This window comes from Bufo bufo, chromosome 7 (assembly GCF_905171765.1).
Source record: "Bufo bufo chromosome 7, aBufBuf1.1, whole genome shotgun sequence".
NCBI lineage: Eukaryota > Metazoa > Chordata > Amphibia > Anura > Bufonidae > Bufo > Bufo bufo.
In genome coordinates this window covers 170,289,865-170,514,005 of record NC_053395.1, presented here as the reverse complement: position 1 = coordinate 170,514,005, position 224,141 = coordinate 170,289,865, and the positions used below count along the sequence as shown (strand labels likewise).

Below are 224,141 nucleotides of genomic sequence, written 5' to 3'. Positions count from 1 at the left end.
CTACCTCAGCCATAAAGATGTTAGCGTAGGTGGGGGCCACATTGGACCCCATGGCCACACCCCGCTGCTGCTGATAGAAGGTGTCCCCGAAGAGGAAGTAACTCCTCTTCAGGACCACCTCCAAGAGGCGGAGGACAAATCGGCACACACCCGGGGAGAGCCCCATGTCGGATAGGGCCACATCGACGACATTTAACCCATATGTATGGTCAATCGAAGTGTACAAAGACACTACATCGAAACTGACCAACAAAAATTTGGCGGGCAGTTGTAAATCCTGTAATTTAGAGAGAAAATGCCCAGTATCCTTGATATAGGATGGGGCGGAGGTCGCACGGACCTGCAATAACTTGTCCAGAAAGACAGACAATGGATTGAAGACCGAGCCCCTACCAGAGACAATCGGTCGGCCCGGTGGGTCAATCAAACTCTTGTGAATCTTGGGGAGTATGTATAGCATCGGGGTGATCGGGTGGGGCACCACAAGATATTGATACAAACCATCATCTATAATGGAACTCTGTAGTGCCTCCTCCAAAATCACCCCGATGTCACGCATGATATCCCATTTGGGATCACCGTGTAGTTTCTTATAAACCTCAAGATCACTCAGTTGTCTGTCTATCTCTCCAATGTACATCGCAGTGTCCATAACGACCACCGCCCCACCCTTATCTGCAGGCTTAATGGTAATGCGGGTGTCTCGTTCCAATGACATGATAGCCTGTCGTTCAGGAATCGAGAGGTTATTCCTACCACCAATGGGACTTAAAGATTCGATCTGTTTATGCACTATGTGAATGTACGATTCAACCACGTGATAGGTATGAGGTGGTGAAAAGACACTGGGTTTCCTGAGTTGAAATTCTTTACATGTTAACAACGCTGTATTGTTATTACTAATCACAGATGTTTTATTAGCTTCAACATTTTTAGATGCAAAAAAACATTTTAGGCGTAAGTTTCTGAAGAAACGTTGTAGATCCAACTCTAGAGAAAACCAGTCTCTATCGACAGTAGGAGAGAAACTGAGTCCCCGACTCAATACCCGTATCTGTACGGGGGTGAGTGGTACTGAGGAAATATTAATGACTAATTGTGTTATCTCTGTGGATTGCGTCTGGTCGATCTCGCAGACATCGCTTGATTCTGAGGTGGCTTCCCTTTTACGTGACCGATGGTGTTTTCTACCACCCCGGCGACATCCCCGTCGCCTAGTTGACCTAAAAAAGGGGCTGACGTGGAGGGTTCATCAGTAGAATCAGAGACGGTGGAGAAACCAAAATGATTGTGGTCAAACCTCTTATTGCGCCTCCTCCTAGGCTTCCCTTGCGGCTGTTGATTGCGCCAGTTGTACACTTTTCCGGACTGGTAATCTTCCAGATCACGGTGCCATTTTTCCCTTTTAATGCGCTCAGTTTCACTTCTGTTGCGTAGGGCTTGCTGTGCTATTTTATCAGTGTGTACCGTGTATTCCTCAACACTGGTCAAAGCCTGGATTTGCGCATTCAGCTCAATAATCACACCTTTAATTTTCTCCACCTCCTTACACAGAAAGTCAATGTTGAGCAATATCAATTCAAAAGAGTACTTGTTACTCACCGCCTCGAATTTCATACAGAAATCTGTATCGTTGGGAAAGAGGTTCGGTCGTAAATGAGAGCGTAAACCTCTCGGAATCCGGCGGTTCCTATCGTATTCTCTCAGAGTGCTCAGATGTAACTCCATCGTGATCAGTCTTTTAGACTCCTGTTCACATTTGCGTTTAAGCAGATCAATGGAGGGAGTGCTTAAGAAGGAAACATCACTGGATTCAGATCCAATCAATTTCAATATTTCATCCTCTGTATACATATATGTCGTGGTGTTAGGGGTGTCCATGCTCTTACCCGAGCCTGGGAGTCCATCCATATTCACATGAAAGTGTAGACAGCAGGAATACTCCCCTGGTGCACGCTCCCCGGATCAAATTGTAGAGAAAATAGATTGTTTCAGGAGCAGCAGCACAGACGGCTTCTGAAGAGCAAAAATGGTGAATACGCAGCAGCTGGGCAGGGGAACGCAGATCCAAAGCGATCCAATGGCATGTGAAAAGAATGGAGGGCCACAGCAGCGTCTCGCCAGGAAAACTTCTTTATTCAGGAACACTCCTCACAACAAGGCATAAAAAGTAGTTTACAGCAGCAACGTTTCGGCTACGAATAGCCTTTGTCAAGCATGTTAACAAGTTAAAATCATAGCCTATAAGTAGCACATGACAGATCCACCCACATCGCTAAGCAGCCAATAAGATTCAAATTTATGTATAACACACCTGTATATGAAATCAATGGGAACCGATATGCTGAAATAGATTCGCCAGCTGTAACAAAACGTGTCCATATAGGGCCATCGCATATAAAGCTCCTCCGTCCCTCCAGCGTCCCCTGGTCGGCAGTGCGCATGTCTGCATACGTCATCACATGCGCCACCACGCGGCGGCGCACGTGTGACGTGCCCAAGTGAATCCGAATGCATAGTCAACACCGGGCAACTAACATCATCAGGCGGCGGCCGACTGACGTCACAAGGCCACTCCCACCTGGCGTTACGGATTGGAATATGCATGAGGACTCAAGTGGGGCTGTACATGGGGGGCGATCGCACCACTGCAATGCATAAGCAGCGTGCAAACAACGCTCACCAAGGATAGCAGCAATAAGGCATAAACAGCGCACTGGCATTAATACTAGCGCAAGGAAGGAACAGGGAGATATGGAAAAACCTATATATATAGGCATCGCATAGGAACAGCAGGCATAATAGAAGAGCAGAAATCACTAAGTATTGATGACAAAAAGTGTTTTCACTATGCACAGGTTCCCATTGATAAATAATATATCATATATAGGTGTGTGTAAAAAAAACACAATGATCATCATGATGCTATAAAGCGGTGTGATTAAGGCACAAAGTTAAAAGAACAAAGCAAAAAATACTTTAACAGAGGAGAAATATGAAATCAGCCATATAAAGAATATTTCTTGATTAAATCCAGATCTTAGCTGATACCAGCCACATTAAACTCTAGATTTAAACCAAATGGCTGTAGGGATTTCAGTGTGTAGATCCATTTGAGTTCCTTCTTCCTTAATATCGCATCCCTGTCACCCCCTCTCCGTAAGGGACCCACACTGTCAATAACTCTAAAGCGAAGCTGGTTAACAGAATGCCCCGCCTCCACGAAATGTTTCGCAACGGGCTTATCCATGTTCATCTTGCGTATGGTGCTCTTATGTTTGTTAATGCGTTCTCTAATCTCCATGGTGGTCTCTCCCACATAAATAAGGCTGCAGGGACACTGGATGGCATAAATCACATCCCGTGACCTGCAGGTATAGTAGCCCTTGATTTTATATTTTTTCCCACTGTAAGGGTGGGAGAAATATTCACCTTTGAGAACGTTACCACAATTACAGCAAGATAAACATGGATAAGTCCCGTTTTTGCGCGGTGCAAAAAGTTTTTGTATCTGTGACTGGCCACCTACATCGGATTTAACCAGTCTATCACGGAGACTAGGGTTCCGTCTGTATGCCATCAACGGCGGGGATTTAAACTCTTCTATATCTGGCAAACCCCGTTGGAGTATATGCCATTCCTTTCTGAGGATGTTGGCAATGTTGCCACTATCCCGGCCGTAGATGGACACAAACGGAACCCTAGTCTCAGGGTCCGCCTTTGTTGATTTCCGTAGTGCGGTGCACCTGTCAACCAGCCTCACCCTCCGTTTAGTTCGAGTAAGTAGGGGTTTCGGGTAACCTCGTTCCAAAAAACGTGTGCACATTGTGTCAATCCTGTGTGCACACGCTTCTTCGTCAGAGACAATTCTCTTCACCCTTAAGAGTTGGCTCCATGGAAGGGAGTCAAGCATTCTATGTGGAAGCCACCTCAGAATCAAGCGATGTCTGCGAGATCGACCAGACGCAATCCACAGAGATAACACAATTAGTCATTAATATTTCCTCAGTACCACTCACCCCCGTACAGATACGGGTATTGAGTCGGGGACTCAGTTTCTCTCCTACTGTCGATAGAGACTGGTTTTCTCTAGAGTTGGATCTACAACGTTTCTTCAGAAACTTACGCCTAAAATGTTTTTTTGCATCTAAAAATGTTGAAGCTAATAAAACATCTGTGATTAGTAATAACAATACAGCGTTGTTAACATGTAAAGAATTTCAACTCAGGAAACCCAGTGTCTTTTCACCACCTCATACCTATCACGTGGTTGAATCGTACATTCACATAGTGCATAAACAGATCGAATCTTTAAGTCCCATTGGTGGTAGGAATAACCTCTCGATTCCTGAACGACAGGCTATCATGTCATTGGAACGAGACACCCACATTACCATTAAGCCTGCAGATAAGGGTGGGGCGGTGGTCGTTATGGACACTGCGATGTACATTGGAGAGATAGACAGACAACTGAGTGATCTTGAGGTTTATAAGAAACTACACGGTGATCCCAAATGGGATATCATGCGTGACATCGGGGTGATTTTGGAGGAGGCACTACAGAGTTCCATTATAGATGATGGTTTGTATCAATATCTTGTGGTGCCCCACCCGATCACCCCGATGCTATACATACTCCCCAAGATTCACAAGAGTTTGATTGACCCACCGGGCCGACCGATTGTCTCTGGTAGGGGCTCGGTCTTCAATCCATTGTCTGTCTTTCTGGACAAGTTATTGCAGGTCCGTGCGACCTCCGCCCCATCCTATATCAAGGATACTGGGCATTTTCTCTCTAAATTACAGGATTTACAACTGCCCGCCCAATTTTTGTTGGTCAGTTTCGATGTAGTGTCTTTGTACACTTCGATTGACCATACATATGGGTTAAATGTCGTCGATGTGGCCCTATCCGACATGGGGCTCTCCCCGGGTGTGTGCCGATTTGTCCTCCGCCTCTTGGAGGTGGTCCTGAAGAGGAGTTACTTCCTCTTCGGGGACACCTTCTATCAGCAGCAGCGGGGTGTGGCCATGGGGTCCAATGTGGCCCCCACCTACGCTAACATCTTTATGGCTGAGGTAGAGGACAAACTCGTGTATCACTCCCCTTTCTCTGGGAGAGTCCTATGTTGGTGGCGCTACATCGACGACATCTTTATGATCTGGACAGGCACTATGAATGAACTTGATAATTTTCATCTTCATTTGAATGCGGGTGTCCCAGGTCTGCAATTCACTATAACTGTTTCTCCTAGTGAGTTGCAGTTCCTTGATGTGCGAGTCTATGTGATGGAGGGTCTTTTGGCTACGGACCTCTATCGGAAGCCTACTGACCGCAACACTTTACTTATGCATGATAGCTACCACCCACATAGAATGCTTGACTCCCTTCCATGGAGCCAACTCTTAAGGGTGAAGAGAATTGTCTCTGACGAAGAAGCGTGTGCACACAGGATTGACACAATGTGCACACGTTTTTTGGAACGAGGTTACCCGAAACCCCTACTTACTCGAACTAAACGGAGGGTGAGGCTGGTTGACAGGTGCACCGCACTACGGAAATCAACAAAGGCGGTCCCTGAGACTAGGGTTCCGTTTGTGTCCATCTACGGCCGGGATAGTGGCAACATTGCCAACATCCTCAGAAAGGAATGGCATATACTACAACGAGGTTTGCCAGATATAGAAGAGTTTAAATCCCCGCCGTTGATGGCATACAGACGGAACCCTAGTCTCCGTGATAGACTGGTTAAATCCGATGTAGGTGGCCAGTCACAGATACAAAAACTTTTTGCACCGCGCAAAAACGGGACTTATCCATGTTTATCTTGCTGTAATTGTGGTAACGTTCTCAAAGGTGAATATTTCTCCCACCCTTACAGTGGGAAAAAATATAAAATCAAGGGCTACTATACCTGCAGGTCACGGGATGTGATTTATGCCATCCAGTGTCCCTGCAGCCTTATTTATGTGGGAGAGACCACCATGGAGATTAGAGAACGCATTAACAAACATAAGAGCACCATACGCAAGATGAACATGGATAAGCCCGTTGCGAAACATTTCGTGGAGGCGGGGCATTCTGTTAACCAGCTTCGCTTTAGAGTTATTGACAGTGTGGGTCCCTTACGGAGAGGGGGTGACAGGGATGCGATATTAAGGAAGAAGGAACTCAAATGGATCTACACACTGAAATCCCTACAGCCATTTGGTTTAAATCTAGAGTTTAATGTGGCTGGTATCAGCTAAGATCTGGATTTAATCAAGAAATATTCTTTATATGGCTGATTTCATATTTCTCCTCTGTTAAAGTATTTTTTGCTTTGTTCTTTTAACTTTGTGCCTTAATCACACCGCTTTATAGCATCATGATGATCATTGTGGTTTTTTTACACACACCTATATATGATATATTATTTATCAATGGTAACCTGTGCATAGTGAAAACACTTTTTGTCATCAATACTTAGTGATTTCTGCTCTTCTATTATGCCTGCTGTTCCTATGCGATGCCTATATATATAGGTTTTTCCATATCTCCCTGTTCCTTCCTTGCGCTAGTATTAATGCCAGTGCGCTGTTTATGCCTTATTGCTGCTATCCTTGGTGAGCGTTGTTTGCACGCTGCTTATGCATTGCAGTGGTGCGATCGCCCCCCATGTACAGCCCCACTTGAGTCCTCATGCATATTCCAATCCGTAACGCCAGGTGGGAGTGGCCTTGTGACGTCAGTCGGCCGCCGCCTGATGATGTTAGTTGCCCGGTGTTGACTATGCATTCGGATTCACTTGGGCACGTCACACGTGCGCCGCCGCGTGGTGGCGCATGTGATGACGTATGCAGACATGCGCACTGCCGACCAGGGGACGCTGGAGGGACGGAGGAGCTTTATATGCGATGGCCCTATATGGACACGTTTTGTTACAGCTGGCGAATCTATTTCAGCATATCGGTTCCCATTGATTTCATATACAGGTGTGTTATACATAAATTTGAATCTTATTGGCTGCTTAGCGATGTGGGTGGATCTGTCATGTGCTACTTATAGGCTATGATTTTAACTTGTTAACATGCTTGACAAAGGCTATTCGTAGCCGAAACGTTGCTGCTGTAAACTACTTTTTATGCCTTGTTGTGAGGAGTGTTCCTGAATAAAGAAGTTTTCCTGGCGAGACGCTGCTGTGGCCCTCCATTCTTTTCACATGCCATTGGATCGCTTTGGATCTGCGATCCCCTGCCCAGCTGCTGCGTATTCACCATTTTTGCTCTTCAGAAGCCGTCTGTGCTGCTGCTCCTGAAACAATCTATTTTCTCTACTGTTATGGGGGGATCTGTGGATGACTGTTATGGGGGGGATCTGTGGATGGCACTGTTATGGAGGGTATCTGTGAATGGCACTGTTATGGAGGGGTATCTGTGGATGACACATAGCATAAGATGCTATATACGGTATGTGTCATCCACAGATCCCCCTCTATAACAGTGCCATCCACAGATCCCCCCATAACAGTGCCATCCACAGATCCCCTCCATAACAGTGCCATCCACAGATCCTCTCCATAACAGTGCCATCCACAGATCCCCTCCATAACAGTGCCATCCACAGATCCCCTCCATAACAGTGCCATCCACAGATCCCCTCCATAACAGTGCCATCCACAGATCCCCTCCATAACAGTGCCATCCACAGATCCCCTCCATAACAGTGCCATCCACAGATCCCCTCCATAAAAGTGCCATTCACAGATCCCCTCCATAACAGTGCCATTCACAGATCCCCTCCATAACAGCGCCATTCACAGACGACCCCCCATAAGTGTCATCCACAGACCCCCCCCATAAGTGTCATCCACAGACCCCCCCCATAAGTGTCATCCACAGATCCCCCCATAAGTGTCATCCACAGACCCCCCCCCCCATAAGTGTCATCCACAGACCCCCCCCCATAAGTGTCATCCACAGATCCCCCCATAAGTGTCATCCACAGATCCCCCCATAAGTGTCATCCACATTACTTATGTTTTTTTTTTAGTGTGTTTGGGAAAAATAAAGTGGGCCGGTCTGGCTGAAGTCCAGGGCCACTTTATTGTCCCAGTCCATCCCTGGTTGTAGTCCTCTCCTGTTATACCCCCTGGCTGAAATGTCCTCTGATATCCCAGAATAACGAACTAGGCATTCTGGGGGTTGTAGTCCTCTCTCTCCTCTTACACCTCTTCCTGTAATGTCCTCTGCTATCCCATAATACCAGCCTGGACGTGGTAACAGTTGTAGTTATCGTCTCTTGTACCCCCTCCCTTCCTCTCTGATATCACATAATATCTGCTTGGGTGTGCTGGGATTTGTAGTCCTCTTCTTTTATACCTCCTTCCTGTAATATCATATAGATTATGGTTTCCATTCTGTGCATTGTATTATCATCACCCACTGTCCTGGGTACGATGTCCTCCTTTTGGGGAATATGTAAGTGTTCACCCTGACTGCGGAAAGTGTTGTTACTTTCACACTTGCGTCAAAGTTTTCCGGTATTGAGTTCCATCCTAGTTTTGTCCTAATGCATTCTGAATGGAGAGAAATCCGTTCAGGATGCATCAGGATGTCTTCAGTTCAGTCCTTTTACGGTATTTGGACGGAGAAAATACCGCAGCATGCTGCATTTTTCTCTCCGGCCAAAAATCCTGAACACTTGCCGGAATGCCGGATCCGGCATTTTTGTCCATTGTAATGTATTAGTGCCTCATTGACGGATCCGGTCTTCCGATATGCGCATGAGCAGACATTTAAAAATGTAAAAAAATAAAATAAATACCGGATCCGTTTTTTCGGATGACACCGGAGAGATGGATCTGGTATTGCAATGCATTTGTGAGATGGATCCGCATCCGGATCCGTCTACAAATGGTTTCCGTTTGCATACAGATTGCTGGATCTGGCAGGCAGTTCTGGCGACGAAACTGCCTGCCAGAATCCAGCAACGCAAGTGTGAAAGTGCCCTTAAGCCTATTGGTGGAGCAGCAGTGAACAGGAACTACTACTCCACCAATCTACACAGTCGCACACACTCCAGCAATGCCAATGAGGAAGCAGGAGCACTGTGACTACTGGACCGCCCGCCAGCCCAGCTGGAGGACCACCCGCTTGTGAGCGCCACTGCCACCACCCCTGCCTCTTACCCTGGTTAGCGTAGTACTGAAGTCTGAATACTGCAGCAGCCACACCGCCCCCCTAGGGCAGAAAAAGAGACCTGAAGAGTCCCGCCCCCCCCCCGCAAGTCTGACTCAGGCCTAAAGGGGTATTCTCATGACGCCGTTTAATACTTACCTGCTCCCGGCGCGCTGTCCACTTCCTGGTATCGGCACTCGGCAGAGGGCGGGCTCCATCTTGATTGATGTCTTCGCCCGTCCGGGCCGCGAGCTGTACTGAACGCGCACGCCGAGACCGCGCATGCGCCCTGGTGACTTCTTCCTGGCAAGTATACTGTACTGGCCAGGAAGAAATCTCCATAGCGCATGCGCGGTCTCGGCGTGCGCGTTCAGTACAGCGCGCGGCCGGCCGGGAGAAGATAAGAAGTCGTCTGCGCACACGCGGCCACCGTGATTCCTGAGAAGAGAGGTTTAACAGTGATCATTAAGATGATAATACCCCTTTATGGTAAGTCTCCCTGGTAGAGGACTAATGTGCCATATGCACCACGAGATCTGCAGTGTATAATCTCATCAAACTGCAGCTATTACTACACATGAGATTATACAGATTATGTGCAGATTAAGCTGGATTCACATGACCATTTCATTTCTCGCTCGTATCATTGGGGGACACAGTCTTGACCTTCGGTATAGCTGTTGCCACTAGGAGGCGACACTAAGAAAAAAAAGTGTTAGCTTCTCTCAGCTATATCCCTCCTGCAGACACTGAGCTAATCAGTTTTAGCTTAGTGTCTGTAGGAGGCAGACCTTCCTGCTTTGCAGGTCTGATGATTTTAATTTTTCTCTTTTTCTTTCCTTTAGCTGGGCTGATGGCAGTCTCCAAGCTGCCTGTGTTCCCACCCAAGAGACTGGAGTCCAGGGGGTCCCCAAGCCCGCTGTCTCCAGAAGGCAAGGAGGACCAGAGGTTCCTAAAGCCTCTGTATCCCGCCAGCTTTCGGGTCACCAGGACCAGCCTACGTTAAATCCCCTCTTTTACCGGTGTATCTATCCTCTCCAAGGGGTAGCACACCAAAGCTGGTGACCCGGCTGGAGCCAGACGGGTGAGTATTCTCTCAGTCCCCAAAGCCCCCTTTCTGCTGTGGGGTGCCTGCGCGGATGGTGTTGGTTCTGTTACCAGTTTTTTTTGGGACTTTGTGGCTTTTGGGGTCCACACTCCCTTCCTGGCGCAATATTTTTCCTATCTCTGGTTCCTGTCTGCAGCTTCCAATTAGGTCTGCCACTTCAGTCAGCCTTCCGTGGAGTATCAGACGGCTTCTCTCCTCCTCTTCTGGAATTTTTTCTTGTGGGCCATTCTCATGCCTGACTTCCAGGTTCTCTAGCCCTGACTTGTTCGTCATGGTCCCGCTGGAGTGTTCTTCTCTTCTGGCAGTCCGGTGTGGTGTGTGGGGCCTTTGCCTTCGGGCATCCCTATTTCTTCCCCATGGGGGGCTAGTTTTGTCACATCTGCAGTTCTTTGGCCCTTGATATCCAGACGCCATTTTCAGTTCGTCTTCTTCCTCTGGATCCAGGCTACGTATTTCTCTCCTGTATCTTCCGCAATCGCTCCGTTGCTTTTGGTGACTGTCTTGTCTTTATTCTTGTCGACCTTGTGGATATTCTGTGTGCTCTCCATTTCTTCTGAAGTCTCCTAAGCCGTGACTTATATTCCCCGGGCTGTACAGCCGGAGCCTCTGCATATTCAGCCGCTCTCTGGCTGGCCTTGCAGGGAATGGGTCTTCCTGTCCCTTTTCAGGGTTCCTGGTGTGTCTTTCCCCCGCATTTCTGTGCGGGGCCTTATGACCGGCCTTGGATTCGTTCTGTTCTTCTTCCTTCTCCATGGTACTGCTCTTTAACGTCCCATGGTCTTCTGTGTCCCTCAATGATACGAGCGGAAAATATTTTTTTTCCGTTCTTCTGCCGGAAAAAAGGATGCAAAATGTGCATAACTGATGCGCAGGATACGTTACCTTATATATATTTTTTTTCTGTTCTTCTGATGGATCAGAAGAATGGAAAATGAAAGGTGATGTGAATCCAGTCTTACAAGAAATGTTTTCTATCGATATGACATATAATCATGAGCGCTGTAGCTGATTATTGTCTGGATTTAGTGCAGAATATCATGGATAGCCGCGCAATACTTGTTAAAGGAGTTCTATGATATTGTGATATTGTTGAGCCATTTTCAGGATAGGTTATCAGTATCAGATTGGCGGGAATCATGTTTCCACAGGTTTGGTGTGGCATAAAGGGATTCTCCTGAATTCTGATACTGATGGCCTATCGACAAGATAGTCTAATACCAACAGCAGGCTCCTAGGTTCGTATTAGGCCTCATGCACATGGCCATTGCTTGGCTGTTCTGTGCATTGGGGACCGCAATTTGCATGCACTATTTTTTTGCGGTGCGAACGGACCCATTCAAGTTGAAAGGGTTTGAATCCATCTGTGGAATCCGCATGGATGTTGCCCGTGCATGGATCTGCATCCGTGATGCGGGGTGCTCGCATATTACAGACCTGCTGTTTGAGGGCCATAATACGGCTGGGCAACGTCCGTGTGCATGAGCCCTTAGACTGTGGTTTAGGGCTCATGCACACGAATGTTTGCCGGCCGGGCCCGTGCTGCGGACCACAAATTGCCATATGGCCGCTATATGGGGACACAGGACCTATTCACTTGAATGAGGTCCGCGATCCACATCTGACAGTCCGCACTTCAAAAAGGTACTGCATGCACCGTAACTCCTGGATTTCGGACCCATTTAAGTTTGCGGTCATGTACATGATCGCTTACTGGGATTTCTGAAGTTTCTGGTGTGGACCCGATACGGGTGGCGGCTTCCTGATTGATAGACTATCCTCAGATTGGTGGTCTGGGGCCTGGGACCTGCGCTAATTACCTGTCCGAAGAGCCTGCAATACTCCATGAGCCCTTAGGTCTCTTCCTAGACCAGTGACATCACTGTACATCAGTCACATGGCCTAAGAGCAGCCTAGTCCCATTCAAGTGAATAGTGCTAAGCAGTAATACCAAGCACAGCCACCAACCAGTGGGTGGCACTGTCCTTGCTAAGCTGCAAGAATGCCACCGGGTTAACCCCGAGCTCCAGTAAGGGCAACGGCCTCTTCATACAGCTTCTTGGTGGGGGTTCTGGATGTCAGACTCCCACCGATCTGCCACTGATGACCTATCCTGGGGAATGGAAATGCGTATGTGGAAAGCACACAGATCTAGACTATGTGCTTTCTGAATCTGTGTGTAAGTTACGTAAAAGACAGAACATGTCCTATTCTTGACTGTAAAAGAGCAAATTAATTTCATTAATCGCCCAGCCCTACATTGAGGCCTATTCAGAAATTACTACATGGATGCCCAGCAGGAAAAAAGACAAGGACAACGATATAGAGGGGTTAAAAAGCCAATTTTATTTATAGATAATTGGGGGGATTTATTATTATTATTGAAATATTTTATAATATGTGTTAAGACTATTAGTGTGTATATGTATGTGTAAGTTATTTATCTATCTTATTAAAACCTATTTATGGGCCGTGTTGATCCAGAGGAAGGTGATAACCCCCTGTTAGGAATGGGACAATTGTCCTCCTAACAGGGGGTTATATTCCTTCCTGACTCCAAATCTTAATGAGCAGCCGACAGTTGAGAAGAAAAGCTTCCTTCCCAAAAATCTATTGGTCCTCGGCACGTGTAAATCCACCTTAAATCCCAGGATCAAAGGCTGATACTTGTATGATATGGGGATAAATATAAGAAGAATTTTATACTAATTTATAGATTTCTATACATTTTTGTGTGAAGTATATTTTTAAAAGGACGCTAAAATGGAGCAAAATAATAATGGTTTTATTAGTGCTCATAGGAAGGGGGGTGAAACCTATATGAATCAAAATAGGACTAATCCGTCTATCCTGGTTGGTCTAACCTCATGTAGATTCATTGACACTACCTAATGTATATATAGGAGGTCTATAGAAGGTATCATGAGGGGGTAGTCGGACTGAAATATCTAAAAACCGCCGCACTGACACACGGATATGATGCTCCGACCGGCAAGGTAATGCCGGTATAATGTGCTGACGGAGATGGATACTGTGTGTGTATAATCCCTGGGGAACTGGGATTCCCAAAGTTGTTCACAGGAATTGACACACACTGCAACCAATTGACTGACCAGTGACAACATGTCACTGAGCAGAGGCGGTTAGAGTGAGGAGCGGCTGTGCACTATGCCGACTCACAGACACTATCCACCAAATAGGTGAGTTAACTACATAGACCACCGCTGATGCCGGCTACCAAACCGCACGGCAGCAGCAGGTCTACACACACTGAGCTACGGCTCTACGCGTTTCTGTGCAAGTTAGTACATGCACGTCATCAGGAGCCAGGTAGCCACTACACCTAACTGCCTAACGCCGATAGCAGAGGTTTGAAATCGGCTTGCTAACAGTGTTTGTCACGCTGCACCGAATCCTGGTGTGGGAGACGGTGTACTGATAGTTGCATATAGTCTCGGCTCTGTACTGGCCGCGAGGCGGCCAGGCAGACGCCGTGATTTAAAGAGGAACACCACGCCCCCAAGAACACGCCTCCTGCCGGCAGCCAATCCGCCAGATCAAACAATCATATTGGGCTGGTCCACTGACGGCTATGGAGGAATGAGGATGCGTTCAGGGGGAGTCAGCGCAGCAGCGCTGTATCATAACAAAATAACAGGGACATATCAGCGGCTTACTATATGACAGGCAGCAATATTAAAGGAGCAAAATCGGAAGCCCTAAAGATAAGCAAGCAGTATCAAATAATGGTTAAAGTTATCGAGAATGACCGTACTGAACTGTATGGAGGATATCCATATACATATTATGATGAATAGTTAAAGTGAAGGTAATATTGCAGAAGATGACATATATTGATAAATATATGATAGATGTCCAAATGTATGTTGCAGTGAATCATCATCAACATATATCAATGGATGAACATGTCACCCTCTCACAATGACAGATCAATGCCAACATGTCTATCGACTAGATATCATCAAATAAAGGACACACATAATCAAATAAACGGAACATAGGAGATGGCATCATTTAGACCACTAGGCTTGATGGTACCCAGCCTAAAAATCCATTGTGCCTCCTTTTGTAAAAGAATGCGGTCCAAATCACCGCCTCGCGGTGATCTCTTCACGGTGTCAATGCCCTGAAATTTGACAACGGAAGCATCACCGCTATGGCATTCAACCACATGGCGGGCGATAGGTGTGTCCTGACATTTGTTGATATCAGATACATGTTCCCCTATCCGCCGTCTTAGCTCCCGTATCGTTTTGCCAACGTATTTCAGGCTACATTTACATGTCATCAAATAGACCACGCCAGTAGTTTTACAATTCACGAATGGTCTAATGAAGAATGTTCTGTCAGATGCATAACCAGAGAATGATTTGTTCTTGTTGATATAGCCACAAAACTTGCAAGAGCCACATGGAAACGTTCCCGAAACGGGATTATGTAACCAGGTATGTTGTCTAGGACTCTGGTACATACTATGAACCAAAATGTCCCGCAAATTTTGGCTGCGACGGAAGGTAATTGCTGGCTTGTCCGGGATATGATGACCAATATCAGGATCGGATCTGAGGATGTCCCAATATTCAGATAGCACGTTGCGCACTTGATCATGGGCGCTATCAAACGTGCCGATGATCCGCACACTCTCCATCCCTGATGGAATTAATTTGGGAGATAGTAGCGAATCTCTGTTGAGACTCAAAGAGTGATGGTAAGCTTCCTTGCGTAATTGGGAAGGATAACCTCGAGATAGAAATCTATCTTGAAGGTCACCAGCAGCTTTTCTGAAATCCGATAGCTGGGAACAATTCCTGCGGGCCCTTAAATATTGTCCCTTAGGAATCCCTCGTTTGAGAGCTTTTGGATGACCACTCTCCCATCTGAGTAGGCTATTTGTAGCCGTGGTTTTTCTATACATGCTGGTGACTATATCACCAGATGTATTAAGTTTAATGGTCAAATCCAAGAATGAAATCTGACTCTCATTAATTTCCGAGGTGAAAAATAAACCCAGCTCATTGTTATTCAGAGCTGCCACAAATTCATGGAACAAAGTGGAACTGGCCCCCCAGAGGATCAGCACATCATCTATGTATCTGATCCACAGGGGGACAGCTCCAACGAAATGCTCCATGTCATCAGAAAAAACCAGCTCCCTTTCCCACCAGCCCAGGAAGAGATTCGCAAAAGTAGGGGCACAGGGACTGCCCATTGCGACTCCCCTGAGCTGGTGGAAAATCTTACCATCAAACAAAAACACATTGCGCGTCAATATGAACTCAAGGAGTTTCAGAAAAGCTGCTGGTGACCTTCAAGATAGATTTCTATCTCGAGGTTATCCTTCCCAATTACTCAAGGAAGCTTACCATCACTCTTTGAGTCTCAACAGAGATTCGCTACTATCTCCCAAATTAATTCCATCAGGGATGGAGAGTGTGCGGATCATCGGCACGTTTGATAGCGCCCATGATCAAGTGCGCAACGTGCTATCTGAATATTGGGACATCCTCAGATCCGATCCTGATATTGGTCATCATATCCCGGACAAGCCAGCAATTACCTTCCGTCGCAGCCAAAATTTGCGGGACATTTTGGTTCATAGTATGTACCAGAGTCCTAGACAACATACCTGGTTACATAATCCCGTTTCGGGAACGTTTCCATGTGGCTCTTGCAAGTTTTGTGGCTATATCAACAAGAACAAATCATTCTCTGGTTATGCATCTGACAGAACATTCTTCATTAGACCATTCGTGAATTGTAAAACTACTGGCGTGGTCTATTTGATGACATGTAAATGTAGCCTGAAATACGTTGGCAAAACGATACGGGAGCTAAGACGGCGGATAGGGGAACATGTATCTGATATCAACAAATGTCAGGACACACCTATCGCCCGCCATGTGGTTGAATGCCATAGCGGTGATGCTTCCGTTGTCAAATTTCAGGGCATTGACACCGTGAAGAGATCACCGCGAGGCGGTGATTTGGACCGCATTCTTTTACAAAAGGAGGCACAATGGATTTTTAGGCTGGGTACCATCAAGCCTAGTGGTCTAAATGATGCCATCTCCTATGTTCCGTTTATTTGATTATGTGTGTCCTTTATTTGATGATATCTAGTCGATAGACATGTTGGCATTGATCTGTCATTGTGAGAGGGTGACATGTTCATCCATTGATATATGTTGATGATGATTCACTGCAACATACATTTGGACATCTATCATATATTTATCAATATATGTCATCTTCTGCAATATTACCTTCACTTTAACTATTCATCATAATATGTATATGGATATCCTCCATACAGTTCAGTACGGTCATTCTCGATAACTTTAACCATTATTTGATACTGCTTGCTTATCTTTAGGGCTTCCGATTTTGCTCCTTTAATATTGCTGCCTGTCATATAGTAAGCCGCTGATATGTCCCTGTTATTTTGTTATGATACAGCGCTGCTGCGCTGACTCCCCCTGAACGCATCCTCATTCCTCCATAGCCGTCAGTGGACCAGCCCAATATGATTGTTTGATCTGGCGGATTGGCTGCCGGCAGGAGGCGTGTTCTTGGGGGCGTGGTGTTCCTCTTTAAATCACGGCGTCTGCCTGGCCGCCTCGCGGCCAGTACAGAGCCGAGACTATATGCAACTATCAGTACACCGTCTCCCACACCAGGATTCGGTGCAGCGTGACAAACACTGTTAGCAAGCCGATTTCAAACCTCTGCTATCGGCGTTAGGCAGTTAGGTGTAGTGGCTACCTGGCTCCTGATGACGTGCATGTACTAACTTGCACAGAAACGCGTAGAGCCGTAGCTCAGTGTGTGTAGACCTGCTGCTGCCGTGCGGTTTGGTAGCCGGCATCAGCGGTGGTCTATGTAGTTAACTCACCTATTTGGTGGATAGTGTCTGTGAGTCGGCATAGTGCACAGCCGCTCCTCACTCTAACCGCCTCTGCTCAGTGACATGTTGTCACTGGTCAGTCAATTGGTTGCAGTGTGTGTCAATTCCTGTGAACAACTTTGGGAATCCCAGTTCCCCAGGGATTATACACACACAGTATCCATCTCCGTCAGCACATTATACCGGCATTACCTTGCCGGTCGGAGCATCATATCCGTGTGTCAGTGCGGCGGTTTTTAGATATTTCAGTCCGACTACCCCCTCATGATACCTTCTATAGACCTCCTATATATACATTAGGTAGTGTCAATGAATCTACATGAGGTTAGACCAACCAGGATAGACGGATTAGTCCTATTTTGATTCATATAGGTTTCACCCCCCTTCCTATGAGCACTAATAAAACCATTATTATTTTGCTCCATTTTAGCGTCCTTTTCAATATTTTTGTTTCTCATATTTTTAGGACGTGTACCTTGTACATATATTTAGCTGTATTTTGAAGTATATTTTTAAGCTAAATTATAATTTTATTTAGTGTTTTATAAATCTTTATTATAGTACTAATGTGTCAGCTAATCTATCATACTAAACCTATTTATGGCTGTGTAGATCCAGAGGAAGGCAAAAACTCCTGTGAGTAATGGGCCAATTGTCATCAACTAAGGGGAAAAATTCCTTCCCGACCCCAAATATGGCGATCAGAATAAATCCCTGGACCAAAGCCGATATCCCTGTCTCTATACCTTGTGTGGGTCCCTATACCTGTTGTGTAGTGTGCTTATACCTGTCGTGTCGCGTGCCTATACCTGTCGTGTAGTGTGCCTATACCTGTCGTGTAGTGTGCCTATACCTGTCGTGTAGTGTGCCTGTACCTGTCGTGTAGTGTGCCTATACCTACCATGTAGTGTGCCTATACCTGTCGTGTAGTGTGTCTATACCTGTCATGTAGTGTGCCTATACCTACCATGTAGTATTCTTATACCTGTCGTGTAGTGTGCCTATACCTGTCGTGTAGTGTGCCTATACCTGTCGTGTAGTGTGCCTATATCTGTCGTGTAGTGTGCCTATACAGTACAGACCAAAAGTTTGGACACACCTTCTCATTCAAAGAGTTTTCTTTATTTTCATGACTATGAAGGCATCAAAACTATGAATTAACACATGTGGAATTATATACATAACAAACAAGTGTGAAACAACTGAAAATATGTCATATTCTAGGTTCTTCAAAGTAGCCACCTTTTGCTTTGATTACTGCTTTGCACACTCTTGGCATTCTCTTGATGAGCTTCAAGAGGTAGTCCCATGAAATGGTCTTCCAACAGTCTTGAAGGAGTTCCCAGAGATGCTTAGCACTTGTTGGCCCTTTTGCCTTCACTCTGCGGTCCAGATCACCCCAAACCATCTCGATTGGGTTCAGGTCCGGTGATTGTGGAGGCCAGGTCATCTGGCGCAGCACCCCATCACTCTCCTTCATGGTCAAATAGCCCTTACTTTCAAAGTTTTCCCAATTTTCCGGCTGACTGACTGACCTCATTTCTTAAAGTATTGATGGCCACTCGTTTTTCTTTACTTAGCTGCTTTTTTCTTGCCATAATACAAATTCTAACAGTCTATTCAGTAGGACTATCATCTGTGTATCCACCTGACTTCTCCTCAACGCAACTGATGGTCCCAACCCCATTTATAAGGCAAGTGTCACGAGGGTGTCAAGAACCACGCCTGACTCCGTTATACCCGTGGTCAGGAAGTCGCAGCGGTTGGCTGTGCGCTCTATGTAAGATAGGGCTTTTTCCTTATGGTAGCTTTCTGGGTTTGCTTTGCAACCCTTTTTGGCTCACTCAGGGATCCGTAGCTCCTTCTCCTCAGCTGTTCCTTGTCCAGCACTCCCAACCTCCTTATATTCTCCTCTCACACTTCTCTGGTTGCCAGATATAGAGCTTCCTGCCTGGACTTCTATTCTGACCCTCTGGAGCTGTGTTGCTGCGTTCTCTGGTTGTTGGTCCAGAACGTTACCCCCTGGATCCCTGTTGGACCTTTGTGGTCTGCTGTGGTCGCCCACCTGGGTGTATGTGTTTGTCTGTATTGTCTGTCCTCTCCCTGGTGTTTCCCTCTTAGTGTCAGTGGTGCGGACTAGCGATCCCACCGGCCCGTTCACTATCTAGGGCTCATTTTAGGGAAAGCCAGGGTTTAGGCACGTGATCGCCGCACGGGTGAGGAACCCGTCTAGGGACGTCAGGGCAGTCAGGTGCCAGCCGCAAGGTGAGTCAGGGGTCACCACCTTTCCCTCTCCCTTGGGCAGGGCTTTCCCTTTTTCCTCCCTGTGCGTGACGCCGGTCATTACACTATATCTGGCCCTTATTTTGTGTAGGTAAAAAAATAAATCTTAGAATCCAGTATGGATCCAATTGCTGCTCTATCCAAACAATTTCATGGCCTGTCTTTGGAGGTGGCAGGATTGAAGGCGTCGGTCCTCCAGCAACAGCAGCAATTACAACTGACCGCAAGCCCAGCGGTTGCTACTGGTAACCAGGTTGTTGCGGAACCCAAGGTCCCTCTCCCTGACAGATTTTCTGGGGGAAGGGACAAGTTTTTGACATTCTGTGAGGCCTGTAAATTATATTTTAAACTGCGCCCTTACTCCTCTGGTAATGAAGAACAGCGGGTGGGGGTTGTTATTTCCCTGCTGCAGGGGGACCCGCAGTCCTGGGCGTTCTCTTTACCTACTGATTCCCAGGCTCTTCGGTCAGTGGATGAGTTTTTCGGGGCCTTGGGTCTCATATATGACGACCCTGACCGAGTCGCACTGGCTGAATCAAGATTACGGAGACTCCTACAAGGAGAGCGGCCGGTAGAGGAGTATTGCTCTGACTTCCTTAGGTGGGCTACGGATACCCAATGGAACGACCCGGCTCTCAGGAGTCAGTTCTGCTCTGGGTTATCCGAAAGGGTTAAGGATGCGCTTGCATTATATGAGACCCCCTTTTCCCTTGATGCGGTTATGTCCCTTTCTATCCGAATAGATAGACGCCTTAGGGACAGGTTGAAAAAAACGGAGCAATTGGTAACCCCTCCCAAGCAGCAGTTAGTCTGTACGGACTTAGACGAGCCTATGCAGCTAGGAGGAACTACTCGTCAGGTCCGTCCTCCTGAGGCTCGCCGTAGGCGTGGGGTTTGTTTTTTTTGTGGGGAGAGGGGTCATTTCATTAATGCCTGTCCTTCCTTCCTCAAAAACAAAAGACCGTCGGAAAACTACTAACCCCAGGCTGTGTGGAGGATGTCAGCCGGGGGTATATGTTTCCTCCATACGTACATCGCAATTTGTGTTGCCAGCGGTTATTGTTTTTGGTGTTAAGACGGAGACTATTTCTTTCTTTCTAGACAGTGGAGCAGGGGTAAATTTGATAGATGCCCATTTTGCCCGCACTATGGGTTTGTCTCTCTGTACGCTACAGAGACCTATTCCCATATTCGCTATTGATTCTGCTCCTCTGTCTCAGAGAAACCTCACCCACATTGTTCATAATTTACACCTTCGGTTAGGGGACCACCATAACGAGATGCTTTCATGTTATGTTCTGGAGGGGCTTCCCACTCCGGTAGTGCTGGGCCTTCCCTGGTTGGTAGCGCACAATCCAGTGGTGGATTGGCAGGCCAGGGAGATATCGGAGTGGAGTGAGGATTGCAGAGAAAATTGCTTAAATTGCAATTGCTTAGTCGCCTCCATAACTACCCTACCTACATTTATTTCGGATTTTGAGAACGTTTTTTCTGAAAAGGGTTGTCAGAAGTTACCACCTCACTGTCCTTATGATTGCCCGGTTAACCTTATTCCCGGCGCAAAATTACCCAAGACCAGGTTATATAATCTTTCGGGTCCAGAGAGACAAGCCATGAAAGATTATATCTCCGAGAGCTTGGCTAAGGGACACATCAGACCCTCTTCTGCACCCGTGGCTGCAGGGTTTTTCTTTGTTAAAAAGAAAGATGGGGGCCTGCGTCCTTGCCTAGATTTTCGCGAATTAAATCGGATAACCATCCGAAACCCATACCCTCTTCCTCTCATTCCTGACCTGTTTAACCAGATTGCGGGTGCTAGGTGGTTCTCCAAACTTGATCTTAGGGGGGCCTACAATCTGATTCGTATCAAGGAGGGGGATGAGTGGAAGACAGCTTTTAACACCCCTGAGGGGCATTATGAAAATCTAGTTATGCCTTTCGGTCTGACCAATGCTCCTGCCGTCTTTCAACATTTCGTTAATGACCTTTTTAGTCATCTAATCGGCAGGTTTGTGGTAATATACCTAGATGATATTTTAATTTATTCGTCTGATCTGAGAACACATGAGGTGCATGTCAGACAAGTACTGCAGGTCCTACGGACGAATAAATTATATGCTAAAATTGAAAAATGTGTCTTCGCCGTTCAGGAGATACAATTCCTAGGTTATTTTTTTATCTGCTTCAGGTTTCCGTATGGATCCTAGGAAGGTCCAGGCAATTTTAGATTGGGATCTTCCTGAGAACCTCAAAGCACTGCAACGGTTCTTGGGCTTCGCGAATTTCTATAGGAAATTCATAAAAAATTATTCAGTTATTGTAAAACCCCTTACTGACATGACTAGGAAGGGGACTGATTTTTCTAAATGGTCTGACGCCGCTAAAGTTGCTTTTTCCTCTCTAAAAGAGAGGTTTACCTCGGCACCTGTACTAGTCCAACCTGATGTCTCTCAGCCTTTTATTGTTGAAGTCGATGCGTCAGAGGTGGGAGTGGGGGCGGTGCTGTCTCAGGGTCCGTCTCCTGGCAAATGGCGTCCTTGTGCTTTCTTTTCTAAAAAACTATCTGCAGCAGAAAAGAACTACGATATTGGCAATAGGGAACTATTAGCTATTAAACTAGCGTTTGAAGAATGGCGTCACTTTTTAGAGGCGGCAGTCCACCCCGTCACTGTGATTACGGACCACAAAAATCTTCTGTACCTCGAATCAGCTAAGCGTCTCACCCCTAGACAAGCTAGGTGGTTGCTATTTTTTACCAGGTTTAACTTTGTTATTACCTATCGTCCTGGGGCAAAGAATACCAAGGCTGATGCACTATCTCGTTGTTTCCCTGGAGGGGGTAATGTGAGTGATCCGGTACCCATTCTTCAAAGAGGAGTGGTTGTTTCTGCGGTACACTCTGTTCTGGAGGGGAAGGTGTTAGAGGCCCAGGGGGACGCCCCGGTCTCTTGCCCCTCAGAGAAATTGTTTGTACCGTTCAACCTGCGTTTCGAATTACTAAAGGAACATCATAATTCGGCACTTGCTGGGCACCCGGGTAGTAAAGCAACCTTGGAGCTATTGTCTCGTCGTTTTTGGTGGCCAAGGTTGCGTCAGGATGTATTGGATTTTGTGTCTTCTTGTTCTACCTGTGCGCGCGCAAAAGTTTTGCATACACGTCCTGCAGGGTCTCTATTACCACTCGTCATTCCCAATAGACCATGGACACATCTGTCAATGGATTTTATCACTGACTTACCTTTGTCTGCGGGTAAAACAGTTATTTTGGTAGTAGTGGACAGGTTTAGCAAAATGGTACACTTCATTGCGTTACCTGCACAACCTAATGCTAAGACTCTTGCTCAGGTATTCGTCAGTGAAATCGTGAAGCTTCACGGGGTCCCTTCCGATGTTGTTTCGGATCGGGGTACCCAGTTTATTTCTAAATTTTGGAAAGCTTTTTGTTCCCGTTTGGGGGTACACTTGTCCTTTTCCTCAGCTTTCCATCCTCAGTCGAATGGACAGACTGAGCGTACCAACCAAAACCTGGAGACATATCTAAGATGTTTTGTGTCTGAAAACCAAGAGTTGTGGTCATCATATTTACCGTTAGCTGAGTTTGCCATAAATAATCGTCGTCAGGAATACACTGGCAAGTCACCATTTCTTGGTGCATATGGTTTTCATCCCCAATTCTGTACTTTCAAAGAGGGGGGGTCTTCTGGGGTTCCCGAAGAGGAACGGTTTTCGTCATCTCTTTCATCGGTATGGCAGAAGGTGCAAGCTAACTTGACAAATATGGGAGGTAAATACAAATGCATGGCTGATAAGAGACGGTCGCCAGGTCCGGACCTAGGAGTGAATGACTATGTGTGGTTGTCTACTAGGAATATTAAATTGAAGGTTCCCTCTTGGAAACTGGGTCCTAGGTTTATTGGTCCTTACAAAATTGTATCCATCATCAACCCCGTGGCTTTTCGCCTGGAGCTACCTCAGACTTTTAAAATCCATAACGTCTTTCATAAGTCGTTACTCAAAAAATATGTTCCACCTCTAGAACCGTCACCGCTGCCACCCCCTCCTGTTGTTGTGGATGGTAATCTAGAGTTTCAGATATCCAATTGTTAATTCTCGTCGGGTCCGCCGCTCTCTTCAATATCTGGTGCATTGGAGAGGTTACGGTCCCGAGGAAAGAATGTGGGTTCCTGCGTCTGAGGTAAGCGCCGACAGGCTAGTTCGGGCTTTTCATGCCTCTCACCCTGAGAGACCTGGTCCTGAGTGTCCGGAGGCCCCTCGTAGAGAGGGGGGTACTGTCACGAGGGTGTCAAGAACCACGCCTGACTCCGTTATACACGGGGTCAGGAAGTCGCAGCGGTTGGCTGCGCGCTCTATGTAAGATAGGGCTTTTTCCTTATGGTAGCTTTCTGGGTTTGCTTTGCAACCCTTTTTGGCTCACTCAGGGATCCGTAGCTCCTTCTCCTCAGCTGTTCCTTGTCCAGCACTCCCAACCTCCTTATATTCTCCTCTCACACTTCTCTGGTTGCCAGATATAGAGCTTCCTGCCTGGACTTCTATTCTGACCCTCTGGAGCTGTGTTGCTGCGTTCTCTGGTTGTTGGTCCAGAACGTTACCCTCCGGATCCCTGTTGGACCTTTGTGGTCTGCTGTGGTCGCCCACCTGGGTGTATGTGTTTGTCTGTATTGTCTGTCCTCTCCCTGGTGTTTCCCTCTTAGTGTCAGTGGTGCGGACTAGCGATCCCACCGGCCCGTTCACTATCTAGGGCTCATTTTAGGGAAAGCCAGGGTTTAGGCACGTGATCGCCGCACGGGTGAGGAACCCGTCTAGGGACATCAGGGCAGTCAGGTGCCAGCCGCAAGGTGAGTCAGGGGTCACCACCTTTCCCTCTCCCTTGGGCAGGGCTTTCCCTTTTCCCTCCCTGTGCGTGACGCCGGTCATTACAGCAAGAAATCCCACTTATTAAACCTGACAGGGCACACCTGTGAAGTGAAAACCATTTCAGGGGACTACCTCTTGAAGCTCATCAAGAGAATGCCAAGAGTGTGCAAAGCAGTAATCAAAGCAAAAGGTGGCTACTTTGAAGAACCTAGAATATGACATATTTTCAGTTGTTTCACACTTGTTTGTTATGTATATAATTCAACATGTGTTAATTCATAGTTTTGATGCCTTCAGTGTGAATCTACAATTTTCATAGTCATGAAAATAAAGAAAACTCTTTGAATGAGAAGGTGTGTCCAAACTTTTGGTCTGTACTGTACCTGTCTATACCTGTCATGTGCCTATACCTGTCGTGTAGTGTGCCTATACCTGTCGTGTAGTGTGCCTATACCTGTCGTGTCGTGTGCCTATACCTGTCGTGTCGTGTGCCTATACCTGTCGTGTCGTGTGCCTATACCTACCATGTAGTGTCAATGAGGTGTATGTGATGTGCCGTGTGAGATACTTACCCGGCCTGTGCTGAGGGGAGTTCAGGTATAATAGCCGCTCAGCAGCCCCAGGACTAAAACATGCGGCTATTGTCCCTGAACTCACCAGATGGAAATGAAGCACAGGCTGCTCCTGGGGTCATTGAGGACCTTTAGGCTGTAGTTATGTCAGATGCCAGCCTGGGATTGGAGGATGGCAGCTCAAGGGCATGGTACAGCAATAGTGATGCATGATGATGATATGGAGAGAGCTGATGTTTTTGGGCAGCCGAGATGACACAAAGCAGCAGAGACATGAGACATGGGTCAGGAGGAGGCACCTGTTCTGGGCAGTAGGCACAAGCTCATCCTGCAAGACATAAGAGGAAGACAAATATAATACATCTATCTGCTGTAGCTTCTATTACCTTAGGAGAATGGCCTTTATAATGAATAGTGTTGGTCGGGATGCTCGGGTGCTCTACAGAGCACATTAGCACAATGGAAGTCAATGGGAGAACCCGAGCATTAAACCAGGCACCCCCTGCTCTGAAGAAGGGCGGGTGTCTGGTTCACAGGAAAAGGTCAGAAATTGATGGAAACACCACTGAAATGGTTCGGGAACAGCATGGGGAGGATGTCTGGATACATCTTGGACTCCATTGCTGCTGGGAACGATGTTGTCCGAGTAGTACGCCACTTTTACAGACTGACAATAATACGCACAAAACCAAAGATAAAATCGATTTTAGAGAAAAAATTGTTAGGAAACATTCTTTCCTGTATATTTACTTGTATATAAAGTGCAAATGGTGCCAAAAATTACAAGGAAGAGGCACTCCGATACAACCTGTATATCACATAAAGGAGGCTCTCACATTTCCCGGTTACAGGGTGATCCCCAGGACTGGGCTTTTTCTTTACCTGCTGACGACAGTTGTTTAACATCAGTGGAGGTTTTTTTTCAGGCCCTGGGTACCCTGTATGATGAACCAGAAAGGACACTGGTAGCCGAGACTGCTCTAAAGGTTCTGGTTCAGGGCGATCTACCTGCGGAGGAGTATTGCACCCAATTCAGAAGGTGGTGTGTTCCCTCAGGATGGAATTAACCAGCACTTAAGAGTCAGTTCAGGTCAGGTCTGTCTGATAACTTAAAGGATCTTCTAGTGAGTTATCAGCTTCCAGAGACTCTAGAGGAGATGATGACCCTTGTAGTCCGACTTGACCGACGGGTTAGAGAGAGACGACAGGAACGACAGTTCTCTCCTCAGGTGGTGGTCCAGCCTGAGGTCTATCCCAGAAACAACGCTGAGGTCTCTTCCGAAGAACCCATGCAGGTCGGCATGACTCAAGGGAATCTGTGCCGCAGACGTGGAGTGTTTTTACTGCGGAGATCCTGACCATTGGATCAACCAGTGTCCTAAGAAGGCCCTCTCCGTTAAGTCTCCCAAGGCAACCTAAAAACCAGGTACACCCTGATATTACGAAATGTAAGCTTTTGGTACCTATAACAATATCTCTGGGGGTTAATAAATGGCCGGGTAAGGCCTTTATTGACTCTGGTTCAACGGCCAGCTTTATTGACTCTGAGTACGCCATCAGACTGGGTATTCCAATTTTTTCTCTTCCTACACCTATCCATGTCATGGCTATTGACGCTACTCCCCTGGTAGGTGGTATGGTGAGGTCATGTACCTCAGAGATTTCTTTAACCGTGGGGGTATGCCACTCTGAGAAATGTTCCCTCTTAGTCCTGGAGAACTTACCGGTCGAGGTGGTACTAGGTTTGCCTTGGCTCCGATTACACAACTCCACTATTGATTGGTCCAGGGGGGAATTGGTGAAATGGGGACCTAAGTGTGACTCGTGCTTGTCTGTGGTACAAGCTGGGGTCTCAGTAGAATCTGATATATTACCCACGATCATTAGGGAATATTCTGATGTGTTCTCATCACCTACCCCGGAGGTTTTACCACCCCATAGACCTTATGATTGCGCCATAGAGTTAGTAGAAGGTGGCAGGTTTCCTAAGGGGCGTATTTATAATCTCTCTAAGCCCGAATGCAAGGCCATGAAGGATTATATTAAGGAAAGCCTCGGTAAGGGGCACATTAGACCTTCTGTCTCTCCTATGGGAGCGGGGTTTTTCTTCGTTAAGAAGAAGGATGGTGGTCTTAGGCCTTGTATCGATTACCGGAAATTGAATAAGATCACTATCCAGAATAGATACTCTCTCCCATTGATTCCGGATTTATTTAACCAGGTTCTGGGGCAACCTGGTTTTCTAAGATTGACCTGAAAGGGGCATATAATCTAATCCGAATCAAGGAGGGAGACGAATGGAAGACGGCGTTCAATACTCCGGCAGGAGACTTTGAATATCAGGTTATGTGTAAAGGGGGAATATTAATCACCAATATTTATGCGAATATCGATAATTAATATTCATAAATGGGAGGAGCCATCTAGTGATAACTCCGCCCATTTATGCCTTTATATAATAACAATACTTTCATTATGCCTTACACTGATTGCTACACTAGCTGCATGCGCCTTACTACCTAACTATCGCCAATAATTACACGTTACACCGATACAAATATAACAGTATTTATTAACAATACACTAACAATACAGCACTAATTATACAGCACTCAACTACACTACACGTTCCCAATTCCACTCATAAACTAACTATATGTTACACACATTCAATATTAACAGCCCACCCCACCTGACTATTCACTGTCCCTACGGGGTATGACGAAGGGTTAAAAGGATTGTTTGCAGAGCAGAAGCATGCTCTACAGAGGACCAGGGTAACCACCAGGGGTCAATCAGGGTTAGGGTTAGGGGATCGTTGGTGGGATAGGGGTGGATCAGGGGTACAAACACAGGAACAGGCTGCACAGGGGACTTAAGGGTTAATGCCTGGCAGGGAAGGGGTTCCTAGGGTAACCAGGGGTGTTTAGGGTTACCAGGGGGGGTCACAATGGGGTTAATCAGGGGATCAGGGGTGTAGGGAAAGGGTTGGCAGGCAAGGGACCAGGGGTGCACCAGGGGAGAGAGCAGTAGGGGATAGTCTAGCAGGGAAGGGGTTAAGAACAGCAGCAATGCTGCTGAGGTACTTAGTCCTTCCGGGGTTCCAGCTCGTTGCCCAGGGGATGCTCGTCGTCATAGGGTTGAGGGAGGCCGCGATGTCCTGAGCGCCGATGCGCTCACCAGGTGGGGGCCCCGATACTGCCGCCTTGAGCGCCGATCGCGCTCTCCTAGATGAAGGGGGGGGGGGGGGTCCGACCAGCTGCCACGTGGGAGGCCCTGATCCCGGAGCGCAGGACGCGCTCCTCTTGCAGGTGGGGGCCCAGATGAAGACTCCAGAGTGCCGGGGCCGCCGGATATTTATCCTCCGGCGGCCCGCACTCCCGCGCCACCAGGGGGGCGCGCGCACTGCCGTCCAGGACACGTGGGCCGGCGCGGTAAGATGACGTCACCGCGCCTGCCCGCGCATCCCTGCACGCGCGCCGCAGGGCCGCATGCACTTGCTGACAGACGGGAGATCCTTTGATCTCCCGCCTGTAGCTCTCAGCATTCCGGACATCGTAATAGTAATTGCGATGCCAGAATGCGCATAATAGAGTAAGCGGAGGTATCTCCTCTCTCTCTATTATGCCTAATTATCTCCAGCAGGGCAGCAGATAATTAGAACAAAAGGATTCAAATTCTATTGAATTTGAATCCTTTTGAGTTCACCAGAATGACCGGGCCTTGTCCGGTCATCCTGGCGCCTTCACCCAGATTACATCAATGTAAATGCTTGGGGCACATCATAAGGGGGCACAAGCTCCTACATCATAAGGGGGCACAAGCTCCTACATCATAAGGGGGCACAAGCCCCTACATCATAAGGGGGCACATATTTCCCACAGGGGCCACCATGAGCCCCTGGGGATCACCAGGGACAGACGTGCGCAGATGCTGGGCACATTTGCGCACATCGTCCCATGATGCTATGGCCAATGTATGCACATATATACCATACATGCCCGCACGTGTTTGCAGGCATGCATGGATATATATGCATACGTCTCAACCGTTCCTCAACATTATGCCTTTTGGACTCAGCAATGCCCCAGCTGTGTTCCAAAACTTAATGAATGATATTCTTAGAGAGTTTTTAGGTAAATTTCTCATTGTCTATCTTGACGACATTTTGATATTTTCTCCTGATTTTAAATCTCATGTGTCTCATGTTAGACAAGTATTAGAGGTGTTGAGGGAGAATCAGTTGTCCGCTAAACAAGAGAAATGTGTCTTTGGTGTACAGGAGATACTGTTTCTAGGGCATGTCCTGACCCCTCACACCTTCAAGATGGATCCTGGTAAGGTACTAGCTATTAAAGAATGGGTAAGGCCTTCATCCTTAAAGGCCTTACAACGGTTCTTAGGTTTTGCCAATTACTACCGTAAATTTATTAAGAATTTTTCAGTAATTGCTAAACCGTTGACCGGCCTTACTAAGAAAGGGGCGGATTTGGAGAACTGGTCTACTGAGGCCATTACTTCGTTTAAAACACTAAAAAAGGCATTCAGTAGTGCTCCCATTCTGATCCAGCCAGATCAGGAGAGACCTTTTATTGTGGAGGCGGATGCGTCTGAGGACGGCGCAGGAGCAGTCCTTTCACAAGGTCCTGCTAGTCTAACTAACCTGAGACCGTGTGCATTATTTTCTTGAAAATTTTCTTCCACCGAGAGAAACTACGACATAGGGAATCGGGAGTTGCTGGCTATTAAGTGGGCATTTGAGAAGTGGAGGCATTTTCTGGAGGGAGCAAGGCATTGTGTAACTGTTGTCACTGACCATAAGAACCTTATGTTTCTCGAATCTGCTAAGAGGTTGAATCCCCGTCAGGCTAGATGGGCACTGTTTTTTACTCGTTTTGATTTCTCCATTACTTTCAGGCCTGGAAGTAAAAACGTGAAGGCTAATGCATTATCTCGGAGCTTCCATGCTTTTCAGCCTACAGAGGCACCGCCTGAATCTATCCTACCAGCAAATATCTTTGTAGCAGCCTTAACCCAAGATATCTCGGCTCTCATTAAAGGGGTTATCCGAGTTATTTTTTTGTTCTTTCTAGGTTCCCAACTGGGCAAATGTAACAGCTTTCCAATTCACTCACTTTATCTGCAGTGCCTGGTTTCTCAGATTTCACTGAGGGTCACATGACCTGTGATGTCAACTTCTCTTCCTGCTCTGATAAAGGTCGTTTACAAGCCTGTAAACGAAACGTCACTGTGCTGGCCACGCCCCCCCCCCCCCTTCACTGCCAGCTGTGTGCTCTATCCTAGGAATCGTAACCCCTTCAGCTGCACAGACTCAGGGCTGAAGTGTTTACTGTGTAGCTGCAGGCAGTGAGGAGACAAATGCTGGGCAAAGGAGCTGAAAGAGAAGTTCTGCAAAGCATTACAGGTAGGGGGAAGATCCTGTGTGTATTAGCAGTGTTATTATATAAGTGAAACTTGTAGTTCTACACTTACAAGTTGCTGTTTTCTCCCAGCACTCAGGGCAGCTCTTGTATCCACTCCCTTAGCAGTGTTATTATACAGCTGGGACTTGTAGACTACACACAAGCTGCAGAGTCTCCCAGCAGGCAAACATGTCACTCAGGGCAGCTCTTGTATTCACTCCCTTAGCAGTGCAGGGGGAGGGGCAGAGATTGTTTTTATTGCATGTAAACAAAGGGCCAGAAAAGAACCAGGGAAATGAGGAAATATATATATTTTTTTTGCATAAAACTTGCTTAGCTCAGTTATATATTAGATATTCAGTGCTATATTTTTTTTTTTCATAACTCGGATAACCCCTTTAAGGCTGAACAACATCTGGCACCGGCAACCACCCCAACAGATAAGTTGTTTGTCCCCATACAATTTCGTCTCCAGCTGTTGGGTGAGTGTCATGATTCTGCCTTTTGTGGACATCCTGGTTTTGAGGGCACAAGAGAGCTAGTTTCTAGATCTTATTGGTGGCCCACTCTATTTAGGGATGTCAAGTCCTACGTGTCAGCCTGTGAGGTTTGTGCTAGGTCTAAGACACCTAGGACTCGCCCTGCTGGTAACCTACGACCCCTACCCATAACCAGTAGACCCTGGTCCCATATCTGGATGGACTTTATTACTGACCTACCGCTGGCGGAGGGTAAGACTGTGGTTTGGGTAGTGGTCGATTAGGTTTAGCAAGATGGTTCATTTCATTCCTCTGTCTAAACTCCCGAATGCCAAGACCCTGGCGTCTATTTTTGTGAAAGAAATTGTACGGTTACATGGTATCCCGAAAATTTTTGTATCTGACGGGTGTGCAGTTTGTGTCCAAATTTTGGAGGGCTTTCTGTCAAAGATGTCAGATTTCGTTGTCTTTTTCCTCCGCCTACCACCCTGAGAGTAATTGGCAGACTGAACGCCTTAATCAGTCTGTGGAACAATTCCTGAGGTCGTATGTTGCTGATGACCAGCAATTATGGGTTAAATACCTTCCGTTGGCTGAATTTGCTTTGAATAACCGTGTTAATTTTTCTGCTGGGGTCTCCCCTTTCTTTTGTAACCATGGTTTTTCTCCCCGTTTTCATTCTGGGTCGTCCGTCTCCTCCTCTAACCCTGAAGCGGATAAACTCTCCTCCGAACTGTGAACAGTTTGGGACCGGGTTCAAACCAACCTAGAAAAGGCTCAAAGTTCTCAAAAACTCAAGGCCGATAGGAGACGTTCCAAGGGGGTGAACTTTCAGGTTGGGGATAAAGTATGTGTCATGCCCCGCTCTGACAATGTGCGGAGGTCGGCCAGGATAGCAGCACGAGTTTAGTGTTTGTTTTGGAGCCGTGCTGGATCCGCCTCTCATCAGGTGCACTGGGTGGGGTCATTAGTTTAAATAGCACACCATCCCAGTGCTCTGAGCGGATTATAGGAATCACTGTGGTCTTGGAAGCTAGGAAGGAAGGTTGTCTGTTCCAGCTCAGAAAGATAAGTGTGGTTTTAGTTTGGTTGTTTTGTGTCATCTCTCCCATCCAGGTTCTGTGCGAGCAGGCTGCTCCTATTTCCCCTCTTCACCATCTCAGGGAATTTAGGGAGTTTCAGCCCAGGCACGGGGACACATCATACCTACCACCAAGGTCTGCATGTGGGCTGAGCAGTGCAGGGAAAGAGGTCAGGTATTAGCTAGGAGGTGACCCTTCCCCTGTCTCTCGCCCAGAGCCTGGTTGGTGGTTTATTTGTGAGTCTGAGTGCACGTCCGCCGTGACATTATAATCCGCCCTACTGTGACGGCCATTACTCAGCGGTTTTTTGATGGCGTCAATTGAAGCACTGGTTGACCGCTTGCAGGGGCTATCCCTAGAGGTTGTGGAGCTACGTGGTTCGGTCACACGGTGTCAGAATGCTCTGGCAGCTGGTGCTGGTCAAATTTGTGTGGAGCCTAAAGTGGCTCTTCCTGATCGATTTTCAGGAGGTACGGATGACTTTATCCGTTTTAGAGAATCCTGCAAATTGTACTTTCGGCTGCGTCCATCGTCGTCAGGTGATGAGAGTCAAAGGATAGGTATAGTTATTTCTCTGCTTAAAGGGGACGCACAATCCTGGGCCTTTTCTCTGCCACCTGGTTCTCGGGCCCTCCGGTCGGTGGAGGAATTTTTTAAGGCTCTGGGATTAATCTAAGATTACGTAATTTGTTTCACGGGGAACATACGGCAGAGGCTTACTGTGTTGAGTTTAGGAGGTGGGCTACTGAATCAGAGTGGAATGATCCCGCGTTACGTAGTCAGTTTTGTCAGGGGTTATCTGAAAGATTGAAGGATGCCCTTGCTTTTCATGAATACCCAGACTCTTTGGAGAACGCCATGTCTTTAGCAGTACGGCTAATTAGACGTATCAGAGAGAGGTATAGGGCTCCCTCCGCGCAAGGTACCCCTTCTGTGAGTGGTTTCGTCTCTACTGCCTCCCCGGGTGATGTTACAGGTAACTCTGGGGTAGCGGAGGAACCCATGCAGTTGGTTCAGGTTTCTTGCCATTCTGATAGTAGAGACTTTATGAAAGTGCACAAACTATGTTACTATTGTGGAAAGAGGGGTCATTTTATTTTTGCTTGTCCTTATGTTAAACCACAGGTGGAAAAGAAAAAGAAAAAAGAAAAAAAACTTCCCTGACACTTGGTAGTATGAATGGTGTGGTGGAGCAGGCAGGTATGCAAGCTCCCTGCAGTTCCCGTTTTCTCCTTCCAGCTATGGTGGCGCTAGAGTCAAAAAATGTTTTTGTTGAAGTATTCCTTTTTTTCAATCAAATCGTTTTTATTATTCAAATAAAATTGGCATATTACAAGACAGTGTGTGTCTACAATTTTCAGTTATTTTCCCCCTTCCACGTCCCATATACAAAGAATTGTATAAAACATTATCACATATCCAGATACTTAGTACATCTCCCACAATTATTGTACATAATATATATACCAAGAAAAGAAAAACAGTTGCAGAATTATTTGACTGTTTAGACCCAACAATCCCCTCCCCCCCCTCCCCCAACTACCTGCCCCCCCCCAGATCAGAGCATGAATTTTCAAGACCTTATTATATTACGACATGAGTGTGAGACAACCATTCATTCCACAACTTCTCAAACTTCTGAGGACAACCTCTCCTAACAAACACTCCCCTCTCTAAAGTCAACATATCATGCACCTTTCTCACAAATTCCTCCACTGTTGGCGGACTCCCCTGGATCCACCTAAAAGCAATCAACTTCCTGGCCACATACAATAGTCTCCCAACTGCCACCTTGACAGCCTCTCCCCCACCAATCTCCTTCACATATCCCAGCACACAGATCTTTGGGTCCTTCTGCACCCTCAATTCCAGGTTACGATTAATCAAAGTCAACACCTCATCCCAAAAACTACTTAACACTGGACATGACCAAAGCATATGAAACAGATCGGCACCTTCCACCATGCATTTTGGACAATTGTCATCAGTCCTAACCCCGATTTTCCGTAAAAACACTGGAGTTTTGTAGACTCTGTGGATGATAAACAGTTGTGACAACTTGCCCTGTTCACTTACAGACACTCTCGGGACTGCCTCCAATATATCTTCCCACTGATCCTTAGGGATGTCCCCCAAATCCTTTTCCCATTTCCTCATCCTTGTAAGAGGGAATCCTATCAAAATTTTGTCTAAAAGCAGAGTATACACCTGTGATATCAGACCTCTCTTTCCTCCAGCTGGAAGAACCAGTTTATGGACCACATCCATTTTTGCTATAATGCAACCCTTCCTTGTCGTGACATCATAGGCGTGTCTCAGCTGCAAATATTGATAGAACCACACTTTAGGAATGTTGAATTCCTGCTGTAGGCCTTGAAATGATTTAAATACATTAGTCTCGATCAATTGACCTATCCTCATTACTCCATGGGATTCCCAATTTCGGACTCCTGATAGAGAAATGAATTCTGGCATCAAGTTATTGTTCCATATTGGGGAAAGCTCACCTACCCCACCAACACCCCTGATCAATTTCACCTTTGCCCACACTTTTTTCATAAGCTCTATAAGCGTTACTTTCTCTCTCCCCCCATGCATCCCTGCACCCTCCAGAATACCCATAAGGTCCCTACTACCCAACCAGTGTTGCAGTATCTTCCCCGTCACATCTGGTAGCTGAAATTCCATCCAACCCTTAAAATGTTGACACTGAGAGGCTAAGAAATAGATCCAGGCATTAGGGACAGCCAAACCACCTTCAGACTTGGGATATTGCAGCGTCTCCAGCTTAATCCTAGCTTGACCATATTTCCAGATAAGATCTCTGAATATCGAATGTATTTTCCTAAATCTCTCAACTGGGATCCATACAGGGGCATTATTCAATATGTATAGTAACTGAGGCATCATTACCATTTTTAAGAGATTCACTCTGCCAACCACCGACAAAAAGAGTCTACCCCATGTCCTTGCCTTCAGCCTAAAAGTATTTAGCAAAGGAGTTAAATTAAGTTCTTCAAAATCCAGCAGTCTAGGTGTTATATATAGCCCCAAATATTTAAACTTGCCCACCCAGGGTATCAAACTATCTGCCTGCGCACCAGAGAGTGCCTGTCCGTCTACCGGCATCAAGGCAGACTTCTGCCTATTTATCCGGAGCCCAGAGAAGCCACCAAATCTATCTATTAAAGCCATGGCTGCATCCAAAGAGCCCCCAGTGTCACCCAAAAATAACATAGTGTCATCAGCATACATTGCCACTTTATTTTGCGTCTCACCATATCTAAACCCCACAATATGAGGTGACAGGCGGATAAGGGCTGCAAGTGGTTCAATTGCTAAAGCAAACAACAAGGGTGACAATGGGCACCCCTGTCTGGTGCCTCTGGTCAAAGAAAAGCTATCTGACAGCCCCCCATTAGCTCTGATCCTTGCCTTTTGGACTTGAATACAACACCTTCACCCACTGAATAAATCGAGCACCAAAGCCCATAACTCTTAAGGTTTCCCATAGGTAGTTCCATTCAACACTGTCGAACGCCTTGGCGGCGTCTAACGCAAGTAAGGCCCTATCTCCTCCATTATCAGCTGGAATATTCAGACTAGCATATACTCTACGGATATTTATAGCAGTCGATTTCCCAGGCATAAAGCCCGTTTGATCCGGGTGCACTATAGTTAGGATTACCCTGGACAGCCTGTTCGCCAGCACCTTCGCCAGGAGCTTCACATCTGCTAATAGCGAAATTGGTCTATAGGAATCAGGAACTTTGGGATCTTTCCCAGGCTTAGGAATAACTACTATAATAGCCTCCTGCATAGAATGTGGTAGCGAACCCGTCTCCAGAGAATATTCAAGAACCTTAAGTAATTCAGGAAGAAGTACCCCCTGCAACTTTTTATACACCTCCACTGGTATGCCGTCTGCCCCCGGCGCCTTACCGTTCGCCATCCCCCCAAGAGCAACCTCTAACTCCTCCAGCGTGATCGGCTCTTCCAGTCTCTCTCTATCCTCCTCTGATAACACTGAAAGCTGAGCCTCAGCCAGAAAGCTGGACAAGGCCTCCTCCGAGCTAGACGCCTTGGAAGCATAGAGAGAGACGTAAAAACCTTTTAGAATATCTAATATCCCTTTTGTATCCTGGCTACTATTCTCATTTCCATCCATTAGTTCTTGTATACAAGAAGAACCCCTCTGCGCCTGAGAAACCACCGAGAGCAGATGCCCAACTTTCTCCCCCTCCTGAAAAGATCTTTGGCGGTAAAAACTACGTTTCCTCTCTGCAGCCTGTAGTAGGTGACACCTCAGTTGCTCCTGAGCTACCTCCAGCGCCTCACTATTAGCCATGGTGGGGATTCTACCAAACTCCCTTTCCGCCTCTGTTACCTGTACATGAGCTTTAACATCTGCCTCTCTGGATTTAGATTTATGCTTACTAATTTCTTTGATCAGTACACCTCTCAAAAACGCTTTCATGGCATCCCAGACTCCGTGTATTGAAGCCGTCCCTCCATTAAAAGAAAAGTACTCACTGACCTCCAGAGTAATCTCAGACAAATCCCCAAGTACATTCAGCCAATGCGGGTTACATTTCCACAACCTCGGTCCCTGCCTAAGCACGCCCAGACACAAATCAATCTGCACCAAGGAATGGTCAGACAACGACCGAGGGTGATAAATAACATCTCCTATCAGTGGTAGCATAACATCATTAACTAAAGCCAGATCTATGCGTGATAATGAATGATGCATAGCAGATCTACATGAAAACACCCGCTTATCCGGGTTACGCAGCCTCCAAGCATCAAGTAAACCAGTTTCCCTCATAATATTCTTTAGAGCCACACTCCCCGGTGATCCACTGGCACCTTCTACCCGACATCTATCTATGGAGTCATTCAATGTACAATTGAAGTCCCCCACCAGCAGCCACGGCAGTCCAGGGAAGTCCGCCACAAAGGTCATAATATCCCGTATAAAGGGGGAAGCAAACGGTGGAGGCACATACACTGACACCAACACCACCTGGATCCCATCAATCTTGCACACTACACACACATACCTGCCCTCAGCATCCACACATTGCTTCAGATGTTCATACCTTATACTTTTATGCACAATCACACTTACACCCCTGGAGTGAGAGGAATGGATTGCATGTACCACATGACCTACCCAATTTTTGTTCAGCCACTGCACATTATCATTGGACAAATGCGTTTCCTGTAAGCAGCAGATAGCTGGCTGAAACCGACCCAAATATTGAAATATACATTGTCGTTTTCGTGCATCAGCCATTCCCCTCACATTCCAGCTCAACACTTTAATCACCTGTGTCATGATGAAAGATTACGGCATGTTTGAATCTCACACCCCATACGAATGTCACTCTCTCATAATTCACGCCCCTCACCCATCTCTGACCCGTCCCCCTCCCCCCCATCCCTCCCCCTCCCCAGTGATCAGACTACTTTGAACAGTAACCCCAACCCTCCCACTCTGTGCGCCCGCTCAACCGCGTACAGGGAAGATAGGCCCTTCTCATGGAATAACTGGTGCAACCATTTCTCCACAAACTCTGTAGCATTGGCCCCTTCTGTTTTTTCTGGCATTCAAACAATTCGCAGATTATTTCTCCGCGATCTGTTCTCTAAATTATCCGCTTTGGCATATAAGGCAGCTATATCTTTCCCATTCATTTTAGACGCCATTTGCAGAGGTTGAATAACGTCTTCCAGTGAGGACACCCTCTTTTCCAAATCAGAAGTGCGCTCAGAAATCTTGTGCAGGTCGTGCCTGATTATGGACACATCTGATCGCAGGCTGCCAACTTGTACTGTGAGCACTTTAAGGGTACTGTTGCAGCTTGCCACAGCCACCATTATATCTTTCAATGTGGGCTCCCTTGCAGAATCAGCCCACGGGCCTACTGAAACTATTGCAGGGGCTGCAGATTTGAGTACCGGCTGACCGGCCGAAACCGGGTCGTCACCGTCCATGGATCCGTCCTCCTGATCAGAGGAGGTAGGTATATCAGTCCCTTTATCGCTAGCCGAATCGCCCACTCCACCATCCAGTCTGGCATATTTGCTGAGTTTAGCTGCCGCGCTCTGGCTCACCATCTCCTGCAGCGCCGACACCTCTCCACCTCCGGCGCCATCTTGGCCCTTCTCCAGGCGGTCTTGTTTCGCCAATTTGGACGATTTCCTCGGCATTTTCAGGCTCCCGATTTCGACACCACAGTCACCGGACACCTTCCTCTCACCAGATAAAGTATTTTCAGGCAGTTTGAGTGCGCTTCCAGTATAAATGAGCAGGATTCTAGCAGGAGCAGTGAACAGTGCGTCTTACTCCATGCACTCACAGGCCACGCCCCCCTGTTAAAGTATTCCTTGATTGTGGTGCTGGGGTAAACCTAATTGACTTTCTTTTCCTTCAAAACCTAGGACTAAGTACTTTCACTTTAGAGAACGAGATTCGTGTTTTTGCAATTGATTCTTCCCCTCTTTCTCAAAGGAGCCTTACTCACATTGTTCATGGTATTCACTTGTTTTGTTATGAAGGATTTGCCAGCTCCTATAGTTTTGGGGTTGCCATGGTTGACTAGACATAACCCAATTATAGACTGGCAAGCGAGACAAATCATTGGTTGGAGTGAGTTTTGTTCGGATAATTGTCTTGGCACATCTATCTCTGGTGTGTCCATTACGGCTTTACCTCAGTATCTCTCGGATTTTGCGGATGTCTTTTCGGAGGGTGGGGCTCAGGAATTGCCCCCTCATCGAGACTATGATTGTCCAGTTAATCTCATTCCGGGGGATAAGTTGCCAAAGTCTCGGCTTTACAACCTCTCTCAACCCGAAAGAGAGGTCATGCGAAAGTATGTCGCCGAGAGTTTGGCAAAGGGTCATATTAGACCATCTAAGTCTCCAGTGGCAGTAGGTTTGTTCTTTGTGAAGAAAAAGGATGGATCACTGAGACCGTGTTTGGATTTCCGGGAATTGAACCGTATTACAGTCCGAGATCAATATCCCCTGCCTTTGATCTCTGATCTTTTTGATCAGATTGTTGGAGCCAAGGTGTTCTCCAAGTTGGATTTGAGAGGGGCCTACAATCTGAACAGAATCAAGGAGGGGGATGAGTGGAAAACGGCCTTCAATACGCACGAGGGTCATTTTGAGAACCTGGTTATGCCTTTTGGGTTGACGAACGCGCCAGCAGTATTTCAGCGATTCGTCAATGACATTTTTCATCATTTGGTGGGGAGGTTCATAGTAGTTTACCTGGATGACATTTTAATTTATTCTCCTGATCTGAAGACCCATCAGGATCATGTGAGTCAGGTTTTGACGATCCTTCGGGAGAATAAATTATATGCCAAATTGGAGAAATGTTTGTTTGCTGTGCAAGAGCTTCCGTTCTTGGGATACCTGCTTTCTGATTCTGGTTTTCGTATGGACCCCGAAAAAGGTCCGGGCGGTTGTGGAGTGGGACCGACCAGAGAATCAGAAAGCTTTGATGCGGTTCTTGGGGTTTACGAATTATTCTAGAAATTTTTTTTGAAATTATTCTACCATAGTAAAACCTCTCACTGATATGACCAAGAGGGGGGCCGAGGTCTCTGTCTGGTCGGATGAGGCATTGCAGGCCTTTTCGGCTATTAAGGAGCGTTTTGCGTCTGCTCCTATTCTGGTGCAGCCGGATGTGTCTCAGCCATTCGTAGTGGAGGTCGATGCATCAGAGGTGGGGGTTGGAGCGGTGCTGTCACAGGGTTCATCTCCTGCCAAGTGGGTCCCGTGTGCCATTTTCTCCAAGAAGCTCTCGGTCGCCGAGAGGAATTATGATGTTGGAGATAGAGAGTTGTTGGCTATCAAGTTGGCCTTTGAGGAATGGCGTCACTGGTTGGAGGGGGCGTCTCACCCCGTCACGGTATATACAGACCATAAGAATTTGGCTTACCTGCAATCTGCCAAGCGTCTAAACCCTAGGCAGGCCAGATGGTCACTGTTTTTTACCAGGTTCAATTTTGTGGTTACCTTTCGCCCAGGGGTCAAGAACGTCAAGGCAGATGCCTTGTCTCGCAGCTTTCCTGGGGGAGGTGATTCAGAGGATCCTGCGCCGATTTTAGCGGATGGGGTGGTGGTCTCCGCTCTGTACCCTGAATTGGAGATGGAGGTGTTGGGAGCCCAGGAGGGGGCTCCTGGTTCTTGTCCCCCAGGGAGGTTGTTTGTTCCTGAGGGCCTGCGATACAAGGTGTTCAAGGAACATCACGATACTGTCCTCGCTGGACATCCTGGTGGTAAGTCCACCTGTGATCTAGTATCCCGGAGGTTCTGGTGGCCAGGGTTACGTAAGAGCATTGAGAATTACGTGACAGCTTGTGAAACCTGCGCTCGGTCAAAGGTTGCTCATAATCGACCGGCTGGTTCACTTCTTCTATTGTCTATTCCGTCTCGTCCTTGGACGCATTTGTCTATGGACTTTATTACGGATCTGCCGAGTTCCTCCGGGAGAACAGTGATTTTGGTGGTAGTTGACCGTTTCAGTAAAATGGCTCACTTTATACCACTAACTAGTCTGCCCAACGCTAAGACTCTTGCGCAGATTTTTGTGGATAATATTGTGAAATTGCATGGTATTCCTTCGGATGTGGTCTCTGATAGGGGCACGCAGTTTGTCTCCAGGTTTTGGAGGGCGTTCTGCTCTCGGCTTGGCATTCAACTTTCATTCTCTTCAGCTTTTCATCCGCAGTCAAATGGTCAGACGGAGCGTACTAATCAAAACCTGGAGACCTACTTGAGGTGTTTTTTGGCTGAGAATCAGGAGACTGGTCCTCATTCTTGTCCTTAGCAGAATTTGCATTGAATAACCGTAGGCAGGAGTCCACGGGTAAGTCGCCATTTTTTGGCGCATACGGTTTCCATCCTCAGTTTGGTACCTTTTCTGGGACTAGTTCCTCTGGGATGCCAGAGGAGGAGAGATTCTCTTCTGCCTTATCCTCCATCTGGCGGAGGATTCAAGGGAATTTGGAGAATAAACGAATGGCTGACAAGAGACGTGTGACTGGTCCGGACCTGTGTGTGGGTGATCTGGTGTGGTTGTCCACTAAGAATATCAAATTGAGAGTGCCATCTTTGAAACTGGGTCCAAGATTTATTGGTCCGTATAAAATTTCTGCGCTGATTAATCCTGTAGCGTTTCGGCTGGATCTTCCGCAGACTTGGAGGGTCCATGATGTGATCCACAGGTCTTTACTAAAAAAATAAGTGAGACCGGTGGAACCATCGCCATTGCCTCCTCCTCCTGTTCTAGTCGAGGGAAACTTGGAGTTTGAGATCTCCAGGATTCTCGACTCTAGAGTTCTTCGGGGTTCCCTTCAGTACCTGGTGCACTGAAGGGGATACGGCCCTGAGGAGAGGATGTGGGTTCCGGCGCTGGATGTCAACGCCAGCCGACTGGTGAGGGCTTTTCATAGGTCCCATCCGGATAAGGTTGGTCCGGGGTGTCCGGAGGTCACCTTTCAGATTCCACCTTTCATTTTCCAAAAGAGCAGTCAAAAATGAATGGTGGAACCAGTCAAATGTTCCAAGAGAGTGCATGAGAATGTATGAATACTTTGTAGTGACCATTGGTGAGGGTCTGTAAGCTACGATGTAGCAGGGTTAACACAAACTCTTGAAACAAAAGCCATTGAAAAGCAATTGAAGGTGTTTGCTTAACGCATTTAGTTTAGATAACACATCTCATAAACCATGTGTGTTAACTCTACTACATCTGTAGGATAAGCATCAAGATGACACGTGGATTTGTGTGTTGAAACTGTTACAAGGTTAGCAAGATAATTGTTTGTCTGATGATCTGACATGCCGTGATACAGCACTATTTGCACAGAACTGTCCTTTTGGATTCAAGGGTCAGAGTAATTTCTTTGCTATGTCACTTTTACCATCAAATACTGGGAGATTCACTTGAAAGAGGATCTGAAAATTCTCTAATCTATTTTCTTGAAGTCTTCCACAGTGCCATGCTTGTTCCAATAGACTTTTCCTTTGAGTATACCCCGAAGAAAGAAGTCTGGTGGTGTCAGATCCAGCAACCATGGTGGCCAAAAATCCTTTGAAATTACCCTGTTGCCGAAAAAGGACTTAATCTCTGCCATGTTCCTTTCCAACGTGTGACATTTTACTCCATCTTGCTGGAAGTCAACTTCAGTTATCTCACGTATGGGATCATTTACATGATATTTGCGTAGTGTCAGTTATTACGGGTGCGGCGACACCAAATATATTTTAGTTTTGCAATTTTCTCCTCCAGTTGATTCACAAACTGTTCAAAAATATTCAGGTACACAATGCACCATAAAGATGTGCTGCTCAATACTGTACACCACCACCCTGATGAGAAAGCGAAGTTTAGTTTGATGGTAACAGCCAGGTGCAGACTGGCATAGACCCCAGCGGGAAAGTTCCCAATGGCCAAACTAAGTCCCCCACATGGCCACCTGGTGGGTACATAATGCTGTGGTGTTCTAAGCGTTAATTAATGTTCGGAGCATCAGGCTTACCTTCCAACCATTCCAGGTCCAGCAGAGCAGTCCCTGATTTCAGCGGCTGTCCCACCGTCATGGTCATGGGATGGATGAGGTACATACAGATTTCAACTGTATCTGCGTCCATTGGAAATGTGTGTGTAATAGCTTGTCTTCCCTGGAACCCAAATGTAAAGGCAAGCCAGTTCATTCCCCCAAAATTGCTACTCTTAGGCCTCATGCACACGACAGTTGTTTTTCTCGGCCTCCGTTCCGTTTTTTTTTGCGGATAGGATGAGGACCCATTAATTTCAATGGGTCAGCAAAAAAATGCTGATAGTTAATCCGTTTGTGTTCCGCGTCCGTTGTCCGTGTTTCCCTTCAGCAAAAGAAATTGTGCATGTCCTACTTTTTTCACAAAAAACAACTGTCGTGTGCATGAGGCCTTACACTGCACCCAAGGGGGGACCGTGTAATACTATTACTCGATATGGGTGATGCACAATCCTTGGTTATCATCTGGTGAGATCAATAGGACATCAGACTATGTAGCTGACTAGTAATTACCGTAAACATTTTTCACACTCATCAAGATATCTACTGGTATCAATACTCAAATATTATATCTTCAGCTGCCGTGGTACTCAAATTGCGGATTTGCAAAGAATGGATACCGGCCGTGTGCTTTCTGCATTTTGCAGATCAGCACATGCCATACACAAAACGGACAAGAATAGGACATGTTCTAGTTTTTTTGTGGGGCCATGGAACAGACATACAGTTGTAGACATGCTGTCTATATCTTTTGCAGCCCCATTGAAATGAATGGGTTTGCATCCAAACCGCAAAAAATGTGTATCGCATGTGGACCAAAAATACGGTGGTGTGAATGCCCCCTCACCTGTAGGTCCAAAATTTACAAACAAAACATCAGATCTTAAAGAGGACCTTTCATCTGAATCAAGTAAGTAAACTGAATATACATACATGGAGAGCGGCGCCCAGGGATCCCCCTGCACTTACTGTTATCCCCGGGCGCCGCTCCGTTCTCCGGTTATAGGTTCCGGTAAAGTCACAGTTAGGCTCCACCCATTGGAGCCTGCCGCGGTCTCCTTCTCCTATGCTGTAGCGCTGGCCAATCGCAGCGCTCAGCTCTTAGCCATGCTATGAGCTGAGCGCTGCGATTGGCCAGCGCTACAACATAGGAGAAAGAGACGCCGGCAGGCTCCAATGGGTGGAGCCTAACTGTGACTTTACCGGAGCCTATAACCGGAGAACGGAGCGGCGCCCGGGGATAACAGTAAGTGCAGGGGGATCCCTGGGCGCCGCTCTCCATGTATGTATATTCAGTTTACTTACTTGATTCAGATGAAAGGTCCTCTTTAAACATTACAATCAACAGAACACTGTGTTGCAAAGCTAGATTTGTGTTTTTCTACGCCCCTATTTATACTTTACTAAAATGTATTAATAAAAGAAAAGCTGCTTGAGTTATTAAAGGGTTTGTCCCCCCTCTAGGGTATGCCACAAATGTCCGATAGGTGCGTCTCCCATGGGACCCCGAAGTGAATAAGCGCATGACTGAAGAGCAGCATTCTCTCCATTTACTGCAATGGGACTTCCAAGAACAGCGTGCTTCACTATTTTTGGAAGTCCCACATAAGTGAAAGGAGAGCAAACTGAGCAAGTGCGACCTTCTCATCATTCACTGCTATAGGACTGCCAAGCCAGCTCTTGACTGTTTCTGGAGCTCCCATAGCAGTGAATGGAGGGTGGCCGCGCATGTGCAGATGCTCTCCCTTCACGCCGAGGGACCCGTTCTGGAGAAATCCTAGCGATATGTCATACATGTTGAGCTAAGACAAACCCTTTAATAAGTGGACTTGTACTACATGTTTATACTCCAAACTATGGTAAAATATAGGAGATGGATCTGTATTACTTACCTTGGCACACTTCAAACCTAGCGGTTAGTGGCTTTTATTTTACATCCTTTGATATTGTATTTTCACCAGTCAAATGTTCCAAGAGAGCGCAGCATGAGAATACTATAAGCTGTAGTGACCATTGCTGAGGGTCTGTGAGCTAGGATAAGCACCAAATTGAAGATGACACGTGGATCTGTGTGTCCAAACTGTTACAAGGTTAGCAAGATAATTTTGTGTCTGATGATCTGACATGCCGTGATACAGCACTATTTGCACAGCATTGTCATTATGGAATCAAGGGTCAGAGTCATTTTTTTGCTATGTCATTATGACCATCTAAATACTGGGAGTTCACTCAAAAGAGGCCCCGAATATTCTGTAATGGATTGTATTACATGCATTGTTGGAAGTGATCTCTGTTTTCTGCCAGACACATTTTGACGCAGCGCTCCATGTTCCTGAACGTATTGGCAAGCATATCAGGGGGAATAGCAGCAATTTCATGTTTGATGTTTTCCTTGAAATCTTCCATGGTGCCTGGCTTGTTCTGATAGACTTTTCCTTTGAGCATACCCCCAAGAAAGAAGTCTGGTGGTATTAGATCCGGCAAATGTGGTGGCCAAAAATCCCTTGAAATGAACCTGTTGCCGAAAAAGGACTTATTTTCTGCCATGTTCCTGTCTGATGATCCAGCTTGTTGGAAATCACCTTCAGTTAATTCAAGTATGGGACAATTTACGTGATTTTTCCATAGTGCCAGTCGTTACGGGCCCTGCAATACCAAATATGGGGAGGAGATTTTATTTTTGCAATTTTTTCCTCCAGTTGATGCAAAAACTGTTAAAAAACCAGGAAGATGCACTGCTCAATACTGCACACCGCCAACCTGATGAGTGAAGAGGTATAGGATATTCACCCAGAAGTCACAAACAGAGGTTAAACGTTGTGATAGCTGCCCGGCGCCTACCTCATTGGTCTGACGCGGAGGCATCCCAGCTTGTTCTAAGCTCCATATACTGAGGAGCACGTTCAGACTGCTTCCTCCCAGCGAGAGTTATTGCAGTATATTAGCTGACTCTTTGAGTGAATCTCCCTGTACAGGTAATAAATGCAATTCAAAGGTTGTCAGAACAAAGCTAATTTAGAGTCATGAAACCTACTTTGTACACAGCTTTAACTTTGTAATATACTTTACCTGCGATGTTTGCATTGCAAGATCCAAAATGTGATCACATGACCCCGTTCAGCGCTGCAGATGGTGCTTCCGCTAACGTCACGACTAGTATCAACTGGCCTGGGCCAGTTCAAGTGAACGGAGCTTAGCCCCGCCCAGGCCAGTGATACAGGAGCGCCGCTGCCTTCTCAAACAGCTGATCGGCAGGGGTCCTGGGGGTCCAGAGGATAGATCATCAGTTAAAACAAACTGTAGAACCCCTTTAAGATAATTGTGCCTGAAAAACTCTAAAAGTTTATTCCCATCTAAGACATTGATAACATATTGGTAGAATGCCATTAGTGTCAGATAGGAGTGGTTCACAGACGTGGTTCCCACACCTATCTCCAGAACGGGACCCCTGAAGTGAAGGAGAGCGCATGCACAGCGTGCTCGCCATTCACTTTTATGGGAGTTCTGGAAGTAGCTGAGTGAGCTCGCTTAGTTATTTTCGGGAAGCCTCATAGAGTTGAATGGAAAGCGCACAGTGCATGCACAGCCACCTCTCCAGTCTGCGCTATAGGACTGCCAGGAAAATCATAGCCAGCGTTCAGCTATTTTCCAAACTCCCACAACAATGAATGGAGGATGGCCGCGCTTGCACAGTGCGCTCTCTATCTCTTTAGGGGGCCCATTCTAGAGATAAGATGGCTGCCAGAGGTGGGACCTGCAGCTGTCTAACATTGATAGCATATCCTAGTGATACAACATTAACGTCTCAGATGGAAGTAAACTTTTTAAGCTTTATGACAATATGAATTTAAAATGCATGCGTTTAAGAGTCCGCAAAATGGTGCAAATTTAACACAATTTATGAAAAGTGTGCATGTGCTACAATATATTTAGTCAAGTATGTTATAGGGGTGGAAACACCATACCATATGTACAACCAGGCAAAGTCCAGTGGTAGGGGCCCACTGTCGACCTGTTTGAAAAAACAGAAACAGACTGGTTGTAAAGTGAGGAGGTACGGGGTGCTCAGGACCACAGCGATGAGACATTTTAGCAGTTATTCTATGGGAAGGTGATAAATGTCTGTTGTTTGAACATCCATCTAAAGAGAGGCTTTAGTGCTGCAGTCTCATTCAGTTGGCCAATGACCGATTTGTTACAGAAGATTTCTGGGAGTAAAAAGATCCATAGAGCTCTGATTCTCCCCCCACTCACCCCCTTCCCCGCTAATCAACTATTTAAAAGAGCTGAAGCGCCGCGGTCTGGTCCCATCACATCTTGCCATGCACAGTGCCTGTTCTTGGTGCTGTAGCCCAGGTCAATTCACTTGAACAAGACCAAGCTGCACATAAGTCATGTGAGCAATGGACGTGACATCACTAGCCGTCAAACAGCGGATCGTGGAGTACAAGGAGTCGGACCCCTACCACTCAAATATTAATGACGTATCTTGAGAAGAGGTCATCAATATTTTATTCCTTTTAAGTGTACTTTGATACGTCTTATTTCCTTCTGTACACACACACGTAAAATAAGCATGACCTTTGTTAGTTTTCGACCCACAGTGCAAGTTTGCATTTTGATTTCTGTGTAGTAATAGTTTTGGCCATGCTCAAAAGAAAAAATCCTCAAGTCATGTTACTAATTAATTTGTCCTCAGCTGCCATCACTTGTATAAGGAAAAAAAATATGATAAACTGTTTTTACTTTGTTTTAGGGTCCATTCACACGTCCGTTGTTTCTTTCCTGATCTGTTCCGTTTTTTGCTGAACAGATCTGGACCAGATCTGGACCCATTCATTTTCAATGGGTCCTGAAAAAAATCAGACATTGAGCTGTCCGTTTTTTTCCAGGACCCATTGAAAATGAATGGGTCCAGATCTGTTCAGCAAAAAACGGAACAGATCAGGAAAGAAAAAACGGACGTGTGAATGGACCCTTAAGAAAAATGCATTCTAAAATAAATAAATTTACATATGACATGAATCTTAGGTTGATTTGTTGTTGTTGTTGTTGCAATTTTAATTTTTATTACAGTAATATATTTCACTGTCATTTTGACAAAAAAGTATACAAATTTTGTGGTAAATCTGATTTAGCAGTCAGAGGTAGTCAGAACTATTGAAACGACCAAGCAGGCTGTGCTGTTTTCAGAACTCCCATACAAGTGAATGGGAGTTTGCCGTTGTGCTAGTTATGTAACTCCCAGTTACGTTCACTATTGACCGTGATATCTAAGGGGTTAAATGGCCGGGATCAGAGTTAGCTTTGATCTCAGCCATTGCAGCAAGGTGTCATCTGTATGTTACAGGTGATGCCTGCTGCAGATGGCTTTGGCTTAGTTCATGAGCTGGTACCATTTTTGTGCAGTATATTTATGTCTCTGTAGACGTAATACCATCCTTCAGCACCGTAAATGTGTGGGAGGTGCGTGAAGGGGCTACGATCTTTACACATTTACCGTATATTTTATGCAGAGCTTTACACATTCATATTTTAGATGTCACTGCTTAATGTGATTCAGTTAAACCTTCAGTGTTCTACTGAACGCCAAAGATGATTGTGATGCATACAGAGGCAGGCTTCTCAGCCTGCCTCTTTAACTACCCCAGCCCCTGTCTCCTTACTGTTGCTCTAACTATCCCTGCCAATCTGACTTGCTGCCCAGTGAGCACCCTGGGTAAAGAGGGAGAGGATCAGGCTGCTGTGCTTAGCATTGATAGTAAATCTACTACTGTAAGTGGCACTAGCACTGCTTGCCTGATCCTCTCCCTATCTTCCCAGTGATGAACACACTAGGAAAAGAGGGAGATGATCAGGACTGCTATGCTTAGCGTTGATAGTAAATCTACTACTGCAAGTAGCACTAGCACTGCTTCCCTGATCCTCCCCCTATCTTTTCAGCGATGAACACACTAGGAAAAGAGGATCAGGGCTGCTATGCTTAGCGTTGATAGTAAATCTACTACTGTAAGTAGCACTAGCACTGCTTGCCTGATCCTCTCCCTATCTTCCCAGTGATGAACACACTAGGAAAAGAGGGAGATGATCAGGACTGCTATGCTTAGCGTTGATAGTAAATCTACTACTGCAAGTAGCACTAGCACTGCTTCCCTGATCCTCCCCCTATCTTTTCAGCGATGAACACACTAGGAAAAGAGGATCAGGGCTGCTATGCTTAGCGTTGATAGTAAATCTACTACTGTAAGTAGCACTAGCACTGCTTGCCTGATCCTCTCCCTATCTTCCCAGTGATGAACACACTAGGAAAAGAGGGAGAGGATCAGGACTGCTATGCTTAGCATTGATAGTAAATCTACTACTGCAAGTAGCACTAGCACTGCTTCCCTGATCCTCTCCCTATCTTCCTAGTGATGAACACACTAGGAAAAGAGGGAGAGGATCAGGACTGCTATGCTTAGCATTGATAGTAAATCTACTACTGCAAGTAGCACTAGCACTGCTTCCCTGATCCTCTCCCTATCTTCCTAGTGATGAACACACTAGGAAAAGAGGGAGAGGATCAGGACTGCTATGCTTAGCATTGATAGTAAATCTACTACTGCAAGTAGCACTAGCACTGCTTCCCTGATCCTCCCCCTGTCTTTTCAGTGTTGAACACACTAGGAAAAGAGGGAGATGATTAGGGCTGCTATGCTTAGCGTTGATAGTAAATCTACTACTGTAAGTAGCACTAGCACTGCTTCCCTGATCCTCCCCCTGTCTTTTCAGTGTGTTTAGTGCTTGGAAGATAGCATAGGGAAAAGAGTGGGGCTGCAGAGCATAGCACTGATAGTAAATATGGTGGGATAGTTCACTTAAAGTAGTATCAGTGTTAAGTACTGCAGCCCCGATCCTCTCCCTATCTTCTCAGCTCTAAAGACACTGGGAAGACAGAAAGAGAAGCAGGCCTGCCGTGCCTAGCACTAATAGTAAGTGTACTACTGTATATCCCTTCATACTTACTATTAAGCTCCAAGTGCTGCAGCCCTGATCCTCTATCTTCCCATTGTGTTCAGCGCTAGAAATATAATGCAGAGAGAGGATTGGGGTTGTAGAATTAATGACCTAGTAAACAGGTCTCGACGTTCTGCCTCGTCTGGGACTGGAGAGGAAGTCAGTGCCATTTTGGGTGCTTTTTCATGCTCCCCGTCACTTTACAGTTGCCTTTTGCCACTATGCAAGATGTAACACCAGGGCATTTGGTAGCCCAAGACATTTCCTGTGGACCTCACATGAGCATGGCTGCCCAATCAAAGAGCAGGGCAGGGCAACCAGGAAGTGTCTTGGACTACTGATACACAGTGTGCATCCGGTAGTCTGAGAAGCCATGCAGGCATCTTGGATGACAGAAGAGGAACATGGAAATAGACAGATTTGCAGGTGAAAAGATGAAAAGGAGGTCTCCATGTAAGTGTTCTCTTTGTTCCCCAGTTAATGTGAATTCTTGTTCTTGAACTGGAGGTTCACTTTAAGGTAAAAAATTATCTTTCCTATAATTGTCTTTAAAAGGTTAAATGTCTGGTTGATCAGTATATGAGGATAGTGTATTTTGGCAATTTTTCTGCTGATAGCTTTAAGCACGCCCACCAGATGACTACAAATTATCTGGGCTTATTAGACAACCAATTTCTCCTCAGAAATCTTGGACTCCTGCAGACATGAATTTGTTCACATTACCTTTTTCGACACCTCTTTTGATATTTTATGCGATCCTTAGCCAAACAGATGGGGGGAAGCTACTTGTTGCTCCTATGGATGGAAGTCACTGGCTCAGCATGCGTCCTTTAGTAAAGAAACTGACAGAAAATGGACATGATGTTGTTGTTGTGATCCCGCAAAGCAGTTTAACCATGAGTGGATCTGAAGCATTCACTGTACAGACCTACCCTGTTCCGTACACCAGCCAAGACATAACTGCAAGCTTTCAGAAGTTGTCCAGAGAGCACTTCTCCTTACCCTCACATTTCCCCTGGATTGCTATTGAAATGTTAGATAGCATGATGGTTGTATTTAATATGTTTTACAAATCATGTGAGAGCTTACTGCTCAACCAGGAGCTCATCCAAAAACTTCGGGATGAGAAGTTTGATGCTGTGCTCACAGATCCATTCTTACTATGTGGAGTAATATTAGCAGAACATCTTGACTTGCCAAATGTGAACTTCTTAAGGGGATTGCCCTGTGCATATGACTATGAAAGTTCTCAATGTGAAACCCCACTTTCATATGTACCTAGACTGTTTAGCAAGTTCTCAGACAAGATGACCTTGATTGAACGTGTGGAGAATTTGGTGATCAAGTTGCTAGAGCCATATTATTGTAGAGTTATGTATTCTCAATGGGTGAGATTGGCTACACAGCTCCTGAAAAAAGATGTCACCCCTGTACAACTTCTCAGCAGATCTTCCATTTGGCTTCTAAGATACGACTTTGTCTTTGAGTACCCAAAAACAATAATGCCGAACATGGTTTTTATTGGAGGCATCAACTGCAAACTGCCAAAGTCCTTGTCCAAAGTAAGAACCAATTTAATTGTACATTTTTATCTCAAACTGAATAGAAGTTATAGCCTAAGTATTGTATCATAGCAGTGTATAATCCTTCCTTACACAGGTAAACAATTGTATGATAGCACTTAGCATTTAGAATTTTAGCCACAATTTAACTTATGCACTTATCATTTATAGATATTCACATTCCATTTTTTCTTCTTTAACCCCTTAATGACCGCCTACTGTCTTATGACGGTGGTCGGTGCGGAACCTGGATCCGCAACGGCATCTTTTGGCATCACTGCAGTATAGGGTATTGCTGGCATCATATGTGCTACTGTGCTAAGAACAAACTGTTACCAACAGCTCTGGTTTTTAGTACAGGCTCTTCCTTCATAGCAGGGGTCAGAGGAAGCACTGATCTTGGCTTTCAACCTTTTGATTACTGCAGTGTGATCTAAGGGGACTCCCCTCTACAATTGGGTCACCAGGCTTCCCAGTGACCCAATTGGAGACTGGCAAAACCATCTGCAATGAGCACTGAAGATCTATAAAGATCTATCCATTCAGCTGCTGTGAGAGCTTTCCAGTGTTGCCCTAAGGGTCCAAGAGTTTTTTTTTATTTTTAGCTTTCGAGGCAGATCTGCCTGTAGGATTGATAGTGAGAGCCAGAAGTGCATTCTGTATAAATCCTTCCTTTATATTTCTGATTCCTTTTAAATCCACTTTTAACTTTGCAGGAAAAAAATCCTGCAGGTGGATCTGCCTCAAAGCCTTGTCCAAAAAACTCTGTGTGGCCATACTCTAAGGCCTCATGCACACGACAGTGGAAAAAAAAATGGATGAATTTGACCCACCTTCTGAGAACACCCACAGGATGGTAGGCCCCCAGCTAAAATAATGTCCCCCATACTGTAGGAATTTTTTTTGTTGCTGCCCCCAGCTTTTATAATGCCCCCATGTAGGCCCCCAGCTAAATAAATGTCCCCCACAGTGTATATAATTTTTTTAACCACCCCTAGCTTTAATAATGCCTAGGGCCCCATCTTAAAAAATGTCCCCCATAGTGTGTTTCTTTTTTTTTTTTAGGGCCCTCAGCTTTATAATGTCCCCCACGGTTTTATAATGTCCCCATAGTGTCCCGCAGCACAAAAAACAAACAAAAAACAAACCCTCACCTTTTCCACTTGCTCGCGCTGCAGCAGTCTCTTCTCTCTTCACAGAACAGGACCTGCCGAAGGTGCGCGATGACATCATCTGTGTTTGGCCTCGATCCCAGGGTGGCTTTGCTAGCTGGGAGGCTCCCTGCTCCTAGGTCTGCCTTGAGCGCCGAGCTGATCACTCGGTGCTCGACTTGTCTGTCTGTTGATCATGTGACGCTGGCCACGTCACATGACCCTCAGACCCCACTATAAATACAGGCAGCGTGCTGGCCACAGGTTGCCTGTTAATTCTAGGTTCCTGGCTATTTGTTGGACTACTGAATACTTACCTGATCCTGTTCCCTGACGATCCTTTGCCTGCTCCTCCTGTACTGCGCATCCCTCCTGGTATTGTGACCTCGGCTCCCACCTGACTACTCTTTGCGGACTCCTCTGGTACTTCTCTACTCTCCTGGTATTTGACCCCGGCTTCTCCTGACCATTCTTTGCTTAACCCTTTGTACTGCGTAGCTCTCTTGGTTCTGACCCGGTCCGTTCACTTTCCGTATTTCTTCTTGTCTGTCTTCCCTGCACATATCCTAAGTAAGGGACTGTCGTCCAGTTGTCCCCTGTTATCAGGACTCGTGAGGCAAGTAGGCAGGGCCAGGGGTGAGGGTGGAGCTCAGTGGTCACTATCCTTCCCCCTGTGTGTGTGTGGACGTGACCGTTACAATTATTTACAAGTTCAGGGAAAGATTATTAAAGGTGTAGGGAAAGGATAGGTAGGAATAATTCTACAGTATTTATGTTGAACAGGGTTCAGTAGGGGAGGTTTACACTCTGGGTAATAGGAACAATCATATTACATCTTGCTGAACTGACTGGGGACCCAAATTGCTATTATACAGCTCTGTAATTCCAGCAAACCGTTTTTGTTATTGGGGTGCAAGTGCTGTTTGATACAGCCATTAACAGGGTTTATTACAAGGAAATATTTATATGTCTTATTTGCCCATGTGCAGTGCAGTTAATTGTTCTAAATAATTTTTTGGCTTGTATTAGTGGGAAAAAGGGCTTATTACCCATTGTTTGGTGAAGTGCGAAAATTACAGCCCTTTTTGTCGTGTATTAGTGGCAAAAAAAATATATATTTGCCGTTCAGCGGTGCAGTTATATGTTCTAAAGTCGTTTTTGCCATGTATTAATGTCAAAAGTAAAATATATTTGCCATTCAGAGGTGCACTTATATGTTCTAAAGCCTTTTGTGGCATGTATTAGTGGCAAAAGTAAAATATATTTGCCATTCAGCGGTGCAGTTATATGTTCTAAAGCCCTTTTTGTCGCGTGTATTAGTGGCAAAAGTAAAATATATTTGCCATTCAGCAGTGCAGTTATATGTTCTAAAGCCCTTTTTGCTGTGTATTAGTGGCAAAAGAAAAATGTATTTCCCATTCAGCGGTGCAGTTATATGTTCTAAAGCCTTTTGTGGCGTTTATTAGTAGCAAAAGTAAAATATATATTGCCGTTCAGCGTTGCAGTTATATGTTCTAAAGCCCTTTTTGTCGCGTGTATTAGTGGCAAAAGTAAAATATTTTTGCCGTTCAGCGGGGCAGTTATATGTTCTAAAGTCTTTTGTGGCGTGTATACAGTTAGGTCCATATATATTTGGACAGAGACAACATTTTATAATTTTTGTTCTGTACATTACCACAATGGATTTTGAACAAAACAATTCAGATGCAGTTGAAGTTCAGACTTTCAGCTTTAATTTAGTGGGTTGAACAAAATGATTGCATAAAATGTGAGGAACTAAAGCATTTATTAAACGCAATCCCTTCATTTCAGGGGTTCAAAAGTAATCAGACAAATTAAATAATTGTAAATAAAATGTTAATTTCTAACACTTGGTTGAAAATCCTTTGTTGGCAATGACTGCCTGAAGTCTTTAACTCATGGACATCACCAGACGCTATGTTTCCTGATTTTTAATGCTTTGCCAGGGCTTTACTGCAGCGGTTTTCAGTTGCTGTTTGTTTGTGAGCCTTTCTGTCTGAAGTTTTGGTCTTTAACAAGTGAAATGCATGCTCTATTGGGTTCAGATCAGGTGACGGACTTGGCCATTCAAGAATATTCCACTTCTTTGCGTTAATAAACTACTGGGTTGCTTTGGCTTTATGTTTCGGGTTATTGTCCATCTGCATTATGAAACGCCGATGAAGAGGGGATTTTTGTCTCTTGGAAAATGGAGATTTATGTGTATCTCCGTTTTCCATCCCTTCTATTCTATTCCTAGCAAATTGCCTTAGTTTCCCATACAACCCGATTATCCTGTGTAAAATTACACCTCTTCCAGTCCTTCATATATCTCAGGAACAACACACAACCCTTGCAGATACTTATATATAAAAATAGTTTACTGATAACATGGAGATGACAAAGCAATAGACATTATACATAGAGATACAGATAACACAATACATAGAGGACACCACCACACACAGCCACCTCCGTTCCTGTCCACCCTGGATGCTAAGCAAATGCGGCTAATAATGTGTATGTATATACAGTATATCCAGAGTCTACCAATATACAGTCTACTGGATCTACTCTACACCTCCAGTACCTGACCATTAGTACATGTACATATAGAGACTCATGCATAAACAGCATATAATCTAACTGGTAATACAATTGCAGACTGCTAATATCTATATGTACACATATAAAGTCTACTGGGATATTATACTTATATACATACCCACATACGCACACATATAACTTAGCTTGCTCCTGCATCCATCGGTGTCCAGGAAGAGAAGCCCCCGCCTCACTCCCAACTTTCACCTATATCTTGTTATGTCCCAGCCCCCCACCATAGACTCCACCCTGTGACCACCCAAATATCTCCCCCCATCTCTTGGTCAAGAGGATGTTGTTCAACTGCCTAGGATATGCTAACAAGGGACACAATGCTACTGGCCATACTGAATGGGTGAATACCACAGGGTCCAATTATTAGGCATATTTGTGTGGTCATCAGGATGAGGTTCTGGCTGAAAGCCATATTTCCCTTAACATATCCCCCTGTTGTCGGTATACCGACACACTATGTTGGAAGCCTGGTCTGTGTGTGGAGGTGTTTACAATAAGAACAAACACAATACATTATAAGCTCATTTATGTTGCATCTTTGGCCAATCGGTTGATTCATCTTCTTGTGTATGGATGGTTCTGATGTTCATCTGGGATTTCATCTGGGATCATCTGGTGGCTTCATGATGGGTACAGATGTCTGGTCATCTTCTTAGATCAAGGGCAATCATTGTGTCTCTAGGCATTTCTCCACCTGGAATCATATTAAACAGTCTGCTCCTCAGGGGAGCGCACCTCAACAGCTGCAGTTCTGAAAATCCATCAGGAGATATCATGGCCTCCCCCTGTTGACCGTATCTGTAGATAACACTTGGCACTCTTAGTAGGTACATTACAAATTGAGGCTATATATCACAACCCAGTGGGAGCTCCCACTTGCAACGGCTGAGCCCAAGTTCCGCGTCCGACTGGACAGTCACAATTTATACAAAGCGCCTCTGCGGATCACTGTGGGGTCATCCCACTCCCTCGCAGAATCCCCAATAGGGAGAGCTATGCCCCACAACCTACTGGCTGCGCCGCGGACTTTGTGGGCTAGCACCCAAATTACACGGCATGTATCCATGGTAGTTAGTTACTACCGTTAATGGGCCCAGTCAGTTTTGGCCTGACTGAACGCCTACTTATAAGTGCCAGTGACAGACAGGGAGATAAACTGCCATTTCTCCATACTCTTTAGTGACCCAATTCAGAAGCTGACAGTACAGGGTTTACTTGAGTAAGACACACTGGAGATATGCAACGACATGCCCTTATGATGACACTCTGAGCCAAGTTAAGGGAGCAACAGACCTTGGCACGAAAAATTCGTTTTTTATTTTTTTATTTTAAGGTACCTGCCCAACATGAGAAGAGCACTCCCAGACTGAACTGTCTTATTATGCAAGAAGTTATCCTTTATGAACCAACAGTATTGCCAATTGATGCAAGCAAAAGAGCTCATCTAAGATCCATTGTCTCCTCATGGTTGAGGGACAATACCATCTGTTTGTGAGCTGTATGGCCTTAAATTCCTAACAGCTCCCCCACCAGACACCTGGGTGTAGAGATTAAAGATAAGAACTCTATCACATTTGCATTACACACTGAGGACAAACAAACAAAAGGTTCTGCAACAGTAAACCTAACCCCCCTCCCTGTGTTGGTGACCATGCACTGGGGCTGTTATAGGTTTACATTGATTTCCTGCTCTGGCCAGTATATGGGGGATCCCTGAGTTACATATTATGGCCAGATCTTTAGGAATCCCCACCACAAATCTATTATAACAGATTCCCAGAAGGGATATCTGTTGTAATGGTGTCTTTTTGCAGCCCTGTTTCATGTGTAGCCTGTTGGCTCACAAATGAAACAGGTCTCTGTCTCTGCAATTGTATGTGTGGTTGAAAGCCACCCCGCCTTACATCTCTGTGCGGACAGAGTCGTTTAATGTGTCCAGATTGCAGACAATGGAAACACTGTATATTCTCCCACTTTCTTCTTTGAAGAGCACTAGAATACACAGATATTTTGTTAGCTGCCATCCCCTTTAACTTGCAGCCATCTTGCATTTTTTTATTAAATGCTACCTTCTTCCTGATTGTTATAGATTTGTGACTCTTTAGCAAATCCTGCCTGACCTGCTCTATTACCATTGCTGCTTCAATCAGTGATGTCTCCTTAGCTGCAGTTATACGGATTGTGGTATCAAGATATGGAAACTTCTCCACAAACATACGTATCATGCCTTGTGGGGCTCCTACACCATGATCCTTTGTCACCTTCCTATGAATAGCTTCAAACCTTCCACAAAGCGACAAGGGCTCATCATGGATGGTAGGCCTGAAGTTACTTAGGACCTCTGGGCTGACGTCCGTATGCCCTGTTACCAATTTCATGAGGATAGAAAGCCTGTCTTCCTCATCATGAAATAGGCCATTCCTGGAGGCAATTTTTTCTATGACCTCATATCTTTGAAAAAGATGTGTAGGCAACCATAGCTTGAACAGTTCCATGCGATATTCTGGAGGGACAGAAAATTTCTGGCAATGTCCCTCAAAAGTATCACAGGAAGTGAAAGGATCTGCGTCTGGATCATATGTAGGAATCAGTTTACATATCTTTAGCAGAAATTGCATCCTCTCCATGTTATGGAAAGAATGCAATTCTGCCGCATTGCTGTGACACGTCTGTGAGTTGGAAGTGGTCTGTCCCATGCCACCTCCTAATCCACGAATGGTGTCACCAGCAGCGCTTTGTACAGCTATTGGAGTGGTATCAGTCTGATTGGAGGCAGCCATAGGAGCGGTCTCACTCTCATCTGTCCCCCTGTTTGCACTCAAAACACAAATTTGCTTTGAGTGCAAATCTTTGTGATGTGAGAGCTCAGTTATTGTCTTCTGCATATTACTAATTGTCTCATCTCTCTTTATTAACTCGGTCCTCAGATCAGCAATTATCACCTCTGTAGAGGCTGCTTTTTCCTTATAGCCCGTTATCTCCATATACAGCTGTATAAAAACTTTATCAACATCTGTATAGTATTTTTCTTTCTCAGCTAACTGAGACTGCAGCAGGCTGATCTGACTGACTTTTTCTTTGTGTTGTGTTTCTAGACTAGAAACCTGTTTAACCGCTTCTGCACAACAACAACAATGCAAATTTACAGGGGGCTTTGTCTCTTCAAAGGATTCCACCTTCTCCAGCTTGCTAATGGCATCATCAAATATGCACATCAGTTTAGCAAGCATGTGAAGCCGCTTGGAAGTTTGTTTGAGCACACCACGCTTAGCAATGTGCAATTTGTCATAGGAATCAGCTTGATCTACCAGAGATTCCCATAACATTTGCACAGATTCATTTGATCTAGGCAATACAGGGTTAAACGTACTGTATCTACTTAACTTTTCAAAAGTCCCATGTCCTGCTTTGTCACTCATGGTTATCCCTGCGATCTGTGTGTTACTCCTGAAAGAATCTTTTACCAACCAGCAGATTCTACTGAAGGACTGGAGAAAAAAAAAAAAAAAAAAAAAAAAAAAAAAAAAACAACAAAAACAAGTACCTCACAGGTTAAAATGGGAAACAGTCAGTAACCTAGGAACGTCACTTAAATAGGTTCTCTGTAATGAATTGAACTCACACTAGGACTCAATGAAACTGTGTTACCTGTCCGAATCTCCCAGGTATAAAAACCTAATTCACAGTATAACAGCAATTTCAACAGTATATCCTAACAGAGATCAATTAAAACATTTGGGCCTAGCTCGCCATTGAAGAGGGGATTTTTGTCTCTTGGAAAATGGAGATTTATGTGTATCTCCGTTTTCCATCCCTTCTATTCTATTCCTAGCAAATTGCCTTAGTTTCCCATACAACCCGATTATCCTGTGTAAAATTACACCTCTTCCAGTCCTTCATATATCTCAGGAACAACACACAACCCTTGCAGATACTTATATATAAAAATAGTTTACTGATAACATGGAGATGACAAAGCAATAGACATTATACATAGAGATACAGATAACACAATACATAGAGGACACCACCACACACAGCCACCTCCGTTCCTGTCCACCCTGGATGCTAAGCAAATGCGGCTAATAATGTGTATGTATATACAGTATATCCAGAGTCTACCAATATACAGTCTACTGGATCTACTCTACACCTCCAGTACCTGACCATTAGTACATGTACATATAGAGACTCATGCATAAACAGCATATAATCTAACTGGTAATACAATTGCAGACTGCTAATATCTATATGTACACATATAAAGTCTACTGGGATATTATACTTATATACATACCCACATACGCACACATATAACTTAGCTTGCTCCTGCATCCATCGGTGTCCAGGAAGAGAAGCCCCCGCCTCACTCCCAACTTTCACCTATATCTTGTTATGTCCCAGCCCCCCACCATAGACTCCACCCTGTGACCACCCAAATATCTCCCCCCATCTCTTGGTCAAGAGGATGTTGTTCAACTGCCTAGGATATGCTAACAAGGGACACAATGCTACTGGCCATACTGAATGGGTGAATACCACAGGGTCCAATTATTAGGCATATTTGTGTGGTCATCAGGATGAGGTTCTGGCTGAAAGCCATATTTCCCTTAACAGCCGACCAATCAGTTTGGCTGCATTTGGCTGGTTTTGAGCACACAGTATGTCTCTGAAAACCCCAGAATTCATCCGGCTGCTTCTTCTTTTTTTTTTTTTTTATATCTTTTTATCAAGTTTAAGAGATTCCATATAATGACAAGCAAGTTACAAATATCAGGCAATTTGAAGGTATAACATTATCCTTCTTTCATCATTGCATTACATCAGTTGAAGTATTGTAGAAGTCAAGTCAAACAGTACATTTGGAATCTCATTTTCAATTCCCCCCCCCCCACCAAAACGCTGGTATATCCCCTGATCTCCCCCCCCCCCCCAACCCATCTGATGAAGATCCGTTGTCCTTGAAATAACCCTCAAAAGCTCTATCATTACTGCCCTTCTGATCACACAAATGATTGGCCTCTATATGAGTCTGAAGGTGGCATCTGACACTTATCTGGTTACTTGCAATGGACCTAGACCTCCCCTTAATTCTTCTTTTAGATACCATGCTGTCAGTCTGAATGGGCTCATAATTTTCATGAACTCTGTGTTTGGGACATATGACAAAATATACAATTTCCATGTCTGAAATAAACGCTGTCCAAGCACCTCTTTGCAGTTTAATGCCTCCAGCCATTCCAAATAAAATAAATTACCCATTTGGGTTACCACTATTGCAATAGTGGGGACCTCGGTTGATAGCCAAAACTGGAGCAAACACCTTTTAGCAACCATAAGTAGTTTGTGACCCACCAATGGTATTTTAGAAAGATCATCTTCCTTCTCCCCTAAGATTTGAGCATCTGAATGATTCTTAGCTTCACAGTGTAGTATTGCTGCTGATGGCGAGATAACAGCACATAATTTGCTAATCTTCCCCAACATCTGGCCAATTTCTTCCCAGTACCTACCTAACTTTTAGCATTTCCACAAACCATGATATAGATTTGTCTTGGGGGTGTCGCATTTAGGGCAAGCTGTAAGTCTCCCTGGACTAGACGGGGAACTGGGGATGTCAAATCCGTATATAGCATGATGCAGAATTTTTACATGTGTTTCCCTCCATGTTTCGTTTATTATGGCCTTGCGCATTGCTTATATTCCTGACCAAATTGTTTCATAAATCTCCATCACCCCTAACTCCTTGGCCCATTTTTTGAAAATTCCCTTGGGATCCTTAGTTCTCCATCTATCCCTCAGCACATGATGTAACATCGACAGTGACCTCTTCGTTTTGACACTGATAAATGCATCAAAGTCATTGGATTTCCATTCCCTTGACAAATCCCTAGATAGAGTCCTGCAATAACTCTTAATTTGAGAGTACTGCATGAACGAGGAACGTCCTAATGCCAATTTACTCCTTAATTCCTGCAACGTTGCCCATCTCCCCTCCGACTCGTGGAACAAATCCCCTATTTTATTCAGCCCCTTAAGGGTCCATTCTTTGAAAAGTGCATTTTCACTGCCAGAACGAAATGATGGATTCCCACGTAAAGGTAAGTGTTTGGATATCTGGTATGGGAGATTAAAATGGGTTCTAAGAGCTTTCCAGGCTATCGTCGTGTCCCTTATTATAAGAGAGGATTTTATGAAACCCGGTAAATTGGGCCTTTTAGCATGTAGTAAAGCAACCAGATTCCAGGGCCGCACCAATTCCCGCTCCAAGGTCAAGTTTGAATAGTAACTCGTCTCACTCACCCAGTCTAAGATGTGTCTGCTTAAACATGTTAAGTTATAGCCTCTGATGTCAGGAAAATTCAACCCTCCTTCCTCCTTTCTTAGTTTTAGTTTATCCAGTGAGATTCTAGGTCTTTTCCCCTGCCATAGAAAGCGGATGAATCTGCTTTCCAGTAATTGGATATCTGCATGACGAACAAGAAGCAGGATAGTTTGGAGTGGATATAAAAGCTTGGACATGCTCATCATTTTAATGAGATGGCATCTACCTACCAAGTTTAGTGGTAAACCCTGCCATCTATCCAGTTCTTGCACTATCTTAGTTATAAGAGGGGGAAAATTCAAGGTATACATCGAATGCGGCTCCCTGCCAACATGAATGCCCAGATACTTAATACTACCTTGTGCCTTTGTTATATTCAAGTGCTTTGGTATCTGATATCCCCCCGCATCACTCTGGGATAAGGCCAACATCTCGCACTTGGACGCATTCAACCTATACCCCGAATAGGAGCCAAAATGGTTCAGAGCTTGGAAGATTTTATCTATGTGTTTTCTAGGATTGGCTATGAATAACATTATGTCATCCGCGAATAATGCGACCTTCAGATGCCTATTTCCAATCTTTATTCCTTCATATAAATCCGACTGACTTAAGAACCTAGCTAGTGGTTCAATGGAAAGGTTAAACAAAAGGGGTGATAATGGACACCCTTGGCGTGTCCCTTTTTGGAGATAAAAGGGCTTGGATAGGAAGCCTGGAGTGGATATCCGTGCCCTCGGTAATCTATACAGTTGCGTGAGAAAAACCCTGAACGCCCCCGAGAACCCCATCCTATCCAGTACTGCCTCCAGCCATGCCCACCTCACATTATCAAAAGCCTTTTCAGCATCTAAGGTGAGCATGGCTGGAGCTTCCCCAGGTCGCGGTTGATGGCAAACTCTATCTAGGACCATTAATACCGTACGAAGGTTTGTTACCGCTGAACAACCCTGCACAAATCCCACCTGTTCTTTACCAATGAGCGATGGCAATATGACCGCCAAACGATCCGCAATAATCTTTGATAGGATTTTGGTATCCACGTTGATTAATGAGATCGGTCTATATGACCCTGGTAATAGAAGGTCTTTACCCGGCTTGGGAAGTAACTTGATATATGAGGTATTTTCCTGATCTGGGGATGCTTTTCCCTGTAATACTTTATTATACCATTGTAGTAAGATCGGTGATACCTGACCTAGTAATGTTTTATAGTATTCCCCAGGGTACCCATCTGGGCCTGGCGCTTTAGCATTGCCTAGTTTCTTGATGACAGATTGAAGTTCCTCAAGACCTATCTCTCTATTAAGAAGTTGTAATTGTTCTGTGCTAAGACATGGTAACTTGACCTTTTCCAAGAGAGAATCCTTAAGATCAGGTTTAGTGGCATCCTGGTATAATTTCTCGTAATATTCACCTAGCATTGAATTAATCATAGAAGGGTCAGTGACCACTTGTCCCTTTTGCCCCTTAAGACCAGTTATGAATTGAGGGGCTCTCCTACCCTTAGCAAGATTAGCCATAAGACGCCCGGATTTATTCCCAAATTTGTGCAACGTCGCCGTCAGCCTAGTATTGTTTAGTATCTCCCTATTTTTTTCATTAGCTTCAAAGGCTCCCCTGGCATCTATCCACTTTTGTCTGTTGAGGGCTCTGGAGTTCCTCCTATATTCCTGGTAGGATTCTCTTACTAATAAACTTGTTTGCTCAAATTTGGCTTGAGATTGTTTCCGGAGCCTAAAAACATGGCTCATGATTTTCCCTCGTATAACTGCTTTAGAGGCGTTCCACAATAGCTCAGGCGAATCTATATGAACCTGATTGTCACCCATGTATTCCTCCCACCATGCAATCAGCTTATTAGTAAAATCTTCATTTGTTATCAGGTTTGAAGGAAATCTCCATAAGTAATCAGATCCCTTGGGGTAAGTATCCCTCACTTGTATCCAAATTGGGGAGTGATCTGATATCACCAGGTCGCCAATTGCAGCCTTTTCCACCTTTCTCGTCAGGTTAGAGCTGGTCAGTATATAGTCTATACGCGACCATGAATCTTGCGAGTGAGAATAAAAGGAATAAGATCTTTCATCAGGATGCAATTGGCGCCATGGATCAACCAATACCACCCCCTCCATCAGTCTACTCAGTGCTCTATCATGGTTGCTGATAACTGTCTTTAAAGGGACACTACGCTGCCTATCCTCTGCCTCTCTCGCCACTGCATTGAAATCCCCCCCCCACTATTTTGTTCTCGCAGGGATCAGCCAGTAATTTGGATTCTAGATCTTTAAAAAATTTCCCATTGTTTTTGTTGGGGCCATACACATTATAGATGCTATAATGCGTTCCTTGTACCTCAACCTGGATTTGGATAATACGTCCCCCTTCATCCGAGAAGGATCCTAGAACCTGACAGTTTAGATTCTTGTTAATTAGGATTAATACTCCAGCTTTTCTATCAACCGAGGCCGAGCCATATACTTTCCCAACCCACAATTTGTTTATTCTTGTAAAATCTTTTGCTGCAAGGTGCGTTTCCTGAAGTAGTACTATATCTGGGTAGGCCTTTTTCAGGTGACACAGCACCATCCATCTCTTTTGGGGTGATCTTAGGCCCTTAACGTTCCAGGAAAGGACTTTCATGTTCCTAGCCTCCTAAGTGTTATACCAGTTCAAGATCCTTATCTCCTATTTAATTCGAATATACTTCCCTGGGAAATAGGACAACAGATCTCCAGCAGATAAAATTAGAACCCCTCCCCTTTTTCAAAAGTAACTGCAGAACTATCCCCGTCAACACCAACGGTTAAACCAGCTCCTCCTCACACCATATACACTTTCTATTAATAAAACTTCCTTTTTTCTGAGCTGCCAAGGCACAACCACCCCCCACCAACTGTGTATATATCTGTTATTGTATTATAATACATCTTCTACCATGTGGCATTAGCGACCTTCACATTCACGTACAGAAATAGTAGCTTGGTTCTAATGGAAATAATTTAACATCATTACCCCACTAGCCCTTATGCCCATCCGGCTGCTTCTGTCCTGTGTCATATTATCAATAAACACTAGGGACCCAGTGCCACTAGCAGCCATGCATGCCCAAGCCATCACACTGCCTCCGCCATGTTTTACAGATGATGTGGTATGCTTTGGATCATGAGCTGTACCATGCCTTCACCATACTTTTTTCTTTCCATCATTCTGGTAGAGGTTTCATCTGTCCAAAGAATGTGCTGTTTTTTTTATATTTTTTTTTTTTTTTTAGCAAAGTCCAATCTAGCCTTCTTAGTTTCAAAAAGCATTTATTGGATTTTTGCATATTGAAAAGAAAAGCAATTACATAGGTAATTGATAAAATAAGTAACAGAAAACAAATATATCTCTTGGAGGTATACATGGTATATATCACAGTAAGCAATGTATTTTTAGATGGATGAAAAACATTCAAACATGGAGAGGAAGTGCATCAGTTTCATATATCTGTCTGGTATTATACATGATCAAAGGGAAATACTACAGTCTGGCCAAAAGTTTTGAGAATTACATAAATATTGGAAATTGGAAAAGTTGCTGCTTAAGTTTTTATAATAGCAATTTGCATATACTACAGAATATTATGAAGAGTGATCAGATGAATTGCATAGTCCTTCTTTGCCATGAAAATTAACTTAATCCCAAAAAAACCTTTCCACTGCATTTCATTGCTGTCATTAAAGGACCTGCTGAGATCATTTCAGTAATCGTCTTGTTAACTCAGGTGAGAATGTTGACGAGCACAAGGCTGGGGATCATTATGTCAGGCTGATTGGGTGATGACTTGACATGTTAAAAGGAGGGTGATGCTTAAAATAATTGTTCTTCCATTGTTAACCATGGTGACCTGCAAAGAAATGCGTGCAGCCATCATTGCGTTGCATAAAAATGGCTTCACAGGTAAGGATATTGTGGCTACTAAGATTGCACCTCAATCAACAATTTATAGGATCATCAAGAACTTCAAGGAAAGAGGTTCAGTTCTTGTTAAGAAGGCTTCAGGGCGTCCAAGAAAGTCTAGCAAGCGCCAGGATCGTCTCCTCAAGAGAATTCAGCTGCGGGATCGGAGTGCCACCAGTGCAGAGCTTGCTCAGGAATGGCAGCAGGCAGGTGTGAGCGCATCTGCACGCACAGTGAGGCGAAGACTTTTGGAAGATGGCCTGGTGTCAAGAAGGTAAGCAAAGAAGCCACTTCTCTCCAAAAAAAACATCAGGGACAGATTGATCTTCTGCAGAAAGTTTGGTGAATGGACTGCTGAGGACTGGGGCAAAGTCATATTCTCCGATGAAGCCTCTTTCCGATTGTTTGGGGCATCTTGAAAAAGGCTTGTCCGGAGAAGAAAAGGTGAGCGCTACCAGGGCCGGCCTTAGGTGTTCAGGCGCCCTGTGCGAGCTAACCTTGTGGCGCCCCCCTTCCCCCCCCAAAAAAAACAAACACTGCTTGTTGCTGGCATCATGGCATAGGCTGGCTGACTATCCAACCAAGTAGTTACCAGCCCGCACACCCCAAAGGCCGGTGTAATGTTATACTTCCCTACTTCGTGAGATTTCCCTACCCTCGTCACTTCCGGTCGCATCGGACATGACGTGAGGAGGTGTGCAGTGCCGCGCAGGCGCACAACGACAGGTTAGGGAAATTTCACAGCAGAGTGCGCATGCGCCAGGAGCCTCGCCGGCGGTTAGGGTAGGGAAAAACTATGGGCCAGTGCACAGGCGCAGTGATCGGATGGATGTTCTCAGCTGGACACCGGCCGACACTGCGCTCGCACCAGGAGCCTCACCAGCGGTTAGGGAAGGGAAAAATTACGTACGGGCCAGTGCTTTTTCCCTACCCTAACCGCTGGTGAGGCTCCCAGCGCATGCGCAGTGTTGGCCGGTGTCCAGCTGAGAACATCCATCCGATCACCGCACCTGTGCACTGGCCCATAATTTTTCCCTACCCTAACCGCCGGCGAGGCTCCTGGCGCATGCGCACTCTGCTGTGAAATTTCCCTAACCCGTCGTTGTGCGCCTGCGCGGCGCTGCAGGCTCCCGGCGCATGCGCACTCTGCTGTGAAATTTTCCTAACCCGTCGTTGTGCGCCTGCGCGGTGCTGAACACCTCCTCACGTCATGTCTGGTGTGACCGGAAGTGACGAGAGTAGGGAAATCTCACGAGGTAGGGAAGTATAACGTTACACCGGCCCTGGTGTGCCATCATTAATTTAGCCTACTTTTCCCTCCATAGGCACAACAATGTTAGCACCTGTGCCTATAACATAGTTCAGAAGGTGCTAGAAAACACAATGGGAAGATTTATCATTCCCCCTGCACCAGAATTGTGGCACTAAGAAGCCACACATTTTTGCACAAGCTTTGTTTTGCCCAAACAATTGTGACTTTTTGCTCAATCTTGCCACTTTGCTAAATTGGGCAGGGTATGGATCAGTTTTCTAGTGCATGTAAATTACTATAAGGTAACTTACCTTATAGTCCGGTTCGACAGTCTCCGGAGCAGTCCTTCAGTCTGTCTGGGCTGGGGCGGGCTGTAGTCGGCAGACCTTGACTCGGTAAGTGACACAGGAACAAGCGGGATGCGAGTGGAGCGCCTGCTGCTCCAGTCCTACACACTGGCCAATCAGCAGCAGGATCTTTGCGCTGCGAAAAGCTGATTGGTCAGTGTAAACTGTGAAATGGTGCAGACGTGCCAGACGCACAGCACGGAGGATCATCAGGTGACAGGACAGACACAGGGGAGGAGGAATCAGGTCAGACAGGGGAGGGGGAGATGGAGGGGGCGGGGGGCCCGCCCCGAGGGAGAACACAAGTGCCGCCTCATCTGCCGCATATTACATTGCGAGCATGGGTGTAGGAACCCCCAAAAATCTGGGGGGGACAGCATTTTTGCTCGCCGGGTATATTCTTATTCAGTAAACTGCGAGTTGTTTATATCGTTAAATTTTAAGTGTGTGTGTGTGAACCCCCCCCCCCCCCCCCCCCCCACACACACACACTTACAGTTCTGAAGACTCAGGGGTGCTGGCTGGCTTGGCCGGGCAGAAGGAGTGTGGGAGACTGTGAGGCCTTTTTCTCCAAGCTGCTCCGGAGGTGTAATAATCAGTTTTCATTACACCTCAGGTCAGACCACCAATCAGACCCCCAATGTTAATCAGTCCTCAGCTAACAGCCCCAATAAGATCCCCAATGTTAATAAGACCTCAGATCACACCTCAGCTCAGACCCCAATATGAATGACCCCCAATCAGACCTCAGATAAGAGCCCCAGTGCCTCTCATCAGCCCCCCCAATCAAGTTCCAGTAATAGCCCCCCCAACCAAGTGCCAGTAATAGCCCCCCAATCAAGTACCAGTAATAGCCCCCCCCCCCCAATTATGTGCCAGTAAAACAAAGTATTGTATATATTTAAAAAAAATAATTAACACTTTAGAGCGATGCGATGCAGGCCTCTTCCGGCCTGTCACTGTGTCCCGACTCCAGCGCTGTACGGCTCAGGCGGATCGCGCCGCCCTTCCGGCCTCTGATAGGCTGCCGGCCTAGTAGTGCCGGCAGCCTATCAGAGGAACAGGAAAGGGACACACCTCCCTGCCCTGCTCCTCCGCAGCCTTCTGTTTGTATCGCTGTCCTGAGGACGGCGATACAAACAGATCACTATGGAGATGAGCGCTTCGCTTCCACAATGGAAGCGCTCACAGTGCTCCAGACTAAAAAAAATACCTAGTAGCCATTGGCTCCTGAACTGAAAAATTTAGGAGCCAAATCTAATTTTTAGTCGCCAAATCGAAACCGAATCAAAATTTTGGTATCGTGACAACGCTACGCCGATCAGATCGGCGTAGGGTTGTTTTGATACCAAAATTTTGATTCGCTTTCGTCACCATAAAAAAGTATTGCGATACTCAATACCGCGCAAAAAAAAAAAAAAAAAACACCAAAAAAAGCCGCATGCATTTCACATTTTATGAAACATTCGGCCCATAATAGAACAGTCCTATCCTATTTTTTGGGGTGACAAGGTGACTAAAAAATGACGAATGCTCACCGCATAGGAGATATTTTTTAATAATTTAATAGTTTGGACAGCGCTATGTAATATGTTTATTTATTGTTTATATATAAAATTGGGAAAGGGAGGATTTAAACTTAATATTTTAGGGTACTTTCATACTAGCGTTTTTCTTTTCCGGCATTAAGTTCCGTCCTAGGGGCTCTATACCAGAAAAGAACTGATCAGGCATATCCCCATGCATTCTGAATGGAGAGCAATCCGTTCAGGATGCATCAAGATGTCTTCAGTTCAGTTATTTTGACTGATCAGGCAAAAGATAAAACCGCAGCTACGGTTTTATCTCTGGTGAAAAAAACTGAAGATTTGCCTGAATGCTGCAGCATTTTTCCCCTTAGGAATGTATTCGTGCCAGATCTGGCATTCAAAATACCGGAATGCACCCGCACTGAATCCGGGCCCATTCACTTCTATGGGGCTGTTCACATGAGCACTGATTTTCACCCATCACTTGTGCATTGCGTGAAAATCGCAGCATGCTCTATGTTGTGCGTTTTTCACGCAACGCAGGCCCCATAGAAGTTAATGGGGCTGCGTGAAAATCGCAAGCAAGTGCGGATGCGGTGTAATTTTCACGCATGGTTGCTAGGATGAAAGTCTATTCACTGTATTATTTTCCCTTATAACATGGTTATAAGGGAAAATAATAGCACTCTTTAATACAGAATGCTTAGTAGAAGGTCAATATAATAAACATTGGTGGCGCAGTGCCCCCCCCCCAATATAATAAACATTGGTGGTGCAGTGCCCCCCCCAATATAATAAACATTGGTGGCGCAGTGCCCCCCCCCCAACACCCCAGTATAATAAACATTGGTGGCGCAGTGCCCCCCCCCCAACACCCCAGTATGATAAACATTGGTGGCGCAGTGCGCCCCCCCAACACCCCTGTATAATAAACATTGGTGGCGCAGTGCGCCCCCCCCAATATAATAAATATTAGTGGCGCAGTGCCCCCCCAACACGCCAGTATGATAAACATTGGTGGCGCAGTGCGCCCCCCAACACCCTAGTATAATAAACATTGGTGGCGCAGTGCCCCCCCAATATAATAAACATTGGTGGCGCAGTGCGCCCCCCCAACACCCCAGTATGATAAACATTGGTGGCGCAGTGCGCCCCCCCAACACCCCAGTATAATAAACATTGGTGGCGCAGTGCCCCCCCCCAATATAATAAACATTGGTGGCGCAGTGCCCCCCCAACACCCCAGTATAATAAACATTGGTGGCGCAGTGCCCCCCCAACACCCCAATATAATAAACATTGGTGGCGCAGTGCGCCCCCGGAACACCCCAGTATAATAAACAGTGGTGGCGCAGTGCGCCCCCCCAATATAATAAACATTGGTGGCGCAGTGCGCCCCCCCAACACCCCAGTATGATAAACATTGGTGGCGCAGTGCGCCCCCCCAATATAATAAACATTGGCGCAGTGCACCCCCCCAATATAATAAACATTGGTGGTGCAGTGCGCCCCCCCAACACCCCAGTATAATAAACATTGGTGGTGCAGTGCGCCCCCCCAATATAATAAACATTGGTGGCGCAATATATTAAACATTGGTGGTGCAGTGCGCCCCCCTCAATATAATAAACATTGGTGGCGCAGTATGCAGTGCCAATGAGGGTTAAAAAATAAAAAAAATATTAACTCACCTCCTCCAATTGATCGTCTCCTGTTCTTTCTTCAGGACCTGTCAAAGGACCTGTGGTGACATCACTGTGCTCATCACATGATACATCACATGATCCATCACCATGGTAATGGACCATGTGATGAGCTCAGTGACGTCACCACAGGTCCTGAAGAAAGAACAGGAGACCAGCAGCTACGCGATCAACTGCAGGAGGTGAGTTAATTTTTTAAATTATTTTTTAACCCTCATTGGCACTGCATACTGCGCCACCAATGTTTATTATATTGAGGGGGGGCGCACTGCACCACCAATGTTTAATATATTGCGCCACCAATGTTTATTATATTGGGGGGGCGCACTGCACCACCAATGTTTCTTATACTGGGGTGTTGGGGGGGGCGCACTGTGCCACCAACCTTTCTTATACAAATACAGGAGGCAGGTGCCGGAATCAAATAGCCGGCACCCGACCTTTGTGACAGGGAGCTGCGATCAGCGGCAGTTAACCCCTCAGGTACCGCACCTGAAGGGTTAACTCAACTGCAGCTGATCGCAGCTCCCTGTCATAGAGGTCAGGTGCCGCTATTTGATTCCGGCACCCGCCTCCTGTATTTGTATTACAGGTCAGTTATCTTCATTGGTGGCGCAGTGGCCACAGCCCCTCCTCCTCCCGTCTCTCTTCTTATTGGCAGCGGCGGGGGCAGCATAGGGGGAGGGAGAGACTCCTCCTCCACTGCGCTGCTGAATAAGAACATCGGCGGCGGGGCAGAGAACTATCATGTCCAGCCCTGGCTCATCTCAGTGCCTGCCCCGCCGCCGCCGCACACATTGCCCCGCTGCCGCTGGGGGGGATTTGACCATACCTGTCCCCCCCCGCATTATTTCCTGGGGGGGATCCGTCCCCCCTGCTTCCTACGCCCATGATTGCGAGCTGTCGGCCGCCCGGCGCCCCTGTTGCTATGGCGCCCTGTGCGGCCGCACAGCCCGCACACCCCAAAGGCCGGCCCTGAGCGCTACCATCAGTCCTGTGTCATGCCAACAGTAAAGCATCCTGAGACCATTCATGTGTGGGGTTGCTTCTCATCCAAGGGAGTGGGCTCACTCACAATTTTGCCCAAAAACACAGCCATGAATAAAGAATGGTACCAAAACACCCTCCAACAGCAACTTCTTCCAACAATCCAACAACAGTTTGGTGAAGAACAATGCATTTTCCAGCACGATGGAGCACCGTGCCATAAGGCAAAAGTGATAACTAAGTGGCTCGGGGACCAAAACGTTGACATTTTGGGTCCATGGCCTGGAAACTCCCTAGATCTTAATCCCATTGAGAACTTGTGGTCAATCCTCAAGAGGCGGGTGGACAAACAAAAACCTACTAATTCTGACAAACTCCAAGAAGTGATTATGAAGGAATGGGTTGCTATCAGTCAGGAATTGGCCCAGAAGTTGATTGAGAGCATACCCAGTCGAATTGCAGAGGTCCTGAAAAAGAAGGGCCAACACGGCAAATACTGACTCTTTGCATAAATGTCATGTAATTGTCGATAAAAGCCTTTGAAACGTATGAAGTGCGTGTAATTATATTTCACTACATCACAGAAACAACTGAAACAAAGATCTAAAAGCAGTTTAGCAGCAAACTTTGTGAAAACTAATATTTGTGTCATTCTCAAAACTTTTGGCCACGACTGTATATCGGATATCTGGTGAATGGGGGGAAGACACTAGGGTCAATCTAGCCTTCTTATTCTTGAGGCTTATGAGTGGCTTACACCGTGCAGTGAACCCTCTGTATTTACTTTCATGCAGTCTACACTTTGCGGTAGATTTGGATATTGATACGTCTATGTCCTGGAGAGTGTTGTTCACTTGGTTGGCTGTTGTGAAGGGGTTTCTCTTCACCATGGTAATTATTCTGCGACAATCCATCACTGTTGTCTTCCGTGGGCGTCCAGGTCTTTTTGCATTGTTGAGGTCACCAGTGCTATCTTTCTCAGGATGTACCAAACTGTAGATTTTGCCACTCCTAATAGTTTAGCAATTTCTCGGATGGGTTTTTTATGTTTTCGCAGATAAAGGATGGCTTGTTTCACCTGCATGGAGAGCCCCTTTGACTGCATGTTTACTTCTCAGCGAAATCTTCAAAATGCAAGCACCACACCTCAAATAATGAATTATGCCCATGAAACAGCCTTTGAGTCCATTGTTCAATTACCTTTTAAATACAGGGTGCCACATGTAAAGAAGCTGAAACTTCTAAACCCATCATCCAATTTTAATCTGGAAACCCTCAAATAAAAGCTAAAAGTCTGGACTTTATGTCCATGCCCATTATATAACTATAACTTGAATATGTTTTAGTAATCAGGCAATAAAAACAAAGTTTGTGTCGGTGTCCAAATATATATGGACCTAACTGTAAGTGGGAAAAAGAAAATATATTTGCCGTTCAGTGGTACAGTTATATGCTCTAAAGCCTTTTGTGTTGTGTATTAGTGACAAAAGTAAAATATATTTGCCGTTCAGCGGTGCAGTTATATGTTCTAAAGCCCTTTTTTGTGTGTATTAGTGCTATTAGCCATTGTGTGGTGAAGTGAGAAAATGACAGACTTTTTTTTGGGGTATTTTTATTTAATTTTTATTTATTTATCTGATCTAACAGTATGTCAGACAGAGACGTGCCAGGCCCTGCACAGGGCAGAGGCTTAAATGTTTCTGGCACAGGTCGCAGCAGAGTAAGGGGGCGTGGCAGCAGGAGTCGCAGCGAAAGGCCTGAGCTCCCAGTGTCATCTAGCGGTTGTGTCTTGACCAGCAACCCAGCGGTTCTTGAATGGTTGACTCGTCATCTCTGTATTGGATCCACTCCTGTTTTCTTTGGCATTAGCAATACTGATGGATTACTGAGCAAATGCTGACTGAGTGAAGGCGGATGCTCAACAGACAGGAGTTATTGTTCTGATGGATCAGAGCAAGGGCAAAATTATCAGTGATGTCAACACAAACTTACCGCTGACACCCTCTCCACTCTGTGGGGGGGCTCTACTTGTATAAGCGTTTAATAGAACAGGTTCTGTAGACATCTATGTGGAATCAGCTGACAACGGTGTAAAAGGAGTGCGCTTCTTTTTGGCGCTAACATCGACCTGTAAGGTTGAGTTCATACTTGAGTTATTTGGTCAGTTTTGGCCCCGCGACTGCCCAAATAAGTGAAGTGTGCAGTGATTCTAAGAGCGACGCCTGTCATCTACATGTCATACTGACTCCCTATACGTGTTAATGCAAGGCACAGTGTTCTACACCTCTATACAGGCTCTCTGCAGCCAGGAAATAGCCATTTTTTAACGAAATTCACTGTGAATAAGTTTGGATCGTACCAAATCTTTTTTAAAAATTCGGCAATCCGGCCGAATCGAATTTTTGAAAAATTCGTTCATCTCTATATCTTAGTCTTTTATTATTATTATTATTATTATTATTATTATTATTATTATTATATACAGTACAGACCAAAAGTTTGGACACACCTTCTCATTCAAAGAGTTTTCTTTATTTTCATGACTATGAAGGCATCAAAACTATGAATTAACACATGTGGAATTATATACATAACAAACAAGTGTGAAACAACTGAAAATATGTCATATTCTAGGTTCTTCAAAGTAGCCACCTTTTGCTTTGATTACTGCTTTGCACACTCTTGGCATTCTCTTGATGAGCTTCAAGAGGTAGTCACCTGAAATGGTCTTCCAACAGTCTTGAAGGAGTTCCCAGAGATGCTCCTTCATGGTCAAATAGCCCTTACTTTCAAAGTTTTCCCAATTTTTGGCTGACTGACTGACCTTCATTTCTTAAAGTAATGATGGCCACTCGTTTTTCTTTACTTAGCTGCTTTTTTCTTGCCATAATACAAATTCTAACAGTCTATTCAGTAGGACTATCAGCTGTGTATCCACCTGACTTCTCAACGCAACTGATGGTCCCAACCCCATTTATAAGGCAAGAAATCCCACTTATTAAACCTGACAGGGCACACCTATGAAGTGAAAACCATTTCAGGGGACTACCTCTTGAAGCTCATCAAGAGAATGCCAAGAGTGTCCAAAGCAGTAATCAAAGCAAAAGGTGGCTACTTTGAAGAACCTAGAATATGACATATTTTCAGTTGTTTCACACTTGTTTGTTATGTATATAATTCCACATGTGTTAATTCATAGTTTTGATGCCTTCATAGTCATGAAAATAAAGAAAACTCTTTGAATGAGAAGGTGTGTCCAAACTTTTGGTCTGTACTGTATATATCTATATATATATATATATAAGTTTCAGTTAGTGTCAGTTTAGATTTTTGCACGAACGCAGCAGCTGCGTACGTAAATTTTGCAACTACTGAGCACCGATCAGTAGTGTCCATTATTGATCCCGTCTGCTCATTTTGCAAGGTTTTTTTTTTTGTGCAGAAGACCTTTTTTTTTCAGAAAAGACCTTTTTAAAAAAAAAAAAAAAAAAAAAATGTAATTTCAATCTTATTACAAGCCCCTTCACGTGTGAAAACACAACATACACACCCCTCACACTAAATAAAGGTTTACACATTTCACACGTCACACCCCAATAAAATAAAAATGTCCCATTCATCCCAACGAGTAAGTATTCTCAGTTGAATACGCCATGCTTGCCTCTGATACAGAGTTTGCCAGTGAGGGAGAGGAGGATGCCACTTTCCTATACTCCTCTACTCCCTCATCATCATTATCATCATCCGCTGATAAGGGACCCTCTAGAAGGCGCCCCGGGGTAGCAGTGGAGGCAGCCCCCCAGAGTGAGACCACATGGACCCCACCCCCTGGGAATTATCAGCCCCAAATTCCTGAGTTTGTGGGCAACTCAGGAATTCAGATAGACTGTGCGGGCTTCACAGAAATGGATTTTTTTTAATTCATTTTCTCTGAAGATTTTTTATACTCCCAGCAATTTTTTTCCCAGAACCCCACAACTTTATACGCTAGACCCCAAGGTTGGACCCCAGTAAATGCAGCAGAGATGATGACCTTTTTGGGGCTCTTGCTGCATATGGGCGTTATTAAAAAAAAACAAAGATTAATCAGTATTGGAGTGCGGATGTCTTGCACCACACTCCAATTTACAGTAATACCATGGCCCGTAATCGATTCCAAGCAATACTTAAGTTTTTACATTGCAACGATAATGCACAGTGCCCACCCCAGAATGACCCCACATTTGACCGTCTGTTTAAAATTAGGCCCGTCCTTGACCACTTCAATGCAGAGTTTTCAGAAGTGTACACCCCAGAACAAAATGTCTGCATAGACTAATCCCTGTTACTATTCAAAGGGAGGGTAAGATTCCGCCAGTAACTGACAGCAAGCGGGCAAGGTATGGCATAAAACTGTATAAAGTCTGTGAGAGTAGCTTTGGGTACACTCACAAGTTATGAAGGGAGGGACACCCGGATTGAACCCCCAGAATGCCCCCCGTCCTAGGAGTTAGTGGGAAGATAGTGTGGGACTTACTGCACCCACTGCTAGATAAGGGTTACCATCTATACGTGGATAATTACTACACGAGTCTACCACTGTTCCGGTCACTAAGTTCCAGAGGTACTTTGGCGTGCGGCACAGTACGCAAAAATCGGAGAGGCCTCCCTAGATCCCTGGTAGGGCAACCACTAAGAAAAGGAGACAGCCATGCTCTCCTCAATGAGAACATGTTAGTGGTTAAGTACAAGGACAAGAGGGATGTCCTTTTGCTGACCACCATTCACAGTAACACCAGCTCCCCTGCCCCTGTACGTGGTACCACTACCACTGTCCCCAAACCAGACTGCATTCTGGACTACAACAGGCATATGGGCGGGGTTGATCTTTCAATCAAGTTCCGAAGCCCTACAATGCCACATGAAAAAAAAAAGTGTAGTACAAAAAGCTGGCCGCACCTCGTACAGATGGCGCTGTACAATGCATACATACTATTTAGATCTAGAGGCCAGACAAGAACATTCCTACAATTTCAAGAGGTGGTGATAAAGGCCCTAATTCTTCCAAACCAAGCAACGGACTTCTGCAAGTAACGGTGCCCGAGTTGCACCAGGGCAACATTTCCCTGGTGAAGTCCTCCAAACAGCGAGGAAGAGAAAGACCCAAAAAAGATGCAGGGTGTGTTCCAAAAGGGGGATAAGGAAAGACACCATTTACCATTGCGAAACCTGCCCTGAAAAACCTGGCCTGTGCATCAAAGATTGTTTCATAATCTACTACTCATCCATGGAGCATTAATTTAATTTCATCCTTGATGTACCCTGTAGTTTTACCACCTTATATCTCTGATTTAGTCCGCATAGTTTACATATCCACTTTTTACCAACCACTACATATTTATTTCTGTGAAACACCTGTTAGGGCAAAAGTGCCCTTTCCACCACTTAAAATGTTTGTACAGGGGTGCTTTTTCCAAAATAGGGTCACTTCTTGGGGTTTTTAATTTTTGGGGACCTCAGGAATTTTTTAACATGCGACAAGACGCCTAAGATCCATGTTTGTTTATTCAAGCCTGCAAAAAACATATTTTGCACTTAGCCACTAGAGCCCTGCTGTGCGCCCATACAGCAGGCTACAAGCACATGTGGGGTGTTGCCATTTTCAGGGGGAAATGGGTAACAAAATGTGGGGTGCATTTTGTCCTGTTACCCCATGTGAAAAATGTGGGTGTAAATCTACTTTTTTCTGGAAAAAATTTTAGTTTTTTATTTTCATAGCCAAGTATTTCCTAAGTCTGTAAACGCCTGATGGGTCAAAGTTCTCACTACATACCTTTAACCACCTCCGGACCGCCTAACGCAGGATTGCGTTCCGGAGGTGGCAGCGCTGCGCAGAGTCACGCATATACGCGTCATCTCGCGAGACGCGAGATTTCCTGTGAACTCGCGCACACAGGCGCGCGCGTTCACAGGATCGGAAGGGAAGCGAGTGGATCTCCAGCCTGCCAGCGGCGATCGTTCGCTGGCAGGCTGTGATTTTTTTAACCCCTAACAGGTATATTAGACGCTGTTTTGATAACAGCGTCTAATATACCTGCTACCTGGTCCTCTGGTGGTCCCTTTTGTTTGGATCGACCACCAGAGGACACAGGCAGCTCAGTTATAAGTAGCACCAAGCAGCACACTACACTACACCCCCCCATCACTTATTAACCCCTTATTCACCCATGATCACCCCTGATCACCCCATATAGACTCCCTGATCACCCCCCTGTCATTGATCACCCCCCTGTCATTGATCACCCCCCTGTAAGGCTCCATTCAGACGTCCGTATGATTTTTACGGATCCACTGATACATGGATCGGATCCACAAAACACATACGGACGTCTGAATGTAGCCTTACAGGGGGGTGATCAATGACGGGGGTGATCACCCCATATAGACTCCCTGATCACCCCCCTGTCATTGATCTTTCCCCTGTCATTGATCACCCCCCTGTAAGGCTGCATTCAGATGTCCGTATGTTTTTTACGGATCCACGGATACATGGATCAGATCCGCAAAACACATACAGACGTCTGAATGGAGCCTTACAGGGGGGTGATCAATGACAGGGGGTGATCACCCCATATAGACTCCCGGATCACCCCCCTGTCATTGATCACCCCCTTGTAAGGCTCCATTCAGACGTCCGTATGATTTTTACGGATCCACTGATACATGGATCGGATCCGCAAAACACATACGGACGTCTGAATGGAGCCTTACAGGGGGGTGATCAATGACAGGGGGTGATCACCCCATATAGACTCCCTGATCACCCCCCTGCCATTGATCACCCCCCTGTAAGGCTGCATTCATATGTCCGTATGTTTTTTAAGGATCCACGGATACATGGATCGGATCCGCAAAACACATACAGACGTCTGAATGGAGCCTTACAGGGGGGTGATCACCCCATATAGACTCCCTGATCACCCCCCTGTCATTGATCACCCCCCTGTCATTGATCACCCCCCTGTAAGGCTGCATTCAGATGTCCGTATGTTTTTTTACGGTACCACGGATACATGGATCGGATCCGCAAAACACATACGGACATCTGAATGGAGCCTTATAGGGGGGTGATCAATGACAGGGGGGTGATCACCCCATATAGACTCCCTGATCACCCCCCTGTCATTGATCACCCCCTTGTAAGGCTCCATTCAGACGTCCGTATGATTTTTACGGATCCACTGATACATGGATCGGATCCGCAAAACACATACGGACGTCTGAATGGAGCCTTACAGGGGGATGATCAATGACAGGGGGGTGATCACCCCATATAGACTCCCTGATCACCCCCCTGTCATTGATCACCCCCCTGTCATTGATCACCCCCCTGTAAGGCTGCATTCAGATGTCCGTATGTTTTTTACGGATCCACGGATACATGGATCGGATCCGCAAAACACATACGGACATCTGAATGGAGCCTTATAGGGGGTGATCAATGACAGGGGGGTGATCACCCCATATAGACTCCCTGATCACCCCCCTGTCATTGATCACCCCCCTGTCATTGATCACCCCCCTGTAAGGCTCCATTCAGACATTTTTTTGGCCCAAGTTAGCGGAAATATATATATTTTTTCTTACAAAGTCTCATATTCCACTAACTTGTGTCAAAAAATAAAATCTCACATGAACTCACCATACCCCTCACGGAATCCAAATGCGTAAAAATTTTTAGACATTTATATTCCAGACTTCTTCTCACGCTTTAGGGCCCCTAGAATGCCAGGGCAGTATAAATACCCCACATGTGACCCCATTTTGGAAAGAAGACACCCCAAGGTATTCGCTGAGGGGCATATTGAGTCCATGAAAGATTGAAATTTTTGTCCCAAGTTAGCGGAAAGGGAGACTTTGTGAGAAAAAAAAATAAAAAATCAATTTCCGCTAACTTGTGCCAAAAAAAAAAAATTTCTATGAACTCGCCATGCCCCTCATTGAATACCTTGGGGTGTCTTCTTTCCAAAATGGGGTCACATGTGGGGTATTTATACTGCCCTGGCATTTTAGGGGCCCTAAAGCGTGAAAAGAAGTCTGGGATCCAAATGTCTAAAAATGCCCTCATAAAAGGAATGTGGGCCCCTTTGCGCATCTAGGCTGCAAAAAACTGTCACACATCTGGTATCGCTGTACTCAGGAGAAGTTGGGCAATGTGTTTTGGGGTGTCATTTTACATATACCCATGCTGGGTGAGATAAATATCTTGGTCAAATGCCAACTTTGTATAAAAAATTGGAAAAGTTGTCTTTTGCCGAGATATTTATCTCACCCAGCATGGGTATATGTAAAAAGACACCCCAAAACACATTGCCCAACTTCTCCTGAATACGGCGATACCACATGTGTGACACTTTTTTGCAGCCTAGGTGGGCAAAGGGGCCCACATTCCAAAGAGCACCTTTCGGATTTCACAGGTCATTTACCTACTTACCACACATTAGGGCCCCTAGAATGCCAGGGCAGTATAACTACCTCACAAGTGACCCCATTTTGGAAAGAAGACACCCCAAGGTATTCCGTGAGGGGCATGGCGAGTTCCTAGAATTTTTTATTTTTTGTCACAAGTTAGCGGAAAATTATGATTTTTTTATTTTATTTTTTTCTTACAAAGTCTCATATTCCACTAACTTGTGACAAAAAATAAAAACTTCCATGAACTCACTATGCCCATCACGAAATACCTGGGGGTGTCTTATTTCCAAAATAGGGTCACTTGTGGGGTAGTTATACTGCCCTGGCATTTTAGGGGCCGAATGTGTGAGAAGTGGTTTGAAATCAAAATCTGTAAAAAATGGCCGGTGAAATCTGAAAGGTGCTCTTTGGAATGTGGGCCCCTTTGCCCACCTAGGCTGCAAAAAAGTGTCACACATCTGGTATCCCCGTACTCAGGAGAAGTTGGGCAATGTGTTTTGGGGTGTCTTTTCACATATAACCATGCTGGGTGAGAGAAATATCTTGGCAAAAGACAACTTTTCCCATTTTTTTATACAAAGTTGGCATTTGACCGAGATATTTATCTCACCCAGCATGGGTATATGTAAAATGACACCCCAAAACACATTGCCCAACTTCTCCTGAGTACGGAGATACCACATGTGTGACACTTTTTTGCAGCCTATGTGGGCAAAGGGGCCCACATTCCAAAGAGCACCTTTTGGATTTCACAGGACATTTTTTACACATTTTGATTTCAAACTACTTACCACACATTAGGGCCCCTAGAATGCCAGGGCAGTATAACTACCCCACAAGTGACCCCATTTTAGAAAGAAGACACCCCAAGGTATTCGCTGATGGGCATAGTGAGTTCATAGAAGTTTTTATTTTTTGTCACAAGTTAGTGGAATATGAGAATTTGTAAGAAAAAAAAAAATCATCATTTTCCGCTAACTTGTGACAAAAAATAAAACGTTCTATGAACTCACTATGCCCATCAGCGAATACCTTAGGGTGTCTACTTTCCGAAATGGGGTCATTTGTGGGGTGTTTGTACTGTCTGGCCATTGTAGAACCTCAGGAAACATGACAGGTGCTCAGAAAGTCAGAGCTGCTTCAAAAAGCGGAAATTCAAATTTTTGTACCATAGTTTGTAAACGCTATAACTTTTACCCAAACCATTTTTTTTTTACATAAACATTTTTTTTTTTATCAGACATGTAGAACAATAAATTTAGAGAAAAATTTATATATGGATGTCGTTTTTTTTGCAAAATTTTACAACTGAAAGTGAAAAATGTCATTTTTTTGCAAAAAAATCGTTAAATTTCGATTAATAACAAAAAATGTAAAAATGTCAGCAGCAATGAAATACCACCAAATGAAAGCTCTATTAGTGAGAAGAAAAGGAGTTAAAATTCATTTGAGTGGTAAGTTGCATGACCGAGCAATAAACGGTGAAAGTAGGGTAGGTCAGAAGTGTAAAAAGTGGCCTGGTCATTAAGGGTGTTTAAGCTAGGGGGGCTGAAGTGGTTAAATACTCCTTGAGGGGTCTAGTTTCTGGAATGGGGTCACTTTTTGGGGTTTCCTCTGTAGGGCCACCTCAGGGTGTCTTCATATGCGACATAGCTCCCACAAGCCAATCCTGCAAAATCTGTCCTCCAAAAGCCCTATGGCCCTCCTTTTTATTTTGAACCCTGCCATACGCTCATGCATCCGTTTATGAGCACATGTGGTGTGCTGCTGTATTCAGGGGGGCATAAGTAACAAAATGTGGGAAATACTTCCCTTTTGAACCCTGCCATGCACTCATATGATTTTTAAGATTTTTTTTTTTTTTTTTTGGGGGGGGGGGGGGGTTGGGGGTTTGTAAACTGAAGAATCAGGGTAATAATGAGGTTTAATTTTCTTATAACCCTTGCTATGTTACAGCAAGAATGGGAGAAAATTGAAAATCTGAAAAAAACAATAGAAATTTTGAAATTTTACCTCAATTTCCCATTAATTCTTGTGGAACACCTCAAGGGTAAACAAAGTTTGTAACATCAGTTTTGAATAATTTGAGGGGTGTAGTTTCTAAAATCAGGTTATTTATGGGTGGTTTCCATTACATAAGTGTCACAAAAAGGGGTTAGGGAGTAGTGCACCCCTGACTCCACCCACTCCTCTGTCCCTGCCTACTTGCACTATCCATCCTAGGCAACGGAGCACAACTGGGCGGCGATCCCTAACCTGCATAAGTGCGGAGGGAAGGACAAACAGACAAATACAGGGAGGTCAAACAAGCAAGGTCAAAACCAGGATATCACAGCGGTACCAGGGAACAAGCAGAAGCAGCATCAAACAACAGACCGAAAGTCAATACCAGGAGAAGCTAAAACAGGACAAAGGGAGCAAGCGAGGGAAGTCAAGGTCAAAGTCAAGCTGAAGTCAAATGCCAGGAGATACAAAAGTACAAAAGGAGCAAGCAAATACAACAACAAGTAACTAGCCAAAGTTCAATACAAGGAGAAATGCCAATGGAGTATATACTAGGTATAGGACCTTAAAGGGAACCTGTCACCGGGATTTTGTGCATAGAGCTGAGGACATGGGTTGCTAGATGGCCACTAGCACATCCGCAATACCCAGTCCCCAAAGCTCTGTGTGCTTTTATTGTGTAAAAAAAATGATTTGATACATATACAAATTAACCTGAGATGAGTCCTTTATGTGAGATGAGTCAGGGACAGGACTCATCTCAGGTTAATTTGCATATGTATCAAATCTATTGTCGCGCGACACATGTCGTCGTGTAGCCCTAGCCGGATGTTTTTTTGCGACTGTCGTGTCGCAGTCACAGCATGTCGCATGTAGCATGTTGCTGTACGACACCATAGACCAGTGGTCCCCAACCTTTTTTGCACCAAGGACCGGTTTCATGCGAGACAATTTTCCCAGTGACCGGGTGGGGGGGGGCTTAGGGGGTGGGCGGGGCTGACTCATTCACGCGCATAACAAAACACAAGGTGCATATTAAAATATATAACACTATATAATGACTATATAAACTGACTATGGTCTCTGCTGCACTGGTCTCTGCTGCACTGTACCGTATTTTTCGCCCTATAAGATGCACCTAGTTTTAGAGGAGAACAATAAGAAAAAAAAAATTTCATTACACCTCAGGTCAGACCAGCAATCGGACCCCCAATGTTAATCAGACCTCAGATCAGACCCCCAATGGCTCAGATCAACCCCCAAACCTTTAGCCATCTATCAGCCCCCAATGTCAGCCATAACTCCCCCATGTCAGCCATAAACCCCCCCAATGTCAGCCATAAACCCCCCCATGTCAGCCATAAGCCCCTCATTAGCCCCTCATGTCAGCCATAAGCCCCCCATTAGCCCCTCATGTCAGCCATAAGCCCCCCATTAGCCCCTCATGTCAGCCATAAGCCCCCCATTAGCCCCTCATGTCAGCCATAAGCCCCCATAAGCCCCTCATGTCAGCCATAAGCCCCCATTACCCCCTCATGTCAGCCATAAGCCCCCCATTAGCCCCTCATGTTAGCCATAAGCCCCCCATTAGCCCCTCATGTCAGCCATAAGCCCCCCATTAGCCCCTCATGTCAGCCATAAGCCCCCATTACCCCCTCATGTCAGCCATAAGCCCCCCATTAGCCCCTCATGTCAGCCATAAGCCCCCCATTAGCCCCTCATGTCAGCCATAAGCCCCCCATTAGCCCCTCATGTCAGCCATAAGCCCCCATTAGCCCCTCATGTCAGCCATAAGCCCCCCATTAGCCCCTCATGTCAGCCATAAGCCCCCCATTAGCCCCTCATGTCAGCCATTAGCCCCTCATGTCAGCCATTAGCCCCTCATGTCAGCCATAAGCCCCCCATTAGCCCCTCATGTCAGCCCCATGTCCCTCATGTCAGCCCCATGTCCCCCAGGTCAGCCATCAGCCCCTAGTGCAAATAAAATAAAATAAAAAAAAACACTTACCTCTCCTGCTCCTGGTCACCATCGCGATCCTCTTCATTCTGCTGTCGGCTGGCTGTGTATAGCGGCGCACAGTGTGAGGTCACAGAGAGACCTCACGCTGTGCGCAGCCATGCACAGCCGATAGCCGAGCCGAGGACCAGGAAGCGGTGAGTACAGATCCTTCACCGCTTCCTGGTCCTTCTGTACTAATGAAGCGCTTCCATAATGGAAGCGCTTCATTAGTACAGAGTTAAAGACTGCCCTGATCGCCGCGGCCCGGCAAACAATCCTCCACGGCCCGGTCCTGGGCCGCGGCCCGGCGGGTGGGGACCGCTGCCATAGACTACCATTATAAAAATTGTTGCGCGACAAATGTTGTCGTGTAGCGCTAGCCTTACACCTAAATTAAAAGATTTGCTCCATCACAGTTCTTGAGGAACACAATATATCATAATAGATAAATGAGCCAAATTATAGAATTTTATTTAATACATTCACACTTGTCCAGTTTTTCCAAACAAGAAAACACTGAATGCAGGTTTTTCTTGTCCCGTAAAACGAGCCGTCCACTCTCGGCAGAGCACACAAAGCTACCCATGTTCACCTAGAGGTGTTTTATCCTCATGTTGCCCAGTTTATGGACTGTGGTGATCAAAACAGTCTGCAGCTTTTGAAGGTCTAGAATCTGTAGTTGCTGAATGTGCTCATAGTTTTGCTGTGTGCTTATGGCTACTTGTTTTGGACTGGTACGGAAAAGGTTTCAACGTTCACACTTTTTCAGATTATAGTTCAGAGTGATTTTATGCAATTGTTTTTCTATTCTTTAGAACACAGATTCATGGGACTTTTTGTACCCAGAAAAGCAAAGACTTAAAAAATAAACAGTAAGTTAACCAACAACTTTGAAACAGTTCCAAGACAACTAACTAGATAAAGCAGGTCATCGAGGTAAATTGACGAATATATATTCCAAAATTTAGAGCATCGATTCCTAGATGATTCACAGCAGCCAGGATGATGCTATCATTGTTATATAGTGCTGCATCCCTGATGACTATATTATCCATTTTTACACAAGTTTATGGGGGCAAGCTTCTTGTTGCTCCTATGGATGGTAGCCACTGGCTCAGCATGCGTCCTGTGGTGGAGAGACTGGCACAGAATGGACACAAAGTCATGGTTTTAACAGGTGAAAGCACCTTAAACATTGGTGAATCTGATCTATATACTGCCATGATCTACTCCATGTTCATTTTATATTTCTGCTTTAAAGGGATCGTCTAGGATTTTGGTACTGATAGCCTATCCTAAGAATAGGCCATCAATATCAAATCGGTGGGGGGGGACAAAGCTGGTAACCTGTCTCATTCATTTTTATGGGATCAGTGCTGCAATTACCAGCTCCATTTACTACACAACGGATGGAGCAGTGTGGTTGTGGTGCTGACATCCGCTGCCTGGAGCAACAAGGTAGCAGCTCTTTGGCGGGGATGCTGGGTGTTGGACGCCCGCAGACCTAATATTGATGCACTGTTTTGAGAATAGACCATCAGTATCAATATTCTTAACAGTGGACCCATTCATTTCCTAAGAGCCACAAAAGATGTGCACAGCACCCGCAGTGCGCCCCCCCCAAACCCCTCCAGTATTAAAATCATTGGTGGCAGTAGCCACAGGGTCCCCCCCCCCCCTCCTCCTCCTCATTGGTAGTGCAGTGGCAGCTTCTGATTGGAGCCCCAGCTGTGTGATCCTGGGGCTCTGATCGGTTACAATGGCAGCCAGGACGCTACTGAAGCCCTGGCTGCCATGGTAAGCTCCCTGCTGCCGTGTGTACTATGCACAGGGCAGCAGGGAGAGTGTGAAGTCATATTCACCCTAATAGAGCTCTATTAGGGTGAATAGGACAAGGGATGAAACGATCCCAGGTTCTAGCCCCTAAGGGGGCTAATAGTTATTAATTAAAAAGTAAAAAAAAAAGAAAGTTAAAGAATAGACCAAAATATTAAGTATAAATAAATCACCCCCTTTCCCAATTTTATAAATAAACTATAAATAAATAAACATATTGCACACGTCTGAAAAGTCCAAACTAATAAAATATCCCAAAAATTGTGGTGAGCGCCGTAACAGAAAAAAACAAAAAACTGCGCGATTCGATATTTTTTTTTGTCAACTTGTCCCCCCAAAAAATAGGACTATTCGATTATGGGCCGGACTTTTTTTGGTGTTTTATTTTTTTTCGCGTGGTATCGATTGGTATTGAGTATTGCAATACATTTTTATGGTATCGAAATCGAATAAAAATTTTGGTATCGTGACAACCCTAGTCTGCTCCTGCCCGCCCTGCTGTGCTCCAAATTAAGATATCATCATATTGATATTTATTGGGCATTGGGGGCACAGGGGCAGGCAGCAGCATAGTGCTATCAGCATTCATATTGAAATGTATTTTCATATTCAATGTCTGTTTCTCTTTAGAGAGTGTACAGTAAAAACGGAATACTGAGTAGACCTAAGGGATTAAAACACTGGGTAGATAAAAAAAAGTAGGTGCATAAGGATTGATTCACATACAGTATATCCGCTCTGTAGCGTGTTCTGTCTGTTGTATTTGTCAACATCTATAACACATGCATCTTCATTGCCGTGTCTGTTGTGCAAAATGCCACAAGGGGGCCCACTGAGGCTTTATCACCCAAGGGCCCATGTGAACCTGAAGGCGGCCCTGCCACCAATGAAAATGCTGAAAAGGGCTTGTGAGGGAGGGATTGGTTAGGTCTCACTGCCCCACCAATGGAAATAAACATGACAGCCCGAGGGGGGAGGGGGTTCTCGGCATCCAGTTTCAGCTAGTATCTGAGGGAGTGAGCCCAGTGCTCCCACTGATTCTGCATTATGGTGAGTTAAGTCACATTTAAATAATAAATGTAATTGTTATATAGTGTTATATATTTTAATATGCACCTTGTGTTTTGTTATGCGCGTGAATCAGTCAGCGCCGACCAGCACTCCCTAAGCCCCGCCCACCTCATAAGCCCTGCCCCAGAACTCCTCCCCCCCCCCCCGGTCCCTGGGAAAATTGTCTTGCATAAAACTGGTCCTTGGTGCAAAAAATGTTGGGAACCACTGCTCTAAAAGACCCATGATTTTTCAGAATAAAAAAATAAAAAGGATTTTATAGGCTCAAATACAAGCTTTAAAATCATAAAAAAGTAAAAAAATAAAATTTTATATAAAAGTTTAATTCTCTCCCCTTTCCATAGAATAAAATAAATAAATACCTAAATAACAAAAAATGTTTGGGCATCATCGCGAGCGAAAACCCCGTACTACTAATGCATAAAATATTTTTCTAATATAGTGAATGGCATAAAGGAAAAAAAGGGTCAAAAAAGCCAATTTGCCATTTTTTCATTGCTTCTCTTACCCAAAAAAAAGTAATAAAAGGTGATTAAAAAGTCACACTCACTCCAAAATGGTATCAATAAAAACTAGATTGTCCTGCAAAAAATGAGCCCCCACACAGCTCAATAGATAACTATAAAAAAGTTATGGGTCAGAATATGGTGATGTAAAAAAATGTTTTTTCAAAGTTTGAGATGATTTTTACACTATTTAGACGTAAAAAAAACTATACATATGTGGTATCATTGTAATCGTACTGACCCAGAGAATGAAGGGCACAGGTCAGTTTTGCCGCAAAGGGAACTCCGTGGGAACAAAACCCATAAAACGGTGGAGGAATTGCGTTTTTATTCCAATTCCGCTTTCCACTACATTGTATGCCATATTAGATGGTTTTCTCGTGACACATTGTACTTCATGATAGTCATAAATTTGAGTCAATATATTTCACTTTTATTTATAAAAAAATCCCAAATTTACCAAAAATTTTGAAAAATTAGCAATTTTCTAAATTTCAATTTCTCTGCTTTTAAAACAGAAAGTGATACCTCATAAAATATTTATTACTTAACATTCCCCATATGTCTACTTTATGTTGGCATCATTTTAGAAATGCCATTTTATTTTTTTAGGATGTTAGAAGGCTTAGAAGTTTCTTTTTAAGAAAATTGCCAAAACCCACTTTTTAAGGACCAGTTCAGGTCTGAAGTCACTTTGTGGGGCCTGCATAGTGGATACCTCCATAAATGACCCCATTGTAGAAACTACACCCCTCAAGTTACTTAAAACCGATTTCACTAACTTTGTTAACCCTTTAGGCGTTCCACAAGAATTAAAGGAAAATGAAGATCAAATTTTTTAATTTCACTTTTTTGGCAGATTTTCCATTTTAATCAAATTTTTTCTTTAACACATCGATGGTTAACAGCCAAACAAAACTCAATATTTATTACCCAGATTCTACGGTTTACAGAAACACCCCACATGTGGTCATAAACTGCTGTATGGGCACACGGCAGGGCGCAGAAGAAAGGGAACTTGTCATGTCTCATTTGAAGCCCCCCTGATGCACCCTTACAGTAGAAACTCCCAAGAAGTGATCCCATTTTGGAAACTAGGGGATACGGTGCCAGTTTTATTGGTACTATTTTTGGGTACATATGATTTTTTGATCATTCATTATAACACTTTATGGGGCAAGGTGACCAAAAAATTGGTTGTTTTAGCGCAGTTTTTATTTATTTATTTTTACAGCGTTCACCTGAGGGGTTCGATCAAGTGACATTTTTATAGAGCAGATTGTTACGGACATGGCGATACCTAATATGTATACTTTTTCTTATTTATTAAAGTTTTACACAATAATAGCATTTTTGAAACAAAAAAATTATGTTTTAATGTGTCCATGTTCTGAGAGCTATAGTTTTTTTAATTTTTTTAGAAATTTTCTTATGTAGGGGCTCATTTTTTGCGGGATGAGGTGACGGTTTTATTGGTACAATTTTGTGGGACATACGCCTTTTTGATCACTTGGTGTTGCACTTTTTGTGATGTAAGGTGACAAAAATTGCTTGTTTTGACACATTTATTATTTTTTTTTTACGGTGTTCATCCGAGGGGTTAGGTCATGTGATATTTTTATAGAGCTGGTTTTTACGGACGCGGCAATACCTAATATGTATACTTTTTTTTATTTATTTCACTTTAACACAATAATAGCATTTTTGAAACCAAAAAAAAATATGTTTTAGTGTCTCCATGTTCTAAGAGCTATAGTTTTTTTTATTTTTTGAGAGAATTTCTTATGTAGGTGCTCATTTTTTGCGGGATGAGGTTTTATTGCTTTTTTCTTTCATGTGGAAATTGACCTGCCATGCGGATTTTGAAATCTGCAGCATGTCAATTGTTTCTGCGATTACGCACCTTATGTAGAGTGGTTTTCCACATAGACTTGAATGTGGTTGTTAATATTTATTTTACTCATACAGCGCTGACATATTCCGCAGAGTTTTACAGACATTAGCATCATGCTGTCCGCTATAGGACTCCCTATCAGTATATCGTTGGCATGTGGGAGGAAACCAGAGTACCCAGAGAAAACCCATGTAATCATGAGAGGCATACAAACTCCATGCAGATGTTGTCCTCAGTTAGTTTCGAACCTAGGACCCCAGTGCTAACCATTGAGCCACTGTGCCGCACCAAAATCCACATAAAAACTGCACACAAAAACACACACTAAAACTGAAATAAATAGTGCAAATTTATGTGTGTTTTTGGTTCAGATTTCATACGGATTTTCTGCATAAAATCTGCACTGTATGCAGTTACCCTAAGGGGACCTCCACACAGGTGTGGAGGAACCCATTAAAGATCTATAACTAAGTACCCGCATCAGATGTTATGCTACCTTTGCACTTGGACATGATGGATCACATTTTAAAAAGTATGGAATGAATGCTACATTTTATTACATTTTGGAGTTCTGGATTTGCTCTTTTTCTGAATGCATAGAAGACCCACATGAATTTCCATGATTTCTGTGCGTTTCGGCACCCAAACCGCAATTTCTAATTGCGTTTTTTTTTATGCAGAATTTCTGCAGATCTCGCCCTTCATTTGAAGAGTGAAATCCGCAGCTAAAACCGTAAACATAATTGACATGCTGCAAATTTGAAAATCTGCATGGCAGTTCTATGTTACAAGCAGCGAACACCCACGATCATGCGCAACCCAACAAATTTATTATAATTTAGGCTAGAAATTAATAGTGCAAATCTACCCCCAGCTCAGAGCTGGCATTGCTTTGTATTTAGTTGTGTGGATTGCCAAAAGTGGAGCGGTAAGCCTTCTAATAAATTAGGTGCATCTAACTTCAGTGGGCTTCTTAGTAACACTGGCGTTCAGTGTAGTGCTATTTTTCCGATTGACTCCTGGCATTTATGCCGGAAAGTGGCTGGATCACTGCTGGACACCGTTATAGCCAGTGGGGATCCGGCAGTGAACAGTAAAATCCGGCAAGCTGTTCCGGCACAACCTGTCGGATCTGCTGCCACATATATGAACATACCCTAAGTCTAATCTGCCAGCATGAACTCTAAATATGGCCCTGATTAATGATAGTTTTCATACCGAAAAGATGTAAAATATTAACAGTGAGTTAACCAATAACTTTATTTGACACATTTCCAAGCAAGCCTACTAGATAAAGCAGGTCATCAAATATAATCCAAAAAGTATAGCATCAGTTCCTAGATGATTCACAGCACCAGGGATGATACTATCATTGTTATCTAGGGCTGCAGCCCTGGCGATCATATTATCCATTTTGACACAAGCTAATGGGGGCAAGCTTCTTGTCGCTCCTATGGATGGTAGCCACTGGCTCAGCATGCGTCCTGTGGCGGAGAAACTGGCACAGAATGGACATAAAGTTGTGGTTTTGATGGCTGAAAGCAGCTTAAGTATGAATGGATCTGATCTATATACTTCCTTGACCTACCCCATCTCATACAGCAAAGAAGATTTAGTATTACGCGTGGAAACGTTTGGAAGTGATCACTTTATCCCATCTTACTTCCCTGGTGTCACTATTACAATGTATAATAATATGCAGGAAATATTCAGGATATATGGTGATATTTGTAAGAGCTTATTATCTAATGCGGAGTTAATTCAGAATCTCAAGGATGAGAAGTTTGATGCTTTGATGACGGATCCATTTTCTATGTGCGGCCCCATTTTAGCTGAATATCTTGATACGCCCACTGTGATGTTTTTAAGGGGAATGCCTTGTTCCTTTGACTACATCAGTGGCCAGTGTCCAACTCCTTTATCCTATGTGCCTAGAATTTTTACTCAATACACAGACAAGATGACGTTTGCTCAGCGTGTGAAGAATGTTCTAGTCAGAATGTCGGAGCTTCTCTATTGTAGACTTTCATATTCGTCATGGCTGCAAATGGCTTCAGATTTCCTGAAGAAAGATGTCACCGTTGAGGAGCTTCTCAGCAGAACTTCCATCTGGCTCTTGAGATATGATTTTATTTTTGAATTTCCAAAACCTATAATGCCCAACATGGTGTTCATTGGAGGCATCAACTGTAAACCGGGAAAACCTCTAAGCAAAGTAAGGCTTATCATAGTTCATATAGAACTATTGGAAGAATTGTTTATAAGTATCTGCCCATAGTATATTGTAATGATAGCAATTCTAACAGGAATGTATTTTAATTTCTGTGGTACATTGATTATCATCATAGTTTACTGTGGGAGCATACAATTATTTTTATGTTCTAGTTATATACCAGAAATATTTTGTTCACTGTTGCCTTAACTCTTTTACAACATGTGTTTTGTACCTTAAAGGGGTTGGTTACCTGCAAAGGGAAGCATAATTACCTGCTCCTTCAGGCTTTTTTTAAGGTGTGGTGTGTGTGGATAGTGTGGGAGCTGTAGAATAGATGGAGTGGCACTGCAATGACGAGTAAATCCCTTTTTTTTTTTGAGAAAACGTCACCAGAGTACTAGGGGGAGATATATACGGCATATACTGCTGACAGTGGTGCTCAGCCCAACGTGTAACTAGATCGTTACTATTGCGATATACTTGTGTAAAAAGAAGACAAGGGCGGCACTCACCGATACTTGCAGAAGTGGTTTCTTTATTCCATTTCGGTATAAGGTAGGGAGCAGACTACATATATGCGTGCATCAGCAGGATAAGGCATTATCTTCTTTTTACACATGTGTGTGAATAGTGTGTCAGCTATACGGTGTGTGTGCGTATAGGGTGGGCATTCCAACTACGAAGGGGCATAACAACTGTTATGGGAGCACAGAGGGCATATCTACTGTGAGGGGCAAAATTAGAGCATAACGACTTTGAAGGGGGGCACAGAGAGGGTATAACCACTATGAGGGGGCACAGATAGGGCATAACTATCGTGACGGGGGCATAATGAGGGCATAACTACTGTTATGGTGACACAACTAAGGCATAACCACACTGAGGGGTGCACAATGTGGGCATAACTACTGTGAGAGGGCACAATGAGGGCATACCTACTGTGAGAGGGAACAATGTGGGCATAACTATTGTGAAGGGGGCACAATGAAGGGAAAACTGTGAGGGGGCACAATGTGGGCATAACTGCTGTGAGGGGGCACAATGTGGGCATAACTACTGTGAGGGTCACAATGTTTTAAAGTATGGTGGGGGTGCCAGAGAAACCTTAGGCACGCCACTGCGCCATGCATCATGGCAATTGGTTACATAACATGAGGGGACAGGTCACCCTCAAAACATGGCCAACCCCTTTTTAATAACCAGGCCATCTTTTGAAAGAATCGTGATTTTCTTTTAATGACATAGAAGAACCTTAAAGAGGTTGTCCGGGCTTTTACCATTAATGACCTATCCTCAGGACACCCCGGCTAATCAGCTGTACGAGGAGACAGCGTGTGCAGTGTGCACTGCGCGCGCTGTCTCCTTGTACAGCTGATCAGCGGGGGTGCCGGGTGTCGGACCCCCGCCGATCTGATATTGAGGAAAATATCTTTTACGGACATGATTTATTTAGTATATGTTAAATTAAAGGGGGAAAACAGCTTGGATAATGTGGCTGTGCTGAGTCTAGATAGACCTAGAAGCTTTGACGATCATGTGAAAATGGTGCTGCCTTTGCTGTATGCTGTATGAAGGCAGAAACGGTAAAAAGAATGTTTCTGCCTTCTCTACTTGGATGCCAGTCTCTGACAGACAAGCGCACAAGCAGCTGCTTGATCCTCCCTGCATCGAAGGCTTCTGAAAGAAGAAGCTTGCCTGCCATAAACACATGCATGGTCAGTCGTTTAAGGGTTAAGGTGTTCATTTTATGTTATTAGGGGGCGTATATTTTCAAGAATAACTTACATATATGTAGTGAGAACAACATTAATGCTTTGAGAGCAATAGGGAAGATATTATATACATTTGGTAATTTCGTGGTTGTGGCCTTATTACACTTTATCTGACAGTAGCACTCCCCAACCATAAAAACTTACCATAGAACAAACAGCCAGGTCATCTTCTAAATACTTAATAATAATCTTAATAGAAAAATAAGGAAATAAATGTCTCACTTCTTGTTTTGACCAATGTAACATCATTAAAATGAATCCTGCCCCTATTGCTATATCTATTTCAGTCCCTTCCAATATGCATTTTCAAAACTTGGAAATCTGGAGTGAAGCTCATGAACATACCTAACAATGCCCACTTTGCCACTAACTTTTCAAAACTGGTGTAAGTGGTGTGAAAATGCAAAAAGTTGCTAAGTTTTTGCACAAGTAACCTGTTGCTGTAAAGCCTAATTTTGCAACTTTTTTTTTTAAATATTCTTTATTTTTGAGTTTTTGTAAACAATACATCAAAATCATCAAAATGCAGGAGCACCTCACATATGAAAATGGAATAGACAGTACCGCATTGACAAAGAAAAATGAAAAATAGATCGTAATCTGCGAGATGTATATCAGTGACACTCCCTGCTCCATTAAACTAAGTATATTTAACAAAACATACAGTATCGCTGTGTGTACAGAAGAGAAAAACAAGTAGGAAAAAACAAAGAACTTTTGCAACTTTTTAAAGCCAGAATTCTGGAGTACAGAGTGTGATAAATTCACCCCTCTGTCTACACATTTCTTGAGAAAAGCACTAAGGGAATGTGTCATCGGAAAATGACCTATTGTTTAAATCACTTTTTTATGTTTAACATATTTTGAAACAATTTTTGATAGTATTATTTTCCATGGCACTATCTATATTTAAACAAAAAACATAAATTCCTGCAGTTTTTACACTGACCACTATATATATAGTAATATATATAATAATTGGCGTCACTTCTTGGTCTGTACAGATCACTTTACCGCAGTTATCTACCATTCTAGACCTGTCTGTAATGATAAGGAGATATCACCTCTGTGTATAGATAAGACAGGATCCAACATTCCCAGTAGGTGATTGTCACATCTTATCTATTCTTTCCTTGTACAATGACGTCTCCACAGTTCACAGAACATGCCCAGAAAACTGTACCATAGAAGTCAGTGAGGTCCCTCCTGACCATCGTGTCTATGGTCCATGGGGCTGCCGTAAAGCAATTTTTTAATGCGGTGTAAATGCTGTTAAGAACAGCTCAGGCAAGATGTCTGCCCCCATAATCATGTTCAGGGAAAAAAATAAAAAATCTGTAATCAGAAAATAAAATCAGATTAGAAAAAAGGGATATACAGTATGTCACTATCTGGTTTTAACTGGCAGATAACATTTTTGGTGATACATTTCCTTTAAATGGTGTCTCAACAGATAGTCTTAGCTCTACTGTGCCATTCTGATAGCGATCCACGACTCCTTTATAAATAATATTGTCTGTTTGAATTAAGGAAATTATGCCATTAGTAAAATGAGAGCAGAGTCATTGTTCTCATTGTACAGAACCTCAATGCTCCATTCACTGCCCAGCCCTTCCCTCAGACCACTGATTGACAGGACCAGGCCATAGGTATATAACCTCCCCTGTCCCTGTCAATCAACAGTCTGAGGGAGGGGCTGGGCAGTGAATGGAGCAGAGCTTCTGTGCAATGACAGCAACAGTGCCACAACAGTGCATAAGAGTGGCACAGTTAGAATCAGGTGGACTAAGGGTACTTTCACACTGCCTTTGTGGTGCATGTGGTCCGCTGCCGACATTCTCCATTGTATGCATTTTTGCTGGGAATTGCCGCTAGCAACGGATCACATGCGGAGGAATTGCTCCCCGGTTATAAAGACGCTACAGGTTTTTGAGCGTTTCCTCCCATTTAGGCCACTTTATTTTAGTGATTTTACTTTCACACTAGCGTTTAAAGTTTTCCGGTATTGAGTTCCGTCATAGGGGCTCAATACCGGGAAAAAAAAACACTTCAGTTTTGTCCTAATGCATTCTGAATGGAAAGCATTCCATTCAGTATGCATCACGATGTCTTCAGTTCAGTCAGTTTTACAGTATTTTCTCTGGCCGAAATTCCGAAACACTTGCCGGAATGCCGGATCCGGCATTATTTTCCATTGAAATGTATTAATCCCGGATCCGGTACCAAGTGTTCCGGAAAAACTGATCCGGTTTTCCGGTCTGCGCATGCGCAGACCATTAAAAATGTGGAAACCATAAATACCAGATCCGTTTTTACGGATGACACCGGAGAGACGGATCCAGTATTTCAATGCATTTGTCAAACGGATCCACATCCGGATACGGAAACAAATGGTATCCGTTTGCACATGGATTTCTGCATCCGGCAGGCAGCTCCGTGTGAAAGTACCCTAGGCTAAGCCTGTCCGGCACTATGCTTGGTTGCATAACAATGTATCTGTTGACAGGTTCCCATTAAAAGTTCAATTTTTTTCAAGAAACTAATTATGAATTATTAACCAAGTGGTAAAGTAGAGGTACTCTATTTATGCATTGTACTACATAAGTTCTTTCCTGACTCATCACCTTTCTGCTGGCGATATTCTCTCATCTCAGACATTAGTGGGATATCACTAGGATATGCCAACAACGTCCCAAAGGTGCCACCCACACCTATCTCTAGAATTGGATGCAGCAAAGTGAATGGAGCACAGTGGCGCATGCGCGGCCACCCTCCATTCATTTTTATGGAAGTTCCAAAAATAGGTGAGCGCTGGCTTGGCTATTTCCGACAGTCTTATAGAGCTGAATGGAGCAGTGGGCCCTCTTGCGTAGTGCATTCTCCATTCATTTCTATGAGACTTCTGAAAAACTACCATAGAAGCGAATGAAGAGAATGCCGTGCATGTGCGGTGTGCTCTCACTCACTTTGGGGGCCCCTTTCTAGAGAGAGGTGCGGGTCCCAGAGGTGCTTCTCTCACAGTTAGGCCTCATGCACACGGCCGTGTTCCGCGGCCGAGAGCGGTCCGTGGTAACACGGCCTGGATTCCTGTTGAGAGCAGGAGCTCACGGCGTCATTGGTTGCTATGAAGCCGTGCGCTTCATGCCACCGCTGCACTACAGTAATACACTATACGAGTGTATTACTGTAGTGCAGCGGCGGCATGAAGCGCACGGCTTCATAGCAACCAATGACGCCGTGCGCTCATGCTCTCAACAGGAATCCAGGCCGTCTTACCACGGACCGCTCTTGGCCGTGGAACACGTCCGTGTGCATGAGGCCTAAAGGTGGGAAGTATGCAGAAATACTTCTGACTTCAAAGGTAGGTTGGTGAAGATCCATATAAAATTACCAGTACTCCTTCACTTACTCAACATAGCCAAATCATGTATCCCCCATCTCCCTCTGAAGTTCTACAACCTCTCTATTATGCAATGGTTTGCTATTGAGATTCACAATGCTATACAAGGAGTCATCTACTATTTTCTCTCTTTTTTTTTTTACTTCCTTCACCCACCCTCTTTTCCCTTTTCATACTGAATATTTTTTCCTCTAAAATATCTTCTTTGGGCTCTTTCACACGTGCGGATGCTGTGCGGGTAATCTGCTGCGTGAAAGAGAGCTAAGCCCCGTTCCGGACAGCAGAGACACGGAGCATTAACATGATTGATAATGCTCTGTGCCTCTCTGTGATCTTTTTACTACAAAATCACAGTGAGATAAAATTGTCACTGTGATTTTGTAGTAAAAAAGGTCATAGAGAGGCACAGAGCATTATCAATCATGTTAATGCTCCGTGTCTCTGCTGTCGGGGCTTAGCTCTCTTATACGCAGCAGATTCCACGCACGGGATCTGCTCGTGTAAAAGAGCCCTTATTGTTATAACTTTTACCAGCTTTATGTTATGTACAATATACCAATTACTACAAAGAAACACACGAGAAAAGAAAATGTTAGAATAAATTGTTTAATTAAGGCAGTGTTCAATCCATTCTTCCTTTGTGCACTTTTTTAATATTTGCCTACATTTACCTTAATATTGTATTTATGAACATTTGAAAATTAAGAAAAAAAATAAGGAAAAATATAAAGAGAAAACTCATCAGCAGTAATTGTCTTTGTGCAGGACCATTTTCAAAACCATTCACATTTTATATTTTTTTAATTATAAATACACTCTACCGCTGTCCTAAAGACCCTTTTAATACATTTTTATTATCTATGTTAAAATCTAGGTTTTAGGTTATACAAACTGTGCATTGCAACAACAATGAGTTAACCATTACACCAATCAATTTTAGTTGGCGATAGGAGACCCTAGGATGTCCTCAAAGTCCTCTGTCACATATTTTATTGAACTTTGAACAGCACTAAAATAGTTTAACCAGAGCAGTTTTGAGCTTGAGGACATTAATTATTTTTGTTAACCAGAGCATATTGAGGCTTTGTTTTCTCGCGGGGTGAGTTGTATTTTATAAATGTGCCATGCTGAGGTACTTATAAAGGAATATTTTAAAAATATTTTTATTCTGGAAGAAATGAGAGCATTTCTGCTGCAGTTTTAGTTTTTTCTACCTTTTTTTATACCATACACCTATCCTCGTAAATTTATTGTACAGATTGTTATGACCAGGACAGTAGGAAATAGATGTATCCAACCAAGACACCCACACTACACTTTGCAGCTGATTTCTTTCAGCATCGTCACTCACAGTTATCGTGATGCATTTTGGTTTTATATGGGTCTGTGTCAAACAGGCTCATAGAAGCTCATTGTGGGCCGAAATGCGACTCAAAATAGTGGTCTTTTGGCCTCCGGTGGGCCAGTATATGTCAATATACTGAAAAAAAGGAATGGAATGGTGTAGTAGACTACAATTTTTCATAGAACGGTGTACAGTAAAAAAAAGTGAACCACTCTGGGTTTGTTTTCCTTACAATGGAACCCTATAGTCGACGTATCCCACTCTGAGCCTATACAATGGGATACACTACAGCCTTCCATTGGAGGTATATGTCAAGCAAAGCCTGAAAAAAAAGTGTATGCTTTGGTCAGTTAGTGAGTTACATGATGCTGATAGTAGTGCAGGTAATCTGGTTGCCATGTCCTTAAGTTATAAGTCCATTCTGGTCCTCAGCTTTACCACGTAACCATCATTCGCTGGATTGTATGACAAGACCAGAAGTCCGTTTCTCTGCCAATTCCTAGGAGGCGCTCAATCTGAGTGTTGTAGAGAATCTTACAGGGATCAGAAACCTTCCGCACTCCAGCTGCTGTGAAACTACAGCTCTCCGCATGCACAATTGGCTTAAGGGGGATTCTGGGAGTTGTAGTTGCAGAATAGCTGGAGTGCAGGAGGTTCACTCCAAAAGTCTGGAACGGAGCTTATAACTTACGAATAAAACTATTAGTAAGCAGATTCCCAGCACTACTATTTACATCATGTACCTTACTAACCGACCAAAGGATAGATTTTTTTGTGAACGATCTTCTTTATTATGCAGGTTTTACCAGGAATTAACTAAGCAGAGTTTATTCCAAAAGGTTGTGTGTGTCAGTGGGACTAAAGGCAAGTGCTTATCAGGGATGTGACTCAGCATTGTACATCTGGCATCAGACCAGCTTCTTACCTGAAACCTGAAAATCTTCTGTATGTATAAATAATTAGTCTACCAAAGCTTTTACGCTTGCTGAGGATTAAATATCTGTTGGCCAGGAGGTAGACCACCGCAAATCTATAGAAAATGATGTTACAGATGATAACTCAAAGGTTCCACCTATTATCACATGCGCTAACATACATTTGTGATCTTTACAGCCAGGACAAATATAGAGAGTCCAAACCTACAGTTCAGAGCTCACAGCGTAGTGCCCTAGTTTATGGCTTTGTGATGTAGTACAGGCTGTTACATGTTAAAGCACACCCTTTGCAGAAAAGTTTCATTTTGTGGGAGATACAGAGAAAGGGCATGTCTTCAGTTGAACTGGCTTTGGTTCTCATTACTACTATTGTATTGATAACTTCTGGACATATACCGTAGCATTTATTAATGCCTGGAGAAATCTCGGGCCCGTAGATGGCAGACGTTGGCTTAGCATGCTCCCTGTGGTGGCTATATTGACACAGAAAGGTCATCATGAACCTGCAGTTCAGAGCTCACAGTACAGTGTCCTAGTTTATGACTTTGTGACGTAGTCCTGGCTGTTACATATTAAAGTACAAATGTTCAAAAACTCTTCGGAGAAAAGCTTCATTTTCTAGGAGATACAGAGAAAGAACATGCCGTCAGTTCATCTCTCCTTGCTTCTCATTACTACTATTGTATTGATAACTTCTGGACGTGTAGCATTCGTTAATGCTGGGACAATCCTCGTGGTACCTGTAGATGGCAGTCATTGGCTTGGCATGCGCCCTGTGGTGGATATATTGATACAGAAAGGACATCATGCTGTCATTCTTGTACCAGAAATTAATTGGCATATAAAGACATCTCAAGACTGTGAAGTTAAGTTTTACCCAGTATCTTATACATTTCAAGAACTACACGATCATTTCTCTGCCTTCTCATATGAGGCTTTCACTCAGAGGCCTTCACTGGAGAAGTTCTTAGTGATGCAAAGACGGATGAAAGAGGGAGCAGCCTTTATGCTAGACTCCTGTGCTCGAATGTTGAACAATTCCCAGCTGATTCAGTCCTTAGAGGCGATGACCTTTGATGCTGTCTTTACAGATCCTATGCTTCCATGTGGTCAGATACTGGCTGAGCACCTCTCTTTGCCATCTGTTTTTTTCTTACGTGGCATACCATGTAATCTAGACGCTAAAGCTGCTAAATGCCCAACACCATTATCATATGTGCCAAGCATGCTGACCAGCTTGACAGATCACATGAGTTTCCCTCAGCGAGTGAAGAATCTCTTCTATGACCTGACTACACATGTTATGTGCAATATAGTTTACTCTCCCTACGAACAGCTGGCCAAAGAGTTTCTCAAGAGGGATGTAAGTTTGCAAGAAATTCTCAGCCATGCGGCCATTTGGCTGCTGAGAATGGACTTTGCCTTTGAATTTCCAAAGCCACTGATGCCCAACCTAATCTTAATAGGAGGAATCAATTGTGCTCAAAAGAAGCTTCTAAATCAGGTGTGGATTGATTTTTTTGTATATTGTTTATTTGTATCCAGAACATTTGCACATTTGTTAGTAGTTTATTATCATGTCTTCATTTTTAATGGTTTATGTTTTGTAGCTGTGTGATTAGAGAATGGTGTATTTGGTCAGATGAACTTGTCTTTTATTCAGTATTGTTAAAAGCAGCAAAACAAGCAGTCAGCAACATTGTAACAAAAACACTCCTCTATTAGATCGGTGGGGGTCCTACCTCTGGATCCCCCACTGATCACGAGAACGGGGGCCCCATACCCCCTGCAGCCCTCTTGAAAAGAACAGTGGCAGGTTGCACATGCGCTTGGCTGCTCCATTAATTTCTATAGGAGTCCTGGAGATAGCCAAAAACAGCATGTGTCACTGTTGTTGGTCAGCAGCAAATCCCTGTTTACACAGAGTGATGTGCTGCTGATGAATGAGGATTTTATTTGTCACTAAAAAGATGCAATTCACCTGATGAATGAGCGTTTGTTCCCTAATTGGATGATATGCAGTACATTTTCATGGGGAAATTATCAGGTTCAAGTGTTCATATGGACACTCATCTCTGGTAATAGTCCTGATCCTAGGCTCATGAAAATGGAAAAAAACTCACTGAAAAAAGTGGCCTAAATGGGTGGAAATGCTCGAAACCCAGACACTGTAGCATGTCTATAACCGGGGAGCAATTGGTCATGAAAATGGACCGTAATACTGAAAAGGAATTTTAGTATATTAACCTGCTATGAGCAAGCCAGCCTTGTATCCTACCATAGTGTATGAAAAAGTGAACACAGATTTCTTTACGCAGTGCCAGGGTTTGGGGTGGCCCCAACAGTAGGCTGGGTCCCCTGGACAACGTCGATGTCTTACTGCTCTCTGGAAGGGATGGTAAGGTGTGGTGCACCCAATGGGAATTAAAAAGGATCTTTCATGTTTTTTTAAAAATTCTAGATAAATACCTTTACTTGCGGGGTACTTCCTGCCGATGCTGCCACCATGCCTGTTTTTTTTTTAAATATCGCTCCTACGCCCTGCTGTGCCCCCCTGCAGTTTTCCGCTCAGTATGTTAATACTGAACATTGCCACAGGGAGGAGGAGACGCCAGGGTTTCTCAATGGGCGTTTCCTTCTCCCTTGCTGTGCCGTGATCCAATCACAGCGGAGAGCATCACAGCCAGGGAGAAGGTGTGCTTTTTTTTTCTCCGTGGTTGTGACGATCTCCACTGTGATTGGATCGCAGCACAGTCAGGGAGAAGGAGGCACCCATTGAGAAACCCTGGCGTCTCCTCCTCCTTGTACCGATGCTCAGTATTAACATACTGAGCGGGAAAACTACAGAGGGGCACAGCGGGGCGTAGGAGTGATATTTTAAAAAAACAGGCAGGGTGGCAGCATCAGCGGCGGGTACCCCGCAAGTAAAAGTATTTATATAGAATTTTAAAAAAAAACATGAAAGATCCTCTTTAAGTCCAAAGAGTTAGGGTCTGCAATAAACCAGTGTGCTTCTTTACAGGAGGGACTCAAGTGCAAAACAATACATGCGAGGCACTGGGCTGGCTTCTCCAGTCTCCTCCCAGACAGAAGAAGGGTTTGATGCTGAGTAAAGACCTAATCTAGCTGTCCCTCTCTTTCTCTCAGAAGGCTGGTACACTGGCCAACGGCTGGAGGCCCACAGTCTGTGGTTAAGAAGTCTGGCATGAGTCTCTTCTTCTAAGCACTGGTCCCTAACTGCTAAGGGCTCTGACTGCTCTCCTTACATACTATTTCTAGCTGAACTAGAACCTTCTAGTGGGAGGAGTGGAGAAACTCGGCACAAACAGTTACAATGTTACAACTCCCGTCTGTCATAAACTTGCATTAGACCTTCAATAATACTCAATGGCAATGACACAGCAGTTTCCAAACAAGTCTTCAGACATAGTAACATAGAAGTACCTGGCATTCAAAAGGTCAGTCTGTCTGGTTTTGGTCTTAAACATTGTCTGACTTCTCTTCTTCAACTCTTATGTTAACTGTGGAAAATGACCATCTTCTCATTATTAGCTAGAAAGTCCCAAAAGTCTCTCCGTATTCATTAACCCTTTCTACAGAGTTATGCAAATGCAGTGGAAATGAACAGGATATATATCACAATAAACATATAATATGCAGTTACACAATATTAAGCCCTTCCCACTAATGAGCATAACTGTATGTCCAGATTGCAGAATACTTTATGCAACTGGGCGTACAGTTACGCCTGAACTCTTACTGGAGACTGTGACATGAAAATAAAGAAAACTCTTTGAATGAGAAGGTATGTCCAAACTTTTGGTCTGTACTGTATATATATATATATATATATATATATATATAAATTGCATTTTCCCATATGATCATTTATAATTGATTAAACAATTAAAAAAATGTAATAAACTATACATAATTGGTATCGCCCCGTCCATAATGACATGATCAATAAAAAGATCATGTTACTTATCCTGCATGGTGAACGCTGTAAAAAAATTGATAGAATTGCTGTTTTTGTCATCCCAAAAATGTTTTATAAAAAGCGATCAAAAAGTCACATACAGTATATCCCAAAGTTGTACCAATAAAAACTACAGCCCATTCCACACAAAAAAACAAGCCCTAAGACATCTTGTTTTGCTAAAAAATAAAAATGTTATGGATGTTAGTATATGGCAATGCAAAATCTGACATTCTGCAAAAGAGTAAAACATAAAAAACCTGTATAAATTTGGTATCACCGTAACCGTATTAACCCATAGAACAAAGTTAGCATATCATTTATACCGCAAGAGAACCCCATAAAAAATAAAGCTAAAAAACACTCACTGAATTGCAATTTTTGCCCACCTCACCTCCTTAAAAAATGGTATAAAGAGCGATCAAACAGTCATATGTACCCCAGTCATATGTACCAATAAAAACTACAGCCCGTTTCCCAAAAAAAGCACTTGTGTGAGGGGAAAAATAAAATTACGCTGACAGAATTGCAAATTTTGCGCACCTCACCTTCTGAAAAATGGTATAAAAAGCGATCAAAAACTATTTTGTGCTCCAAAATGGTACAAAAAAATATTGCTTGTCCCACAAAAAACAAGCCCTTACACAGCTCAGTCAACCAAAAATAAAAATATTATGGCACCTAAAAACATTTTTAGCAAATTCCATGTTAGAAAATCCAGATGCCGTTCCTTCTCTTCTGAGCCCTGCCGTGTCCCCAAACAGTAGTTTATGACCATATATGGGGTGATTTCAAATTCAGGAAAAAATGCATAACAAATTGTGGAGTGCGTTTTCTCCTGTTACACCTTTTGAAAATGACTCATTTGGGGCTAAAGCGACATTTTATTGGAAATAAAATGTATTTTTTCATTTTCACAGCCACTTGTTTCAAAATTCTGTGAATTTATTGTTGGGTCAAAGCATTTACTGCACCCCTCATTTAATTGTTTGAGGGGTGTAGTTTTTGAAATGGGGTAACTTTTTAGGATTTCCTTAGTAGGGGTACCTCAGGGTCTCTTCAAATGTGACATGTCACCCAAAAACCATTCCAGCAAAATCTGCCCTCCAAAAACAAAATTGTGCTCCTGCCATGCGCCCATGAAGAGATTTACCCCCACACTCCAGAATCAGGGTAATAAATATTGAGGTTTATTTTGCTGTTAACCCTTGCTGTGTTACAAGAAAAAATTATTAAAATGGGAAAGCTGCACAAAAAATGTTTGTTTGTTTTTTAACTTTCACCTCCACATTGCTTTAATTCCTGTGGAACACCTAAAGGGTTTACAAAGCTTCAAAACTCAGTTTTTAATAATTTGAGGGGTGTAGTTTCTAAAATGGGTTAATTTATGGGTGTATTCTACTTCAAATACCCCTTAAAGTGACTTCAGAACAAAAAATTGCTTCCACTTCCGGTTCTGGCGCCAACATGGTAGGACACAGCTTACCTCGGCTCCGTGCAGTCGGAACTCTGTGGACAAATCTACCCCTACATCCCGGACAAACTCCGGGAATATCTCAACCGCTAGATCGGCGGGAGCATATGGATCGATTTATCCTAAATATGGGGACCAGAAGCAAGACAAAAGTACAGAACAAGTCTTTGAAGTTGGCAGCGCGGGAAAACGAGACGGAGGAGGAAGGCGTTCACTTACTTGTACAGCAGAGCTGCGCCTGAGGATGCTGCTCTCCAAAGAGACGACACATGTATAGACTATGTGAAACTGGCAATAGAGGTGGCTAATCGGATTTTAGCTGACCTATAGGAATCCCTGGCTAGCACAGAGGGGCTAACGCTTCAATCTCTGCAAGCAACCGCAGCCGAACATGGGTCGAGGCTGGAGAGCGCGGAGAACAGAATACAGATCTTGGAGGAATCGTGCTCCGACTTGCGCATACTGCTGGATAAAGCAGTAAATGAGACAGCGGCCATAAAAATTAAGGTGGATGACTTGGAAAACCGCCCAAGAAGGAGCAATCTGTGCATACTGGGGCTAAAAGAATCGATTCCAGCCCAGGAACTAATCGCAATTTGCGAACATGAGATTCCGACAGCTCTGGGACTTGAAAAATCATGCAAGGTAGAGAGAGCCCATCGTATAGGCCCTGACCTGAGATCTGGTGCAGATCAATTTCAAGGCACCTTCCGCCTTACAGCAAAGACCAAGACCCGTTATAGTGAAGTATCTGGACTTTACCGATAAGTCAGCCATATTGCGCCAATACAAACGCCAAGGGTCATCCCTTGAAATCCGGGGACAGAAAGTTCTAATATTCGGGGACTACTCGGCAGATGTACAAAAGAGGAGGAGAGAGTTCTCCGGGATTTGCTCAGAGCTATACGAGAGACACACCAGATTTGCGCTTTTATACCCGGCTATTCTCAAAATATTCCATTCGGATGGCACGACATCTACATATATAACAGCAGAGGAGGCGAGAAACCAACTAGACCTACAACACCTGTCACCAAGAACACTAGGCCAAAACCGGCCACCAGTGAAGCAAGCCAAGACCAGGGAGACCATCGTGGGAGCAGCTACGTCACATACCGACACGACCGTTGAACCGTGGAAATGGCCTTCACGTTGAAGGGGTGACTATGTAGTTAAGTCTCATGTTCATTATGTTCAATACATTGTTTGACCCCATAAGGTTCCAATGTCAGCGGAACCAGGCAATGAACACTCAAGGCCTTCATATATTTGAACTCACACACAGAGGTAGACTGACCAAGTTGGAAAAAAGTGAAGTCGACAAGAAGTAAACAGAGGTGTATGTTAACCTATAATATTACTTGCAGTTATGAGGTTAGGGGGGGTTTATTTCCAGTTATTCTGTTATGTAGGATGTTCTGGGCGGGATGGGACATATTAACTGTCTACTCAAATATTTAGGACATATCCTCTCCGTGCAGTGATATTATAATGCGAGTTATATCATGGAATGTAAAGGGGCTTCGTTCCCCGGCTAAAAGAAATATGGTCATAAAACACTTGCAGAGGTGTAGGGCCGACATTGCAATGCTCCAGGAAACTCACTTGGGGCAGAAGAATTCACTCGCATGGAGAGGATGTGGGTGGGGAAAGTTATAGGATCGGAATCAGTAAATAAGAAGGGAGGAACGTTGGTATTATTTCACAAGAAGCTGCAATACAAAATACTGCATCATAAAACAGATGATGTTGGCAGATGGCAGACAGTAAATATAGAATCCCCAGTGGGAGAAATAGTCCTAATAAATGTGTATGGTCCTAATGGTGACAATATAAAATTCTTTGACGCATTAAACACTCGCCTAGGCACTTTACGGCAGCGCAATATTGTCATGGGGGCGACATGAACACGGTGATGGTAAACAGTGAAGACCGTAAGTCTGCCAGAACAATGAAAAAGACAGTTACAGGGAGGGAAAAAGTTCTAGAACAGTTGACACGAGACAACGACCTCATTGACCCTTGGAGAATAGTTAATCCAGAGGGACGAGATTACACTTTCTACTCGGCTCCTAATGATTCATGGTCTCGTATCGATTATCTATTGGTATCTGCCTTCATGCACACCATGATTGACAATCCTAAAATACTAGACATGGTCATCTCAGACCATACTCCAGTACAACTTGACTTAAAAGAACAAATACAAAAGGGGACTAACTATATATGGCGTTTTCCGGCATTCCTGGGGGAAAACGACAACTTTAAGGACTTGCTTAGGGGGTGGCATTTGGAATTCCTTGCGGATAACGCTCAACACAGGGACGATCCAACTCTTTTTTGGGATACTGAAAAGGCAGTACTGCGAGGTAAAATAATGTCCTATGTACATGCACTAAAAGCAAAAACCAAGAAAAAATTAGGAGAGATGACAGATTTGCTTAGGAAAATTTATACAACTTTTCTTCAATCCCCCACAGAGCAACTTAGATTAGAGTGGGTCACCGCAAAAAAGAACTATGAGTTGTGGTATACTAGATGGGAAGGGATGTATAGCTCGCAAAAAGACTCTAAATTATTTCGGTATGGGAACAAATCCGGGAGGTTGCTAGCGAGGCTGTCTAAGGGACCAAGAAGTCCGATATATATCCCGAGATTGCTAGATCGGCAAGGAAATCGTCAGAATTATCCTGAGAAGGTCCTAGAGATCTTTAGAGATTATTATCAGAAACTATAGTCAGCCAGCCACCCCTGATACATTACCTTAGCCAGTCTGCTATACCGAGACTCCAGGAAAGTCAGCTCGTTGACCTCAATAAACCGATATCAGCGGAAGAAGTCTCTAGGGCAATAAAATGCATGCCTTCAGGGAAGGCACCGGGTCCGGACAGATATACCGGGGAATTTTATAAAATACTGAAAGAAGACATAACTCTACTGTTAATGGAGGGTTTTAACAGGGTGTTGGAAGGTAAAGCCCCAAAACTTACTAATAATTCAGCGTACGGTATATAAGACTACTACCGAAGCCAGGGAAAGATCTGCTTTTGCCATCGTCGTACAGACCTATCTCCCTTATTAATGCTGATCACAAGTTATTTTCTAAAATTATGGCTGATAGACTAGCTGATTTACTTCCTAATCTGATTGGTCCATCTCAAGTGGGGTTTGTAAAAAGTAGGTCGGCAGTGTTCAATATGAGGAGGGTGCTGACAGTTCTGGACTTTGTTGCTAGGAGACAACAACTAGGAGAATCACCGGCACTCCTTACAATAGATGCCAAGAAGGCATTTGATGTAAATTGGGGATGGCTGCGACTTGCTTCTCGCGATAGCTTGTGAGTTTGCTCCATGGTTCAGGGTATGTCATCCGGGTTTTGCCTTGTGAACCTTTTTGTCCTGACTGGGAGTTTGTAGGCATCCTTCTCAGGTGAGTCCTGTCTGCCACTCCCAGCTACTATATTAGTTTCAGTTTCACTTGCAGTCATTGCCAGATATAGTCCTTACTTCCAGTTCTATTCTGACCTTTGAAGGAGATCGTTTGATGGTGTTGCTGTGGAGCTCTTGTCCGGCGTGGACTGTCGTGATTGGGATCGCCTTCTCTGCTCGTGACTGGATAAGTCTTTCTCTGCTATAGTTTGTTTGTTGCTGTCTTCCCCTGCTGTTCTCCTAGACATGAGTGATGGTGACTAGTGCTCCCATCGGCCTTTCCCCACTCTAGACTTGTTAGGGTGACTGAGGGTTTAGGCATCCTGCTCGCCGCACGGGTTCACACCCCGTCTAGGGTATCAGGGCAGACAGGTGCCAGCTTAGGGTTAGTCAGGGGTGGCCATACTATTCCCATCCGTAGATAAGGGTCCCCCTTCCCCTCCGTCTGGTGCGACACGACTGCTACTGGGATAGCGGTCGTGACAGTATATCTGGCCCTTTAAAAAAAAAAAAAGAAAGTGACATTTCTTTTTTTTCTTTTTTTTTTTTTGCTTGCTGTTTTGCATTGTATTTTTCTGTTCCACTATGGATCCGGTTACGGTTTTGGCGAAACAATTACAGGGATTATCCCTTGAAGTGGCAGGATTAAAAGCAACAGTGCTGCAGCAGCAGCAGCAATCCTTGGGTTCCACCGTTGCTACGGGAAACCAAGGTACTCCTGAGCCAAAAGTGGCTTTACCTGATAGGTTCTCAGGAGGGAGAGACCAATTTGTAACCTTCAGAGAAGCTTGCAAATTGTTCTTCAGGTTACGCCCTAGATCCTCCGGCGGTGAGGAACAACGGGTGGGCATTGTAATTTCTCTCCTGCAAGGAGATCCGCAGGCTTGGGCTTTCTCCCTACCATCAGACTCTCTGGCCTTACGATCAGTGGTTTTTTGAAGCCCTGGGTCTCGTATATGATGACCCGGACAGGGTCTCACTGGCTGAGTCTAAGCTACGTAGACTTCGGCAAGAGAACCGGTCTGCTGAACTATATTGTTCCGAATTCCGTAGGTGGGCTACTGATACGTTATGGAACGACTCGGCCCTTAGGAGTCAGTTCTGCCAGGGGTTGTCTGAAAAATTAAAAGACGCGCTGGCGGTATACGAGGTCCCTGGGTCTCTGGAGGCTGCTATGTCTCTGTCCATAAGAATCGACAGACGACTCAGGGAGAGACTATTAAATTTTATGGAGGCCTCTATAGGGCAGGGATCGGTTTGTTATGATCCAGTCGAACCAATGCAAATAGGGGGCGCCACTAGACGGGTGAATCCTAAGTTCCGCTGTAGGTCAGAGGTTTGTTTTCGTTGTGGGGGGAGGGGTCATTTTGTAAAGGTTTGTCCCTCAGAACCCAAGAGACCACAAACAAAGGAGCCGCCGGAAAACTAGAGTCCCCAGATTGTGCGGAGGATAACAGTCTGGGCGTATTCGTTTCCTCCATACGCATGTCTCAGTTTTTGTTGTCCGCTACCGTTGAGGCGGGCAATAAGACTGAGATCTGTTCCGTCTTTTTGGACAGTGGGGCGGGGGTCAACTTGGTGGATTCACGGTTTGCTCAGGCTCTGGGTTTTACTCCGGAACCGATACGCAGAACTATTCCTGTTTTTGCCATCGACTCCTCCCCTCTTACTCAGAAAGAGTTAACTCAGATCATCCATAATATCCATCTGCAGGTAGGGGACCTCCATAAAGAGCATATCTCTTGTTATGTCCTGGACGGTCTTCCGGCTCCTATGGTATTGGGGCTTCCCTGGCTGGTGACTCACAATCCAGTGGTGGATTGGCAGGCCGGGGAGATTGTGGAGTGGAGTGAACATTGTAAGGACAACTGCTTGAGTAGTAGGTGCTCTACACTCTCTGTAACATCTTTACCTGCCTTTCTGTCAGATTTTTTGGATGTGTTCTCTGAGAAGGGTTGTCAGGGGTTACCACCTCATCATCCATATGATTGCCCGATTTAATCTATTACCTGGGGCAAAACTACCTAAAACCCGGTTATACAATCTTTCCGGCCCGGAGAGGAAGGCTATGAAAGATTATATTTCGGAGAGTTTGGCTAAGGGACACATCAGACCCTCTTCTTCACCTGTGGCTGCAGGGTTCTTTTTTGTTAAAAAGAAAGATGGGGGCCTACGTCCTTGCCTGGATTTCCGGGAATTAAACCGGATAACTATCCGAGATCCCTATCCTCTTCCTCTCATTCCCGACCTCTTTAATCAGGTTGCTGGTGCTAAATGGTTCTCCAAAATGGATCTCAGAGGAGCCTATAACCTGGTTCGCATCAAAGAGGGGGATGAGTGGAAGACGGCTTTTAATACTCCGGAAGGGCATTATGAAAAACTGGTCATGCCATTTGGTCTTACTAATGCGCCTGCGGTATTCCAACATTTTGTCAACGATATTTTTAGTCACCTTATCGGGAGATTTGTTGTGATATATCTTGATGACATCCTGGTCTATTCCCCGGATCTGGATACACATAAGATCCATGTGAGACAAGTACTGCAGATATTAAGGGCCAACAAATTGTTTGCTAAGTTAGAAAAATGTGTGTTCGCCGTAAAAGAACTGCCATTTCTGGGGTATGTGTTGTCAGATTCAGGTTTCCGCATGGATCCAGAGAAAGTCCGGGCGATTATAGACTGGATCTGCCTGAGAACCTGAAGGCATTGCAACGCTTCCTGGGGTTTGCCAATTTTTATAGAAAGTTTATAAAGAACTATTCCTTGGTGGTCAAACCACTGACGGACATGACCCGAAAGGGATCCGATTTTTCCAAATGGTCACATGCAGCCAAAACTGCCTTTGCATCTCTGAAGGAGAGATTCACCTCGGCCCCTATTCTCGTACAGCCAGATGTCTCGCTTCCTTTTATTGTAGAGGTTGACGCATCAGAGGTGGGGGTGGGAGCGGTACTATCTCAGGGCCCGTCCCCTGGTGAATGGCGTCCGTGTGCTTTCTTTTCGAAGAAATTGTCTACTGCAGAAAGGAACTATGATATTGGCAACAGGGAACTTTTGGCTATTAAGTTGGCTTTTGAGGAGTGGCGTAATTTTTTGGAGGGGGCGGTTCATCCCGTCACGGTGATTACTGATCACAAAAACGTATTATATCTGGAGTCTGCTAAACGTCTCACCCCTAGACAGGCTCGGTGGTCGTTATTTTTACTAGGTTTAATTTTGTAATAACCTATCGCCCGGGGGCAAAAAATACTAAGGCGGATGCATTGTCTCAAAGTTTTCCTGGAGGGGGTGATGTTGAGGTACCAGAGCCCATTTTGCAAAAGGGGGTGGTGGTCTCTGCATTACACTCAGGTTTAGAGGGGAGGGTGTTGGAAGCTCAGGGGGACGCCCCAGCCTCCTGCCCCTCGGGTAAACTGTTTGTGCCAGAAAATTTACGCCTGGAGATACTAAAAGAACACCATAACTCCACACTGGCAGGACACCCAGGTAGTAGGGCAACCTCTGAATTAGTGTCTCGTCGGTTCTGGTGGCCTAAGTGGCGCCAGGAGGTGTTGAATTTTGTGTCTGCATGTGCTACCTGTGCTCGTTCTAAGGTAGATCATACTCGTCCGGCAGGGCGTCTTTTACCTCTGGCCATCCCCAACAGGCCTTGGACGCACCTATCTATGGATTTCATTACGGATCTACCAGTATCAGCGGGGAAAACTGTTATTCTTGTAGTTGTTGACAGATTCAGTAAAATGGTGCACTTTATTGCTCTTGCCGCATTGCCTAATGCTAACACACTGGCTCAGGTTTTTATTGACCACATCGTGAAGCTTCACGGGGTCCCTTCCGATATTATTTCGGATCGTGGTACCCAATTCGTTTCTAAATTTTGGAAAGCTTTTTGTTCTCGTTTAGGGGTTCATCTGTCGTTTTCTTCATCTTTCCATCCACAGTCCAACGGTCAGACTGAACGTACCAATCAAAACCTAGAGACATATTTGAGATGCTTTGTTTCCGAAAATCAGGAGGAATGGTCATCTTATTTACCGTTAGCCGACTTTGCCATTAATAATCGTCGTCAAGAATCCACCGATAAGTCACAATTCTTTGGTGCGTATGGTTTCCATCCTCAGTTTTGTACGTTTAGTGAGGGGGGGCCGTCTGGGATTCCCGAGGAGGAACGATTTGCGTCTTCACTTTCTTCAGTGTGGCAGAGTGTGCAAGAAAGTTTGAAGAGAATGGGTGGTAGATACAAACGTGTGGCTGATAGTAGGCGCTCTGAAGGTCCGGACCTTGGGGTGAATGACTTGGTGTGGTTGTCTACCAGAAATATCAAGTTGAAGGTTCCCTCGTGGAAATTAGGTCCGAGATTTATTGGTCCTTTATAGGGTAATTAAGATCATTAACCCGGTGGCTTTTCGTCTGGAGCTACCTCAGACTCTAAGGATCCATAATGTTTTCCACAGATCTCTGCTTAAGAGATATGTAGAACCTCCTGAACCATTGCCACTACCGCCTCCACCGGTGGTTGTTGATGGCAGTCTTGAGTTTCAGGTAGAAAAGATTGTTGACTAACGATATGTTCGCCGCTCTCTTCAGTACCTGGTGCACTGGAGAGGTTATGGTTCCGAAGAGAGAATGTGGGTTCCAGCTTCAGAGATAAAAGCGGACAGACTCATTCGGGCTTTTCATAGCTCCCATCCGGAGAGGCCTGGTCTTGAGGGTCCGGGTGCCCCTCGTAGAAAGGGGGGTACTGTCACGACTGTGACTGATCCAGACAGGTCTGGAAGGAGAAGGTCGCAGCGACTTGCTTCTCGCGATAGCTTGTGAGTTTGCTCCATGGTTCAGGGTATGTCATCCGGGTTTTGCCTTGTGAACCTTTTTGTCCTGACTGGGAGTTTGTAGGCATCCTTCTCAGGTGAGTCCTGTCTGCCACTCCCAGCTACTATATTAGTTTCAGTTTCACTTGCAGTCATTGCCAGATATAGTCCTTACTTCCAGTTCTATTCTGACCTTTGAAGGAGATCGTTTGATGGTGTTGCTGTGGAGCTCTTGTCCGGCGTGGACTGTCGTGATTGGGATCGCCTTCTCTGCTCGTGACTGGATAAGTTTTTCTCTGCTATAGTTTGTTTGTTGCTGTCTTCCCCTGCTGTTCTCCTAGACATGAGTGATGGTGACTAGTGCTCCCATCGGCCTTTCCCCACTCTAGGATTGTTAGGGTGACTGAGGGTTTAGGCATCCTGCTCGCTGCACGGGTTCACACCCCATCTAGGGTATCAGGGCAGACAGGTGCCAGCTTAGGGTTAGTCAGGGGTGGCCATACTATTCCCATCCGTAGATAAGGGTCCCCCTTCCCCTCCGTCTAGTGCGACACGACTGCTGCTGGGATAGCGGTCGTGACAGAATATCAAAGGAGCCTTCCGAACTTGTATAACGGCTATGTATTCAGATCCTAAGGCACAAATAATATTACCGGGATTTCTTTCTCAATCCTTCCCACTTTTAAAAGGAACAAGACAGGGGTGCCCTCTCTCCCCACTTCTGTTTAATATAGCAATGGAGCCATTAGCCAGATATCTAGAACAGTCAGGAATGTTCGAAGGTATAAAAATAAGGACACGGGAAGTGAAAATTTCACTTTTTGCAGACAATATAATTTTGTTCTTGGCATATCCTTCAAGAGATATACATCAAATATTTAAAACACTAGTAGACTTTGGAAGAAGCTCAGGCTTTAGGGTTAATGCCAAAAAATGTGAACTCCTCTATATAGGGACGTCGCACTCAGGGACAAGGCGAGAAATACATGACTGCCCGGTTTCTGTCTCCAAAAAACATATCACGTATTCAGGGCCGTCTTTACCAAGGGGCAAAAGGGGCAGCTGCCCCGGGCCCAGTTGGTCCTGGGGGGCCCAAGGCAGCTGCCTCTTCAGCCCTGCTAGCCACTGCCCCGGGTGTCAGGCTGTCAGCTACAAAAGGGTGCTGCCATGCCTGCCGGCACTGAGTCCATGAAGGAAAAACCAAAATGAAGGCAAAAAAGGAACCTGTATAGGGCGCCAAATCCCTCAGAGGTAGTCAGCTGCTTATTTTAGAAAGGTAAAACAGGGGGTGATGGAGTGCTAAAACAAGCCGTCGTCTCATTCACTATTGATAAATCCCAGATGCTTGTGCAACCCAGCAGGGTTACTTTTTAGGATTAATAGTGATGGTAAATTAAAGATGGTATATTAAAAACAGTATATTAAAAATGCCCCAGTGGGAACAGAATGCATTCTTCAATCAAGGTATTCTCTTTAAAAATGATTTTCAAAAATGCAATATTAGGAATGGGAATTTACAAGTAAAAGAACTTTCAAGTAAAAAAACTCACTTCACCCAGGAGGGGCAGGGTGGGATAAAGCACATAACACCCACTCTGCTTCCTCCTGCGCCTGGGTCGCCTAAAAGATCGACGCTCAACGCGTTTCGGGGTCACCAAGGATCCCCTTCATCACGATGCTCCTGATGAAGGGGATCCTTGGTGACCCCGAAACGCGTTGAGCCCACTTTTACCTTTACCCTACCCTGTGCTATTAAAGAGGAAATTTACCAGACGTTCCAGCTGTGACTGCCGTTTATTTCCAGACGGTCTTTTAGGCGACCCAGGCGCAGGAGGAAGCAGAGTGGGTGTTATGTGCTTTATCCCACCCTGCCCCTCCTGGGTGAAGTGAGTTTTTTTACTTGAAAGTTCTTTTACTTGTAATTCCCATTCCTAATATTGCATTTTAGAAAATCATTTTTAAAGAGAATACCTTGATTGAAGAATGCATTCTGTTCCCACTGGGGCATTTTTAATATACTGTTTTTAATATACCATCTTTAATTTACCATCACTATTAATCCTAAAAAGTAACCCTGCTGGGTTGCACAAGCATCTGGGATTTATCAATAGTGAATGAGACGACGGCTTGTTTTAGCACTCCATCACCCCCTGTTTTACCTTTCTAAAATAAGCAGCTGACTACCTCTGAGGGATTTGGCGCCCTATACAGGTTCCTTTTTTGCCTTCATTTTGGTTTTTCCTTCATGCACCATGTCCACTTTAGATTAATTCTATCTGGACATTATACCTGTGGCAGCCTCTAACATCCAACACAAAAAATATATTAAATAAAATATATTAATAAATATATACAAAAAAGAACAACAACAATTTTTAAAAATAAAAATCAATAAGTATTCACCCGAAATATATTTTGGACCCTAGATACATCATATCACCACCAAACGGTCCGTTCCCCTTGGCGCCCTGCCTGGATATCCCAGACTCTCTAGAGACCAGGGAGTCTGTGACTAATCCCCTCTTCTTTTTTCCCTATATCTCTGGCACTGAGTCCAGCCAGCGTACTGTCTGTGAAAGCTGTGATTCTCTAGGACCTTAGATGACATCATCACCATGTGACCAGTAACCTAGCAATATTACTGGTCACATGGCTATGAGGTCATCACAGGTCCTACCAGGAGTGTTGTGACAGAAGGCTGTGGAGCTTTTTTTTGTGCAGATTACATCAGAAAAAGGTGACAGAGGCTGTTATTCTGATATACTATAAACTACTGTATAGTGTGGGGGGCCTGTATACTGTGGGGGGCCTGTATACTGTGGGGGGTGACCTGTATACTGTGGGGGGGGACCTGTATACTGTGGGGGCCTGTATACTGTGGGGGCCTGTATACTGTGGGGGCCTGTATAGTGTAGGGGGCTGTATACTGTGGGGGGCTGTATAGTGTGGGGGGGCTGTATAGTGTATATTGTGGAGTGCTATACTGCTGTACTGTATACTGTGGGGGGCTGTATACTGTATACTGTGGGTGCTGTATATTGTGGAGTTCTATACTGCTGTACTGTATAGTGTGGTGGGCTGTATAGTGTGGGGTGCTGTATCATTTATAGTTTGGGGTGCTGTATACGGTGAGGTGCTATACTGCTCTACTGTATACTATGAGGTGTAGTATACTGTGGGGTGCTGTATACTGTGGGCTGCTATAGTGCTCTACTATATAGTGTAGGGTACTGTATAGTGTGGGGTGCTATACTGCATACTGTGGGGTGCTGTGTACTATAGGGTGCTATACTGCATACTGTGGGTTGCTGGGGTGCACTGTAACGCTAGGGTGAGCCGAGCCCCGGTCTCCTTCCTGCAGAACTGTGCCCACTTCCAGCCCTGAGCCCAGCTGCCCAGAGCACTGACCCTGAGCCGCTGGAGTCTTCAGAACTGGAAGTATTTATATCACTGTACTCTACCAGGGGTGTGGATTTTTTGTGTGTGTGTTGTGGTGGAGGGCGTGATTGCCTGCTAAGGTGTGGGAAGGCGGGATCCAGGGGGCCCAAGTAAATTTTTGCCCAGGGTCCAATCAATATTAAAGACGGCCCTGCACGTATTTAGGTATTAAAATTGGACCCTCCCCACATTCTCTATACGGTCTCAACTACACACGTTGATGAAACAAATAAAACAAGAACTAGAGAGATGGCACTCGTTGCCTTTGTCTCTTTTGGGTAGATGTCATCTGGTTAAAATAGTTAGTGTCCCCAAACTATTATACCCAATGTAGACCTTGCCCATATTAATTAGACATAGCGATGTAATGGCGTTGAATAGTGCCTTCTCACAGTTCCTATGGTCCAAAAAGAGAGCTAGAATAGCCATGAGGAAGTTATACTTACCAGTGGAGAAGGGGGGAGTAAGTTTCCCTGACCTGAGGAGATACAATTTGGCCAGCCTTTTTCACCATTGTAGGGACTGGTTGGCTAAGACATCTTACTACTCAAACTTTACCTTGGAAGCAGGGCTGGGACTTGGGAGCACTCCTACATGTTCAACTAGCTTCGCTGCCACCAGATATTAAAAGCTCAGTAATATTAAGGGACACTAAAATAGCCTGGAAGGAAGTGAGAAAGTTATACAACCTATCCTTTAGAGCTTCTAAATATATGTCATTATGGTCACACCCAGACTTTAAGGTAGGAAACACTAACAAACTGTTCCAACACTGGAGGCAGGAGGGAATTGTCACTTTTCAACACTTACTACATGATAAAGAGCAAAGATACCTGACACTATCAGAGCTATATGATAAGTATGGGCTTCCTAAAGGGCAAGAACTGCAGTATTACCAAATAATGCATTTCTGTAAGTCCAGACTGAAAGATAGCCTGGAATGTAAAGTGAATGGATTCGATTCATTACTCAAACAGCTGGGGAATAAATGGACACTATTGGACATATATAAACAACTAAGAGTCTGGGACAATGACAAAACTTTTACTACAATTAGTGGGGGATGGAGTAAATTATTAGTAAATCCAGATTGGAAGGATAGGATAATGGCGGGGTGGAATAGGACAAAATAGGCAGTGATATGTGAAAGATGGAGAGAAGCACAACTGAAACTAATACACAGGGCGATATATGCCTTTAATATATCTCCTGCATGCAGTAGTGATACAAGAATGACTAACTGTCCAAAGTGTGGTTTATTGAGGGCGGACTTAGATCATGGGATGTGGCTGTGCCCCAAATCACGACAATATTGGGAATGGTTACTGTCCTGGATTAAAGATACATGGCAGATCAACTTACCATGTGAACCGGAGGTGGTATTGTTCCATGTGTACCCGGATACAATACGGATACCCAAGTTAATAGATGGGGTGTTACTGGTAGCATTAAAATGTCTGTTACAAAAATGGTTAGAGCCTCAGATTCCCACAACTACAGAATTTTTAGGTCTAATGAGACATTTCCTGTTAATGGATCAACTAGACGCGGAATCTCATAAAAATAGCAGTTCAACAGGTTTTTTGAATAAATGGTCAACATTTATTGCCAAACATTTATCGACAGAGGAAACACAGTCTCTTATGAATAACTTTAAACATACTGAATGGTACCTACGAAAAGATATTCGTGGAGCATTGGGAAGGTTGAAAGTGTTATAAACAAGGAGAGAGGAGAATGTATGGTCTTTATTTTATTTTTCTTTATTGTCTTTATATGATCACGGAAATAATGGTAGAAGAGTGGAGACGCATTCAGACAGTATAGGGGGGAGGGAGGAAGGGGGAAGTTTTCATAGTTATTGTGGGATTGATAATTGTGCTGTTATCATTCTTGGACGATACTTGGTGCATTGGAATTGTATATAACACTGTTCCTATATTAATGTCCAAACAGTCTGTGATTTTAAATACCTACAAAAATGAAATAAAATGTTATTGAAAAAATAAAATAAAAAAAATAGCTTCCAAAATTCTAAGCCTTCTAATGTCCTAAAAAAAATGATGGCAACATAAAGTAGACATACGGTGAATGTTACTTAATAACTATTTTATGTGTTATCACTACCTGTCCTAAAAGCAGAGAAATTCTAATTTAGAAAATAAATTTTTCCCCCCAAATGTTTAGTATTTTTCATACATAAAGGTAAAACATATCTACTCAAATTCACCACTAACATGAAGTACGAAGTGTCATGAGAAAACATTCTCAGAATCTTGATAAGTAAAAGCGTTCCAAAGTTATTACCACATAAAGTGACTCAATGGGGCTTCGGCATTTGGTCCAAACTGGCTTTTGCTGGAAGGGGTTAAACAGTGCAAGTTAACCCTTTAAAGTAAAATAAAGTGAAGAGTTGATGACTTTGCATAGGGGAACTAGGGGTAAATGTCCACAAATGTCCAGACTTCAAAGTACCCCTGCTCCAGGGCACTACATTTCATAAGTAACAATTCTGCCAGTCTCTTGCCAAGTAGAACAGAATGTGCTCATCTGCCATAATATACTAGGGGATATGTACAGTAGGCTTGATAACATCTGCGTTGGGTGCTCAGTTCATGGCCTCTGTTTCTTTCAAAACCAGCAGAGAGAAAAAGTCCTGCATCCAGGAGTTTTTTTTATCCCCTAAAAAAGTGGGCCCTCAAAGAGAGCTGAATGGACCCCATTATAGTCAATGAGATCTTGTTGGCTTTGTTCAGGTCAGTTTTGTGGTGAATCTGGCACCTCAGATATTTTCCTTGTTCTGCTTCTATAAGCAGAACAGAAACAGCTCAGCCAGATAGTAAGCAAAATCTTAACCGCCATAGTGGAGTCTGCACCAAGCCACTAAAAACACAAGATGTTGGCAGCTTGATATCAGTACCACAGATGTCTTGTGCTCTCAGTGGTCCAGCTCAGAAGGCTCAATGTTGTCACTGCATTGCGAGATGCAATCCATTGAGCAGACCGCCCCCTGCGCTGCCATAAGTTTCAACTGGTCTCATTCCGAGGACATAAGAACATAGGGGCACATTTATTAAGACTGGCGTTTTAAACGCTGGTCTTAATAAAGGCCCATAGCTGGCGGTGGATCCGCTGAAGCTATGAAAAGGCGCAGGCTTCTCCTTTACTTTGGCGCATTCAGTGCCAGTTCTAAATATAACACAGCTTCTGAGCTGTCTTACATTTAGATAATTTTCTACTCCTAAAACAAGCGTAGAAAATAGTAAATGAGACGGGCCTGCTGGCCCGTCCTATTCCCCGCCCATGACACACCCGCCATTTTAGACCTGGCGTGAGCGGGGAGAAGTTGCAGATAGTGCCTGAAATACGCCTAATTTACAAATATTTCAAATTAATAAATTACTCCCATAATTCTGTGCAAGCAATGCCAGGTGTCCCAGTCCAGGAGCACCATTAAAGTGGCCCTGCATAAAGCCATGTGCCACAGACACTGTTAAGTGGTACCCAGAATTCAGAGCTCTGTATTACAAAGATGTTGACACAGTATGCTCTGCTGTGTGGTACCATTCCTCTCTAGAAGCAATACCTAAAGGCAGCTCTGTGCCCCAAAATTGAGCCAAAGTTTTGGCGCATTTTTAGAGTGAACCTAAATTTGAACAAGTCCTATTTTTGTCCGTTTTATGGACAAGTATAGGACTGTTCTATAAATGGTAGGACGTTCTGTTCCGCAAAATGTGGAACACATGTGGCCAGTATCCGTGTGTTGTGGATCTGCAATTTGCAGACCGCAAAAACGGCAACAGCCGTGTGCATTAACCCCTTATATTAGACAATGCAAAGTACGTCACTATTAGTAAATCCACCCCAACACGCACACATGATTTATATGCACAAGCATCAAAATTCAGACTGAAACTGTTGGCACTTTAAAATGCCGATGTATTAATCATTTAAAAATTAACCATGGAGCATTTCTCTTCCTCTATTTCCTATTTATCTTACTCAATGTGATAAACTGTTGTTGGACAAGGGAGTGTTCCATGTTTGAGTCATTCAGGTACACAGCCTGCATTACAATAGTTTTTTTTAGTTCTTGAAAACTAAACTTATAAGAAAGTATTTACCATTTATTCTGAGAAGGTTAGCTGGAATCGCTGGGTGCTTAGAAATGGCTTGGATTTTCCCTTCTAATGTGGGTCTTTGGATATATGTATTGCTGGGCCTCCCTATTCTGGTTGAGGGTGGAAATTTACTAGTAATTGCCCAGAATCCTGACACTTGGCTGGACATGCGTAGCATGGTGGAAAAAATACAACAGAAGGGACACAAAGTCTTGTTGGTTATACCCAAGAATAACCTTATCATGGATTCTTCTGAAGGACTCATTGTGAAAATGTACTCCGCTCCTTTTCTGGAAGATGAACTAGATATGCATATGGCTTATATATTCGATCAGACTCATCTGGACAGCCTGCTAAGTGCTATCAGTACAGAATCCAGAAGGATGATTTACACAGCATCTGTCCTTTCCCACACTTGTTTGCATCTACTAGAAGATCATGTTTTGATGCAGTCTTTGCAAAGACACGTTTTTGATGTTGCCATCATGGATCCATTCTTTCCTTGTGGCCCCATCCTTGCAGAACGGCTTCATCTCCCATCTATTTATTTTTTGCAATCATTACCATGTGGTTGGGACAACAGGGCCACGCGTTGCCCAGGCATGAATTCCGTAAATGCTAATGGTCTTTTACAGCGCATCGAGAGCCTGATTCTTCATTCAATAGAATACCTAGTCTGTCAACAAATTGAAAAAGAATACACAAAACTGGCTTCACAATACTTACATAAGGATGTTGAGTTACTTGAGCTCTTTAGCCGGGCTGAGATCTTTTTATATAAATATGATTATGTTTTGGAGCCTCCTAAGCCACGTATGCCAAACATGGTGTTTATTGGAGGACATAGCTGTGATCGGAAACAGAAATTAAGCAAGGTGAGTAGCTTTCCACAGTGATACTTTTTATTTTTCCAAGGTCCACCCTGGAGTAACCATGCAAAGGCCAATGAAGCTGCATGTATGTAGACTTAGAAATGTCCTTAGTCCTAATTTATCAGATGATCCAATTTTGCATCTTTCATTTATCAATTGAATGTAGTAGCAGACTTTTTAAAATTGTGATATATCACAAAAAAGACAATAGCAACCACAATATCTAAGGGGTTTATAGTGAGGGGGTTCCCACCTCTCAGGTATCCGCATAGCTGTAAATGAGATCGCTGGGTGCTTATGTAAGTATGCGAGCCCCACTAGCAGGCCAGTGAAGACCCCCAGGCCTGCATGCAATATATGCCCTATCAAGCTGTGCATGTCAGGATTGTACTGGCAGTATAATACACTGTACTGCATAAGCAGTACAATGTATTATAGAAACAAACAGAAAATCCCTTGTCAAAGACCCCTTGTAGGACTAATAAATTGTAAAAATAAAAGTTTAAGTTTTAGCAAATAAAAAAAATCTCCAAGTGAAAAAATACACCGTTTTCCACTGAAAATAAATGCTTTTCAATGGAAAAAAAAGCAAAAATAAAAACCCCTCCACATATTTGGTATCACAATCTCCGTAATGACCTGCACTACACAATCATCATGTAATTTACCCCACACAGTGAATACCATAAAAAAAAAGCAAGAAATGCTTTTTTGCTTATTTGCCACAATAAAATTAAATAAAAAGCGATCAAAAAATGTTAGGTACCGTAAATAATACCAATGAAAAGTACAAGTCGGCCTGCAAAAATCAAGCTCCACAGAAAGAATAGAAAAAAGTAACTTATATGTACCCCAAAATGGTGCCATAAAAACTACAACTTTTCAGACAAAAAATAAGCACGACTACATTCATGGAAAAATAAAAAAGCTCTTGGAATAAGATTTGCTTGATCACTAAGGCCCAAGACAGGCCAGTCACTAAGTGGTTAAAGGAGAATCTGGAAAGATAATTGGTAGACATTAGAAGACAGTTGTAAAGAAGAGCTGAGGAGACTGGGACCAGAAAGAGTATTTTTATTTTTTTTTGCTCTTCTGTAGAAGTATCCACTATAAAATCTATTTATTTATTTTTAATTATTTATATTTGCAAGCTTTTTTCATTTCAATGTTTGTTATTAATTTTTTAATTACATATTTGTATTATATTTTTTTAATCCAATTAAGGAATTGTTGTTTTACAAAATTGTTTTATACTTAGAATATATTAGCATACTCCTGACTGCTAATACATCATACTCTGTGGCTCAGGCTGTGGTTAGGGCAATACTAGTGTGCATACCAGCAGAATTACTGAACTTACAGCTCTGGGGTCCTTTTTAGGTCCCCAGGGCTGACTGCAGTGGACTTAACTAGCCTCCAATCAGAAAACTGGGACCCAATCTTGGGAGGAAATCCCATTTGAACATGCTATGCTCATAGACTGTGGCAAGCAAAGGGTTAACAATTGAGATTGGAGCTACCTCCAATCTTGGCTGTAGAGCAAACAGCTCCTCTACTCCTCTAAGAACCGATCTTGGCTGTAGAGCAAACACCTCCTCTACTCCTCTAAGAACCAGAGCTATTAGTTACAGTTCATTAGTTGAGTAGGAGTGCTTACAGGAGCTACCCTCTAAAATAGCAAAGACAAAAATTAGAGGGTGGTCCTTAACAGGTTTATCTTTAGATGCAAACCAGAGCAAAACAGTGTAAAAATGCATATCATGTATATATAGTAGCATAACATGGCAAGACATAGCACTTACTCCATGCCCACATTTATGAAAAGTGGTCAGTCTGGTGCAAACTCCACAAAGTGCAAGTGGGGAGTTACGGAAAAGATTGTGACTTTTTGAAGCCAGAAACAGCTGGGTATGATAAATGTACATCTATGCTTTCTATGAAATGTTGCAGTGACAGCCATCTAAAGTATGGGTTCTTCAGGAATGATTTAAAATGGACTCAAGCAACCTGTCCTAGAATGTGGGCAGGACTGGTTGCCTCCACTTGCAGAGCTGTTTTTGGGGGTGAGGGGACGGGGCCTCAGTACACATAATGCCCAGACACAAATATTTAGTGCATATTAGTGAGTGTTTCTGTCAGACTACTCAGCCATGATGGCATATCGTAGGCAGGATCACATCATTACCATCTGTCGTAGAGCAGTGTAGTGTGGTCCCCTCACCACTCCAGGCAACCAGTCCTGCTCGCATTCTACGACAGGTTGCTGGCAGCCATTTTTAATCATACCCCTTTAAGTGTTTTTACTTGCATATAGCATGTGTCTGGCAATGCTCCCCTATGCAACATGCATGAGCATAAACAGGAATACTTTGAATATCCAAGCTAAAATCTTTTAGTGCTCAAATCATATGACGTCTATGGTCATCTTTAGAGATGAGCGAATCGAAGTTGACGAAGTGGAATTCAGCCATCTTGGATTCAGCCATTTTCCAGTGTACTTAGTGCAGGGAGAGACATCAGCAGGCACTAGGGACAGTGGTAGAAAAGACTTTAAAACTATTATTTTGCTGTATAGAAATTCATAGGGAAAGGATAGGGAGGAATCATTCCACAGTATTGAAGCAGAAAAGGGTTCAGTAGGGGAGGTTACAGCCTGGGTAATAGGAACAATCCTATTACACCTTGCTGCACTGACTGGGGATCCAAATTGCCATTATACAGCTCTGTAATTCCAGCAAACCGTTCTTGTTATTGGGGTGCAAGTGCTGTTTGATACAGCCATTAACAGGTTTATTACAAGGAAATATTTCTACGTCTTATTTGCCCTTGCGTGGTGCAGTTATATGTTCTAAAGCATTTTTTGGCTTGTATTAGTGGGAAAAAAAGGGCTTATTAGTAGAGTTGAGCGAACACCTGGATGTTCGGGTTCGAGAAGTTCGGCCGAACTTCCCGTAAATGTTCGGGTTCGGGATCCGAACCCAAACCGAACTTCGTCCCGAACCCGAACCCGAACCCCATTGAAGTCAATGGGGACCCGAACTTTTGGGCACTAAAAAGGCTGTAAAACAGCCCAGGAAAGAGCTAGAGGGCTGCAAAAGGCAGCAACATGTAGGTAAATCCCCTGCAAACAAATGTGGATAGGGAAATGAATTAAAATTAAAATTAAAAAAATAAAAATGAACCAATATCAATTGGACAGAGGTCCCATAGCAGAGAATCTGGCTTCACGTCAGCAGAGAATCAGTCTCTTCATGCCATAGCAAAGAATCTGGCTTCATGTCAGCAGAGAATCAGTCTCTTCATGCCATAGCAGAGAATCTGGCTTCATGTCAGCGCAGAATCAGTCTTCATGTCATAGCAGAGAATCAGGCTTCACGTCACCCACCACTGGAACAGGCCACTGTCACACATTTAGGCCCCGGCACCCAGACAGAGGAGAGCGGTCCCGTAACAGAGAATCTGGCCTTATGTCAGCGCAGAATCTGTCTTCATGTCATAGCAGAGAATCAGGCTTCACGTCACCCACCACTGGAACAGGCCACTGTCACACATTTAGGCCCAGGCACCCAGGTAGAGGAGAGAGGTCCCGTAACAGAGAATCTGGCCTTATGTCAGCGCAGAATCTGTCTTCATGTCATAGCAGAGAATCAGGCTTCACGTCAGCCACCACTGGAACAGGCCACTGTCACACATTTAGGCCCAGGCACCCAGGCAGAGGAGAGCGGTCCCGTAACAGAGAATCTGGCCTTATGTCAGCTCAGAATCTGTCTTCATGTCATAGCAGAGAATCAGGCTTCACGTCACCCACCACTGGAACAGGCCACTGTCACACATTTAGGCCCAGGCACCCAGGCAGAGGAGAGAGGTCCCGTAACAGAGAATCTGGCCTTATGTCAGCGCAGAATCTGTCTTCATGTCATAGCAGAGAATCAGGCTTCACGTCAGCCACCACTGGAACAGGCCACTGTCACACATTTAGGCCCAGGCACCCAGGCAGAGGAGAGAGGTCCCGTAACAGAGAATCTGGCCTTATGTCAGCGCAGAATCTGTATTCATGTCATAGCAGAGAATCAGGCTTCACGTCACCCACCACTGGAACAGGCCACTGTCACACATTTAGGCCCCGGCACCCAGACAGAGGAGAGCGGTCCCGTAACAGAGAATCTGGCCTTATGTCAGCGCAGAATCTGTCTTCATGTCATAGCAGAGAATCAGGCTTCACGTCACCCACCACTGGAACAGGCCACTGTCACACATTTAGGCCCCGGCACCCAGACAGAGGAGAGGTTCATTCAACTTTGGGTTGCCCCGCAATATAATGGTAAAATGAAATTAAAAATAGTATTGAATGAGGAAGTGCCCTGGAGTAGAATAATATATTGTTAAGGGGAGGTAGTTAATATCTAATCTGCACAAGGGATGGACAGGTCCTGTGGGATCCATGCCTGGTTCATTTTTATGAACGTCAGCTTGTCCACATTGGCTGTAGACAGGCGGCTGCGTTTGTCTGTAATGACGCCCCCTGCCGTGCTGAATACACGTACAGACAAAACGCTGGCCGCCGGGCAGGCCAGCACCTCCAAGGCATAAAAGGCTAGCTCTGGCCACGTGGACAATTTGGAGACCCAGAAGTTGAATGGGGCCGAACCATCAGTCAGTACGTGGAGGGGTGTGCACAGGTACTGTTCCACCATGTTAGTGAAATGTTGCCTCCTGCTAACACGCTCCGTATCAGGTGGTGGTGCACTTAGCTGTGGCGTGTTGACAAAACTTTTCCACATCTCTGCCATGCTAACCCTGCCCTCAGAGGAGCTGGGCGTGACACAGCTGCGTTGGCGACCTCTTGCTCCTCCTCTGCCTTCGCCTTGGGCTTCCACTGGTTCCCCTGTGACATTTGGGAATGCTCTCAGTAGCGCGTCTACCAACGTGCGCTTGTACTCGCGCATCTTCCTATCACGCTCCAGTGTAGGAAGTAAAGTGGGCACATTGTCTTTGTACCGGGGATCCAGCAGTGTGGCAACCCAGTAGTCCGCACACGTTAAAATGTGGGCAACTCTGCTGTCGTTGCGCAGGCACTGCAGCATGTAGTCGCTCATGTGTGCCAGGCTGCCCAGAGGTAAGGACAAGCTGTCCTCTGTGGGAGGCGTATCGTCATCGTCCTGTGTTTCCCCCCAGCCACGCACCAGTGATGGGCCCGAGCTGCTTTGGGTGCCACCCCGCTGTGAACATGCTTCATCCTCATCCTCCTCCACCTCCTCCTCATCCTCGTCCTCCTCGTCCTCCAGTAGTGGGCCCTGTCTGGCCACATTTGTACCTGGCCTCTGGTGTTGCAAAAAACCTCCCTCTGAGTCACTTCGAAGAGACTGGCCTGAAAGTGCTAAAAATGACCCCTCTTCCTCCTCTTCCTCCTGGGCCACCTCCTCTTCCATCATCGCCCTAAGTGTTTTCTCAAGGAGACATAGAAGTGGTATTGTAACGCTGATAACGGCGTCATCGCCACTGGCCATGTTGGTGGAGTACTCGAAACAGCGCAACAGGGCACACAGGTCTCGCATGGAGGCCCAGTCATTGGTGGTGAAGTGGGTCTGATCCGCAGTGCGACTGACCCGTGCGTGCTGCAGCTGAAACTCCACTATGGCCTGCTGCTCGCACAGTCTGTCCAGCATATGCAAGGTGGAGTTCCACCTGGTGGGCACGTCGCATATGAGGCGGTGAGCGGGAAGGCCGAAGTTACGCTGTAGCGCAGACAGGCGAGCAGCGGCAGGGTGTGAACGCCAGAAGCGCGAACAGACGGCCCGCACTTTATGCAGCAGCTCTGACATGTCGGGGTAGTTGCGAATGAACTTCTGCACCACCAAATTCAGCACATGCGCCAGGCAAGGGATGTGCGTCAAACCGGCTAGTCCCAGAGCTGCAACGAGATTTCGCCCATTATCGCACACCACCAGGCCGGGCTTGAGGCTCGCCGGCAGCAACCACTCGTCGGTCTGTTGTTCTATACCCCGCCACAACTCCTGTGCGGTGTGGGGCCTGTCCCCCAAACATATGAGTTTCAGAATGGCCTGCTGACGTTTACCCCGTGCTGTGCTGAAGTTGGTGGTGAAGGTGTGTGGCTGACTGGATGAGCAGGTGGAAGAAGAGGAGGAGGAAGCTGAGTAGGAGGAGGAGGAGACAGGAGGCAAAGAATGTTGCCCTGCGATCCTTGGCGGCGGAAGGACGTGCGCCAAATAGCTCTCCGCCTGGGGCCCAGCCGCCACTACATTTACCCAGTGTGCAGTTAGGGAGATATAGCGTCCCTGGCCGTGCTTACTGGTCCACGTATCTGTGGTTAGGTGGACCTTGCCACAGATGGCGTTGCGCAGTGCACACTTGATTTTATCGGACACTTGTTTGTGCAGGGAAGGCACGGCTCTCTTGGAGAAGTAGTGGCGGCTGGGAACAACATACTGTGGGACAGCAAGTGACATGAGCTGTTTGAAGCTGTGTGTGTCCACCAGCCTAAATGACAGCATTTCATAGGCCAGTAGTTTAGAAATGCTGGCATTCAGTGCCAGGGATCGAGGGTGGCTAGGTGAGAATTTACGCTTTCTCTCAAATGTTTGTGAGATGGAGAGCTGAACGCTGCCGTGTGACATGGTTGAGATGCTTGGTGACGCAGGTGGTGGTGTTGGTGGTACATCCCATGTTTGCTGGGCGGCAGGTGCCAACGTTCCTCCAGAGGAAGAGGCCGAGGCGGCGGCAGCAGCAGCAGCAGCAGAAGAGGCCGAGGCGGCAGCAGCAGCAGAAGAGGTAGCAGGGGGAGCCTGAGTGACTTCCTTGTTTTTAAGGTGTTTACTCCACTGCAGTTCATGCTTTGCATGCAGGTGCCTGGTCATGCAGGTTGTGCTAAGGTTCAGAATGTTAATGCCTCGCTTCAGGCTCTGATGGCACAGCGTGCAAACCACTCGGGTCTTGTCGTCAGCACATTGTTTGAAGAAGTGCCATGCCAGGGAACTCCTTGAAGCTGCCTTTGGGGTGCTCGGTCCCAGATGGCGGCGGTCAGTAGCAGACGGAGTCTCTTGGCGGCGGGTGTTCTGATTTTGCCCACTGCTCCCTCTTTTGCTACGCTGTTGGCTCGGTCTCACCACTGCCTCTTCCTCCGAACTGTGAAAGTCAGTGGCACGACCTTCATTCCATGTGGGGTCTAGGACCTCATCGTCCCCTGCATCGTCTTCCACCCAGTCTTGATCCCTGACCTCCTGTTCAGTCTGCACACTGCAGAAAGACGCAGCAGTTGGCACCTGTGTTTCGTCATCATCAGAGACGTGCTGAGGTGGTATTCCCATGTCCTCATCATCAGGAAAAATAAGTGGTTGTGCGTTAGTGCATTCTATCTCTTCCACCCCTGGGGAAGGGCTAGGTGGATGCCCTTGGGAAACCCTGGCAGCAGAGTCTTCAAACAGCATAAGAGACTGCTGCATAACTTGAGGCTCAGACAGTTTCCCTGATATGCATGGGGGTGATGTGACAGACCGATGGGCTTGGTTTTCATGCGCCATCTGTGCGCTTTCTGCAGAAGACTGGGTGGGAGATAATGTGAACGTGCTGGATCCACTGTCGGCCACCCAATTGACTAATGCCTGTACCTGCTCAGGCCTTACCATCCTTAGAACGGCATTGGGCCCCACCAAATATCGCTGTAAATTCTGCTGGCTACTGGGACCTGAGGTAGTTGGTTCACTAGGACGTGTGGCTGTGGCAGAACGGCCACGTCCTCTCCCAGCACCAGAGGGTCCACTAACACCACCACGACCATGTCCACGTCCGCGTCCGCGTCCCTTATTAGATGTTTTCCTCATTGTTCCCGCTAGCGTGTGCAGGTTTTTCTGAATGACACTATCAATACCTTCAATGTAAGATTTTCTTTTTGGGATAGATTTCAAGTAGGCCTCAAATACCACAAACTAGTTATTTTCAGAATGGCAAATTTGGGAATGCTTTTTCAACCCAGAACAAAAAGTCTGCTTTTACGGTCACTACAAATAACTTGACCAGCTAAAACTGTGCAGATTTGGTTGAATAGAGATGTGAGACCTGTTTTTTTTTGCGCTGTGTGACAGTTATAGGTTTAATCACAGAATGACACTTCTATCAGCACGCTAGCGTGTGTCTTAGGGTTTTCTGAATGACACTATCAATACCTTCAATGTAAGATTTTCTTTTTGGGATAGATTTCAAGTAGGCCTCAAATACCACAAACTAGTTATTTTCAGAATGGCAAATTTGGGAATGCTTTTTCAACCCAGAACAAAAAGTCTGCTTTTACGGTCACTACAAATAACTTGACCAGCTAAAACTGTGCAGATTTGGTTGAATAGAGATGTGAGACCTGTTTTTTTTTGCGCTGTGTGACAGTTATAGGTTTAATCACAGAATGACACTTCTATCAGCACGCTAGCGTGTGTCTTAGGTTTTTCTGAATGACACTATCAATACCTTCAATGTAAGATTTTCTTTTTGGGATAGATTTCAAGTAGGCCTCAAATACCACAAACTAGTTATTTTCAGAATGGCAAATTTGGGAATGCTTTTTCAACCCAGAACAAAAAGTCTGCTTTTACGGTCACTACAAATAACTTGACCAGCTAAAACTGTGCAGATTTGGTTGAATAGAGATGTGAGACCTGTTTTTTTTTGCGCTGTGTGACAGTTATAGGTTTAATCACAGAATGACACTTCTATCAGCACGCTAGCGTGTGTCTTAGGTTTTTCTGAATGACACTATCAATACCTTCAATGTAAGATTTTCTTTTTGGGATAGATTTCAAGTAGGCCTCAAATACCACAAACTAGTTATTTTCAGAATGGCAAATTTGGGAATGCTTTTTCAACCCAGAACAAAAAGTCTGCTTTTACGGTCACTACAAATAACTTGACCAGCTAAAACTGTGCAGATTTGGTTGAATAGAAATGTAATGTCTATTTTTTTAGGCGCTGGGTGACAGGCTCAACTTGCCCCTGATGTAATATATGGCCAAAAAATAACCACACTGTTGATGGTTAAATGCACTTGGGTGACACAGGCTCAGCCTGCACCAGATGTAGTATATGGCCAAAAAATAATCAGACTGTTGATGGTTAAATGCACTTGGGTGACACAGGCTCAGCCTGCAGCTGATGTAGGATATAGCACAAAATAACCACACTATCGATGGTTAAATACACTTGGGTGACAAAGGCTCAGCCTGCAGCTGATGTAGTATATGGCCAAAAAATAATCAGACTGTTGATGGTTAAATGCACTTGGGTGACACAGGCTCAGCCTGCAGCTGATGTAGTATATGGCCAAAAAATAACCAGACTGTTGATGGTTAAATGCACTTCGGTGACACAGGCTCAGCCTGCAGCTGATGTAGGATATAGCACAAAATAACCACACTATCGATGGTTAAATACACTTGGTGATAGCTCGTGCTGGCGCACCACAAGTCACAAAATGGCCGCCGATCACCCCAGAAAAGAAGTGATCTAAAAACGCTCTGGGCAGCCTCAAAAAAGTGAGCAAGTCAATAATAGCACTTCAATGATCCACAGCTGCAGATCGATCACAGAATGAAGTCTTTTGGAGGAGTTAATCTGCCTAATCTCGCCCTAACGTCGCAGCTGCAACCTCTCCCTATACTGATCATAGCAGAGTGACGTGCGGCGCTACGTGACTCCAGCTTAAATAGAGGCTGGGTCACATGGTGCACTGGCCAATCACAGCCATGCCAATAGTAGGCATGGCTGTGATGGCCTCTTGGGCCAAGTAGTATGACGCTTGTTGATTGGCTGCTTTGCAGCCTTTCAAAAAGCGCCAAGAAAGCGCCGAACACCGAACCCGAACCCGGACTTTTACGAAAATGTTCGGGTTCGGGTCCGTGTCACGGACACCCCAAAATTCGGTACGAACCCGAACTATACAGTTCGGGTTCGCTCATCCCTACTTATTAGCCGTTGTATGGTAAAGTGAGAAAATTACAGCCCTTTTTGGCGTGTATTAGTGGCAAAAAAATATATATATTATTTGCCGTTCAGCGGTGCAGTTATATGTTCTAAAGCCCTTTTTGGCATGTATAAGTGGCACAAAAAAATATATCATTTGCTGTTCAGCGGTGCAGTTATATGTTCTAAAGCCCTTTTTAGTGTGTTTTTTTGTGGCAAAAAAACATATATTTGCCGTTCAGCGGTGCAGTTATACACTCCACAGAAGGCTTTAGAACATATAAGTGGAAAAAAGTAACGGCCTATTTGCCGTTCAGCGGTGCAGTGTTCTAAAGCCTTTTTTTGCGTGTATTAGTGGCAAAAAAGTATATATTATTTGCCATTCAGCGGTGCAGTTATATGTTCTAAAGACCTTTTTGGCGTGTATTAGTGGCAAAAAATATATATTATTTGCCGTTTAGAGGTGCAGTTTTATGTTCTAAAGCCTTTTTTGACATGTATTAGTGGCACAAAATAAAGTATCTGCCGTTGTGTGGTGAAGTGAGAAAATTACAGCCCTTTTTGGCGTGTATTAGTGGCAAAAATATATATATAATTTGTCGTTCAGCAGTGCAGTTACTGTATATGTTCTAAAGCCTTTTGTGGTGTGTATAAGTGGAAAAAACTAAGGGCCTATTTGCCATTCAGTGGTGCAGTTATATGTTATAAAGCCTTCTTTGGCGTGTATTAGTGGAAAAAAAGGACTTATTAGCCGTTGTGTGGTGAAGTGAGAAAATGACAGACTTTTTGGGGGTGTTTTAATTTCCTTTTTTTTTTATTTATTTGATCTAACAGTATGTCAGACAGAGAAGTGCCACGCCCTGCTCAGGGGAGTGGCAGAGGCCTAAATGTTTCTAGCGCAGGCACAGGTCGCAGCATAGTAAAGGGGCGTGGCAGAAGAAGTTGCAGCGAGAGGGCTGAGCTCCCGGTGTCATCTAGCGGTCGTGTCTTGACCAGCAACCCAGCGGTTCTTGAATGGTTGACTCAGTCATCCTCTTCGTCCCAAGTGACATCAGACACCCCCAGCCAAGAGTCTGTGCCATCACCTGTCCTCAACCTGCCTCTTTCCTTTTCTGTTCCCTCAGCCAGAGAAGTATTATATGCTGTGGGCTCAGCTCCAGTATACAGCGAGGACGAGCTACTAGAGGACAGTCAGCAGCTACTGGCGAGCCAAGATGTGGAGGAGACATCCGCTGCTTCCTCCGTTAGGCGGGCAAGTAGTGATGAGGAGAGTGGCGTGGGAGCTGGTGTTGTGAGCGGTCAGGCTCCTCACCCAGAGACCGTTGAGTAGGACATCAGTGACGTGCAGACAGTACTCAATGATCATGATGTAGCTGATCGCACTTGGGAGCCAGGTCATTTAGGGGCTTCATCATCATCGGGAGAAGAGGGAGGCAGCGGTGGAGCCAGCAAGTCGCTAGTGTGGCCGGGAGTCAGCAGGGTGGCAGTTCAGGAGCCAAACGTACCTGGGGTAGACCACCCACTTCTCAGGAGCCTACCTGCCGGAAAGTAGTGGTGCAGGGGTTCACGGAAGCAGCAGCGGTAGCAGTCAGTCAGTGCGGAGTGTTGGGGATAAAATCACCTACTCAGCAGTGTGGCAGTTTTTTGTTAAGTCCCCGGAACATGGCTATTTGTAGAATCTGTGGGCAAAAGGTGAAGCGTGGCCAGGGTACCAATGTTGGCACCACGGCCTTGCGTCAACATATGCAGCGTCACCATAAGGTGGCCTGGGAGAACATGTGGTGGTCCAGCCTGCCGCAGCAACCACTGCATCACCCAGTGGCACACACCCGATTTCAGGCAGTCAAGGCTCCACCACCTCAGCCGAAGGGACTGTTTGTCCTTCCCATCATCTGCTGGTCCTGATGCTCCTGCTCCTCCTCCTACTTCCTGTCAGTCATTCCGTCAGCAATCAATCACTGAAGTGATTGCAAAGAGACAACAGTATGCGTGCACTCATCCAACGGTCGGAAGCTGAATGTGCTCCTGGCCAAGTTGCTGGTGCTGCAATCCCTCCCTTTCCAAGTGGTGGACTCTACACCTTTCAGAGAACTGATGGCTTGTGCCGAGCCGAGGTGGAGAGTCCAAAGCCATCATTTCTTTGCTAAAAAGGCAGCACCAGCCCAGCACATGTATGTGTAACAGAAGGCGGGCCAGTCCTTGAGCCCATCCGTGCCTGCCAAAGTGCACGGCAGCGCCGACGTGTGGAGCTGTAACTACAGTCAGGGACAATACATATCCTTTACGGCCCACTGGGTGAATGTGTTCCTGCACAGCCACAACAGGAACTTGGCCAGGTGACGCCACTTCTGCCTCCACGTTCTCACGCCGTTGGTCCTGTGACAATGTCCGCCTCTGCCTCCTCATCCTCCACCGTGTCCTCAGCCTCCACTGCAGGGACAATTCACAGTGCCCCTCCAGCATACCACATGTGCAGGACATCGTTTGCCTGGGCGAACTGAGTCACACAAGGGAGAAACTGCTCCATGTTCTTCATCAAGAAATTGAATCCTGGCTTTCTCCGTGACAACTCAAAATCGGAACCATGGTGACCGACAATGAGAAGAACATGGTGTCGGCGCTGCGTCAAGGAGGGCTGAGCCATGCATCCTCCATGGCGCACGTGTTCAATCTGGTTGTCAAGCAGTTCCTGAAGTCTTCCACCCATCTGCAAGACATCCTAAAAATGGCCAGGAAGCTTTGCATGCACTTCAGCCACTTGTACACCGCAAAGCACACCCTCCTTGAGCTGCAGCGGCAGAATGGCATCCCCCAACCTAGACTGATATGCGACGTTTCCACCCGTTGGAATTCCACCCTCCATATGTTTGACTGACTATACGAACATAGAAAGGCCATAAACGATTTCTTGATGATCCAAGCGGACAGGAGTACTGCCCTGTGTAAATTTGATGTCAGCCAGTGGCAGCTCATGCATGACATTTGCCGTTTGCTCAGCCTTTGAAGAGGCCATGTTATTTGTCAGTCGCCAGGACTACTGGATGAACAACGTCATTCCACTGCTTTATGTCCTGGAACAGATGCTGTTAAATCTGGCTGGTCAGGGGACTGGAGACGTGGCGCCTAGATCTCACAGCGACATGAGCCCTGTGGGGGCTGAACTGGAGGAGGACATTGGAGCACAAGCAATGTGTAGCGAAATAGGTGGTTTTTATACACAGGTGACAGTAGAGGAGGAGCAGGAGCAGCCAGAGGATCTACAGGGCGATGAGGAAGACGAGTCAGAGGATCCAGACACACCGTGGCAGTATGCAGTGGAGATGGAGGCAGGGAGTTCTGTAACATTCCAGAGTTATGTTACTAAACTCTTTTCCCCCGCTACTATTTGTTGGTAACATGTGCCTTGTCATCTAATGTGATTTTATATAATATTCCTCACAAATGTGCATTTTCTAAACCTGTTACATGTATTTGCTGTAATTTTCATGTTCACCAGCAGGTGGCAGCAATGTGTCAGCAGGACCTTAGTAACAGTTTAGCATATCTAGACTGGAATAGTACATTCCAGTTTAGCTCCCCCCTCTTTGAGGAGGTGTGGAATGTTCCTACATCCTGCCTCATGGGTGGGGAAGGAAGTTAGTTAGTGTGCCAGCCACCCCGGCTAGGGGAAGGCTGTGCTGGTGGGAGCTCCCAGTTCTAGGGATCCCAACCCAGGATCGTGTCTCGGTTGAGACCAAAGATCACCCTTCCCAGTCTGAGCCCTTCAGCCTCAACTGGTGACCAGCAAGCAGCACCTCCAGATCTTCAGGACGAACCATTCCCTGTGAGCATAACTGTGAGTAACATCCAGAGACCAGGAGAAGCCAAATTCCTCCTCAGCTAGTCAGTCCCATACACAGCAGAAGATAGACAGAGCAGAAGATATAGATTCCTGCCATATTCTCCAGGCATATGGTAGAAGCAGAAGAGATAGTAATCCCTGCCATATATTGCCAATACCTGCTGGGACCCAAGACTATTGCTTTATCTCATGTGGATTAATGATGCCTCCAGTAAAGACAAGTTGAATTATATTCCAAGTCTGGATCTCATTCATTGCTACCAAGTTCCTCAATTACTCCTACTAGCAACACTCATTTTATTGCAAGTGAGCCAGGATCCAGGAGTCCAGCCATACCAAGGTAGGAGACACGATTGACACTATTGCCACTATCACACAGAGACATTATACCACTCCGGCATTCCTAACCTGGTACGTGAGTTGCAACACCTTAAAGGGCCCTGAGACTATTATATCCATATCCGGACCCACTGCATATTTTGGCGTCTGCCTAACCGTACCACGGTCCTGCTCATTGCAGTTCCTCCGAGTCACTTGCACAAATGGCCCGATGCATGCTCACTTGCTTGCGTAGTGACTGAATTGTCAACATTCGACAGAGGGATGACTTCTGGCTCTCCACCTTGTTAGACCCTCGCTACCGGTCCAAAATGGGGGCCTTTTTTACACCCGCTGAGAGGGAGGACAAACTGAACTACTATAGAGACATCTTATGTAGTCCGTTGGCTGCTGCCTATCTGCGCCACCATTCATCCTCTTGCAGGTCTGAGACCGGGGGGGCCCTCTGCGCTCACGTTTCTCTGCTATGGCTGCTGTGGCAGGGTGGGGGGGGGGGAGTAGGAGCAGTTCCAGCTCAATCAGCAGCAACTTGAGTGCATAGTCGCTGATGAGCAGATTTCTTGACCGGCCTAGTGAAGAAACTATTCACCAGCAGCAGCTAGACCTGGAGCAGGACCTGAACCAGCAGGTGGTGGCATACTTGGACAGCACCCTGCCACCCCACATTGAAGATCCTCTGGACTACTGGGCAGCCAAACTGGATTTGTGGAAACAACTGGCAGTTTGCCCTGGAAAAGCTGTCCTGTCCAGCCAGTAGTGTGGCATCAGAGCGGTTGTTTAGTGCGGCGGGGGCCATAATTTCCCCAAGAAGAACTCGCCTGTCCACCCATCATGTGGAGAGACTGACCTTTGTCAAGATAAATCAGGCGTGGATCAGCCAGGATTTCCACCCACCAAAATCACCACACCCTATAGATAATCACCTAACACAGGTGATTTTTCTATAGGGTGTGGTGATTTTAACCCATATGAGATACAAACAAGAGTTTAACGAATGTCCAGGTAGAGGATTGGAGCATTAAAACCTGAAAAAAATAATTATGCAATTTTATTCATAAAATGTAATTTGATATATTGCTTGCTCATTTTTTACACTGGAGAGTATCAAGTCGTTACTGTTTGGGAATTTTTCTGTATCTATACAGTCAGGTCCATAAATATTGGGACATCGACACAATTCTAACATTTTTGGCTCTATACACCACCACAATGGATTTGAAATGAAACAAACTGCTTTAACTGCAGACTGTCAGCTATAATTTGAGGGTATATACATCCAAATCAGGTGAACGGTGTAGGAATTACAACAGTTTGCATATGTGCCTCCCACTTGTTAAGGTACCAAAAGTAATGGGACAATTGGTTTCTCAGCTGTTCCATGGCAAGGTGTGTGTTATTCCCTCATTATTCCAATTACAATGAGCAGATAAAAGGTCCAGAGTTAATTTCAAGTGTGCTATTTGCATTTGGAATTTGTTGCTGTCAACTCTCAAGATGAGATCCAAAGAGCTGTCACTATCAAGCCATCATTAGGATGAAAAAACAAAACAAACCCATCAGAAAGATAGCAAAAACATTAGGCGTGGCCAAAACAACTGTTTGGAACATTCTTAAAAAGAAAGAACGCACCGGTGAGCCCAGGAACACCAAAAGAGCCGGAAGACCACGGAAAACAACTGTGGTGGATGACCGAAGAATTCTTTCCCTGGTGAAGAAAACACCCTTCACAACAGTTGGCCAGATCAAGAACACTCTCCAGGAGGTAGGTGTATGTGTGTCAAAGTCAACAATCAAGAGAAGACTTCACCAGAGTGAATACAGAGGGTTCACCACAAGATGTAAACCATTGGTGAGCCTCAAAAACAGGAAGGCCAGATTAGAGTTTGCCAAACGACATCTAAAAAAGCCTTCACAGTTCTGGAACAACATCCTATGGACAGATGAGACCAAGATCAACTTGTACCAGAGTGATGGGAAGAGAAGAGTATGGAGAAGGAAAGGAACTGCTCATGATCCTAAGCATACCACCTCATCAGTGAAGCATGGTGGTGGTAGTGTCATGGCGTGGGCATGTATGGCTGCCAATGGAACTAGTTCTCTTGTATTTATTGATGATGTGACTGCTGACAAAAGCAGCAGGATGAATTCTGAAGTGTTTCGGGCAATATTATCTGCTCATATTCAGCCAAATGCTTCAGAACTCATTGGACGGCGCTTCACAGTGCAGATGGACAATGACCCAAAGCATACTGCAAAAGCAACCAAAGAGTTTTTTAAGAGAAAGAAGTGGAATGTTATGCAATGGCCAAGTCAATCACCTGACCTGAATCCGATTGAGCATGCATTTCACTTGCTGAAGACAAAACTGAAGGGAAAATGCCCCAAGAACAAGCAGGAACTAAAGACAATTGCAGTAGAGGCCTGGCAGAGCATCACCAGGGATGAAACCCAGCGTCTGGTGATGTCTATGCGTTCCAGACTTCAGGCTGTAATTGACTGCAAAGGATTTGCAACCAAGTATTAAAAAGTGAAAGTTTGATTTATGATTATTATTCTGTCCCATTACTTTTGGTCCCTTAACAAGTAGGAGGCACATATGCAAACTGTTGTAATTCCTACACCGTTCACCTGATTTGGATGTAAATACCCTCAAATTAATGCTGATAGTCTGCAGTTAAAGCAAATCTTGTTCGTTTCATTTCAAATCCATTGTGGTGGTGTATAGAGCCAAAAATGTTAGAATTGTGTCGATGTCCCAATATTTATGGACCTGACTGTATTTTCACTGTATATGCAAAAAAGTGGAAAAAAAGATTAAAAAATGGGAAAAAACAGCATGTGTGTGATGATGGTTCACACTACACATCCTGAATGATTTATTATATTATTGAATTATATTGTATTAGGAGATTTTCTATAGGGTGTGGTGATTTTGACAGACATGTGAAACGAACAAGAAGTTAGCGAATGCCCAGCTGGAGGATTGGAGCATATGAGCTCTGCCCCCTTTCTGGTGGGGGAGGGGAGATTTTCCAAACTATAAAACTTCCTCATTTGGGCATATATCTTTGCTGCGATTAAAAGCGGTTGTTCGAAACGCGTAATCAATGGTCATATGGTGGATGGATTGTCCTTGTCTGATGTATTGAAGCAACAATAAAGAACAAAAAACGACACATCTTAAAAGTGAGTGCTGGAACCTCTCTTTTCCCCCCCTCAAATTATGCAAGAAGGGCAAAATAATCAGTGACGTCAACACAAACTTACTGCTGACATCCTCTCCTCTCTGTCCGGGGGGCTCTACTTGTATAAGCGTTTAATAGAACAGGTTCTGTAGACATCTATGTGGAATCAGCTGACGATAGTGTAAAATAAGTGCGCTTCTTCTTGACGCTAACATCGACCTGTAAGGCTGAGTTCACACTTGAGTTATTTGGTCAGTTTTGGCCCCGTGACCGCCCAAATAAGTGAAGTGTGCAGTGATTCTAAGAGCGACGCCTGTCATCTGCATGTCATATGGACTCACAGTATTATTTCACTACCACAGCAGACTCCCTATGCGTGTTACTGCAAGGCACAGTGTTCTGCACCACTATGAAGGCTCTATGCAGCCAGGAAATAGCTGTTTTTTAACGTGATTCGTACCAAAAAATGTTGAGAAATTCGCTCATCTCTAGTAATCTTATCTCAGCAGTTCATGATGAGTATGTCAACTTGATAATATCGCTGCTAAATATTGAGAAAGTTATTTTTTAATCTAATAAATATTTTTATCAAGAAGCAAAGGTCTATTTGTATTCTCTGAAATAAACTCATTGATGTGGACTGACGAGCCGTGCTGTTGCAAGTAGGCAAACACAGGGAACAGATTATTATTTTCAGTCCTGGCTGTGCGGTGGAGGCAATCATGAGTACTCTGTCACCCTGTGAAATTATCGTTAGAAGTCTTTTATTTTTCATCGCATTTAGATTTGCAGAAGGTGGTAAGCTGCTTGTGATCCCACAGGATGGAAGCCACTGGCTTAGTATGCGCAATGTAGTGGACAAGTTATCTGAGAAAGGTCACCAAATTGTTATAGTTGTTCCAGAGGTCAACTTTCACGTGAAGAACATAGACCACTACACGGTGAGAACTTACCATGGATCATACAGCAAAGACTTTATGCAGAACTTAATAAAGGAATCTACTGAACAGTTATTTACTCATAAGACGCTTCTACAGGATATGAAGATTTCATATGAAATAATAATAAATACCACCAACTTTGTTACATCGACCTGTGAGAACCTTCTCAAGAATGAAACTCTAATCAAGGATTTGGAAACAAGCAATTTTGATGCCATGTTGAATGATCCTATTTTCCCATGTGGAGAAATTATTGCTGAACATTTATCTATTCCTTCCATATTTTTCTTGCGAGGAGCTTTTTTTTCATTGGATTTTCAAGCAGCTCGGTCTCCTAGTCCACCTTCCTATATACCCAGAATGTTGACTACCTTTACTGACCATATGACCTACAGCCAGAGAGTTATAAACTCACTGCTGGCCTTGGTTGAATATATGGCCTATAATCTATTGTACGCACCCTTTGCTCATATGGCGTCAGAATTTCTGCACAGGGATGTCACGGTTTGGGAACTTTTCAGTCGTGCTTCCATCATGCTGTTAAGATTTGACTTTGTCTTTGAATTTCCCAGACCTGTTATGCCAAATATGATCTTTATTGGAGGCATCAATTGTGCCAACAAGAAGCCTCTTAACCAGGTAGAAAAAAGTTATTTCTGTAACAATGTTCCACTTATTCTGTTTGCTGTAGCCTATATGAGAGGTTGCCGGGTAGGGATGAGCGAATCGATTTGTATGAATCGCTTCATCTCATCAGCCAGAGATCCTCACCTATGAGGGGCTAGGTCCCATCTGCAGAAGGATTGACAGGGCCAAACATCTCACCCTGCCCTGGCAATCTTATCCCTGCGTTGCTGCTGCGAGTAGCGTTTTTCTGTCCGCGATGTGGTGACAATAGAAAACTGATCCGTCCCCCATTGACTTTCAATGGTGTTCATGACGTCATGGCTATAGAAGACATAATACAACCGGATCCGTTCATGATGGATGCGTGCGGTTGTATTATTGTAACATGAGCGTTTTTGCAGATCCATGAGGGATCAGCAAAAAACGCTAATGTGAAAGTAGCCTAAAATGTAAATTACATCACCAAAAATTAAACTGTATTAGTATAAAATAGTTGCCTGTTTATATGTTAAGTGCCTAACAAATAAACTAAAATGGCATTTTCCCCATTCTACTTCTACAAAACACTAGCCCAGGGTTCAGCAATCTATGGCACTCCAACTGTTTTGAAACTACAACTCCCCACATGCACACTTGCTGAGCTGTTCCTCAGAACTCCGATAGAAGTGAATAGAACATGACGGGAGTTGTAGTTTCACAACAGCTTGGAGTGCCGGAGATTGCTAACCCCTGCAACTAGCCTATTCATATTCATTTTTTTAGTTAGACAGTACAGTATGTAAAACTCTGAGCAACAACTCTGAACGAATCTATTTGTACGAATCAATTTGTCTCATTAGCTTGATTTTTTTTCACCTGCGAGGGGCTGTCCTCGCTGCTGAAGAATCTCCCCCTGCCACTTGATTGACAAGGCCGAACATCTTGCCTAGCCCTGACAATCTCATTCCTGCTCCGTGGCTCCCAGTAGTGCTTCAAATATGTTGAGAAACGTCCGCTTCTCCGCTGGACCCCATTATAGTTCATGGGGAGGCAGCCATTCAGGTACCGTCCTGCAATGCCAAATCAAATTTTTATATTTTTTATAGCAAACGCATTTACATTAATAGTGAACTGACTTTCTCAAATTGTAGGAACACATAGTGAGAATCAGAGGGACGCTACAGATTCCAACAGTATGTTAGGAACAGACACCATTATGAAGGAAACATAACAGTTTTCACCACCAATTTCCCTGTAGGGTACATGGCCAGACCTCCCCTACCTATACCTCACATAGATCCAGAACTCCCCAATTCATTGATCCTATTCCTCTGCTAGATTTAGGGGGAGTGTTTTTTTTCCTGCAGATCTCCTTATCACATATCAGGGGGCATGTCCTTTCTGCTGCAGCTCTCTTCATGTAACTGTCACAGCTTCTAACAGCTTCTAGTTGGTGGCAGTTGAAGGATGGAACTGGACACCAAAATCCTCTATACACAAAAGTAATATCAGGAAGTACGGTATTACTTTACTGAGAGAGTAGCGGATGCATGGAATAGCCTTCCTGCAGAAGTGGTAGCTGCAAATACAGTGAAGGAGTTTAAGCATGCATGGGATAGGCATAAGGCCATCCTTCATATAAGATAGGGCCAGGGGCTATCCATAGTATTCAGTATATTGGGCAGACTAGATGGGCCAAATGGTTCTTATCTGCCGACACATTCTATGTTTCTATGTTTCTATTCCGGTGACAGGTTCCCTTTAAAATAAAAAGCAAACGATTTTCACCCCTTTGTGAGAAGAGGCTGTAGCGCTCATGTTCATCAATCACATGGCCTAACTGCAGCTCCTTCCCATTCAAGTGAATGGGCCTGAGCTGCAGTACCAAGCAAGACTGTAAGCTGTGTCCCTTCAAACAGCCGATCAGTGGGGATGCCAGGTGTTGGACTGATACGTGTTGGATTGATAGGCCATCAATATTGAAATCCCAGAAAACCCAATAGCAATGGCTGCATACAATTTTTTTTTGTGACTGATAAGATTGAAGTAGTCTCTTCATAAAAAATTAAAATGTTATGATTATTAAAAGAGATCTGCCTGTAAGTCCCTTTATACACATAGGCCCTGATTTATTTTACCTTCACTCCAGAATTCCGGCGTCAAAAAGTTGCAAAAAGAGGGCAATTTCTCAAAATGTAAGCAATTGTGCAAAATTTAGCTAATTTTTTGCGCTCACTTGCGCATAATTTAGCGCCTTTTTGAATTTTTACAACACTCCAGTTTTAAAATGTGGGTGGGAAAGTAGGTGTGATAAGCTATGTTAATGAGTTTCACTCCAGATTTATCATTGAGACTTTTTTTTTTTTTAAGTCACAATTTCACTCCAGGAGGAGGGTGAAGTAGGAAAACTGGAGGAGCTTCTCACAAAAGTGTTCGGTTTAAGGATAAAAAAATTTATCAAGGAACATTAGACATTTGATAAATGTGGCATAAAGTACTCCAACGCAGACTCAAGCAAAACTGACTTCAAATCTTCCCCTCTTGATAAATTCCCCCCATAGGGTGCTGTCACACGTTCAGGGTTTTTTTGTGTAGTTTTTAAGCCAAGGCTAGGAGTGGATTAAAAAAAAGACAAGTCACATCTGACCTTAAAAGGGTTTTCCAAGACTTAAATACTGATGATGACCTATCCTCTTAATCGGCCGTTTGAGAAGGTGCTGGCGCTCCTGTGAGTACTTCCTCCTTCTTCTGCTAGGAAGTAATTACATTTTCTATTTAGCTACCAATTAGGGTACAGACGCACATTCAGTTTTTTTTTTGTTTTTTTTCATGTGGTTTTTAAAGGCGAAACCAGCAGTGGATTAAATAAAATAGTAAAAGTATGATCTGATTATAATACTTTCTCTACCATATATCCCTTGTAAAATCTGTAATGTCATAGATATTAACTATTTAATATATAACTGAATCATTCTTTAACTATTATATTAGGAAATCCACTAATATAAGGTTCTGGTGGACTCTCCCCTAGAACAATATCACCAGTGATGATGAACTCTGTTCCTTGTTCAAATATGAGATAAACTTTGTCACGGTCATGTGAGGTCATGACCATGATAGAAAGTGATCACAGGACAACTTCTTTCTCAACCTCAAAATTAGATAAAAGCTTTACTCAGGTCATCTTATCACATCGCTAGTCAAGTAACTGCCCCCCCAGGTGGTGATGATGATATATTCTGAAATACATATGATGCTCTCTGATGTCATCACATAGTCTAGATTCTAGCGAGCTCTTTTCTCATCATTAGTGGTAGTTAGGTCAAAAGAGGTTCAGAATGCCAACAAGAAGCACAAAAATAGTACTGTTTGTCTCATCACATCTTACTAGGATATGCCGCCTGAAGAGGGGATTTTTGTCTCTTGGAAAATGGAGATTTATGTGTATCTCCGTTTTCCATCCCTTCTATTCTATTCCTAGCAAATTGCCTTATTTTCCCATACAACCCGATTATCCTGTGTAAAATTACACCTCTTCCAGTCCTTCATATATCTCAGGAACAACACACAACCCTTGCAGATACTTATATATAAAAATAGTTTACTGATAACATGGAGATGACAAAGCAATGGACATTATACATAGAGATACAGATAACACAATACATAGAGGACACCACCACACACAGCCACCTCCGTTCCTGTCCACCCTGGATGCTAAGCAAATGCGGCTAATAATGTGTATGTATATACAGTATATCCAGAGTCTACCAATATACAGTCTACTGGATCTACTCTACACCTCCAGTACCTGACCATTAGTACATGTACATATAGAGACTCATGCATAAACAGAATCTAACTGGTAATACAATTGCAGACTGCTAATATCTATATGTACACATATAAAGTCTACTGGGATATTATACTTATATACATACCCACATACGCACACATATAACTTAGCTTGCTCCTGCATCCATCGGTGTCCAGGAAGAGAAGCCCCCGCCTCACTCCCAACTTTCACCTATATCTTGTTATGTCCCAGCCCCCCACCATAGACTCCACCCTGTGACCACCCAAATATCTCCCCCCATCTCTTGGTCAAGAGGATGTTGTTCAACTGCCTAGGATATGCTAACAAGGGACACAATGCTACTGGCCATACTGAATGGGTGAATACCACAGGGTCCAATTATTAGGCATATTTGTGTGGTCATCAGGATGAGGTTCTGGCTGAAAGCCATATTTCCCTTAACACCGCCTATTGTCTTATAAGTGCGTGTCCCACTGCTGAGACCTGCACCTATATCGAGAACGGAGCCTTGCAAAGTGGTAGCTGGAAGAATCCGATCCGGCGACCGCTAAGCACTCTCCCTATAGAAGTGAATGAGAGCACACTGCCCATGACCGGCCATAGCTCACATTCAATTCTATGGGCCAGTGCTTGGCTATTTTCAGCTGCCCCATAGAAATTAATAGAGGGCATAGCGATATCCTACCAATGTATGAGATGTGACAACCCCTTTAACTTCCTGAATTAGACAAAAAAAAAATCATTCTATACTTTCTCTTGAAGTCAGCCCTCACTACAGAATTTATGAAGGCCCAGAGATATTCTTCAGCGTAAAAGGGGTGGATTTAACCACCTCCGGACCGCCTAACGCAGGATTGCGTTCCGGAGGTGGCAGCGCTGCGCAGAGTCACGCATATACGCGTCATCTCGCGAGACGCGAGATTTCGCTCAAAGCCGGCCCGCGCATGCGCATCGCGGGCCGGCAAAATTAAAAGAAGTATTTCGTCACCAGCCTGCCAGCAACGATCATTGGCTGGCAGGCTGGCGATTTTCAAAAAATCCAATCCAAAGTCATATAACAGATCATATTAGTAAATATGATCTGTTATATGGCTTGTCTGCTCCTGTGCTGGTCCTTTTCGTCGGTTGGATCCAGCACAGGAGCAGACTGAACTGTGAGTAGCACCAACACTACACCTTAGCCCCAGATCACCCACCTGCACCCCAATTAACCCTTTGATCACCCCTTTGATCGCCCCTGTCAATCACTAGTGAAAGGAAAAAAAGTGATCAGTGTAAACTGTCACTTTTTTTTTTTCACTGGTATTGGCTGTTAGGTTTTAGGGATAGTTTAGGCCCCTTGGTTAGGTAGTTAGCGTCAGTTAGCGCCCACCCCACCGCACCGCAGTCACTTTTATTCGCTGTTTAGCGTATCGCTAATCAGCATTTGTACTTTTATAGTATCTGTAAGTGATCAAAACTGATCACGGTCAGATCTATAATAGTATTAGTGTCACTTTAGTTCGCCCTCCACCCAAAACGCAGTGTTTGCCCGATCAGGCCTGATCGGTCGCCCACACGTGCGTTCACCCACGCCCGCCCCACCGCAGTGACAAAAAAAATATATTTTTTGATCACTGCACATTCATTTTACACGCACTGCGGCGATAAAAAAATCAGTTTTGATATTTTTTATCAACCGCAGCGGCCTCCGGTACTTCGCTAGCCTCCCCTTTGTAAGACAGGTTTGCTTTTTTTCTTGGGTAGTCTCAGGGAATACCCCTAAATTTAGTAGTCCAAAATGTCAAACAGGGGGTATTCTTCTGAAGAGGCCTACAGGATTCTGACCCAGTCGGATGAGGAGTGGGAACCCTCATCTGACGAATCTAGCGGGTCAGAATATGAACCTGTGGAAAGCAGTGGCTCTCTGACCCAAAGTTCGGACGAGGAGGTGGAGGTCCCTGGCAGCACCAGGCGTACCCGGCCCCATGTCGCTAGACCACAGGTTACGCAGGATCCGCTTCAAGAGCAGCAGAGTGGGGCTGTCGCTGCCGGATCACGTGGTGAGGCATACACCAGCAGCGCAGCCCTTCCTGGACCTAGTACCAGCACTGCCGTACAACATGGTGACGTGGCGAGCACCAGAAGGGCAGTTGAAGCTGGTACGGTGGCACGTGCAATAGTTACCCCGTCGCAGCCACTGCACAGACAGGCCCGTAGAGCCCCTAGAGTCCCTGAGGTGCTGGCAAATCCTGATTGGCAGTCACCAACTTCAGCCGCACCAGTAGTTCCCCCTTTCACCGCCCAGTCTGGAGTTCGGGTTGAGACGGCTCAAATCGGTTCGGCCCTGGGATTTTTTGAGCTGTTCTTGACTGCGGAGCTCTTGGACTTAGTCGTGGCAGAGACCAACCAGTATGCCACACAATTTATAACCGCTAACCCGGGAAGCTATTATGCCCAGCCTTTCCGGTGGAAACCAGTCCAAGTTTCCGAACTTAAAATTTTTTTGGGCCTTCTCCTCAACATGGGCCTGACAAAAAAGCATGAATTGCGGTCATATTGGTCAACGCACCCAATTCATCACATGCCCATGTTCTCTGCTGCTATGTCCAGGACACGATTTGAGACCATCCTGCGTTTCCTGCACTTTAGCGACAACACCACCTCCCGTCCCAGAGGCCACCCTGCTTTTGACCGGCTCCACAAAATTCGGCCCCTCATAGACCATTTCAACCTGAAATTTGCAGATTTGTATACCCCTGAGCAAAACATCTGCGTAGACGAGTCCCTAATACATTTTACCGGGCGCCTTGGCTTCAAACAATACATCCCAAGCAAGCGTGCCCGGTATGGGGTCAAATTGTATAAGCTCTGTGAAAGGGCCACAGGCTATACCCACAAATTTCGGATCTATGAGGGAAAAGATCAGACCCTGGAGCCGGTCGGTTGCCCTGACTACCTGGGGAGCAGTGGGAAGACAGTCTGGGACTTGGTGTCACCCTTATTCGGCAAGGGGTACCATCTTTATGTGGACAATTTCTACACAAGTGTGGCCCTCTTTAGGCATTTGTTTCTAGAACGGATTTGTGGCACCGCGCGAACTAGTCGCGTGGGCTTCCCCCAACGGCTTGTAACCACCCGTCTTGCACAAGGGGGCAGAGGGCTGCCTTGTGTAACGAAGAACTGCTCGCGGTGAAATGGAGAGACAAGCGTGACGTTTACATGCTCTCCTCCATTCACGCAGACACGACAATCCAAATTGAGCGAGCAACCCGTGTGAAAAGCCCCTCTGTGTCCACGACTATAATGCGCTCATGGGAGGGGTGGACTTCAATGACCAGATGTTGTCTCCGTATTTAGTTTCCCGCAGAACCAGACGCTGGTATAAGAAGGTGTCTGTATATTTAATTCAATTGGCGCTCTACAATAGTTTTGTTCTCTACAGTAAGGCTGGGAGAACAGGATCCTTCCTCAAATTCCAGGAAGAGATCATCGAGAACCTCCTTTACCCAGGAGGTTCCGTGGCCCCATCCACCAGTGTAGTTAGCCGTCTACACGAGCGACATTTCCCCAGTGTCGTTCCTGGTACCTCAACCCAACCGTCACCCCGAAAAAGATGTTGTGTCTGTAGCAGGAGTGGAATAAGGCGTGACACCCGCTATTTCTGTCCTGACTGTGCTGACCACCCTGCCCTATGCTATGGAGAGTGTTTCCGGAAGTACCACACACAGGTACACCTAGCATAGGGATCACATCTCACCAGGACAGGCACACAGGGCTATTAGGGCCCATTCACTCACAGCTGCTGCAAACCTCTCCTTTCACCTGGGATAAAGTGCATAACGTACTTCGCCACATCTTTGGGCGATTTGCGCTTTGCACATTGTCCCATGGGGAAGGAGAGGTTTGTTCTATAAAGGTAAAAAAAACTAAACAAAAAAAAAAATACCGGTAAGTAAAAAAGTTAAACGTTCAGTTAAAAAAGTTTAAAAAAAGTTTCTATGTTCTGTTCAACAGTTAATAAAGTTATTGCTTTGCGGCCTGGTTTTTTCTTTTTTGTTTTGTTTTTTTTACCTTTCAGGTGGACCAACCGATCGACCAGCTGCAGCACTGATGTGCATTCGGACAGAAGCATTGCGCTGCTGTCAGATTACACGCAAGTCGGTGTATGCGGCGCTGCAAGACGAGATTTCTCCTCTGCAGTAAAAGATATGTTTGCCGAGGCATATGAGCTGAGGAGGTGTGCGTTGTTCATATACTTTGGCAAACACTTTGTATATATAAAAAAAAAAATCCCGGCAATGATTTATTCATCCACATCGATTGATGTGAATGGAGAAATCGGGTTTGCCAGGGCATACGAGCTGAAGTGGGTATGGATGTTGGGCGGAGCTCCTATGTCCTGGCAGACGCCTTTCCCCTCCTTTTTCTTTTTTTGGCAGAGATTTTTTCATCCACATTGATCGATGCGAATGAAGAAATCTGTGCCGTTCATTTTTTTCTTTCAGCCCAGAGGCTGAACGGAAAAAAAAAATCTCATTACCCGTATGCTCAATATAAGGAGAATAGCAGAAACTCCTAATGCTGGGCATACATGTAATGATTGCGGAGACCCTCAAATGCCAGGGCAGTACAAACACCCCACAAATAACACCATTTTGGAAAGAAGACACCCCAAGGTATTCGCTGAGGGGCTTATTGAGTCCATGAAAGATTGAAATTTTTGTCCCAAGTTAGCGGAAAGGGAGACTTTGTGAGAAAAAAATCAAAAAAATCAATTTCCGCTAACTTGTGCCCAAAAATTTTTTTTTCAATGAACTCGCCATGCCCCTCATTGAATACCTTGGGGTGTCTTCTTTCCAAAATGGGGTCACATGTGGGGTATTTATACTGCCCTGGCATTTTAGGGGCCCCAAAGCGTGAGAAGAAGTCTGGTATCCAAATGTCTAAAAATGCCCTCCTAAAAGGAATTTGGGCACCTTTGCCCACCTAGGCTGCAAAAAAGTGTCACACATGTGGTATCTCCGTATTCAGCAGAAGTTGGGGAATATGTTTTGGGGTGTCATTTTACATATACCCATGCTGGGTGAGATAAATATCTTGGTCAAATGCCAACTTAGTATAAAAAAAATGGGAAAAGTTGTCTTTTGCCAAGATATTTCTCTCACCCAGCATGGGTATATGTAAAATGACACCCCAAAACACATTCTCCACCTTCTCCTGAGTACGGAGATACCAGATGTGTGACACTTTTTTGCAGCCTAGGTGGGCAAAGGGGCCCACATTCCAAAGAGCACCTTTCGGATTTCACAGGTCATTTACCTACTTACCAGACATTAGGGCCCCTGGAAAATGCCAGGGCAGTATAACTACCCCACAAGTGACCCCATTTTGGAAAGAAGACACCCCAAGGTATTCCGTGAGGGGCATGGCGAGTTCCTCGAATTTTTTATTTTTTGTCACAAGTTAGTGGAAAATGATGATTTTTTTTTTATTTTTTTTTCATACAAAGTCTCATATTCCACTAACTTGTGACAAAAAATAAAAATTTCCATGAACTCACTATGCCCATCAGCGAATACCTTGGGGTCTCTTCTTTCCAAAATGGGGTCACTTGTGGGGTAGTTATACTGCCCTGGCATTCTAGGGGCCCAAATGTGTGGTAAGGAGTTTGAAATCAAATTCTGTAAAAAATGACCTGTGAAATCCGAAAGGTGCTCTTTGGAATATGGGCCCCTTTGCCCACCTAGGCTGCAAAAAAGTGTCACACATCTGGTATCTCCGTACTCAGGAGAAGGTGGGGAATGTGTTTTGGGGTGTCATTTTACATATACCCATGCTGGGTGAGAGAAATATCTTGGCAAAAGACAACTTTTCCAATTTTTTTATACAAAGTTGGCATTTGACCAAGATATTTCTCTCACCCAGCATGGGTATATGTAAAAAGACACCCCAAAACACATTCCTCAACTTCTCCTGAGTACGGGGATACCAGATGTGTGACACTTTTTTGCAGCCTAGGTGGGCAAAGGGGCCCACATTCCAAAGAGCACCTTTCGGATTTCACAGGTCATTTTTTACTGAATTTGATTTCAAACTCCTTACCACACATTTGGGCCCCTAGAATGCCAGGGCAGTATAACTACCCCACAAGTGACCCCATTTTGGAAAGAAGAGACCCCAAGGTATTCGCTGATGGGCATAATGAGTTCATGGAAGTTTTTATTTTTTGTCACAAGTTAGTGGAATATGAGACTTTGTATGAAAAAAAAACCAAAAAAAACCAACATAATTTTCCACTAACTTGTGACAAAAAATAAAAAATTCTAGGAACTCGCCATGCCCCTCACGGAATACCTTGGGGTGTCTTCTTTCCAAAATGGGGTCACTTGTGGGGTAGTTATACTGCCCTGGCATTCTAGGGGCCCAAATGTGTGGTAAGGAGTTTGAAATCAAATTCTGTAAAAAATGACCTGTGAAATCCGAAAGGTGCTCTTTGGAATATGGGCCCCTTTGCCCACCTAGGCTGCAAAAAAGTGTCACACATCTGGTATCTCCGTACTCAGGAGAAGGTGGGGAATGTGTTTTGGGGTGTCATTTTACATATACCCATGCTGGGTGAGAGAAATATCTTGGCAAAAGACAACTTTTCCCATTTTTTTTATACAAAGTTGGCATTTGACCAAGATATTTATCTCACCCAGCATGGGTATATGTAAAAAGACACCCCAAAACACATTCCTCAACTTCTCCTGAGTACGGGGATACCAGATGTGTGACACTTTTTTGCAGCCTAGGTGGGCAAAGGGGCCCACATTCCAAAGAGCACCTTTCGGATTTCACAGGTCAATTTTTACTGAATTTGATTTCAAACTCCTTACCACACATTTGGGCCCCTAGAATGCCAGGGCAGTATAACTACCCCACAAGTGACCCCATTTTGGAAAGAAGAGACCCCAAGGTATTCGCTGATGGGCATAGTGAGTTCATGGAAGTTTTTATTTTTTGTCACAAGTTAGTGGAAGATGAGACTTTGTATGAAAAAAAAATAAAAAATAAAATCATCATTTTCCACTAACTTGTGACAAAAAATAAAAAATTCTAGGAACTCGCCATGCCCCTCACGGAATACCTTGGGGTGTCTTCTTTCCAAAATGGGGTCACTTGTGGGGTAGTTATACTGCCCTGGCATTCTAGGGGCCCAAATGTGTGGTAAGGAGTTTGAAATCAAATTCTGTAAAAAATGACCTGTGAAATCCGAAAGGTGCTCTTTGGAATATGGGCCCCTTTGCCCACCTAGGCTGCAAAAAAGTGTCACACATCTGGTATCTCCGTACTCAGGAGAAGGTGGGGAATGTGTTTTGGGGTGTCATTTTATATATACCCATACTGGGTGAGAGAAATATCTTGGCAAAAGACAACTTTTCCCATTTTTTTATACAAAGTTGGCATTTGACCAAGATATTTCTCTCACCCAGCATGGGTATATGTAAAAAGACACCCCAAAACACATTCCTCAACTTCTCCTGAGTACGGGGATACCAGATGTGTGACACTTTTTTGCAGCCTAGGTGGGCAAAGGGGCCCACATTCCAAAGAGCACCTTTCGGATTTCACAGGTCATTTTTTACTGAATTTGATTTCAAACTCCTTACCACACATTTGGGCCCCTAGAATGCCAGGGCAGTATAACTACCCAACAAGTGACCCCATTTTGGAAAGAAGAGACCCCAAGGTATTCGCTGATGGGCATAGTGAGTTCATGGAAGTTTTTATTTTTTGTCACAAGTTAGTGGAATATGAGACTTTGTAAGAAAAAAAAATAAAAAATCATAATTTTCCGCTAACTTGTGACAAAAAATAAAAAGTTCTATGAACTCACTATGCCCATCAGCGAATACCTTAGGGTGTGTACTTTCCGAAATGGGGTCATTTGTGGGGTGTTTGTACTGTCTGGGCATTGTAGAACCTCAGGAAACATGACAGGTGCTCAGAAAGTCAGAGCTGCTTCAAAAAGCGGAAATTCACATTTTTGTACCATAGTTTGTAAACGCTATAACTTTTACCCAAACCATTTTTTTTTTACCCAAACATTTTTTTTTTATCAAAGACATGTAGAACAATAAATTTAGAGCAAAATTTATATATGGATGTATTTTTTTTTGCAAAATTTGACAACTGAAAGTGAAAAATGTCATTTTTTTGCAAAGAAATCGTTAAATTTCGATTAATAACAAAAAAAGTAAAAATGTCAGCAGCAAAGAAATACCACCAAATGAAAGCTCTATTAGTGAGAAGAAAAGGAGGTAAAATTCATTTGGGTGGTAAGTTGCATGACCGAGCAATAAATGGTGAAAGTAGTGTAGGTCAGAAGTGTAAAAAGTGGCCTGGTCTTTCAGGGTGTTTAAGCACTGGGGGCTGAAGTGGTTAAAGGAAAATTCTTGTGTATTTACTTTTACGGTCATTAATTAGTTTTAGAGAAATAATGAGGCTCATTTACTAAAGACTGTCTTTCAGCCATGTAACTTGCCCCATAGGCTAGTAAGAGTTCCATATGTGAATATAACTTTCCACAGCTCGTTTTCCAGACAATTGTTAGACCCACACTACTGTCACTATTATGTCATGGCTGGTTGACTCAAACGTTCTTCAGGAGAAAAGCCCTGTATGCAAGGAATAAATCCTTGCTGTACCTTTTGTATTCCTTTCAGTTCATATGGAGGCATAAAGAAGGTTTTTTTTTTCTGTTGGATTTCATACAAATCCGATAAAGAAAACAACTGTGGCCTGCTCAATCACATGCTATATTAAAGGGGTATCCTCCCACATTGAACATGCATGTGCTGCCATACAGCAAGAGGCCTTATGCGTTGCAGTCTTTTTCGGATTAACACATGGCTTTGGCTAAAAAAAAAGTGATTAAAGGGAACCTGTCATCACCTTTGTGCTCCCCATACTAACGGCAGTATAAAGTAGAGACAGGTGAGTTGATTTCAGCGGTCTGTCATTTATAAGTTAAAAGTAAATGGTTGCCGCGAACCAACATCACAATAATTGCAGATTGGGCCTGGAAAAGAGTCACGGCCACCTGAGAAGAGTCATAGCTAATAATAAATAAAACTACAGCTTGTGGGTTTTAATCTTGATAGTAGAGTTTTTTTTATTATGCAACATATGGCAATATTCATGCGTGACCGTTCGGCTTGAAGACCTTCCTCAGACACTGCCCATATGCAAGAAAATACAAAATAAATACAAAGTAAAGTAAAAGTCACTGTGACGAATACCACACCTCGTGCCCGCTTGGCGTCGCTTAAGTCGAGCTTATGAGGCGCGGTATGGTCACGTGTTTACCAAAAACGTGAAGTTACGCCCTCCCGAGGAGCATGTAAGGTGAGGTTGGTACAGTTTACACACACATGACTCACAAAACCCTTTAGGGTTCATAGCTCCAGACCAGAGGGTCACAGGGAGATGGTTCTGGGAGATGGTTCTGGGACCAACGGACCTGCCTGGGTTCCGGCTACAAGTAGAGTCCAAACCTGGTACCGTTATGTGGTTTCTATGGGGAGATATGGATATCTTCTTTCCCTGGCATGCCCCCATCAAATAAAGCCCATGGGCACGTACATTGTGGCCACCGGGACACAAATAGGTACCCGGTTTGCGCCTGCGATGGCCGGGCGATTCATAATTCCTTATGAAATGTAGGTGCCAACATGTCTGGAAGGTATCCTTGATCCTGGCAAGGGCTGATACCTCCTGCTGGGGGTTTTCCTGCAGGATTTAGCTTGCCTCCAAACTGGTGGATTGAGGTGTGACCTTCTCCACCTGGGGCCTCCTTGAAGCCTGGACCCCTGGGGCTTTTTTCCTTGCCAGCTGACACTCAGATGGCTGGGGGGTGGGAACTTATTTTGCATGTACACTGATGAACATGCCAAGAGGTGAATCAAATGACAATCAAGGCTGGGGCTTTGAAGCAGGGCCCTCCATAAATCAGCGGTTTTCATAGTAAAAAAATTCTGGACGCGGTTTACAAGAACGGTTCCTGTGGTGGTAAGTAGCCATATAGTTGCTTGCACAGAATCTAGAGCTTATTTCAGTGGGACTAGAAGGCTCATATTAGTAGTTTATACAGATCGAATATCTAATTTATAAGTCCTAAGTAATGTACTATATAAGATATTGAGATAGCAAACGCATATAAAGATAAAAATAACAGAGAATGAGCTCATATAGGTACACTTCATGCCTGGAGTAGAGAACAATATCGCCTGTGTACTGTGTAGGGTATTTAAGGAAAACGGCCAAATATTGAGATAGCAAGTACATATAAAAATTACTAGGAAAGTAAGCTCATATAGGTACATTTCGTGCCTGGAGTAGGGAACAGTACTGCCATATTGGATCCAAGTTAGGGTACTTTCACACTGGCGTTTTGGCTTTCTGTTTGTGAGATCCGTTCAGGGCTCTCACAAGCGGTCCAAAACTGATCAGTTTTGCCCTAATGCATTCTGAATGGAAAAAGATCCGCTCAGAATGCATCAGTTTGCCTCTGTTCAGTCTCCATTCTGCTTTGGAGGCGGACACCAAAACACTGCTTGCAGCGTTTGTGTCCGTCTGACAAAACTGAGCCAAACGGATCCGTTCTGACACACAATGTAAGGCTACTTTCACACTTGCGTTCGGGGTTCCGCTTGTAAGTTCCGTTTGAAGGCTCTCGCAAGCGGCCCCAAGCAGATCCGTACAGCCCCAATGCATTCTGAGTGGATGCGGATCCGCTTAGAATGCATCAGTTTGGCACCGTTTGGCCTCCGTTCCGCTCAGCAGGCGGACACCCGAACGCAGCTTGCAGCGCTTTGGTGTCCTCCTGGCCGTGCGGAGCCAAACGGATCCGTCCAGACTTACAATGCAAGTAAATGGGGACGGATCCGTTTGACGTTGACACAATATGGTGCAATTGCAAACGGATCCGTCCCCCATTGACTTTCTATGTAAAGTCAGGAGTCCCTATTAATATACCATCAGATCAGAGTTTTCTCCAATCCGATGGTATATTTTAACTTGAAGCTTCCCCATCACCATGGGAACGCCTCTATGTTAGAATATACCATTGAATTTGAGTTAGATCGTGAAACTCAGATCCGACAGTATATTCTAACACAGAGGCGTTCCCATGGTGATGGGGACGCTTCAAGTTAGAATATACTAAAAGAACTGTGTACATGACTGCCCCCTGCTGCAGACCCCCCCTGTATTTAACTCATTAGTGGCAGGTGCGGCCCCCCCCCCCCCTTCCTCCCCTGTATTTAACTCATTGGTGGCCAGTGCGGCCGCCCCCCCCCCTCCCTCCCTCCCTCCCTCCCTCCCTCCCTTGTATTTAACTCATTGGTGGCCAGTGCGGCCGGCCCCCCCTCCCCCCCCTGTATTTAACTCATTGGTGGCCAGTGCGGCCGGCTACCCCTCCCTCCCCCCCTGTATTTAACTCATTGGTGGCCAGTGCGGCCGGCCCCTCCTCCCTCTCCCCCTAATTAAAATGACCGACCCCCCATCATTGGTGGCAGCGGAGAGTTCCGCTCGGAGTCCCAGTTTAATCGCTGGGACTCCAATCGGTAACCATGGCAACCAGGACGCTACTGCAGTCCTGGCTGCCATGGTTACTTAGCAATTTTAGAAGCATTATACTTACCTGCGATGTCTGTGACCAGCCGGGCGCTCCTCCTACTGGTTAATGAAAGGTCTGTGCAGCTAATAGCACAGACCTTTCACTTACCAGTAGGAGGAGCGCCCGGCCGGTCACAGACATCGCAGGTAAATATAATGCTTCTAAAATTGCTAAGTAACCATGGCAGCCAGAACTGCAGTAACGTCCTGGTTGCCATGGTTACCGATCGGAGTCCCAGCGATTAAACTGGGACTCCGATCGGAACTCTCCGCTGCCACCAATGATGGGGGGGGTTGGTCATTTTAATTAGGGGGGGGGGGTGGCCGGCCGCACTGGCCACCAATGAGTTAAATGCAGGGGAGGGAGGGGGGCTGGCTGCACTGGCCACCAATGAGTTAAATACAAGGGAGGGAGGGGGGGGCGGCCGCACTGGCCACCAATGAGTTAAATACAGGGGAGGGAGGGAGGGGGGCCGGCCGCACTGGCCACCAATGAGTTAAATACAAGGGAGGGAGGGGGGCGGCCACACTGGCCACCAATGAGTTTAATACAAGGGAGGGAGGGAGGGGGGCCGCCCACACTTGCCACCAATGAGTTAAATACAGGGGAGGGAGGGGGGGCCGGCCGCACTGGCCACCAATGAGTTAAATACAGGGGAGGGAGGGAGGGGGGGCCGCACTGGCCACCAATGAGTTAAATACAGGGGAGGGAGGGGGGGGGGTCTGCCCCCTGCTGCCTGGCAGCTCCTGCAAGGCAGCAGGGGGCAGTCATGTACACAGTTCTTTTAGTATATTCTAACTTGAAGCGTCCCCATCACCATGGGAACGCCTCTGTGTTAGAATATACTGTCGGATCTGAGTTTTCACGAAGTGAAAAATCAGATCTGAAAAAAACAGTTATGCAGACGGATCCGTTCTGAACGGATGCAAGCGTTTGCATTATAGGAGCAGATCCGTCTGTACAGACACCAGACGGATCCGCTCCGAACGCAAGTGTGAAAGTAGCCTTAAGTCAATGGGGACGGATCAATTTTCTATGACACAATCTGGCACAATAGAAAACTGATCCGTCCTCCATTGACTTTCAATGGTGTTTAAGACGGATCCGTCTTGGCTATGTTAGATATAATACAAAGAGATCCGTTCTGAACGAATACAGACGTTTGTATTATCTGAACGGATCCGTCTGTGCAGATCCATGATGGATCCGCACCAAACGCGAGTGTGAAAGTAGCCTTACTTACCTATGCCGCAGTTGTGATTGAGAGGATAGAGAAGTGAGCAGGTAGACGCTGTATGGAGGAGATTATGTGTAATACATATGTGTAGAGACAGCGTCTGTAGATAGTGGGACGCTGGCAGGTTTAAAGGGAATCTGTCACCTGCTTTTAGCATTTTAAGCTTTCACCATCGCTATGTTCACTAAAGTACCTTATTTCCAGCAGTCTTCTTTTTACTTGATTTCGTTTTGTCCTTTTGATATAAAAGCGCTTTTTATGATATGCTAATGAGGGTCCAAGGTGCCCAGAGGGGCGTTTTTTTTCCCTCTCCGGTGCCCAGTGACGCCCCCCTGCAGTGCCCAAGAACGCCTCCTGATCCTGAAATAACCTCCCACAGCCCGGCAAACGGTTCCGCCCCCTCCCCACGTCATAGTCTACCTTCTAGAAATGCCCCGTCCTTCTTCCTGTCGGCGGCCAGAAAACTCGTGCAGGCGCAGTACCGCCTGCGCCTGCGCGATCATCAACCTCCTCAGGGCAACAGCGCTCAGGTTACATCACTGGGCTCGGCGCATGCCCAGTGAGACTTTTGAGGCTGTTGCCCTGAGGAGGTTGATGATCGCGCAGGCCGCAGGCGGTACTGCGCAGGCCGCAGGCGGTACTGCGCCTGCGCGAGTTTTCCGGCCGCCGACAGGAAGAAGGACAGGGCATTTCTAGAAGGTAGACTATGACGTGGGGAGGGGGCGGAACCGTTTGCCGGGCTGTGGGAGATTATTTCAGGATCAGGAGGCGTTCTTGGGCACTGCAGGGGGGCGTCACTGGGCACCGGAGAGGGAAAAAAACGCCCCTCTGGGCACCTTGGACCCTCATTAGCATATCATAAAAAGCGCTTTTAGATCAAAAGGACAAAACGAAATCAAGTAAAAAGAAGACTGCTGGAAATAAGGTACTTTAGTGAACATAGCGATGGTGACAGCTTAAAATGCTAAAAGCAGATGACAGATTCCCTTTAAATATAGGAGGAAGAGGAAGTATTTGGTCTGGGATGTACTGCGCATGCGCCTGCGTTCCACTGATCCCGAAGGTAAGGGCCCGTGGAACGCACGCTCAGAGCGTAATGTAAAATAGTGTTAAATCAATTGTAAAATAGAAAGGGGTGCTATCTCTAGTCAGGGATAGACCCAGCGGGGAGAACCAAGTAGTCCCGTGGGGTCGGAGGGAAAAAGAGTCCTGGTTATTCCTAAATTCCTGCTCTCCCGTCACCTGCTGATGACTGACAGTCTTCTACCTAGTTTTCTCCCTCTCTCTCTAGGAGAGAACTGCCAAGAGTGCTGGAGATTATCAGTAACCATGACTCTTCTCAAGTAGATTTGACTCTTTTTCAGGCCTGGGCTGCAATGATTATGATGCTGGTTCTCGGCAACCACTTACTTTTAGCTCACACCGCTGAAATCAGCATAAAGTTGATGACAGGTTCCCTTTAAATGTTTGTTTACCCTGCCTGATGCTGAACTAGTTTTTTTTTTGTGTAGGCCTTAATTCAGGTCAAGTAAGGCCAGTCCAACTATGGCATCGTTTGCAAGGAGACAGGTTTACATAGTGTTAATGTATGAGGAGCATCATTCAGTTTGTGTCCTAGGCGGGGTTTATAATATACATCTTCTGTGTTGCCCCCAGCTATACAATTACTGCTTTTCTGGAATGTTTTTACAGTAACGGTGCCAAAACTGCTTCTTTTGGAATTCTCAGAATGTCTCCTCTCCTAGCAGGAGCATGTCAACCTTTACATGGACTCTTCTGTGAAGCAAAATTAAAAGCCATCCCCCTGCAAGTACACGCCTTTCCTGTTAGATTTCCTGAACGCTTTGTGCTATAAAACAGCAAATATGAGGGTCCAGTTTTATCAGTCCTTAGCTGCAGATATCACGTTTTTCCTGATTACTTTCAGTTTGGCAGAATGTGGGAGACTGCTCGTGATGCCTCAAGAAGGAAGCCACTGGCTCAGCATGCAAAGCTTGGTACACAGCTTGTCCAAAAGAGGCCACCAAACTGTTGTGATTACCTCTGAAACTAATCCCATTAATAAAAACTTGGGTTATGCCGTGCAAACCTACAATGTGCCTCCCGGCCAAGGAAGTATGGAAGACTTTGTTAAGCAAGTGAGTCAAGAAGCATTTGAGCATAAGACGATTCCTCAGAAGATACAGCTAGTATACAAAAGACTAACAGATCAATCGACTTGGCTTCTAACATCCTGCAAGAATGTTCTTCAAAATGAAACACTCATTGAATATTTGAAAAAAGGCAAGTTTGATGCCATGCTGAGTGACCCTTTGTTTCCATGTGGTGAGATCATTGCTGAATGTCTCTCCATCCCTTCTGTGGTCTTCACGAGCGGCGCTCCTTTTGCGATAGAACAAGAAGCAGCTCAGTCTCCTAGCCCACCTTCCTATGTACCCAAATTGTTCACCACCTTCACTGACCATATGACCTTCATCCAGAGACTACAGAATGTTTTTGTAAGCCTATTTGACAGTGTACTGTTTGACATATTGTACTCTCCTTATGCAAAACTGGCCACAGAGTTCTTAAAACGAGATGTCAGCGTTATGGACCTTTACCGCAGAGCTTCAATCTGGCTACTTACATATGACTTTGTCTTTGAGTTTCCCAAACCGGTTATGCCGAATATGGTTTTTATAGGAGGTATCAACTGTGCCAACAGGAAACTGCTAAACCAGGTAAAATGTATTTGTTTTATTTTGCGCATTGTTCCAAGTTCCAGCATAGTAAGTATATGTTCTTCTGATGAATGTAAAGACTTCTGCTACAGCCAGCTGCCTTACAGCCAGAGAAGGTTTTATTTTAAGTTGATAGGTAGAAGGTGGAAAATGGATGATCTCCAGCTTTGATTGCAATGTGAGACTGGATAGCATTAACCCCTTAAAGATTGGGCCAATTTTAGTTTTTAATAAAATATATAATAATTGGCCGGTTCTTTATTAACAATATATTTCCATTTAATCCCTTTAAAAAAAATAAAATAAATGCAATATACATAAAATAATATACCAAACATAAACCACAAAAATCCCTATGTATTTAATTAAAAAAAAACTTAGGACAATAATAACTAAAATAACCCTAAAATAATAATACAAAATTGTGCATACAATTGCATATCATAAAATAATATCTAGTCACATAGAAACATAGAATGTGTCGGCAGATAAGAACCATTTGGCCCAACTAGTCTGCCCAATATACTGAATACTATGAATAGCCCCTGGCCCTATCTTATATGAAGGATGGCCTTATGCCTATCCCATGCATGCTTAAACCTCTTCACTGTATTTACAGCTACCACTTCTGCAGGAAGGCTATTCCATGCATCCACTACTCTCTCAGGCATCCATTACTCTCTCAGTCACAGTCCCCCTATTTATTACTACTGCGGAGCTCACGCACTATTTTAGAACCTTTACGTTCCACAGCAATATAAAGAGAATTAGCAAGGTATCTTATTGTTATTGGCTTGCTCAAAGTAGCATTCTTGATTGATTTAGCATAGTCTTGTTATAGCTGTTTTGTATCACATATAGTTGCAATTATATAGTCTTGTGGTGGCTAGGTTCCATGTATACCACGCGGTTGTTATTATTATACAGTCTTGTGATTGCTACTTAATAGCTCAGTTCCATAAATAGCGCAATAGTCATGTGTTGTAATCTGGTAAGTAACAATGTTATCTGCTTACCAGGATCTCGATGTAATGGTAGATATATTTCGTTAATACATACGTGATTTTGCTTGTATGTATCCATCTGCTTCTTAGACCGCTTGTTGCCATGCTCCGTGCACGCTCTGGTGCCGGAACCTATTACCTGGCGCATGCGTGTTATAGGCTTTGAGACGCTGACCATGCTGCGTAACTTTGTGGATTGCTTCCTGATACAAGTCCTTGCGCTGTGTATATATTGCCGTGTTTTCTATTCCCAAAACGCATTTCGAAACCCTCTAGGTTTCTTCTTCAGCGGTCAAAACTATTTCCTGAACTCCGGGATTTTTATTTTTTACAGTACAAATTAATTTGTGAAGTTATTACGCGAAGTCTCGCAAGACTTCGTGAAGCAATAACTTCAGCTCATCGGAGCCAATACATTCTAATACTGTACGGAGTTCCTGCTCCGTACAGTATTAGAACAAAGTTTTGTGCGAATCGACTTTGGATGTTTCATCCGAAGTCGATTCACTCATCCCAAATGGGAACCTTCACAAGGCCCTAGGTCAGTGGTGGCGGATTCTATGGCACATGTGCCAGAGGCAGCACTCGGAGCCCTCTCTGTGGGCACCCGCACCCTGAAAAAAAGTCTATAGTGTACCAGTATGCCTTAGACTTTTCCTGTCATTCATCAGCGCAGCCAGAGCACTGAATGTAGGCAGGCTATTATAGCTAAATTATAGAGTACATGGAAGATATACTATATTGGACTGTAGTATTCAGGTTAAATTGTCGTGTTTGCACTTTGCAATAAATAAGTGGGTTTTGGGTTGCAGTTTTGGCACTCGGTCTCTAAAAGGTTCACCATCACTGACCTAGGCTGTCATAGCAACTAATCAAAGACCTGTGATTTTGCCACAGGGACTCTGATTAACTACTTAGATGCTTTGGTCACTGTTAAGGGTGTTCTGGTCAGCAGGGTTAGAATATGATTCTATTTCTTTCTGCCAGAGTTTTGGTATTTCTGTAGTGAAATACTCCTTGGAAGAGACACACTATGAGTTCATAAGGTTAGAGGACAGATTAACGGTCCCCAAAATGCTCTATACACCCAGAGACTTGACTTAGGGTGGGTCATCATAAAAGACGTCTGTCTAGGAGAAGCACGCAAGCCGACCTTAGTCAACAGTATGCTCACCAACACACTTGAAAATGGACGTCCTTCCCTATTCCAGCCATGTCACAGCAGTTTCCTGATAAAAGAATTGCCACACAGCGCTCATGTGCCTTGTGCTTTCACAGATCCCTCCTGTGAAGACCACGCCTGCGACGGTGAGCAAGATCACTTAAGGTGCACAGTCTTCCACAGGACAAGAGAAGACAACAGGGTTGCAATGTCCATAGAAGACAGGCTGTTCTTGGATATCATGGATCAAGGAATAGTAAAAGACAAGTCAAAAAGATGGGTCGCACCTTTACTGTTTAAACCCCAGAGACAACGCTTACCTAACAACAAAGAACTTGTCTACAGTCGATTTATCTCCCTCAAGCACAAACTTTAGAGAACATTTCTTTACCTTCATGGAAAGAATATTCCAGAACAACCATGCAGAAATGGCACCCTTGCTCCAAGACTCCGAGGAGTGTTGGTACTTACCCATATTCAGCGTGTATCATCCTAAAAAATGAGGGCAGATACAAGTAGTATTCGACTCGAGCATCAGGTGTGAAGGCGTCTCGCTAAATGATGTCTTACTGTCTGGTCCAGACCTCAACAACAGACTTCTAGAGGAACTTCACCACTTCCGCAGAGATTCTGTAGCATTTATGGCCGACATACAACAGATGTTCCACTGCTTCCTCGTTAAGGAAGAACATAGAAACTACTTGAGGTTCTTCTGGTACTGCAACAACAACCCCAATGAAGACATTAAAGAGTACCAAATGAGAGTGCACATCTTCGGAAACAGTCCTTCCCCTGCAGTCGCTATCTACAGTCTCAGACATTCAGCCCAAGAGGGTGAAGCAAAGTATGGGTCAGATGTCAGATCCTTTGTGGAAAAGGATTTCTACGTGGACGACTGCTGGAAATCCACACCCACTAATGAGACTGCAATCAGTCTCCTGAAAAGGGCTCAAGAGATGCTCGCTCTATCTAATTTAAGGTTGCACAAAATCGCCTCCAACAGCCATGAGTTAATGCAGGCCTTCTCACTCCAAGACCATTCAAGTTATCTAAAAGACTTGTCCTAAACAGTGGCCCTACATGCCTATACAGCATAATCCTGCGGACCACGCGACTAGATCCGTCACACCAAGCCACCTTAAGGACACAACATAGTTTATGGATCCTGCATTCCTGTACCGTTCAATGTCTCGCAGCATCGGATCTGACACGTTTGAATTGGTAGACCCAGATGACGACGAAGAAATCCGAACGGATGTATCTGTTCTACGTACGATGACTTCGGACCACCAACTGAAATCTCATCGTTTCAACAGGTTCTCCACCTGGATGTTGCTCGTTTGTGCTATAGCCTGTGTAGATCGCATAGCTCAGTCTTACAAATCGACATTACCTGTGAGCCACAAGCCCTGCAACGGGTGGCATCACTGCAAACACGCCTTTACCGCTGCTAATCTGGAAAAGTCCAAAAACATAATAATTTGCACTATACAAAATGAATGTTATGCTAAGGAAATAGACTACCTCAGCAAAGGTCAAACAGTCTCTCAAACATATCTTGTTGATATCAATGTAGAATATTGGGTCAAAGAGCACACAACTCAAGAATAATACTGTTTAATCATGCATTTCCTTCATGAATATATTTTTATGGATAACTTCAATGAGATGCTTTTTCGAATCATGGAGAGAGAAATTGAGAATTATGAATCATCAATTAGAATCAGTATAATTAATCATGCAATTTGTAAATTTGAATGTTTAATTTCATATATTGTCTGCACGTAGCATCATCGTGTATTTAGGCGCTGGTGTCACTTGTAGGATGTTTAGTTTATAATATTAACATTATCAGTTTTGCATTTTTTTCATCAGGAGTTCACGCTTTACAAGAATCATGCACAGATATAATTTAGTAACATTTTTTTATATTTGTATTAAGATTCTGTCACATTTTTCTAATTGGAGATTAAAATCATTGATTTTGGTGTTTCGTCTATTCTTATTCATTTTCTTAAACTCTATTCAGGGTGGCCGCTCCTGTGTTCCTCCTTACCTTTCTTCTGTGTTCTGTGTCTCTATATGTATATCATCTAGATCATCGAGTGTTCCATAACGTCATTTTTGACATGCGCATTGTTCCTATGAGGGTGGAGACACGGACTCGCGACACTTGTGATGCGATTACGTGTTAACATCTTCATCACGTGATCGCAGCACGAACACGTGATACAACACAGATCACATGCTCTCTCTAGGCACCGGGCTGCAACATTCTATGTCACTTCCTGAGACGCGGAGATGACGTAGAAGTAAGACCATTAACATTAAATTAAATCCAGTCAAGTGGCCCATTTTTATTTTGCAGACTTTTATTTTCTTTTATACAGGAACACATTGCATTTACTGCCCCCAAATGTGGCATATGTAGCGCGCTGCTCCAATTATTTTGCCCGCCCATTTCTAAAAGCCCTGTGAAATGGAAAAACTACTAGTAGTAGTAAAGATCCACATTATACCCCCTAGTAGTAATAATTCTCCCTATAATATGACAGTACAAGAAATACCCCCGCTTAGTGCCTGCAGTTGAGCTAATATCCCCATAATGTATGCCAGTATAAAATACCCCTATATAGTGCCCCAGTAAATTAAATGCCCTCATAGTGCTCCTCTCCCACTTCCCCATAGTGTCCCCCATAATGTGCCAGTAAAAAATGCCCCTTCTTAGTGCCACCAGATGCCCCAATAGTGCTCCACTCCCCCATAGTGCCCCCAAATAATGCCCCATAGTGCCGCTCTCCCCTATAGTGCCTCCCATAATGTGCCAGTAAAAAAATGCCCCCTTAGTGCCACCAGATGCCATAGTGCCCCCCATAATGTGCCAATAAAAAAGGCCCCTTTAGAGCCCCCACTTCCCCATAGTTCCCCCAAATAATGCCCCTATAGTGCCAACAGATGCCCCATAGTGCCGCTCTCCCCTATAGTGCCCCCCATAGTGTGCCAATAAAAAAAGCCCTTTTAGAGCCCCCAGGTGCCCTCATAGTACTCCTCTCCCTCATGGTGCCCCCCCATAATGTGCCAGTAACAAATGCCACCCCAAAAAAAATAAGAAATGCCAGCTCCCCCCGCAAAGAAAAAAAAACAAAAACACTAATACTTACCTCCATAAGCAGTAATGCTATGCAGGCCTCTTCCGGCCTGTGTCCCTGCTGTGTGCTGCACGGCTCAGGCGGCGCGATGATAATGACTTTAGAAGAACAGGGAAGGGAGACGCCTCTCCCTCCCCTACTGCCCCCCCCCAACGCTGCCAGCAACTAGAACCAGGGCGGCGCCGCCTGTGGCGATCGGCGGTGCGGCCCTGAGGAATTGAAGAAAATTATAATTATTTGTTAAAGACGGACGTTTTTTAACATGCTTTAGGGCGGCCTGACTCCCCTGCATAACGGAAACGGGACGGATCCATTATGCAGCCCATAGACTTCTATATAGAATTGCGTTATGGTCTGTGGTAACGGAATCCATAATGCAATTCTGCTTTTACCAGTAAACGAATCGCAAACATATTGCGAATCGCAAACATATTGCGGACCGCAAACGGCGGGTGCACAATATATGGGCTCTGGCTTTGTGCACTCTGTGCTGCAAAGCAGAGGCACGGATCAGAAGCACACGGAAACACCACAAAGAGCTTCCACGAGCTTTCGGGTCTGTGCCTCCGCACTGCAAAATATAGGACACGTCCTATCTTTGGCCGTATCTTGTGGATCGTGGACCCATTCAAGTCAGTGGGTCTGCATGCTCAGCACGGGTGGTGCCAGTGCATTGTGGACTGCTATTTGCAGTCCGCAGCACAGGCACGGAGCCCTTATGTACCTGTGCATGAGCCCTTAAAGTGTTTTAGACACTTTTAGACATTTTTGAGACTTGTCCGACAAGGGGGCTTGGCTTAGCAGAAAAGGATTGTGGCTTTTTGCTTATATGCAACACTGCACCAAAAAATGTGCTCACATTTGGCATGGGACTTTTACAAGCTGCCTGTGAAAATTCCATAGACTGTGACAGGATTCTATTGCAGTCTATGGTACAAATGATAAGTTATGATAAAAGTTATAGTAATAAAAATTAACATAAAAAAAATAAACTTAATTGGTATTGCTGCATTTGAAAATGTATAATCTATTAAAATATATAAGTATTTGTCCTGAGTGGTGAATGCTGTAACAGAATAAAAAATAAAAATGTGCAATTTGCCATTTTTTGGTCACCTTGCCCCCCCCCTCAAAAAATAAATAAAAAAGGGATCAAAAAGTTGTATATAACCCAAAATAGTACCAATAAAAACTACAGCTCACCCTGCAAAATCAAGTCCTCATTGAGCTATGTGGATGGAAATGTAAAAAAGTTAAAACATTTTTTATTTTTACAAAGTGGTAAAACGTCATAAAAAAATTTGGTATTGCCATAATTGTACTGAAAAAGGTCATAATTTTTAGTGCATAGTGAACACTGTAATAACTAACCAAAAAATCTTTTTTAGTTTCATCCAACAAATCATGTTCAAGACAGAATAGTTACAGTATACGGTATAGCTAAATACATGTTTGTAATGTTACATTTTTCTTCCGGATGGTTTATGAATGACTGATTTTCACCTTTGATCTGGAAACTCTGTAGGATTCAAAGTTCATTTTCTGGTCACTATAAACCAAACAGCAAAATCTCTTAGGTGTCCGGGTCACTTATGCTTTAGTCTACTTTGTGTAAGATCAGGAGAGATGTACATTCAGCATTCACACTTTTTTTGCACTTTTCTTATTTTTCTGAATGTGCATTTGGTGAATGGTGGCAAAATACTGGTGGTGCCACAGGAAGGAAGTCACTGGTTAAGCATGCGAAACATAGTGCAAAAGTTGTATGAAAGAGGACACCAGATTTTGCTTGTTGTTCCAGAACCCAGTTTTCATCTGAAGGATGTGGATAATTATACTATAAGGACATACAATGTGCCTTTCCACAAAGAATTTATGGAATCACAGCTTAAAGCAGCAACTGAACAAGCCTTTGTGGAAATACCTTTTTTAAATAAGGTAGCGACTTTATACAAAGGAGTATCTAATGCAACTGTTTGGATACAAACAGCTTGCAGATACCTTCTTCAGAACTCAACTATCATCCAGGACTTGGAAGAAGCCATGTTTGATGCTATGTTGAGTGATCCTGTGTTTCCTTGTGGTGAAATAATAGCTGAACACCTCTCTATCCCTTCTGTTTCCTTCATGCGTGGAGCTCCTTTTGGAATGGAACAGGAGGCCTCTAAGTCTCCTAGCCCACCTTCATATGTACCAAGAATATTTACCACTTACACTGACCATATGAACTTCAGCCAAAGGGTGAAGAATGTTCTCCTCAGCCTCTTTGACTTTGTATTTTGTCATATGTTGTACTCCCCTTATACCAGAATAGCCTCCGAATTCCTGAAAAGAGATGTCACTGCCATCGACCTCTTCAGCCGTGCTTCTATCTGGCTCTTGAGATATGATTTTGTCTTTGAATTTGCCAGACCTACAATGCCTAACATGGTTTTTATTGGAGGCATCAACTGTGTCAATAGGAAACCCCTTTCTCAGGTAATCATTGTTTGTATTGTATAGTTCTCCCCTTTTTTATATTCGTATGTAGTGTGGGGATTCGCTCTGGTAGTTAGGACTAGTGAATGCAGTATAGAGGCAAAGTACACAGTTCTTGAATCAAACAGTGGTGTTTATTCACACATTGGTGTATAAAAAAAATGCAGATCAGGTGTATCACAAAATGCAGGTGGCTTGGTGTTTTTTCACACACAAGGAAAGTCTATAAACAATAAAAGTCACCTTTTCTCCTGGGTGTTAATTCAAACCCTGTTAGCCGTTCAGCCTCATCAAGTCCATAGGCGGCCTGTTCGCCTTTAGAGGGGCCTGAGTCCTCCAGCCTGGCTCAAACCTCAAATCCCAGCACAGCCGTCAGTTCACAGCACACAGACTCCTGAGCTCCACTGTCAGTCCACCACACCTGGCAGTGCTGCTAGTTTTTATGCCTGGCAAAACCCGGCCTGGAACATGGGGAGTAGTCACCCACCCAGCACTTTGACTACTCCCAGTAAGAGCTGTCCCGGATCAGCTATGACAGCCATGCTAAATCTCACGGTGTCAATTAGCAATAGCTGCTCTTACTGGCTCTTACTTCACCGAGGCCAGGAACCTCGGTGACACATACCTTCAATCCACGATGATTCCAAGTACCTTCTTACAGTGGGAACTTTGGAGAAGCCAAAGATAAGTATTGTTTTGAATTTTATTAGTGTTTCATGTTCTCCCTTTTTTTAAAGTGGCGATGGCGTTTTATAGAAGTAGATTAGAAGTAACAACTGTTGAAAGCTTGTCACACAGAGGCAGCCATACACGTTTTAGTCCATATTGGCTGTTACAGTCATTCAGACTGTTCATACAGTACATGTTCAATGACACCATGCAAAGGACAAAAGGTCTTTCTGGGAATATTTTTTTCATGGAAAGATCATTTGTGGGATAGCGACTATCAGTTGAAACTTTTAAACACAGGCAGCTTCTTTCCAGGCGATGACAACCTGTCAACAGTCAACTAAAACAATTGTTTGTTGTAAAATTTCTCCAGAAGCACAATCATTTTGGTTGTGTATGGCCACCTTTAACCCCCAGCAGCACATTAGAACTGTGATTAAAATGGATCTGTCACTACAACACCCATGTAAAGGCAGCATATTACAGATACAGGTCTGTACTCCATATTTATAAATGCACTGTATTCATGAGGGGAGTGCTGCCCCTGCCAGTGTCTAATGTGACTGACAGGCTACTGTATATACATTTATACACAGCCAACCATTAATCACCATATACAGAGAAAATTCTCCTCTAATCCATCCAGCATACTTATAGCTACCAGTCTAATGTATTCTTTCATAGCCAATATTGGCCAAACGGTGCACCTTTTTTGCGCCATTTTGGCTATCTATCATATGCCACCTTTGGATAGGCCATCAATATTAGATCGGTGGGAGTCCGCCTCTTGACACCCCCCACTGATTGTGACACATACCATTTATTATAGCTTTGTCCCATTCCAGCTTTGGACCTGTGTCTGGGAAACAATAAAGAGGGTTCAGCACTCACCCCACGTCGCTGCCCCTCCAAACAACTGATCGGCCAGGGTGTCAAGAGCCAGACCTCCACCAGTTAAATATTGATGCTGGTGCAAAGGATTGGCCATCACTATTAAAGAAGTGGATAGCCCTTTAAATTCTCCATCTTCTGCTGGCCTTGTTCCAGTCTACACAAGAAAGCTGACAACTGCATAAAACAGAAAATGTCAACCTATTATGACTCTTCTCCAATGTGAAAACTGGAATGATTTATTTTTTAGTTTAAATATAAAAAGCCCCCAAAAAATTTACGTCTCAATGCAATGCACCCTTTATCAAGAAGTATTTACAGGTGGAGACTCCATCCCTTTAATCCTTATAAAAAAATGCTGTAGCCCAAGAGGCATTTCTGTCACTAGATGTGGACACACAGAACATGTTGGCTTTGGCCAAAGTAATAAAAGGTATGGCATTCATCTGAAATACATGCTGTTTGCTAGGCCCATCATATTTGGATTTCTACATAATGCTTTATGCACAGTAAGAAAAATACAAACTTATAGGCTTTGTTCAAATCTCCATGTCTGTCCCGGCAGAGGCGCACACTACTGGACACTGCTGGATACTGCAGGATCCCCATTCACTATAATGGGATCCAGCTGAGATTAGGCAGGTTTACAACTTAAATGCTAGCTTTCTGGCAGAAAGCTGGCATTTATGCCAGAAACCCCTTGGATCCCATTATGGTGAGTGGGAATCCAGAGGTGTCTGGCTATGCCGGATACAGTAACTCTGGTAGTGTGGATTTACTAAATGGAGATGTGAACCAAAACTGAGGGCATGTCCACAGTTGGAGTGCATGCTGTAAATCATATCAGCATGTCAATTTACGGTATGCTGCAGACTTTCACCACAGGTGACAATGCAAAGGTTGTTAAAGAGGACCTTTCACCACTCCTGACGTGCCTGTTTTAGTAGCTCCATGCATCCCCAATGTAATAACAATTCTGGAGCATCTATTCTTCTGGCTCTATGTTGTGTCATTCCTCTGTTATTTCTACTAGAAGTTATGAATGAATTGGAAAATGGCAGCATTGATTAGATAGAGTCTGTGCAGGTACACCCCCCCAACTGGTTTCCTCCCCTCTGTACCCTTACTGCAGACTGCTAGCAATCATTCATAACTTCTAGTAGAAATAATACAGGAATGGCACAACAAAGAGCCATAAGAACAGATGCTCCAGAACTGTTATTACACGCGGAACACTGGATGTAGAAAATATATTCCTCCTCCCCCATAATTTTTTTTTATTTATAGTAATTCCTTATTTGAAACTTATTCTGTGTCATATTACTTTACAAATTGTGACAAATATATAAAAGAGGTATTGTTTATGTGTCTGAGAAGATCAGCTACTACCGTGTTTCCCCGAAAATAAGACATACCCCGAAAATAAGACCTACCTCTAGTTTTGCCTATCGCTGTAATATAAGGCATCCCCCCGAAAATAAGGCCTCCCCGATAATAAAGCATCCCCCGAAAATAAGGCCTCCACGATTATAAAGCATCGGCCGAACATACCGTAATGCCTCCCCGATTATAAAGCATCCGCCGAACATAATGACTCCCCGATTATAAAGCATCGGCCGGACATAATGCCTCCCCGATTATAAAGCAAGCCACCCCAGAATGTAAGGAGCTCACTGATTGGCCGCAGCCGCCGACAGGACAAGCTGCCGCCTTCTTCCGCTCGCTGCTCCCTCTGCCCTGATGGAGTCTCACAACTTGGCTGGCAGGGACACACAGGGTACGGGGTGACAGGTAGGGGGGGGGGATATCTGATGGAAGGTGGGGGATGTCTGGTGAAGATGGGGGGGGAGACTAAAAACAGTAATTAAAATGACACAGGGTGATCAGAGGGGGAATCAAAATGACACAGGGTGATCAGGGTGGGGATGGGGATCATTTAAAATGACACAGGGGGATCAGAGGGGGGAATCAAAATGACACAGGAGGATCAGAAGGGGGTACTAAAATGCTATAGTAATCCCACCCCTCTGATTCTCCTGTACCATTTTGATTCCCCCTTCTGATCCCCCTGTGTCATTTTAACCACCTCAGCCCCCAGTGCTTAAACACCCTGAAAGACCAGGCCACTTTTTACACTTCTGACCTACACTACTTTCACCGTTTATTGCTCGGTCATGCAACTTACCACCCAAATGAATTTTACCTCCTTTTCTTCTCACTAATAGAGCTTTCATTTGGTGGTATTTCATTGCTGCTGACATTTTTACTTTTTTTGTTATTAATTGAAATTTAACGATTTTTTTTGCAAAAAAATGACATTTTTCACTTTCAGTTGTAAAATTTTGCAAAAAAAACGAGATCCATATATAAATTTTGCTCTAAAATTATTCTTTGATAAAAAAAAAATGTTTGGGTAAAAAAAAAATGCTTTGGGTAAAAGTTATAGCGTTTACAAACTATGGTACAAAAATGTGAATTTCCGCTTTTTGAAGCAGCTCTGACTTTCTGAGCACCTGTCATGTTTCCTGAGGTTCTACAATGGCCAGACAGTACAAACACCCCACAAATGACCCCATTTCGGAAAGTACACACCCTAAGGTATTCGCTGATGGGCATAGTGAGTTCCTAGAATTTTTTATTTTTTGTCACAAGTTAGCGGAAAATGATGATTTTTTTTTTTTTTTCTTACAAAGTCTCATATTCCACTAACTTGTGACAAAAAATAAAAACTTCTATGAACTCACTATGCCCATCACGAAATACCTTGGGGTCTCTTCTTTCCAAAATGGGGTCACTTGTGGGGTAGTTATACTGCCCTGGCATTCTAGGGGCCCAAATGTGTGGTAAGGAGTTTGAAATGAAATTCTGTAAAAAATGACCTGTGAAATCCGAAAGGTGCTCTTTGGAATATGGGCCCCTTTGCCCACCTAGGCTGCAAAAAAGTGTCACACATCTGGTATCTCTGTATTCAGGAGAAGTTGAGGAATGTGTTTCGGGGTGTATTTTTACATATACCCATGCTGGGTGAGATAAATATCTTGGTCAAATGCCAACTTTGTATAAAAAAATGGGAAACGTTGTCTTTTGCCAAGATATTTCTCTCACCCAGCATGGGTATATGTAAAATGACACCCCAAAACACATTCCCCAACTTCTCCTGAGTACGGAGATACCAGATGTGTGACACTTTTTTGCAGCCTAGGTGGGCAAAGGGGCCCATATTCCAAAGAGCACCTTTCGGATTTCACTGGTCATTTTTTACAGAATTTGATTTCAAACTCCTTACCACACATTTGGGCCCCTAGAATGCCAGGGCAGTATAACTACTGCACAAGTGACTCCATTTTGGAAAGAAGAGACCCCAAGGTATTCGCTGATGGGCATAGTGAGTTCATGGAAGTTTTTATTTTTTGTCACAAGTTAGTGGAATATGAGACTTTGTATGAAAAAAAAAAAAAAAAAAAAAAAATCAGCATTTTCCACTATCTTGTGACAAAAAATAAAAAAAATATAGGAACTCGCCATGCCCCTCACGGAATACCTTGGGGTGTCTTCTTTCCAAAATGTGGTCACTTGTGGGGTAGTTATACTGCCCTGGCATTTTCCAGGGGCCCTAATGTGTGGTAAGTAGGTAAATGACCTGTGAAATCCTAAAGGTGCTCTTTGGAATATGGGCCCCTTTGCCCACCTAGGCTGCAAAAAAGTGTCACACATGTGGTATCGCCGTATTCAGGAGAAGTTGGGGAATGTGTTTTGGGGTGTCATTTTACATATACCCTTGCTGGGTGAGAGAAATATCTTGGCAAAAGACAACTTTTCCCATTTTTTTTATACAAAGTTGGCATTTGACCAAGATATTTCTCTCACCCAGCATGGGTATATGTAAAATGACACCCCAAAACACATTCCCCAACTTCTCCTGAGTACGGCGATACCAGATGTGTGACACTTTTTTGCAGCCTAGATGCGCAAAGGTGCCCAAATTCCTTTTAGGAGGGCATTTTTAGACATTTGGATACCAGACTTCTTCTCACGCTTTGGGGCCCCTAGAATGCCAGGGCAGTATAAATTCCCCACATGTGACCCCATTTTGGAAAGAAGACACCCCAAGGTATTCAATGAGGGGCATGGCGAGTTCATAGAATTTTTTTTTTTTTGGCACAAGTTAGCGGAAATTGATATTTTTAATTTTTTTCTCACAAAGTCTCCCGTTCCGCTAACTTGGGACAAAAATGTCAATCTTTCATGGACTCAATATGCCCCTCACGGAATACCTGAGGGTGTCTTCTTTCCGAAATGGGGTCACATGTGGGGTATTTATACTGCCCTGGCATTCTAGGGGCCCTAAAGCGTGAGAAGAAGTCTGGAATATAAATGTCTAAAAAAATTTACGCATTTGGATTCCGTGAGGGGTATGGTGAGTTCATGTGAGATTTTATTTTTTGACACAAGTTAGTGGAATATGAGACTTTGTAAGAAAAAAAAATAATAATTCCGCTAACTTGGGCCAAAAAAATGTCTGAATGGAGCCTTACAGAGGGTGATCAATGACAGGGGGAGTGATCAATGACAGGGGTGGTGATCAATGACAGGGGGGTGATCAGGGAGTCTATATGGGGTGATCACCACAGTCATTGATCACCCCCCCTGGAGGGCTCCAGGGAGACGCCTGTATGTGTTTTGCGGATCCGATCCATCTATCAGTGGATCCGTAAAAATCATGCGGACATCTGAATGGAGCTTTACAGGGGGTTGATCAATGACAGGGGTGTAATCAATGACAGGGGGGTGATCAGGGAGTCTATATGGGGTGATAACCACAGTCATTGATCACGCCCCTGTAAGGCTTCATTCAGACGTCCGTATGCGTTTTGCGGATCCGATCTATCTATCAGTGCATCCGTAAAAATCATGCGGACATCTGAATGGAGCTTTACAGGGGGGTAATCAATGACAGGGGGGTGATCAGGGAGTCTATATGGGGTGATAACCACAGTCATTGATCATGCCCCTGTAAGGCTTCATTCAGACGTCCGGATGCGTTTTGCGGATCCGATCCATCTATCAGTGCATCCGTAAAAATCATGCGGACATCTGAATGGAGCTTTACAGGGGGGTAATCAATGACAGGGGGGTGATCAGGGAGTCTATATGGGGTGATAACCACAGTCATTGATCATGCCCCTGTAAGGCTTCATTCAGACGTCCGGATGCGTTTTGCGGATCCGATCCATCTATCAGTGGATCCGTAAAAATCATGCGGACGTCTGAATGGAGCTTTACAGGGGGGTAATCAATGACAGGGGGGTAATCAATGACAGGGGGGTGATCAGGGAGTCTATATGGGGTGATCACCACAGTCATTGATCACGCCCCTGTAAGGCTTCATTCAGACGTCCGGATGCGTTTTGCGGATCCGATCCATCTATCAGTGGATCCGTAAAAATCATGCGGACGTCTGAATGGAGCTTTACAGGGGGTTGATCAATGACAGGGGGGTAATCAATGACAGGGGGGTGATCAGGGAGTCTATATGGGGTGATCAGGGGCTAATAAGGGGTTAATAAGTGACGGGGGAGGGGGGTGTAGTGTAGTGTAGTGGTGCTTGGTGCTACTTTACTGAGCTACCTGTGTCCTCTGGTGGTCGATCCAAACAAAGGGGACCACCAGAGGACCAGGTAGCAGGTATATTAGACGCTGTTATCAAAACAGCGTCTAATATACCTGTTAGGGGTTAAAAAAAACACATCTCCAGCCTGCCAGCGAACGATCGCCGCTGGCAGGCTGGAGATCAACTCTCTTACCTTCCGTTCCTGTGAGCGCGCGCGCCTGTGTGCGCGCGTTCACAGGAAATCTCGCGTCTCGCGAGACGACGCATATATGCGTGACTGTGCGCAGCGCTGCCACCTCCGGAACGCGATCCTGCGTTAGGCGGTCCGGAGGTGGTTAAGTGATCCCCACCCTGATACCCCTGTGTCATTTTGATTCCCTTCTCTGATCACCCTGTGCCATTTTAAGTGATCCCCCTCCCCACCCTGATTTCCTTTTTTTTTGTTCAACAATAAATGTGTACCGTATTTTTCTTCATGGAAAAATAAGACATCCCCTGAAAATAAGACCTAGCGCATCTTTTGGAGCAAAAATTGATATAAGACACTGTCTTATTTTCGGGGAAACAGGGTATGTGATCCTCCTCGTTTTCACATGCCTGTCTCTGGCTGTAAATCCACTTTAAAATGATTTTTACTAAGGCAAATCTTTTCTTCTGTATTTGCGGTACACCAGACCTGCAGGGTATTGCGATTGTGAGGTCACGGTTAACGGCAAGCGAGGGTTACTCACAGTTCTGTAGGGAAACCCTGGGCAGGCATACAGCAGTGAAGGAGAGGCTGGCACAGGAGTCCTCTGGGGCACACTCTGTATCTAGGGACCAGGCCTGGTGGTGGATGAGGTGCCCTGGATGTTGCAGGTGTTTTATGTGCCTGGGGCAAGGTCCCTTTAAGGTTCGTGACGCCAGTGCCTGTAACGGTGGCACACCGATTGGTAGTATTAATAAGTGAGGTACACAGATGGTATGGTGAACCAAACTTTGCTTTACTGCGATCAATTCAACTTTATACAGTTGGATGTCAAACTCAGTTCCACATATCAAGTACACTTCGCAAGCAGGGTTTCACAATTATGGCAGGTATACTGTTTCTTGACAAGATACACAGAGGGTAAACATCCACATGCGCAGAATCAGGCTGTACAGACTCCTCGGAGATAGTGTACAACGTTCATTAGAACTCCTGTCTGGCTTTGATCCCAAGGCCCAGATACCTTATTGTAGGCTTTTATCCTTGGTAAATAATCCTCCTCAGGTACTCTTTCTTGCCTTACATTTCTACTCTTTCTGCCCTTCAGCTTACTTGTTTTAGCTGGACATGTTGACTCTGCTTGGCTTGATGGGAACTACAGGGTTGCTCTCCCAGGAGGTAAACTCTTCCCTTGGGGTAGATCTTCTGAGCTAACCATGGCTCTCTTGATCGGCAGGTAGACTAGGATCCCTCTACTAGTCTCCTGGTGGCAACTAGAAGCCTGGACTGTCTAGTTGCATGTCAGGAGAAAGCTCTGGCTTGAGCCTTCTAGCTTGTCTCTGTAGACTCCTGACCTTCAACCCACTTCCCTGTCTGGGGCCTGAATACTTATACCAGAGGTACTCTAGCTCCCTCTAGCGTCTGGGATGACTAACTACAGAGACTAGGCCTGATAATGCATATTACAGGGAAAAACATTGCACAATACAAAAACAATACTTTACAAATTACCTAAAATGCACAATTAAAGATACCATCCCTGTCCCTAGTGAGGAGAAGTAGCGCACGCACCAATTGACCCTTGTGTAGTGCCCACGCTTATCTAGTGGGGCCACTACATATTGACACTAAGACCACTGTCACACAGTCAGTGTTTTAATTCAGTCATTGTGAGCCAAAACCAGGTGCGGTCCAAAGACACAGAACAGGTACAAATCTGTCCACTACCCTATCTCTGTGTGGGCTCCACTCTTCTAACCCTCTCCAAAGACAAGGGGTTGTCCAACCTAAATTAAAAATGAATGACAGGCAGGAAATGATGTAAAAAAAAAATATATCAAGAATCTTTTGAAAATCCCACCGTTCCAGCTCCACAAATCCCTTCCCTACTGTTTCCAATCTCCACTGGATTAGAAGTGATTCTGTCCATGGTCGCCAGACCGCTGCAGCCAATCACTGTCCTCACGGGTGATGTGTCCATGAATAACACACAACCACAGAAGCTCAGCAGTCACCACTGAGGGTGTAATAGAACATTTTAGGTGACATATTCCCTTTAACTACAAACCGTTACTGATTCACATTACAAGCCTCATTCACCACACCCCTCAGACTACTAAATAACTAATGGCTTCACAATGAACTGAAGGTCAGCACACAGCAACCGATGATAGATTAAGTTATGTCTGACACTCTCCACATGGAGCTACACAAGACTGGATCGCTGTCTCTATTTCTTCTTATTTTTTGTCTGGGATCCTTCCCCTGTTCTGATGCTGGGAATCTGCTGGTAATACCTATGGATGGAAGCCACTATATCAGTATGGTGACATTACTAGAGACACTAGGACAACAAGGCCATCGGATTGTGGTGCTGGTTCCAGAAAGCAACCTGCATATAAAATCTTCAACCAATTACATCTTGAAGACCTACCCGGTACAATATACAACGGACCAACTTAGGGAACGTAACGCAAGATCTGCTGATGATTTTTTTGCTGAAATTCCCAGTTTCAAAAGGATAATGAAAAGCTTTGAAAGATTGACTAATATCAGAAGCCTTCTGCATACAACATGCCGACATTTGCTTCAGAATAAAGAAGTCATTGGTTACTTGAGAGGACAATTGTTTGATGCTGCCTTGCTATCTCCTATTTTTCCATGTGGACATATTATAGTTGAATATCTAGGAATTCCCTCTCTGGCCTTTTTGAAGAGTCTTCCATGTGGCATTGACCATCAGGCCACACAATGCCCAAATCCTGCTTCTTATGTGCCTAGATTCTTCACTATGTACACTGATCACATGAGCTTCTCTCAAAGGATATGGAATGCGCTTCTTTGGGTATCAGATGGTTTTCTTTGTAAGTTTCTTTATAATGACTTTGGGGACTTGGCTTCAGAATTCCTGCAGAAAGAGGTTTCCATGTTAGACCTCTACAGGCGAACATCTATATGGATCGTGAAGTATGATTTTGTGTTTGAATTCATTAGACCAGTAATGCCCAATATGGTTCTCATCGGAGGCATCAACTGTATCAATAGGAAAACTCTGACACACGTGAGTTCAAAATGAAAAAATTAAGCTTTTGTCTATTTTTCCTAGCCAAACAGTTGTTGAGTATGGAGGCTCATGTCTGTCTGCCAGTGACAACATTTTAGCAAATATAGGGCATCATTTATTAAGACCAGCGTTTGACGCCAGTCTTAATAACCCCTATATCATGAAGTTATGAACAGGTACTGGCTTCTACATAACTTCAGCGCATCCAGCACCAGTCTAAATGTAAGCCAGCTTTCTAGCTGGCTTACAATTAGACCATTTCCTAAAACAGGCATAGAAAATAATGAACGAGACAGACCTGCTGACCCGCTCCCTTCCCCGCCCACTTTTTTAGACCTGGTGTGAGTGGGGGAAAAAAAATCACAGATTGCTACAGGCGTATTTAAACATAATAAATGACCTCCACAGTGTATAGTCCACTCCTGCAATTTCCCATCTCCAATTTAAGAAGGGGGTGGTAAAATTTCTCTTTACCTCTCAGGCAGCAAAAGCTTAATACTTTTTTTTGTATTAATTGAAGGAACTTACATATTGAGATTATTTGCATGTTGCGCATGGCTTCCCGTATTCAGATACAAGAGAGGTGCTAGTTATTTTTGTGTGCTCCAGAGGACTGAAGTTAGTGAATACAATGGTTGTACCTAGTGTTACATTTTAAGGTTGTAGGGCACAACTTTGGTAATTTTCTGATCGACCTTTGTTCTTAGGCCTCCTGTACACGACCGTAGGTGTCCCGTTGCCGTATTTCAGACCGCATATGCGGATCTGCAATACACGGGCACCGTTCAGTGTGCATTCTGCATCTTGGATGCAGACCCATTGACTTGAATGGGTCCACAAATCCAGAGACGCGGAACGGAAGCATGGAACCGAACACTACGGAGTGCTTCCGTTCCGGAAAAATATAGAACTCTATCTTTTTGAGGAACGGACGGAGGCTGACCCCTTCAAGTTGAAAGGCTCTGGATCCGTCCCGGTGGCCGCACGGAGGTTGCCCGTGCATTGGGGACCGCAAATTGCAGTCCCCAATGCATGGAACAGAATGCATTCGTGTGCAGGAGGCCTTACAAAGATGTTCCTTGTTTGTGAGAAACGAGGATCTGCCAGGTATAATTTCAACATTTCCAATCCCATTGTTTAACCTAAAATAAGGTGTCAAGCAGTTCTTCATATTCGTTACCCTATTTTATGTGAATGGTTATAGGGATGTCTATGGTTAACAATAGGCTGCAATGTGTCTTCTGCCAATTACATAGTAACATAGTTTATAAGGCCGAAAAAAAGACATTTGTCCATCCAGTTCGGCCTGTTATCCTGCAAGTTGATCCAGAGGAAGGCAAAAAAAAAACCCTGTGAGGTAGAAGCCAATTTTCCCCACTTTAGGGGAATAAAAAATTCCTTCCCGACTCCAATCAGGCAATCAGAATAACTCCCTGGATCAATGACCCCTCTCTAGTAGCTATAGCCTGTAATATTATTACACTCCAGAAATACATCCAGGCCCCTCTTGAATTCCTTTATTGTACTCACCATCACCACCTCCTCAGGCAGAGAGTTCCATAGTCTCACTGCTCTTACCATAAAGAATCCTCTTCTATGTTTGTGTACAAACCTTCTTTCCTCCAGACACAGAGGATGTCCCCTCGTCACGGTCCTGGGGATAAATAGATGATGGGATAGATCTCTGTACTGACCCCTGATATATTTATATATAGTAATTAAATCTCCCCTCAGCCGTCTTTTTTCTAACGTGAATAACCCTAATGTTGATAATCTTTCAGGGTACTGTAGTCCCCCCATTCCAGTTATTACTTTAGTTGCCCTCCTCTGGACCCTCTCCAGCACTGCCTTGTTCACAGGAGCCCAGAACTGTACACAGTACTCCATGTGTGGTCTGACTAGTGATTTGTAAAGTAGTAGGAATATGTTCTCATCACGGGCATCTATGTCCCTTTTGAAGCAACCCATTATCTTATTGGCCTTGGCAGCAGCTGCCTGACACTGGTTTTTGAAGCTTAGTTTGCTGTTCACTAAAATTCCTAGATCCTTTTCCATGTCAGTGTTACCCAGTGTTTTATCATTTAGTATGTAAGGGTGACTTGCATTATTCCTTTTCATGTGCATAACCTTACATTTGTCAGTGTTAAACCTCATCTGCCACTTATCTGCCCAAGCCTCCAATCTATCCAGATCCCTCTGTAGTAGTATACTGTCCTCTTCAGTGTTAATTACTTTACACAGTTTAGTCTCATCTGCAAAAATGTATATTATACTATGCAAGCCTTCTACAAGATCATTAATAAATATATTGAAGAGAATAGGGCCCAATACTGACCCCAGAGGTACTCCACTAGTGACGGTGACCCAATCTGAGTGTGTACCGTTAATAACCACCCTCTGTTTTCTGTCACTGATCCAGTTACTTACCCACATACAGACATTTTCTCCTAGTCCGAGCATTCTCATTTTATATACTATGGAATTTATCTCCTCATAGAAACTGATTAAATTAGTTTGGCATGACCGATCCCTCACGAAGCCATGCTGATATGGCGTTATTTGCTTATTTCCGTTGAGATGCTTTAAGATTGCATCTCTTAGAAAACCTTCAGTTTACCCACGACAGATGTTAAACTTACGGGCCTATAGTTTCCGGGCTCTGTTTTTGGACCCTTTTTGAATATTGGCACCACATTTGCTATGCGCCAATCCTGTGGGACACTCCCTGTCAGTATAGAGTCCTTAAGTATCAGAAATAAGGGTCTAGCTATGACATTACTAAATTCTCTTAGGATACGGGGGTGTATGCCACCTGGTCCTGGCGATTTGTCTATTTTAATCTTTTTAAGTCGCTGTTGTACTTCTTCCTGGGTCAGACAGGACACTTTTAATGGGAAATTTACTTTTACATTCTGCATTTCATCTGACAGTTTATTTTCATCAGTGAATACATTGGAGAAAAAAAAAATTTAATAGCTTTGCTTTCTCCTCATCGCTCTCTGCAACATTACTCTGTAGAGGAGCGACACCTTCAGATTTATACCTTTCACCATTTATATAATTGAAGAACGTTTTAGGGTTAGTTTTGCTCTCTTTGGCAATTAATCTCTCGGTCTCTAGTTTTGCTGCTTTTATTTGTTTTTTTACATATTGTATTTTTTATAGTTTTTCAGTGCTTCCTCGCTACTCTCCTGTTTTTGTGATTTAAATGCTTTCTTTTTGTCATTTATTGCTTTCTTTACAGTTCTATTTGTCCACATAGTTTTTTTTTCTTGTTCCTTAAAGGGTTTCTACCACCACATTTTGACCTAATTAGCTGTCAGACACTAGCGATCTGCTAGTGTCTGCTGTACCTAACCATGCTATTGTAATTCCTTTCTCTGCAGCGGTTACCCTAAAAAACGTAGTTTTATTGGTATGCAAATGAGCCTCTAGGTGCTATGGGGGCGTCTTTTCAGCACCTAGAGGCTCCGTCCACTCACCATTTCTGCCGCCCAGCGCCCTCTGCTCTAGATTGACAGCCTACTCGCGCCTGCGCCGTGTGCTTCTGTATTCGGCGCAGGCGCAGTGACTGTTGGACTGCTCCCTGCGCCGTAATCGGTGCAGGTGCAGTGAAGATGTCGGCGCAGGGAGACAGTCACTGCGCCTGTGCCGAATACAGAAGCACACGGCGCAGGCGCGAGAATTCGGCCAAGATGGAGAGAAGTAGGCTGTCAATCTAGAGTAGAGGGGCGGGCTGGAGCGTGCTGGGCGGCAGAAATGGTGAGTGGACGGAACCTCTAGGTGCTGAAAAGACGCCCCATAGCACCTAGAGGCTCATTTGCATACCAATAAAACTATGTTTTTTAGGGTAACCGCTGCAGAGAAAGGAATTACAATAGCATGGTTAGGTACAGCAGACACTAGCAGATCGCTAGTGTCTGACAGCTAATTAGGTCAAAATGTGGTGGTAGAAACCCTTTAACCTTTTATTCCCATAAGGTATGTACCTCTCAAAATTAGATTTTAGGATGCTTTTAAAAATATCCCATTTTGTGGGTGTATTTTTGTTTTTGAGGACTTTGTCCCAGTTAGTTAGGCCTATGGTATTTTTGTTCCTTCCTGAATAAACACACACTAATTGTTTGGTTAATGGTTAAAAATGTTGTTTTCTGTCTCTCCAGGTTTTTATTGCTTTAGAACAAAACAAATAGATAGTAGACAGTATAAGTGCCCAGTGTGAAGTGGAATTGCACATGCTGAAAAACATTGAACAGAAATACAAAGATGTTGTGCAGTATTTCTAAGATAGCCATGCTAAACTACAGGGCTGGTTACTGCAGCTCAGTCCCATATAAATGAATGAAGGAACCAGGCATGGCCGCTCCACAGTGTGATGTGCCGGTGGTCAGACCCCTGCCAATCTGATGTTTATGACCTATCTTAAAGGGGTTACCCAACCCCTATAATGTCCCCCCCCCCCCCCCAATGCCCAGACCCTCTTATATATTATACTTACCTCCTTCCCGGCACATGTGTCACTCCGGATCCCTGAATGGCTACTGCTGCATCTCCCCGTAGTTTGGATCAAAACATCTGGCGACAAGGGTAGAGTAGCCAATAGCAGGCTGTGATGGGGAAGATGCTAAACTTCTCCCCATATCTATCTTTAAATATAAACCAGGAATTGAAGGTGAGCAGAAGCTCATGGCAAACACCCACCCCCTGTCTCTCACAGTAGAAACACTATTGATGATAAGACTAATCTTTACCTTCTTTCCAAGGATGCATAAAAAGTCTGTGTAGTCACATTCTGGCGACTGGTTGTTATTAGAGATGAGCGAAATTCAGTCACGCTTCGTTTGGTGGTAAAAGCAGAATTGCATTATAGATTCCGTTACCACGGACCATAACGCAATTCTATGGCGGAATGCATAACGGTATGCCTTTAGAGACATTCCGTTATTCATTCAATCATAATAGAAGTCTTTGGGCTGCAAAACGGATCCGCCCTGTTTCCGTTATGCAGGGAAGTCCTCTCCTGCATAACGGGAACGGGACGGATCAGTTTTGCAGCCCATAGACTTCTATTATGACGGAATGAATAACGGAATGCCTCTAAAAGGCATTTCGTTATGCATTCCGCCATAGAATTGCGTTATTGTCCATGGTAACAAAATCTATAACGCAATTCTGCTTTTACCACCAAACGAAGCGTGAACGAATTTCCTAACATGAAATTCGCTCATCTCTAATTGTGATGCATAGTAAAGCAGAGAACTAGAGAGAATGCGTTACAGATTTTTTTTCTTCTGCCAGTTAAAACCAGATAGCAACACCTATGGTTCTTTGTACTTGGATTTCATTTTCTAAATTGTAGATTTTTTTTTTTATCCCACCGTATTTCCTGAACATGATGCTTATGATTATACAACATTTAGGGATGCTTTACAGCAGCCACCATGGGCCATTAACACAATAAACAGGAGGGGACCTCTGACTTCTAGGCATGCTCTGTGCTCAGTCTCCCTTGTGCCCCCACAGAGTAGTTATCCTCCTATAGTGCCCTCTTCACAATAGTGATGCCTCCTTTGTGCCCCCACATGGTAGTTATTCCACCTTATTTCTACAAATTAGTAGTTATTCCCCCTTAGTGCCCCACACAACACAATAGTTATGGCCCCTTAAAGGGCATCTGTCAGAAGATTTCTACTTCTGAAACTGGCTGACCTGTTGTCTGTATGCTTGGCAGCTGAAGGCATCTGTGTTGGTCCCATGTGATGTTTTATTATATGCAAATGAGCCTCTAGGAGCAACAGGGGCGTTGCTGTTGCACAGAGGATCATCTCTCTACAGCTGCCACGCCCCCTGCACTTTGATTGACAGGGCCTGGTGTGATGATGTTTTCACTGCCTGGTACTGTCAAAGTAGAGAGGATGTGACAGTTACATAGAGGGCTGAGCCTCTTGGTGTAATGGCAACTCCTCCTTTGCTCCTAGAGGCTCGTTTGCATATATTAAAACATCATAGGCCTGCATTTACCTGAAAAAAGCTGTAACGTTATGGCCACTAGGGGTCTCATTTCCACTTAATTTGCAGTCTACTGCCTGTTTTCAGACAAGAAAGATTGCTCACAGGAAATGGGGGCGTGTCAGTGCTAGCTGAGATCTGAAGCCTGATAAAAGAATCGGTTCTACACAGCTTTTGAAGATTATATGAGCCTCCTGTGTTTCTGTAACACTGATTTCCCAATCATCTGTTCTGTGAGCTCTGGTACTGGAAACAAACATAGTGGGAAGTAAGGGAAAAGATGTTACAGCAGTACCACCTGGTTGTGAGAGAAGTGCATCTAACTGTGCAACTGAAACGGAATAATTAGGCTGAAAAATACATTAGCCCTTTGTACAAAGAAGCAAAGCTATTATGCAAACTTTTTTTTTTAACTCAGGTACACTTTAAGTAAAGTTACATTATTATTCACAGCCACTGTGACATCTTTATTCTTGCAGTCCCTGAGTGTGAAGGCTGGAGGTTTATGGTATGGCCTAGAACCCCAATAAAACAAAGAGTATAGTCTTAAGTGTAGGAGGATGATGTGTAGGGATGGGCATAGGAAAGCAATGGACGCCAGCCCTTCATAATACACAAATCTGTATTTGCATTTTGTGCGGGTCGGATGTGGACCCATTCACTTCATTGGGACCACAAAATATGCAGACAGCACACCATGTGCTGTTCACAGCTATATGTACGTTCCACAGAACCTGCAAAAAATAGAACATGCCCTATTCTTGTCCATATTACGGAATAGAATAGGACTGTTCTATTATGGGCCAGACGTTCTGTTCCACAAAATGTAGATGGCACACAGCTGGTATCCGTGATTTGCAGACTACAAAAACAACTAAGATTGTGTACATGAGTTCTGAGTAGGAGCATCACTAAATATACTGGTCAGGCATTCATTGACCATGCAGTTATCTATTCTTAGAGCCATATTTGATTGCCCAATGTTTGGGCAGGATAAGCACCAATTGACGATAATTACATCATCGATTAGTTCTACTACTGTTTGATTTTTCTGACCAAAAAGTTTTGCAGTGCTTTCATTATGTAGCATGAATTACGCTGTGTAAACCTTGCCTTTTTTTCTGTTTTTCAGGACTTTGAGAAGCTAGTGAACAGCTCTGGTGAACATGGCTTTGTGGTTTTCTCCCTGGGATCGATGGTGTCTGAGATTCCTATGGACAAAGCAATGGATATGGCAGAAGCATTCAGATCCATTCCTCAAACGGTAGGCAACTTGCTTGAAGCAAAAATTACATGATTTCCTTATCAGCTGTGAAGTAACAACAAAACTAGATTTACAAAGACTTTTAGGAAGAAGACAAAGTGGGAAATTAACATGAGGGGAATATCAGTTTTGAATATGTGATTTGCGTCAGATTTATCAAATGGTGAACATTGCTTAATAGTCTGACACTAGCCAATCGATGCTACCCCCCATTAGAATAGATGCTCCAGAATTATTACATGGGAAATGCAAGTTGTTGCTAAAACAGACATGTCAGGAGAGATTACAGATCTTCTTTAACCCCTTCCCGACACAACATAATAGTACATCATGGCGGCAAGTGACTTCCCGCATTTGGACGTACTATTACGTCATGGTGATCGGGCGGGCACCGGAGCGGTGCGTGCTCGATCACTGCAGGGGCCCAGCAGTCCCTGATAGCCAGACCCCTGCTGTATCCGCCGGCATCGCTGTAAAGGCAATGCCGGAGGATTAACCCCTTCTATGCTGCGACCAGCACTGACCGCGGCATAAAAGGGGGTATGCGGCGGGTGAGGGAGCCTATTGGGTCCCCGCGTTGCTGTGGCAGGGACCCAATGGGCGACAAGGCAGCCTGATGCCATGCAGAGGCTGCCCAATGCCTTGCACGTTATGGGGACCTGCCTTCTACGGGGGCCGAGGAGATCCAGCCCCAGGCTGGGTCTCCCAGGCAACCTGTTAGTGTATTACTCAGTGTAATTAACAGACAATGCATTATGCAACGGGCCGCCCCCTAGGGCCCTATAGTGTGGTTGGTACCAAGGTAGGAATGGCCAAGTGGTATAGGGTGGCCTACACTGTCCCTTAATGTTTGTGTCACGGTGCTCCTACCTGGAGGCGTTGGCTCCGAAGCAGCAAATAGGGGGGTATAGTTGAGGAGTTTGAAAAAAAGTATTGCGTCCAGACCTTGTGATGAAGTTGAATAGCAGCTTTACTTTGGTAAACGTTCATCAGAAACAATTTTCAAACTTTGTCTTGGTTCCAGCAGGCTTTGGCATTAAAACTCTGGCAGGCAAACCCAACTCTTCTACATCTGTTGCTCTCTGGCTCTGCTGTACGGACAGGCTGACTGTAATCACTCAGCTTTTGCTGTATGCTGCAACTTCTCTCTGTAGTCTGTCTCTTAAGTTATACCAGGGAACTTTCTTCCTAGCTTCTGGGGCTTCAAGCTTTGGCCTCCATGTCCAGCTGAGCTTAGGGTGCTCTGGCTGGCTTGGCTTGGGCACGTCCCAAAGAGACGTGGCCCTGCACATCTTCACCTAGCTTGGGGTATGCTAGGACTGGTCCCCACCCGTCCTGCAGGAAGTCAGACTTGCCCACTTCTCCACAGAGAGGGATTAGAATGGAATGTTCCATTCAATCTACCTGTAGCTCTGCCATGTTTGCTGCCACCTGCTTGTGAAACAGGCACATTACATGTGAACATAAACAGTTGCATAGATGGCGTCATATTAGCATAAACAGATAGAAGCAAGCCGTAGGAGTGGAAGTTGAAATCCCAGAGTGGGACAGAAATAAGGTTTAAAAAAAAAAAAAAAAAAAAGTGTTTAATAAACTTTTTTTTTTCTTTTTGTGTCAAAAATATCACATGACCTAACCCCTCAGATGAACACAATAAAAAATGAACAGTGCCAAAAAAGCTATTTTTTGTCACCTAACATCACATAGTGCAACACCAAGTGATCAAAAAGGCATATGCCCCCCAAAATAGTACCAATCAAACCATTACCTCATTCCGCAAAAAAGGAGACCCTACCTAAGACAATCAGCCAAAAAAAAAAAAAAAGCTATGGATCTCAGACATTGGAGACACTAAAACATTGTTTTATTATTGTGTAAAACTTAAATAAATAAGAAAAAGTATACATATTAGGTATTCCCGCGTCCGTAGCGACCTGCTCTATAAAAAATATCACATGACCTAACCCCTCAGGTCAACACTGTTAAAATAAATAAAAACTATGCCAAAACAACCAATTTTTTGGTCACCTTGCCCCATAAAGTGTAATATTGAATGATCAAAATAATCATATGTACCCAAAAATGGTACCAATAAAAACATCAACTCTTCCTGCAAAACACGATCGCCCGCATAAGATGATCCGCGGAAAAATAAAAAAAATATGGCATTCAGTAAATGGAGACACAAAAACATAATTTGTTTTTCAAAAATGCTTTATTATGTAAAACTGAAACAAAGAAAGTAGACATATTTGATATAATCGCGTCTGTAACAGCCTGCTCTATAAAAATAGCACATGATCTAACCTGTCAGATAAATGTTATAAAAAAAGAAAAAAAAAAACTGTGCCAAAACAGCCATTTTTTGGTTACCTTTCCTCACCAAAAACTTAATATAGAGAGACTAAAAATCATATGTACTCCAAAATAGTACCCATAAAACTGTCACCTTATCCCGTAGTTTCCAAAATGGGGTCACTTTTGGGAGTTTCTACTGTAGGGGTGCATCAAATGGGACATGGTGTCTAAAAACCAGTCCAGCAAAATCTGCTTTCCAAAATCCATACAGCGCTCCTTTTCTTCTGCGCCCTAACGTATGCCCATACATCAGTTTACAACCACATATGGGGTGTTTCTGTAAACTACAGAATCCGGGTAATAAATATTGAGTTTTGTTTGGCTGTTAATCCTTGATGTGTTAAAGAAAAAAATAGATTAAAATGGAAAATCTGCCAAAACAAGTGAAATTTAGAAATGTAATCTCCATTTTCCTTTAATTCTTGTGGAACACCCGCCGGTCGTTTCGCTGCGAACTTTGTGTGTTCGCCAAACATGCGAACATATGGAAAAATTTGCGCCCGTCATATTCTTTTACATTGTGAAGAACTTTGACCCATGACACATCCATCAGGTGGTACAGGACAGCCAATTGAGACATTTTAGCACATGGACATACCCCCTACTTTATAAATAGACCTGATCTGGCCGCCATTTTACATTCAGTCTTTTGCCAGTGTAGGGAGAGGTTGCTGTGTGGAGCAGGGACAGACTGTTAGGGACACCAAACGCTAGCTAATAGGGCCACAAAATCATTTTAAGCACTAGTATAGGTTTGCTATCGATAGGTGTGATACACAGAGGGGCGCGATATACTTATAATATACTTTTATAATGAGTCAAAAACACATAGATCTATATAGTGATCACCTGGAAGTCAGGGGCCTAGGGGCTAGGGGCTTACTAGGGCCATTTTTATATAGGGCAAGGTTCCGGACGGGGTCGCTCTCATCAGGGTGGGTGGTCTGTGGTTAGGCTATCTGGGCCAGAATAGCATCCCCCTGTAGAGCAATATCAGGGACAGTTCTTTGCCCACCCTGTCCTTCAATACCACATCATCATCTAGCCCAGGGATGGATGTTTTTTTGCTTTCCCTCCTGGATTCATGGATGTGCACTGGAACCCCCCAGATTGTGGTAGGACATATGGTTTCTGATTTGGTGCCGCCAAGCACCTGATTTAGTGCTGCCGAGCACTTGTTATTGCCTACCACATGTATGCTTTTTGCTTAACTTTAATAATTTAATTTATTTTCATTTTGAGGAATATCTTTTCCATTCACACGTCCACAAAATGGGTCCGCATCCGTTCCGCAATTTTGCAGAACTGGTGCAGACCCATTCATTTTCAATGGGGCCGGAATGTGCTGTCTCCATCCGCATTTGCGGATCCGCACTTCCGCATCAGTGCTTCCGTTTCCGCAAAAAAATAGAACATGTCCTATTCTTGTCCGCAATTGCAGACAAGATTAGGCATTTTATATTATAGAGCCGGTGATGTGCGGTCCACAAATTGCGGAATGCACATTGCCGGTGTCCGTGTTTTGCGGATCCGCAAAATACTTATGGACGAGTGAATGGACCCTCATAGTAAAATTATTAAAGGTTATGTTTTATCTTCATGTATATTCTAATGGATTGCCTTCCTTGTACAATGTTATAATAGACTTTCTATGTTAGAAAGTATATTATAGTGCATTTGTATTGTGCGGCAGTTGTGTGCGGTTCTGCTGCGATACTGCAGGTATATAGAGGAACAAGCGTTATTGGAACAAATAATTTCTACTGGTGTGATATACCAGTCGTCCCCCAAAAAAACAGATTGGAGCGGGGTGTTATATACCAATATACTTTCTTTATAGTGCATTTGGGTACTGTATAGTGCATATTGCTGATATTTCGCATTGATTTTTTTTTTTTATGGAGATCGCAAATTCAAATAATACATCTGGTATGTCACTGTCCATGTTGTGGGACTATTTGTGCACTTCTAGTAATTATTTCTTGGTTGCAAATATGAGCTGAAAGTTTTTCAGGTTCGCCTGCAATTAAAATGAATGGGACCCGCCGCGAACATATGATCACGTTCGTGAACCGTCCCGGCAGATGTTTGTACAATGGGGTCATTTATGGGGGGGATTTCTACTATGTAAGCCCCACAAAGTGACTTCAGAACTTAACTAGTCCTTAAAAAATGGGTTTTTGAAATTTTTGAATTGCTTCTAAAATTCTAAGCCTTCTAACGTCCTAAGAAAATAAAATGATTATTTATAAAATGATGCCAATATAAAGTAGACATATGGGGAATGTTAAGTAATAAATATTTTACGAGGTATCACTTTCTGTTTTAAAAGCAGAGAAATTTTTCAAATCGTAAAAGGGGAAATATATTGACTCAAATTTATGACCGTCATGAAGTATAATGTGTCATGAGAAAACAGTCTCAGAATGGCTTGGATAAATAGAAGTGTTTCAAAGTTATTACCACATAAAGTGACACGCCAGATTTTCTAAGCCACATTCACTTTTATGGGGCTGAGCTGCACCTAGGCCACGTGACTGATGTATGTGACGTCACATGGGCTAGACTAACCTGAGAAGGGCAAGGTGCTACTGCCAGTCTCTTTTCAAACAGCTGATAGATGGAGGTCCCAAGTGTTGGACCCCCACAGATCAGATACTGATGACCTATCCAGAGGACAGCTCATAAGTATAAAAGTCTCAGAAAATCCGGTTAAGTTTCGAGCAGCTTTAAATCTAATACTTTCATCAAAAAATGCTACTGCTGTTCCTTTACACCAGCCTCTTACTTGGAATGAGATTGCTCCTTTTGTACAACTTTTTTTTTTAATTAATGAAAATAGCTAGCCATGGCCACTTTTCCACTCACTTTTTAAAACTGGAGTGGTATAAAGATGCAAAATGTAGCACTTTTGTGATCAAATAAGCCCATAAAATCATAAAAGCCCTTTTTAAAGCCACAGTTCTAGAGTGAAGGGCATAATATATTCCAGGTTATGTTTCAGGTTTTAGTGATTGCAATGTTTATCTCAGTCAAGGACCACTTATCACTGATCAAACATACAGTATTGCAGAGCCATATTACAGAGTTCTTCTAGGGGTAAATGTGGTGCCTCATGACGTTTCATACTGTATGACAGTGCCTGTTGTTCCAGTGTCTACATAAAGGCAAACTGTAATTGTTGTGTTCTAGGTTATATGGAGATACACAGGGAAAGTGCCTTCAAACCTGGGAAGTAACACCCACCTGGTGAAATGGCTGCCACAAAATGACCTGCTCGGTAAGTATTACACTGGTTAGATACATATGCAACAAGGAGTAAAATGAAAGAATGCAGTGTTTTTTCTTTGAAGACATCAAACAGAAACCATAAGACACTTGCATAGCCTACTCCTACCATGTATCCATAAATAAGTTTTACATAAGCTTTTGGTTCATGTACAGAGAAGGAAATTCTTGAATGTTTCTGTTTTACTTTTTATTCTCATAAGGCACAGGAGTATAAGGCCTCTGGTGGAAGCCTAACTCCTATGAGAACACAACAGTGGGGCATGTTGAAATCCAACATGCGCCACCACTTTGTTCTTTTGACATCTGCTGCCAAGGGAGTGTCAAGACACCCTGTGCACATCAGTTTAGATTAAGACGATATCTAATTGTGTATAGTTACCTTATCTTGTCTACATGCTTAGACCTTGCAGGTTATGCCTGACTATCCTCAATCATCTGCCCTCCAGCTTCATGACTTTTCGATGTCACTTCCCTTGGCTAGTAGCCTGCCCTTCCAAGCATACGCTTTAAGGCCTCATGCACATGACTATACAGTGGATATAAAAAGTCTACACACCCCTGCTAAAATGTCAGGTTTCTGGGATGTAAAAAAAATGAGACAAAGATAAATCATTTCAGAACTTTTTCCAACTTTAATGTGACCTATAAACTGTACAACTCAATTGACAAAACTAACTGAAATCTTTTAGGTGGAGAAAAGAAAAAAACAAAAACTAAAATAATGTGGTTGCATAAGTGTGCACACCCTCTTATAACTGGGGATGTAGCTGTGTTCAGAATTAAGCAATCACATTCAAAATCCTGTTAAATAGGAGTCAGCATACACCTGCCATCATTTAAAGTGCCTCTGATTAACCCCAAATAAAGTTCAGCTGCTCTAGTTGGTCTTTCCTGAAATTTTCTTAGTCGCATCCCACAGCAAAAGCAATGGTCCACAGAGAGCTTCCAAAGCATCAGAGGGATCTCATTGTTAACCCCTTAGGGACGCATGACGTACCGGTACGGCATGTTTCCCGAGTCCTTAAGGACCCATGACGTACCCAGGGCTGGGACAAGGCCATTTGGTGCCCAGGGCGAAGATGGCAAACTGCGCCCCCCCCCCCCCCCCCGTAGGCTGCGCGAGTCCTCCCTCTCTCACCTCACACCTCGCCTCCGGCGTGAGCCGCGTGACGTCACACGGCGCACGCCGGTGGTATCAACCAAATGAATCATCCTCCATGGGGGGGGGGGGGGGGGGGGGCGAGGAAACGCAGAGGAGGAAAGGGAGCCCGAGCCAGGAGCGCAGTCGGCACAAAATTCATAGGGGGAGAGAAGGAGCAGCGCTGACATGGCTGGTGTGGACGGTGTAGGCGGGTGCAGGAGCGCACTCAGCACAGCAAGCACAGCAAGTGGCGCTTGGCTAATGTGGTACAGTGAAGCTGTACACTGCTGCAGGGCCGATCCTAGGGTCACAGGCGCCTGGGTGCAGAAATATTTCTGGCGCCCCCACATGGGCGTGGTTATCTTACTAACTCCTCCCCTTTACAATGTTTCTATGGCAACAACTTCAGCCCCACGAATCGGCGGCTCAGCTGCTCGGCTTAAAAAAAAAAGTCAAAAAAAAAAAAGTCCCGGCGGCTCGCTCGGCCAGGGCCGGACTGGGGATAAAAACCAGCCCTGGAAAAAGTTGCACACCAGCCCCACAGCATTGCGTCATTATTTACTTGTTTATAATAGGAGAAAGCATTCATTTTAAAACACGTGTGTAAACACGAATATGAACTTTGCCCCACGATAGCTCTTTTGTAGAACCCCCATAAAAACTTACAGTTACTTGACTTGGCCCTTGGGGATCTCGGACGCCACTTCAACACTTTGGCCGGGGGCTCGGCGGAGCTGATGTTGTGCTTTAACCTAATGAGAAAGATTTCATAATAAGGATTTGGAGAAAGGGCAGAGGGATAGCAGAGCAGGGAGAGGCTGGTGCTGCTACTAGGGGGTCATACCATGGGGGAGTAATAAAGCCCACCATAATGCCCCCCCAGTAGTAATAATTCTCCTTATAATATGCAAAACATTTGTAATGCCCCCAGTTGAGCTAATGTTCCCATAATGTGCCAATATAAAATACCCCTTCTCAGTGCCCCCGTAGATGACCCCCATAGTGCCCCCCCCTTCCCCATAGTACCCACCATAATGTGTCCCAGTATAAAATGCCCCTATACAGAGCCCCCATATAAAATATCTTCTTTTTTAGCCTCAGTAGATGCCCCTATAGTGCCCCCCAATAATCTGCAGTAAGATGTGCCCCCATAGATGCCCCCAATCATGTGCCAGTAATAAGAGCCCCCCCACCATCATGTGCCAGTAGCCAGAGCCCCCCCATATCATGTCAGTAGCCAGAGCCCCCCCATATCATGTGTCAGTAGCCAGAGCCCCCCATATCATGTGCCAGTAGCCAGAGCCCCCCATATCATGTGCCAGTAGCCCCCCTTATGTGCCAGTAGCCCCCCTAATCATGTGCCAGTAGACCCCCTTATCATGTGCCAGTAGCCCCCTTATCATGTGCCAGTAGCCCCCCTTATCATGTGCCAGTAGCCAGAGCCCCCCCCTTATCATGTGCCAGTAGCCAGAGCCCCCCCCCATATCATGTGCCAGGAGCCAGATCCCCCCCATTATCATGTGCCAGTAGCCAGAGTGCCCCCATATCATGTGCCAGTAGCCAGAGTGCCCCCATATCATGTGCCAGTAGCCCCCCATATCATGTGCCAGTAGCCCCCCTTATCATGTGCCAGCCCAGTAGTCCCCCCTTATCATGTGCCAGCCCAGTAGCCCCCCTTATCATGTGCCAGCCCAGCCCAGTAGTCCCCCCTTATGTGCCAGCCCAGTAGCCCCCCTTATGTGCCAGCCCAGTAGCCCCCCTTATCATGTGCCAGCCCAGTATTGTACCTATATAAAAAAATAAAAAAAAATAATACACTTATACTTACCTCCAGCAATGCGATGCGATGCGATGCAGGCCGCCTCTTCCGTCTGTGTCCCTCGCTATACGGCTCAGGCGACGCGATGACGTCATCGCGCCATCACCGGCCTCTGATAGGCTGCCAGCACTAAGCCGGCAGCCTATCAGAGGAACAGGAGGGGACACACCTCTCCATCCTCTGCCGCAGCACAGACAGGCATCTGTATTGCCGTCCTGAGGACGGCAATACAGATGACTATGGAGATGAGCGCTTCCGCAATGGAGGCGCTCATCTCCTGCTCTGCCCTGCCGCCGGCCGCGGCCGCCCCCACTTGTCACCAGGGCCGCAGCGCTGGGGTGCGGGGCAGTGCACCCACTGCACCCCGTGTAGGATCGGCCCTGCACTGCTGGCACTTCACCTGCGCCCCCCTCCTGTCCGCAAATGGTAGCGCCCAGGGCACCCGCTCCTTCGGCCCCTGCCTTGTACCGGCCCTGGACGTACCAGTACGTCATGTGTTGTTCCGATCACTGCCGCCCGGCCGGCTGTGATTGGAACAAGGTGCCTGCTGAAATCATTGAGCAGGCACCTGGGCTAAATGCGCGGGGGGGGGTCCCGTGACCCCCCCCATGTCGGCAATCGCAACAAACCGCAGGTCAATTCAGACCTGCGGTTTGCTGCGCTTTCTGTAGTTTCTGATCCCCGCGGTCCCCTCAGATGACCACCGTAAAAAAATTTTTAAAAAAGTGTAAAAAAAGCCATTTTTGTCATCTTACGGCACAAAAAATGTAATAGCAAGTGATCAAAAAGTCATATGCACCCCAAAATAGTGCCAATCAAACAGTCATCTCATCCCGCAAAAAATGAGACCCTACTTAAGATAATCGCCCAAAAACTGAAAAAACTATGGCTCTTAGACTATGGAGACAAACTTTTTTTGCTTTAAAAATGAAATCATTGTGTAAAACTTACATAAATAAAAAAAATTGTATACATATTAGGTATCGCCGTGTCCGTGATAACCTGCTCTATAAAATTACCCCATGATCTAACCTGTCAGATGAATGTTGTAAATAACAAAAAATAAAAACGGTGCCAAAAAAGCTATTTCTTGTTTCCTTGCCGCACAAAAAGTGTAATATAGAGCAACCAAAAATCATATGTACCCTAAACTAGTACCAACAATACTGCCACCCTATCCCGTAGTTTCTAAAATGGGGTCACTTTTTTGGAGTTTCTACTCTAGGGGTGCATCAGGGGGGCTTCAAATGGGACATGGTGTCCAAAAAACCAGTCCAGCAAAATCTGCCTTCCAAAAAACGTATGGCATTCCTTTCCTTCTGCGCCCTGCCGTGTGCCCGTACAGAGGTTTACGACCCCATATGGGGTGTTTCTGTAAACTACAGAATCAGGGTCATAAATAATGAGTTTTGTTTGGCTGTTAACCCTTGCTTTGTAACTGGAAAAAAAATATTAAAATAGAAAATCTGCCAAAAATGTGAAATTTTGAAATTGTATCTCTATTTTCCATTAAATCTTGTGCAACACCTAAAGGGTTAACAAAGTTTGTAAAATCAGTTTTGAATACCTTGAGGGGTGTAGTTTCTTAGATGGGGTCACTTTTATGGAGTTTCTACTCTAGGGGTGCATCAGGGGGGCTTCAAATGGGACATGGTGTAAATAAACCAGTCCAGCAAAATCTGCCTTCCAAAAACCAAACGGCGCACCTTTCACTCTACGCCCCGCTGTGTGGCCGTACAGTAGTTTAGGGCCACATATGGGGTGTTTCTTTAAACGTCAGAGTCAGGGCAATAAAGATCCAGTCTTGTTTGGCTGTTAACCCTTGCTTTGTTAGTGGAAAAAATGGGTTAAAATGGAAAATTAGGCAACAAAATTAAATTCTCAAATTTCATCCCCATTTGCCAATAACTCTTGTGCAACACCTAAAGGGTTAATGAAGTTTGTAAAATCAGTTTTGAATACCTTGAGGGGTGTAGTTTATAGAATGGGGTTATTTTTGGGTGGTTTCTATTATGTAAGCCTCGCAAAGTGACTTCAGAGCTGTAGTGGTCCCTAAAAATTAGGTTTTTGTAAATTTCTGAAAAATTTGAAGATTTTTATAGGACATGTTCTATGGATGATCCGTGTGCTTTCTGTATCCGTATGTATCTACAGAACAAGTCCTATTATTGGCCATTAAAACATATGGTCGTGTGCATGATGCCTCAATTATATATGATAGGCTTAACACTCCCCATTTTATGTCTTGGCTTCAGCATAGGTCTATGTTCTATTGTGAGTTTATATTTTAGAAAAAGGAAATAATAATTCTAAGTATAAAAGGACATACTGACTTGAATATGGATGAATCGCAGTACCAGACACAACCCATGGAAAAGAGTGGCATTATGTCTGGAAAAGAAGTAGATCCTTTTTATAATCCCAGGATTAACAATATAACTATGCCCCCTCTGTCCGGTCCAACATGTCACAATGCCCCTGTACCTCATTGTGATTGAAGATCGCAGAAACCTAAAACAAAAAAAAGTTGTTTATCTTTGATTTAACAAATTGCTTTGGTATAGGGTAGGAAAAAATGACAGCATGAGAGCGTTTCAGACCATTTATTTTCATGTTTTACCAGCTCATCCAAAAGCCCGCGCCTTTATTACCCATGCGGGGTCACATGGAATCTACGAGGGTATCTGCAATGCGGTCCCCATGGTTATGTTACCCCTCTTTGGTGACCAAATGGATAATGCTAAGAGAATGGAGTCTCGAGGAGCTGGAGTGACACTCAATGTTTTGGACATGACACCAGAAGACCTTATTAACGCTCTTGACTCTGTGATAAATAAGCCAAGGTAAGTGCAAAATATTAGAATTCAAATGATATTCAAGCCTTAACTGGTAGTTTGTGATCCTATTAGGGTAGTTTCACACTAGCGTTGCCAGAACTGCCTGCCGGATCTGGAAATCCGTATGCAAACGGATATCATTTGTTTCTGGATCAGTCTGACAAATGCATTGCAATTCCAGATCTGTCTCTCCGGTGTCATCCGGAAAAACAAATCCGGTATTTAACTTTTTCACAGATTTAAAAGGTCTGCGCATGCGCAGACCGGGAAACCGGATCAGTTTTTCCGGAACACTTGGTATCGGATCAGGCATTAATACATTTCAAAGGCAATCAGGCAAGTGTTCCGGAATTTTACCGTAAAAGGGGCTGAACTGAAGACATCCTGAATCCTGATGCATACTGAACAGATTGCTTGCTATTCAGAATGCATGGGGACAAAACTGAAGCGTTTTTTCCGGGATTGAGCCCCTATGACGGAACTCAATACTGGAAAACCTTAACGCTAGTGTGAAAGTAACCTAAGACTTTCCAAATCTTATGTACACAGTGCATATTTTGTACACATAGAAACTGATTTGCGGCGCAACCTTTAAAAGCCACAACATGTCCATTGTTTGGGCAGATTCACAACTGATGTATTGGGTTCTTTTGCATAGACTACAATGGGGTTGGTAAAATAAACCAAAAATCCACAGATGGACAATTTGGTGCGGATTTTCATGCTCTTCCACAGTGGAGCCACACCAAAAACTGCACAAAAGCTACAAAACGTGGCAACATTGGATTGAGTTTCAAAACTCCCAGGAATATAGACTATTACTGTCCGCATAGGGTTTGTTTTTTGTTTTTTCTCCCTTCCTCCTCCTCCTTCTTCCTTCCACTTCTTTTCATCATACACTTGCCTTAAGGCTAGTCTTTGTAACGTCAACAGTAGATATTACTGCTGCCTACCTCAGGGTATAATTAAGATTGCACCCTTCATAGGGTTTAGATACTTTAGTTGTCTAACATGTTGACCTTTTTCAACAGGGCTGCGACCCACTCAAAATGTCATTGCCTTCTATAATGTTTTATTGAAAAATGAAAGAATTTACAAAAAGAAAAACGCACAAAAGTAATGATAAATAGTGCAGACATTTTTGTTCTTCCATGTGAACATATTTTTCACGCATAGAAATCTGCTGTGTGTCCATATACCCCAACGTGACTTAGCAGGCTTGTGAAAACAGTGACTGACAGGGCAGCTCCGATGTATCTCTAGCATGGCAAACTTATATAAAAGTGCCATGGCGGCTTCCTAGGACAGTGATGTCACGTTCATTGGTTACATGGTGTAGGTGCAGGTCAGTCTCCTTGAAGTGAATGGGGCTGAGCTGCAATACCAAGCACAACCGCTATACAATGGATGGCGCCGTGTTTGGTAAGCTGTGAGGAGGCAGAGTGGTGAGTGCCGTGGTCTCCTCAAACAGCTGATAGGTGGGGGTGTTGGACCTGCTAATCTGATATTTATAATTTACAGTATTTTCTGCCCATAAGATGCACAGAAAAGGAAAATAAGAAAAGATTTTTCACCAGACTTTAAATTTAGACCCCTAGTGTTAATTTGACCTCAGCTCAGACCCCCAATGTTTAGACCTCAGATCAGACCCCCAGTTGTAATTACAGTAGACCTCAGATCAGAATCCCAATGCCAATTAAACTTCATATTAGACCTCAACTAAGACCCTCAATCAGATCTCGGATCAGACCAAAAAAAAAAAAACTCTCGGAAGGCGCCGTGCCACTCGGGAGAACCAATGCTTTTGCTGCTGCGCTGTGACCCGACGTGGCACAGCGTGGTCACAGAGCGTGCCTACATGATCTCACTGTGCGCAGGTCACTGCACAGCATGTGGCACCAGCAGAAGACGACCAGGAAATTGTGCGTAGAGTCAGCACAAGGAGTGCTGTATTGTACTAGTGAGTGCTTCCATAATGGAAGCACTCATTAGTATTCGCCCTACGGTTGGGAGGGGGGGGGGTCCATTTTATACATACATATATCTTGTACATCTTACTGCATTTTTTGCAGTGGGCTGGCTTTTTTTTTGTCTCTTGCCATTTTTATCAAATCACAGCATACTCTGGGTGTGGCATTTTTCTGGAGTTTTCCCATAGACTTCTCTGTAAGAAGAGTTTTTATTTTTTTTTGTTTTTTTTTATATATACCAAAAAATGCCAAGAATGCTTGTGAGAAGTACATATGATTTTCACAGTGTTTTTTACAAGCCAAAAAACCATCCAAAAATGTAGTGAGACTCTTAGGCTGGGTTTACACAGGTGAGATTTCCGCACGGGTGCAATGCTTGAGGTGAACGCATTGCACCCGCACTGAATCCCGACCCATTCATTTCCATGGGGCTGTTCACATGAGCGGTGATTTTCACGCATCACTTGTGCACCTAGAGGCTCATTAGCATATTATAAAAGTGGTTATGTTACAAAAACGGCTGCAGGGAGAAATGTCAGAAACATACCGTTATGTAGTGCTGACATTAACGCATCGCTAATGTCAATCAGCTACATCACAGTATTTCTGGTGGTAGAAACCCTTTAAATACAGAAACTCCAAAGTTAAATCTGGACACATTAGTAACCCTGTTCCTTTTTTCCCCCCTAATTCTTTTCAAACCTAGCTACAAGGAGAACATTCAGCGATTGTCCGCTCTGCATCTGGACAGACCAATTCATCCTCTAGACCTTGCAGTTCACTGGGTAGAGTTTGTCATGAGACACAAAGGTGCGCCCCACCTGCGACCAGCCGCTCATGATCTGAACTGGATACAGTACCACTCCTTAGATGTCTTCGCCTTCCTCCTTGCAGTTCTGGTCACCACGTTCTTCATCAGCTTCAAATGCTGCACCTACACCTGCAGACGATGCTGTGGCAGAAAGTCTAGACCGAAGTCCAAATCCAAATCCAAAAAAGAATAGCGTGTGCTTATGTAAAACTACTAGAATTATTGTGGAATAGGCTTCTACCCAATAATGTGAATTTCAAACAATTTTTTTTATACTTTTATTGCTAAATTGCTCCTGAGAAAACACTTGTGCAACTTGCCTTAAAGATCAGTCCTTCAATAAAACTCTTTAAATCTTTCATTTCTGACTGTCCAGATTTGTACACAAAATTTCAGCTTTAAAATATTAATATGGCTTTATTCACATTAAACTGTTTTTGTAGACTTTCCCCTGTGGTGATCCATTGCAGCAGCCTGCTATACAATAGCTGAGCAAGACAATTCAATGGTTTATCCTACAATGAGCCTTTATCACCTGCCCCCTGTCCACAGGATAGATAAATATTTGATCACTGGGTGTCACGGGTGTATGTGAGCAACGATAGTAATTCACAGTACAGAGCAACTGACTGGACCCAGAACTAGGGAGGATAAAGGGTGACCCCTGTCCGACCCTCAACGCTTTCCCTATTCTGCTAAAGCACATGCCCGGATCCAAAAGGCGGAACGAGGCATGCCCACGTGCCTAAGACTAATGACCACTGTAACCCCTACAATAGTGGAAGGGGCACGGCCACCAGTGCCCTACTCAGTATATGGAGGGAACCGTGGCCACCTCAGATCCAGTCAGAAAACAAACAGGAATACAACAATGTCTGCAGACTTAGCTGAAGGTGTTGTAGCCGCAGAGAAGACGGATCCAAGGACAGGCTGGCAAAATCCGGAGTGCTAGCTGCAGCAGAACACAGGTCCAGTGGACTGATAGCTACAAGTGAAGAAACCAAAGCAAGAGCCACAACTGAAGTGAGAACTATAATCCACATCCTATCATAGGAGGAGGGGTGATATAAAGAGAAGGAAATCAAACACATGAAGGACAGCTGTGGTGAAAGAAACCAGAAGTAAACAGAGTAGTGAGAACGCCTCCCAGCTCTAGTAGTGACATCATCACAGGGGTGGAGAAACAGAGCTGTGAGAACGTCCCAAAGCTCTGGTAGTGACAGTACCCCCCCCTCTACGGGTGGACTCCGGACACCCAGGACCCACCTTCTCAGGATGAGCCCTATGAAATGCCCTGATGAGGCGAGTGGCTTTAATGTCCGACACCGGAACCCACATCCTCTCCTCAGGACCATAACCCTTCCAATGAACGAGGTACTGAAGAGAACCGCGGACCATGCGAGAGTCCACAATTCTGGAAACCTCAAACTCCAGATTGCCATCAACCAAAATCGGAGGAGGAGGCAAAGAGGAGGGTACCGTGGGCTGGACATATGGTTTTAAGAGAGATCTGTGAAATACATTATGTATCTTCCAAACCCGTGGAAGATCAAGACGGAAGGCAACAGGATTGATGACTGACAAGATTTTATAAGGCCCAATAAACTTGGGACCCAATTTCCAGGAGGGAACCTTCAACTTAATGTTTCTAGTAGACAACCACACCAGATCACCCACATTCAGGTCCGGACCAGGCACACGTCTCTTATCAGCCACACGCTTATACCTCTCACTCATCTTTTTAAGATTACTCTGAATCTTTTGCCAAATGGTAGACAAAGACGAGGAAAATCTCTCCTCCTCAGGTAAACCAGAAAGAGCCCCTCCCGAGAATGTACCAAACTGCGGATGGAACCCATATGCACCAAAGAATGGTGACTCACCAGAAGATTCCTGACGACGGTTGTTCAGAGCAAACTCAGCAAGAGGGAGAAATGAACACCAATCCTCCTGGTTCTCTGAAACAAAACAGCGCAAATATGTCTCCAGATTCTGATTAAGGCGCTCAGTCTGACCATTCGACTGCGGATGAAAAGCAGAAGAGAAGGACAGCCGAACCCCCAGACGAGAACAGAAAGCCTTCCAGAACCTGGACACAAACTGCGTGCCTCTATCGGAAACAATATCAGAGGGAATGCCGTGCAATTTAACAATATGGTCGACAAAAGCTTGCGCCAACGTTTTAGCATTGGGTAAACCAGGGAAAGGTACGAAATGAGCCATCTTGCTAAAACGGTCCACCACCACCAGGATCACCGACTTCCCCGAGGAACGAGGAAGATCCGTGATAAAGTCCATGGACAGGTGTGTCCAAGGACGGGAAGGAATGGGTAACGGGAGAAGGGAACCTGAAGGCCGTGAACGAGGGACCTTAGCGCGAGAGCACGTCTCACAAGCAGCCACAAAACCCTCCACCGACTTACGAAGAGCCGGCCACCAAAATCTCCGAGCAATGAGATCCACCGTGGCTCTACTCCCGGGGTGACCAGCAAGAACCGTATCATGATGCTCCTTAAAGAGTTTGTGACGTAGCTCAGGAGGCACGAACAACTTCCCAGAAGGACAACGGGCAGGTGTCTCAGTCTGGGCAGCCTGGACCTCGGCCTCCAAATCGGAATATAGAGCAGAAACAACTACCCCCTCCGCCAAAATGGGACCCGGGTCCTCGGAGTTTCCTCCTCCCGGAAAACAGCGAGAGAGAGCATCAGCCTTCACATTTTTTATCCCAGGTCGGAATGTAACAACAAAATTGAATCTGGAGAAGAACAGAGACCATCTGGCCTGTCTCGGATTCATACGCCTGGCCGACTCCAAGTATGCCAGATTCTTATGGTCGGTAAAAACGGTGATAGGGTGCCTGGCCCCCTCCAACCAATGGCGCCATTCCTCGAAAGCCAACTTGATGGCCAACAACTCCCTATCTCCCACATCATAGTTTCTCTCTGCCGGGGAGAGTTTTTTAGAGAAAAAGGCACAGGGTCGCCACTTGGCAGGGGAAGGGCCCTGGGACAAAACCGCACCCACACCCACCTCGGAAGCATCCACCTCAACAATAAAAGGTAAGGAAACATCGGGATGCACCAAGACGGGAGCAGACGCAAAATTCTCTTTAATCTTAGAAAAGGCTGCAAGCGCCTCCTCCGACCAAGAGGAAAAATCCGCCCCCTTTTTTGTCATGTCAGTGAGGGGTTTGACAACAGAGGAATAATTCAAAATGAACTTTCTGTAATAGTTCGCAAAACCCAGAAAGCGCATCAATGCCTTCTGATTCTCAGGAAGCTCCCACTCAAGTACAGCACGGACCTTCTCCGGATCCATGCGAAAACCAGAAGCAGAGAGGAGAAAACCCAGAAATTGAATCTCCGATACCATAAAAAGACATTTCTCCAGCTTGGCGTACAATTTATTTTCCCGCAGAATCTGCAGAACCTGAAAAAGATGATCCTGATGGGTCTGAACATCAGGGGAAAAAATCAAAATATCATCAAGATATACCAATACGAATTTCCCCATTAAATGATAGAAAATACTATTAACAAAATGCTGAAAGACGGCTGGAGCATTCATCAGGCCGAAAGGCATAACGAGATTCTCGAAATGCCCGTCAGGGGTATTAAAGGCCGTTTTCCATTCATCCCCCTCTCTGACCCTGACCAGGTTGTACGCGCCTCTCAAATCCAATTTGGAAAACACCTTGGCCCCAACAATTTGATTGAAGAGGTCCGGGATCAGAGGAAGGGGATAGGGATCGCGAATCGTGATACGGTTCAGCTCCCTAAAATCTAGGCAAGGTCTCAGAGAGCCATCTTTCTTTTTAACAAAAAAAAAACCCGCGGCCACAGGTGACTTTGAGGGACGAATATGCCCCTTTTCGAGACTCTCGGAGATGTAAGTTCGCATTGCGATTCTTTCCGGTTGTGAGAGATTGTAGAGGCGTGCTTTTGGCAGCTTGGCGCCGGGAATGAGGTTAATGGGACAGTCAAACTCCCGGTGAGGAGGTAGCTCCTGAACACCGCTCTCGGAAAACACGTCCGAGAAATCAGAGAGAAATGATGGCACCGTTTTAGTAGACACCTCTGCAAAAGTCGCTGTGAGACAATTCTCTCTACAAAAATCACTCCACTCATTTATTTGCCTTCCTTGCCAATCAATAGTGGGGTTATGTCTAGTGAGCCAGGGTAACCCCAAAACTAGAGGAGACGGCAATCCGTTAAGGACAAAACAAGATATATCCTCCACATGAGTGTCACCTACAGCTAGCCGGATATTGTGAACAATGCCCTTCAGAGATCTCTGTGAGAGTGGAGCAGAGTCAATAGCAAAAACAGGTATATCTTTATCTAATGTGCAAACCTGAAAACCATGCATGGCTACAAATTGAGTGTCAATAAGATTGACGGCCGCTCCACTATCGACAAAAATCTCGCAAGAAATGACCTTGCTCTCTAGCGCCACCCTGGCAGACAGGAGAAAACGGGAACTGCAGGTCAGAGGAAAAGCATCAAATCCTACATCAACTTTGCCCAAAGTAGCAGATGAAGCAGAACTTGATGATTTACCTTTTGAGATTTTTCTCTTATTATCGCTCTTAGTACGGTTCAAGAATCTCCTAGACGGACAAACATTAGCCAAATGACCTATGCCCCCACAACAAAAACATACCATACTCTGAGGACTAAATCCTCTTTTATCAGGGGCAAGTCGAGCTAGCTGCATGGGCTCCTCCTCAGAGGGGAGCGAGACAGGATGAGGCCCCTGCACACTGAATGAGTCCGCACCACTGCCCCTAGACTGACAATGGCTGGACAGAGAGGTCTCGTTTCTTTCTCTTAGACGCCTGTCAAGGCGTACCGCCAATGACATGGCAGACTCTAAGGACGTTGGTCTCTCATGGAAAGCAAACGCATCTTTTAATCTCTCCGAGAGACCATGACAGAACTGACTCCGGAGTGCAGCATCATTCCAACCCGAATCAGCTGCCCATCTCCGAAATTCAGAACAATAAAGCTCTGCAGACCGTTTGTTCTGGCATAAAACACGTAGGTTAGATTCGGCCAGAGCAACACGATCCGGGTCATCATAAATCTGCCCCAGGGCCACAAAAAATCCCTCCACGGATCGAAGGGAGGGATCCCCTGATGGCAGCGAAAAAGCCCAAGTCTGAGCATTACCTCTGAGCAGGGAGATGACAATCCTCACCCTCTGCTCTTGATTACCAGAAGAGTGAGGACACAAGCAAAAATGGAGTTTGCATGCCTCTCTGAAACGAACAAAATTCTCACTGCCCCCGGAGAACGTCTCCGGAAGTGAGACTTTTGGCTCGCAACAGACTCCATGAGCCGGAGCAGGGCCCAATGCTTGAAGCTGGGTCATAGATTGACGGAGATCCGCTACTTCCAAAGAAAGACCCTGCATGCGGTCAACCAGGTCAGAAAGCGGATCCATGTCAAAAAAGGACGGTTTTGGTGGATTATAATGTCACGGGTGTATGTGAGCAACGATAGTAATTCACAGTACAGAGCAACTGACTGGACCCAGAACTAGGGAGGATAAAGGGTGACCCCTGTCCGACCCTCAACGCTTTCCCTATTCTGCTAAAGCACATGCCCGGATCCAAAAGGCGGAACGAGGCATGCCCACGTGCCTAAGACTAATGACCACTGTAACCCCTACAATAGTGGAAGGGGCACGGCCACCAGTGCCCTACTCAGTATATGGAGGGAACCGTGGCCACCTCAGATCCAGTCAGAAAACAAACAGGAATACAACAATGTCTGCAGACTTAGCTGAAGGTGTTGTAGCCGCAGAGAAGACGGATCCAAGGACAGGCTGGCAAAATCCGGAGTGCTAGCTGCAGCAGAACACAGGTCCAGTGGACTGATAGCTACAAGTGAAGAAACCAAAGCAAGAGCCACAACTGAAGTGAGAACTATAATCCACATCCTATCATAGGAGGAGGGGTGATATAAAGAGAAGGAAATCAAACACATGAAGGACAGCTGTGGTGAAAGAAACCAGAAGTAAACAGAGTAGTGAGAACGCCTCCCAGCTCTAGTAGTGACATCATCACAGGGGTGGAGAAACAGAGCTGTGAGAACGTCCCAAAGCTCTGGTAGTGACACTGGGGGAGGACAGACGGCGGCGGGGACCTCAAGTAATCCCAAGAACATAAGTCAGTGCAGTGGAAATGTAGTTTGAAGAATCAGGCCAGAAGCAAACATATAAAAGTCTCTTTTTAACTTAGTGCAAAATATAACTTGTGGCACACCCAGCAGTATTAAGTACAAAGTGCAGTTTCTGGCAGCAGATGAGGAGGTGGCTGGTTGGATGGCAATTGGTTGGCACTAGCAAGCACTTGTGGATTTAGGTGTTCACTGTAAAACAGGCTTAGGGCTCTTTCACACTTGCGTTCTTTTCTTCCGGCATAGAGTTTCGTCGTCGGGGCTCTATGCCAGAAGAATCCTGATCAGGATTATCCTAATGCATTCTGAATGGAGAGAAATCCGTTCAGGATGCATCAGGATGCCTTCAGTTCCGGAACGGAACGTTTTTTGGCCGGAGAAAATACCGCAGCATGCTGCGCTTTTTGCTCCGGCCAAAAATCATGAACACTTGACGCAAGGCCGGATCCGGAATTAATGTCCATTGAAAGGCATTAATCCGGATCTGGCCTTAAGCTAAACGTCGTTTCGGCGCATTGCCGGATCAGACGTTTAGCTTTTTCTGAATGGTTACCATGGCTGCTAGGACACTAAAGTCCTGGCAGCCATGGTAAAGTGTAGTGGGGAGCAGTATACTTACAGTCCGTGCGGCTCCCGGGGCGCTCCAGAATGACGTCAGGGCGCCCCACGCTCATGGATGACGTGTCGCATGGATCACGTCATCCATGCGCATGGGGTGCTCTGACGTCATTCTGGAGCGCCCCGGGAGCCGCACGGACGGTAAGTATACTGCTCCCCCGCTCCCCACTACTACTATGGCAACCAGGACTTTAATAGCGTCCTGGCTGCCATAGTAACACTGAACGCATTTTGAAGACGGATCCGTCTTCAAATGCTTTCAGTTCACTTGCGTTTTTCCGGATCCGGCGTGTAATTCCGGCAAATGGAGTACACGCCGGATCCGGACAACGCAAGTGTGAAAGGGCCCTTAGGCTACTTTCACACTCGCGTTTGGTGCGGATCTGTCTTGTATCTGCACAGATGGATCCGCACCAATAATGCAAACGCTTGTATCTGTTCAGAACGGAAATATTTGCATTATTCATAAAAAAAAAAGTCTAAGTCAAAACGGATCCGTCTCGACTTACATTGAAAGTCAATGGGAGACGGATCCGTTTTCAATTGCACCATATTGTGTCAGTGAAAAACTGATTCATCCCCATTGACTTACATTGTAAGTCAAGACGGATCCGTTTTGCTCCGCATCGTCAGACTGTCACCAAAACGCTGCAAGCTGCGTTTTAGTGGCCGTCTAAAAAACCCAACGGAGACCAAAACGCAGCCAAATTGATGCATTCTGAGAGGATTCTTATCCATTCAGAATACATTGGGGCTTAACTGATCCGTTTTGGGCCGCTTGCGAGAGCCCTAAAACTGACCTCACAAGCGGACCCAGAAATGCCAGTGTGAAAGTAGCCTTAATAGTACTGGCCTTGTCCCACTGTAGCAATGCCTATGCTCTGCTGTCTGGTTGCACTGATGCTTTCTTGAAGCTGTGCTCTTGAATTTTTCCAATCTCTTCAGTGTGTTGGCCTCACATGAGAACAACATTTGGTTCCAGAGTTTCCCTCTGGAGTGTTGGTCTCACAGGGGAATAAGATACTGTTCCTTGGAGTAGGAGCTCTGACATGTGCTTCCTCACTCCTCCACTATCAGAGCAGGAACTCTCCTCTCTTTCCTCTGTTTCACTAGACTGGAGCTTCCCCTCCTGGCAGGAACAGCCAACGCCTGCTAAGAGGCGAGCAACAGGGTGGTTAGCCCTGTCCCTGCCAACCATTACCCCGGCTGGAATAATTGGTATAGCCTCACATTACATAACAAGTAAGCAATTGCAGAGATCCCCAGGTCTGGGGTACTGCAAAAGGCCAATGCCATAACAGAATCGTATGAACAATAATTAATGTTTAAATATTACCAAAAGTCTGCAAATGAAATGCACATCATAGTAACATGGACGCTATCGACCAGTGCAAATGCAATATACAAAGTAGTGCATCACATGGGGGCAGACAGGAGGTTTGATATGATATGTGTAACGGACCGTTTCACCAGACAAGGGGTTAAAATCCGTTGTGCCCCTTTTTGAGAGACAGGCCCAGCTACTGCAGAACACCAACTCCCGAACTGCATACAAAATAGCACTCCAACCTGGAACCTCACGAATAGCTGCTAGCAGACGAACAGGAATCAGCGTACACTCCTGGCAATCAGTCTCTACCAGCATACAGCGGATCCCCCCAATAACGAGACAAGGCTCAGTGTTGAGGGTCAAGCAGTGGTCTGAGGTGCTGGCACACCCAGCCTGGTTTTTATTACAGTCTTTTCAAATACAGGACCGCCCACAGGGAGGTATAAAACAACTAATCACATATCAGTTACATCCCACATATTCCCTCCCCTTCTCCTGAGAGGAAACTCAATTACACATACAGTTAAAACATACTTTCTACCTAACTTTCATAACTCAAACCATACATCACATTCACATAAAAATTACATATTCACAATCAATCCATTCAGGGGAACAACATATTACAAAATGGCATGAATCAGACCAGGGGTTGAAAAGTTAGTAAAAGTATCTTTTGGGCCCTGGCTGGCAGCATGGCAATCTGGCTCAAGCAGGTTTTACAGAGACAATACATCCCCACAATGCATCATGGTTTCCTCCAATTATCTCTCAAGACAAAGAGAAATCACCAATACACACATGGGGACAATGGAACAGACATCACTTACTCAAACATACAATGTCCCACCCTTTACAATATCCCACCCTTTACAATATACATAGACATTTAACACATTCCCAGACAGCTCAAGTCTGAGTGCATATTATTAGGTGAATGGCACTCAGACAACATGAATACAATAAAATGAGCTAACTGGGTACCCTCACATAACATACAATACAATTACACAGACAGATGGTTCTATCACACATCTCAAAACCCCACATGTCCCCATATGGCTTGGATCTGAGCGCTCAGATGCCACAAACACAGTCAAATCGCCATGGGGTTTAAGTTTTGCATGGGCTGATGAGAGGGCCCATAATCCTGGGGCAAGAGGCTGATAAACAGGCCTCTCCAAAACCCAGTGGCGAGGTTGGTTTCGCCACAATATGCATCACAACCAACTTAACAGTGGAATTCATGGACATGATTGCTCTATTTAAATTAATACTTGTAGCCACAAGGTATCCCTGAAGGAGGTTATGTATGTCCAAAAGGAAATCACCTAAAATGGATCTAGCCGGGACAAACCATGCTTCCAAATAGTATTTTCAGGACTATTTTTTGCGCATCAGGTGCGGACCCATTCATCCATATGTCCGTTCCATGGCCCCGCCAAAAAAATAAAAATAGAACATGTCCTATCTTTATCCTTTTTGCAGGCAAAAATAGTCATTTTTAACATACTGGGGACCCGTGAAAGGGAAAATTTCGGGTGAACCGATATTGATGTTTTGTGGATTAATGATTTGCGGACCACAAAAACTGATATGATCATGTGCATGAAGCCTTACAGATGAAGTTCCACTGACATCTATGGAGGAGATTATGGTCATCATGTAGCATGTTGTATATTGATTTATATGGCCTACATATTGAAATATGGTCATGAAAATAGATGGACAACAGTTTTTGTATTCTGGAAAACTAAAGGAGGGACACCGGAAGCTCAGTTAACACTTTATTTTGATAAAACTAGGACTCAAAGCTTTAATTTCTACCTCTCCTTGTAGGATCCATTTCTGCTTTTGTCTCAGAGCTCTAAAAAACATGGACCAAGTGAGCCATCTAGTGGTGAAACCAGATAAGCGTACAGCCCTCATATGAAAGTTTTGCCTGCTCACCAAGAGGAAATCTTTAAAGGGAATGGGTCTCCACATTAAAACCAGAGAGTGACATCTTTTTTCTAATCTGTCTTTATTTTCTGATTGTAGATTTGGTTTAGTCTGTTTCCCAAACATTTTATTATAACATGATTATGGGGTGGCCATCTTGCCTGAGCCAAAGTTAACAGCATCGATATGCTTTACAGAATTCAACAGACTAAGAGAGGCTCATTAACTTCAGTACAGAGGTCAGGAGGGAGTAGATAAGAGAGGAAATATCCTAATTGAGAATGATGAATTCTGTGCTATTCATACACACAGTCACATTATTATGACCACCAGCTAACATCCAGATTAACCGCAATGTACAGCACACACAGCCTGGAAGGGACTCAATGTCCTGGTAGGTTGTTACAGGTATCTGGAGCCATGCTGACTGCAGTACATCCCAAAGATGCTGGGATGTGTAGGGGCAGGAACAGAGAAAGGTTTAAAAAAAAAAAAAAAAAAAAAAAAAAAAACTCCTCCCACCACCAACACCAATGTTTCCAAAATCACACTGAGTAAAAGAAAAAAGGTGGTGAATCACACAAGAAAAAAAAAATAGGAGGGTATTACCTCATACCCATCAGGAGGACCTCCCGAAAGTAACAAATAAACAAAATAAAAGGGAGGGAATAATGTGCCGTCGTAGTGATCTCATGGAAACTGAATTACCGGTAAGACTAATTCCGGTTTTTCCATAGCATCACTATGACGCTATACAAAGAGATATACAAATTAATATATCAAGGGGGGGCACCTGCCTGAAGGACTTTCCGTCCAAAAGACAAATCCGATGTTTGGGTAAAAACAAGTCTATAGTGTTTCACAAATGTATGCACACTTGACCATGTAGCTACTCTGCAGATGTCATCGTGGGATGCACCTGCCCTCTCAGCTTGAGAGGAGGACATGGCCCTGGTTGAATGGGCCTTCAGGTTCTCAGGACAAGGAAGGTTCTGAATCTCATAGCAAAGAGAGATGGTATTCCTGATCCATCTGGCTAAAAGAAGATTTGGATATTTTTTTAGCCCTTGTTTTTGGCCTCATGCACACGACAGTATTTTTTTGCGGTCCGCAAAAAGCTGTTCCGTGATCCGTTTCAGTTTTTGTTTCCGCGTGTCTTCCTTGATTTTTGGGGGATCACCAGACATGAAAAAAATCTAAGTCAAGTTTGCCTTGCAAACGATAGGAAAAAAACGGACGCGGACGACAATCTTGTGTGCCTCAGTGTTTTTTCACGGACCCATGGACTTGAATGCAAAGAAAAAGGGGGTCAGTCAGCACATCCCAAAGCGCAGGGGCACGTTGCTATGGCTGAGAACAAGACTGTTAAACAAAACAAGCAATGCAACAGCTCACTGCAAACCAAATAAAGTACAAAATTGCATCATAATAGCAAATGCTGAACTAATAAGTTAGAGATACTTGGCAAATCGTTTTGTACAAAATTATTTGAGCCCGTCTGCCGAACGTCAAGGCAATCTCTAGTTAGACGGGTTCCTAACACTAAATATACCTGTTATGTGCCATAGCGGCTAACATATAATTCAGAAAGTGCAGGTTCCACTTACATGCTGGACCCGCCGAATTTCTGTCATTTTCGGTGCCAAAATGGCCTCCATTATATCCAGGGAAAGCAGTAACCAGCATGCACGCCGGGCCCACTCCACACCACCCCCGGCGCCACATGGTCACCAAGGACTGCAATGAGAGTCCACACACTATCTCTCTCCTGGTGCCAGATGGCTTCAGTGAGTGAGGGGGAGCAGGCCAAGCTATATACTCACACTAAATTAAAATCCACCTGTGGGACAGACGAGCTGGTCAGGAGTGCACGACTGGGGAGGCAGCCACACCTCCAGCACGAACTGCAAAGAAAAAGGGGGTCAGTCAGCACATCCCAAAGCGCAGGGGCACGTTGCTATGGCTGAGAACAAGGCTGTTAAACAAAACAAGCAATGCAACAGCCAACCAAATAAAGTACAAAATTGCATCATATTTGCAAATGCTGAACTAATAAGTTAGAGCAGACGGGCTCAAATAATTTTGTACAAAACGATTTGCCAAGTACCATTGGACTTGAATGGGTCCGCGAACCGTTGTCCGTGAAAAACGGACTGGAAACACGGATCACGGACGACAACCGGTGCATTATCCGAGTTTTCAACGGACCCATTGCAAGTCAATGGGTCCGCAGAAAATCACGGAAAGCGGAACAACAACGGTCGTGTGCATGAGGCCTTTCCCTGCAAATTGAATTAGCTTACTGATTTCCTGAAATCCTTGGTAGATTCAATGTAATTCAGGACAGAACGTCTGACATCCAGGGAATGGAAAACAAATTCTTTATTATTTGAGGGACTTTCATAGAATGAAGGCAGGATGATTTCTCGCATACAATGAAAATCGGATACTACCTTTGGAAGGAAACCCCGATCTAACTTGAGGATTATTCTATCGTCTATAACACATAGGTACTATCCTCTGATAGAAATTGCCTGTATCTCACCTACCGTAATCTGTGGGCAGATGTGATTGCTATTGGAAAAGCTGTTTTTAGTGATAACTTTATAGAACAATTGTCCATAGGCTCAAAAGGAGGTAGAGTTAGTCCTGAGAGTATGATATTTAGATCCCAGGAGGGGACTCTAGATCTTACAGTCGGCCGAAGTCTGGAGGCTGCTCTCATGAACATTTTAATCCAACCATGGTTTGCTATATCCTGATCAAAGAAACAGCCAAGTGCTGACACCTGGACCTTAAGAGTAGATGGTCTTAGTCCTAGATCAAGCCCTTGTTGTAATAAATCTAGTATTTTTTGAATGTTTGGTTTCGCTAAATTCAGGGATGTTTCAGGTAGATTGCCAAGGTCACTTTTCCTGGAGGCTCTAAGTGCATCTATCACTTTGTCCGAAAGACCCTGGAACTTCAGTATTTGCATCTCAGGATCCAGGCTGTTAGTTTCAGGAACTGAGGATTGGGATACAGAACTGGTCCCTGATGCAGAAGATCCCTCCTGAGAGGGAGAGGCCAAGGTTCTGAGATGGAAAGCTTTTTGATGGAGGAAAACCAGCTTCTCTTTGGCCAAAAAGGGGTTATCAGAATTAATGTTGTTCTGTCTTGACATTTTTTTGAATCACCCTTGGGATTAATGGGAGAGGGGGAAAAGCGTAGCATAGACTCCAGTTCCATCTTAGAGAGAAAGCATCTAAAGCCCAGGGATTGTCCCTGGGGTTTAGGGAACAGAATTTTTCCACCTTAGCATTTGCTTTGGAGGCGAAGAGATCCACTTCGGGCACTCCCCATTTGTCTACTATCATCTGAAAAACCTCTATGTTCAGGGACTATTCTGTCTGGTCTAATTTTTTGCAGCTGAGGAAGTCCGCCTCTGGGTTTAAAGCTCCTCTGAGATGGATTGCTGAAATGGAGCTTATATTGTGCTCTGCCCAATCAAAGATCTTTGATGACAGTGACAGAAGAGCATCTGATCTTGTCCCTCCCTGATGCAAGAGGTAAGCAATAGCCGTCGCGTTGGTCTGAGAAGACTTTTATGTGGTAACCTTGCAGGTTCTTTTCTGCTACTTTCAGGGTTTCCCAGACCGCCCTCAGTTCTCTGAAGTTCGACGACCGAGACCTGACTGATTGGGACCTAGATCCCTGGTACTAGAGGTCTCCCACTTTTGCTCCCCAGCCTGACTGACTTGGGTCTGTCACAATCTGTATGTAAGGAGTCTTTTTCCACAGTACACCCCTGGAAAGATTTGTTAATTCCGTGCACCAGTTTAGGGACTTTTTTTTTTTTATCAATGGAGGTATAAAAATTGTACGGTCTAATGAGATCTGCTGTCTGTTCCAGACTCTGAGGATCCTAACCTGTAGGGGTCGGAAAAGACTGACTCCAGGGTACCGATGGTATGCAAAAAGTTAGTAGGCCCAAACGACTCATGGCTTCTCAAAAAAAAAGATTTTCTGCTGTGGTAATACCATTTTGTCCCGGGGAAGATATGTGGATTGAACGGGAGTCTAGGATCATCCCCAGAAACAGTGTTCTTGTGGAAGGTTTGAAGTTGGATTAGTTTATGTTTACCATCCACCCCAATCTGGCCAGTTCAGATAGTAAGTTGTTTAAGTAGTTTTTAGTCTGTTGAGGGTTGTCGCCAATCAGGAGAAAATTGTCCAAGTAGGGAGATTATCGTCAACCCCCTCCTTCTTCAAGAATGCCACCATTTCCACTATCAACTTGGTGAAAATCCTTGGAACGGAGGCAATTCCAAATGGAAGGGCTGTGAACTGATAATGATGAACCAGACCTCTGTTGTCTTTGATGGCAAATCGCAGGAATTCTTGGGATCTGACATGGATTGGGACATGATAATAAGCGTCCTTCAAGTCCACATCAAGGCGTCCTTCCATATCAATGGTATTGTAGACGCTAGGGACTCCATCCTGAATTTTTTGTAAGTGATAAATCTGTTTAGAGACTTTAGGTTTATTATTGTACGGAAAAAGCACTCCCTCTTTTTTTTTTTTTTTACCAGAAAGAGATTTGAGTAGAAACCCTTTCCCTGCTCTAGGGAAGGGACTTGGACTGAGACATTCATCTTTAAAAAGATCCTGTACTCCTTTGCCAGATCTTTTCCTGGTACCGGGTTGATATGAATCTGTTTGGGGGTTTTGAAGAGACCTCCATCTTGTGTCCCGATCCTACAATTTCCTTAGTCCAGGGATTCTGGGAGATGGTTAAATTTCCTTGCGTCCTGGGAATCAATCTCCCCCTACTCTGGCGTGATTGTTTTTCGCCAGGTTTCGTATGAGAGGAGTTGAGGAAACCCGTTCCTCTACTACCCTTGGGGTAGCTCCAGCACCCTGACTTTCCTTTTCGCCTATACGACCTGTCTTGACTTGTGGAGGAACGAAAGGGGTACTTTTTCTTGTCTGAGGCCTTCTCTAAGATTTTGTCCAGTAGCGGACCAAAGACTAATTCTCCTGAAAATGGAATGGAGCAGAGCTTCATTTTTGGTGTTTTGTCACCTGACCAACATTTCATCCAGAGTGCCCGACGGGCCGCATTGGAGAGACCTGCGTCTCTGGCAGAGAACCTCACTGACTCGGCCGATGCATCTGCTATAAAAGCTGTGGCTGATTTTAGAAGGGGTATAGAACTTAAAATTTCCTCTCTTGATGTTTTATCCCCGATATGATCCTCTAGCTTGTTTAGCCAAAGGAACATAGACCTGGCCACAGACGTTGCTGCGATGTTGGACTTAAGGTTGAATATTGCTGCTTCCCATGACTTTCGCAACAGACTGTCGGCCTTCCTGTCCATAGAATCTCTTAACTGGGAGGCATCCTCGAAGGGTAACAATGTTTTTGTATTCACTTTTGCCACCTGTTTATCTATTTTAGGAATCTTGGAGCACTGTGGATTGGACTACTATTGGGGCATATGGTGGCACTAAGAAGGGGCATTTTTTACTGGCACATTGTGGGGGAGAGGAGCACTATAGGGGCATCTGCGGGGGGCACTAAGAAGAGGCATTTTTTTACTGGCATATTATGGGGGACACTATGGGGAAGGAGGAGAGAAGCACTATAAGGGCATTTACTGGGGCACTATATAGGGGTATTTTATACTGGGATACATTATGGGGACATTAGCTCAATTGTGGGCACTAAGCGGGGGTATTTCATGTACAGTCATATTATAGGGAGAATTATTACTACTAGGGGGTATTATGGGGATCTTTACTACTACTACTACTGGGGGGCTGAGTAACATGATTACTAGGGCACCACTATAGAGGCATTATTACTACTAAGTGTGCTCTGGCAGAGAATTATTTATATTGGTGGGATTTTGGGGAGCACTGTTACTTTGGGGGCACCCAGGCATAGTATCAGCTTAGCACAATTATTTTTGGGGGACATTATCTTTATACTATTAGTGTCTGGGTGCAGTTATTTTTTTTAGAGCACTGTGTGCCAATAATTGTTTAAGGGGGCACTATCTGTGTGGTAGTAGTATTTCCAGGGGGACTGTTTCTGCAGTATAGTATTGGGGGCATAGCGGGCATAGTATTGGGGCACTATCTGTGTGGTAGCAGTATTTCCAGGGGGACTATTTCTGCAGTATAGTATTGGGGGTGGCAGGAAACTAATGTCTGTTTGTCTATCACTGCAGAGAAGGGAGATGGCAGAAAAATCATCATGGCGGTTTGGTCTGAATGGAGAAGATAAAGAAAGAGAACGTCTACAACAAAAGGTGACATCACTGGATGTAAGAGGTATGTGGCGCTATGTAGGAGAGGAGATGCTCCGGCTCCTCCTCCTGCCATTTGCAGAAGGAGGATTCAGAGCTGGGTGAGGACGGCCAAAGGGGGCAGCAGGCCACGGGCGGGTGGCAGATGGTGGGGAGAACCACAAGCCTTGAGCAGGATCTGGGGAGGGAGGAGAGCGGAGGAGCTTCCTGGCTGTAGCCTGCTGTTTATTGTATAATGTGAAGCAGGAAGTGCAGCCAGGACAGACCCTCCCCTCTCCGTATGATGTGTAGAGACAGGCCTCAACTATAGAATGTCAGCTGTACAGTGTTTGTTGGGAGTGGCCTATTATATGTAGGAGGGGCTTTTAATAATGGGCTGGGCTAAAATGGGCCACTTGACTGGATTTGCCCCCAGGACTAAGGCTGCCAGCCCTCCCCTGGGAGGCACTTAGCATAAATAGGGATCTACCCCCTTTTATAATATAACGTGGTTTAAGGAGAGGGGGATCAAGCAGATTCCCTGACCAACACACATTATGAAAGGTCAAAAAGTAATCTTCCCACTAGGAACTTACTGAAGGCAGCAATGGAGCGTCCGGCTCCTTAGGAGATTGCGGCTCTAGTCCAGACATTATGTAGGATGAATCGGCTGGATCACTGCTTCAGCCCCCTTTAAGCCGGCCAGAACGCCGCATGCAGCCCTGCGTCACTCCGTCCACCGGAAGGGACGTTATTATTCGCACGAAGCGCCGGGCGCACAAAACCCAGCTCAACCTACCAGAGGCAAGGCGGGAGACGTCGCCCCGGGAGCAGGCTCCAAATCTACCGAAGTGAGCCCTCCCGATATTCCCCCTGTCCAGCGTTAGTACAGGACCGCGGGAAGACAGGGGGACACCATGGTCCCAAATGGTGCACACGGTCCAAGCATCCAGAGGTCAATCATCTTGTATGCTGTCGTGGTGATGCTATGGAAAGTATCATTACTTAACTCCACTACCACTAGTGTTCCAGTGCTGCTTGAGGCGGGTCACTGCTACAGCCAGTCATCGGCAGAGTGGACCTTTCCTGGAATTTCTGGTGTGTCGAGCAGCAGCAGAGCATCATGGAGGTGAGTAATTATGTTTGTTTTCTTTAACACTTTTTGAATAAAAAATAAATAGAAAATGTATCCCTGGAAACCTCTAAGCAAAATAATCTGTGTAGCATAATAGAACAAAATATACATATTGTTAGTATAGATATACACAGGAATATCATTCACAAGTCCAGGCAGATCTTAGGGAACGTTCACGCATGTACTTACAAGAGGACCCATGACAGAAACCAGAGTGTCAGCATATGCTGCAGCATGATTAGGCCCATTCAATGGTGCTATTCCAAGTGGGGCTTCTCCATGAGAAGAATCAACACGCTCGCTCTTCTTGAGGATGAAGTTCAGTAAAGTGAATTTGGTCATCAAGCTTTCCCCCACTAAGTGCATTCTCTTCCTCCCGCACCTAACCTTGCTTACTGATGGCTGGCCCTAGCTATGCCACGTGCCGAGTTTGCACTGCTGTCAAGAGCTCATTCTTTAAAAATCAAACAAGTTGAGATCCAGATTTCTACAGGACTAATGTAAAATGCAGGTAGCTTTTTAGGTTTGCAATGGTAATTTAGCATAGTATTCGGAATAAACCTGGTACTACAACTGAATAATATACAGCAGTTGTATAGGTCCAGCCACCAGATGGTATAAGCTGCTGGGGAAGCTTTGTGTATAACTAGTGATGAGCGAATTGAAATCCACAAAGTGGACTTCGATCCAAACTTCTGGATAAATTCGATTCACCTCGAAGTTGAATTTCCTCGTGCTTTAGTGATAGCGAAAGCGGTTCAACCTGAAAGTGTAAAAAATAAATAAAATACCAGATCAATTTGCTTGCAATAGGCCAGTTGCCGCTATCTTCCTTGAGGATCTGTGCAGTGATTTCGCACCAGACCTTCAAGCAAGATAACGGCAGCTCGTTGCGAGCAAATGGATCAGGCAAGTATTTTATTTTTATTTTAGGGTACTTTCACACTAGCGTTTTTCTTTTCCGGCACAGAGTTCCGTCAAAAGGGCTCAATGCCGGAAAAGAACTGATCAGGTATATCCCCATGCATTCTGACTGGAGAGCAATCCGTTTAGGATGCATCAGGATGTCTTCCGTTCAGTCATTTTGACTGATCAGGCAAAAGATAAAACCGCAGCATGCTACGGTTTTATCTCCGGCCCAAAAAAACTGAAGACTTGCCTGAATGCCGGATCCAGCATTTTTTTCCCATAGGACTGTATTAGTGCCGGATCCGGCATTAAAAATGCCAGATCCGTCCTTCCGTTCTGCGCATGCGCAGACCAAAAAAAAAAAAGTGAAAAATATAAATGCCGGATCCGTTTTGCCGGATGACACCGGAAAGACTGATCCGGTATTTCAATGCTGAATTGAAATTTTACAAAACTTTGCTCAAACCTAAAGAATTGAAATACCTGAAGGGGGTGAAAGCTGCTCTGAACATTGGTTTATCTAGTCATAGGGGGAAATCTATCAATATCCTTACATTGTGAGCCCCATTGGGGGCAGCTTGATGCTAATGTCTGTAAAGTTCTGCGGAACATAGTAGCGTTATATAAGTGCATAAAATAAATAAAAGATAAGACTTTTTCTGGTCAGTTTTGAATTGACTTAGAGTTGGCGAATAGTGCACAACGTGTATCAAAAGTCGCACAATTTTCAATAAATCTGGTGCATCTTTAAGCTGTGTAGAAAAGTAAATTTTACTTTTCCAAAGCCACCCCCCATTCTAGTATGCTCTCAAAAAAAGTTGCAATGATAAATCTGTCTAAAAACTAAACATACTAAACCAGGCCTACTTTTGTACCAGTTTTCAAGAGTGGCGTGAATGGTGTAAAAAGCCAAAATGTAAAAAATTTTTTAGCAAAATGCCACTTATTCCAAAACGTGCAGCTCCAAACAGGATACTTGTATAAAACCTTAATGCGCTCCTCCCATTGTGTCCGACAACCTAATTGGTGTGCTCTATTGCTCTAAAGCCAGTTCACAGTTACATTTGAATTCTGGTAGCATGGTCCAGCTGCGGATCAGGCGACCGGAGCTCACCGTATCCAGCATTGCTGGACACAACTGTGTACTTCCAGATCCCCATTGACTATAATGGGATCAGACCGATCTCTGGCATATATGCCGGGTTTCAGTCAGACAAATACTGCTGCATACAGTGTTTGTCAACCAGACAGCCCGCATTTATATCGGAACAAGCTAACGGAATAGCCTGCTGGGTTCCCAACGCAACTGTGAGCGCAGCCGAACCTCATAGGGTCTAAGTTGATGCCAACTGTGCAATTCTAAAGCCCGAGGTCATGCTGGCACAAGGGAAGCTTTACACAATCAAGTAATACAAAAACACAAAACGGCTACAAACCTAACCACTGTAAACTGGGCAATTCATATCGTATCACTTGATAACTGGCTCCAAATCCCAGGGTCTTACAAAGGGGGAGGTAGAGGTGGGAACAGAGAGGGTTTTATGGTGTTCAAAAGCGACACTTCCTGTATACACACAGTTTTCACTTCCAAATGAATTTTCCTAGGCATTGAAAAGTTAGGACGGCAGCAGAAAAACAGGAAATATATGGGAGGAAACACTGTCTGCAACCCACACATCAAGGCTGCCACTAAGAGCTCCTAGTCTGTAATGAGTAGTTTCAGGGTTTTATATTACACCGCCATATGAAAAAGTTACTGCAGAAGCATCATAGAATCAACTGTGCTTCGCTTCTATGATACAGACCCCTAAGTGGAGCCATTTGGGGGTATACACTCTGACGGGCCTGAACTTCTCACATAAAAGTACTAAAATTCTGACCACTTTCTTCAGTTGAGCCAATCATTAATTAGCTTCAGGCACCAGTATGGAAGAAGCCACTATATCCAGATCCTCCTCTGCTAATAGGACTCTGGGACAACCATGGCTGGCCCTTGAAAGTTTTGGGGGTACTGACTGTTTCTTATAGGGGATACTGTGGCTAAAAAGATTATATCAGTAGTAGAGATAAGTGAACCCATTTGGCACAAATCAGATTCATTAGGATTTCCCTAACATTGTGGACTTTAGCAAATCCATCACTTTTGGGATTTGTCCTACTAGAATCGCTCAAAATGGTGGCAAATCAGAAGACGGCGAAGGAGGATCACAAGACCTTGGGCAGCAGCCATAATGCCTTGCAGGCTGTCCTCCTGAAGAAAGGTCTGTGATGGCTAACCTCCGGCACTCCAGCTGTGGTGAAACTACAACTCCCAGCATGCGCCATTCATTTATATGGAGTTCTGAGAACAGCCAAGCAAGTGTGCATCTTGGGAGTTGTAGTTTTACCACAGCTGGAGTGCCGGAGGTTAGCCATCACAGGGATAGGTCATCAATATCTTTTAATGGATAACTCCTTTAAGTCTGACGACCAGCTTGATTGAATCAGACCAGAAATATCGGGAAATTCGCTCATGTCTAGTCAGAACTGTGGCTTGCTTTCATTATGGAGTCCCTTCTTATCTTCTCACAAGAGGACAACCTGGTTACTCACCTGCCACAGGATCTGGACTCTCTGCTCCTGAGCCACTCTCACCACACTGAGGCCTCACTGGCTGGTCTGCTTCAGTATGTCTGGTCCCTTAATAGTACAATGGCATACTTGTGAGTCTCCTCTCATGTTCTTCATCCTGCCTCACGGCCGTTTCTTTTGATGCACCATGGCAGGTGGGAAAATATCTCTCCTCTTGCGTTCTCTGTGGGCCACATCTGGTGTATGTGGTGCTCTTAGTCCCTAGCCAAGGACTTTGCTTACCTCTAATGCAGATATGAACTCAGCCTTTAGAGGTAAGCAAAATCACAGACAGCAAATTGAACATGCTAGTATAGTTCTAGTGTAACAAGGTAGAAGATGACCATATTCTTAAAAGGCAGGTATATGAAAAGTAAAACAACCCGTTCTACAAAATGTGTCTATTAAAAAGTGTTCAGATAGACCTAGCCAGGAGCACTGCAGGGCTGAATGTAGTGCACAATATAATAGAAAACATCAGCACACAGCGCTCATCAAGGTCTCTGAATATATCAGTGTTAGGTTTAGTTACATTTTTCTTTTTTTTTCTTTTTGAGGGAGACAAAATTCTGATTATATAACATTTACGAACAGCATTTTGATTTTTGGAATTTCAGATCTATGATGCTTTTAGTTCAGGTCATTAGACACAGGTAAGGTCTGGACTTTTGGCTGTAATACCAGCACAGGATGTATGTGTATCGCTAGATTTAGTTGTACAATCCTGGTATATGAAGAGCAGATATTGAGAAAAACTGCAAAAAGAGCAACCAAATTATTTGTATAGAAAACTGCTAGGAATCTCTAAAACAAGCAAACCCATATGAATATGGAAACGTGGCACATCTGCTCACCAGTCACGAAATAGGGGGATATCACAGCACTAGACTCTAGAACTAAGTCTAAACAGCAAAACTTAGAACCAAAGACAAATTCAGATCTTGTGCTGAGAGGGGTAATCTTCATGACTATTGCAGGGAACAGTCAAGAGGTTTAATGTCAGGCCAAACACCAGAATGTTGAGATTTTTTTGTAGACTGAAAATCGGTCAACTTTTCAAGATTCGTTTTCTAGGGTTTTGGATATAGATTTTATTTTATTTTTTTTCTTTATAGATTGCTTTGGTCCATGGACAGTTGAGCTGCAGGTTTTCCATGGGCCTTTGCACTTGTTAAAGGCCCTTTACACTGCTCAATAGAGCAGACGATTATTGGGAAGGAAGTGTTCCTTCTCGACAAGTCGCCTGCTCGTCAATGAAGGAGACTGCTGCAATTACATGTAGTGATCTCCTTCACAGTATGGCGAGGAGCGATCACTAATGCCATTGTTCATCTTCATACAAAAATCACAGTTTGCCGGCAGGAGAGGCTGTTTAGATACCATGATCTGCCGCTGCAAACCATGATTTAGGCGAATGCACAAACAATTTTTTTCGTTTCACTTGTTCATTGGGTAGTCGGCGGCACCTTCACACAGGCAGATAAGCTGCTAGCAAGCGTTCGTACATTTATTAGCGACAATCTGCCCAATGTTGGCCGATAACCATCTCTCCTGATCCTCCCATGCAAAAGCGTGCTCATGGGAATGTGAAAGGGAAGAGAGTCCCAGGCAGCGGGGAGCCGGTAAGTATGATCCTTTCAGTACGGGAGGTAGGCTGCTGGCAACTGTTAGAAATGATATATTCTCGGACAACCCCTTTAACAATCTGTAGCAATAGCCATCTAGATATCATTCACATAAGTCTTTACATAGCACCAGAGCTTATCCATATGACAGACCACTATTTCTTTATGTGAAGGTAGATCATACTGTACATATCAGCATATCACTGGTACATGCACAAGGTAAAATCAAAACTAGCTTAATTGCTATCGTTTTACAATGCAACACGGCAGAAATAAGATATTTGACACTGATGACCTTGTCTTGCACATACGCTGTCCTAGTAGAGGTCAGTGTATATTTTCACAATCCTGTATTAGCTGAAGCCGCTTTAAGGATCTGCCAATATCATTACATTGCCATCAATTCTGTCAACATATTTTCCCCATGCAATGCCTTCAGCACAATCTGTCTGTCAAAGGGTTCACACCAGTTCAGTATAGCAGCACAGTGACCATGGAAGGACAGAATCCCTTTGTAACATTAGATGGCGCCACGCCATGTTCTTGTACTGAAAGCAAGAGGAGGAAGCCTGCAGTCTGCAAGCACCCTGATGTGCACCGATACATTGTTCTGCCGTCACCTTGTTTACAAATGTCCCTTCCTCCTCCGGCAGGGCCTCATCTGTGCCCCCCACCACCATTACAGGAAACCGCTCTGTAGCCAAACTGAAATGCCCTGGAAATAGGGAAAAAGCTTATTATAGGGACTTTGTTATATATATTTTTTAAGTGTTCTTCCACAAGAAGCATTGGAGGTAATGTAATGGATGCTGCAGAGAGCACAGGTATAATAAGGCACTGGTAACACGTGGACTTCACTGAGGAAATGGCGCGGAAACAGCTCCTCGAGGAATGTGCAAAGTAGCGTCCGTCTCCCTGCCGTGCAGCATGACGACAGATGTGAGCTGGTTAGATGGCATCTCGTCACCTTCCTGTTTTCATGCTTTATCTGTTCTAAAGATAACGCGTAGTGCTGCTACACTGTATATACCGTATCACTTGATTTGCATGAATCAACTCAAATGTACCGGTAACAGATATTCGGATGATTATTTCATTTATAAAAGTTTAAGGGGTTGTCCTGCTGGAGAAAAAAAAAAAAAAAAAATGTTTTACTGGGTAAAATGTAGCTTTCCCAAGATGGCGACAGGCAGTCTGTGAAAATGTGTAGTGCGGTGCAGATTTTCTTTTTATCGGAAGATGTCATGGATTGCTAAAACATGGTTTTATGTTTTTTTTTACACAAGTGCTGGAGTTTTTTTTGCAAGTCTATATTGCATTCTCACTACACAGGTGGCACTTCCCCCGTCCACTGCCTCTTGACATGAGCAGCGCGAATCTACAGGAATCTGGCGAGCTGTATTTCTGCTGTCTCTAAGTGCAGGTACAGCAGCTTAATGGACGCTATGGACATCCTGCACCTGTATCTGAACACTATCAGCGTAGTCACAGTAGAAGAGACAGCCACCATCTTGGGAAAGCTTGTTTACAATGGTACCCATGGGCCATCTCCATATGGGTTAAAGATAGGCCCAGAAGCAATGTAGAAGATTCTTATGCCATTACACACAGGGGAGGACCGAGAACTTAAAGTGGCCCCATGTTTTACGGTGTGTCCAAACTGACAGAAGGCATACCAGAAGTGGGTGATGTATATACCATAGTGGAGAACAAAACACTGCCCTAGTAGAACCAGATATCACAGCACGAAGTACTGCTGCCCACACCACAATACAGTTGGATGGCAATGCAGTGGAGTTCAGGAAGGTAACTGCATAAATGCCTGATGCTCTTACATTAATCGATACTGAGAGATTCAGTGTATATGTACCTGGCTGGTGGCCAAGAGGAGGACTTGGCTGGCTCTTTGAAATTTAGCCCTGGGTTCAGCAAACCTCTCCTGGTCTTGGCAGCTCCATAGGCAGGTAGCTTCCCCTCCTGTGTCGGCATGGAACCAAAGACATGCTGTAAGGGTGCTAGCTGCGTGGCTCCGTTTAATAGCCAAGACAGACCCTTCTACATCTCCGATTCAGGCATGATAGAAACAGGCATGGCAAAGCTAACAAATATGGAAGAGGAGCTACAGGTCCAGGAGACCGACATGGAAACTCAAACATTGATGCAGATTTAAACTCATAATAGTAATGATTTTACATTTCAAAATATTTGAGGTCGACCAAAAACATAACTAAAGGGCATTACACAAGTATTACCTTGCTTTACATGTCTGTCTCGTCTTTAGAACATCCTTCCACATACCCTAGAATTACAGCACTTCCAATATTGATTAGAGGAGAAAAAAAAAAAAAAAGGAATTAAAATATTAAAAAGGGGTTTTCTGAGATTTTGATATTGATACTTATCCTTCGGATAGGTCATCCGTATCGGATTGGTGGCATTTGACTCCTGGGAGCCCTGATGATCAGCTGTTTGAAGAGCCCGCAGTGCTCCAGTGAGCAGCCGCACTGTTGCCTCCTCAAACAACTGAGCAATACAGGTCCCAGGTGTCAGACTGCCACTGATCAGATATTGATGAGAATAGGTCATAAATATTAGAATCTCAGAAACCACTTTGTTAGAACTACCTTTGTTGCATTTTTGGCATCACATATCACCCCCTATTCAAAATTCAGTATTAGGTAGTCGGCTCCGGTAGGTAGTCGGTAAATAGAAAATGTGGTAATGTGAATAAAGCAGGGGGCAGGAGGGGGTAAGAGTCTGCAACCCCCAATGGATGATCAATTCATCTCAAACTATATGTAAAAGGGTTAAACGTGGAAAAAATTTGAATAATTCTTACATACTCGCCTTCCTTTTCTCTTGCTAAAACGTTGCTGAAGTGGATGTCCAATGATTTATACATCAAATGGTCACAGTGCTCAAACATTTACAATAAAACCGACATTGCACGTTTAGTTTTTTTGACCTTAGAATTTTATTAGACTCATGTGAAATGAATGCGAGGTAGTTAGAAATATGTAAAAAACAAATAACAAAAACAAAAGAAAAACCATAAA

The 224,141-nt window shown here is 44.5% G+C and overlaps 1 protein-coding gene across 7 annotated transcripts; it reads left to right on the top strand.

The window, feature by feature from the left end:
- Positions 1 to 50,137: 50,137 nt before the first annotated feature.
- LOC121008996 (UDP-glucuronosyltransferase 1A1-like) lies at positions 50,138 to 198,802 on the top strand. 7 transcript variants are annotated; one of them, XM_040441858.1, is made up of 5 exons: positions 50,138 to 51,044; positions 184,103 to 184,234; positions 189,785 to 189,872; positions 195,467 to 195,686; positions 198,357 to 198,802. In XM_040441858.1, the coding sequence occupies exons 1-5, from the start codon at positions 50,187 to 50,189 to the stop codon at positions 198,652 to 198,654; spliced, it is 1,596 nt and encodes a 531-aa protein (XP_040297792.1). In that variant the 5' UTR covers positions 50,138 to 50,186; the 3' UTR covers positions 198,655 to 198,802. The 7 variants fall into 7 exon arrangements, with proteins under 7 accessions (XP_040297792.1, XP_040297794.1, XP_040297790.1 ...); XM_040441860.1 differs by lacking the exon at positions 50,138 to 51,044 and adding an exon at positions 89,996 to 90,878; XM_040441856.1 differs by lacking the exon at positions 50,138 to 51,044 and adding an exon at positions 98,941 to 99,834.
- The last annotated feature ends 25,339 nt before the right edge of the window (positions 198,803 to 224,141 follow it).

What these genes read in the sequence shown, in the direction of transcription:
- LOC121008996 (XM_040441855.1), top strand. Translation starts at nt 176,080, where the DNA reads ATGTCTGACACTCTCCACATGGAGCTACACAAGACTGGATCGCTGTCT. An exon ending in GCCACAAAATGACCTGCTCG is followed by an intron (nt 189,873 to 195,466) that starts GTAAGTATTACA and finishes ATGTTTTACCAG; the next exon opens with CTCATCCAAAAGCCCGCGCC. An exon ending in TCTGTGATAAATAAGCCAAG is followed by an intron (nt 195,687 to 198,356) that starts GTAAGTGCAAAA and finishes TTTCAAACCTAG; the next exon opens with CTACAAGGAGAACATTCAGC.